This window comes from Cryptomeria japonica, chromosome 1 (genome assembly GCF_030272615.1).
Source record: "Cryptomeria japonica chromosome 1, Sugi_1.0, whole genome shotgun sequence".
Taxonomy (NCBI): domain Eukaryota; kingdom Viridiplantae; phylum Streptophyta; class Pinopsida; order Cupressales; family Cupressaceae; genus Cryptomeria; species Cryptomeria japonica.
Genome location: NC_081405.1, coordinates 61,994,261 through 62,282,618, shown reverse-complemented (window position 1 = coordinate 62,282,618; position 288,358 = coordinate 61,994,261). Strand labels below are relative to the sequence as shown.

General features: G+C 37.2%; 1 protein-coding gene across 1 annotated transcript; it reads left to right on the top strand.

Moving 5' to 3' along the window:
* Positions 1 to 165,587: 165,587 nt before the first annotated feature.
* LOC131063227 (chromatin-remodeling ATPase INO80) lies at positions 165,588 to 168,379 on the top strand. The gene is made up of 2 exons (XM_057997026.2): positions 165,588 to 165,889; positions 166,075 to 168,379. Exon 2 carries the CDS (start codon positions 166,281 to 166,283, stop codon positions 167,757 to 167,759), a length of 1,479 nt encoding a protein of 492 aa, XP_057853009.2. The 5' UTR covers positions 165,588 to 165,889; positions 166,075 to 166,280; the 3' UTR covers positions 167,760 to 168,379.
* Positions 168,380 to 288,358: the final 119,979 nt, after the last annotated feature.

Here is a 288,358-nt window from a genome sequence, read left to right as displayed (position 1 = left end):
TTTTGCAAACTTGCACTAATTTTTACTTGGTTTTCTCTAGTTTTTGGCTCCATGTGAACAACAGTCTGTACACCTGCTATACTTGGCCGTACTGTTCTTGTATTTTTTGATTCTAACATGTTTTCCTAAACTTTTCCCTTTGGTGGCATTTGATTTCATCAAGTTTTGAGTTTTGTGCAAAAATATTTGGTTTTGACAGTTTCACTGCCCAGTCTAGGAATTTGGGCAAAATGCTTGACCAACTTGGTTTATTGGAGTCCTAAAGTGTTCATGGCTTCTCAAGAACCAGTTGGTCAATTTTTAAAGTATGTAAATATGAGTTTTGGTTTCAAGAGTGCAAGTACAAGGAGTTTTTATGGCCATTAAGCCCTAGGCAAGTGTGCCATTTGGCTAGGATCTTGAAGAAATTTTAATGTTTTGCTCTTCCATAGCAATTGCATTCTTTTGATGAATGGACCTGTTTGTTGTCCAAGTGATATATGCAAGAAAAGAGACTTCCTAATCTTGGAAAAGGAAGGTTATATGTTTCAGTTTTAAGAATTGTAATCCAAAACAGTGAGTCACTGTTTGGTAGTAGTTTTTCCTTCCTTTATTTTGCTCTCCACCATTTATTGGTGTGTGAAGACCTTGTCAATACTTTGTTTGTTTGAAAACAATAACAAGGAGAGGTGAAATCCCTGCCCATGGGTATTGTAAATGCCAAGATCAAACAATGATCTCTTTAGGCAAAATGTTAAACGCCCAACAGGCTGCCACAGTCATCTAGGACTGATTCTTACACTGTTTAAGGATTGTAAATGTAATCTCCCTTTTGAAATTTGCAGGTATGAAGGACACTAAACATAAAAAGGTAGAGTTTTGTTAAGAAAACACAAAAGCAGATCGTGAAAAGGGGTTCTAACATTGCAAAGTGCAGGTCCAAAATGGAAAAACAGTGAAAAGAGGAAAAGTGCAGTCCCATTTACTTGACAGTGAACTATTTACTATTTGTAATTGCCTATTGCCTTTTGTGCAGGGCAAATTGGATTCCTTATTGTCTTTAATTTTGGTTATGTTCATATGCTTCAGTTGTAATTGGTATTTTGCAAAACAAAAGTGCTTGTAGAAGGCAAAAGTGAAAAATTGTCAAATGTTGCATTTCCTTTTTGGTGCATATCATGAAAATCTTGTTTTTCACTTTGTGAGGCTTAAACCTTTTGTTTATAGCCTTTTTAGCCAACAAAAAGGTAGGAATAGGTGTCTTTGAGTCATTTTGAGGTTCCCAAGCTTGGAATGTGGTTTTTGCCAACAAACCCTTCCAAAACCCTCCTTTTATGCCCATTTTTGGGACAGTCATGGAGAAGGACTTAGGGACCCCCAAACTTGATGAATCTTCAAGAAATCCCAAAAGGGTATCCAAAAATATGAAGCTTTTAGTTTGGAAGTCCATCTCTTGAACAGGGTGAGCACAAAACCCCAAAAGGAGGGCTAATTGCTTGTAGCCTTTTTAGGCCTTAAAATTGATTTTTGGTCAAATCGGGTACACAAATGGTGAATGAAAAGCACAAAAGACATCAATGCTAGTTGAAAAAAGTTGTCCTCACATGAATTTGACACCTTTTGTGGGACAAACCCCAAGAACATAGTTTTAGCAAGCTAGAGTGGTTATGGGGTTGAAGCCTTTCAGCATACAAGAGGTCTTGACTTAGGGAGGTGAAACAAAAGGAAGTTTGAGATGGTCTATAAACCTTTGCACTTTGATTACAACAACAATTCCTTGAAAATAGTAAGGTCCTATACTTAGTGAACATATAAGTCACTTGAGCATTCCACTTGCACTGCCTCCCTATCACTATCCTTCCCATTTGCAACTTGTTTGGCAATCCTTGTTGTAGCCTTGATTTGTTTAAGTTCACCATGAGAAGATCCCCCACTTGAAATTGTAGGTTCTTCCTCTTTTCATCAACCTTTTATTTGAGTTTGCTTGTGTTCTCCATCAATGCTTGTTTAACTGATTCATGGACCTCCTTCATTGATTGAGAAAAGTCCTTTGCATGTCCACTTCTTGCTCCTGCACTTCCTAAGTCTCTCAACTCCAAAATGCCTCTTGGGTGCACACCATAGACCACTTCAAAAGGGCTCTTGCCGGTAGTCCTATTTATGGTGTCATTATATGCATATTCACCTTGTGAGAATACTTGATCCCATGTTTGACCATATTCCTTAGTAAGGCGCCTTAACAAGTTTCCCAAGCTTCTATTCGCCACTTTTGTCTACCCATCTGTTTGAGGATGGTAGGCTGATCCAAAAGAGAGGTTGGTGCCAAGCTTTTGCCATAGTATCTTCCAAAAGTGACTCATGAACTTTTAGTCCCTATCTGAAAAAATGCTCATGGGTAAACCATGTATCCTCACCACCTCTGTGAATAACAATTGAGAAATTTGGCATGCATCATGAGTAGTCTTGCAAGGCACAAAGCGAGCCATTTTGCTAAATCTATCCACAATGACATAAACGTTGTCATATCCCTGCTTTGTCCTTGGTAAACCTACTTCAAAATCCATGCTAATGCATTCCCAATGTCTATTTGGTATGGGAAGAGGTTGGTATAAACTGGCATTTGTAGAAGTACCCATGGCCTTTTGGCAAACTATGCAAGTCTCCACATATTTCTTCACATCTTGATTCATCCTTGGCCAATAATAGTATCTTTGAACCAACTTTTGAGTCTTATTGACTCCAAAATGTCCACTAAGGCTGCCATTATGCTTCTCTTGAATAAGGTTTTCTCTCATTGAGCCTCTTGCCTACCTTTGAACAATAGTTCATTTTGCAAAGTAAAATCAGAATACTCACTATGGAAGTGATTTTGATACTCCTTACACACCTTGTAGGCATTTGAGAATTCTTCATCCTCCGGGTACAAGTCTCTAAAACTGTCCACACCTATGCTTCTCAATTGGATTTCTTGGACTGTCAAAAGTCTTCTACTTAATGCATCAGCTACCCGGTTTAACTGCCCTTTCTTGTGCTTAATGGTGAATGTATAGGCCTGCATATACTCCACCCATTTCATGTGTTTATGACTGAGTTTATCTTGTGAGTTTAGGAAACTCAATGCTTGGTTGTCCGTATAGACCATAAATTATTTAAGGAGGAGATAGTGTCTCCACTTCCTCAATGCCTGCACTAAAGCATACAACTCAAGATCATAAGAGGAGTACTTCCTCTTGACGTCACTTAGCTTCTCACTATGGAAAGCTACTGGTCCTTCTTCTTGGCTTAGGACAACATGTGCTGCAACATTGCTTGCATCACATTCTACAATGAAAAGTTTCTCAAAACTAGGCAACACTAGCACCGGTTGGGTAGCTATCTTCTCCTTCAAGGTTTCAAAACCTGTGTTTGTTGCTTCACCCCACTAAAACTTTGCCTTTACTCCACCTCTAATGGTATCTAGCATTGGTGCACATATAGCACTGAATTGCCTAATGAACTTCCTGTAGTACTGAGCTAGTCCATGAAAGCTTCTCACCTTTGTTGCTGTCTTAGGAGTAGGCCAATTTACAATAGCTTCAACCTTGCTTGGATCCATCTTGAGGTTTCCTCGAGACAACACAAACCCAAGGTAAACCAACTTCTACTTGACAAACTCACACTTATCCAAATTCATGGTTATCTTTTCATCATACTATCTTTGTAATACATCTTGCAAATGATTAATGTGATCTGCCCTATCTTTACTGAAAATGAGAATATCATCAAGGTATACCAACACAAATTTACCTATGAAGTCCTTCATCACCTCATTCATGAGTCTCGTGAAGGTGCTTGGAGCATTGGATAAGCCAAATGGCATTACAAGCCACTCATAAAGACCCTCGGTAGTCTTAAATGTAGTTTTCCATTCATCACCCTCCTTAATCCTAATTTGATGATAGCCACTCTTAAGGTCAATCTTGGTAAAGTACTTGGCTTCCCCTAAACAATCCATTAGGTTTTCTATTCTAGGAATAGGGAACCTATATCTGATGGTGATCCTATTTATGGCTTTATAATCAGTACACAATCTCCAAGTACCACCTTTCTTTGGTGCTAACACGGTAGGGACAACACAAGGGATAATACTTTTTGTAATTAGGCCTTGGTCTAAGAGCTCTTGGATTTGCTTGGTAATTTCAATGTTTTGTTGAGGAATCATTTTATAAGCCGCCTTATTAGGCAAGGATGCTCCGGGAATGAAGTATATTTGATGGCTTATGGTTCTTTTAGGAGGTAAGGTGGCTGGTTGTCCTTCACTTACTATACCTTTGAATTTCCTCAACAAATCTTGCACCTCTAATGGAAAATCTTGCTGCTCTTTCTTGTCTTCTTCTTTGGGCTTCATCACAAGTGCAAACCCTATACCTTCACCTTCCTCAAGTGTCTTTAAGAACTGTTTTTCACTCACCAAAAGAACATTAGGACCTGTTGCCCTCTTTTCACCTTCTTCAAGGATAGACTGAATCTTGAATGTGACTCCATCTTTCTTGAATGAGTATGCATTCTTGGCTCCATCATGGATAGCTTGTCTATCAAATTGCCACGGTCGTCCTAATACAAGATGGCATGCATCCATGGGTAGGACATCACATAACACCTTGTCCTTATACCTTCCAATGGTAAAATCCACCCATGCTTGCTCATTGACTAGGACATGTTGGCCTGTGTTCAACCAGGTGACTCTATGGGGATTTTTGTGAGGTATCCTTTGCAATTTGAGCTTTCTCACTGCCTCTTCTGACACAATGTTGTCTATAGAACCTGAATCAATGATCACTTTGCACACTTTGTCCATAATCTTGCATTTGATCCTAAATAAAGACCTTCTTTGGCTTGGCTCTTCCCTGACCAGTTCTTTGATCAACGTTCTCCTTGTCATCAAGTTGTCACCTACCTCTGACTCTAAGGCAACCTCTGAAGTCTTGTTTCTTGAAGACTCTTCTTGAAGATAGCTCACTCTTCTTTCACCACCATGTGTTGATGATCCCTTCTTTGGACACCTATATGCTGGATGACCAAGTTGGTTACAATGGTAACACTTCATTGTTGCAAAGTATGAGGAACCTCGACCTTGGCCACTAGATCTTCCTCTAAAACCACTATTGGATCCCCTTCCTCTATTGAATCCTCCTTTACTACTGCCACTATCTTGTTGCTCAGTGAGTTTAGAGTCTCCTTGTGTTCTTTGTTCATAATTTCTTCCTCCAAAGCCTCCTCTATGGACTCTATTGTCTTTTCCTCTACCCCTGTCCCTATTGTTGCTTGAGTCATGTCTTCTTATTAGTTTTTCCTCCACCTTAAGGGAAAGTTGATAGGTTTGATGGACTATTTTTGGGCTCATTAGATTGATTTCTTCTTGGATGTTCCACCGTAGACCATTTAGGTACCTAGCAACCTTGAGACTCTCTTCTTCCACCGCATGAGATCTAAGGTTAAGTTTGTGAAACTCCTCTGTATAGCTACTGACATCAAGAAATTTTTGTCTTAAGTTTTGCCTCTTCCTATGAATTTGCACTTCATAGTCATCAGGGAGATAGACTTTTTTGATTTTGACTAACATCCCTTTCCAAGAAGAGATGGGTGCTTTGCCAATTTTCTTCCTTTCATCTTGCACAAATTTCCACCATGTGAGAGCAGCTCCTCTCATCCTTGACTTGGCTACCTTGACTCTCCGGGCTTCAGTTATGCCTTCACATTCACAATGGTTCTCCATGCCTTCTATCCACTCTAGGACCACTTCTGCCTCCATCTTACCAGTGAACAACAACAATCCGTTCAGTGATTTGCCACTCAAGGCCTTCAATGCCTTCAAAAAAGGTTCTTTCTCTAGGATAGGATCAGGTTCAGGTATCTTGTCTATCTCTGCCACTTCTTTACACTTCCCTTCTGCTCCTTCCACTTTTACCAACACTTCATCTGCCTTGGTTTCTACCTCTCCAAGCTTCCTCTCCAATTCTAGCAAATTCTCCTTCAGGAGTCTATTCTCTTCCTCTTGATCATCCACTTTCTTTGCCAACTCTGCATTGGTCACCATGTTGTTGTCTCCTATAGATTCCACTAAGGACATCTACTCACCTAGCCCAAATCTTATAGGCTCTGATACCAATTTGACGGGGTTCACCTAGTTTGCCCAACACTTCACCTAGTTGGTGTTGCCCAATTCCACCAAATCGCCAAGCCTAATTGCTCTCTAGGCCTCCAATTCCTTCTCAGTCTCTACTAGGGCTTGACTCTTTACCTTTCCAAGGTGTTTTCTTTGAGTGTTTTGGCTAGGAACCCTACCAATTTCACGGTGCTTCCCATGTGCTCAATTATGTCTTCTTGGCTTCAAGTTGTCAAAATAACTTCCTACCATTGTGAGATGATGCAGAGGTGTGTAGGTGTCTTCATTCATGTTTTGGATGCATTTAGGGTCTATTTTAGCTTTTCCATCAATAGGTTTCTTACCGATTCCAAAATCTCGCCTAGAAAAGGGCTACAAGGAATTAGCCCAATTAGGCCTCCTAAAACCGGTTTTTTAGGGCTTGAGTGAAAACGGTCCGAAATACCCCCAAACAATTTTGGATTTCATTCAATGGTTCATATAAACTCAAGTTATTTTTGTGTTTTTAGCTTCTTTTTCCACAATTCAATGTGTTAACCCCAAAATGAGGGTTTTGGAGGGTTTCTAGGCCTTCTAGGTGGCAGTGACAGGTCAAGTTGGGGTTTGCAAAACAAATGAACTTTTCAAGGCTCCTCCTTGCATTGGAGACTCTTTCCCAACTCCTCGGGCCCCTTCAAAAACTTAGAAAGTGATTTGTCATCCACCCCTTCACTTGGCACTCCATTTTCACCTTATTTCCTCTAGCCGGGTTGCTCCTAGACTCACCTAGAATAAGATGACAGTCATATCAAATCTCTTCTCCAACACTTTCACCTGCATATGTACACTATACAGATGGTTTCCCTCCATGTCCCAATAATCCATTATGGTAGCACGTGTGGAACTCATGGGGCAACCATATTTACAAGAAAACTGCTATATACAAGCCAAAGCTGGCTGCTTGCAAACTAAAGAAAGAAAACACTAATGAACAATATCTAAAAAGCTCTAAATTGAACCAAAAACACAATAACACATAAGAGAAACTCAATACATTTCTATATCAATGGATTCAATCCATCTTTAATTATAAAATGAGTAAAATCAGGCCAAAACGCTGCTAACTAGTCTGAAAATGAGTAGTTTCAGATTGTTAAGCTTGCAAAACACATTCACCAACCTTGGTAACCATGAAAGAGAGGGTTATTATAGCTTCCCCATGTGTGGATTCATCCTAGGGCATTGAACAATCCCTAACTCCATCGCTAACCCTTTCAAGACAAAAGTTGTCATGACAACTTTTTGCAACTTTGCAATTTTTGCACTTTTAGTCTTTCCAACCTATAAGACCTATTCCAAGTCATCACAAATGACTTTTAAAACTTTCCTAATACTAATTTAACCCTCCCTAATGCCTGTACCAAGTTTTGACACTTTTGACCATCAAAAATGTCAATTACCTACTCGAACTCACTATTTACACAAAAATGCAAACCTAAGAAGTATGAACACAACCTAGGCCTACATTGAATCAAAAATCTAACTCTTGGACCCTCCTAGAGTCCTTATTCACCACTGAGTTGGCTAGGGTTAGTACAAGCCAAAATTGAAAAAACTAAACAAACTAAGTCCTAGGTGCTCCTGCACCACTATCTCACGAGCTCTCTATTCCTAGTTCTTATCCTTTCTATATTTTGAGAATTTATCAAATAATAATAAAACAACTAACACTAATTCAATATCCTAACCCCTAAGTTCGACGCTAAATCGAAGATGATCATCGTCGATCTTTTACAACTCGATTGTAAACACATCAAAATCTCCACTATTCCATTCTCTCTAATCTATTGTCACCCTTCTACGTTCTTTCTCTCCTCTATCTTGCTCCCTTCCTATCTTCTCTCTTCCAACTTTCTTTCCTCTAACTTTGTATCCTCCCTTTTCTTCCAACTCAATGGTCTATATATAGTGTTGTTGTCTACCTTCTTTCCTAGTTTTGGGCTATCTCTCCTAGTGGTGGATTGATTCTAAATGACACCACTCATGGTTTTATTGCAACGTAACAATCCTAATCGGATTCGAACACCTATGTGTTCACCATGCAAAGTTATTCATTATCTATTTCGTGACACCAAACCACTAAAGTTGTTAAGTTCATAATTATAGATTATCCATGTGGCTTTTAACTCCAGGACTGAGTCGACTTTACTAAAAATGACTTCCTTAAAACATGCAAAATTAAATTAAACTAACTTATACATGTCGATCAAGGTGGACATTGGTGGGTTTACGTGGGCTGGTAAAACAAGTTATCATTAATGCATGCCACATGTTTTGGCAGCTTGCAACGTGGATGTTCCTTTATGCAAATTAAAAGGAGTGGTCGGTGGTAATACGGACCCCTCCCTTCATATTAGGGGAGTGGTCGATATTACTATCGGCCACCCTCATTAAGTTTTAATTTAAAAAAAAAACTAACTCGCCACTAATAAATCATTTGTTATTATTATTTTTAATTTTTAATTTATTTATATTTATATAAACATTAAACTCGGTAACATATTCTTTAATAAACCATTTTCCATATATATATATAGGATTTTCATTAAATAATTTAATTCCATAAATCTATTTACATATACAATAATTACATACGTATTTATAAGTACATGATCGAATTGTAACTCATATGCATATATATAATACGTATATATATTTATTTAATCTCAAATGATTACGTATAGGTATAAACAAAATTCATGACGTAATCAAATTTCACGATAATTGAATATTTATATAATAACTATATAGATATATATGTATATGATTGAATTGATTTCTCATATATATATATATAACTCATAAGTATGATTTTTCATACATTTATACATATCTGAACAAAAACAACATATAAACCTAGGGTCAATATTCGTTTTTAAATCATTTACACATTTCATCTCTTTTAACAATAAAGCATAATATTTCACAATCACTCATACAACTTATATTTAATTCAATCACCACTCAAATCATGCAATCAATGCAAATGTATAAATATCTAAATCAATCTACTACTCATTCCAAATTCAACATTTCAATTTGAACAAACACTCAAATAAGGTCATTTAAATCATCCATCTTTTCAAGATGCAAATTATAAATCCTAATGTGGTGTGTGAGAGATTCCATCTATTCTAACGAAATATAAGAGCTAAGACAACTCTACCTTAACCATGTTCTCGCCTTCATCTGTGTTCACCAGTTCCTGCATTCACTTGCAATCAGTTGCTCATTAGAAATGACGATCCCAATTTTGCAATAAAAATTATTACTAATCATTCAATTGTATATAAATCATTTCAGTGCATTTGATCTCCTATCTTATTTCATTAACAATTCCAATTTCATTTCATTTCCATTTCATTTGCGAAAAATAAACATTATTTTCTTAATTAAATAATTATGGAAAAATAGGGTTCGTGACACCTTCTAGGAATAGATCTGAATCCTCTTGCAATCATCAGATCCAGGTTCGTGGCTCAATCTGGCGATTGTAGCTTACTATTTATACATTTTTACTTCATTCCAGCACATTTACCCTAATTTCAGCAAATTCAACAATTCAATTCAACTCAAGGGAAAGAAGGGCACATTCCAAACCCCCTGGAATTAGATCGACATTCAGACCTCTAAGGTTTAGATCTATCTAATTCCTATATTTCTCTAATGTAATGGTCTCGAAGTAAAAATTAGTGGTTTTCATCCTTCTTGTGGTGGAAACCCTAATTTTTCACCACTACATTTTTGTGAGCCCGACTCCTTACACCTGTAATTTTGATTTATGTTCTCAAATTTGAGTGTTTATGCAATTTCAAATTCAAAATTTCATTTGCAAGTTTAATTTTTTTATTGAATTTTAAAAATTTAGAGGTTGAATTCACAAAAACCCTAATTTTTTAATTATAAATTTAAGCTTGTGGGTTCTCTAATTTGGATTTATCATTTCTATTCATTTAATTTTTCAAATTCAAATTTTCCCTCCTAGATCTTTTTTTCAAATCGAATTACATAAATTTAGTGGTTGAATTTACAAAAACCCTAATTTATAATTCTAAAATTTACCATGAGGGTTGCATAAATTTTCAATTTAATTTTTAGATCTAATTTTATGAATATTATGCTATGATCTAGATGCATTTCACTTTCAAATTCACAAATCAAATTGCTTAATCAATTATTTTCACAAAATTTTGTATTGCTTAATCATATTTTTTAGTTTCAAATTCAAATTTCCCTCCTTTGAGCATGCTTTTTACTACTATTAGTCATACCTATACTATTTCCATGAGAAGAAGTTATAGAATCAAGGCTTCCCAAGGTTTATTAACTAAGGATATGGAGGCTGATTTGGATAACTTTGTTTCATGAGAATGTGGGTGGTTCTTCTATTCCAACAACTGATGTTGTTTATCCCCATTCTTATACACAATTCTCATGATTAGGGTCAATCACTAACTAGGGTTTCCGTTGACCAATTGGAGAAGATTGACAACGAATTTGAAAATCTTCAACAATGGATGAGTCAACAATACCCGAAAAGTGAGGCTATCCCATTGATTGAAGAATTAAAAAGAATGATTCAAAGTGATAAAATTGGTGTTTATTTGTTGTGTGGCCTTCCTCATAATTTTGACACTAATATCATGCCTTTGAAAAGTTGTGTCGAAGCCCTTGGTTACACTCAACCTCCTAGTGAAGTTAATATTCTATTCCTATGACTACATCTATACCTAGTTGTAAAGTGGAAAATTGGATCCTAGTGACTCCCCACCTAGGAGAGAGATAGGAAGCCACTAGGATGATTTTCACTTGGGAAGAACTTCACATTCAAAAGAGGGGTTGAATCCGCTAGATCCAAATCTGAGGGAAACAAGGATAAGAATTTTGAGTGGATTGCAAGTGGTTGAAGTGTGATTTACCCTCCTTTGTAAATGAGAAAGTTGACTTGTTGGCTATGTGGAAAAGAGAGAGCAAATGAGTGAAATGAGGTGCTACTAGTTCGGGATCGCGATGTAACTTCAGACCTGAGCTAATTAAACTGACGCAGATCTGACCTACAAATTTGGAGAAAAGTCGTCAAGACTGTGGTGGGAATGTATATGGTCCACCACAAAATTCATGAAACGAAAAGGGTTCTTCTATCTCTGCAAATGAAGCCCAACCCTGCAATTACAACTGTACACCTGCAACCTACACACAAAAAAGAGGAGAAAGGGGGGTTGTGGATAGGGGTTTGCCTCAATAAAACCTCGGTTGAGGAATCAACCTATAAAGAAAGTAATTGCAAATGCTTGAATGTAAGGAAATGGAGATGTATACCTTGTAGATCTGCAACTTGTTGATGATGATTGCTTTGCTTCTTGAATGTAATGACAAATGTTGTATGGAATGGCATGTAACATGACAAAATCCTAACAAACACACACATGCTTTCAAATGAATGTTGTAATGTTGCTCTAATTAATGAATGAAGAAGACTTGAATGCTTGAATGCTTGATTACGACCTTGAAATCTTGTATCTTCTCGTTATGCTCTCTATCTACCTTTTTCGTTGTTCATTCATCCATGAATGAGGGTATTGAATTTCCTTTTATACATGCCTCAAGGATTAATTTTCAACCACTGAAGACCGACAAAGAGGATTAACAAACCCCGAAGATAAGAAATGCATAGGAGATTGGGCAACCTGCACATAGGACCACCCTAAGGGGTGAGGACAAGGGGGCCACACCCCTTTCCTAGAGGGATAGGGGCACCACGCCACTATCCTATGGGGGAAAGGGGCATGGCCCCATCCTGCCCTATTTTGGGGCCCGAACAGGGGCTAAAGCAGACACAAGACATGAAGGGGGAAGAGAGAAGGGTTGGAAATGCAGAAATAGGTCTCGGTTAAGGAAGGAGATGTCGTCACCAAGGTGAGAACCCCGAATGTGGTTGAAATTGTAAGGGTCGCAATTTTATGACACTACACTAGTGTCCACACTTTAGCGAGAGTATGGCTTACGCCACTACTACCGGTAAAGCAAAAGAAAGAGAGATGAAGATGAGAGATGCAGAGCAAAACCACAAGGAGCATAAGACACCACTAATATTGAGGAGCAAAAAGACCCCAATCTTAGGGTCTCAACTCACGCCCACATATGCAAGAGCACACAAAACAAAAAGTCACAAGACACACAAAACAAAGACAAAGCGCAAAAAGACACACGACAAGACACAAGACACAAGACACAAGAGAACAAGCTAACTAGCCGAAGAGATCTTGAGCTCAGATGTCTCAACAACTAATCAGGACACAAAGACCAATGCCATTACATAAACATGAGCGATCACATAAAAGAGAAAAGTTAACATCATCCATGAAATATCAATAGTAAAACTATGAGTTCATGAGAGGAACAAGAGAGAGAACATGAATACACACTTTGATGATCCATGAGAAGAAAGGCGAAGAAGAAAGAAACCATGAACGTATCACCCCTAAAAATAGGTGATCCACGGAGAGGAGGGCATGGAAAATCTCGCCCCTAGAGCTTACCTAGGTGATCCATGTAAAGAGAGAGAGAGTGAGAACTCCATTAGTTCAACTCAATCTCATGCACGTGTGCGCAAGTGAGGTTTGAATCACCTCATAGGAGTCTATGCCTGAGTACACTACAACCTGTATAGAATGTATAGTACAAGTGTCAAGAAAGGTCTGGTTCTGAGAATAATCACCCCGCGTAAAAGAAAAGTGGCGTCATCTCTCTCTAAGAGACCATGCTCTAGTTCTGAGAATGACCCACTGTACAAGAGAGAAGTGACAACATCTTTCTCTAAGAGGTTTCCCTCTGGTTCCATGAATGTCTCACCATACAAGACAAGAAGAAGTGAAGACATCTCGCTTTAAGAGACCGTGCTCTAGTTCCGAGAATGACCCACTATACAAAAAGTGATGATATCTTGCTCTAAGAGGTTTCCCTCTGGTTCCAAGAATGTCCCACTCTTCAATGCATGAGAGAAGTATAGTACAAAGGAGCAGTGTGGGTGCCCCCCCCCCCCGCCTTAAGATGTCAGCATGGGCTAATGTTGATATCTTAAGGAAAGTAGAACAAGGATACCTACCTTCATCACAAAGAAGATATCCGCTATGCAACAATGTCAATGTCATACATCCAAGCAAGTGAGGGAATACTCTTCAAGAAAGGATAAGATAGTTGAAAAGAAATATCTTGATGTAAGTGTAAAGGTGATCCTTGGAGGAGAAGAGATATTTGTTCAAAAGACATCTACCCCCAAGAGGAGTTTTCGTAGACAAATATAACATCTTCTAGATTAAGAAAAGAAAAGAACAAGAATACAATCCTGCCTCCTATTCCTAGGTGAAAGGGATTCTTGATGAGGGATGACTCACTTTTAGCCCCCAAAGGGATGGTTGGATTTATCATAGATGTACATTACCAAGTGTAAAAGATGTCGTAGTCAAGGATTAACACTTCTTATATAAGAGAGAATCCTCAAGTCAATAACCAACAATTCTACTCAAGGAATGACATCAAGTACTAGAACTCATGCCATCCACTTAATAGGGCGAAGTGGATCCCTAGAGAAAGAGAGAGAGAAGGATCATTGCCCCCCAAGCTAAGGGAAAATGGGAAGAGCTTACACAATCTAATAGAGAGAGATTAAACATAAGCAAATGTGCAATGAACTTACATGAACACATGCAAGAAAAGACATTAGTAAATGTGAAATACATATCTCAAAGAAGTGGTAATCTTCGAAAAGAAGAGAGAAAAAGCATCATACATTCCCCAAGGGGGATTAGTCATAAAAGCATACCATTGTAAGAAATGATAATCACATATGAAAATTGTTGCCCCTAAAGGCAATAATGATACAAGGGAAAGGAGTGAAAATTCTTGCCCCCCAAGTGAGGAGAACAAGGAGAAATATTATACATTTTTTTATGATGATTAGTTTTAAGTGATATGTTGTCCTAGTGGAACAAATCCTCTCAAGGAAATGATACATACCTCCCAAGAGATCATTCCCCGCAAAGGGGAATATCATACTTGCGAATAATCGAAACCATAGAATAGGTAAGATTTCCAAGAGAATGAAGGAAAGAGAAGAAGTGCAGTACTCATTGAATATTCCCCTCTCCAAGCAAAGAGGAAAACCATAGAAAAATTATATGCTCACATAGGAATAGCCATATGCAAGAAAAGAGATCTAATAATGAATAATGCACCAAGATAGAGAAAAGTGTAAGAAAGAAGAAGAAAAATGGACTTCATGTTGCTGCCCCATAGTATGTTAAAGTAAAACAATACCACCACTAATGATAAAGAGCCTCAGGTAAACAGGCTAATTATGCCATAGGGTGAAGAGCAATATGAAGGGAAAAGAAGTGCTAATGCACAATGTTTTTACCAAGAAATACAACTAGATCCTCTGTGAGACAAATGTGTGCAAGATCATATTGTAATCGAACAAATTTATTAAATGCATAACATTTTCCAATAGAATGTGAATATAAATCATGAAAAATGAAATATTCAATACCTTTCACTTGCTTAAGATTTCTTTTTTTTTTTGAGGAGGAAAGGAAACGTTCTTGTCATATTTCAACCTCCAATAGATTCTTGCAGCTAATAAGTCAGGATGGTAAATATCATCTTCCCATCAAGAAGAAGGTTTGTTAGAAGAAGGAGTTTCATTATCCACAATTTTAATTTTGCCACTTTCTATGCCATCTTGAATAGATTTTTGAAAATCGGGGCAATCATCAACATCATGGTCAAGGGTTTGATGAAATGAACAAAAAGGACGCTTTGAAGAAGAAGCATTCTTGCAAGCTATCTTGATTTGTTGTTTTTGAAGGTAATCTTTAAAGTTTTGAAGCCTAATAATTTGTCCATAGAAAGAGGGGTACCGCTTCCTAGGCCTCTTGTAGTAGTTTGTGTAGGAGAATTTATAGGGACACGAATTCCATGCTCAAATTTCCCAATTCCTTGTCCTTTAAAACCTTGTTTTGTTATTATATGAAAGCCACGACTATAAGAATGTTGCAATTGACTAGATGGAGGAACAAGATCATGAATTTCTTTGAAATCTAATGTGTAAGGAGGTAGAAAAGGATTTGTAGATGAAGGAGGAGTATCATGTGAAATGACAATCTCTTTTCCTCTATCAATATTATCCTTTTTGGAAGATTGGGGAGGAACATCTTCTTCATCTAAAATCTCATTTTTAGTGATTTCTATGCGAGGAGAAAGGTCATGAATAAAATGCATGACATCATCCTCCCTACATAGACTTTGATGTTGAAGATAGGTCCTAAAAGAACAAGGAGGATCTAAAGATGTAAGAATGTCGATGTTTTCATATTTCCCCCCTTGGTCAAGGGTATATGTAAAAGAAGAAGATGGATCCATATTACTTTCCAATGCTTTCTCTCTTGTAGAAAGATCATTGGGTAAAGCATTAGATCTCATTTCATCCACACAAGATACCCTAGGAGAGGTACAAAGGTTAGAATCTACAAAAGCTTTAAGGTGATTAACATAGGAAATGCATTTTGTTAACAACATCACCATAATGCAACATAAATGATACATGAAAGCTTTGAGATCTAATTGAAAACAAAATAATTTGGAAATCCTAGCAACACAATATGACCAAGTGCTATGAAGAAAGAGAAGCAATAGGAAATGAAAGAAACTCTTATCCGACACATGATAAATATATGCAAAAATTAATGTGATCACATGCGAAAGAGCAAGTAAATCCAATTTATTAATTGCCACTTAAAAGTCTCCTGAGTGAAATTTGAATTTGCTGGAAAAGCAAATCTAAAATTAGGACCTTTTTATGAAAATTAATTTTAAGATTTGAATTTGATGAAATTTAAATTTGTGTTGACCTTAGAGAGCGTTAAAATTGATAAAGTACGCTGATTTTTTGGATTTGAGCGAAGAAATACAGCCAATTTCGTCTCCCAAAATTTCGGGAAAAAAGCCGAGGACCGTGGCGAGAATGCACACGATCCGACCAACTTTTTTTGAAATTTTTAGGGATGATAGAGATTATGATTTAATGCGGAATCCAAAAAAATAGCCGATTTGGAAATGTCTAGATCGGTCAAACTTGCTATCAAAGGTCGAAAATAGAAGAATCTTAAAAATTAGGGTTTTATGATTTAACCACTAAATTTTCAGAACAAAGAGACAGATTTGAATTGTAATTTTGAAATAGAAATCAGATCTGAAACAAGCAATTAAAATTTTACACCTCACAAGCTTAATTTTATCAAAATGAAAATTTAGGGTTTTTATGCAATTAACCCCTAAAATTTGCAAATAGATCAAACTTGAAAATGAAAATTTGAAATTCAAATTGCAATTAATCAGATCTAGGAATGAGAAATCAGAATTAATGTGTAAGATGTCGGGTTCACCAAAATGTAAAGTGGAAAATTGGATCCTAGTGACTCCCCACCTAGGATAGATAAAGGAAGCCACTAGGATGATTTTCACTTGGGAAGAACTTTACATTCAAAAGAGGGGTTGAATCCACTAGATCCAAATCCAAGGGAAACAAGGATGTGAATTTTGAGTGGATTGCAAGTGGTTGAAGTGTGATTTACCCTCTTTTGTAAATGAGAAAGTTGACTTGTTGATTATGTGGAAAAGAGAGAGGAAATGAGTGAAATGAGGTGCTACTAGCTCAGGATCGCGTTGTAATTTCGGATCTGAGCTAATTAAACTGACGCGGATCTGCCTTGCAAATTTGGAGAAAAGTCGTCGGGACCGTGGTGGGAATGTACATGGTCCGCCACAAAATCTGCGAAATGAAAAGGGTTCTTCCGTCTCTGCAAATGAAGCCCAAACTTGCAATTACGGATGTGCACCTGCAACCTACACATAAAAAAGAGAAGAAAGGGGGGTTGTGGATAGGGGTTTGCCTCAGTAAAACCTCGATTGAGGAATCAACCTTGAAAGAAAGTAATTGCAAATGCTTGAATGTAAACAATGGAGATGTATACCTTGTAGATCTGCAACTTGTTGATGATGATTGCTTTGCTTCTTGAATGTACTGACAAATGTTGTATGGAATGGCATGTAACATGACAAAACCCTAACACACACATTCTTGCAAATGAATGTTGTAATGTTTCTCCAATGGATGAATGAAAAAGACTTGAATGCTTGAATGCTTGATGATGACCTTGAAATCTTTTATATTCTCCTTATGCTCTCTATCTATATTTTCATTGTCCATCCATCCATGAATGAGGGTATTGAATTCCCTTTTATACATGCCTCAAGGATGAATTTTCAACCATCGAAGGCCGATAAAGAGGAATAACAAACCCCGAAGACAAGAAATGCATAGGAGATAGGGCAACCCGCACATAGGACCACCCTAAGGGGTGAGGACAGGGGCACGACGCCCCTGTCCTAGCGGGATAGGGGTGCCATGCCTCTGTCACACCCCTGTCCTGCCCTATTTTGGGGCCCAGACAGGGTCTAAAGAAGACACAAGATATGAAGGGGGAAGAGAGAAGGGTTGTAAATGCAAAAATAGGTCCCGGTTAAGGAAGGAGATGTCGTCGCCAAGGTGAGGACCCCAAATGTGGTTATAATTGTAGGGGTCACAATTTTATGACACTACACTAGTGTACCTACCTTTACATCCAATATCATGGCTACTTCCGCACAAAATGTTATTCCCACACATGTTAGTCAAGGGAGAAACACTGCTAATCACAACTCTTTTATGCCTCCTCCCACAAGTCTTCTATTTGTTACCCAATCTTCTCCCATACCTACCTATCATAGTGTTCCACTTTTGTATTCTCAACCTCGTCCTTCATTTAACAATGTCACTCCTCCATCCCAATCAAACATGTCCAATTTAAATTCATCCACCGAAGCAATTATTAATAGCCTAGCCCAAACCATGTCATCCTTGCAACAACAAAAAGCTTCCATGAACCAATCAAAGTATAATGTGCCCACATTTGATGTAGAAAGCCCATTATCTAATGATATTGTTCATGCTATCCCCCCTAAACATGTAGAAGTCCCTCAATTGGAGCTTTATAATGGAAAAGGTGATCCTGTGACTCATGTGAAAACATTTCAAACTTTGCGTAGTGATTTTGCTTATGATCAAAGACTACGGGCTAAATTGTTTACTATAACAATTAGAGATAAAGTTTTACAATGGTATTGATCTTTACCTCCTTATTCTATTACATGATTTCAACAATTGGTTAATGCTTTCATTCAACAATTTCACAATAATATTGGTCCTAAGATTACTTTGACCGATTTAATGCGTTGTAAGCAGGGTGTTAAAGAAAAAGTGATTGATTTTATTGGTGGATATAAGCACTCGTATTCTCAAATTTCTTATCCTGTGGCTGATCAATATGTTCAAAGAATTTTCATTTCTAATTTGCAAAAAGACATTAAGGATAAGCTTATTTTTTTATATTTTACTTCCTTTACACAATTGTGCACAATCCTTCATAACTATCAGCTTTGAGTGAGTCAATTTGAACAATCCCCTTCAATGGCTCTAGTTGATAAGAATGAAAATGCTCTTGACAACCTTTCACAAATTTTAAACCGAACAAAGGATTCATCAAGTTCAATGACAAAAACAACACCCAGGTAGGAACGACGACAATAGGTGTGCCTCCTTTATCCAAGTATTTTAGAGAAGAATTTACTCCTCTTTCTGAATTTTTGTATAGCATTATGACTCAATTGTTACAAAAGAATGTGTTGAAACTTCCTCCCATCAAACCAATTGACACAACCAAACCTTTGCCACCTCATCCCGATTCCAAAGCTTTTTGCCAATATCATCATCAACCCGGTCATGACACTAAAAAGTGTTATTCCCTAAGGAGTAAGATTCAAGACCTTATTGATAACAACACCATATCTATGGTTGGTGTGAATGACAAAGGAAACAAATTTGTAGGCCCTCCTAATCAAAAATTACAAATCTTTACTAATCCTTTGCCTTCTCATTCTACTAATGAGATTGAGTTCGAGCATCTTGCCTTTTCTCCTAATTATCTTGGCCTTGAGTCTAATAATGTGGCGAATCTTATTGATAAACCTACACCTCCTAATGATGTATGTATTACCTTTGATCCTAGTGAGACTATTGAAGCACTTGATGGCCCACTATACATCACTACTAGGATTAAAGACATGCTTTCACGAGGTGTGCTCATTGATCCCACATGTGTGGTAAATGTGCTAACTGAAGAATATATCTATACTATACAATTGCAACAAGTGACATATTATACATTTGATGTGGTGCTTAAAATATTTGATGGTTTCTCTTGTTCTTCTATGGGCTCTTTTACTCTTCCCTTTGAGGTTGGTACTAAGTGCTTAGATGTCAATTTTGCTATCATTCCTACATCGGATCAATTTCATGTGAAGTTGCGACATCCTTAGCTCTCTTCCATGAAAGTGATTGCTTCTACTATTCATAAGTGTTTGAAATTTTGTCCTAATTACAAAATCATAATTAATCATAGCATGTACCAACCCACAATGAGGCGTGGAGATGTTAATCTTGATTACTTTTGGTCTAAACAATTTGAACCTCTTAAATCTCGAAGTGACACTCTTTTTAAATCTTATCAAAGCTGGAAGAATGAGATGATCTTATCCTTGAGCAACCCTAGAGATCACAATCCTATTCCTCTTCTTCATGATAGACCTATCCCTCCTCGTGATAGACCTGGTCTTCTTCCTACACCTTCTACTCCTCCTTTATATGTTACGGTCCCACATCCTACATATTACAAAGGGAAGCACTTGGTGTCTCCTATCTTTCAACCTAAAAAACCTTCTCCCATGCATCCTTCTTTAAAATAAGAGTTGAATCCTATGCCTATTGATCCTAAACTTTTACAACCTTCAGCTGAAACTAAAAGAAACGGTTGTGCGAGAGAATGCCAATGAAGATGTGCTAAAGCTCATGAACTTTCTTCTCATAATACTTCCTCCCAAAAGACTCTAAATGTTGACATGATACCATTTTTCCAGCCTTCACCTAACCCTAGTGAGGAGGTTCAACCTAAATCTCCAAGACATAAAATGCTTAAGAAAAATGATGGTTCATGTTTTGATTAAGTAAAAACAGGTATTTGAAAGGAACCCAAAACTTTTACATATCAGGAAATAGATAAAGCATTAAAGCAGAAAAGAACTGTGCCTGATCATCCAACCAAAAAACAGTTCCCATCCAAACCAAAAAGGGAGCTCAAAACACATAGAGCCACACAAAGACAACATAACAATAGCAAAAGAACAACACAAAGACAAAGACAAAGACCGAGGCAGCTAAATATTTTTCATAATATCTTTTGCATGAACCACCATCTGCTTCATGTTACCCGCAAAGGTCTTCAAATAATACAGCTCTCATCCCTTGATATCACCCTGATTCCTGGTGATGGAGAAAAAATGATGGTTCATGTTATATTCCAATTAAAGATCCTATTTTTATTAATTTTGATGAAGAGATGGATGAAAATGACGTTCATGCTAATGATGTTGATTCAAGTGATGGATATGAATATAAATATGTTGATATTGAAATGGATTTATCTAAACAATTTTCACAAGCATTAATCCTATCTCTTAGTAATAGACAAAGTGATCCATCATTAGAGAATGGTCCTTGTTTGGAATTTATGGTAGCTCCATCTACTATGCTCAAAGTTGCTCCTCTTGCATATTGTCCATGTTCCCAAAATAATGTTCAACAAGATGGGGAGGTAGATGAATTGCTTGATTAGCTTCATTCATGTCGCAGATCCTCTCTCTCTCTTGCTTGTTCATAACCTTCCTCTATTTGTTTCTCAAATCTTGTATTTGTTGTCCCTAGTGTTGTCTACTTGAGGATGATGCAAAGCGTTGAGATCTCTTTTGGTCTCTTCCATGTTGACTCAAAAGACACATGTGCCCTTCTTCCATAGTGGTTCTACTTTATTTGGGGGATGACGACAATTCAATGCAAATATATACATTATATACATTATTTATCATAATAGCATATTGATCCCAGAGTTAAGTAGAACCCTTAGGTATTTTGTGATTATTACCCTTTGGTGTATCCTTCTCAGGGGCATACCATTGTGATAATGTGCTTCTCTTTTGGATGAATATATACTACCTTAACGCAATTGCTCCTGTTGTGGTGTACGCAATCACTTTAACGTGGGGGCATACACTCCGCTCAATGCTTCTCTATTTGTGCATATTGATACTCAAGTTACTTAGATAACTTAGCCCTTTGCTTGGTAATTTTAGTATTTTTCTTTTCATGACTCATAGTAAGTGAACCTTACTAGGGTAGTAGTCATGGTTCTCTTTTCTTTCTCTTTCTTACGATGTCTATTTTATCTTGATCTTCAAGTAGTAAGATACCTAAAGTCCACTAGGGGCTTGGTGTGTCTTGCCTCCTTAGTATCTTGATAAAAGCCTTTCAATGTGAACCTTTGTACTTTACCAAGAGTATGCTTAGTCTCATACTCCTGCTAAATTTGGGGCTAAATGTAGCATCCTAAATTGCACTCCCTTACAATTTTGTCCGTATTTGAGCCCTCACCTTCACGCTCTTGCTCTAAGGCTTGAATAGGACCTGATTATGCTCTTTCTATGCAAATCTATCACCATTTTCACTTTGCACATCATCCTGTCCCTTGATTTTGGTCTCTGATTGGGTAGGACCAGGGCGTGGCACCTTAGTCTCCTTAGGATCAGAGCACCCAACACCCTAGTCCTCCTAATTAGGACCCAATTTTGGGCCCCTTAATGGTCATGTGATTTGAGTGGGAATTCTAGCTTTGTGTCGGCTCATGTCGAAAAATTAATTTGATTTTCAACAAGCAAGTATAAAAGGAGGTCTACCCCTCTCATTTGATCATCTAGCAATAATATTGATCTATCAATTCAAGCAATCAAGCATTCAAGCTCAAACAAGCAAGCAATCAATCTTCATTCAAGGATTAGAGTAGAGATAAAGTCAAGATTGGAGCATTGGATTTGACATTCATGTTCTATCTTATTGAAGGCTTCATGAAACCCTAATTCTGTGTGGAGACAAACAAAACTTCACAAGGAGGTATATTATTTGTGTTTTAGTCATTATTCAACATCTTCGTCAAAAGGAGAACACTTCCATTACTGCAATCCAATCAAATTTCATTTCTATTTCATTGTTAATTCCAAAACCGCGGTTTGACCTAAGGCCAATCCATATTCCCAACCTATTTCCCTTCTCTAGTGTGCACAGGAATAGGTATGGAGTTGCGATCTTTAGGACAATCTTTATTTGCAGAGACAAATTGATCCCCCATTAGAGTGTGAAAAATTCAGAGCACCAGAGCGACCGTCACACCAGTCGTGACAAATTAGAAGCTCCTTCTGGGAACATATCTGAATCCTCTTACAATCCTCAGATCTAGGTTTGTGGCTCAATTCGACAATTGTAGCTTACTGTTTATAAATTTTTACACCAATTCCAACACATTTACCCTGATTTTAACAAATTCAACAAGTCAATTCAACTCAAGGGAAAGAAGGGGCACATTCCAAACCCCCTGGAATTAGATTAACATTCAGACCTCTAAGGTTTAGATCTATCTAATTCCTATATTTCTCTAATGTAATGGTCTGCAAGTAAAAAATAGTGGCTTTCATCCTTCTTGTGGTGGAAACCCTAAATTTTCACCACTACAAAGTGCAAATTATATCTAGCCAGGTGTTCAAATATTGGCTCAAGGTTAGCTAGATGTTCTTCTCTTGTCTTGGATTTACCTAGTATATCATCCATAATCCTCTAGTATCTTGTACATGAAGTTGTGCAAAATTACTGCCATGGCGCATTGATAGGTGGCGCTTGCATTTTTTAGACCAAAAGACATGACCTGATAACAAAAGGTTCCCCACATAGTGGAAAAAGTTATTTTATGTTGATATTCTTTTGTTATTCTGATTTGGTTGTATCCAAAAAATCCATCTATAAGAGATAGCATTTCATTCCCTGCTATCAAATCAACAAGAATGTTGATGTTGGGGAGCGGAAAATCATTTGTGGGACATGCTTTATTGAGATCCCTGAAGTCTATACATACTCTGGTAGCCCCACAATGCTTGGAAATAGGTACCATGTTGGAGATCCACTTTGAGTAATCAATGGGTTGAACGAAATTGACCTCTAATAGCTTTTCCAACTGAGCTTTGACTAGAAGTGCAATTTTGGGATGCATCTTACGTAGTTTCTGTTTAGCATTTGGATAACCTGCCAAGTGATGAACTACCAACAAGATCGAGGCCAGGCATGTTTGCATAATACCATGAGAAGTTGATGGGCCACCTATGAAGGATCTTAGTGAAAACCTAAAATTCATCGTTAGATAAAGAGGCTGCTACATGAGCGATGTGTGGGTTTTTTGTTGTACCCTAATTTATCTCTTTGGTACGATCTATGAGGATTTTTCAAATTTTTAGGACTTGTGTATCAATGAGGGGAAGAAGAGAGTCCTCATCCTCTGGAACCTCAGAGAGGTTTTCACCAGAAGATACACCCTTTATTTTTACTATTTGAGGTATATAGGTGCTTTAGAAAGGTTTTCACCATGAGACTTGCTTTTTTTATTCTTTTTCATTTTTGGGGTTAAGGACCCAACTTGCACATTGTGTTCTGCTTAGGACGATAATACGATGCACACTTCGTTGCCCCCATAAACTGCATGAGTGTTGTATCATTTTGGAACGTGTCTAGGTGTGCAATGTAGTTTGGCCCTAATCAACAAGTTCGGGGTGGTGAAGGGGAAGGTCAATTAGGAGAACAAATGTGTCAAATAGGGTGGATGTGTTGAAGGTTGAGGAGATATTTATATTGTCGTATACTTGTTTGACAAACTCCTCAGGTATGTCTTCGATTTCGACTAAAACATTTTTGTTGTTTCCGGAAGTGTCAGTCGAAGTTGAGGCTTCATGGAAGGGATGTCAAAAACCAAGCCCTTGATAGAAAACATTGGGAGTTGGATCAATAGGTCTTTTGATTCCCTATTTTTCTTGTCCTAGTCCCCCACCTTGGTAATTCTATTTCTAAGTGGCCCATTTGTGGGTGGCGGGATATTCCTCTTTGAACTAATTAAGGAAGGTATCATTATCTATAGAGACATCTCTGAAGAGTCATTGGTTAATGTCTTCTATAACCTTATGGTTAAGTTCATCCTGAGATTGGAATGTGTTGGAGCTACACTTTCGGACCACAACTTCTTTCTTCTTCTTGTATTTTGTATGTTTCCCATGAACATGTGGATCTAGTGGTAGGGCGCCTACTGTGAACGTTCCTTGTAGGGTGTATTTGCCACAACTAGGGTCGTTGATCTTGAGTTGGGAAAAGGAGGATGAGATGGAAGTCTTATCTTTAGCAATGGCAAGTATGGCATTAGGGTCAACATATGAGGATGATGACGAGGCTTGAGAAGCTCCCATGTTAATGCTTGGGCAATGATGGGAAAATGGAAGGGAAGCCTCGAGAGCACGACAGTACTAAAATGGTTGTGCATCGCCACGAATTGTGATTTTGCGGCCTTTGTATGGGAATTCGAGGCATTGATGGTAAGTGGAAGGGACAACCTGCATGGCATGGATCCATGGACAACCAAGGAGTAAATTGAATGGAAAGTCAAGATCCATGATTTGGCACAATGTGCTATGTGTTACTGAGCCTACCTAAATTGGGAGATTGATCATTCCTACCGAGCTTCTCTTTGCATTGTCATATGCCTTGATGGTGATGCATTGATTATGCATATCCGCAATAGTGTATAACCCTACTTGAGTAACAAATTTCAATGTAAAGAGATTCAAGGCAAAACCATTATCAATTAGTACCCGTTTTACCTTAAAACATTTGACGATGGCTTCAATGTTTAGCGAACAAATATGATTAGAGACCATGGCATCAGATTGCATAAAGTTGAGTTGGTACATGGAGGACAGGTGCGCTACCATGTCTTAGAATTGCGTAGGATCTATATTGTTGGGGACACGAGCCTCTTGCAATGTTCGAGTAAGGATATCCTAATGAGTGGGTGATGCTTTTAACAAATATAGGATGGATATTTGTGTGGAAGTTTTCCCTATATGTTCAAGGATATTATATTGTGTAGACACAAGTGTTGTTAGGGTAGTGTTAGGTGTGGGGGCCCTAAGTACATATATGCAAGCTCTCCTAGTGGTTACTGCACACTGAGTGCTAAGTCCTTTGACGTGAATCATGTTGACATGATCCTCTACTTGAGTGATACAACCTATCATAGTACCATAATTGAATGAAACATTATTTTAATTAATGTTGTTGGTCGTAGGAGCTTGATTAGCGTTAGATGTGCTAGCTTCTACTTGATGTTTGGGGAGAGCGTTTTAATGCATGTCAAGATTATCATTTGGGGATTTTCCTATGATAAGGTCAATGACAATCTTACCCTAGTTAAAGAGGTCCTAAACCAAGTGTTTGAGCTTCATGCACTTTTTTGTGTCATCACCCTTAATATGATGACTATCTTTATGTTCTTTAAAAATGTAAGGTGCTATTTTATGATTCCATTTTTTGGTCCCATGACCAAAATGAACTCTTTCAAATTGCATTGACCCATAGAAGTTAGATATGCATAGATAATTTGTACTAGTTATACCAATCAGGTTTGGGTTTGGACTTGTCAAATGGTTGTCTTTGAGGATACACATGTTGGCATTTGGCATAACCGATGCTGATCAGGTGATGCAGTTGAAGTTGGATGACTGTACTGGTAAAGGATAGAAGTCTATTTGTGATGAAGAGATTAAGATTCTATGAATATATGGCATGATCAGTTATTTGTGTTGTCATTGTTGGTAATTGATGTTCCTGAGGTTCCTAATGTTTTGTTTTGTCATCTAAGTGATTTGGTTTACCAGAAGACATGGTTTACTAGCAGTGAACTAAAGTATGTGAATTAGGGCTTTAATCGGTAAAGCATAATTGTTTTAATTGCATCAGTCAATTGGCGATGACTGGTGATTTGCGATTTGGATGGTGAACTTGTATCATGGAAAGATGTATGTGACCAAAAACGTAACTTGTGTTGATTACCGGAAGGCATGTTTCAAATTCTGATGAAGTTTTGCTAAGGTTTTAGTAGGGTTTAAGGACCGATGAAGAATTCATCAAACCGGTAATGATTTATATTACAACGATGATCAACAACGAGTCTACATAAAGTTGGTAACACGACACAACCTGCGTGAAAGATTTGATAGCTGTTTTAGCGCGATTCAAGGAAGATTTTCTTGGGAATCAACAAAACGCTTAATAGAGTGTTTTGAGGATACAGATCAGATTTCAGTGATGGGTTACGATCAACCAACGATTGATATTACATTGTAATTTGTTGTAATGATCTGGATAGCGATCTATGATGATCTTTTGTGATCTAATTGTAAATTTAGGATGTAATTAGGTTTTGTGGCTGACCTAATTGAGATGGCTATTTAGGTTGACACAGTTGATGTTTATTGTGTCGGTAGTTTTGAGAATGTGTTAAGCCATCCAAGTAAAGTGTGAAATCTTCCTGAGAGTTACAGAGTGTTGTGTATAACTAGATCTGATCAAGCAAGCAGAGATGTACAAGTAAATAGATCATTTTCTTACTGTTGTTCCCTAACAATTGCAGCAGGGTAAATCCCTTCACCGGGCAGGTTCTAACAGGCCTTAAACATTTAAGTCCCCTAACAGGGCATCTCTCAAAAGAGTGTTAAATCCTCTCATGAGGTTGATCCTAACAGATTATCAAGATCCTAATTGAGTTTCAAGGAAAATCCCCTAACCGGGTGACTCCTAACAGGGTTTGATCTTAACCGGGCATATTGTAAGCTCCAAATAGGGCTAAGCTCCTAATAGAGCGTACTTCAAAAGAGTACAAATATTTGTGGGTGCCAACTCCCACCGTGGTTTTTTCACTATTTGGGTTTCCACCTCAAAACCTTATGGTGTTCATGTGTGGAATGTTTTTCATGTGATGTTCTTGTTTATATTTCATTTCATGCATTATTTCTAAGAAACGGGTTATGATGTTTTATCAAAAGTTTATTAGAGGTTACTAGTATTGATAAGAAGTTGTTTGAGAAAGTATTCGATCTTATTGATTAGGATAATGAGTTGGTAATTGATCAATTTTGTATGATTACTTTGGAGGTGAAAGTATTAGTAAATGATTTGATTAATGTGTTAAGAAAATCTGATAAAGAGGTTATTAGATCTAATTACAAAAGTTGAGATATTTGTTGGATAGTCTCATATCTGAAATAAGTTTGATTTTGAGTTAAAGTTTGAATTGGTCTTAATATTGATTCACCCCCCCCCTCTCACTATAAATTGGATCCTCATAGGATTAACAATTGGTATCAGAGCTTTAGTCCTCTGTGTGCAGAAAGCCTAACCGCTTGAGGAAAAGATTTTGAGTAATTGAAGATGATGAAGAAAGCGGGTCCCAAGTTCAACAAGGATAATTACAAGATCTGGAAAGAGCGAATGAAGATCTACATCAAAGGTATTGGTGCACAATATTGGAAGCAAGTTGAAACAACATATGTTGCTCCTACCATGACTCCCTTGACATCATATGAACTTAGAGAACAACAAGATAACATGCAAGCCCTAGAAGCTATTGTAAGTACTTTATCTGATTCAGAATATATTGATGTTTAAGGATTGGAAACTGCAGGTGAGGTTTGGGAAAAGTTAGAGACAATCTATGGAGGAGATGAGCATGTTCAAAGAGCCAAAGAAGAAAGCTTGAGAGGAAATTTTGGTGACATGTGAATGCTTGAAGGAAAGACTATTGGACAGTATGGTCAGAGAATCAAAGAAGTTGTTGGCGGCATTAAGAGTGTTGGAGGCAAAATAGAAGATGATATAATAGTAAGTAAAATGCTCAAAACTCTTCAACCTCAGTATGCTATAAAAGTATCTACAATCCAAGAACTTAGATCTATTTCAAACGATAAGGTAACTTTTGATTCATTGATTGGTAGGCTTACAACTTTTGAGTTAAATAGTTTTGACAATAGTGTGACAAAATCTACTGAATCTGCCTTTAAAGCTTCTGTTACTGGTTCATCTACTAGAAAAGGAAAAGATATATGTCAGAATCATGAGTGCAGGACAAGTCATGGAAGTAACCGGGGAAACGAAGACAATGAAGATCAAGTGATGGAACTTGAAGCATAGTTAGCAAAGAGATTTCCAAGAGGCACTAGTAAGTATAAAGGAAATCTACCTTTGAAGTGTTTCTCTTGTAATAAAATCAGTCATATTGCTACTAACTTCCCCAACACCAATAAGAAAGAAAAGTTTAGAAGATTCAAAGGAAAGGGCAAGAAACATTGTTATGTTGCAACAGATGAAGGTGTGACCGATGAGGAGTCAGAAGAAGAAGATGACAATGAAGAAATTGTGTTTGTAGTTGTGAAGGAGGAATTGTCTGATAAAAAGGCACTAGTATCTCATATGGAGAATAGTGATGAATGGATTATAGACAGTGGCTTCTCACACCACATGATCGGAGACAAAAGTAAGTTCATAACCCTTAATGAATTTGATGGAGGTGTTGTTATATTTAAAAACAACTCTCCTTGCATGGTGAAACGTAAAGGTTCAATCTCTCTAAATGGAAAGAGTAATGTTGATGATGTATTTTGGGTTGATGGTCTTAAGCATAATCTTTTAAGTGTCGGTCAGCTCAATGATAAAGGTTATTTGCTTGAGTTTAAGAGTGGAGTCTGTAGAATTCTTGTAGGTAATGGTGAACTGATTGCTACCGGGAAGCAAACCAGAGGTAACTTATTCCATTTGAATAGTATGTTAATAATTGTCTGGTTGCAAGAATGGAAGATAGTTGGTTATGGCATAGAAGATGTTATCATGTTAACTTTGATAATTTGATTAAGATAAGCAAGTCAAGTGTTGTAAGAGGATTACCCTAACTTGTCAAATCAAATAGTGTGATATGCGAAGATTGTCAAATCAGTAAGATGACCTCTATTTCTCTCAAGAGTGAGAATGGTATTTCTAAGAATGTTTTAGATTTGGTACATACTGATTTCTATGGCCCTATGAGAACAAGGAGTTATTATGGTGATAGGTATTTCATGATCTTCACCGATGACTATTCTAAAATGACGTGGGTAACATTTTTGAGAGAGAAATAAGAAGAATTTAATAAATTTAAATCATTTAAAGCTCTTGTTGAGAAGGAAACCCGTAAGAACTTGAAATGTTTAAGATCAGACTGAGGAGGTGAATTCACATTTGATGAATTTGTTAAGTATTGTGATGAACAGGGTATAAAGAGACATATGTCTGCTCTGAGGACACCACAACAAATGGCATAGCAAAAAGAATGAACATAACAATAGTTGAAGCTGCAAGAACCATGTTATTACAGGGTAATGTATCCAAAATGTTTTGGAGAGAAGCGGTCAGTACTGGTAAAAAGAGGTAACAATAAGACACCCTATGAGCCATGGTATGGAAAAACTCCTTATGTTAGTTATTTTAAAATCTTTGGAAGTCAATGTTTTATCAAGAGAGATAACTACACAAAAGTTTGATGCAAAATTTGATGAGGGAATTTTTCTTGGTTACTCTTCTAAGAGTAAAGCATATAATGTTACAATAAGAGTGTCGTGTATCTGTGAAGTGTACCTGTTATACCTGTATCTGCAACACAAAACACTCAATAAATCATTACAAGCAATGGTTAGAAAATTAATCAACGAATGATAAAACCATAGCTAATCGATCTATTGCCTCCTAGTAAATGCGAGTATGAATTTTGCTCTTAGATTTGGTTATGCAAATTCCAGTGACTTGACTACACTTAAATAAAGGATTTAAATGATGAAGATGCATGATCTAGATGAGATATATGATTTAAGCTATATGATTCTATGATATTGCTATGAAATAAGCTAATATTTAAGCTAAAATTGAACATGATAACATTGCTAAAATGATAAACTAGAAACTAAAATGCCTATGAGATGGGATGATTATTGCTCCAAAATGAGGTCTATTTATAGGATTTCCAAGGCTAGGGGTGAGGTGGTAGGAATCAACGGTCAAGATTAAGTCTAAAGATGTTAATGGTGAAATTAGAGGAGGTTGGCAAAGAGGTTGGATTAAAGGGAACATTTGTCATCTCCATGGTGACAAGTGTCAAGAGGATTCTAGAAGAGGTTGAATGAAAGGGAACTATGTCATCTCCATGGTGACAAGTGTCACAAAGCTTTGCTCATGAGAGGGCAAAGTGTCCAAGGAAAGGGGACATGTTGGTTAGGATGTGCAAGCTAGGATGGGATTAGGCAAACCCGGGGTTAGATGAAATGGGTTAGGTTTAGAAGTGGTTAGGTTAGGTGGTTGGAAGTTAGGAGAATTTGAATTTAAAAATTCAAATAATAGGAAAAGGCTAATTAATCTCAACAACTCATTATTTTTATTTGTTTTAATTAATTAAAGGATTTTAGAAGAAATGAATTTGATGGGGAAGAATTAATTAATTTGAATTAATTAATCAGAGAGGATTATTGAAATGAACCTATTAAATAAATCCTTAGATTTATTTATAGGTAGATGAATGGGGAAAATTTAATCAAATTGCTAATGAATTCAGTTAAATTAGGGAGGGGGATTATTTAAATAATTGCTCATTCAATTAATTATCTTCAGACCATTTTTTTGGTGTATACATTTTGCCCCTCTTTGAAGTGAGGTGTAATGATGCGTTGATTCAAAGAATAATTTCCTTTTGATGCTGATATTGGTTTGATATGATGCCCCAACTCTTGATTACTTAATTCCGGTACAATGATGCCCCCTCGGGAGATCAATTGAGATAATTGATCTTTGGAGTTTTTGCAAAATTGATATCCCAATAGATTTGATTTAATCTCTACAACTGTGGTTTGATGAAAATGCGAGTTCTTCTATTAGCTTGATTGCTTAGATTTGTAAGATTGATAAATCTTGATTGATTAGATTGATAAGATCGAAATTCAGTCTGGTTTCAGGAAGGATTCATCCTGTATAGGACAATGATGATCAAAGCGTCTGGTTTTAGGAAGGATTCATCCTGTATAAGACATGATCAGAACGTCTGGTTTCAAGAAGGATACATCCTGTATAAGACATGAATTAGAATCAGATCGTCTGGTTTCAGGAAGGATTCATCCTGTATAAGACATGATAAGAATTGATTAGATTTGATTGATTGATTTGATTTGATAAGGTTGATAGATAAAGAACTGACAGTTTCTTGATATCAAGTTGCGGAAATTTTTGGATATGCTGATGTTGATTATGTCGAGAGAGATAGCATAAGATTTGGGCTAGGTCGATAATATCATGAGAGAGATGAGTCATCATTCTGATTGTGTATACACTTGTGATGATACTTTGATGATTCATGCGATAGATTTAACCTTGGATAAAAGGAGCATGTGGGATCCCATGAAAGAATGAAATGCAAGCTAAAATGCAATGAAATGCAAACTATGACCGGACCAATCACTGGATTATTTTGCATTTTTGTCATCATTGAGCTTTTGAAATGTGGGAAGTGAGTGTAAACATCGATGGTATAATTAAACCATGATGACCTGAGCACTATTTTCCTGGATTTTGATATAGCAAGTTAGCACAAGCATCAAGGTATAATTGAACCGAGATGACCTGAGTGTTGCTTGCGTAAAACATGCGGTATTAATCATTTGAACACGAAAATTGGAAATGTCTTCAATGATACTCTGATGATCATGTCTCGAGACAAATTTGCACATATTAATGATTAATTTTCAGACACAGACAAGAAAAATATCATGTTCCTTCTGTGTTCCTCTAGTCAATGACATCCTGGAGTCACTCAGAAATCATGATAGCGAAAATCAATATAGAAAAGTTAAACAATCATGTTAAAATCATTATCCAAAAATATATCATCCACTGAAAAGTGTGTGATGTGCTTAGATTGGTTTTGTGATAGCTTGATAGTTGATAGTTTGATCTTGTGTTTAATGTTGGATGTGTCTCAGTTTTCGCTTGATAAGAGTTGTCTAACTATTATTCTACTTTTTTTATTTATCTCAAAATGATCAAGAGTTTGCCCCCAGCTAGGTGTAGGGTTTTTGCCCCAAGCCTAGAAACAAATTTGTTATGATATATCTAATGATCCAAACCATGGCAAGAAGCCACCTGGGATGTCTGCGTATATACAAAGGCTTTATGATGATCAGCACTGATGTAAAATGAATGCAAGCGGAAAGATGTATGAACTAATAGATGGAAGAGCCAACCGAAAAATAGCACCTGTTTGCCAGGTTTTCACCATCTGTTTTTATTGTACTTTTTCTCATATTTGATTTTTTGGGATTTTCTTTGCTTTTTCACTATTTTGGGATTTTTCTGTTTTTCAAACATAGAATTTCTTCGGGTGCATTCTATTGATGGGTTCTTCAAGTTAATCTTCGTCCTATGTTGATAACTGATATGATCCTGACCCAAATACTGGTGTGACCACAAATGGACCTAACCAGTTTGGTTCAAACTTTCCTTTCTTTTCTTGATCTGCCTGATTGCATGGATTTTATTTTAGTACCAGTTCCGCCACTTGAAATATTTGTGGTTTAACCTTATGATTATAGCTCCGGCACATTCTTTGCCGATATACCTTTAAATGATCAAAGACATTTTGTCTTCATTCATGGATCAGTTCCAACTCTTGTAGTTTAGATACTCGTTGTTCTTCATCTGGGATGAGATCTTTTAGTGATACACGTAGAGAGGGTATCTCTACTTTGATTGGCAATATGGCTTTTGATCCATATACAAGAGAGAAAGGTGTGGCACCCGTCGGTGTGTGGATATTGGTGTAGTAGGCCCAGAGAGCAGGGTTTAGTTGAATATGCCAATCTTTCCCAGCATTGTTCATTGTCTTTTTGTGGATTTTCAAAATAGTTTTGTTAGATGCTTCTGCCTTCCCATTTCCCTGTGGATAATATGGTGTGGAGAATCTATGTTGGATTTTGAACTTCTCACATATCTCTTGTACATCTTGATTCTTGAATGGCCGCCCATTATTAGTGATAATGGTCATGGGTATTCCATAGCGACAGATGATATAGTTTAAGATAAATGCAAAAATTTGTTTTCCTGTGATATTTGTGAGAGGTACGGCCTCAATCCATTTTGTAAAATATTATGTAGCTACAAGGATGAATTTGTGACCAATAGATGAAGAAGGATTTATCTTTCCGACCAGATCAAGACCTCATTGACAAAAAGGCCAAGATGTTGCTAAAGCATGAAGTTCTTGTGCTAGTGCATGAATCAAATTTCCATGGATCTGACATTGTTTGCATGTTCTAGCTATCTGAAAAGAATCTCGTTCCATAGTCGGCCAATAATAGCCCAAGTGTATTGGTTTTTTTGAAAGGGTGAGACCACTTGAATGAGTGCCACAAATGTCGTTATGGACTTCATGTAAGGCCTTCTCAGATTCTTCTTGTTCGAGACATCTTAAAAGAGTACCGTCTAGACCTCGTTTGAACAAGGTATCTACGATGAAAGTAAAATGGGAGGATTGGCGAATAAAGTTCCTGTTTTGGTTCTTTGATAAATTGGGAGGTAAGATGTTATCTTTCAGGTATGTGTAAGTTTGGCCATAGCAGGAGGAATCATGTCCAATAAGTTGACAAATGATTTGGGAATCAGGACAATTAAAGACAGGATAAAACAACTCTTCTACCAGGAATTCATAACGTTGTTGATTTTCCTGTGTCTATAATAGAGAAGCAAGTGTAGCCATGGCGTCTGCTGCTTTGTTGTCATTTCTTGGGATCTGTTCAAAAGTTATTTCTACAAAGTACTTCTTGATATCATCAACCATCTTTTTATAAGGCATTAGCTTTTTGTCCTTTGTTTGATAGTCATCATTGATTTGATTAATGACGAGCTGAGAGTCTCTAAAGACTTGAAGTTGTGTAATATTCTATTCTATAGCCATTTTGATACTTGTAACCAAAGCTTCATACTCTGCGGTGTTATTGCTGCATGGAAAGCTTAATTTGTATGCTTTTGGGATTATATGACCTTGTGGTGTGATGAATAGAATACCTGCTCCTGATCGATGCTGTGTATATGAACCATCAAAGTATAATTACCATGTTTTTGTTGTGACTGTTTGGATATTAGCATCAGGAAATTCAATATGTAGAGGATGATCATCTTGAAGTGGTGTCTCTGCTAGTTGATCTGCAATAACTTGTCCTTTGATATATTTTCTGTCAACATACTCAATATCAAACTCACTTAGAATCATGATCCATTTTGCCTGTCATCCTATTAATGTTGCTTTGCTGAGTAAATATTTCAGAGGGTCAATTTTAGCTATTAACTCAATGGAGTGAGATAGTAGATAGTGTCGTAGTTTTTAAGAAGCAAAAACTACTACCAAGCATGCTTTTTCTATTGGTGAATAGTTGATCTCATATCCTACTAGTGTTCTGTTGATGTAGTAGATGGCTCGTTCTTTTCCTTCATTGTCCTATTGTGCGAACAAAACTCCTAATGATGCTTCGGTAGTTGATACATAGAGTAATAATGGTTTTTTTGGAATTGGTGACATTAGAACAGGTGGTTGCATGAGATATGCCTTGATCTTGTTGAATGCTTCTTCACATAGTCTTCCATGAATGTATGCATCATGTCATGAAATATAGTTGTCATAGCTCTTTGATATGTAGCACCTGCGTTCTTTAATCCAAAAGGCATGACGTTCCAGCAGAAAGTACCCCATGGGCATGTGAAAGTTGTCTTTTCTTGATCTTCGGGTGCTATTTTGATCTAATTATTTCTGAAGAAATTATCCATTAGAGAAAACATGGAGTGTCCAGCAGTTAAATCTACAGTGATGTCGATGTTAGGCAAAGGAAAGTCATCCTTTGGGTATGCATTATTAAGATCTCTGAAGTCTGTACATATTCTGATGCCTTTATCTGGTTTTGAAACAAGAACGATGTTGGATACCCATTGAGGATATGCTACAGGTCTGATGAATCCTACATCCAATAATTTCTTTAGTTTTGCTTTGACTAGAAGGGCGATATGCGAATGCATTTTCCTTAACTTCTATTTAACCGGTTTGGCTCCTGGGCTAACATTAAAGTGATGCATAATAAGCTCTAGATCTAACCCTGGCATGTCTGCATATGACTAGACAAAATTGATTTGTCGTCATTTGAAGAACTCTATATATTGTTACATTTCTTTTTCTGATAGAGAAGTCATTGGATGAAGAATCTTTGGTTGGTCTGTTGTGCCAATGTTAACTGCCTCTGTTGGTTCAATTAAAATGGATGACCTTTCTTGATAGTGCTCAGGTAAAGTGTCAAATCTCCCATCTTTCGGTACCTCAAGGAGGTTTTCACCATTAGATGCATCCTTTCTTTTTACTTTTTCTGGATCTAATGTTGCCAATAAATGGTTTTCAACATTAGACCTGATATTGTTTTCTTTATTTTCACTTTTGCGACTAGGAGATTTGACACCCACTTGACTGGAAGATGCGTTGCTGAAATTCCTGGTGAAAGTTGTTATGGGTTCAATTGCATTAAGATATATAGATATGGCATGGTCATTTGGAAAGGTATCAATAGCAGTATGTCCTTCATTTTCCCAATCAATAAGCTCAGGGTGGATTAGAGGTAGGGGATCTACAGGTTGGGATGTTTCAAGGTTTTCAAGGATCATGATGGATGTATCAAATTCTTCAATATGTGTGTTGATGTCTAGAATGGTACTCTCGTTAGAATGACCTCGCGTAAGAAATTCCTGATCGTCCTTGGTTAAGTCCAAGTCAGCCGAATGTGATTCTAATTCAAGTGAACTAGTTCCCGACGTTTGTCCTGCATATGTGTGAACTACATCGACTCCTACATCTTCTTCAAAGCAATTTTCTTCAGCTGATTCTTTAGAGTGATAGGAATCCCATTCCAATTCATTAGAATCTGTATCACTTGCCACCTGTAATCTACAGATTTGGTCATATAGCATTTCTTTTGCTTTTCTGGCTATATCTTTTCTTCTTTCATATTCAGCTTCTTCAGGACTGAGATGGAGTTTTGTCAACTTTTCTATGAGTTCTCCTGGATTTATATTAGCTTCTTTCTTGTTTTGATTGAGATTTAATGATGCTTGAGAGATGCTTTTAGTTTGTTTCTCTTGTTGATTTGAAGCTTGCTTCTTTTCCCATTTCATGTTTGCTTGTGTTTGTTGCTTAGCTGATGTTTCTTTTCTTTCAATTGTCAGTTGTTCTTGTTTGTTTTCATATTCCTCTTGTTGTTGACTAAAAGATGTGTCTTCTGGTAGAGTGACTTGTCCATACCCTAAACCTTTTTTGTCTGTATTTTGCTAAGTATGAGGCTGAATAGGTTCTGAGATACCTTCTTTTCTTTTTCCTATAGGGCCTGTTCCAGTGTATCCCGTCATTCGAAGAATATTGAATCCTTTTCCATATTTTCCTGTAGGCATTTTGACATTGTTGACCTTTTGTTGAACTTCTTCATCTTTGTATAGCCACTGTAGCACATCTTTGTCTTTTGTCTCCTCTCATAAGGTTCTAGCACTAATGAATGCTCCATCAAATATTGGAATATGTTTCATAGTTGGTTGTTGTTTAGATTTTGATGGTTTTCCCAAGGATTTAGGAGAAAGTGGTAATTGTGATATTGAGTATTCTCCATTCCCTCGATCTCTTAGTTGCATTTGTTTCTCCAAGCTTGATAAAATAGATGCAAATGATTGTTCCTTAGATTGTGTTTTTGACATTGTTGCCTCCCTATTATGTGGAACAATTACTTCTTGAGCCATTTTTAGATTGCTGCAGTATTGGAATGGATTTGCATCTGTAGAGATTGTGATTTCTTGTCCCTCATAGGGAAATTTGACACATTGATGATATGTTGATGGTACAGCTTGTAAGTCATGTATCCATGGTCTCCCTAGGTGTACATTATATGATAAGTCCAAGTCTAGAACTTGGCTATGTCTTTTTGTAGAGGTCCCACTCTGATGGGTAGTATCACAATTCCCTTGGAGGGACGTTCTTCTTCATCGTAGGCTTTTATAGTGATTCTTTTTTGGACATCAACTGCATCTTCTGAATATCCTAAGGCAAGAACAAGACTCAATGAGAAAATATTTAGGTCAGCTCCACCATCTATTAGAACACGCTTAACTAGCGTTTTGTAAATGAGGACTTCAATATGCAAAGGAGCGTTGTGAGGGTGTTGCAAGGAAATGTCATCTTCTTTAGTGAATGATAAGCAACGAGGGGTTGTGAGGTGTCCCACAATGGTTTGGAATTGATTGATATCAATATCTTTCGATACTGTGGTATCTACTAATGCTTGTTCAAGAATTTCTTTATGTGCGGGTGAAAGCTTTAAAAGTTCTAAGATTGATATTTGTGCGAGTGTTTTCAGCAGTTGTTCCACTAGATTTTATTGTTTTGTTGTAGCAGATGATGTGTTTGTTGTAGGAACCGACAAAACAACTTTGGCTTTGCTTCTTGTGATAACCTGAGCATGCTCTTGATTTTGTTTTTCTGTAACTACAATCACATTCACCACATTGTCAAATGTATGAGCGTAGTTTACCTTCGCTTTACCCTTACCATTCTTTATTGTTGATGATTCACCTTTCTCATAGTTTGGAAGCGGAGTCTTAAAACTTGTATGAGATTCATTTGTTGTATGTCCATCCACAGTTATTACTCCATTATCAATAAAATCTTGTATGACATGTTTCAACTTCTAACAATTATATGTGAGATGTCCCTTGTTTCGATGGAAATCACAATATTGATTATCATTCCACCAGGTGGGTTTTATTTGAGGTTCGTAGTTCCTTTCTTCTAGTAAAGAAATCAATTTGTTTGCGATAAGCGTTTTTAATGCTGACCCCAGGGGTTCACCAATGTCTGTAAATTGTCTTTGAAAGAAAGTTTTAATAATTGCTCTTTGGTGATTATTGTTTTGTTGTGTCGCTGCTGAGTGAGTAGATAAATTAAAAACCAGTTGCTTTGGTTTTACATTGTTGTTATCTACTATTCCATCATTAACTACATTTTGATTTCTATTCCAAAACTTTGGCTTGTCATTGTGATTGTTGTTGTTAGGAGGATAGACTCCTTCTTTGTATATTTTCAATTCACCTTTCTTTATCATGGCTTCTTCCATTATGATTCCATTATCAACCATTTTTCCGAAACTTTGATTTCCTTGCATTTTTAAGTAATAACTCATTTGTTCGTTTAAGTTGTCGATGAATATGTCCATTTTTTCGTATTTTGGCACTGTACGAGGATACTGCGAGGCTAACCATCTCCATCTTTGTAAAAATTCATGAAAGGTTCTCCAACCTTTTGTTTGGCATTACATAGGTCTAGCATTGTTACTTCATGTTGTATGTTGTAAGAGTATTGTGAAACAAACTTATCTACCAACTCTGAAAAATGATCTGATTCCAGGTGGAAGTTTGGAGAACCATTCCATAGCTAGTCCAGTTAAGCTTTTCGGAAATAATCTCATCAAGTAGGTATCCTCATGTGCAAACTCCATACTCATTGTGCAAAATTATCATATATGATCTTGAGGGTCAGTGCTTCCATCATATTTTTTGTATCTAGGAGTTTCAAAACCTATAGGAAATGGTATCATGTTTAGGTTTCCGTCGAATGGATAAGGACAAATTTCTTGCAGTGAGTATCGTCTAACATTTCCTCTTTGCATATCCTGAATTTGTGTTTGCATTGCTTGTAGTTGTTGTGTGAGAGTTGTGATAGGATTATCAACATGATTTGTTCTTGCATAACCATGATTTTGTATTTTAGGAGGATCTGGATCTCTTATTGTTTCATCTCTACCCCTTCTTGTATCCTCAGTAGATTGAATGTTATTCAGAATTTTTACTTCATCTCTTTTGGGTATGTAAGTTTCTTCATTAGTTCTGGTGTTATTAGGGATTGACATGTCATTCATTTTGAGACTAAAGATATCCTCATATTGTTCGTTATCAGGAGGAGGATCACTTTTATTTTGTGTCAATTTGTTTACATCAAAATTTTGGGGAAGTGTAGCACCAGATTTGGCTAACATTAAGAAGTATTTTTCTTTTTCTTCCTTAAATAATTTCTACATAAATTTGTTGAATTGAGGATCTTTCTTGATGTCTCTGATGTTTTGTTCTATTATTTCTTCTTCAACTTGTATTTAATCTTCATGTTCCATGATTATAGTTGTTTCCAATGTTTCGATTTCAGTCTCTGCGATTTTTCATCTCTGAGCTCTAGTTAGAATGGGCATACACGTGTGTTAGATATTGTGTTAGAATTTGATTGTCCAAAAGTTGTTTTGGGTAAGTGATCAATTGTCAAGATAGATATGCTAGAATGATATGACATGAAAAGATGATTCAAGTGTTTAAAGGTTTGCAAGTTTTTCAATCTTCGGTTTAGGAGTGCAATGATGATGATTTGATAAGAACAAAGTCCACTAGGAACGATATATCCTACGATGTGGGACAAGATTATCCTAACCAAATGTTTTAGTTTTATGATAAAGGATGATTGATCCTGATGAGAAACTATGTTTGAGTGATCAGTTTACCAAAGAGGGTAATAATGCACTTTGAGATGTTTAGATCTTGAACTTGTTGAGGGTGAGCACTTGAAAATCTTGAGGTGTTTATGTTCTAAAATTTGATTTTGATGGATGATAACTTTGACCCAGCAAACGGAGAAGACAACTAAAGCAGAGAACAACAGATCACAGGTGTTTATGAATACTGCAAATTGATCAAGCAAAAGAACATACCTGAAAAAGTCATGCAAAGTGGCAGCTCTGGACTGATAAAAACAGAGACTCGTACGACAATATTTCATGAACCATACGACAAAAGATACAATAACAGACGAAAAAACAAAAATTTCCTCTGAAAGAGCAGAGACTCGTATGACAAAACTTCATGAACCATATGACAAAACAGTTTTCTCATACGACAGAGAACCTGACTCGTACGACAAATAACAGAACAATGAAAATGTGTTTGTTTTGCCGAATTTGGATTTGTGAATTTTGACACTTAAATGAAGGATTTAAATGATGAAGATGCCTGATCTAGATGAGATATATGATTTAAGCTATATGATTCTATGATATTGCTATGAAATAAGCTAAGATTTAAGCTAAAATTGAACATGATAACATTGCTAAAATGATAAACTAGAAGCTAAAATGCCTATAGTAACAGTACCTAAATGTAAATGAGATGGGATCAATCGGGATGCAAAAAATTATTTGAATTGGGACCCTTTGTGCTCCAAAATGGGGTCTATTTATAGGATTTCCAAGGCTAGGGGTGATGTGGCATGAATCAACGGTCAAGATTAAGTCTGAAGATATCGATGGTGAAATTGGAGGAGGTTGGCAAAGAGGTTGGATTAAAGGGAACATCTGTCATCTCCATGGTGACAAGTGTAAAGAGGCTTCTAGAAGAGGTTGAATGAAAGGGAACAATGTCATCTCTATGGTGACAAGTGTCACAAAGTTTTGCTCATGAGAGGGCAAAGTGTCCAAGGAAAGGGGACATGGTGGTTAGGATGGGATTAGGCAAACCCGGGGTTAGATGGAATGGGTTAGGTTTAGGAGTGGTTAGGTTAGGTGGTTAGAAGTTAGGAGAATTTGAATTTAAAAATTCAAATAACAAGAAAAGGCTAATTAATCTCAACAACTCATTATTTTGATTTGTTTTAATTAATTAAAGGATTTTAGAAGAAATGAATTTGATGGGGAAGAATTAATTAATTTGAATTAATTAATCAGAGAGGATTATTGAAATGAACCTATTAAATAAATCCTTAGATTTATTTATAGGTAGATGAATGGGAAAAATTTAATCAAATTACTAATGAATTCGATTAAATTAGGGAGGGGGATTATTTATATAATTACTTATTCAATTAATTATCTTCAGACCATTTTTAGGTGTATACAAAGAGAACTAAGAAAATTGTTGAAAGTGCTAATGTAAAAGTTGATGATTTATCTGATAAGTTTGAAGGTACAAGCAGATCTGAACCTGAAAAGGATGATAATGAGGAAAAGTTTGTGATCATTGAAACGGAAGCAAAGAACAATGAAGAACCTAACAAATGCAAAACTAGGTGATCAATCGATGAGCAACGACAATGAGGAAGAAGATGAAGAACCTGATGAAGAAGACGCAGAACCGACACAGGCAATACCTAGATATGTTAGATTAAATCATTCACAAGAACAGATTATTGGTGATAAGAATGCAGGTGTGTAAACTAGGAGAAAGATCCGAAGAAACTCATGTTTGATATCTACAATTGAACCCAAGACAGTTAAGGAAGCACTAAAGGATGATGATTAGGTTAAGGCAATGAATGAAGAATTAGATCAAATTGAGAAGAATCAGACATGGTCACTTGTTCCTAGACCGAAGGATAAGAATGTAATTGGAACAAAATGGGGCTTTAGGAATAAATTGGATGAAGAAGGAAGGATTGTAAGAAACAAGGCAAGGTTAGTTTGCAAAGGGTATGCTTAAGAGGAAGGAGAGGATTATGGTGAAACATTTGCACCTGTTGCTGGATTAGAAGGTGTAAGGATGCTATAGGTATTTGTTGCATATAAGGGATTCAAATTCTACCAAATATATGTCAAGTCAGCCTTTCTGAATGGGATTCTAGAAGAAGAAGTATACATTGAACAGACAGATGGATTTTCCTTGACCAATGATAAAGACATGGTGTGTAAATTGCACAAAGCTTTGTATGGTCTTAAGCAGGCACCGAGAGCATGGTATGAGATATTAAATGCACATTTGATCAAGATTGGAATCCATCATACCAGTGAGGACAACAAGATTTATTTGAAGACTGATGGAGACAAGATGCTGATAGCAGAAGTATTTGTTGATGACATAATTTTTGGTGGCAATGATGATATATGTATGGAATTTACTGAGATAATGAAAATGAAATTTGAAATGTCTCTAATCGGAGAAATTAAGTTCTTTATTGGCTTACAGGTTCAACAACTAGATGGTGGTATCTTTATTTGTCAGACCAAGTATATCAAAGAGGTCTTGAAGACTTTTGGCATGGAAGACTGCAAACTGGTAGGGACACTGATGGTGACTGGTTGCGAGTTGTCAAAGGAAGATGAATCCCCTACTATTAGTGAAGAAGAGTATAGATCTATGATTAGCAAGCTACACTATATTGTCCATAGCAGACTGAACATTGCTCATCTTGTTGGATTAGTGGCTAGATTTCAAAAAGAGCCTAAAGAGAGTCACATGGTGGCTGTGAAGAGAATTTTTTGGTATCTCAAAGGCACAATAGACTATGGTTTATGGTATCCCTATAAAGGTGATTTTACTTTAGATGCCTTTACTGATGCTGATTCAGAAGGTAATGTGGATGATCGGAAAAGAACAACCGGTGGATATTTTCTACTTGGAGGAAGATTAGTGGCATGGACAAGCAAGAAACAAACTTGTGTTTCTCAATCTACAGCTGAAGCTGTGTATATAACTGCATCCATGAATTGCACGCAGACAATATGGATGAGACATGTGCTAGAAGGATTCAAGATATATATGTCATAATCGGCGACTATCTATTGTGATAATATAAATGCAATCAATATTTCGAAGAATCATGTACTTCATGCTAGAACCAAGCACATTGAATTGAAGTATCACTTCCTAAGGGAAAGAGTTCAAAGTAAGGAGGTAAAGATGGAATATGTGAAGAGTAAAGATCAGTTGGCTAATATCTTTACTAAGCCCTTACCGAAGGCTACCTCTGAGTTTCTTAGAGGTAAACTAGGGGTTAGACCCCTACACTAGAAGAACTAAAATGATGGAGATCCATCAATCCTGTGGATTTCATGTTTATTTTTTAATAAGCATTGATGAAGGTACAGGCTACTCCTTTGGGGAGCAAGTCTTATGTAAAGTTCTAATTTAATGCTCTGTTATAATTTTTCTGATTTATGTAGTAGAGATAATAAAAGACATGTGATGCATTTACATCTTTGGCATTGTTGTCAAAGGGGGAGAAGAAAAGAATAGAAATCAGATATGGCAGACATGTGAGAAGTTGAAGATCAGATATTTGAGTGAAGCATTGGCTAAGGGAGAGATGACAAAAGGAGAATCGACAGAGATTCGATATCGGCAAGCAAGTTACAGATAATGATGATATTTTGATTGTATATCTGATTAGTTTTGCCATCAATTCCAAACGGGGATATTTTTGGCATTTGGCATAACTGATGCAGATCAGGTGATGCAGTTGAAGTTGGATGACTGCACCAGTAAAGGATAGAAGTCTATTTGTGATGAAGAGATTGAGATTCTATTATTTGTGTTGTCATTTTTGGCAACTGATGTTCCTAATGTTTTGTTTTGTCATCTAAGTGATTTGGTTTACCGGAAGACAAGGTTTACCAGCAGTGAACTAAAGTTTGTGAATTAGGACTTTAACCGATAAAGCATAATTATTTTGATTGGATCATTCGATTGGCGATGACTGGTGATTTGTGGTTTGGATGGTGAGCTTGTATCATGGAAAGATGTATGTGACCGGAATTGGAACTTGTGTTGATTACTGAAAGGTATGTTTCAAATTTTGATGAAGTTTTGCTAAGGTTTTAGTAGGGTTTAAGGACTGGTGAATAATTCATCAAACTGGTAATGATTTATATTACAACAGTGATCGACAGCGAGTCTACATAAAGTTGGTAACATGACACAACCCACGTGAAAGATTTGATAGTTGTTTTAGCGCGATTCAAGGAAGATTTTCTTGGGAATCAGCGAAACACTTAGTAGAGTGTTTTGAGGATACAGATTGGATTTCCGTGATGGGTTTCGATCAACCAACGGTTGATGTTGCATTGTAATTTGTTGTAATAAACTGGATAGCAATCTATGATGATCTTTTGTGATCTAATTGTAAATTCATCATGTAATTAGGTTTTGTGGCTGACCTAATTGAGATGGCTATTTAGGTTGACACAGTTGATGTTTATTGTGTCAGTAGTTTTGAGAATGTGTTAAGCCATCCAAGTGAAGTGTGAAATATGCCTGAGAGTTGTAGAGTGTTGTGTATAACTGGATCTAATCAAGCAAGCAGAGAAGTGCAAGTAAACAGATCATTTTCTTACTGTTGTTCCCTAACAGTTGCAACAGGTTAAAATCCCTTGATCGGGTAGGTTCTAAAAGGCCTTAAACATTTAAGTCCCCTAACAAGGAAGCTCTCAAAAGAGTGTTAAATCCTCTCACGAGGTTGATCCTAACAAATCATCAAGCTCCTAATTGAGTTGCAAGGCAAATCCCCTAACCGGGTAACTCCTAACAGGGTTTGCTCTTAACAGAGCGTATTGTAAGCTCCTAACGAGGCGTACTTCGAAAGAGCACAAATATTTGTGGGTGCCAACTCCCACCATGGTTTTTTCCCTATTTGGGTTTCCATGTCAAAAACTTATGGTGTTCATGTGTGGAATCTTTTTCATGTGATGTTCTTGTTTATATTTCATTTCATGCATTATTTTTGAGAAACCGGTTATGATGTTTTATCAAAAGTTTACCAGAGGTTACCAGTACTGATAAGAAGTTGTTTGAGAAAGTATTTGATCTTATTGACAAGGATAATGAGTTGGCAATTGATCAAGTTTATATGATTACTTTGGAGGTGAAAGTATTAGTAAATAATTTGATTAATGTGTTAAGCAAATCTGATAAAGAGGTTATTATATCTGATTACAGAAGTTGAGATATTTGTTGGATATTCTCAAATCTGAAATAAGTTTGATTTTTAGTTAAAGTTTGAATTGGTCTTAATATTGATTCACCCCCCCTCTCAGTATTAACTGGATCCTCATAGGATTAACAACACAACCATTTTATGTTGCTCCATGTGCTTGGAAATTATGTCTAATGGTTCCTCCATGGGCATAAATTGACACCTTGGACCATTTTGACCGGTCTAACAAGGAGGAGCTTGAGACATCCTATTAGCCTGCACATTTTGTATTTGCGCTTACGGATGTTGGTAAGGTGGAGGTGGTGAGTTGACATGAATGGTAAGAGAAGGATTAAAATACAATTGTTGTGGGGGATTAGCGTATGTTTGCAGGGGTGGTGGCATTGTAGCCACAATCATTTGCACTGTCTTGGAATTGGTGACCCCATTGCCTGCAACATTATCGTTCTTATTCTAATACCTTTGTTTGTCATGACTAGGCTTATCGAAATACTCTTTGTAGAGTTTGATGATTCCTTCATCGATCAAAGCCTGTTCTACTAACAACCCTTTAAAAATGATGTCTTTGAAGGTGCTCGTACAATTTAGTTGTATATGATATATGATCTTTGGATGGAGATTGCTAATAAAAATCGGGACCAATTGAGTGTCCGACATGGTGCACGAGAGGCGACCAATGATGGTTCTCCATCTTTGAATGTAGTCTAAAAGGATTTCACCTCATTTCTACTTGGTTTGACATAGGTCAAGTATAGAGACATCATTCTCTATATTATAATGATAATGGGCGACAAAAATCTTTGATAAGTCTGTGAATGTGGTTATAGCGCCGAATGGCAAGTTAGAAAACCATTCTAAGGAAGGTCTACTAAGACTTTTGGGAACAACTGCAGAAGATAGTTGTCACACCATGACACCTCCTGACAAGCCATAAAGAACTCTTTGACATGATGACGTGGATCACCTTTCCCCTTGTATTTATCAAATCTGGGCGTCACAAAGTGTTTGGGGAAAGGCATTATTGTTATGGACTTGTTGAATGGGTAAGGGAAAAGGTCGTCAAATTTGAAAACTCATTCAAAGTTGTTATCTTGTAAGGCTTTAAGAGCTACCTTCATTTCTTCCCATTCAGTATTGACAGAGAAAGGATTAGGAGATGACGTAGCCAATTGATAATGTGGTACCTAATATGCCACTTGATGTGAATGAAGATAATTCGATTGTTGTGGCTGGTTTTGATAGCTTGTCCCATTTTGATAAAAAGGGACGTGTTGTTAGACAAGTGATTATTGTTGATATTGGGGTGGTTGTGAGTACGTGACAACATTTTGTTGTGGAGCGATAGGTTGTTGCTGGTACTGCACATTCGTGAATTGTTGAACCTGAGGAGTGTCACCTTGAAGATAACTGCCCCCAGTGTAGTTAGGATGCACATTGGATTAGGTATTGTACAAAGGGGAATTCGAATTAACACCACCCGGTAATTGATGAATATTTTTTACGACGTAAGATGAAGGTGGCACTTGCAAGTAATTGAATAATGGTTGTGAGATGACAGGTTGTGAAGTCACTTGCAGTTAATATTATGGGGCACTGACGACTTGTGGTATGGACTACACAGGCGGGGGTATAGAAGATGATGGCATTGTGTAACTCATGCCCCCAGTCATATTCTGCGTGACAGATGTTGGCGGATAGCCTTACATTATTGTGCTCCAAGTTGACGCTTGTGTAGAAGGCATGTTTATGGGTCAAGTGACTAGATTTATGAAAGTTGTAGCATGAACCACACTAAAGGTCATGGACATCTAAGTCGTCAAAGGGAGCAATGTGATAAGTTGTGTAGATGATATATTGATTGGCGCATTGTAAATACCTCCTCTTGAGAGTGGAGGTGGCGCAAGCATTGACAAATTAACATAAAATGGTTGGTAGTATCGTCCAAGGGTACCCAAGGGTGGTAATTTGATCAATGCAGGTTGGGCACATAATAGTGTTGGTGCTACTGGTAATTGGGTTTGTTGTTGGATCAAAAATGATGATGGGGGTTGTTGTAAAGGCATCTGTTGTTAAGGAGGTTCTTGTGGACTAGCAGTCATACGTGCATCAGGTGATGCAATAGTCATGCAGTGGCCAACCATGTTAGCAAAGATGAGACTTTTACGACTCTCAATGAATTCATCTACCATTTCGGCATTATTTGAATGCAAAAGGAATTAGTTGACTGGATTGATTTGGGAGTCTATCTCATGAGGTTGATTAACCATAGTATCGTCAGGGACAATTGGTTTAAGCGGATCATAAGTCATGGGGATGTTCCCTGGCACGATAGGACTAGCACCCGAACCGTGATTTGATTGCGGGTTTGGGAATCCTACTCCAAGTTGGGAAGGTTGTTGCTCCATAGCTTGTTTAGATCAAGATCGAGTAGTGATGGGCATGAATTGCGAAATGAAATGAGGAGATGATGAAAATGCAAGTCTAATGTCAAAGATTGGATTGATTGATTGATTAGATCTAGCTAATAAGAAGGTGGGGGCGAAAGTGATTACTGACTTGCCAATGAAATGACTAGAAGATCGACACTCAAATTGCAATTGGATGATGTCTAAATGAAGAAATACAACGCTAAAGTTACTCAAGAGGATGCACTCAAGTAACAAGATGAATCAATGTGAGTTAGACCTCTAACTCGAGGTGATAAGATCACAATGAACATAAAGATTAACTCTAGACACGATATAGCCAAAGAGTTGATAAATGACTGCCGAATAAAAAGGTGTAGACTATATTGTAATTTGAGATGACTGAGACCAAAAGGATTGGATAGATTCAGACTAGTGAATTGAAGTGAAAAATGAGAGAATTAAGCGATTAATGAAGTTAACGAAAATGGTGGACTGATGACGCAATTTAGCTGAAAAAGAAAGATTGATTTTGACTAAAAAGGTTATCCTTGACTTTAGAGAGAACATGCAATGGTAATGATATCCAAGCAACACAAGACAAAATATGACAAGGGTATCAATAATGGTGTTGCAAGATGCAAAATGACGATTAAGACAAATATCGATAAAATATGGGTGATGAGCTGACAAACCAACAAAGTCTAGCCTACAAACTGAGAGCAAACCAAAGGACTAGAATTCAAACCTCCCACAGACCAATTTTGGCAACATAATAAGACAAAAAGAGAGAATCTGTTGGAGGAAGAGGCAAACCCGCCATAGTAAGGATCAAACTCGCTAGAGTTAGGTGCAAACCCGCAGTGACAAGTGACAAAGAACAATGAACCCGCTAGAGTTGGGTACGAACCCGCTTGTCATGAACCATATTTATCTATAATTGATTAATTTGGAAATAATGCTTATTTTCCGCTTATGAAATGAAATAGAAATAGAAATAGAAATTAAATTTAAAGTGAAATTAGATGATAATGAAATGGACATTCAAATGTAATGAAATGATTTACATTATTTTCTTTAATATGTAAATGCAATTGAATGATTAGTATTATTGTTATTAGGGATTGTCATTGTTGATGAGCAATTGAGTGCAAGTGAATGCAGGATTAGGTGAACGAGGATGAAGGCGAGAACAAGGTTCAGGTAGAGTTGTTTTAGCTTATGGACTTCGCTAGAATAGATGAAATCTCACACACTGCTTTAGAATATATATATATGTGTGTATCTGTTGCATGATTTAATTTTATGATTGAATCAAATCCGAATTTGCATAAGTGATTGTGAAATGATATGTCTTATTTCAAAGCAAGACTTATTTTTAAATAATAGGTTTAATATGAATATTGATCGTAGATTTATACTTTCTTTCTGTGCAGATGTGTGTAATTGGATGAAATATTGTACTTATGTGTTCACTTTTGTATATATATTATTACGAACATATTAAAATAGCATGTTATTAATAACAAAGCATATCGTATAGTGCAAAGGGGAGTCGATGAGTAGTATCGATTAATCATTATAACAAACACATTGTGTTTGTTTTAAACAAGGACTATGCATTGTATCGAACTCATTGAGTTTGAGTGGGACACGGACTGTGTACCGTTAGTGGTCAACACTAGGTGGTAAAATCCGCTGGCCATGGGGCATGCAAACTATTCGACGTGCCAATTGTTATGCATGGGTGGCAAGGTAAAACATTGATGGCAATGGGGTGTAAGCCGAAATGAGGAGATAACATAGCATGTGACTAGCATAAATATGGACTGTTGATTTTGCAACAAAAAAACACACAACAGTGTTCGTAGAAAAGGAGATATACGAAAAGACAAGGCAAGCAGATCGGTTGCTCAATTGATCCAGAATTGACATACAGAAGGGATCAATGATCTAATCATCTTAGTTCTATCTTTAGGAGAAGAGGTTTCTAGATCTAAGCATAAGCGATTCGCTGGTCAACAACAAAGTATGCCAAATTCTTTTATTGACCTCATCTGGGTACGCACAAGTTCTTTTGTTTGTCATATCGCTGGGAATAGTATTGTTTTAGCATGTCTCTTTTTTATTTGTTTGTTGATATCTAAAGCTATGCTTACCACCTCTCGACACTCGTAGTGACTATATCAGCTTGGCTAGGATATAACAACTTTGTTTGAGTGTTGGCTAGGTAAGTCATTTCACAGTCCACCCAACCCATACTTGTTGACTCCTCTTATTTGATCAAAATTAATATCATAGTGTGACTGTCTTAAATGGAGGATGTGTTGAACTATCTTTTTCACCTAAGTTTTTTCATAATGTTGAAATCTACAAGTAATTTGCAAGTCGATTCACTGATGTTGATAGACTACATGGTCTATAACATGGGTGGTCAGAATGATGACCACGATGTTTGGTGTACAGTAGTCATGAAGCCTAATCATATTAAATCTTGCCTCAAACAACTGTATGTTTATTGTCTCTAAGGTCAAAATGGGAATAGTCGTATCTGGTAAATTGGGCTCTGAGAGGAAACTCTGAAACTGTCTCCTTGGAAATATAGAATTAAATGATTATTATCAGACAACTATTTTTACCTGTATACTTTTTACATATTATTTACTTATTTGTAGTATATGCTGAGAAGAGATAACTTGCTGAAACTTATCAAACTTGGGATATTATTCAAAATAACCTGTAGCAAACATATAAGAAACAAAGCAAATTTGGTTAGTTTTCGATGTAAAATATATACATAAATAATTCAAAATTCTGCAAACAACTTACTGTTTTTGAAATATATTTAAACCTGATTTATGTGATTATTACCATTGAAAACACAAAAACATAGATGAATGATATTAAAAGAAAGAATTAATGTATGTTGAGATGATTATTAGACAAGATAAGAAACATAGAATTTAAAGAACATGTACTCATAACTTTCATTTATTATTCTTATATATATGCAAACACGTGCATACATGTGTTGCACCTTCTTAATTTAAATTTATTTAAACTTATTAGTTTTATGCTGAAAATGAAGATTGTTCTCCTTACAAAATGAATTACGTTTGAATTGTTTTCAATCTATGTATACTTGTGAATGGAAATATTTGACAGACATGCTCATAGAAGTAAACTTGGAAGTTATTAGGCATGCTAGAAATGTTAGAATACTTTTGCATGTGTTTTTGGGGAAAGTTACCTTCCGGGATGGGTGCCGAATGTGGAATTATAGAGAAAATAGTTTGATTTTCCAAACTATATTTTAATGCTATGCATGGCATTATACTCGACCGAGTAACTTATTGACCATTGAAATAGATGGATTTATTTACGCTCTCTACCACATCCTTGATTGATCTTTCTTGTTTCGTAATGGAATTAGAAAGTAGAAAATGCATGTATCATTCTAGGCACGCACCAGATTCCATCTTGTCTATCGAATTATTTTTGCTAAGCAATTCGTGCAGGGTTGGGTATTCTTTATAGACTAAGAATTCCAAGGAAGTGTAAGGTTAAAGGTTGGGTGGAAAAAGCACCTGAATCTTGTTCTCATCCTCATTCTACAGATTGAATTGAAGATAGCTTTGGATTGAAGATCAATGGATGTATCTCATCCTTTACTTTGTATTATTCTTGTTATTTGAACTTTAGGCATTTGAAAGGCCTAAGTATTGTATGTAGATTTGAATGATGCATAGAATGAATCTAATACTATGAATGACTATTTGTAGAAATACTATTTATATTTCCTTATTGAATAAAGAATCGTTATTACGATTGTAGAAATTCAAGTATATTATGATATCGTTGGAATGATCATATAGAGGTAAGGATAGAATAGATGAAGTAAATAGACTTATTAAATGATTTATGAGTTTATTTAAGAATAAAGAGTATTTCATTCTATTATCGAAATTAGAACGTTATACTTCTTTATATTTTGGTTACCCATTGTAGGACAGGAATAACTAGGACTAAGTGAAATGATGTGTTTGACAACTTGGGACTGATTTTGGCAAAAGATTATTTTGTGACACAAACACATCAAGCATGAAAAACACAAAATCTAACACAACTAAGATAAAAGGGGGCCTAGATTAGCCCAAGATATTCCACTGTTATAAACGAGACAAAATGCAGATTCAGATTTACATCCTAGGTTGGAAATGTGATACTACCCGCTGAATCCCCATTGGGATTTCTCCAAATATTGAAACACAAGAAACAAATAGAGATCTCAGTGGCATTGGCTCCCCCACCACAACACACACTTCTCAGGCACACTAAAATCTCATACCCCAAAGATCTTATGAATCGGGGGACATCTATCTCAATTATAAACAATACGAATTGGAGAGGCTTCAGAGGTCCAACCTCTTGCACCAACAAGCAAAAAGGATTGGGGCTACTAAAACATAGTTCATAGTGGGGATAATTTAGAGGTAATATAGTGATTATACATGCGGTGGCTAGCTCATTTAAGAGATATACCAACCTGTAAAAGACAAGTTTTTACACATTTGCACACAAAGACCAGGAGATTTTGACTTTCGTCAAGACCACAAAGTTATTTGCGTGTAGATACTGAGGGAAACCATCAATATAACATAGCAACACCAATTGATTATGGCTTTTGCCAAAACCACGAATATTTATATAGTGGACCAACAAAGTGCCGCTTGGGTCATTCCCTCTCACCCGACATTATTGGCTACTTGGGAGGCAAACCCTCTTACCTAAAAAAGTAAAAGCGAGTATCGCTAACACTTTTCTCTTGCACCCAGGACCACGAGAGGCAAGTGAGAGGATAGTGTGTGTTAGCAGCAGGTCCACTCAACAAATGCACAAATGTGCCAAACACGAAAAATAAGTTGTTCTTTTCTTTTATGAAATTGAAGTGTGCCACTAGATTAAATCATAAGACACAATGCAAAGTAAAAAACATATTCAAAGATGAGATATGTTTTCAACGTGTTACCCCTCTTTGGTGGTCTTGCAACAAATTGTTACTGTTTTCAAGCATGGGGTCTTTGGCAATAAGATGGTTGCACAAATGCTAGTAAACATACAACCAACCAATCAATGTTAGCGAGTTAGTAGCAATCTGATCAAATGAAATATTTTGTAAAAAATGACAGTAAAACAAAGACCTCAAAATTGCCAAAGCATAATTCAAACATGTTGGACTACACAAACAAACATCAAAGCCACCACAATACTGTACAAACTCACTATACTAGGACTCAAACCCGCTACAATAGGTAGCAAACCCGTTGTAGTTTGGATTTAGACTCCACAGACCCAACAACAACAAAAAAATAACACAGGCTTAAAATATTAAACTTGTCATAATTAACATCAAACCTACTATAATAGACTCTAAACCCGCCATAGCAAAAGAATGCAAGATACAGTTTTAGAGACCTAATCACAAAGAAAATGCCTAGGTAGTGAACCCATTAGACTTAACTGCAAACTCGTTGTACTATGCTAAGAACCCGCTAAAGTATGAAATGAAACATGCAGCTTAAAATGTTTTACACAAACAAAAGAACCTAGCAGCGAACCCGCTAGACTTACCTGCAAACCCACTATACTGATAAAAAATATAGAATGAAAAATAAAAGACCCAAGAGTAAAAAGACCCAGAATTAATTCTATCAGTCAGTTCTAAGATATTTCCACAATCCATCATATAAACAAGAGAGCAGTTTCTGGATTTGATTGTGTGCAAGATTCTTGCATCAAATCTTGCAAAAATCTCTTGATGCAAAAAATCTTTTAATTCTATTAATCTTGCAAAGATTGATGCAAAAATCTTGCACACAATCAAATCCAAAAACTGCTCTCTTGTTTAATTATATCAGGTCAGTCCCTCCATATTTGCATTCAAACCCATAAGAGTATAGAAAATATAATAGATTTTATACCTGTCGACAGAATGGCGGGAACGCGTTTCCACTGAACTTGGTAGCGAACCCGTTGCAGTTGCCCACGAACCCGCTAGACTACAAAAGTCATCCTATTGATGAAATGACCTCTACCAAAGCGGAAGTCGACCTCCAAACCCACATTTTCGTTAGCAAGTACTATAAATCTACAATTGAAAATTACTAAAACAATAAAAAAAGAGTTAAAATAACCCATGAAGTGGGTCCCACCAGGCGTGCTAGAAATGTGTGAGTGAAGATAATGTGTAATAAAAGGGATTAAAAGCTAAACTAATTAAATAAAGCAAACACAAAATTCATTCAAACACTCAAGATAAGAACGTTAAAAATGAAACAAAATTTGAAATGACAAATGAATGCAAACCAAAATCCACTTCAATTTGATAGTTCCTTGATTTGATATGTGTTCATGACATTACAGATGCTCGATTTTGCTCCATGATTATTGATGCAAGATGAGGTTGATGGATTGTGAAAGGTGAGTAATTATTTTGGTATTACAACGATATGAGTGTGAAAAAGTGGATGAAATACATAGAAAATGGAGGGTTTAAATAGAAATTGGGTGGGAGATGAGGAGGTTTGGAAAGGAGAAAGAGGACAAGTGGCAAGACTCAAGGTGCCATGCAGAATGAGATTCCATAATTGTCCTCAAGGAGAACACATGTCTTGGAGAGGAATGACACATGTCTATTTGGGAAATAACCACCCAAATAATAAAGATCCTTTTCCAGAAAATAAGGAAATTAGGAATGTGCACACACATGTGAAGGGGGAGGTTAGAAGGGATAAGGTTGGTTAGGTGGATAGGGTTAGTTAGAACCCATGGGTTACACTAGGATGAGGGTTAGATGGGGGGTTTAGGTTAGGAGCCATGTGGGGGAATTAATTATTTTAATTAATTAACTCAATAATTAGAGGAAAAGGGTGACATGAATAAAACAAAACAAAATAAATAAATTATTTTAGTTAATGGAGGAAGGATTTAAGGGGAATTAATTAATTAAAAGGTTAATCAATTAATGGGACATGGCTTTATTACTTAAATTAAACTAGCCAAAAGGGATGCTATACTTGATTAAATAATATGGATTATTTAATTAATGCAAGCGATCGAGGGAATTCAATTTGATTAAATTAATTAATCAAATTTAAGTGTCCACACATTGCAGCATCCCACTCGGGAACACCTAAAGCTTCTCGAAAAGACTGTGGATCAAAAGCTGAAGCAATGAAGAGATGTGGAGCCTGTTGAAATTGTTACCTTTGTTCTTCTAGCATTTGATGGATCACCAAGCCAATCTCCCGCTGACTCAAATGTTTGTCGAGCTCAAAGAGGCACTGAGGTTAGAGAGTCTAGGGGAGAATCATCAACCTCTAAATGATGACTAGGAGAAGAATGTGAATCCTCATCATCGTTGCCACCATCTGAAGTGGAGGAAGAAGACTCCTCATCAAGATTAGGAGGATCAATATCCTCTGAAGAACTAACAACATGATGCAATGTCTCGAATGTGATAGTGGATGGAGAAGTGGTGCGAGAAGAACTAGAAGAAATTTCCCCAAAAGAAACACTCCTCTCAATGAACAACTCATGAGTAGATGGATGGAGAAGTCTATACCCTTTGACATCATCTGGATATCCGACAATTATGCAAGGCTTTCTCTGCAGATCCATAGCCTTACATTTCTCTGCTGGAATGTAGGGCCATGCAAGAGAATCAAACACTCTAAAGTGCTTAACTGTGGATTTTCAACCAGTCCAAGCTTGAAAAGGAGTTACCCCCTTCACAACTTTGTGAGGAACTCGGTTCTGGATGTAAAATGAATAGTTGATGGCCTCTGTCCAATATCGAGGTGCTAAAGAATTGGAGTGAATCATACTGTTGGTCATCTCCTTCAAGGACATATTCTTTCGTTCTGTGACACCATTTTGTTGAGGACTGTATGGAACTGTGTGCTGCATGTCGATACCTTCTGAGACACTAAACTATTCAAACTAATTATTAACATATTCACCCCCATTATCTGTACGCAAAATCTTGATGAACTTCCCAGATTATTTCTTTGCAAAAGCTTTGAACTCTAGAAAATTCTCAAAGACTTCAAACTTTTGCTTCAGAAAGTAAGCCCATGTATATCTAGAAAAGTCATCAATAAATGTCAAGACATATCTAGCCCTATTGAAAGACGGTTGTGGAAATGGTCATACCAAGTCACTATGTACCAACTCCAATAGTTGTGTGGCTATTCATGCTTTGTCTTTATCATATTTATCCTCCATTTTGCTTACCAAGAATGCATTCCTGACAAAATCCATCAGAAAATCAAATAGAAGACTGTAGACACTAAAAAATGGTCAACACCTGTGTCTCCCATTTTTTTTTAACATACCATGCACATAGTGCCTCTTAGGATTAATTAATTAATCAAACCCCCTTTTACTAACAATTCTTCTAAGTCCTAAATAAATAAATAAAATAATTTTTTAATTTGTCTCCTTTGTCCATTAATCAAATAAATTCATTTTATTTAATTTACTAATTCATAAACATGAGCAATAAATTAATAAACCATTTTTATTAATTTATCATATTTATCTTCCTCCAAAATATAGATAATTAGAAAATTTTATTTATTAATTTATCTTTATCTAATTTTTGTGAAGAGATAATTTAAAAATCATATTTATTAATTATCTCTATTTATCCTCTCATGTGAGGATATTTCTTGCTTTAAAAAAAAACAAAACTATTCTTCTGTTTTATCCTCTTATGTGGAGATATTTAATATTTTTTTTATTATTAAATCTTATCATAAAATCCTTCTAATTTTCGAATTTGGAAAGTAATATCTTTCCTTGATTTTCAAAAATCAATCTTTTTGGCAATATCTCATAAATTTTAATTTTAAATTCCACAATGAGGTATGAATCTTCAAAAAACTACTTTTTTCTTGTGAGGAGATAATAAATCTTATTTATTAATTTTCTTATAAGAAGATATTTTATTTATTTTGTATTCTTCTTTTTATCTATTCAAATGAAGATATTAAATAATTTTTAATTATTAAAATCTTCCTGATATTTTCAACTTGCCAATTTGGTATTTATGAGAAGAAAATTAAAGATTTTATTATTTATTTTCACATCTTCCCATTTGCTTTCTTCTTTCTTCATCCTTCCCCGAATGGCAACTATGTTGTGCACTCAATTGGGTCCGTCCATCTAACGAAAAATATTTTCAATTCTTTCTAAGAGATTTCCACAATCCATCATTTATCGTATCTGTGATGAGGATAACCTAAACCAAGAGTTGGTCCATCTCCATCGAGTTTTCAATTTGAATGGTTACTCTTCCAAGCAAATCACCAGGGCCTTCAACCAAGCCTATTATCGCTCTCACTCCTTGACCAAGCCCTCCCAACCCCTAACCCATTGCTTTGCCTCCATCCCTTACTTTGAAGGCATTTCCCACAAAATTGCCAAGATCCTTCTTAAAAAAGGCATTTGATGTTCTTTCAAACCATTCTCTATAGTGAAGAAGTGCATCCTGCCTCTCAAAGACTATAGATATTCTTTCCTAGACTCTGGCGTTTACAAAAATTGTGTGTTCTTGCGGCTTGCCTTATATTGGGGAAACTGGTCATTCGTTTAGCACTAGAATCAAAGAGCACAGCATCAAGCATGAGCGTACTCTTAAGTCAGCACTTGCGGACCACTCTCTCTCAACGAAGCACCATTTTTTTTTAGAGAGCACCCAAATCTTCTTCAAAGAAGACAATTTTTTCAAAAGAAAACTCATGGAAGCTATTCAAATCTACAATCATCCCACCAACCTCAATCCGGATGATGGCTGGAATCTTACCGGTTCTTGGCACACTTTGTTGTCCAAGCTCAGATAGTCCTCCTCCTTTGCCTTCTTCCTCTCTTAGCCCCTTAGCCTTTTGTATCCTTCCCCTCTCTCTGTTTCCTCCTCTCTTTCTCTTATCTTCCTTCTTCTAGTTTCTCCCCCCTTTTGCCTTCTTTCGCTTTGGTTTTTCTTCTTTTTATCCTTTGGGTCCCCTTCTCGTTTTCCTTGTTTTCTTCCTTCGTGTGTTGTTGTCCTTGCTTTTTTATTGGTGTTATATATATATATATATATATAATATTTATTTATTCTTATTTGGTTGTTTGTTTCATAGGTTAGATTTTCTATTTTTTTGCGTTAGTTTTATAGCTAAGGTCTTGTCTTTTCTTTGTTTGTGTGTGTGGGGGTGTACACACACACACATATATTTAGATTTTCTATAATGTGTATATGTATATGTATGTATATACATATATGTATATACAGATATATATATGTATACATACATATGTATATATGTATATATATGTATATATGTATATATATGTATATATGTATATATATACATACATGTATATATGTATGTATATGTATATGTATATATATGTATACATATACATATACATATATATATATATATATATATACATATATACATATATACATATATATATATACACATATATACATATATACATACATATATACATATACATATACATATACATATACATATATGTATACATGTATATATATACATATATAAATATATGTATACATGTATATTTATATATATATACATATACATGTATATGTATATATATATGTGTGTGTGTATAGACATATATGTATATAGATATATATATGTATACATCATCCCGATTGAGGTTGGTGGCATGATTGTAGATTGAGGTGTGCGTGTGTGTGTGTTTATTTTTAAATATGCGCACATACACGCACACACCGATATATATACATATACATAATATGCGCACATGCACACACCGATACATATATGTTTGTTTATTTTTAAATATATATGCGCACACACACGCACACACCGATATATATATACATATATACATGTATATATACATATATATACATATATACATGTATATATACATATATATACATATACACATATATATACATGTATATATGTACATGTATAAACATGTATATATGTATATGTACATGTATATACATGTATATACATACTTGGTGGTTTGTTTCAAGAGTTTTGGTTTATTATTTTTTCATTTGTTTAATAGCCGAGGTCTTGTCTTTCCTTTGTTTGTGTGTGTGGGAGTTTTCATATGTGTGTGTGTGTGTGTGTGTGTGTGTGTGTGTGTGCACATATCTATATACATATATATGTATATTGATGGTATGATGAAAGAATAAGTATGTGATAGAGTACTGAGAGGGGGGGTGAATCAGTATATTGAAAAACTGATACAAAGTTCCCAAACTCAAATTCAATCACACAAAGTAAACATATCTTAGTCAAGATCAATATTCATAAGAATACTTGACAACAACCGGTTTGACTGTTAAGACAACTTTACAGTAAACAACTTCAATCTTGTAAACATCAACAATGCTTAATCATAACTCAACATATTCATCTCTCAATGCTTCTAGTTACCATGCCTTATCAGAAGTTAATCAAATCAACAAATAAGATCATAACCACAAAAACATTCACCACTTGACACAAATGTTTATACGTGAAAAACCAAAATAGGTAAAAACCACGGTGAGACGAGACTCACAAGGATATCTATTTGAACTCTTATGAAGTTCGCCCTGTTAGAAGCCAAGCCCGTTAAAGCTTTACAGTAAGTCCTGTTAAGAACTAATTCCGATTAGGAATCACCCAGTTAAGGGATTTACAAATATGCCTTGATGAAAAGCACAATACCTTGTTAGGAGTAACCTCGCTGGAGGATTTAAGAATCCAAGCTGATGGACCACCTTGTTAGAGGATTTAATGAGTAACCAAGCTTGTTAGAGCTTACCTGGTTAAGGGATTTCACTTCTGCTGTAATTGTTAGAAAACAACAGGTTTTCTTGATCTGTTTGAGTAGCACTAGATTTGCTTGATCAAATCCTTTTAAGCTTCAATCTACCTTCACTCAAAGTGCAGATCCATTCACTGGTTAGGCAACTACACACTCAACAGGTTTCTATCAATCTTGCCAACAACCTTTACAAATAACTTCATCGACCTTAAATACAAATCAATTAGGTCGGTAACACAACAAAAACCTAATTCTCATCATTGAGATTACAAACAAGTCGGTACAATCTTGACCATTAGAAATCATGACAATATCTTCACATTCTTTAAGAAAATTCCAACCGCTCCATGATCACCGCTTCATCGGACTTTTGTAACTCAACATGCATTGTGCATTAGATGCAATCCACTTTGCTCCTTCCCTAGACAATAACCAAACGCGCCAACACAATTTGAACTTATCCTCATACAATGATAACATGTGTCTCCATCATTACCACACATCAGATAATAAACCAACAAACTTGATCTGTTAGGGTTTAACAACTGATAGGGTTTACCGGTTACATTGCATAGAAAGGTTTAACCCTTTACACTGGTTTACCGATTCAACTCACAAACTTTACATACTGGTTTACAACATCTTCCACAAAGCTCTTCTTACCGGTTACTAGCCAATATAAAAACCAACAGTATCAGCAATAACATGAATACCATTACCGATTAAATTGACATCAATGACAACATATTAATGCAATCTCTATGCAAAATGCCAACAAACTCAAAATGCCAACATATATATGTATATATGTATATATATTTATATATAACATTTATGTATACTCGTTTATAAAAAATATTTATGTATACATATATATTTAAAATATACGTATATATATATATATATATATGTACTTAATTTGGTTTTTGCTTTTCTCTTTCTTTATTCTCTCTGTTTTTTGTTTTTATTTTATTTCCTCTTCTGTCCTTTTATTGACGTTTGACCATCTTGGTTTCTCGTTCTTCGTGCACCCTTCTCCAATCCTTCCTATTTATTCCAAGTCTGCAACTTTTCATCTTATTTGACTCTCTTCATCCCGATGATGGATCACGGAGTGTGATTTGAAACATTGATGCAAAAATCTTACACACAATCAAATCCATAAATGCACTCTTGATAATCTTTTCAATCTTAACCATCCAATCAATCCCATTTTTTGTATAAATTGAGCTCTCATTGCTCATTTTCAACAACCACATTTCTAGTATCCTTATGATGTCAATTTCATCTCATCTTGCTATCATCTTGCTTGCAACATACTTGCTTTGTAGGTGAGATCTACACATATTTGAAGGAGAAAGAAGAACAATAGAAGGGAATGGAAGAAGCACTTGTGTTGGTTTGCATTATTTTTAAGTATTTTATTTCCATACTTCTATTGAATGTGTTAGGATTACATTTCATAGCATTTTTGCTTTTCTGGTTGAGCTATTTTATGTTATGATTTCCTTTGCCTAATTCCTACCTCCCAAAGACAACCTTGAAACCATGTCCTGTAAACCGAGTTGTTGCAAGTAACGATAGGTCAAGTGACCAAATTTTTGATGCCACAAACAACTCACCTCATCTGCATGAGTGAGTAACACTGTCGAAGGAGAGTCAGGAACAAAGTGAGAAAACTGAAATAATCTGGAATGATGATCTTCTTTTTCCATAGCAACAATAGACCCATTATGCATTCCACTGATTACCATTGTATCTGGTGTGAACTCAACTCGCTTGCCAAAACCAGTGCGAGTGATCTGATAAACAAATAGAAGATTAGTTGATAAAGATGGAACACAAAATACATCCTCAAATGTTCCTTCACCCACATCAACAAACCCTCTTTCATGCACTTCAATAGGAGTGTCATCACCCATTAATATGGAAGGCATAGAACATGGCTCTAAAAAGGAGAAATTATCTTTTGAAGAAGCCATGTGGTTCAAAGCACCCAAGTCAATTATCCAAGAGTTGGGTTGTGAAGCAACAACAACTAGGGCCTCACCTTTTCCTTTCCCCTTACTCTTGTCTGTGTCCTTAGAAGATCCTTCTAATGAACTCTGTTTGACTGAATCAGGTACCTTGATATTATTCTTTTCAAGAAGATATGAAAGGTGATCGATTTATTTCTTTAAAAACTTATGTTCATCATGACCAGGCCTCTTATGATAATAATGCTTGACCTTCTCCTTTTTAGGTTGTTCACCTTTTGATGAAGAGGTATGATTGTCTGCTTTTGAAGTAGCCGATTTCTGATCTTTCTTCTTCTCTCCTTGGTTCTTTTGTTTCTTATCTTGCTTACTATATGCTTTTTGATATTTTGTGCTTTGATTTACAACTAAGGCATGAGAATTAGAGGGTTTCATTGTACCTGTATACACATAAAATTGGCTATGAGCAATTAAATAAATATTTTATATTTATTTAATAATTATTCTTCTATTAACTAGTTAATTTGAAAAGATTAATTTATTTAATTCATTTCATGTCCTTCTATTAATTAATTTAATTGAAACATTTTATTAATTAATTTATTATATCATTTTCTTCTAATCAATTAATTAAATATCTAATATTTGATTATTCCTGTATCTACTATCATATAGTCTCATTTATTAAATAATTATTTAATTATTTAATCCCTTTTCCAACTCACATTTCATTCTCCACATCACTTCTTCTTTGCTAACTCATCCATCACGTGGCTAAATTAATTCAACAAAATAAAATAAAATAAAATCATTTATTAGCCACTTATCTCCAACTTCCAAAATAAATGAAATATTGTGTACGTACACATATTTCCTAACTTTATTCTATATTCTCCCCAACATCCCTATATCTTAGGAGGACTTGAGTCCACTTATCCTCTCATTCCTACATCTTCTCCAACTATCTTATATCCTCTCAAGTCTTCAACTTAGTCAAAGTGAGATGAGTGACACTTGTCTTCTCCTTCCCCCTTTCTCTCAACCTTCTACCTCTTGCTCACAGCCATCCAATTTGCAAGATTCAATCATGACCATTGATCCCTGTCACCTAAGCTCGTGCACTCAAAAATCTATAAAAAGAGGTCTCCTAAGCCATTTTGAAACTAATAGCTAATCTTATAGTCATTCTAGGAGTTTCCATCTTGCATCTGTGAGTTTAAGTTTGAAGCAATTAGCAATTTTAGAATTCTTATCATAGCTTAATATCATATTAGCTTAAATTATTTGCATATGCATATCATAGTATCAGTTACCTATCAGTCCATTATGCCATCTTGGAAGCTACCAGTGCTTGTCTGAGAGCAAAATCATCTACAACTAGGAACAGTGCAGTTAGGACACAATGAGGTGTAAATTATGAAAGGTATAATCTTATTTATTTCATTTACTTCATGTTACTTCATTGGTTGAAGTTAAGTTTCCTGTAGCTTTCCTTTTTATATTTTATGATGGACTAATAAGTTTCCTATAGCTTTCCTTTTTATATTTTATGATGGACTAACAAGTTTTAGGACATTTCTTTGGAGTTCAACTTTAACCTCAACATTTTTGGCGCCCACCATGAGGCTCGGGCCTCGTACTTACCTTTTCTAATATCCTATCTTATTCTTACAAAATCAATTTAACGCTTTTGTAAGTCAGTTTCACGCATCTGTGAAATCTGACAACGCATTTGTTGAGTAAGTTAGCGCTTTTATCACTTAGGTTAGCGCTTGTTTTCCATAGAATAGCGCTTTTAATGATGAATTCATGCATTCAAGCTGTAGGATAGCGCCTTCATCGCATAGGTTAGCACTTTTGTTCCTTAAGATAGCGCTTTTGCCTTCTAGGTTAGCGCTTTTGTTGTTAAGGATAGTGCTTTTGCTCATTAGGATAGCGCTTTTGCTTGTTGGGATAGCGCTTTTGCAGTTTTAGCGCTTATGTTTTGTCAGTGGGTGAAATTGGAATTTTTATAATCTGAAAGCTAACAACTTTGCAGGTCCAAATTTCCAAGACTTGAAAATTTGAAAACTACTGACATTTGTGGGTGTAGGGTTCATTTTGAGCAAATTTCATGCATTTTTTCACTTAGCTAAATTAAGGGTTTTTCAAGTAAAACATCATATCTTGTTCATCTAGCTTAACTAGGAGGATAATCAACATCATGCAACTTGGATTTGAGTGTTTTCCTTAAAATAGTTGCACATAGATTCTTAGAAGGCTTAAAATAAACCTTTGTCTTCCGTGTTTGTTGAAGTAGTAGGCAAGTATGCTCTCACCCTCATACGGTGATTAGAAAACCAGACCTACTTTCTTTTATGTGTAATCTTTAGAGGGCCTTCCTTCTCGAGGTGCCTTGAGGGGGCCAATGAGAGGGGAATGACCCTAGTGGAAACGGGCTAATATCGAGTCCTTCCGATCCACTCTAAATAAATTATTTCTATGACGAAAGTCGTAGATAACATGTGCTGATTAGTTCATACCAACACTATGTTTCCCATAAACCCTATGGAGCGTAACCTCTATAGGTTGGGAACCTTATGTATTTACAGAGTGTAAAGTGTCGCATGTATGGCGACATGACCGAAAGCCCTTACTAAAAATCATTTGTATCTAGCTACCAAAATCCTTCTAGTTGTTGGCGCAAGAGGTCGAACCTCTAAAGCGGCTCACACACATATGGTTCTTAGTAGAGATATGAATTTTTCCATGAAGAGTTTTCATAGAAACTAGTGCTTGGCTTCCTCGGAGAAGTAAATGCCGAGGGTGGAGCCAATAGGGTCAAGCACCTAAATATCTGCTTTGAATAGCGTAGCCTCGGGGGAAACCCCATGTGAGATTCAACAATTATTGTCTCGGCCTACCATAGGATTCATGCTTGCTTGTGCTTTTTGTTTTTCACAACATTGTGTCTTTTGTGTCTATGAAAACGTTCTAAAAAATGGTCAAAAACTTGAAAAATCATCAGTCTGAATTGAGCAAAAAACTATCACAGGTCTTCAAACTAGTCAGATAATCAGGTTACCAATCCAACAAGCTATTTCTAAAGGTTTTCATGAGCATAAAACATTCAACAAGTTAGTGATTCAACCATCTCAAGTGCAAAAATCAACATCATTATCATTTTCTCATCAGGATATATCAAATCCTTTATCATGAAACTTGATCATATCAACCTTTGTTCATTATCTTGGATATATTGTTCCTATTTGAACCTAGGTTATATCAAAATAAAGATTGCACTCACATTGGAATCAAATAAATTTTTAAACCATCATATGTTTATATGACTTTTAAATATCGCCTTAAGAAAAGAAAACCAAGTTATAAGGCCACTTTGAAGAGGATAAGATTCTTGTATATCGATCGCAAAATCTTGTTAAAACATAGGATATTCCTACACCGTTTCCGTCAGTATTTTACGTGGTTACGGGATAAAATTTTATGGAGAACTTTTGCAAGCACGTGCCTTTCAACAACAAGACGTTTTATCACAACACACCAATAACAGTGGTAAAATCAACAAACCTTATCTTCCTAAACCAATAATCACTTATTGAGTTGTATTTAGAAGGTCAAAACTTGGGAATTTTTCGAATCAATCACATGCTAGTTTGGACTAGAGCTCAATACGAGCAATTCAAAAACAACAAAAGCAAATGGAAGAAGAAAATTCAATGTTTCAAACTTGTGTATACACAAATGTTGATGAATAAGCGGTCAATAACACCATTAGAGACCTTGAACAATATTTTAAATTTGACAAACTATTGGAAAAGTTATTGGAGAAACAAAAAGGAAAAATACCTTCTAATGTTGGCAAAATCAGGAGCTAAATTGCCACAAGACTTTAACATATAAAGTTTGAAACAAGATGCAGAGATGAGTAACAATCAAAACACTGATGATCCAAATAACGAGGATGTAAATCGAGTAAATCATGATGAAACAAGAGGAGATAAAACAAGAAAAGACCATGATGATACAAGGAGAGAGCGTGGTGATAGGAGAACTTATGAGGATGCAAGGAGAACCCATATTGATAATCTTTTTTTAACTCTCGCTCAACAAATGTAAACCTTACAACAAAAAATTCAGGATGTGCAGAATGGAACAAGTTCCAAGAAATATTCTTTAGAGGATATCTGCCCATATCCTTTTGACAAAAGTTTAAACATGATACCATTCCCACAACATTGTGAAATCCCTAAATATGATAAATACAATGGGAAATTTGATCCTCAAGATCACATTAGGGAATTTTGCACTATGAGTATGAAATTTGCACACGATGAAACTTACCGGATGCGTCTATTCCCTATAAGCTTAAATGGACAATCAATGGAATGGTTCTCAAGACTACCATCTGGAATTAAATCTTTTGAAGAACTTTGTGAACAGATTTATCTCACAATACTCCTACAACGTAAGAAATGAGATAACAATGCTAGATTTATGTAATGTCAAGCAAAAGAATGGTGAATCTTTCATGGTCTTTTTACAACAATGGAAACGAATGTTCAATAGATATCCAAGAGATTTACCCGATCAAGAGAAAATGGACATATTCATTGACAACCTTATCAGTGAAATCAGTTACCATCTTAAAATGCAATGTCCTCCTTTTGCTAAGATGATTGAAAATGGTCTAAAGATAGAAGATGCAATGGTAAAGAAAGGAGAGTTAAAATTTTATAATTCCTACAACAATCACAACAGCAACAACAATAACAATGACAAACCTAAATTTTGGTCAAATAGGAATGTTACCAATGGAGGAAATGACGACAACAATGCTACCAAACAACAACCAATATTCAACTTATCAAGTCAAGTACCAAACAACAACAATCAAGAGAATAGTAAATCCAAGTCTTTTTTCTCCAATCCTCGCAAGAAATTCACAAACATTGGGGAACCCTTGGAATCAGCTTTGAAAATTCTTCTTCCAAACAAATTGATTACTTTACCAAAAACAAGAAATTATGAACCTCGAGTCAAACCTAATTGGCCGAATGATAATCATTTTTGCAATTATCATCGAAACAAAGGACACCAAACCAATGTTTGTCAAAGATTGAAGCACCTTATTCAAGATTTAATCGATAATAGAACTATTACAATGGATGGTCATAAGATGAACGAATCACATCTAGCATTCAAAACTCCACTTCCAAACTATGAAAAGGGTGAACAATCTAAATCAAAAGATGACAAAGGCAAAGCTAAAGTAAACTACACTTACACGTATGATGATGTGGTAAATGTCATCATCATTAAAGATAACGCACCTTCATAACCAATCAACATCATTACAAGAAACAAAGTGAAGGTTATATTTTCGGGTATAACAAATGAATCAAATCCAATTCAAGACAATACAACTTAGTGGAACAATTGCAAAAGATACCCGCTCAAATATCAATTTTGGAGCTCCTACAAGTTTCACCTATGCATAAGGAAATATTGGAGAAATCTCAAACGAAAACAACAGTTTCAAAAGACCTGGATGTGGATCAATTCTAAAACATGGTGGGACACCTCATAGCCCCTCATTGCTTATCCTTTTCTGAAAATTATGGCACATCCTTGCAACACCCTCACAATGCTTCCTTACATGTTGAAATCACCATTCATAAAACCCATGTCAAACGCGTACTCATAGATGGTGGAGTTGGCTTAAACATTTGTGCATTAAGTTTAATAAAGGCTTTGGGATATTCAAAAAATGCAGAAGATCCAAAGAATAAAATAAGTATCAAGGCGTATGATGAGGAACAACATTCTTCTAAAGGGACTATGGTGTTACCAATCAAAATAGGATCTATGGAAAGAGATACATTGTGCCAAGTTTTGGACATGAATCTATCTTATAATATTCTTCTGGGAAGACCATGGATACATGAGATGCAAGCAGTTCCTTCTATATACCACCAGTGTGTTAAGTTTCCTCATAATAGACAAGAAGTCACTATAGTCGCAGACTCTAGTCAATATTGCAATAATCTGAAACCAACACAAGATACAAGAGTTCCACATAACAGAGAATCACTTTATCCCACCAAATAAATTCAAGAAAAATAATAAGAAACCTTTGAGAAAAAACTCAAACTAAATGATGAAGGAATGGGAAAGTATGCTTTGCATAGCTTGCCATTTTCACCTAAATCATATGGAAAGCTTACAAATGTTCAACCATGGATCTCAGAGAAATCAGTTGAAATGTTTGATGGAGCATTTGTTAGAGCTGGAACACTTGTAGAAGAAACCGAAGACAAAGACATTCTTAGTTGGTTGTACATAGATGAAAATGAAACTATAGCAACAACTACAGAAGTTAATATTCCCACAATGAAGGAAAGGGACCAATTGGTAAGCGACAAGAAGGTATTTTAGAACCTATTTGTCCTCACACACAATCTAAAGAAGATAAATAAGGACTTGGATATCTCAAATCAAAGCAAAAACAACATAATTATCAACATCCAAGGTGGAGAAAGAAAGTAGTCCCTAGAGAAGAACCATGGCAAGAAAGGCTACACCAAGCATCATAAATAGTAGCTAACAAACAGAAACAAGAAGAATATGAGAAACAATGGGAAGAACTTGCAATCAAAATAGAAGAAGAATTTTGCAAACAAGTTCAAGGAATACAAACAAGCGTGGAACCTGATCAAGATATTCTAGAAATAGTGAAAGAACAGATGGCCAAAATCAGAGAACTCTTCTCACCACATAACATTCTTATTAGATATAGTGGTGTGATTCTAGACAATGGTTCAGAAATAGATTCAAACGAATATGAATGGGGTCTAGATCTATCATCTGATGTATTAAGTGAATAAAAGGATGAAGAACAAGTAGCTATTACAAATGAAGACTCGTCTTTCACAAAATAAAGAATAGAGTTGGAAAGAAGACAAGAAGAGATCAGAATTCAAAGGAAAAAGGCATATGAAAGACAACAAAAGAAAGAGGATGAAAAAGAACAAGAAGTAACACCATAGGAAACACAAGCAGTATTGATCAATCATCAGAAGATCAACAAAATATTAGATCTACATCAAATGTTGAGACAATAATATTAAGGTATGGAAGAACCATGGAAGAATTAATAGATAGTCAAGAAGGATTGACTACTAGTCTAGAAGAAGTTGAGTTCGAGAGAAGACAAAAGATAGAAAAAGAATCCTCTATGTCATGTGCACAAGTATGCCAACTTCAAGATACAAATGAATCTATTGAAATTGATCAAGATGGAACATGTAGTATCAAAGATGTATGTGTTGATATAATCCATTTGTTTGAGGGACAAACATCAGATGATGAGTCACTTGATTGTGAATCATAAAATACCAATCTTGATTTCGTTAGAGCTGATTGGAGAGAACTTGGAAGAGAATATCCTCAAGAGAGTTATATCTATGACATTACCTACTCTATGCTAAACTATGACTATTACGTCATGAACCTTGAAACACCCAACAATGACGATGACTATGACTTACCCTGCTTCATCCATAACTGATTGATTGGGATAACTTAGAAAACCCTGAATTGGATGTCTTTTCCAATGATCATGATTTAACCATATATCTTAATGTTGTAGAACCAATAACACCTAAGATATCTTCCACCGCAGAATCAAGTAACGCTTCTTGCATTCAGGAGAGTGCCAAACTTTCTAGTCGCAAAATTGAAATAAAACAAGGAAAAAGACCTAGTGCTGAAAACCATTTCATGGCAGCACTAGATCAAACAAGAGGAAAAATAAAGGACGTATTTGACTGAGAAAACCTCCTTGAGGTGCCATAAGATAGAAATTTTGATACCCTCCCTGCATATTTTTCAGGAGAGATCTGCTATTTTAATAGAGCTAATGGAAGAAATAAACATTGGCAGAACAAAGGATCCCAAGGTCCTTCATCTTGATGCATCATTATCAGATGAAGAGAGGAAATAATACATAGAATTGTTCAAACAAAGATAGATAAATTTTGCTTGGTCCTATGCAGACATGCCAGGACTTGATCTAGATCTTATCATGTATCATCTCAATGTGGATCCAAAAGCAAAACCAGATAAACAAAAGCTAAGGAAGATGCATCCACGCGTCGCTCTCCTTGTAAAATCAAAGCTAAAGAAACTAATGGATGTGGGTTTCATAAGACCTATTGCCTATCCAGAATGGGTTTCAAGCATTGTGCCAGTGTCAAAGTCAGATAAAAGCATAAGAGTCTGCACCGATTTCAGAGATTTGAACAAGGCATACCCTAAAGATGATTTCCCATTGCCCAACATTGATATAATTGTAGACTTATCAGCAGAACATGAGATGTTTTCATTAATGGATGGATTCTCGGGGTACAATCAAATAAAAATTGCCCTTGAAGATTTCAAAAAAAGACAACATTCACCTGTGCATGGGGTACTTACTACTAGAATGTTATGCCATTTGGGTTTAAGAATGCAGGAGCAACTTACCAAAGAGTCGTGACAACAATTTTCCATGATATGATGCATACATTTATGAAAGATTATGTAGATGACATACTTCCAAAATATCATACAAGGAAAGAATATTTGAACATCTTGGGTAAGATCTTTGACAGGCTTGAACAATATTAGTTAAGATTGAATCCAAAGAAATGTGCATTTGGAGTAACCTCTAGAAAATTTATTGGGTACATTATATCAGCTCGTGGAATTGAAGTAGATCCAGAAAAGGTCAAAGCTATCATGGAAATGGAGTCACCCAGGAACATGAGTCAATTGCGTCCTCTACAAGGGAGATTGCAATCAATAAGAAGATTTGTCTCTCAATTAGCAGATAGATGTCATCCATTAACTCATCTTTTACACAAGAATGTTCCATTCAAATGGGATCAGAAGAGTGAAGAAGCTTTTATGCAAATCAAAGAATATTTGATGAATCCTCCAGTACTTGTATCACCAATCAAAGGGAAACCATTGTTACTTTACATCTTAGCAACAAATGTATCACTAGGAGCTCTCTTAGCACAACATGATGAAGAAGGAAAATAAAGAGCAGTGTATTGCATTAGTAGAACACTTGTAGGCTATGAATTGAACTATACATCAATTGAGAAGACATGTCTAGCAATTGTATTTGCAACTCAAAAATTGCGACATTATATGCTAACTCATTATGTGAAACTGATAGCAAAAATAGATCCACTAAAGTATTTGCCGAGCAAGTCAACTTTGATAGGCAGACTGGCAAAATGGGTTATGGTACTAAGTGAGTTTGATATAGAATATGTTGATCAAAAAGCTATCAAAGGACAGGTCATTGCTGATCAATTGGTTGAAGCACCCTTACAAGATGACACATTATTGCACATCGAATTTCTCGATGCAAACATTCTAAAAATAAGCACAAAATTTTGGGAGCTGTACTTTGATGGCTCCTATACACAATATGGATCAGGTGTTGGAATATTATTCATCAAACCTCAAGGACACACAATTCCAAAATCATATAGACTATGGTTTCCATGCACAAACAATACTACATAATATGAAGCATTCGTTATTGGGCTCAAAATGGCTATTGAATGGAACATCAAGGAATTGCATGTTTATGGTGATTCATAGCTTATAATCAACCAAATAAATGATGATTATCAAACTAAGGATGACAAGATCATGCCTTACAAATAGCTGGTTGAAAATTTTAAAGAGCATTTTGAATAAATAACATTTACTCAAATCCCAAGAAATGACAACAAAGTAACTAATGCAATGGCTACAATATCATCTCTTTTGCAGAATCAATAAAATCAACAACGTTACGAATTCCTGGTGGAAGATATCTTGAATCCTACCATTGAATCCCAAAATACCCACATTATTTGTCATATACCTGGAATTGATCAATTCTTATACAACCAAACTTATCGATACCTAAAGGAGAATATCCTTCCTCTTGACTTATCCCGCAATCAGAGAAGAAATTTTATTTGTCAGTCATCCTGCTATACTATCATTATTGATATCTTATATAGATGAGGTCTAGATAGCACTCTACTAAGATGTCTTGAACAATAAGAATCTGAGAAATTTCTTAATGAAGTTCACACAGGTATTTGTGGCACGCACTCAAGTGGTTTAACGTTGGCTATGAAACTTATTTGCTTGGGTTACTATTGGCCTACCATGGAGAGAGATTCATTTACATATGCTAAGATATGCAAACAATGTCAGATCCATAGGAATCTCATCCACAGACCATCACAAGAACTGCATCCTATGGCAAGTTTATGGCCATCTTCCCAATGGGGTTTTGATTTGGTAGGTAAGATAAACCCTTCATCTTCTAATGGACATAAGTTCATTCTGACTGCTACTAAGTATTTTGCTAAATGGGTTGAAGCAGTGCCTTTGACAAAAGTGATAGGAAAGTAAATATCATCATTCATCCTAAATTATATAATCAATCGTTATGGAGTCCCTATGACCATCATCACTGATAATGGGAGACCATTTAAGAATCAAGATGTGAAGGAACTATGTGAGTGATTTCATATTCAGCATAGGTTTTCTACCCCATATTATCCATAGGGAAATGGTCAAGCTGAGGCATCAAATAAAACAATATTAAAGATCCTAAAGAAAACAGTCAATAAAGCTGGTAAAGACTAGAATATTCAGCTAAATCCTGCTCTTTGGGCATATCGAACCAGCATTCGCACACCAATGGGGGAAACCCCATATTGCTTAGTATATGGATCAGAATTCATATTACAAGTAGAAGTAGAGATACCTTCTCTATGATTATCCCTGAAAGGCCTTATACTAGAACAAGAACAATGAGTCTCTAGACTTCAAGAACTTGAGTTGATTCAAGAATATCGCCAAAATGCTATAGATGATTTGAAGGCATATCAACAAAGAATGGCAAGAAGTTATAATCACATAGTTAAGACACGCATTTTTTAGATTGGATATCTAGTTCTAAGGGAGAATCCAAGGAATCAGCAAGACCGAGAAAAGAAGGGAAAATTTGAACCGAACTGGTTAGGTCCTCTTGTTATAGTAGCAACATATGGCTTAGGAGCATACAAGTTATTTACACCTGAAGGTGATTGTTTTGATGAGCCCATCAATTCTATTCATCTTTAGAAGTTCTATGCTTGATATATTAAAGTACTTAAGAAATCAGTAAAAATCAGAAAATAAGAAAATCCCTAAAAAAGCATAAAATAGCGAAAACGAAACAAAAAAAATCAAATATGAAAAAAATGCTATAAATTTAGATAGTGAAAACCTGGTAAACAGGCGCTATCTAAAAGTGAGTTATTCCATCTATGAGATCGCTTCGCGCACCTATCCACTCCATCCTATTTGCATCTATTGCTTCCATCTATCCTAGCTCATCCATTTCATCTTTCACATTCATTTCTCTGAACCATTTAGCAGGAAATATGCAGCTTACCAACAATTATCAATCTTTGACATACTTAGTGTAGTCACTGTCTTGAATTTTTTAAATCATATCTACATTATATCCCGCCATGGTTTGGATTTTGATCATTTTTCGTACATTCGTAATAAAGTTTGTTTCCGTTGGGGGCAAAATCCAAATTCCTTTTGCTAAGGTGATCTTTTAAATATTTTAAAATCCAAAAATATTCAGAAAACTTAGGAAAAACCCAAAACACCTAGGGTTTTGAAATAGATAACGAGCAACAAAGCAACAAAGGTCTAAGCATTTCGTAACAACTGAATCATGAAACTCAGAAAACAAAGATTCAACCAACAAGTAATAAAGGATTATCAATTATTATTGATCAAGATGATTATATCAGTTAATGACCATGAGAACATATGAATGACATACAAGATTCAGTGTTTATATCTTGATTTATTGCTAATCATGTACTCTATGCGACTCAAGGATGTCCATGACTAGAGAAGCTATGATGGGGCATGATTATTTTCCTTGTTTGTTGTCTATGGTTTATCTCTTATTAAGGTATGTACTTGTCTAAGGACATGATCGGTAAAAGATCAAGGAGGACGTTCCGAGTCATGCATGAAAGGGGATAATCCTTATCTGTTTTGCAAGAAATACTCAGGTCATCTTTATTCATTATATTAAGTTGCTTGTATTAACTTTCTATATCAAAATCCATGTAAGAAATACTCAGGTCAACTTGAATCATTATGTGAAGATTCTTGTATTCTCTTACAACATTTTAAAAGCTCAATGATGAAATCAAGCACTGTTATAAGACAACATATGAAGAATGGAAGTATCATTTTAGATCAGCTCATTATTCATTTGCATTATAAGCATTCATTGTCAGTTGAATTATAAGCATTTCATTCCATTTAGAGATCAACGGTTATAAATAAATATTGAGTATAATTGGACAAACCAAAACAATTTGCATTTTGATCATAATCATTTGCATTGCATTAGTTTGCATTTCATTAAGTGCATTTCATAATCATGTAGTATGTCATCATTATTATTTGCATTAGGATCATTATCATTGTAGTTATTTTTATCCATTAAGGTCATTTAGTTGTATCTTTGCACTTAGATTCATTTATCATTATAAGCATTTCATTATAATCATAAGCATTACATATAAGCATCCATCACATAAGTTTGATCAAGCATAGCATTCATAATCATCATTTGCATTTAAAAACATCAAACTTGAAATCAAATACATTTCATGTAGATCATTTGCATTTCAAATCATTATATGCATACACATTAAAAATTAAAAAATCAACATTTATTTGCATAAGTAATTATTAGAAGCATTCTCATATAGATCATTGCATTTGCATCATTTAAGTAAAGCATTATAGAATTAATTTCATTTGCATCCATGATCATCAAAATCAAAAATTAAATGCATTTTCATTTCATCATCATGAAAATTTAGGAAAGAAAAGATCATCATAACATCATCCATCACTGCATATATATAATCTATGTAATCAATGCATATAGATCATCATCATATTGAGTAACATGCATAATAAATCATGAATCATCAACATCATATAGAGTCCATGTCTGCATATATAGATCATCATAAAACAATAAAAAGTCCAAGTATACAATGATATCAAATCAAATAATAAAATGCACTGCCACATCAATATAAATCAAGTCTACAAATAAAGGTTGTCCTATGTCGCTACTACCTGACTTTGTCTGTTTGATCCCCCAGATGACCATGCACCTCGATCTCTACTCCTTTGAGGAGGTCCCATAACTCCACTGTGGCTGGTATCCATTCTGCCCGAAATAGGAGTAGTTTGATAACTCCCTACTCTTTGGCTCTCTGAGAATAAATCCTCATATCATCGACGCCAGTATGATGTCTCCTTCCCATTCGATATAGTGCTCTAACAGTATCATCTGAGAGAGTACCAGATCCAACCTACTGAATATGATCAAGAAAAGCATGAGTATCATGTTGTCTCCTCACAACTCTGAGTTGCTCTATCTGTGCTCTGAGATCATCTAAACTCTCTTGTTGTGGCACATCCTACTGAGGAACATCCTGTATACCCTCAACCCCACCTACCTCTCCACCTGCTAGAATCTCCACCCGAGTATCTCTCAAGATCCATCGTCTAATAAGGGGAACATGATCCTCTGAGTCCTCGTCTCCCTCATCCCAACCACCCTGAGCTGCAATAACCCCTGGATCTGGATGAATCTGACCAAAATCAATGCCTCTACCTCAGACCTTGTCCAATCCTATGCTCCTGCCTAATCCTGGAGAGGGTAATCCTCTCGCTACCCTCATCCCTCCTCTATCGGTATCCTGACCAATCTTCCCTACATCCCTGCCTGTTGCAGGAAGTACCCTCCCAACCCTCCCTGCATCTCTCCCTGCCATGAAAGTGGTCTCCCAATCCTGACAACCAGTCCAAAAGGTCCTCCTCAGACTCTCAATCGACCTCTCCTCTGCCCAGGTCTCCTACCACCTTCATCTCCTCCCTCATCCCCCTCATCCCCTTCAACCTCTCAAGCAGCTCTAAGCTCTCGCCTCCATCTTCGTCGCCTAACAACAGGATCATCTGAATCATCCTCATCTCCTAAGCTGGGAGGAGGGTCTGTTGGATTAGTGATGCTCGGAAAAGGGTGTGCAAGCATATACTGATTGTAATCCGTTGTGATCCCAACATCCAAAGTATATAATCTCAAATCATAAGGTACCATCGGAGCAGCCAAAAACTTTGCACATTGGGCCCTAATCTTGCATATACTTGTGTCGTCGTGCAAACATGGCGACACCAGAAGGCATGTGCTGAATAATCTCAAACTGTCTCTAAATGTGACCAAATAACTATCGCTCAACAATATAGGGAGTGGGACCAATCAAGTACCTACTCTGCAAAATCAATGGTAAAGTTTGTCCGTCCTCCATCCAAGGCTCATAATCAATATAAGGTCTCCAAATGACAGTATCCATCAAATCCAAAACTCAACACCAATACTCCATCTTACCCAGCTTCGGCTGAGTAAGGATACCTTCATATAAATAGACATAAGGTTGTCCATCACCGTGAACTCTATGATGAATAGGTCGAGTAACATCAATGTGCTGCCAACACCAGACCTGTAAAAGTGTGCATCAAGTAGATAGACTAGCGCTATCACCATAGACAATATGATGAAGATCATGATATAAACGTGCGAGCATATAAACACCCCAAACATAGCGAGTCTGATGTTGCATCATGCTCTGTAAAATCCCACTCCAACCAACAACAAAACCTCGAGATCTCTTATCTGGACACATAAATCCACCAACCAAACCTGCAAGAATCACTGGGAGAGTCTCTTAATACGTAATCATACCCTCCCATAGAATCTCTCCTCTATCAATGCTCTCATCATCGAACACGGCTCTGCAAGCATTTGTCCCTTCAAGATCCTGATAGTCATACTAGACTAGCTCACCAGTTTCGGGGATGTGCAAGATCCTGTAGACATCCTTGAGCATCACACTAATCTCACCAGTGGGAAGGTGAAAAGTGTTGTTCTCACTATGCCATCTCTCAGCTAATGTAGTCAATAGACCCCTGTTATGTGTGATAATAGGCATATACAACAGATGGTGCAATCCACATGCATCTATGTGTCTAATCTCAGCCTGTGTCATCTCTGGAACTAGATGGCGCATGGCCGGGAATTTCTCTCGACACTGGAGAACATCGAGTTTCTCCTGTTTAACAAGAGAATTTGATCCCTATCAAACATCTATCTATCAAATCTAAGAGATCACTAATCTATCAATCAAACAATCAGTCACATCAACTATCGATCAAATCTTTTCTACCAAGCAAATCAGGCTATCAAAACAAACCTAAAATCATTATTCATGGTTTTCTATCAATCAATGGGTTCAAACAAACTCTATCACGCTCTTCATCAGAGACCGAATTGGCCTCTTAGAGCTATCTATCAATCAAATCAATCAATCTTTTATCCTATCAATCAAATATCAATCAACATACCTATCTATCACATTCACACATTAGAATATCAAATCAAATCATCTAAATGAATTTTAACATAGTCAAAATCTAACAAATTCATTTTTTACCAAATGTGCTATTCCTTAAGGCAAATGTGCTATTCTATTGAGTACAGGTGCTAAATCACACTTATGCACTAACCTTTTTGACATAAGTGCTAACAAACAAAGCAAAAGCAAGAAAACTCTCAAATGTGCTAACCTTTTTGACAAATGCGTGAACACATGAAGCAAAAACGAGAAACTATCAAATGTGTGAACATTCTTATCGAAAGCGAGAATTTACACAATAGGAGAGCTAATCTATCAAAAGCGAGAACATACAATGCAAAGGCGCTAACATACGATGCAAATGCACTAAATCACAATGCCAAAAAATGAATTTTTTCAAACTAGCCTAAAACGTGCTGAAAATCATGTAAATTCATACGAAAAGTTACATACAATCTCGGGATAAGTTACTCACCGATGGGCCATACTCAGGAGGTCTCTGGAAACGTCGAACGTGCTCAAATCGATGATTCTCAAATAGGATAACCATTTTTCTAGCTCAGCACACCAATTTCTTTTCACTCCAAAAGCTAACAAGAATGCAAATGAGAATTGTAGTCACATAAATCTGTCCATTTTAATTAAATGAATATTTCGTATTTATTTGATTAAAAATCCACTAGCCACCAATTAATTAAATTAATATTTAATTAATTTATCCCCAAACATTCTTCTATTAATTAAATAAATTATTCAATTTATTTTAATTAATTCATTAAAACCAAATACAAATCAATTAAATAAATAAAATCAATTTATTTAATTAAATCCCCCTATTCCTCTTTTAAATAAATTAAATAAAACATTTATTTAAATCATTATCCCCACCCCACTTGCATTTTCCTACAAATGCAACTTGCACACATTTATTGAAATAAATGAATTTTTATTTTAATAAAATCCTATTTTCCCTCACCCACCAAATCCACTTGCAAAATCTAATCCCCTTCTAGATTCTTCTAAACCCTTCCTAATTAACCTAAACCATTTCCTAAATATTGTCACATTCCTAAGCAAAATGGAGTCACTTCTCAAATGGCCCAAAGTCTTGGATAACCATTGAAGGTTTTCAACCTTCAACCACCAAAAACCCCAAAGTCTTTGAAAACCATTAAAGGCTTCCAACTTTCAACCACTTAATTCCCCAAAGTCTCCAATAACCATTAATGGTTAATTCAACCCTCCCACATGGTTAAAACATTTGTTTGACTCAACCTCTACCCAACCACAAAGGTCTCATCAAGCATTTAATACTTTGACCATGATTATCTCTTAATCATTTGCACAAAGGTTTATCCTGGGATTAACTCCTAATTCAGTGGGTAATCCTAATTTAGGCTCGACTCTTAGCCTTTAGATAACCATGAGGTCTTCTCAGGCCTTTAATGCCTCCAACCTCTTCTCTCAACCCAATCCTGTGTTGACACTTGTCACTATTTTATTGGTGCAAATTGTGCACATGGATCCCCAACTTTCAAGCTTGACCCTTGATTAAATCTTTCAATCCTGGCCATCCATTGCTCCATTTTTCCTATAAATAGAGCCCATTCCTTCATAATCCAGATCCTGAAAACTTGTAAGCATTTAGATTATAGCCATTTTAGAGAGCATTTAGCATAGCATAACTAAATCTTGTCTTTTTGGTGAAATACTTCATTTTAGCATTAAAATAGCTTTTCATTTCATGTTTGGAGCTATTCTACAATCTCAATCCTCCATAAGCATCCATAGTGCAAAAAGCTGCTGAGAGCTACACTATTTTGGAACTTGGAGAGGAGAGGAACAAGGGAGAAGAAGCTAAGGCCATGCTAAGAGGCAGTTGGAGATGTCTCATGATCATTTGTTCTATTTATTAGATATATTTAGCATGTCTCTTTTAGTATCTCTTTTGGAATGCCTTCATGTGTTTGGTTTTTGATTGATTAACTCTAACGTCTTGTATGTTTTTGTGTTCTTTGATCATAGACTAACATTGTGCCATTTAGGAGGGCATCAAGAATAAAATTAACTTAGGTTAATTTTATATTTACCTTTTAAAGGGGTAATTAATGTTTTTCGTATTTGGCACGCTTGTGCAAAACAGTTAGTCGAGTGGACCTACTTCTAACACACACTATCCTCTCCCTTGGCTCTCGTGGTCCTAGGTGCAAGAGAAAAGTGTTAGTAACACTCAAATTTTATCTTTTTAAGAGAGGCCTGCCAAGGGATCGATACTCTTGGGAACGACCTCGAGCGGTAAATCCTTCGAGCCGCTATAGAAATCAGGTGAGAGCGAAAGCTGTAGCCTTGGGTATAGCTGTTCCTACAGTGTAACTGGCCGAAAGGACAAATGGGCCCCACCACCAGTTACAAGGCTCTTAAGTGAGTCACTGCAGAATGAACTTATGTCCAAAAACATCGAACGTGACTAAACACTTTTAAGTAGTAGCCCACCTGTTCTATTGATTGAGGATATTTGAGGTATAATTTAGTGCAAGAGCATAGAAGGTTTTGCTCCCAAGATACTCACCATACATATTTCCTTGAGTAGAAACATAGCTTTTTGAAAAGTCACTTGTGGCTTGATAAAAGTGGTGACTCCCCCATCATAGGGATCATCTATTTGTTATGCTCGTGCAAGACTTAGTATATCACATCCTTACCTGCCACGGCGGGATTCATAAGGTATGTAGTACCAAAGTCGAAGAAATATCAAGATGTGGGCTAAATTTATCACAACTGGCCATTTGACCATAGGGATAAAGAGTGTTTGAAGTGTGTTCGTTTTACAGACCTAGAGCAAATTGAGCCGACTTCAGGCTTTGGAATTATACCTTAAAATAAATCAAAAGGAAGGGTCAAAAACAAGTCCAAGGATTGGGTTGATCTAGACCCATACTCATTTGTGCCTTTGAGGCTACAATTTTGTGTTTGTGTGCTTGCTTTGTTTTCTTGTCAAAGAAAAATCAGAAAATCAATCCCAAAAACAAAGTATTCATCCAACATCTGTCAACACAACCAAAAATACCAAAAACAAAGTGCAAACAACACAGAGTCACAACTTTTATGACCATTCTTCACATCTTGCGAAAGAAGAAGTGTCATCAGAATATTACCTTGAAAAGAAGACCATTAAGCTCAAAAGCTTTAATCAAAAGGAGGAAATTCTTCTATATCAATCGACAAATCTTTGTCTCCCATAGAGTCTTTCTACATCGCATGCGTCTCTATCTTCAAGGTAAAACAAACGAGTTTGATTCCAAATCATTGAACCGCAGAGCTTTTATGCAATATAGAGCTCTGAGTTATCACAAAAATCAAGGAGGAAAGATTGATCCCAACTTCTTCCCAAACATCTGTATCACCTACAACACAGCCCGAGAAGTGCCACCAACGCCTGAAAGGGAAGAAACAGAGTTTGTCCCATTTGTGACACAGAGTTTTTATTGAAGTTGAAAACATTTTCATCCATCATCTCACTCATACATCATCACTTCATCATCAATCCATCCCAAAACTCTCAAAACATTCAGAGGTTCTTGTCCCAAGATCCCTTTTTAGATATTGCTTGAAATCAAACACATCACATCACTTTTAGATTGTTTCTACATCTAGGATAAGCTCATCCTAAGAGACACATCTACGCAGGTTAAAACTAGTTCATGAGTGAATCCTCTCATTTCTAGGTAGTCAAAATCTGTAACACATCTCAGATTTCTCTACACCTTATCACATCCAAACTTATCAAACAAACAAGCAATTCAAAGAAAGGAATTTCGGTTACATCTACCTTAAAAGTGCTAGAGATCCCCATACAACACAAATCACCAACCAATCAATCTTGCATTTCATCACCACTCATCATCATCTTCAATCAACTTCAAACAAAACTTGTAAACAAAATGGCTCAAACCCGATCACGATCAAGGCAACGAGAAATGGAAATTGAGGAAGAAGAGGACAACCTCAATGAATTTCAAGAAGCACTTGGAGGAACTGGGAATGATGAAAACCCAAGTACACCCACTCCTTCAACAATCGAAAGGGTTCAGCATAACCCTCATTTTAACAGATTATTCGATGAAATACTAAGGAGCAATGCGGATGCTCACTTCTTAAGACTGGCTCAAGAAGGAGCCAAACTCCCCTCAGACTTTGATCTTGCCCAATTAAGACAAGCATCAAAAAGACAAAGTCGCCATGAGGAGGAAAGGCATAGAGATCCCATCAGATATAACATCCCTCGAGGTAACCCACCACCTCCTCCTCCTAATGAAATAGAGATGTTGCGGCAACAAGTTGAGAATCTCGCCCAACAACTTCATAGTGGTGTTAAAACCAATCAATTCTCACTTAACGACATCTGTCCCTATCCGTTTGACAGGAATCTTTATATGCCACCCTTTCCACGCGGGTTCGAAACACCAAAATTCAAAAAATATAGAGGAAAGGGAGATCCCCGCGATCATGTCCGAGAATTTCATTCTACTTGTCTTGAAGTAGCTTATGAGGACACATACTTAATGCGCCTTTTTCCCCAAAGCTTGGGAGGAACAACCACATCATGGTTTTCCCGACTACCAGGTGGCATAAGAACATTTGAGGAACTCATCCAGAAGTTCCTATCTCATTACTCTTATAATATTGAACGCGACATCACCATGGCTGATCTATGCAACACCAAACAAAAACCAGGTGAATTATTCTCAGTATTCCTGCAACGATGGCGTCAAATGTCTAGCAGACGTTCTCTTTAGTTACCTGAACGAGAACTAGTGGAAATTTTCATTTCCAACTTAAACGAAGAAATGGAATTTCACCTGGATGTCAAAGACACCGATTCTTTTAACGATATGATCACCAAGGGTATAAAATGTGAGCGGGCACTCATCAAAAAAGGACTTATCAAAATCTTTAATGAACCCAAAGATGGTCCTCGCCCGCGCTTCAATAGCGATAAACCGAACTTCTGGAACAAGAATAAGAATATCGTCAATGATGGGGTTGTGGATGCTCGGACTGTCCAAAATGCACAACCTGTGGTTCGGTTTGCAGGACAAAATCCTCCACCTCAAAATAACATAAATGTTCTTCCTAATCAAGGTCGCATCACATCTCAGGATGAACCAAGACCTCGTCCACAAAAACAAAAACGCACATACACTCCCCTAGGGGAACCCATTGAAACAGTGATGCGACAACTCATTTCTCAGAATTTGATCACTCTACCTAAGCTATCCAACTATGAACCTCAGGTCAAACCAGCGTGGTGGCGAGATACTGAACACTGTGAGTTCCATCAAGGAAGAGGACATAAGACAAGTAATTGTCATCGATTGAAAGATCTCATTCAGGATCTTATTGACCGCGGAGAAATTGAAATTGAAGGACATGACCCAAAAACAACCAATAATGATCATCAGATGTTCAAAAATCCACTTCCATCGCAAGATCAAAGGGGTCCTTCCACTTCCAGACGAGGTCCTGATACCACTGATTATACGCAGGCTGCGTATAATTACACTGTCAATCACCTGTATGATGCCAGTGAACAAATTGCAACTATCACCTTCAAAAATCCCACCTCAAATTGCAATGTTGTTACGCGTCGCGGCAAGGTCACCATAAAGGCAGCTCCACAAGGCACTACCTCCATCCCAAAGCAGTACAATCTTGTGGAACAATTAGATAAAACGCCTGCGCTTATATCCATCTTGGAGCTTTTGCGTCTGTCACCCTCTCATAAAACAATCTTGGATCAAGCACTCCAAGAGGCGTCAGTCCCTGCAAACCTGAACACGGACCAATTTCAAGCCATGGTTGGAAGTCTAAAGTCATCACCTTGTCTCACTTTTTCTGAAAGTGATAACTCTTCTTTCCAACAACCTCATAACGCCTCACTCCACATTGAAGGCTTTGTCAACCAACACAGGATCAAGCGAGTCTTGATTGATAATGGAGCAGGCCTAAACATTTGCACACTACAGTTGGTCACAGCATTGGGCTATGCATTAGAATCAGTGGATCCTCGCAAGAAGATCACCATCAAGGCCTATGATGATGCAGAGCGTTCATCTAAAGGAGCTGTGGTACTACCAATCCGAGTAGGCCCCGTGGTAAAGCACATCACTTGTCAGGTTCTGGACCTTCCTCTGCCATATAATCTATTATTAGGGAGACCTTGGATACATGCCATGCAAGCTGTTCCATCTACCTATCATCAATGTATCAAGTTCCCACATAATGGTGCAGAGATCACAATCCTGGGCGATGCAAATCCCTTTGCATTTTGCCATAATATCAGCCATCAACCAGAGATTACTGTTCCTAATAATAGGGAAGCCATTTCCTCCACATCATATGTAAATCCCGCCTCTTGCCAGTTCAAACACTCCTATACCCAAGCAAGAAAAGCTTAAGATGAAAGTCGCAGAGGAAGGTCCTGGAGAATACAACTTGAGTCAGCTCTTTTGTGTGGGACAAATGCCCACTTCTCCTAGAACACATGGTAAACCACAGCAGTTGCTCCAGCAACCACTAATCACGCCAGCATGTGCCTTAACGCCTTTCATCCTGGGAAAGAGTCAAGAAGCAGAAACACAAGATGAGGACCTAGCGGACTGGATCTATAAGGATCCCATCACCACCGACATACCGCGAGTTACACTTCCTACGGAACAATATGGCAAAGGCCTCCTCATTATGCAAAGAATGGGGTATGATGGTCAGAGTGCTTTGGGATACTGCAAACAAGGACGACATGAACCGCTGCTGCCAGAGTTCAAGCCCAAAGGTAATACAGGCCTAGGCTTTGAAAAAGAGATCCTTCCTAAACTCAGATTTAAAGGAAAACCTAGCAAACCATTTTGCCCACCTACTGTAAAGAGGACACCTTTCATAATCAAAGCACCATCAAGCAATATCCCCACTGCCCCATCGAGGCTCACAAACCCACCACAACCATCTACAATGCCAATCATCCCACCAAATGAACCAGTAATCCCATCAATAACACCAATAGCAGCAGCAACTGTATCAGAACCCGCTGCAACATCTATGGCGCCAGTAATTCCAGCAGAAGCCACTGAGTCACCATTACCAATACTTCCAGTAACAAATCCTTTAAACCCCATCACGGTTCCTGCAGCACCGATCACCACAAAGATACATAAACCAATCACACCTGCCGTGTTCAACTCTAAAGACATCCCAGTATGGTATAGCAATCGGATGCTGGAAAGTGATTCAGAGACCGACTCACATGAGTGGGAATTTGATTCTGTACAGCTTAACACTTCAGATGAGGAAGACACATCACCACCTCCACCATGCAAAGACATCCCTGTTTACGGAGAAGCACAGATAAAGACCACTTGGGTACCTGAGCTGGAAACATCTTCCACAGACCCTACGTCTCATCCTACGCCTGATTCTAACAGGGAGAGTACCATCAACGACCTTCACCACACCGTCTTAACCCTCACTGATACATCTCCCGCACTTAACTTAATCGATGAAGTAATGCCCATTATCCACCCTGAACTCATTGAATGGAACCAACCAAATCCCCCATGTCTTGACCTCTTCCAGAACGATGAGGCTATCATTGACTTTTTGGAATTAAGGGATAATCTACCAAGCGGGGATCACAAAGCTGGATTCGCCATTGAACTTAATAGCGCAGCATACTTCGGGGCGGATGCCAAATCCTTCAGCTGCAAAAATATAACAATAAAACATGGATCTTCCAGTGAAAACCACACTGTGGCACTATTTGATCCGACAAAAGTAAAAAGAAAGAGCGTATCCAATGGTGAAAACCTCTCTGAGGTGCCTGAGGATGAAGGGTTTGACATCCTCCCTGCTAGTACACAACAGGAACGATCAACGATTCTTATCGAGGAAACCAAAGAATACAATGTGGGGACTCCTGAAAATCCTCATATCATACATCTGGCATCTCTTCTCACTCCAGAGGAACAGCCTCAATTTATAGAGTTCTTCCAACAGCGTCAGATCAACTTTGCATGGTCATATGCAGACATGCCTGGGCTTGATCCTGATTTAGTCATGCATCATCTCACAGTAGCAAAAGGAGCCAAACCTGTCAAGCAGAAGCTTCGTAAGATGCATCCTCAGATTGCCGTGCTAGTCAAAACAGAACTCAAGAAACTCCTGGATGTTGGTTTCATTAGACCAATTGATTATGCAGAATGGATCTCCAACATTGTACCAGTTGGCAAACCAAAAGGGGGCATCCGCATTTGTACAGACTTCAGAGATCTGAATAAGGCATGTCCTAAGGATGACTTCCCTCTACCAAATATCGACATCATAGTAGATTTGACAGCAGGACATGCCATGCTTTCACTCATGGATGGCTTTTCGGGATACAATCAAATAAAGATCGCACCAGAGGACCAACATAAGACAGCCTTCACATGTCCATGGGGCACATACTGCTGGAATGTAATGCCTTTTGGTCTAAAGAATGCAGGAGCGACCTATCAAAGAGCAATGACCACCATCTTCCATGACATGATGCATACTATAATGGAAGATTATGTGGATGATTTACTAGCAAAATCACTTACTAGAGAAGGACATCTTCACATCTTAGATAAAATCTTTGATAGACTGGAACAGTACCATGTTCGACTCAACCCAAAGAAATGTGTCTTCGGCGTGACCTCCGGGAAGCTTCTAGGATACATTGTCTCAAGCAAAGGTATTGAGGTCGATCCAGCAAAGGTTAAGGCAATAATGGACATGCCACCTCCAAAGAATATCAGTCAGCTAAGGACACTACAAGGACGGCTTCAATCCATCCGTAGATTCATTGCACAATTGGCTGATAAGTGTCACCCATTCACACACCTGCTACACAAGAACATCCGCTTTCAGTGGGATGCCCGATGCCAGCAAGCATTTCAGGCGCTTAAAGACTATCTCATGAATCCACCATTGTTGATGCCACCAGATCCAAGTAGACCGTTGTTACTTTATATCTCAGCGACAAGTACAGCATTGGGTGTACTACTGGCACAACATAATGCAGAAGGAAAAGAGTGTGCTATTTACTACATCTCTCGCACACTGGTGGGCTATGAACTCAATTACACACCTATTGAGCGAGCTTGCTTAGCAGTAATCTTGGCAGCCACTAAACTGAGGCACTATCTGTTAACACACAAGGTGCAACTCATTGCAAAGATTGATCCACTCAAGTACTTACTCAGCAAAGCAGCATTGACAGGTCGCTTGGCCAAATGGGTGATGATTCTAAGTGAATTTGACATTGAGTATGTGGACCGTAAAGCTATCAAAGGTCAAGTTATTGCAGATCAGTTGGCCGATGCACCACTCATAGGCAATCATCCCCTCATTTCCAATTTTCCAGATGAAGAGATATTCATGATCACAGAAGTACAACCATGGAAACTATATTTTGATGGTTCATACACTAGGCACGGCTCGGGGGCAGGCATTCTGTTTATCACACCTCAAGGTGATAGCATCCCGAAGTCTTACAGGCTCACATTTCCATGCACAAACAACATAGCAGAGTATGAGGCCTTGATCACGGGACTCAGGTTAGCCGTACAATGGAAATTACAAGAACTACAAGTATATGGCGATTCCCAACTAGTCATTCGACAAGCAACAGATGAATATCAGACCAAAGATGATAAACTCATGCCATATAAGCAAATGGTGGACAATCTAAAGGCATCATTTACTACTATCACTTTTGAGCAGATACCAAGAGATCAGAATCGAGCTGCTGATGCCATGGCTACCATCGCATCTCTACTAGATCTTCCACAGAATTCAACACGCTATGAGTTCTTGGTAGAACAGCTTTGGATCCCCGCTTATGATATCCCTGAATCTGAGATGATATGTTGCCTTGTCGGTTCAGAATCCCCATGGTATGGTGAGTTCTACACCTATCTCCGCGATCACACCCTTCCTCCCAACCAATCAAATAACCAACGTAAAACCTTCATTCGCCAAACTGCTCGATATACCATTATTGTCGAAACCCTATACCGACGCGGTCTTGATGGTACTCTCCTTCGATGTCTGGAACAAGGTGAGATAACAAAGGCTTTGGAAGAGGTACATGAAGGAATTTGCGGGACTCATTCAAGTGGTCCATCACTCGCCAAGAAACTCTTGCGAGCTGGATATTATTGGCCATCTATGGAAAAGGATTCCTACTACTTTGTCAAAAAATGCAAGAAATGTCAAGTTCATGGCGACCTGATACATGCACCGGCCCAGGAACTGCAACCAATCACAACACCATGGCCTTTTTGTCAATGGGGTCTTGATCTTGTGGGTAAAATCCATCCATCTTCATCCAATGGCCATAAATTCATTATTACCGCTACCGAATATTTCACCAAGTGGATCGAAGCTGTTCCACTTACCCAAGTCACCGGCAAGCAGATCGCCTCATTCATCCTCAATTACATCATCTGCCGGTATGGTGTGCCCATGTCCATTATCACAGATAACGGTCTTCCTTTCAAAAATCAGGATGTTCGTGAGCTTTGTGAGAAATTTCATATCCAACACCGCTTTTCCACTCCCTATTACCCACAAGGCAATGGTCAGGCCGAAGCATCCAATAAAAACATATTGAGGATCCTAAAGAAGACAGTCAATGATGCCGGTCGTGATTGGCATGTTCAATTGAATCCAGCGCTATGGGCATATCGAACTAGCATTCGGACCCCTACAGGTGCAACTCCTTATTCATTGGTCTATGGTGCTGAAGCTATCTTACCTATTGAGGTCGAGATACCATCCTTACGAGTTTCATTGCACAATCTCATCGATGATGAAGCATACAGAGTCTCACGCCTTCAGGACTTAGAGTTACTTGATGAGAAGCGACAAGCTGCATACAATCATCTCAAAGCCTATCAGCAGCGCATGAGTAGAAGCTACAATCACCGAGTTAGACCTCGTACATTTGAGGTAGGTGATCTTGTTCTTCGAGAGAATCCTCGCAACCAACCAAACAGAGAACATCAAGGCAAGTTTGAATCAAACTGGTTGGGCCCATATGTTGTCACTGCTGTATTCGGGTCCGGGGCATATCAGTTGGCTACATCAGACGGAGAACCGCTCGCAGATCCAATCAATAGCATGCACCTCAAACGGTTTTATACCTAAGGTATACATATCAGAAAATATCAAAAACATTCAGAAAATGTCCTAAAGAAAATACAAAACCATTCAAAACAAAAAAAAAAGTAAAGAAAAATCATGCATCCAAACGGTGAACAACCACTCCGGTGGCACCTTGGGTAAGTGCGATGGTGAAAACCTGGCAAACAGGCGCCACTCGTAAAGGCAATGGCTCCAGTATCTTTCATGCTCGTTGCGATCACATTCATACATACACACATCCATCCATCTAACCATGGCTTGTTATTTGATCTGTCATCCAAGAAAGTACTTCATGCGTCTAGCATCCCGCTTTTTCATAAATCATGTCCAACTTGGGGGCAATGCCTTTAACCTATTGATGGAAGTGGATTCTACATTGTCTTATGATTCATTAAGTTCTTCATTCAAACAATCATCAAAAATCCAAAAACATTCAAAAATATCTCGCAAAAATACCAAAAACATTCAAAACAATTCAAAATCCAAAAACATCGACAAAACCATTGAAAAATCACACAAAAACATGGCAACACCTTGTACATACTCATCCATGCAGATACCAAAACAAACATTGCGACAAACTACTCACACAATGACCATTTACCAAACAACCACACAATCCACATCAACAATCCAAAACTGTCTTTAAAACAAGGATGCATCCTTCCTTACCAAAACAAAGACAAGATGATGTTTTCTTTGACAAGAAAATTCTGTTAGGCTGTCAAATACTTGGTTGATTTGTGAGTAATTCATTTGTTTATCTGTATCGGGATCTTTTCAACATTGTTTTGTATCGTTTGTGCATTATTTCCGATGAAGTTCTGGGGCATGTACTAATGGTGTCTACGTGGGAAGTTCACTAAGCTATGTGATCATAGGCAAAAATACAGTCATAGATCACTACGGCTTGCTGACTACAGCGTATACCTCGACCATATGGGCATGAACCATTACCAAGGATCCATATTCTTTATTCTTTATGTATATATGCTGTTTGTTTGCAGGTACAATACTCATTCTTTGGTTCCTCTTCCTCCAAATTGGATAAAGGTTTTTATTTTCTTAGTACGGTATGCACTTGTCTCAGGATCTGATCAACCTAAGATCAAGGAGGACGATCCAAGTCATGCACGAAAGGAGATAATCCTTGTCTGTTCCGCAAGCAATACTCAGGTCAACTTGATCCATTATATCAAGTTGCTTGTATTAACTTGCTATATCAAATCCATGTAAGAAATACTCTGGTCATCTTGAATCATTGTGTCAAGATGCTTGTATTCTCTTCCAACATTTTAAAGCTCAATGATGAAAATAGAGCACTATGGATCGTCATCTCATCTCATATGTATATATTGCATTTCGTTGCATTTCACCCATCAATACATTCATAATAGTTGCATATCATGCATACATAGTCATAATAATGCATACTCTATTTTCCTCTTCTTCCATAGGAATGAGTCATAGGTTCTCCATTTCTTCTATCTAACATTGAACCCCCCCTCACCCTCCCCATCTCGATAATCAACATCACATACCTTACATCGTTTCTCAATCAAGCCACGTTCATCACCATCCATCTCTAAATAGGAGGGATTGTGTTTCCTATCCTAAGTCATCCAATAAGCCAAGCAAGTTACTCTGTCTGCACAGATGCATCGACTCACGCACACCTAGACTATCAACAGATACTCTGATCAAGTATCTTCGGGTCTCAACAGGTAATCGATCATGGTAATCCTAGACTACATCAGGCATTTATCATAATGGCCTAGTCTCAACGGGGCTGCCATGATTCCCCACAACCATCCATCACATGCACACACTATCAATTGATCAACCAATCAAACACAATCCATCGGACAATTACATCAATTGTCTAAGTCTCAACGAGTATTTTGCTTCATATACCTTGACTTCATTGGGCAATTACATCAATTGTCTAAGTCACATCAGGTCACTTTGATTCACTTACTCAGACTTTATCTTGTCCAAGCAACCAACTGACATCAACTGTCACGCTTTGACTTGACCGGGGCAATTAAACCGATTGCACCAGATTGTCCAACCAATTTTGATCAATTGTATAGCATCAATCCAAACCCCACACTACATCTGCTATGTATCTCTTGCATGACCTCAGGGTACTCGCTGGCTTGTTGTTTCTCCGTATTCACTCTATTTTTCTTCCATTCTTTCACTGTTGTTGCTAATTTCTTCTATTCCACCACCCTGCCAATTTTCATTCTTTTTCGAGAGATCGCCCGATTTTTCGAAATTTTTCGGCCCATCTCTCGAGGGGGCATACCACCCATTAAATTTACATTTTATGGGGCATTTTTTCACACCAGTTTTTCTTTCTTTGAAACGATGCGATAAACTGCACCGTCTCAAAGAGGGGCAAATGTAGTCACATAAATCTGTCCATTTTAATTAAATGAATATTTCGTATTTATTTGATTAAAAATCCACTAGCCACCAATTAATTAAATTAATATTTAATTAATTTATCCCCAAACATTCTTCTATTAATTAAATAAATTATTCAATTTATTTTAATTAATTCATTAAAACCAAATACAAATCAATTAAATAAATAAAATCAATTTATTTAATTAAATCCCCCTATTCCTCTTTTAAATAAATTAAATAAAACATTTATTTAAATCATTATCCCCACCCCACTTGCATTTTCCTACAAATGCAACTTGCACACATTTATTGAAATAAATGAATTTTTATTTTAATAAAATCCTATTTTCCCTCACCCACCAAATCCACTTGCAAAATCTAATCCCCTTCTAGATTCTTCTAAACCCTTCCTAATTAACCTAAACCATTTCCTAAATATTGTCACATTCCTAAGCAAAATGGAGTCACTTCTCAAATGGCCCAAAGTCTTGGATAACCATTGAAGGTTTTCAACCTTCAACCACCAAAAACCCCAAAGTCTTTGAAAACCATTAAAGGCTTCCAACTTTCAACCACTTAATTCCCCAAAGTCTCCAATAACCATTAATGGTTAATTCAACCCTCCCACATGGTTAAAACATTTGTTTGACTCAACCTCTACCCAACCACAAAGGTCTCATCAAGCATTTAATACTTTGACCATGATTATCTCTTAATCATTTGCACAAAGGTTTATCCTGGGATTAACTCCTAATTCAGTGGGTAATCCTAATTTAGGCTTGACTCTTAGCCTTTAGATAACCATGAGGTCTTCTCAGGCCTTTAATGCCTCCAACCTCTTCTCTCAATCCAATCCTGTGTTGACACTTGTCACTATTTTATTGGTGCAAATTGTGCACATGGATCCCCAACTTTCAAGCTTGACCCTTGATTAAATCTTTCAATCCTGGCCATCCATTGCTCCATTTTTCCTATAAATAGAGCCCATTCCTTCATAATCCAAATCCTGAAAACTTGTAAGCATTTAGATTATAGCCATTTTAGAGAGCATTTAGCATAGCATAACTAAATCTTGTCTTTTTGGTGAAATACTTCATTTTAGCATTAAAATAGCTTTTCATTTCATGTTTGGAGCTATTCTACAATCTCAATCCTCCATAAGCATCCATAGTGCAAAAAGCTGCTGAGAGCTACACTATTTTGGAACTTGGAGAGGAGAGGAACAAGGGAGAAGAAGCTAAGGCCATGCTAAGAGGCAGTTGGAGATGTCTCATGATCATTTGTTCTATTTATTAGATATATTTAGCATGTCTCTTTTAGTATCTCTTTTGGAATGCCTTCATGTGTTTGGTTTTTGATTGATTAACTCTAACGTCTTGTATGTTTTTGTGTTCTTTGATCATAGACTAACATTGTGCCATTTAGGAGGGCATCAAGAATAAAATTAACTTAGGTTAATTTTATATTTACCTTTTAAAGGGGTAATTAATGTTTTTTTTTAGTGGGGCAAGTTTATTTATTTATTCTAAAAAATGAATTTAATTGAGGGATATTTTCAATCAATTATCGTGAGATTAATCGCTCAATCAAAAAATTTCAATAATTTCACGACCAATCTCCCGAGGGGCACACAATCAGGATTTTTATCTCCATCAGGCGCATTATCGAGACTTGATTTAATCTTTGAAACAATGTTGTCTCAACATCATTTCAAAGAGGGGCAAAATGTATCCACATAAAATAGGCTATGAGCAATTAAATAAATATTTTATATTTATTTAATAATTATTCTTCTATTAAATAGTTAATTTGAAAAGATTAATTTATTTAATTCATTTCATGTCCTTCTATTAGTTAATTTAATTGAAACATTTTATTAATTAATTCGTTATATCATTTTCTTCTAATCAATTAATTAAATATCTAATATTTAATTATCCCTTTATCTACTATCCTATAGTCTCATTTATTAAATAATTTCTTAATTATTTAATCTCTTTTCCAACTCACCTTTCATTCTCCATATCACTTCTTCTTTGCCAACTCATCCATCATGTGGCTAAATTAATTCAACAAAATAAAATATAATAAAATCATTTATTAGCCACTTATCTCCAACTTCCAAAATAAATGAAATATTGTGTATGTATACATATTTCCTAACTTTCTTCTATATTCTCTCCAAAATCCCTATATCTTAGGAGGACTTGAGTCCACTTGTCCTTTCATTCCTACATCTTCCCCAACTATCCTATATCCTCTCAAGTCTTCAAATCAGTCAAGGTGAGATGAGTGACACTTGTCTTCTCCTTCCCCCTTTCTCTCAACCTTCAACCTCTTGCTCATAGCCATCCAATTTGCAAGATTCAATCAAGACTGTTGATCTCTGCCACCTAAGCTCATGCACTCAAAAATCTATAAAAAGAGGTCTCCTAATCCATTTTGAAACTATTAGCTAATCTTATAATCATTCTAGGAGTTTTCATCTTGCATCCGTGAGTTTAAGTTTGAAGCAATTAGCAATTTTAGAATTATTATCATAGCTTAATATCATGTTAGCTTAAATCATTTGCATATGCATATCATAGTATCAGTTAACTATCAATCCATTCTTCATATATCATCTTGGAAGCTACCAATGCTTGTCTGAGAGAAAAATCATCTGCAACCAGGAACAATGGAGTTAGGACACAATGAGGTGTAAATCATGAAAGGTATATTCTTGTTTATTTCATTTACTTCATGTTACTTCATTGGTTGAAGTTAAGTTTCCTATAGTTTTCCTTTTTATAGTTTATGATGGACTAACAAGTTTCAGGATATTTCTTTGGAGTTCAACTTTAACCTCAACAGTACCCATTTGAACAAATTTGACCTGATCCGTAGTGAGTTCTGCAACAAATTCATCTAGAGAAGGTATTTTGAATGTAGTACCTGTTAATATTCTTTCGGAGTGGTTGGTGTGCAACATTTTGGTAAAGTTTTGGCCCCTTCCTTTAATTTTTGGCCCGCTCTCCTGATCACTCGCGTGTGTGCCAAGTGTTGTCTCGACGTTTCTCTAAGGGGTTCTCTTTTCTCGCTCGATGTTGAGAGGACGTAGAGCTATCGTGTGGCGCAAGTCTTTTCTTTGACGTATGTTTCCTGGCCCCACCATCTTTTGTGTGCTGATAGTGACACTTGGTGCCTCTGTGTTACATGTTCCGGTTCCCTTTTTGCATTCAACTTCAAGTCTCTCCCGAGTTGCCGTGTGTCTTCTTTGATGGTTCGTGAACCAGAATGTTGTTTGCATCACGATTTTCTTGTTTGGTAGGTGCAGGGGTTGCCATGATGCAGTTGGGGTAAGAACATTAAAGGTCATTTTCGTTGGTTTGCATCTCTGTGAGCGCCATGCAGGGATATTCCTGATCAGAAGCGATAGGATTTTTTCTGATGCTTTCGTGTCGTTTGTTAAAGGTCGAGGGCTATTTATAGGCATTCTTTCTTCTTTTTTAAGGGTTTAGACTTTCATGAAATAGATTAGACTTTGGCTCAATGAAAATATTTTATGTTAATTAAATTGGGTGAATGATAAACATATTAGTTTGTGCCTATGTCTTATGTGGTTGTTTTATTTGAAGCTTAATAAACTAACTTTTGTGTTGTATTCATATTCAGTAACTTCTATGATATATGTTGTGAGACTCTACATATTAAACTATGTTTTAGGACTTGTTATCTATTGGATGAATGGTGAATGTCATATTATGTTGAATGAGTTTAGTTTAATTATCTTCTCTAACAGTGTTGAGCATGTAGATTGTTGAATGGGCCTTAAAACTGCATGTATATGGGTCTTATGTGCTGCTAGTATCCTAAAAACTTTATAGCGCATTGCCTAAGCAGTGTAGTTTTGTAAGTTTTCCTCTTCCCCTTTTCTCCCCCAATTGTATGAAGGGCCGCCTTCTCAAACCCGAAGGTTATTCAATGAATCTCGCACAAAAGGTCCCCCATCACTGAATTTACCATAAGGCTATTAGCGTTTAATGTAAAATTAGTAGTCAACAGTTTCTTTTTCCGGCACGCCTGATGGGACCTAATTTTGAACAAGTCTAAGTAAGTTTATGAGCTATAGACCTATTACCAGGAGTCAAACAACTTCAAATCCCAGTTTGCTTCTACCACCCCTAGTAAGCGTCCATTTGTTTGCAACTACTTCTCTCAAAATCCAACTGCTATCCCTACGGTACCTGTTCCCGTAGTAATGGATCAAGTTTCTCCTAGAAATTTCGTGACTTGGAATAGCGGTACTCCTCTAATTCCTCCCGTTCCACCTGTAGTATGGGGGCCAATTTCTACCTCCCCGCAAAAAGTTGTCCCTAAAATCATCGGAGAATGTTCCAAGACGTCGGGGGAACACCTACAAGATGTGGTTGATATTTGCACCGTCCATAACATTATAGAGCAAAATGTAGCTCTCAAATTGCTGGCAGCTTCATTCAAAGGAAGAGCTTTATATTGGTATAGATCTCTTGCTCCAAACTCTATAACTGATTAGGACCAGCTGGGTGAACGCTTCTTTGCGAGATTTTTTGACAAGGCTGACAGATCATCTCTAATGCAGCAACTGATTACCATCAAAAGGGCTCCTCAGGAAGCGGTGATAGAATCTGAAAGCCTTCAATTCAAATATATATGTGATGATTCAATCTCTCGGAGGAAATCCTCTCCCGGATGCATATGACTTGGCGGTCCAAGAAAAAAACAATTTAATTGATGTTGGAAAGCTTGCACCACGACCGCTCATACCGGTCTTCCCTGAGTTATCAAATCAAGTTCCTGAGCCAGTTGTGCCTAGCACATCTGCACCCCAATCTATGTATGTGTATCCATGATCCCAACAAGCAAGTGCGTCTTCCCCTTCATCTCTAACTGCGGAAGTCAACGATATGAAAAATTTGTTGAGATCTTCCTCAAATGAAATCGTTAATTTGAAAAGATCCCAAATCCCCCCTGCTAAAGCTCCCTTCCAGCAAAATTTCCAAGGGAATAGACCCACGTATCAGCAAAACCAATATGCGAATAATTGAGCTTCCTCAAGTCAATCGAATGGCCAGATAGTTCCAGTGCCCAATCATTTGCAAACTGTTTATCCTAGCACCAATAAAGAGTTGACCATAGGACAAAATAATATAGCATATGACACCAATTCTTGGTGTTTCTCATGTAACAATGCTCACGCCCCAAGAAATTGCCCGAAAGGCAATTTACAACAAAAAATTACAAATCAGCGAAGTCAAGGTGTTACCTCGGATGATTCAATTTATGCTTCCCCTGACATAGACAATGCGGCTCTCATCGCTCAGATGCAAGGTATGTCAATAAAGCAGGAAACAGAGATAGCTCTGGACCATGCTTTATTATCTTGGATGGAGGACGAGGATGTCGTACTCACAAACAATGAAATTGTATCAAGCTTGGGAGCTCCCCAAGTGTAGTCAGACTACAACCTCCGATCAAAAAGACGTTTCATGAGAGAGCATGTAGGCACGCAAGGGAGGTTCTCTTGATGACTGTTTTGACACACTCACCAATAGTCAGGTAGTCAATGTGAACACTCACTACCTTTCCTAAAAATCAATAAGTTATGGAGACTAATCACTCCAAGGTCTCTATAGTCGGGTCTCGACGGTTATGGACAACCCAATGGTTGATGTGGTTGTACCTATTAAGGGGCCTGCTGGTTGAAACTAAATCCGACTAATCGTTAATAACTTAACTTCCTTTTTTGTGTTTTATGATTTTAAGATTCTTCAGGAAATAAATTGCAAAAGTTAGGGAAACAAGAAAATAACAGTGAAACCAATTCAATGACAACTTAACGAACTACTTAACTAGTACCCTGCAATCCAAAAATCATCAAATATTATCCAAATTAGCATCCAATAACGAACCTCCAGTAAACCTGCAAAGTTAGCAACTTTACAGACTCATGGAAATAATATCACCACAATATTATCTATCCTAGTAATTCTCATACACCACTTACGTATGTAGCACGAGTCATAAAGCAATAAACGGAAGATCAGTACACGTTGTTGATTTCAAACAATAGACATTACCGGATCACAAGGAACAAACTCATATAACATATGCATAGATCAGGCGATCTATAAGTTGCTTCTTGTATTAATTTCAAAGAATGTGTAACAAAAATAACTCGAGTTCATAACATTCTGCAAAAATAATCTAAATTTTCTAAGTGGGCCTCAAATAATCAATTTGTGGACCCTTACAAATGAATCAAACTCCTCAGTTTATAGAGTTTTATGCCCTACTTTCTAGGAAATAAACCTAATCTAAATTAAGAACTCAAAAGCTAGGAGTCGCAGTTAACTTGCAAGTTTTTGCCTTTATACTCCAGTTAACTACTACGAAACAGAGGTTAGGTGAGCATTGTGAAGACCATGTTGTATGAACCAGGCTTTCGTAGTCATGCATAATTTTTCTCAAAATTAGAACGTGAGTTGGAGATGTAGTTGGAGTACTAGTGGGGAAGTCATGCAAAAACTCCTCTCAAAAGTCATGCTATCTTTAGTAACTATATGTTTATCTTCTACTTCTTTTTATAGGACTTATAACTATTGATGATACATGCAACTACCTCGAAAAGAGGATCAACAACATCCTTGATTATGAATTTATACTTTTTCAAAACTTCCTCTGCATTCTTTCTTTCCTTCTCTAACTCTCCTATTGTCTCTGCAGCCTATTGATATTATGTTATCAAATATATATATATATATATATATATATATATATATATATATATATATATATATATATATATATTTGTCCATCAATGTAATAGTAAACTGAGTCGGAGGTCCAAAATGTTGGGCCTCATATGCACCCCACTGGCTGAGTATCTACTCTTTTTCCATAACTCCTGCATTTATTATCCCCAGCCCAAAAACTCTGAGTAACTGTCTTACAAAATCTTCATACTTTTCTACCATCTTGAGGAGGGGAACTCGAATGTCTGTTACATCCTTCACATACTGTTGAAGCATTTCCATCTTCAACTCTAAAATGTATGTGTAAGACTGCAAATTCTTACAGCTGTCTCCACCCAAGAGGTCCTCCTCCATGATTACTTCTTCATCTAGACGCAAAACCTTACTTAATACCTGGAACTTCTTGCTAAACATGTTGAGCTTTCGCTCCCATTGCTAAGAGCAAGAACTAATGCTCCTCCTACCTGCACCACCTCCTTGTATTCCCTCCTGGTATTTTGAAAAAATAGTCTAATTTTGGATGCATTAATTTATGCCCATGATGTTGTTGTGGCGGCCACCTGTCTTACCTCAAGAAATGCTTGTACATCTCCCTCTGGGACTGATGAGGTTGAAGGTAAATTATAATTTTTACAAGTATCTAAAGGCATGTCCATTTATACCCATAGCTGCTTGTACTGCTCCAGCTATGCTTTGACCTCTACATGGGAAGTGTAATCCTTCTCCATTCGCCCCTTGACAATGCTAGTAGCCAGTTCCAAGGTATCTAATTCCCCCCACTTCATTTGCTTACCTAGTTTTACCTGAGACACTTGGTACTTTGGGGAGCTTTGACCTTCTGCCTGTAAAGGAATTGATACAACCACCTCACCAAAACCTGTTCTTGATAAATGATGCAGTCTTGGCTTTCTTAACTTTCCTTGGTTCCTCAGTGATTGCCTATTGTAGTGTAACCTTTGGCAACACCACTTTCCTTTTCTTTTTCTCAAAGGTGAATTCTAACCATTGTGGCACATCCTTATCTTTGTCACCTTCGTGAGGCATGATGTCGGTGGTCACAATGTGCACGTCCGATTGTTCCTCTGCTTCATCTTTCTCTTCTTCCTCTGTCTACCTAGGGCCTTGAGGTGAAGCAATTTGGTGGGCCAGACTAGTTTGGAGAGCACTATCAACATTCAATTATTGTTGTTTGTGTAACTCTCCTAACCTATCACTGCCCTCTTCCCCAAATATCCTGCCATCCTTATCCATTTCTCCCATACCTTTCTCGACAACTATCTCCTTTAGGATATCTTCTTGGTCCTGAGGAGTTAAGATTAATCTATCATTCAACAAATCTTCAGCCTCATTTCGTTATTTCTCTCCTCCAAGTGGTATTTGTCCCACAGGCTGTTCCTCCTCTTGGTCAGAGTCTATTTCAATATTATGGACACTTACGGTTTCCGTGGTAGGTCTAAATGCTTGTGTCCTAGGAGGCATTGTTGTTGTATCATTTGGTGGTGGCATAGGGGTATTAGTAACTGGAGCTTGTGTTGCGGTGGTAGATGGAGACTGAGTGAGTGCACTTGTCATATCAGGAGGAGGAGGTAGTGCACTTTCATCTTTTTCTCCTTGTTCTTCTTCCTCTTGAGTGCCTTCTCCTAGAGTTTGTCCAATTGTTGTCCTCATAGGAAGTACCTCTTCTAGTGGCACAACACCCAGCCCTTCTCTCACTCCAAAGTTTGGAGCCTTTTTCAAAAGTTCAAATTTTCTCATTTGTTCCTTAACCTTCTTCACTAATTCCTCGGTACTCTCTTCGGGCTCAGCAACTTCATCTAGGTCAATGGACGTATTATTCTGGGAACTAGACCTCATTTTACGGGCATACTCCTTATAACCCCTTGATTGGGGCACACCTTAGGTAGATTCCTTCTGCATCCCCTTTGAAGCGCTTGGCCTAACCCTCAAACCAAGCTAGTCTAGTTCTATTTACAACAATTTGAGTTATACTGTCTATATCTGTATCTTCATGTGTCAACCACCTTATGGGAGAGAGAGGCTTCTTGTCAATTTTGTGTTCTTTATATATAGAATCTAGTAGTTCTCCATCATCCCTTAGCTCTTTGGGAAGATCGGTTTCTGTGTGAGCTTGAATTTCATCCTCAGAATGTTACCTGTAATAAAGTTAGTTTCACAAAATATAATGGAAATGCATACAGGAAATCTAAAATCCACCAATGAAACTACATGAAATACATACTAAAATAAAACATTATTTTACCTTCATGGCTTATGTCTCATTGTGTCCTAACTCCACTGTTCTTGGTTGCATATGGTGTGCTCTTAGACAATGCACTGTTGGCTTCCAAGATGGCATATGAAGAATGTACTGATAACTTGTAGTTAACTGACACTATGATATGCAAATAGTACATGATTATGCTAAAATGATTATACTATGATGCTATATGATAATTGCTATATTGTTATTTGCTTCAAAAACTCACAGATGCATAAGATTTCCTTGCAAAAATGCACTTGCAGTCTCTTGGAGTCTAACTTGAAGATTCTTGAAATTAACTCTCTCAACTGAAGCTCTTGATTTTATAGACTTTGAGGATAAGATGATGTGGCTCAAATCAACGGTCCTAATCAGATCTGCAGATTTGAATGGCTATGAGCAAAGGTGAAGGTTGAGAGAAAGGGGGAAGGAGAAGACAAGTGTCACTCATCTCACCTTGACTGGGTTGCTGACTGAGGGAATCTAGGGATGGTTGGAGGAAATTTAGGTATGAGAGGACAAGTGGACTCAAGTCCTTCCTAAGATGTAGGGGGTGTTGGAGAGAATATAGGAAATGGTTATGAAATATGTGTACGTACACAATTTTCATTAAGTTTGGAAGTTGGAGATAAATGATGAATTAATATTTAAGAAATAATTTCCTTAGCCACATGTTTGATGAGTTGGCAAAGGGAAGATGAAGTGGAGATGGAGGGTGAGTTGGAAAAGGGATTAAATAATTTTGAGAATTATTTAATATTTGAGGCTATAGGATAGGAGAATAACTATTAGATTTTTAATTGTTTGGAGAAGATAATTAAATATTAGATATTTAATTAACTTGGTTAGAGGAATAATTAAATATTAGATATTTAATTAATTAAAGGAATAAGATAATTAAATATTAGATATTTAATTAATTAGAGGAATAAAATAGATGAATTAATTAATAAAATATTAATTAATAGAAAGACATGAAAATGAATTAAATAAATTAATCTTTTCAAATTAACTATATAATAGAAGAATAAATATTAGATAAATATTAAATATTTATTTAATTGCTCATAGCCAATTTTAGGTGTATACAGTTTCTATTTCAAAACTCCTAATCTGAGGTACTGACAGCCTACAATAATTCTTTTCTCTAACCTCAAAACTGTCTTGGAGGTTTGCCCAAAAGTCATCCAATCTAGGCTTGTGCCTCTCATATGCTTTAGGCATGGTTTGTTTGAGCTTGCCATAGGGATCATAATACTCCCTTGCATAATTAAATTCTTTAAGATTTAGATCCTGGAGCTCCTTCTTTGTCGTCTTTGCTACCTAAATTTTTGAACAAGAGAAATAGCCAATGGAAATTGAGAAATCTATTCCTGCCTTGTATTTTGAGGACAAAAGGGATTGGAGGCCGAGCATTTTCCTGACATATTCTAACAAAATGATGCGATCATTGCAATATTGTGGCAATAGCATAGGGTTCCCTGTGAACCCACTAACCCTGATATATGTAGAGCGTTGGTTCTGAATGAACCAGCATGCCCATTCTCCATGATCGTCATTGCTTCAGAGCTTATCCTGTAACCTATATCACTTGTGAGTTTGATGATAACAGGGAAGAGGAAGGCATCGTTGATTATTTTAAGTGTGCCTTTGCATTGTTTAGAGGGGGTTTTGAGTAATACTCTCACACCTTCTTCTGCCCTTCCTCATCTCCCAGCTGGCCCTCTATCTATAGTCCCAGGAATTTACCAGCTCGATCCGCCACCCAGATAATGTAGGAAGTGAAAAAGAATTTCTTCGTTTGAGGTACCTCCTTCATCTGCTTGTGGATGTTATTAGAGAGAATTTGATCTCAGTCAAAGTATTGCTTCCCTATAAGGATAGTTGTCATGAAAAGGAACATCCAGGGATGGAAGTGCCGACAATCTAACTTACCAAAGGCCTTGATAAGCATGATGATAAAATCTCATTGTGACTCCTTAAATTCTACCCTCAAGACATCTGTGGCTTTTAGCCCTGTCTTTCTCTCCTCCTCTAACCAGTTCTCATTTATGTGCCTCTTGTTTGGGGCAATATTGCTATTCCATACTCAGAGGGCTTCTTCTTCGGTAGTTAGGAGTACTTCATCCCTCACACGGATGCCAAACACAAATCCTAGCATATCTCCTGACAAGTCAATTACCGTTCTACCTTGACCATCTGTGCACTTTCTTGTATCTGCATTGTAGAATTGTGCAACAGTGATGATGAATTCGGGAGCTTGGACTGATTGCGATAAAATGGTTGCCTCCACCAGGCCTGATCTCTTAATCCTTCTCAGTGGGGCCTCTGGCCTCAGTCAGTCCAATTGTGTCTTAATATCCTCCAACTCGATGTGCCCCACCTCTATATCTATCACCCATTTAATCTAGTCATCCAACTTTGAAACATAAACCTGTCCTTGATATTGATATTTCATGGTTACGAGAAGTTTGTCTAACTCCTTGCCTCTCTTGTTGGAAGTTGGGTCCATCTAAATGCTCTAATCTGCAAGAAAGAATCAATAATTAATCCATTGCATACATAAAAATATCAGTAACATCATCCACCTCGGGGCTTTGAGAATCCGAGTGGGATAACCTCCTTATAAGACAACTGACCTCGGAAATCCGAGGTTTCGGGGTTAGCATGGGTTTGAAAAACAAACTCCAGAACTCTAGGGTTTCGGGGTTCCGGGATGGATGAAACAAATGGAGTCAGGAACTCCGAGGTAAATAGGAAAGGTTGACTTCGGGACCTCAAGGTTCCAGGGTTAAAGCAGTGGCCCAATAAGAAAGGACCCGGGACTCTGGGGTTCTGAGGTCTGGGGTAGTTCACTTCGCAAACTTCAAGATGATCCGGAACTCTGGGGTTCTGGGGTAAAGGCATGACCAAAGGAACCAACCTCGGGACTCCGGGGTTCCGGGGTTCTGAGGTGAAGGAAACTACCCATCCCAAAACTTTGAGGTTTCGTGGTGAGGAAAACTAGGGCACGCGAGAAAAATACACAAAACGAGGAAAACCTGAATGGAAAATCTAAACTAAAAACTAAAAGAAACAAAAAGATCTAAACACGGAAACACAAGGAGGGAGAAAAATCTTCCAACATGGTGATAAAAACACGGAAAACGCTCGGCAACACGGGGGCGCAAAGTTGGGAGGTCGCAACTAGAAGCTCTGAAAAACTTGAGTGCACAAATGAACTTAAAAAAGTTCATTCCTCTTATTTATACCCCCCTCCCCAACTTCATCTGTACGATTACCTTAAACAAGACCTCGGGAGTCCAGGGTTCCGGACTTTCGAGGTGATAAACAAAAAGATAACAAAATTCACCTCGGGACTTCGGGGTTCCGGGGTGAATTGCAAAACAAGCAAAACAAGCAAAAGACCTCAGGACTCCGGGGATCTGAGGTAAAAGGGACAAAACAACCTCGGGACTCTGGGGTTCCGGGGTTCTAAAGACACAACAACTTCGGTACTCCGGGGTTCCGAGGTTGTTAACAACAAAACATGAAGAACTTGGGATTTTGGGACTCCAAAGTTTCGAGGCTTCAACGAGAAGGACAAGGCATGACTTCGGGACTCTAGTGATTCAGGGTAGTGTACAAGCAAACAAACACCTACTTCAAGACTCCAAGGTTCCGAGGTAGTACTAAAAAAAAAAAAGGACTCCTCAGGACTCCGGGGTTTTGAGGTGTCCAGGCAAAACTAAAAAAAAAAAAAAGCCACAAAAAGAAAAAGAGGGACCCATATTTTCAAAACAAGGAAACTAATTGGGTTAGGTATGCAGGGCATAACAGGTTCATCTCAGATAAATTTCTTGAACAACCCGTGGTTGCTACCGCATATTCGAGAAAGGAGTTTATTCCCTATAAGCCGAGAGAAGCAAAAACATTGGTGCCATCAGTATTGGATGTGGTGGAGCAGCTAAAGAAAGCCCCGACTAATGTCTCCTTATGGGATCTCCTTAGCATCCCAGAGTAGAAGAATTGGTTAAAATAATCTTTGGTAGAGGTGGAGAGACCTGCTGACAGGAATGCTGCCAGTTCTTCACAGCTAATGAGGAAATATTTGCGACCCCCGCAACACAATCGCGCTCACCGACAGTGTTGACAAATGAGGTCGCACCACCTAGATCCTAAGTGGAAGGTAAGCCTAAACCAAACCCTTTTTATTTGACCCTCATAGTAGGAGACAAGCTATTACATAATTCTATGATAGATTCTGGTGCTAGCACTACCGTCATGCCTAAGTAAATTGTTGAGGTTTTGAACATCAAATACGAGACTCTAAGTAGGGGTGTTATGCAACTAGATGGAAATAAAATTCAGGCCGTGGGTCTTATTAAAAGTCTTCCACTGACATTGTTTGCATGTACTACTGTCACCATGTCCCAAGAGGTAGTAGTTATTGACATCCCACCTATTTTCGGCCTCTGCCTCTCCCAAGACTTTACCGCCAAGATAGGAGATTACTTATCTTTAGATTGGTCCCACCTCATCCTGCAGATCCAACATGGTGCTAAGCTCATAATTATTTCAGAGCCCCTACAGACTGAGCATGTAGCTGATCAGGATATGCTCAACTTTGAGCCTACTCATACCTCCATCTCTAATGAGGAGAGAAGAACTGTAGAACTTCTAGAGGATGAAGAGGTGATCGGGGATATTACACCAGAGCAAGAAGTTTTCCTCAACGAATTCATAAATTCTAATCCATATTCCAATTACCATGCCATGGGTCTTGGTACCTACTGTATTTCTGATGAGGATCAGATTATCCCAAAATTAACCAAGGAGCCACTAACCAAGAAGGAGTTGTCTTCTGCACTCTAGACCTTGCACTTCGACGGTGCAAGATTCAAGGTAGGTTCAGGCGCTGGAATTTGCCTTGCTTCCCCTTCCGTTGGACAAGTCCTAAGGTATTTCTGCCTACAGTTTGCTTGCTCTAACAATGAAACAGAATATGAGGGGCTAACCCAAGGACTAATTTTAGCAAAACGGATGGGAATAAAACAACTGAAAGTTTTGGGTGATTCTGAGTTGATAGTGCACCAGGTCCGAGGAATCTCAAGTGCCAAGCATGTCCACATGAGGTCCTATCACCATAGGACATGGGATTTGATCGAAAGCTTTGATGCTTTCAACATCTAGAGGATTTCTCGAAAGACAAATGCAGCTGCTAATTGGATGACCACTATTGGGTCGCAATTCAACCTTGTTGAGGATTTTCTCGCCAACCCTCAGGTGGTCCCTGTGGTTGTTCGACCAGCTATTCCAGACAATGACACCCATTGGAAAGTTTTTGAGAGTGATGAAAAAATTTCTCTGTTCATTCAAAAATCCAGAGAGTTTGTTGGTCAAATGCAGTCTAGAGTAAAGGAGGCTTATGAGGATCAAATCATTCAATTGAAATCCAATAAGCTCCCAAATGGATTGATCACCCTGGAGAATTTATTTGACCATGATGATGCTAAAAATGACAAACGAAAATTCACAGCTGATAAGGGTGACTACATCGAAATGTTAGTAGGGAATGGGAGAACACTTAAGGTCGGAAAGGGAGTTCCCCCAAAAGACCAAGAAAGGTTGGCTCGATATTGTGATGAATACATGGGCGTGATAACATGGTCATATGAGGATTTGAAAGGTTACAATTCTAGCGTCATTCAACACACCATTGAGCTTGTTGATGGGGCCAAGTTGGTTTGACAGAAGCAGAGACCTGTCAACCTGAAGATTGAGATTCTTATGTCGCAAGAGTTGAAGAAATTAATAGATTCCAAGACTGTCTACCCCATCAAGCATAGTACATGGGTATCAAATTTGGTACCAGTCAAGAAAAAGAATGGGAATATTCGGCTCTATGTGAACTTCCGCGACCTGAACCAAGCTTCTCTAAAAGACCATTACCCTTTGCCACCAATGGAACAATTGTTAAGCATCGTGGCTGGGTCTGAGATCTTTTCAATGTTGGATGGCTTCTCAGGTTATAACCAAGTGTTGGTAAAGCCAGAAGACCAACATAAGACCACCTTCACAACCAAATGGGGAACATTTGCTTACCAGAAAATATCGTTCGGATTGTCAAACACAGGTGCCACTTTTTAGAGGGCTATGGATCTGGATTTTAAGGGGCTGATTAATAAAATTATCCTCATCTACTTAGATGACTTGACAGTGTTTTCAAAATATAAAGGAGATCATTTTGATCATCTCGAGCTAGTTTTCCAAAAGTGTTTAGAATTTGGCATTTCATTGAACCCAAAGAAATGCATATTTGGGGTCCCACAAGGGAAAATATTGGGACATGTAGTGTCAAAAGAAGGAGTCTTAATCGATGCAGATCGAGTGAAGGCAATAAAAGAGCTTCCTCTTATTGTCAACAAGAAGGGCGGTCAGTCTTTCCTAGGCAAGGTTAACTTTGTTAGTCGTTTCATCTCAGACTTTGTTGGAATGGCGAGGCCTATCACGCTAATGATTAAAAGGGACATACATTTTAAATGGACTCCTGAAGTAAAAGAGGCGTTTGAGAAAATCAAAGATGCCATCTCTTCCACTCCAGTACTCTCAAACCCTGATATGTCTAGAGATTTCATAATGTATGTTTTTTCGAGCAATTATAACATTGTCATGGTGTTAACCTAGAAGGATGCATACCGAAAGGGCGAATATCCAATAGCCTTTCATTCCAAAACTCTAAAGGAGTATGAGGCTAAATACAAATTTGTTGAAAAACAAGCATTGGCCATTGTCAAATGCCTTAAAAAGTTCTAACATTTCATTGCCAACAATAAGACTACTGTGTATGTCGCTCATCCTTCAGTCATGGAATATATAATGGAGGGTGGTATTACAGAGAAAAGGGAAAACTGGATTACCAATATCTTAGAATATGACATTGATGTCATGCCCACTAAGGTAATCCGCAGAAAAGGCCTTTGCGAACATATAGCCCAAGAATCTGGCCCTTGAGAAGCCAAGACTACTGCGAAGGAAGTTGTGATGTTTGCCTCTGAGCGAACAAAAGCAGGTTGGATTGAGAGCCGAAAACACTTCATGGAAACTGGAATCTTCTTAGCTAACATCTCTCCTGAAAAGAGGAGATTCTACAGGATGCAGAATAGCAACTTCTGCCTTGTTGAAGGAGTGCTTTTTAAAAGGAATTTTGACAGGATTCTACTCCGTTGTGTAGACCAAGGCCAAGCCTAGAAGATCTTACACGAATTCCATCATGGCCTCTCAGGGGGCCATTATTTAGCGCAAACCACCATCATCAAGATTACCCATGCTGGGTATTTCTAGCCCTCAATATTTAAAGACACATGCTCTGGTAAGAGAATGCAGGGAGTGTCAATACTACAGTGGTAGGCGCAGGATGGCAACAATGCCACTTAAGCCAATAATGGTGGAAGAGCCCTTTGCTCAATGGGGTCTGGATTTCATAGGGATGATTAATCCGCCTAGCTCAGCCAGACAGAAGTGGATCCTTACTGCCACTGACTACTTCACCAAATGGTCTGAGGTTGTAACCCTAAGGAATTCATCAGAAACATAAATACTAGCATTTTTGGAGGAGCTTGTATGTTGGTATGGTCCGCCAAAGACCATAATATTAGATAATGCGCAAGCATTCACGGGCTCCCGTGTAACCCAATTTTCTCTCAGCCAAGGTATATATCTGAAGACTTCCTTGAATTACTATCCTCAAGGAAATGGCCTAGCTGAGTCTACCAATAAGAACCTCATAAGACTCATCAAAAGAATGGGGTCTGAACACAAAAGGGAGTGGCATCACCACTTGAGAAACACATTATGGGTTGGATCACGCCTAAGCAGATTTTAAAGAACTCTCCATACAAGTTGGTCTACGACAAAGACACCTTATTCCCTGTATCTTTGGAGATCCCTGCTTTGCAACTCCTCAAGTACATTGAGGTGGCCGAAAATGAGCCCATGGAGGTAAGGTTGGCAAAACTTATGGAGCTAGAAGAAGCAAGGGAAGCGACATTTGAATCTCTTCAGAACCGCCAACAAACCGTCAAGAGGTGGTTTGATAGCAAAAAGAGTTCTGACCTGGACCTCTAACCAAGTGATCTTGTTTTAAAATATAATGAGAGGGCGGCCAAGCCAGGTCAGCATGCAAATTTTGATGGTTTATGGGAGGGACCCTTCTGCATCTTCTGCATCACAAATTGTAAGGGGTTTAATGCATTCAACCTCGAGAATATGCAAGGGGAATCTCTCAAAATCCGAGTTAACGGGTTTCATTTTAAACCTTTCTATTAAAGCTTAGTGTCCCAAATGTAAATATTGTATTTTAGTGTGCCTTATTTATTTAATTATGATTCTTCATGCATTCTAAGGAAAAGAAGTAAATCATAAGATACGCCATAAGCAAGCAAAAATTATATTATATATAGAAGTATCTTTATACAATGCATAAAAAGGCTTGTAGCCTATAGATTTTAAGTAGTAGGGTGGTAGTCTTTCAGTTGTCTTCCTCATCCTCATCCACGTCCATGAGAAATTCCGAGTCATCGTATTCATCATCATCTTCTCCCATTCACTCATGGTCGGAGTCACTGTCAAATTCCTGAGATATCGACACAAGCACCAGGTTTGGAAGAATATGTTGGATTCATGGGAAGATGTAGTCCTTGAATTCGGTATAACATGTTGTGGCGGCCAGGGTGGCCACTATTAAATGGACTCTAAGGAGGAACTCTGCAGCGTGCTCTACATGTAGGTGATGAGAAGACAATGACATACTCTTTAAGCTACCTATAAGCGGATACCAAGACACCTCCTCTCCAAGGGTGATGAAATGCTACAAGTTCGAGGCCAAGGGTAGACCTCTGAAAGGGATGAAGTATTCCATGACATCCTTAAGGCCGCCCAGATACTCTGATGGGAAGAGTGTCTTAGTCAACTTTCGTCATCGAGCAGTCGCTCATCCCAGCATTCAGCAATGAAGCCATGAAGCGGGAGAAGATATCATTGTTGACAACATATCTGTCAACGTCGTTGATGAAATCTTCCCCGAGCACCCATTTAATTGCAACAATGATCAACGAATTTTTTCGCCACGTTATTTCTTGCAACCTATGGTCTGAAATCTTGCCAAGAAAAGCGACTTGTGCCTTGCTGCTGGTAAGCCTAACAAGAGTATCAATAACTCAAGAAACTTCATTGTTGAGCTAATTTATGTGCAAAGGAATGTCTGAAAAGACATATTTATAGTTGATTTCTAGCTCTGAGTAATAAAATCAAATTAAGAGCCAATGCCCTCGATCTTCAATGCCACTATCTTTTCTCATTACTCGCACAAGTGAATGGAGTCGAGCCTGAAGGTTGCGTATGTCCTGTCCAAAGCCTCGAAAAGAAAAATAGTGTACTCAAATGCCACACATATTTTTGAGTATGTCGTGCCTTAACCTAGTAGTCCGCAGGTCTATTTTGGCTCATGCGAGCTTCACTGGATGTGTATTTTCTCTTAAATAAGGAGATCCATCTGGATAGGTAGCTGATCTCTGGTGGATTGGAATGAGGACGTAGTGGGCTAACATCTTTTCAAATATGCAAATTGGTGGCGCTTCTTCCCATTGTAGCATTAATGTTGCCTCGAAAATAAAGTGGCATAAGTGCTGACAAATGCCTATCATAAATGCCTCCTTTTTCGCGCACAAATCTAGGCATGTGATACATTTAAGGAAGAGAGCTTCAAAAGTACATGTCATATTTTTAGTTTGCATTCCTAGCGCCAAAGCCTTTCAAAAGTGTTAGAAAAAGCTCGCCTGCAAAAAATGGAGATGGATGCATCAACCTCAAATCCTTTCCAGGGTGAAATGTGGGTGGACATATACGAGGAAATTTCATACGCATCCCACGCCATGCCCCCCGAGCCAGAATATCCAGAAACAAACCCAAATCAAAGACAGTCACCCGTGATTCCATGGCGGTGATTGATTCCTTAGAAGAGGTCATTGAGCCCGAAGTGCACAAACAACCAAGAGCTCTCAGGGAGGTTGTGTGCGGAAGAATGCTAAATCATAGAAACAAGCCGCAGTCCACAACGTTCAAATTCTAGAATTCCAGCACTCCTCAGTTTGTGGTCCCTATGGTTCCACATTGTCCAGAATTTGTGGTTGCATGCGCAAGAAAGTTCATGCCAAACTCACTTTCGATACAGGGCTCCTCTCTAAGGGTCGTCATAACCCCATAAGCTATTCGGGACATGTTGTGTTGTCCCAGAATTGACAGCACATAGGTGTTTGATAAAGATGCTATAGAAGACTATTGGCACTCTAGGAATGATATTATCCCATTTTGTCAAGCTAATCTGAATCGGAGTTCGGTGGGCGAGCCTCCAAAGCTCCCTATCCACTATAGTGATTTAAGGCAAGATGATCTCAAAGATATCTCCTCTACCATTTCATTCCTGTGAGGTCATGAAAATGACGGAGAGATCACCGCTCCTATGATGGGTTTCTTTTTCAAATATTGGAAGCAGAACAAGCCACTCCATTTTTACTTCTCTGTGTTGATAGCCAGAGAAATGGTTAGGCAGTTGGTCTAATTTGAGCAATCACGATGGTTCAGGTTTGCCTCATTCCTAGTTCATTTGTTCGTACACCAAAATGTCACTTCTTTAGTCAATTCATACCATTGGCTACTCATGATGAGTTAGGAAACAGAATGCCTGTGTCCGCCTGGACCCCCATACTATTAACCACTTATGATGTATACCAATTTTTAGACTGTTTCCTGGCTCCCGTCTTTCACAATCTTGGTGTCATCCCTAAGGAGCCTCTTGCTCATTTTTCTCAAATCCAAATAAATTGGATGAGTAATGAATGCCCCCACTGCGACTGGTTCTTGGGTAAGGATTTCTCTTTTGTCCGAGTGCATGGCTTCTCTGAGGAGCCCTTCCGCCTTCCTACCTACGTTACTGAGAGAACCCTGGCTCTCAAGATATCACAATAGCTGGTGGAAGTTGAAAAAGCTATAGGGTCATAAAAACATGATACATCCATTACTGAGGACCACAAAGTTATTGGCCCTAACATTATTGAGTGAAGAAGCATCGTGGAGAGGGTCCTGACCTCCAAGCTAGTGCAACTAGGCTTGGTAGTGTTTGATGATGTATGGAGCTATGACCCAGACATGTGTCTATCTAGTAAACACAAGAAAAATGCTATTAAACATGTGTTGCAGAGCTCATGGGAGGGACGCATCTGCCCGCTAGTGAATGACCCAATACTTTATGTGGGTCCTAGTGACTTTCTTGTCATTGAGCACCCCCCATGGCTGGCTATTTACCCTATCTTTCAAAGGCATAATCTGGCTAAGTCTATTCCTCGGAACATGTTGCAAGCCATGAAAAATGATTTTTGGCTGAGGAAGAAGAGAAATGATTTTTGGATCTACCGCCAAGAGACTAATCAGCCTAGGGCTATTTTAGGGAACACCCCCTTTGATGAGCGTTTTGAAGAAAAATGGCATAATCATAACAAGTCAGAAGAAGAGACAAGTGATGAGTCCTCGCGTGATGACTCATCCCCTGAGGAGGCCCGATCTCAAGAGGTTGAGGTTATAAATATAGAAGAGGAAGGTTCCAAAGCTGACAATTCAATTTCTCTCATTAGCTCAGTTCGGGGGCCCCGTTCCCAATCCGCCAAGAGATCAGCTGAAAAGCAGACACCCGATTCCCCTTCCAGGAAGAAATAATATTTGGGTTCAACAAAGAAGGGTTCATCCTGTGGTTCCTCTAACCCCTCAGCAACTAGTGACTTCCACGATTCAGTTATTCTCTACTCTTCCCTTCTTCTCTGCTCAATCTGTGGTTTCCTTAGCCCCCCAAGTTGCATCAATGTTTGCTCAGGTCTCTACTTCTCTTACATTAGCTCCCATCGGAACAAACATCGATTGAGCTCCAAGTTGCATCATCGCAGGCCGTTTCTTCACTCCCTTCCCCTGATGTCGTATTTCCTACAATGTTTTTCCCGCATATTTCTACTATAGCCGCTATTTCGCAGGCTTGGTTTTGTAGAGTCCACTCCTCCCCCAAATGTCAATACAACATACGTTGATCCTGCTCTTTCAGGAGCCTCTCCCTTTGTACCATTGTTCTCCCCAACCACACTAGCATAGCCCATTCAAACCACTTTCGATGACCTTGTTTCCCATTTTCCCTATGCCAGCCCTCCTGGTGCAATGTTTGCAGGTCGAGCCATTTTGGCCCCCGAATACTTTTTATCAGCAAATTACTTATTTAAAATCTGCATGAGTTAGTTGGGTACACAAGAGAAAGGAGAAGGATGATGCTAAGCCAGCCTGACTGCAAGTGTAGACACATTTCAGTGAGGAAAATAATAGCATCCTCTTTGAAACCGTCTTCCCAAAGGTCAACAAGTTGAAGGCCCAATGATTACACCCTATATGTTGTCAGGGTTAATCTCTCAAACGCCACGACTATGGATAAAGTAGAAATGATGGAAGAAACTTCCAAGGCTATGTCTTCGGATTTTATCAATAAAAGCCATCGCCTGGACAAGATGCAAGCATAGCTCATCCACCTCAGAGAATCTTTGGATACTTAGAGGAGGGAGGACAAAGCTAGAAGTGCTAAAATAAACCACTTGCAGGGATTTTTAACTCAAGCCAATTCTAAAAAAGAAAAGTTGCAATCCGCACTGAACAATGTGAGTTGGAAATTGAAAGGGCAAGAGTCGATGAGGAATGTGGTACTGAAAGAATTGTAGGAGAGGGGGCAAGAGATACAACATCTAAAAGAAACTTCCAAAGATGCTACCCATATTCAATCTCAACTGCGAGAGGAAGTCTGCTTGAAGGAAGAATACTCTCGGTAGTTGAGTGAAGCGTAGGTCACACTTTTTGAGGAGAGAGCAAAGTTTGAAACAGAAACGCACGAGATGCAGAGTAACTTGGAACAGACTGAGAAGAAATTCCAGGATTTTAAGGGATTATTACAGCAAGAGTAGGATCACACAACGCATCTTCAGGAGGCTTTTCAAGATGGAGGTACTAAGATCCTCACTTTGGAACATCACGTGTCCCATGAGCAGGACAGATGCAAAAATCTCCAAAATGAGATAAGAGTGAAGGATGATGAAATTGCACGCTTATCTTTGTAGTGTCATAAAATTGCGACCCATGCAATTTTAACCATATTTTGGGTCCTCACCTTGGCGACGATGTCTTCTTCCCTAACCGGGACCTATTTCTACATTTCCAACCCTTCACTCTTTCACCTTCATGTCCAGTCTGCTCTAGACCCTGTCCAGGCCCCAAAATAGGGCAAGACAGGGGCATGGCACCCTTTTACTCACCTGTTAGGGTGGCCCTATGTTCGGTCTACCTGGTCTCCTATGCATTGTCTTCGAGGTTTTCAAATCCTCTTTGTCGGCCTTTGGTGGTTGAAAATTAATCCATGAGGCATGTATAAAAATGAATTCAATACCCTCATTCATGAATGGATGGAAAATGCATAGACAGAAAGATAGATAAGGAGTATAAGAAGAAGATACAAGATTTCAAGGTCATCATCAAGCATTCAAGTCTTCTACATTCATCCATTGGAGCAACATTACAACATTCATTTGCAAGCATGTGTGTTAGGTTTTGTCATGTTACATGCCATTTCATACAACATTTGTGGTTACATTCGAGAAGCAAATAAATCATCATCAACAAGTTTGAGATCTACAAGGTGCGCAGCTATAATTGTAGGTTCGAGCTTCATTTGTAGAGATAGAAGAACCCTTTTTATTTCATGGATTTTGTGGTGGACCGTGTGCATTCCCGCCACAGTCCTGATGAATTTTCTCCAAATTTGCAAGGCAGGTCCGCATCAGTATAATTAGCTCAGATCCAAAGTTACAACGTGATCCCAAACTGGTAGCTCCTCATTTCACTCATTTCCTTTGTCTTTTCCACATAGGCAACAATTCAACTTTCTCATTTACAAAAGAGGGTAAATCACACTCCAATCACTTCCAATCCACTCAGAATTCACATCCTTGTTCCCCTCGGATTTGGATCTAGTGGATTCAACCCCTCTTTTGAATGTAAAGTTCCTCCCAAGTGAAAATCATTCTAGTGGCTTCCTTTCTCTCTCCTAGGTCGGGAGTCACTAGGATCCAATTTTCCACTTTACATTTTGGTGAACTCGACGTCTTACACATTAATTCTGTTTTCTCATTCTTAGATCTGATTAATTGCAATTTGAATTTCCAATTTTCATTTTCAATTTTGATTTATTCGCAAATTTTAGAGGTTAATTGCATAAAAACCCTTATTGTTCATTTTGAGAAAATTAAGCTTGTGAGGTGTAAAATTTTAATTGCTTATTTAAGATCTTATTTCTATTTCAAAATTACAATTTAAATCTGTCTCTTTATTCTGAAAATTTTGTGGTTAAATCATAAAACCCTAATTTTTAAGATTCTTCTATTTTCGACCTTTGACTACAATTTTGACCAATCTAGACATCTCCAAATCGGCCATTTTTTTGGATTCCACATTAAAATCATAATCTCTATCATCCCTAAAAATTTTGAAAAAAGTTGGTCGAACCGTGTGCGTTCCCGCCACAGTCCTCGGCATTTTTCCCGAAATTTCAGGAGACGGGATTGACTGTATTTTGCTGCTCAGATCCAGAAAATCAGCATACTTTATCAGTTTTAATACTCTAAGGTCAAACATAAATTCAAAATTCATCAAATTCAAATCTTAAAATTAATTTTCATAAAAAGGTCCTAATTTTAGATCTGTTTTTCCAACAAATTCAGATTTCACTTAAGAAACTTTTAATGACAATTAATAAATTGGATTTACTTGCTCTTTCACATGTGAATACATTATTTTTTGCATATATTTATCATGTGTCAGATAAGAGTTTCTTCCATTTCCTGTTGCTTCTCTTTCTTCATAGCGCTTGGTCATATTGTGTTGTTAGGATTTCCAAATTATTAGATCTTAGAGCTTTCATGTATCATTTATGTTGTATTGTGTTGATCTTGTTAACAACATGCATTTCCTATGTTAATCACCTTAAAGATTTTTTGGATCCTAAACCTAAAGATCCTAACCCTTGTACCTCTCCCAGGGTATCTTGTGTGAAAGAAATGAGATCTAATGCTTTACCCAATGATCTTTCTACAAGAGAGCAAGCATTGGAAAGTAATATGGATCCATCTTCTTCTTCTACACACACCCTTGAGCAAGGGGGGCAATATGACAACATCAACATTCTTACATCTTTCGATCCTCCTTATTCTCCTAGGACCTATCTTCAACATCAAAGTCTATGTAGAGAGGATGATGTCATGCATTTTATTCATGACCTTTCTCCTCGCATAGAAATCACTAAAAATGAGCTTTTAGATGATGAAGATGTTCTTCTCCAATCTTCCAAAAAGGATAAGCTTGATAAAGGCAAAGATATTCTCATTCCACATGATACTCCTCCTTCATCTATAAATCCTTTTCTGGCTCCTTACACATCAGATTTCAAATAAATTCATGATCATGTTCGTCCATCTAGTCAATTGCAACATTCTTATAGTCGTGGCTTTCATATAATTACAAAACAAGGTTTTAAAGGAAAAGGAATTGGGAAATTTGAGCATGGAATTTGTGTCCCTATAAATCCTCCTACACAAACCACTACAAGAGGCCTAGGAAGTGGTACCCCTCTTTCTATGGACAAATTCCTTAGACTTTAAAACTTTAAAGATTACCTCCAAAAACAACAAATCAAGAGAACCCGCAAGAATGCTTCTTCTTCAAAACATCCTTTTTGTTCATTTCATCAAACCCATGACCACAATGCTGATGATTGCCTTGATTTTTAAAAATATATTCAAGGTGGCATATATAGTGGCAAAATTAGAATTGTGGATAATGAAACTTCTTCTCCTAACAGACCCTCTTCTTCATGGCAAGACGATATTTACCATCCTGACAGATTAGCTGCAAGAATCTATTGGAGGTTGAAATATGACAAGAACATTTCCTTTACTCCTCAAAATAAAAACAAAAATCTTAAACAAGTGAAAGGTATTGAATATTGCATTTTTCATGATTTATATTCCCATTCTCTTGGAAAATGTTATGCATTTAAAAAATTTGTTCAACTATAATATGATCTTGCACACATTTGTCTCACAACAGATCTAGTTGTATTTCTTGGTAAAAACATAGTGCCTTAGCATTTCTTTTCCCTTCATGTTGCTCTTCACCCTATGGCATAATTAGCCCATTTCATGGGGGCTCTTTATCATTAGTGGTGGTAGTGTTTTACTTTAACATACTTTGGGGCAGCAACATGAAGTCTATTTTTCTTCTTCTTTCTATACATTTATCTCTATCTTGGTGCATTATTCATAATTAGATCTGTTTTCTTGCATAGGGCTATTCCTATGTGAGCATATAATTGTTCATTGGTTTTCCTCTTTGCTTGGAGAGGGGCATCTTCAATGAGTATTGTACTTCTTCACTTTCCTTCATTCTCTTGGAAATCTTACCTCTTCTATGGTTTTGATTATTCACAAGTATGATATGCCCCTTGGTAGGGAATGATCTCTTGAGAAGTATTTATCCTTTCCTTGAGAGGATTTTGTTCCACTTGGATGACATGTCACTTGAAATTAATCACCACCAGAAAATGTGTAATATTTCTCCTTGTTCTCCTCACTTGGGGGGGCAAGGATTTTCACTCCTTTCCCTTTGTTTATTTCTCATTTATCATTATTTCTTTTAGGGGCTGCATTTTTCACATGTGATTTGTTGAAATGTGGCGACTAATCAACAAAGTACTGTACACTCAGCACGTATCCTCGCCGAAGTCCGGGGCTGAGCCAGGCCCCGGGTAGGGGTTTGGGGGTGGCAACCCCCAAGAAAAGAGGGGGTTCGGGGGCGGGAGGCCCCGAGAATTTTTATTTTTTTTTGTTTTTCGTTGATGAAAACTGACATTGTAATAAAACCCTAAAAAGGCCGACTTTGTTTGTTGCCCTAAAAACGCATGTTATAAGCGGCTGGGATGCTTAAGGCATTGTAAGGTTGATGTACTATTTTTGCTAGATAATAAGAAAGATTGGACGACTGTGTATGGTGGACGTAACCCATTTTGGGTGAACCACGTTAAATCTCTATGTTATCTATGTCCTATTTTATTTCTTTATCTTTTGTATTTAAATCTGCATATAATTGTTAGTTCATATTTGCTTCGGATCTGCTTGAAACCCTAACAATTGGTATCAGAGCGAGGTTTTCTGTAAATTGGCAGGACTTTCAGATTTGAGTGGGAGCAATGGAGGATTCCAAATTCAAGGTCGAAAAGTTTAATGGCCAAAATTATCAGTTATGGAAAATGTAGATGGAGGATTACCTGTATCAAAAGGATTTGTGGCGGCCATTGGAAGGAAAGGCAAAGAAAGCGATCACAATGTCAGATGAAGAGTGGGACATTTTAGATAGAAAGGCACTGGGATCCATTTGATTGTGCCTTGCGCCGTCTGTAGCATTCAATATAACAAAAGCAAAAACGGCTGTAGATTTGATGGCAACATTGGCTAAGTTGTATGAGAAACCCTCAGCTTCGAATAAGGTATTTCTTATGAAGCGTTTGTTTAATTTGAAAATGAGTGAGGGAGGATCTGTAGCAGAGCACTTAAATAAATTTAATACAATTAATAGTCAATTATCTTCGATAAAAATTACCATTGCAGAAGAGGTTAGGGCTCTCTTGATTTTATGTTCTTTGCCAGAAAGCTAGAATAGCTTGGTTATGGCTGTAACTCTATTTCTGGTAAAAATACTTTGGTATTTGATGATATTATTAGTGTTATCCTAAGTGAGGAAATGTGAAGGAAAAACACAGGTGAGACTCTAACATCATCAAGTAGTGTTTTGAATGTGGAGAACAGAGGAAGATCAAAGGAAAGAGGAAAAGGCCCTTGGAATGAGAAGTCACGAGGGAAGTCAAAGAAAGTACGCTCTCAATCTAGAGGAAAGAAAGATTGTTGGTACTGCGGAAAGCCTGGTCATCTAAAGAAAGACTATTGGTCTCAGAAAAACAAAAAAGGAGACAAAAATAAAAATGACAGTAAGGAAGCTAATATTGCAAGTAATACTTTACAAGATGCTTTAATCTTATGTTTGGATAATGTTAACGATTCCTAGGTAATAGATTCTGGGGCTTCATTTCATGCTACACCCCATAGAAAATATTTTCTAGATTATGTTCAAGGTGATTTTGGACAGGTATATTTGGGTGATGATGAGCCCTGTCAAATTGTTGGAAAAGGAAAGATAAAGATCAAGTTGCAGAATGGAAATGACTAGTTTCTGCAGGAGGCAAGACATGTTCCTAACTTAAGAAGAAATTTAATTTCTGCAGGGCAACTAGGTAGTGAAGGTTGCATAGTTACCTTCTTAGATAGTATCTGGAAGGTCAGTAAAAGATCATTAGTAGTAGCTAAAGGTGTGAAGGTAGGCACATTATATCTGTGTACTGGTAACACTTACTCTACCTTAGCTGCTACAGATAAAATTATTGCAGGGACAACAACAATAGATGTTGCAAGAATAGATTCGATAATGTGGCACCATAGGCTTGGGCACATGAGTGAGAAAGGGATGAAAATCCTTCACTCCAAAAATTTATTGCCAGGACTAAAGAAGATTGATTAAGAGTTCTGTGAAAACTGTGTTTATGGCAAACAAAAAAGAGTCAGATTTCTCAAGGATGGGAAAGAGAAGAAGAGTGAGAAGTTAGAGCTTGGGCATTCAGATGTATGGGGACCGACTCAGGTATCATCTCTTGGTGGCTCTTTTTATTATGTTATTTTTATTGATGACTCAACTAGAAAAACATAGGTATATTTCCTAAAACAAAAATCAGATGTTTTTGAAACTTTTAAGAAATGGAAAGCTTTGGTTGAGAACGAGACAGGAAAAAAGTTGAAGTGTCTCAGATCGGATAATGGAGGTGAGTATTGCAGTAAAGCATTTGAAGATTACTGCTCCTTAAATAGGATTCGAAAGCAGAAGACAATTCTAGGAACTCCACATGAAAATGGTGTGTTAGAGAGAATGAATAGGACTATCATGGAACGCGCGAGGAGCATGAGATTGCATGTTGGATTGCCCTTACATTTTTGGGCAGATGTTGTACATACTATTGTCTATTTGATAAATAGAGGACCTTCAACCCCTTTGGATGGTGGTATTCCAGAGGAGGCATGGACTGGTAAAAAGGTAAATTATTCTTTTCTAAAAACTTTTGGTTGCGAAGCTTTTGTCCATGTTGATAAAGAAAACAGAACCAAGCTTGATGCTAAATCTCATAAATGTACCTTCATTGGATATGGGATAGATGAATATGGCTATCGGTTATGAGATTTTAAAAATAAGAAAATAATTAGAAGTAGAGACGTTATATTCAATGATAAGGTTATGTTTAAAGAACAGATGCAGGAAAAGAAGCATGAATAGGACAAACAAGAATATGCGGTGTTGGATGAGATTCCTGAAAATGAAATGCTACAGGTACCTGATGCTCAGCAACAACAGATTGTCCCACAAAATTCTGCAAGTGTTAGACATTCTATGAGGACAAGTAGACCCCCTGAAAGATTTTCTCCTTTTTTGTATTCTATTTTATCAACGGATTCTGGTGAACCAGAAGAATATGAAGAAGCAATGCAGGTAGATACCAAACAACAATGGGAGCTAGGCATGAAAGAGGAGATGGACTCCTTGATGAAAAATAAGACTTGGGACTTAGTCCCTTTACCTACAGAAAAAAGAGCCTTGCCTAACAAATGGGTTTATCGGCTGAAGGAGGAGGAAGGAGGTTAGAAAAGATATAAGGCCAGAGTTGTGGTAAAAAGTTTTGCACAGAAAAAGGGTATAGATTATGATGAAATATTTTCTCTAGTTGTAAAAATGACTTCAATTAGAATTGTACTTAGTCTTGTGGCTACAGATGATTTACATCTTGAACAATTAGATGTCAAAATAGCTTTTCTCCATGGAGATTTGGAGGAGGAAATTTACATGTTGCAACCACAGGGATATGAGGTCAAAGGTAAGGAGAACTTGGTGTGCAGGTTGAAGAAAAGTTTGTATGGCCTAAAGCAAGCACCCCGACAATGGTATTTAAAATTTGATAGTTTCATGGTTGAACACAGTTATCATAGATGTCATTCTGATCATTGTGTATATTTTAAGAGATTTGATAATGGTAGTTGTATTATCCTGTTGCTTTATGTTGATGACATGCTTGTTGTTGGGTCTAACATGCAACATATAAATGATCTTAAACAAAAATTAGCCAGGTCATTTGCTATGAAGGATTTGGGTGCAGCTAAGCAAATTCTCAGTATGAGGATTACACGAGACAGGAAAAATAGAACCTTGAATTTGTCCCAAAGTGAGTATATAAAGAAGGTGTTGAAAAGATTTAACATGCAGGATGTAAAAGCAGTTAGTACACCTTTGGCTAGTCATTTCAAATTGACTAAGGAGAAATGCCCAAAGGCACAAGAAGAGGTTAATAAAATGTCTAACATCTTGTATTCATCAATTGTTGGCAGTTTGATGTATGCAATGGTATGCACAAGGCCAGATATTGCACATGCAGTGGGAGTTGTGAGTAGGTTTATGAGTAATCAGAGTATGGAACATTGGAATGTTGTGAAATGGATTCTTTGGTATTTGAAAGGAACTACTACGAAGGCATTATGTTTCAAAGGATCTAATGATGCTCTAAGTGGATTTGTTGACTTTGATCTGGCGGGTGATATTGATTCACAGAGGAGTACTACAGGGTATGTTTTTACTATAGGGGGAACTGCAGTCAGTTGGATTTCTAGGCTGCAAAAGGTTGTTGCACTTTCAACCACTGAAGTTGAGTATGTTGCTGCTACAGAAGCCAGCAAGGAGATGATTTGGTTGCAATGTTTTTTGGAGTAATTGGGTCAGACACAAGAGGATAGCCCATTGTATATTGATAGCCAGAGTGCCATTCATCTTACGAAGAACTCTGCTTTTCATTCAAGGACAAAGCACATTCAGCTCAGGTACCACTTCATTCAGATTGTTTTGGAGGAGGGTCAGTTAGGGCTTGAGAAGATTCACACAAGTGAGAATCCTGCCGATATATTCATGAAGGCAGTCCCACAGGAGAAGCTGATTTCTTCATCAATTTCTATTGGTCTTCTTGATTGATAATTGTGGAATTTATACCAGTCGAGTCCTAGTGTTTTATCCAGTGGATGCTGCATGTACAGTGGTGTCGTGTAATATCAGTCTCCAAGTGGGAGATTGTTGAAATGTGGTGATTGATCAGCAAAGTACTATACACTCATCATGTATCCTCGCTGGGGTCCGGGGTCGGGCTGGGCCCTGGGCAGGGGTTCGGGGGTGGCAACCCTCGAGAAAAGTGGGGGTTCAGGGGCGGGAGCCCCCAAGAAAATTTTGTTTTGCCATTTTTTGTTGATGAAAATCAACATTGTAATAAAACCCTAAAAAGGCTGACTTTGTTTGTTGCCCTAAAAATGCATGTTATAAGCGGCTAGGATGCTTAAGGCATTGTAAGGTTGATGTATTGTTTTTGCTGGATAATAAGAAAGATTGGACGACTGTGTATGGTGGACGTAACCCATTCTGGGTGAACCACGTTAAATCTCAGTGTTATCTATGTCCTATTTTATTTCTTTATCTTTTGTATTTAAATCTGCATATAATTGTTAGTTCATATTTGCTTCAGATCTGCTTGAAACCCTAACATGATTATCATTTCTTACAATGGTATGCTTTCATGATTAATCCCCCTTGGAGAATATATGATGCTTTTTTTCTCTTCCTTTCGAAGATAACCACTTCTTGAGACATGTATTTTACATTTCCTAATGTCTTTTCTTACATGTGTTCATGTAAGTTCATTTCACATTTGCTTATGTTTAATCTCTCTCTAGTAGATTGTGTAAGCTCTTCTCATTGTCCCATTAGCTTGGGGGGCAATGATCCTTCTCCCTCTCTTTCTCTAGGGATCCACTTTGCCCTATTAAGTGGATTGTGTGAGTTTTGTTACTTGATGTCATTTCTTGTGTATAATTTATGTTGTTCACTCAAGGATTCTCTCTTATACAAGAGGTGTTAGTCCTTGACTGTGACCTCTTTTACACTTGGTAATGCACATCTATGATAAATTCGCCCATCCCTTTGGGGGCTAAATGTGAGTCATCCCTCATCAAGAATCCCTTTCACCGAGAAATAGGAGGAAGGATTGCATTCTTGTTCTTTCCTTTTCTTGTTCTAGAAGATGTTATATTTGTCTAAAGCAACTCCTCTTGGGGGTGGATGTATTTTGAACAAAGATCTCTTCTCCTCCAAATATCACCTTTACACTTACAAAAAGATATCTCTTGTCAACTATCTTATCCTTGCTTGAAGAGTATTCCCTCTCTTGCTTGGATTTATGACATTGTTGCATAGCAGATATCTTCTTTGTGATGAAGGTAGGTATCCTTGTTCTTCTTTCCTTAAGATATCAACATCAACATATGTTGACATCTTAAGGGGGAGCACCCACACTGCTCCTTTGTACTATACTTCTCTCATGCATTGAACAGTGGGACATTATTGGAACCAGAGGGAAGCCTCTTAGAGCAAGATGTCATCACTTTTTTATACAGTGTGTCATTCTCAAAACCAGAGCGTAGTATCTTAGAGCGAGATGTCTTCACTTATTCTTTTCTTGTACAGTGGGCCATTCTTGGAACCAGAGGGAAACCTCCTAGAGAAAGATGTCATCGCTTTTCTCTTGTAAGTGGGTCATTCTCAGAACCAGAGCATGGTCTCTTAGAGCGAGATGATACCACTTTTATTTTATGAGGGGTAATTATTCTCAGAAACCAGAGCATAGACTCTTAGAGTGAGATATCACACCTTTCTTGACACTTGTACTATACATTCTATATAGGTTGTAGCGTACTCGAGCACAGACTCCTATGAGGCCCTTCGAACCTCACTTGCACACACACGCATGAGGTTAAGTGGAACTAACAGTGTTCTCACTCTCTCTCTTTACATGGATCACCTAGACAGGCTCTAGGGGCGAGATTTTCCCTGTCCTTCTCTCCATGTAGTATCATAAAATTGTGATCCATGCAATTTTAGCCACATTTTGGGTCCTCACCTTGGCAACGACATCTTATTCCCTAACCAGGACCTTTTTCTGCATTTCCAACCCTTCACTTTTTCTCCTTCATGTCCTGTGTCTGGGCCCCAAAATAGGGCAGGACAAGGGCGTGGCGCCCTTGTCCTCACCTCTTAGGGTGGCCCTATGTTAGGTCTGCCCGGTCTCCTATGCATTATTTGTCTTCGAGGTTTTCAACTCCTCTTTGTCGGCCTTTGGTGGTTGAAAACTAATCCTTAAGGCATGTATAAAAAGGAATTCAATACCCTCATTCATGAACGGATGGACAATGCATAGACAGAAAGACAAATAAGGAGCATAAGGAGAAGATACAAGATTTCAAGGTCATCATCAAGCATTCAAGCATTCAAGTCTTCTTCATTCATCCATTGGAGAAACATTATAACATTCATTTGCAAGCATGTGTGTGTGTTAGGGTTTTATCGTGTTACATGCCATTTCATACAACATTTGTGGTTACATTTAAGAAGCAAAGAAATAATCATCAACAAGTTGCAGATCTACAAGGTGCGCAACTATAATTCCAGGTCCGAGCTTCATTTGATGAGACGAAAGAACCCTTTTCATTTCGCATATTTTGTGGCAGACCATGTGCATTCCCGCCACGGTCCCGACGACTTTTCTCCAAATTTGCAAGGCAGGTCCGCATCAGTATAATTAGCTCAGATCCAAAGTTACAACGCGATCCTGAACCGGTAGCTCCTCATTTCACTCATTTCCTCTCTCTTTTACACATAGGCAACAAGTCAACTTTCTCATTTACAAAAGAGGGTAAATCACACTCCAATCACTTCTAATCCGCTCAGAATTCACATCCTTGTTCCTCTCGGATTTGGATCTAGTGGATTCAACCCCTCTTTTGAATGTAAAGTTCCTCCCAAGTGAAAATCATTGTAGTGGCTTCCTTTCTCTCTCCTAAGTGGGGAGTCACTAGGATCCTATTTTCTACTTTTCAATCTCATCTTCCTCCCCCTCTGGAAGTTCATCAGGATCTAACCTCGGTCATGGAAGAATTATATGTTTCTCATTGGGTGAAGATTATGCAGTATTGCCCTTCGTTGCAGCCCATGCTGAGGTTCCTAGGTGAGGCGCAATTTCTCTGTGCTTGAGTGGGCACTCGTATCGACAACATTACACTTTTCATTAGTCCTAAGCTCCCCATAGCCTAGAGTTTGGTTCAGCTGTTGTATGCTGCTTTAGATGAGGAATTAAAAGCAAAAGGGGTTGCAAATTGCAAACAATTGATCAAGAAAGCCAACATTTTCATTAATCAACACAGGGCAACCATGCAAGCATCAACAACACTTGAGTTCTTGAGGATTTCAGTTCCAGACATCAAGCGATGCATAGATAAGTTTGTGTTCCTGGGTCTGCCTTCACCTTTTCCCACAGATGACTCTGTGCTAGGGATTGAGCAAGTTATGAATCAAATCGAGCAATTGCAGCAAGATCAGACTTTCATACAATGCCTTAGCAATCCTATTTCGGTTGAGGAAGTCGAGTGACTCTTGCACCCCCTAGCTCAACTCTACGCGCTCCTGAAGATGGTCCATGATGAACCAATGATCTTGCCATTTGATGAAGTGATTTATTTTGACTAGAATTGTCAAAACCTGGAAGCTCAGGTGTTACCCTCTGAGGATGATTGGTTTCTATTGCAGTAGGTCTTTGATCTGCTTTTCCCTGTTCAAGCATGAAGTCTGGTCTTTGAACCAACAATTTTGGGTTCTAGCATTTCGTAGGAAGAATTCCCCATTAAGTCAGCAAGAAATGTTAATATTCTTTTGGAGTGGTTCGTGTGTGACATTTTGGTAAAGTTTCAACCGCTTCCTTTAATTTTTGGCCCGCTCTCCCGATCACTCGCGCGTGTGCCAAGTGGTGTCTCAGTGTTGCTCTAAGTGGCTCACTTTTCTTGCCTGGTGTTGAGAGGACGTAGAGTTGCTGCGTGGCGCAAGTCTTTTCTTTGGCGTATGTTTCCCGACCCCACCATCTTTTGTGTGCTGGCAGCGACACTTGGTGCCTCCACATTGCATGTTTCGGTCCCCTTTTCACGTTCGACTTTGGGTAGCGCCCGAGTTGCCGCGTGTCTTCTTTGATGGTTCATGAACCAGAATGTTGTTTTCACCGCGATTTTCTTGTTTGACAGGTGTAGGGGTCGCCATGATGCAATTGGAGTAACAAAATTAAAGGTCATTTTCGCTGGTTTGCGTCTCTGTGAGTGCCACACAGGGAGATTCTTGATCATAAGCGGTTGCTAGGATTTTTTCTATTGCTTTTGTGTTGTTTGTTTAAGGCCGAGGGCTATTTATAGACCTTCTTTTTGCTTTTTTAAGGGTTCAGACTTTCGTGAGAATAGATTAGATTTTGGCTCATTGAAAATCCTTTATGTTAATTAAATTAGGTGAATGATAGACATATCAGATTGTGTCTATGGCCTCTGTGGTTGTTTTATTTGAATCTTAATAAACTAACTTCTATGTTGTATTCAAATTCAGTAACTTCTATGATATATGTTGTGAGACTCTATGGATTAAACTATGTTTTAGGACTTGTTATCTGTTGGATGAATGGTGAAGGTCATATTATGTTGAATGAGTTTAGTTTAATTATCTTCTCTAATGGTGTTGAGCATGTAGATTGTTGAATGGGCCTTAAAACTGCATGTATCTGGGTTTTATATGTTGCTAGTATCCTAAAAATATTATAGCGCATCGCCTAAGTGGTGTAGCTTTTTAAGTTTACCTCTTCCCCCTTTCTCCCCCAATTGTATTTAGAGTTCGCTTCTCAAACCCAAAGGTTATTCAGTGAATCTCGCACAAAAGGTCCCCCATCACTGAATTTCCCATGAGGCTGTTAGCGTTTAATGTAAAATTAGTAGTCAACAGTACCTAGGGCACATTTTGTAGAATGGAATGTAGAAACAAAAACTGAATAATTAGGACCAAGCTTAGAAAGAATACTCAAGATCAATTGCTTATCATCTTTCTTAGTTCCACACTGTTCCAACTGCAATCTAACAGACTTGAGTTTTTTGAAGAAGTCTTGTATAATTTCAAAATTGGTTGGATTCAACCCTATGAGTTCATTCTCCAACTGATGACATGTTATCTCATCCTGGTTACCAAAGAGGTTTTCCAAAGTGGTCTACACTCCATTTGTTTTAGTTACAAATTCAATGTGATAAGAAGGTCAAGGGAGATTGACATACACAAAGTACCAAAGGCTTCATCACATTTGTTAAACCATTTAATCTTTTCTGCAGCATCCTGAGGTTCAATTTCAAGTCCCATAGTAATGCGATGATATCCATGTCTTTTTAGATATATTATCATCTTAGATTTCCATTCAAAAAATATATATGGTGTTAAAAGAGGAACTATAGATGCATCCATGATAATAGAAAAGAAGATTGCAAAGAACCAAGAAAAGAGCAAGAAAGAAGACACACAAGATACCCCCCCTTTTCCATTAGTCTCAAAAATCACCCCCCCCCCCCCCCACACACACACACATATTACAAGGTTGGCACTTTATAATTGGTGCATTTACAAGGCCTTTATTAGAGTACAATGCTTTTGAGGCTCCAATGATCAAAAATAGAATAATTTTGATACTAGATCTGAAAAAATTATCCTTATAGTTATGTAATATTCTTTAACACCTTTCCAACAACTATTTGTTTTTGAAAAACAAAGTTGTGAGGTGAAAGATATGACCTGTGGAAGGAAAAAATGCAGCTAATTCAACTTGCAATATTTGATGAAAAAAGAAAAAAAATTCCAGTGAGACCCATGTGAATGGAAAGTGCTCATTTCTAGATTTTTGTCAAGTACTTGTTTGCGAAAATTCGACACCCAAGTCAAAAGTTACGCAATTTTTAAGAAGTGTTGTTGAATCTGCCAGCTAGAAAAATGTCTCATGCCCCTATTCAAACTCTTTTTTATAAAATAATACTAAAATTATGGAAATAAGAGAAGAAACATATAAGTTTTTCAATGTTAGGAAGCAAATCCAAAAATCATTTTTCCTGCAAATGAGAGGAAGTTGGAATTTTGAAGCCAAAATGAAACAACTCCAGTAAAAAATCATTCTCTGGTTTTTTTGTTGTGTCCTCAAAACTCTTATTTTGGTGGAATAAAAGTCACTTATGACTTTTTCAAGCCTTTTGGACACTCTGAAAATGTTGAATAAGCTTCCAATATTACCAAAAAACTGCAATCACCCAGATTTTACAAGAACACATATATATAAAACCAGATTTAACTAGAAGCTTGTTTTTCTTTAAACTGTTCTGATTCTCCAAGTCATATGAGAATGCAAGAAAAGAGCATACTTGGTTAAAAATATTATCTATCTAATAGTCTCAAATCTCTTAATAAAATAGAAAAACAATGAACTATACCAAACAACACGATAAGACCACAAAAGGTGGAATTTCTCCTACAAGCATCGTCCCTATGTGCACACTTCCCTAAGTGTCTCATATCCAAACTACTATGAAATACATTACCTTAAGTCAACTTAGGTAAAGTGTAATTATGAAACATAATTTACACCAACACCCCCCTTTAAATGCAAATTAGGAGAATGTAGACTCAAGCTAACAATGCAAGATGGGTCCCAACGTCTAGGCCATGTTAGGTACCCATGTACAAATACAAATGCAATCTCTTACAAACAGAGAAAGATAGAAAAACCCAATGGGAAAAAACTCCCCCCAAAAGAGAGACGAAAGAACAAAATGCTCTCAATGATGAATGGGAAGAACAAAACCTCATGTGAGGAAAAATTCCCCCCATAAGAGAGAAGAAGAGAGACCATGAAGCCCCCCTTCAATGTAGAATCTCCTGCAAAGATGGTCCAATGATGTTGACCAAAATTCCTCCACATTAGGAAGAAATAGAGCCAATGTTGCACCAAGAATGTCAAAGTGTGACAAAACCAGGAACCAATGTCGATGAAGAATGACCGATGAATCACTCACTACAATAAAATGAAGATCATACATGCAAACACCTGCTTTGAGCATCAGGTGGATACTCATTAATGGCAGATTGGTACAATAAAAATCTCATTGGAGTCATGCACAAGTGTGTACAATCTAAGTCTCAACTGGAGCCATGCACCAAGTCTCACAATTTCCTAATATAGGAAATACAAGTTACTACATAAAATATGTCATCAATGACAAAGTACAAAGAGGTGTGGCACATTATTTTAGAGCGTTACAACATAGCTCATGTAAGAGAAAACAACATGACAATGCAAATATAGAAACATGAAGATGATGATGCCAAAAAAAGTATCTTGTAGAATACTACAGATGAAGATGCCTCTGATTGGGATAGTGCCAAGAGATACGAAGGAGCAAATTCACACCCCCCCCCCCTTTGGCTGTTAGTTGGAGAACGCCGCAAACAGGTATGGTAGACAAGAAAAAAATTATTCCCAATTTTGCTTGTTACATGACATTTTGTTTTTAAAAAGATTAAAAAAATCTTAATAAAAACATTTATTAAATAGCCCATTAGAAAACTATATTAAATAAATAATAAATATTTTTTTTAACGTTAAGTAAAAAATCATATTATTAATTTTTTTTTAATAAAAACTATTTATTAAAAATAAAAATAAAAACTATTTTTTTTTTTAAATTGCAACCCCTACACATATTGTTTGGTTAGCTTTGATACCACATTAGATTTTGCGAGAAGTGAGAACCAAGAGATAAAAGAGAATTTGGAGAAAACTCTCACTGAGCTATCATGAACTAGTGAAGGTGAGAGTATAGTGCTTATTAGATAGAAAAATAATAGCATGTACATCCAAGGGGTGCATTAAATCCTATTCCCCATAAAAATTGGGGGGTATTACCTTCTTGGTAAACGCCAAAACATGTGGCATAACCTCCTCACATGAAGACATGAAAGGAATTGAGAAAGTTGGCACATAAGGCCAAAAGAGGTTGAGAAACCCAACTACCCCATAACACACTTAGGAAATGACAAAATAGTGGTTATGAGAGGTGGCACAACAAGGCAAAAGAGGGTGTGTAACTCAACTACCCATGTGAGGTGGAGAGTTACACATGTAGCTGAAGTATTTCACCACGTGTCCTCGTATCAACCACTCCTAATAACCTAAGCAAGCTTAAATAATATGTGTAGGAAAAATAAATACCCCCTAACATAAGGAAGATAAAAAACTTACGCTAACACTAATTAATTCCTACAATTGATCAAATATTAAGTGAAACATATAAATTAAACATCTCACTCATTCATTTATTCTTAGATCATTATCTACAAGTGAGATCACCATCAATCATCCTATCTTCTACAAAGTGTCAAGTATCAAGCATCTATTATCAAACATCAACAACTATCAAGTATTTCTCCATAATTATGCTATCATGGTTATGCTAAAAATCATAGAGCAACCCGCATATCAATTATTATAGTAAATATTAAAGAAATAATGGAAAAATTCAAGGTATTTGATATGATATTATTGTTTATCATTTTATGTTATGCATAAATCTTGGGCTTTATTGAGTGAGTGTGAGTGCAAATTTGGATCTTGCATTGCATTGTTTCATTTTATTTAGATTCACATTTTCATCCTTCACAACTTTAATCTTTCATAACTTCACATCTAAAATTGACCTTGGCTCAAAACTCGCCCACAATGTTCATTTAGAAATTTTAGAACTTTGGATAAAATTTTAGATTTATACGTGTACAAATATAAACTTTCCATGCAAGGTACACAACCCTTAATTATATCATGAAAACAAACAAACAACTCAATTTCACATTAATTAGGAAATAAATGAAACAACATCAATACATGAGTACGAATTACATCTTCACATGAAGTAATGTATAATCAAGAACATAGAGTACAATAATATAATATAAATGAAGGCGATCTAGGCTCACATTCCCATCTTATCACAACGATACAATAATAATACAAATCACTGAACTCTCCAACCACCACTAACTTAATGGTCAACAACAAACCAAGAGACAAGAACATGGTTGAGGTGGTTTTCCGCCCAACCACAAAGCTTATGACTCCCCAAAATTCTTCCAACTAGAAGAATACTTGACCCTATACGAGAAGCCTAGCAACCTGGAAATGGTAGACTTGATGGAATTTGGTGCAACCTAATATATCTACATGCATTTCACATATAAACATGCCATGTCCTACTATTTGGCTATGATAGAAAAATTAAATAATAATAAACAATCATCTATTTCAGTGATAAACATGGCTTTAGCCAAAGCACTTCAAATCATAGATTGGTAGACAGATCTTGAAAAGAAGATCTACTCTTCTTTGTTAGCCTATATTCAACACCGATCTCAAAAATGTAAAGCCACAATCACACATAGAAAAGAAAACCAATTTCCTTTATCTAAAATAATTTAAAACATAACATGTGTGGATTAACTCATCAAAATAGCTCTTTATTCCTTTCATGCAAAAGTGATTAGCTAAACATCTATATGATATTTTATGCAAATCAATTCCTACTATGTTATTTAATAATTTCATGCAAAATTTATGTAAATGCATATACTAACAATATTTCACTTTGTCATGGAATTTTAAGATTGTTGATAGTTCTGACCCCAACCAAAATAAAAGACTTGAAGCTAGATGGCAAACCCCCCCTTATGGTTGGTTCAAAGTTAATTTTGATGGTGTTGTAAAAGGTAACCCGGGCCCTGCAGGTTGTGGAGCTATTCTTAGAGATGATAAAGGAATTTGCAAGGAAATGGTTGTTGTCCCAATTGGAAGCCAAACAAACCATAAAGTTGAAGCAATGGAAGCTCTCCAAGGTATTCTCCTTGCTAAAAAATGGAATTGCCCCTACCTATGGATTGAAGGGGATTCAAACAATATCATTAAATGTCTTAAGGGGACCTCAAAGCCCTCATGGTCGATCAACAATATCATTAAAGTCGCTAAAGACCTTATCAACACTTTTAAAAAAAGTTACATATCCCACATCTACCGTGAGGCCAATGGCTCTGCTGACTGGGCTGCCAACGCGACGGTTAACAAAGATGAAATGATTACATGGACGGGAGAACAAGGACTCCCTGAAAATGTCAGACTAATCATTTTTAAGGACCGATATGGAAAGCACTCCAAAGATTTTTGATGGACAGAATAATAATGAAAAGGACTAATTGGAGTACTTGAGTTATTATAATAATGAGAGCCTCATTTATTATAATACTTATTTCATCACTTCCCACGCTTTCTGGGTAAATTTGATAGTTCTAATAAGCTTTCTGGCTAAATCATTCTGCAAGTTTCAAAACTCAGCTCTGAACAACGAAAATATGGGTGGCAACAGGTGGCGATACGAACCAAGCAGCTGCAAAGAATGGAGACAGAAGGAGGAGGTCTGGAGCATCCTGTAGAAGGGTGGTTTTTTGAAATTCATGGAGAGACTCCACGGACGGGATGGCACGGTTACCAGTTTTTTCTACAAAAACTAGAGAAAGGGTATGCTGAAAATGGGAGACCAGACTGTTGAAATTGATGAAGACCTTATTGCCCAAGCCACGGGCCTCAGAAGAGAAGGATGCAACTTCTATAGAGACAGGAAAGTCAGTAAGGAGGCCATTGACAGATATCCAAAAACTGAGAAGGAGAAAAAATGCCTGGTGAAGTTAAGTAGAACTTACTACCCACCCAGGGCTTTTGCTAAACCCTAGCAAGAGGTCCTCTTTGTTTTAATGCGCTACATTACATTAGATGGTAGGTTTACAAAAGTTTATGGTTACCATTTCGTCTTGCTGAATCATTTTAGGCATGATGAGAAGGTTAATTTTCCTTATTTTCTGCTTTGCTCAATGAATGCCACTATTAAGCCCTACAAAGAGAACCCTATGGGGGACACTGTCATGCATCAAGGCTTAATGGTTCTTATTTACGACCATCTCAAGGCCAATCAAATTTCCCGCATGCAGCCCTCTGTAGAGTCTGAGGAGGATGGGTCTGACTTTGCCTTTTCAGTGGATGAGGAGTCTGACAGTGACCCATCAAGTGATTATGAGGAGAGCATGGACGTTTCAAATTATGAAACTGGAAAGAAGAGGAAAAACATTAAAACTAGACCTTCTTCCTCTAAGGGCAAAAAAATTAAAGGCAGAATCCTCCAGATTAGCCTTTCCTCAGAGGAGGAGGTCTCTGAAGACTCAGAGAAGGAGAACCCTCAAGGGTCGCTGAAAAAGAAAACTAAAGTTCACACCCAGACCAGAAATAAGCACAAGAGGAAGGAGGAGAATGTAATGGAGCTGGAGGTTTATAAGCAGGAAAGGACCTCAGAAACCAAACAAAACCCGAAGAAGGTGACCACGGGCGAGGCTCTTAGGGTTGAAGACACAACTACTATTTGGGACACCCCAAAAAAGGAGCAGGATATCCCTGGTAAGGTTGATCCTCCCCCTAACCCTCCTCCAGAGGGTATGCAAGGTTTCATGGATACTATGGAGTGGCTTATAACTGGTTACAAGAAAGCTGTGGACAACAACAAAAAACTTAGTAACAGAATTCAGATTTTGGAAACCATCAACACTGGGGAAGGGAAGACCATGGCTGATTACATAAAGGACCTGAAAAATACCATTGCAAAAGCTGAAAACATAAGAGATTCCTTCAACCCCAGATTTGAGAAAATAGAGAAAGATCTGCTGGAAAGGAAAAATCTTGCTGACGCTAATGATCAAACTATCTAGGATACTGCCAGTAAAGTCAACAAAATAGAGGAGTGCCTGAAGAGTATTGCGGAACAGATTTTAAGCATCCTGAAGATTTCTGCTAGCAACACTAATACTCTCATCAGCAAACTGGATGAAGAGAAGGAGATCCTGGATATTGACCTGGACATTGAAGGTACAGGGGACGCTCAAGGACCCAGAACCCGAACCAGAGGCAAAAAGAAAGAAAAGAAACCTAATAAGGACCTAGAAGATCTCAAATTTGTTGGGGCCACCTATGACCAACTGGTGAAGAAGGCGGAGGACCTGTTGAAGACTATAGCTGTGTAGCGCTTTCCTTATTTCTTTGTTGTTTTTATCTTGGTCGTCTTTTTGGTTAGCTAACTTTTTTGCCAGTCATTTTGTAAGCGGTTCTTAAGCTCTGGACTTTTTATTGTCTTACCTTAATCTCCTTTGTTAAAGGTTTTGGGTCATGAAAACCTATTTTTCTAAACTAATCAGAACAATATTTCACTTTGTGTAATTGTTGCTAATCATACATGAGAAGAATGTTAAATATTATTGTAGTGTAAATTATACCTTGTATAATTATATGTTACCTAAGAGCCTCCACTATGGAGTGTGATGCTGCTAAGTCTCCCTAGGCTTCTGTTCCTGGACCCCATTTATGTCGTAATTAGCGAGCGCATGAGCGCAAGTGTCATCGTCGCATGATGGCTCATGAGCGTGAGCCTGCTTCAAGGGCTCCAAGTGAATCGATGGTGTTTGTCCCTGCCACTTTTGTGCCTACTCTTGAGCCTATTGATCCAACTCTTTCTTCATCCTTTGTCTTGTTTCCATCTGCTCTAGGGATTGTTGACAAGCCTCACCCTAAACGGGTGTAGGTTTTTATCGCCCCTTCCTTGGAGCTTCCCTTTATCACCTCCTTGCTAAATGTTCCTCCGTTTTCCCAGCCTGTGGATATGCTTCATACACAGGTAGTGCCTAGTGTAGCCCTATCTGCTCTGTCTACTTTGCAACCATCTTTGCATCAGAGTTTTCCTAGGGTACTCAAACCTGCTACGGTTGATCTAAGGCCTTCACCTACATAGAAACCAAAGTAGAAGTTTGAGCAAGGCCCTATGCCTGAGTTTCTTTGTCATAAGTCAACTCCGGTGCCTTCGATTTCTGTGTTTTTCCTATTTTTTGTTTTGGTTTCATTGTATGATTTTGTGTATTTTGTTGAGGAGGTTCCACCTTCTTTGGAGTTTGTTTTTGCCCCTCTTTTGGAGGTTGGCAATGCGGTTCCTGCCACAACCTTAAGCGGAGTCACTTGCCTATTCTAATGAGAGGTGTTTGTTTCGATTCTTTAAAAGATATCCCAACACTATCGATGATCTTTATGAAATCATTAACTCTCTCCTCTTAGGGGCTCTTGGACAAAAATGTGGAAGCTACCTCGTCCTTAACTCTTACTGTTGGTGTTGCGCCCGACGTTGCCCTCGCAGTTGTCCCCCTTCGGTCTCAACCTCCCTCTCCATATGATCAATATTGGGAGGACCATGACTTGTTGGTGGATGACTTGTATGATGGTGCCTCGTTTCTTTATCTTGTAGATTAGAGTGTGCATGTTTGTGTTCCTTTGTGCTTGCTTTGTATGTTTGTTCCCTCCCAAAGGACCTGTCACTCAATTAGTACTTGGAAACGAGAGGTTATCTGTCTTTATATGTTATGTTCTCTCTTAAAGGACCCAAGTCACTTCGTAGGTGCTCAGAAATAGGGGATTTTATGTCATAATATTTGTCTATCTGTTAACCGCCCTTCTTCCATTTTTCATAAATTGATTTTTGATATCGAGGATGATGCAAAGTATTGGGAGCATTTAGGCTCTCTTCCATGTTGACTTGATTTTTCTTTTCTCTTTGTTTTCACGTGCCTTCTTCATACGATCTACAAAGTTCAGTACCATGATGAACCACCCATACATAGCTATTTATGTTGGAAATTTGGAGGAATTGATTATGTGTTGCATTGATGTTTTGTCATTGATGTCAACAATGGCTGCTTTGGTTGTTTACTGTTATCTGGTTGGTCCTGGTAGGATGTTTGGTTTCTAGTTGGTAAGATCACATTGATCCAGTATGATTTGGCTTATGGAATTGGCTTAGATCTTCTATTCATGTTACTTAGATATATGTTCACTCAATTGGTATTGATTTGGTGATCAGATGCTATCTTGTATGCTGGTAAGCTTGGTTTATTGATCCAGTGAGGGTTTCATCGACAGAGCTTTGTTGAAGACCTTTTGATACTATGCATAAGTGGTGTTGGTGCAGCTTCTAGTAAGGATTCAAGATGCCAATGGTTATCATGTTCGTGTTCTAGTTGATCGATGGTGTTGCATTTAGCACTAGATCTATTATGTGTTATCTAGGTTATGGACTAACTTAATGTAACATGTTGTTGGGACTCCTTGATGTGCTTTCAGGATGACTTATGGGTTGGATGATATTTGTTTGGTCTCAGGCCGACATTTTTTATAATTATGTAATAGGTTTTATTGTCTGGTGGCTAACCTAATTATCTAAGATCGAGGGTTTGTATATATGTGTATGGTCTCATTGTAGATAAATGGTATGCAATCAAATAATGTAATAATATTTCATGCAGAGGATTTGGTCGATCATAGGTGATTGAGTTGGATTTATGCAAGAGGTTTAAGTCCTTCGGTATTGAGCTTAACTAGAACTATACTCAGGCATAGGAGATGCTATTATTGCAGTTCACTCTTCCTTTCGAATTGTAGTCTGGATTTCTATGTATTCAGTGAGACTCCTTTTGTAATGAGCAGTGTACTCTAGGTTGTTGGTATTCCTGCAAGTGTAGGCCCCTCAATTTGTAATCACATACTTACTGCAAAAGTATTGTTTGACTGTGGGTAGGCTTCCCACCGTGGTTTTTCCACGTACAAATCTTGGTGTCATGTGGTTGGTATCTATTCTCTAATTGTTGGTTGTGCTTAATTGGTATATCTACTATTTTGGTAATTGGTTTATGTATTCCAATATTCATCTTATGTGTTTCAGTAATAAAGTTTTAATTGCTTAAGGTTTCGGTTTTCTGGTGACAACTGATTCACCCCCCCCCTCTCAATTGTCCTCTGGTTATTTGAATTGTCTAACAATTGGTATCAGAGCCCTGGTCCTCTCTATAGAATCTTAACCGCTTGAGGAAGATCCTATGACGTCTAACAATTCAACTTCATCTAGTTCATCTGCGGTTGTCTTCCGGAGAGATATTCCTAGGCTTGATGGAACAAATTACAAAGTATGAAAGATTCAGATGGAGACTCATCTAAGATGTCTTGATAAGTAAACCTAGGAGATCACCGAGAATGGTGTAACCCCTTTTGATCCAGTATCTAGAAATCCTCCTCCGAAAAACTTGGATAAGGAGCTTGAGAATGATTGTAGAGCTAGAGAAGCCCTCTTGTGTGCACTTTCTAATCAACAAATAATGGGATTGATTGACAAATCAACAACAAAAGCTATATGGGACAAGTTGGAGACTCCAAATGAAGGTGATCCTACTATTAAGATTGCTAAACTTGATGGTTATCGAGTAAGATATGAAAATTTGAAGATGGAAGAAGATGAAGGATTACTGCATTTATGGAAAGGGTAAATGAAATTGTCATGGGAATTCAATGTTGTGGTCGATCTCTGAGTGAAGATGAAATAGTTTCTAAAGTTCTGAGAGCTTTACCACCAGCTTATAAGATGAAGGCTACTGAAATTAATGAATTGAGAACAATGGCTAATACTTATGTCAATAGGGACACCTTGGTTGGGAAGTATCTGCTTTTGAGCTTGAAAAATTTGGACTTTTTGGAGCTGTGAAGTCTGAACCTTCTTTTCATGCATTTACATCATCAACCGGCAAGCAAGATCAGAAAGCTTTGTATGTGAAGGAATTGGATGATATGAAGAGAGAAGATGAAGAATTTGAGCAACTTGAAGCCCTATTTGCTAGAAGAGTACCTAAAAGACTAGTAGGAAGTAAGTATGAAGGAAAATGACCTTTTAAATGTTTTGCATGTAATAAGATAGGTCATTTTGCATCTAGATGTCTTGAAAGGAATTCAAGATTTGAATAAAGAGCTAGAAGATCTTTTAAGCCTAACCCTGGATATCAGAACAAGCATAAGTACAGGAGAAACAAAGACAAATCATGTTACTTTATGGATGAGGAAGGTGTGACTGATTCTGACGACGAACCGACACAAGACTCTGCTAGTGGTTCCGGCAATGGAAAGGAATGGGTGTTCCTGGCTATCGAGGAAGATGATCCGGTACTGAAAGAGAATCTACCTGAAGAAAAGGCCCTTGTTGCTAAAATTGAAGATAAGGATGAATGGGTAATAGATGGTGGATGTTCACATCATATGACTGGAGATAAAATGAAGTTTCTATCTTTGCAAGAATTTGATGGCAGTCTGGTTAGATTTGAAGATGACAAAGCATGCATGATCAAAGGAAGAGGAACCATATCATTAGATGGTAAGAACACTACTGATAATGTTTATTATGTGGAAGGTTTAAGGAATAATCTTTTGAGTGTAGGACAGTTGGTGGATAAGGGATTTCAATTACAATTCAAGGATGGAAAATACAAGATCATTGATAGATCTGGATTGAAGATTGCTACCGGTACTCAGATAAAAGGTAATATATTTCATTTGAATTCTGGTGAGAAGACATGTTTGATTGCACAAATTGATGAGAGTTGGCTTTGGCATAAAAGTCTATGTCATGTGAATTTTGATTGCATGGTAAAGATCAGCTCAACTAAGGCAGTTAGAGATATACCTAAGATTGTGAAGTCCTATAATCTAGTATGTAAAGAATGTCAAATGGGAAAATAGGTCATAACCTCTTTTAAGAGTATACAAGACAAATCTAATGATGTTCTTGATCTTATTCATACTGATTTGTATGGTATAGCTAGAATCAAAAGTTTTCAAGGTAATAGATATTTTATGCTAATCATTGATGATTATTCTAAAATGATGTGGGTTACTTTTCTACGGGAAAAATATGAGGCTTTTGAAAAGTTTAAAATATTTAAAGCTAAGGTTGAAACTGAGATAGGATTGAAGGTTAAGTGCTTAAGGTTAGATCATGGTGGAGAATTCACATCAGGTGAGTTTAATAACTTTTATGAGAAGCATGGCATAAGGAGATAATTTTCTACTCCCCGAACACCTCAGCAGAATGGAGTTGTGGAAAGAAAGAACAAAATTATCTTGGATGCTGCTAGAACCATGATGATGGAAGCTAATCTACCTCATATCTACTGGAGAGAAGCAATGAGCACAATAGTTTATACATTCAACAAAGTTCATATCAAAGGAGAAATCGGTAAGACACCTTATGATTTATGATTTGGCAATACACCTACAGTTAAGTACTTCAAAATCTTTGGTAGTAAATGCTATATCAAGGGAGATAATTTCATTGGCAAGTTTGATCCTAAATGTGATGAAGGAATATTTCTTGGTTATTATATTGAAAGCAAAGCATATAGATGTTACAAAAAAAGATTGCAGAGATTTGTGGAGAGCGCTAATGTCAAGGTGGATGAGCAGAATATAAGTCAAATCAGAATTTATGAGCAAGAACTGGCAGTGGAAATGATCATAATTGAACCGGTAACACCTTTATTGGAATAAAATATCGAACCAGTTACTCCGACAATATCAGAAAATTCAACAGTAGCTGAAGATCAAGGAAGAGGAACAGAGAGTCAGAAGACTCCTAGGTTTGTAAGGTTGAATCATTTAGAAGATCAGATCATTGGGGATAAGAACAAAGGAGTGATGACACGAAGAAGATTGACAACTGATGAGGTATGTTTAATTTCTCAAGTTGAATCGGTATCAGTAACTGAAGCATGTAAAGATGAATGTTGGATGAAAGTTATGGAAGAAGAATTTGATCAGATATAAAAGAATAACACATGGATTTTAGTTCCTCGACCTAAAAATAAGAAAGTTATTAGAACTAAATGGGTTTTTAGGAATAAATTAAATGAAGTTGGACAAGTTGTGAGGAATAAAGCTAGATTGGTTTGTAAAGGATATTGTCAGAAGGAAGGAATTGATCATGGTGAAACCTTTGCACCTGTAGCTAGGATTGAAGCTGTAAGATTATTTCTTGCCTACGTTGCATATAAAAACTATAAGGTTTATCAGATGGATGTTAAGTGTGCTTTTCTGAATGGGGATCTTGATGAGGAAGTTTATATTGAGAAACCTGATGGCTTTTCACTTTCAAATGATAAAAACATGGTTTGTAGGTTAAAGAAAGTCTTATATGGATTGAAACAGGCACCTAGAGCTTGGTATGCAAGGTTGGACAAATATCTGTTAAAACTTGGTTTCACTAAAGGTAATGTTGACAGTAATCTATATTACAAAGTCACTAATGATGATATACTGATTATTGAGGTCTTTGTTGATGACATCATTTTTGGAGGTGAGGATAAGTTGTGCATGGAATTTTTTAACAATATGGAGAATGAATTTGAGATGCCTATGATTGGGGAAATGAAATTTTTCTTAGGTTTGCAGATTACTCAAACTAATAAAGGTATTTTCATTTGTCAAACTAAGTATTCAAGAGAGTTGTTGAAGAAATTTGGTATGGAAAATTCTAAACCAGTTAGTACTCCTATACAAGTGAGAAATTGACAAAGAAAGATGAATCTTCATTAGTAAATCCTACAAGATACAAGTCTATGATTGGAGGTCTATTATATTTGACTCGGACTAGACTGGATATAATGAATGCAATCTGCATTGCATCAAGATATCAAAGTGATCCTAGAGAAAATCATGAGAGTGTGGTGAAAAGGATTTTTACATACTTACAAGGAACATCTTAACATGGTTTGTGGTATCCTAAAGATGATGACTTTACTTTATATGCATATACAGATGTAGATTGGGTAGGTGATGTTGATGATCGGAAAAGTACTTCCAGCGGAGCTTTCTTTCTTGGAAAGAAACTTATTTCATGGATCAACAAGAAATAGTCATGTACTTCTTTATCTACTGTTGAAGTTGAGTATGTTGTTGCTGCTACTAACTGTACACAAGTTCTATGGATGAAGCAAATGTTAAAGAACATAAGGGTGCATTGCAATGAACCCGTAGTTATTCACTGTGATAACTCTACTGCTATAGACATATCAAAGAATCCGGTATTCCACTCTAAGACAAAGCACATATCTATCAAGTATAACTTTTTGAAGGAAAAAGGTGGAAGAAAATGAAGTTAGATTAGTTTATGTGAACACTAAAGAGGAGATTGCATACATGTTCACTAAAAATTTGCCTAAAGAATCATTTGAGTACCTCAAAGATAGATTAGGGGTTTCTGCCCCTCCAACAGAAAATTGATTGATACTATTTGGCATCAATCCGATATGGATTATCAGAGCTATTATTTATTCTGGATTGATGTGGTGATGCTACTACTCAGGGGGAGTAGTTAGCCTTGTGATTTAGTGGTTTATGGTTTTGCTTTGATATTTATGTCAGATCTTTGGCATTGATGTCAAATGGGGAGAGATATTCATGTGAAAAACTTAAGGAGTTATATACATTAGGGGGAGAAATTTGCAGAACTTAACTGTGATAAAATTTGTAGAACTTAATTGTGATATCTTCTATGGGGAGAGTATGGATCAGAAATTCATTGCTATATTCTTGTGTGGGAGATTTGTTTGGCATTTCTTGGCACTTGGATGTTTTCCACATCTAGTGTTGCCATCAATGCCAAAGGGGGATATTGTTGGCAATTTGGAGGAATTGATTATGTGTTGCATTGATATCAACAATAGTTGCTTTAGTTGTTTATCGTTATTTGGTTGGTCCCGGTAGGATGTTTGGATTTTGGTTGGTAAGATCATGTTGATCCGGTATACTTTGATATGCTTTGGCTTATGGAATTGGCTTAGATCTGCTATTCATGCTACTCAGATATATGTTCAGTTAGTTGGTATTGATTTGGTGATTGGATGCTATCTTATATGCTGGTAAGTCTGGTTTATTGATCTGGTGAGGGTTTCATCGGTAAAGCTTTGTTGAAGATCTTTTGATACTATGCATAAGTGGTGTTGGTGCAACTTCTTGTAAGGATTCAGGATGTTGATGGTTATCATGTTCGTGTTCCAGTTGATCGATGGTGTTGCATTTAGCACCGGACCTATTATGTGCTATCTAGGTTATGGACCGACTTAATGTAACGTGCTATTGGGACTCCTTGATGTGCTTCCGAGATGACTTATGGGTTGGATGATATTTGTTTGGTCTCAGGCCGACATGTTTTATAATTATGTAATAGGTTTTATTGTCTAGTGGCCAACCTAATTGTTTAAGGTCGAGGGTTTGTATATATACATGTGTATGGTCTCATTGTAGATAAATGGTATGCAAGTGAATAATGTTATAATAATTCATGTAGAGGATTTGGTCGATCATAGGTGATCGAGTTGGGTTTATGAAAGAGGTTTAAGTCCTTCGATATTGAGCTTAACCAGAACTGTACTCAGGCATAAGAGATGTTATTATTGCAGTTCACTCTTCCTTCCGGATTGTAGTATGGATTTCTATGTAGTCAGCGAGACTCCTTTTGTAATGAGCAGTGTGCTCTAGGCTGTTGGCCTTCCTGCAAGTGCATGCCCCTCAATTTGTAATCACATTCTTACTGCAGAAGTATTATCTGACTTTGGGTAGGCTTCCCATCGTGGTTTTTCCACGTACAAATCTTGGTGTCATTTGGTTGGTATCTATTCTCTAATTGTTGGTTGTGCTTAATTGGTATATCTTCTATTTTGGTAATTGGTTTATGTATTCTGGTATTGATCTTATGTGTTCCGGTAATAAAGTTTTGATTGCTTAAGGTTTCGGTAATCTGGTGACAACTGATTCACCCCCCCTCTCAGTTGTCCTCCGATTATTTGAATTGTCTAACAATTTATCCTCTTATTTCATTGTTATGGGTTCTGACATCAAATCAACAGATCTTCCTGTGCCTTTGTGTTTTTGTTTTGATTAAGTAAAAGTAGGTATTTGAAAGGTACCCGAACCTTGTACAAACCAGGAGAAAGAACTGCTAGAAAAAGTGCCTGGTCACTTCAAAAAACAAAATGAACCCACCGAAAGGGATCAACTTAACACAACATTACATAAAAAAGTATCTCAGAACAGACATCAAAAGGAAAGCAAAAAGATAGCAAAGAGACCTAACCAGGGACAACAACAGAAACTAAATACTATTCATAATTTCCTCGGCGTGAACAACCATTTGTTTCATGTTGTTCGCTGAGGTCTTCAGATCCTCCAGCTCACGACCTTCGATGTTGCCTTTTTTCTTTGTGTTAGCTCTGGTCCTCCTTTCATGCCCTTTCTTGTTCGACTGCTCTTTATCACCATCCTTTTCTGCATCATTCTTGAACCTGTTAATAAGGATGTTCATGTTGATATTATGAGTGATATGTGTTATCTATTGCAAGGTGGCATTCCATAGAAACATCTCATTATGTTGATGTGACACAACATCCCTTCTCCTTAGAATGACATGTCTTTCACACATACCATTCTAAGGGGCATTCCATAGAAACATCTCGTTATGTTGATGTGACACAACATCCCTTCTCCTTAGAACATACCATTCTAAGGGGGGCCTCCCATGCTTTCATATCTTTGCATTTATGCATTTCTATATTATTATATCTGCATTTTGCAATATCCTGTTTGCCTTTAGTGGGGGCCAAACCACTTGTTCTATTATCTAGTTCACCTTCATGGAGGCCAACCACTAGATCTTATCGCCTTTTATGGGGCCAATCCACTCTATCTACGGCTGCCCTACTGTATGGCTATCTGACATAACTTTCTACCCATACCAACAAATTCTATTATATTATTTTCCTATTAGTGGGGGCCAAACCACTTGATCTAAGGTCACCCTATCATATGGCTATCTAGCATAACTCACTACCCATACCGGCAAAATCTATAAGCCAATATACTCATTTGCCTTGGTGGGGGCCAAACCACCGAATCTTATCGCCTTTTGTGGGGGCCAATCCAATTTATCTAAGATCACCCTATCGTATGGCTATCTGGCATAACTTGCTACCCATGCCTGAAAAATCTATTTATCTTTTTATCGTTATCTATTATCTCAATGTCTACCATATCGTATTATTCACTTTTTTGTCTTACATGTTTGTTTGCAGCTAACATGCTCTTGATGGAATATCCCAATAACAACTTTTCAAAGATTTAGGACTCTTCCCTGGGGACATCTCCACACAGGTAGAGGATTCTGCTTTGCCTTTGTATCTTGGTAATTTCTACTTCAGCTCACATCTTGATAATAATATGCTCATTAAAGTGGGGAAAAAATGTAGTGTGGTATACCCCGTATAATTCTATGCTACATAAGAGCCTCCACTTTATGTTGTTTGGAGATCTTCTTCATCGCCTTGTCCTTTTGTCCATCTCGCTTGCCTCATCAACCTTCGCCTTGTCCTTTTTCTGATCTTGTTGACTATTTGACTCATAGACACTAGCATATCGTGGAAACATCTATGTGCCGCACTAGCATCCCACGAATCTAACAATCTGAAGGTGGCCATTTGAGTGTTATAGTTGCTCCTAGAAGATGCTTGTAACGCTTCTCCAAGATCATCGATGCCCATTTTCGTCCCAACATGTTTATCTTTCATTTTGGAGCTCATTTGATCTCTCTAGTTGCTTCTCTAACTTTCTTCCTAGAATTCTATTAGATTTATGCTTGTTCATTGTCTAATTTTTGAAGCTCTCACCGTGTCATTTCCTCTTGCATATTTCTACCATTGTCATGCTTTGAGGAAGATCGACTTATTCTTCTTCTTCATTTGGCAGGCTTCTTGCTTTGTGTGTGGAAGGGGAGTCTTCTTTTTCCTCTTTCTTTTGTTATCTCCATAGCATATTCATTAAGATACTTGTTGTTGTATCTTTTATCTATTATTTCAACTTCTTTTCATCTATCTATCTTGGTTATCCATGGAGGTGGAAACACCAATGGGGGGGTTTTATTGTGGTAGGTCTTTAAAAACACAACCACAACCTTTTTGTCCTTGTTTGTCTTGTGTGCGGGTTGCTGAGTAAATTTGGGGAGCTAGTTGGAGACTTCAAGCGTGGACCGATTGTGAGATTACATATCTTCCCTTTTTCCTCTTCATTATTTAATAGATAGTCATATTTTCTTTTCGCATTATTATTTGCTTAGTTTTTGTTATTTGGGCACATTTATGTCATAGCCCGTTCTCTGTACAGACTCCATGACTCTGTCTGTACAGGACACCAAAACATTATGTTGTCGTCCTAGATTCGCACATGCGTCCTCAAACAAAGTGTCATTGAGTTGCGTCAAAGGGTGTCCGTGACATGTTTAGTGTCATCTAAGGGGTACCTAACAATTTTACACTTTGTACCACATCCCGAGTGGAGAGGTTGATTAGTGAGTCCCTGATGAGTGTTCACCCACTTGTCAGAGTGGTTAAGTTTTTCCCCTCTACAATTTTCTACTATTGATTGAAGTGGGAACAATAGAAAAACTCCCAAACATTTCATCTAATGATACTATAAGTAAAAACATTCCCCGTTATTTATCTTAAAATAAAGAAAATCTTTAACTACTCAAAATTTACTGTATGCTCAGATTGTTGGATACCTATAAAAGAGACACAAACAACACAAACACACCAATGGGACATTGCATTAGAGTTCAAAATCAACAAAGAATGTTAGTTAATCTAAACCTCTCAAAATCATTCCATTGTCCTTTATCTCCAAGGATCTTCAAGATTCAAGGTGGCCCTCACTTGGAAGAGCACTTGATCTTTAAGATGACAACCTAAAGAACGATATTTGAATGATGAACTAGAATCTAAATGGATACAACTAATATCCCAGTTGATTAGATTATCTAAACTATTGATATGAAGATGATATGCAAAATGGAGGTGTATTTCCAAATTGAAAGATTAAGTGATGTAATAAAGCTAAGATGAAGATGAGAATGCTATGGAATTGATATGAAATTAAGCTAAATGATTGATCTAAAACATGATATAATCTAACTATGATGCAATTAGGATGACCTAAATGCTTGAGAGAGGCACAATGAGAGCTCCTTGATAACCTGCAAAAACAACTATAATTTGGATGCACAAGATTGGGATCCTTGAATTGAAGAAATGAGCTCCATTTATAGGCAAAATAGAGAAATGGATGGTTGAGATTGAGTAATCTCAACAAGAGATAGGATTGAAACTCACTCAATCCATGGGAGAGATTCAATTCAATCCCAAGTTGACAAATGTCACCTTGAGAGGGCTTGAGAGGAGCATTAGATGCTAAGCAAGAAATTAGGGATAACCTCAAGGAGTGACATCACTGGATAATGTCATTAACCAGGGAGACATGCTATTACCCAAGAGGTAAACTCTTGTGCAACATGGGAAAATGGTTAAAGGGACAACCATCATGGCTAAGAGGTGTAGGCTTGTAAGAGGCATTAAATGTCTTTTGAAGACTTTGGAGGCTAACTTGCCTAAAGAGGAAAACCACTAGTGATTTATGTAAGAGCCTTACATGTTTGGAAGACTCAACGAGTTAACTTGTTGAAATAGATAAAGTCTTAAATGCATTTTGAAGACTTTCTTCCAAATTTGGAAAAGTGACTCCCCCAAATTTAGGGAAAGGGCATGATTAGGAGATTATACATGATTATGATGGGATTAGTTGGTTTCTAGAAGGATGATTAGGAGAATAATGAAAAATTTAGGATTTTGTAAGTGGGTGAGGAAAATAGGCATTTTAGATAAAAATAAAAGACTTATTTTAGCCAAAAGGGGTGCAACTTGCATTTGTAGGATTTTGCAAGTGGGGGGACTATTCACAAATAAATAATGAAATGCAAAGGGATTTTTAATCAAATGTAAATTCAATTAAAAGGAAAAAAGGGGTTTTAACCAAATAAATAAGATTTATTCAATTAAATGGCTAGAAGGGACTTAATCAAACCTTAGTTTAATTAATAGTTGTAGACACCTAAAATTGTCCAGTCTAATTAAATAAATATTTATTTATTTAATTATCTAAGCTTAATTCTTCTATTAATTAAATAAATCTTTATTTATTTAATTAATTCATTTATCCTCTTCTAGCCTTATTTCTCATTTAAATAAATACATTTATTTATTTAAATTATCCTTTTCCTAAATTAAATAAATATCTTATTTATTTAATTGATCCCACTTCTTTTATTAATTAAATAAATCTTTATTTATTTAATTAATTCATTAGCCTTTTCTACCCACGACACATGTCATTCATCTCTTAATTCCTACACTACCTACCCCTTTCATTATTTTATTATTTCTTTTACCTACCCTCTAATCATAGCTGACCTCCTTTTACACCTCTCAATCTTATCCCTCCATTTCTTATAGTGTCTTCTATAGAAGGAGATGCTTCCTTCATTATCAAACCCTAACTACTTGATCAATTGACTACTTGGCATAGGCGATCCTACTTGCAACCACATTCCGTTCTTTGTTGAGCTCTTGTGCACATAAAATTTGAGAGCAAATATATCAAGCAAGATCAATAGAGATAGGAAGAATGGAGATCCAAACCCTGTTGGACATGTGATGGTATAATCTTTGTGATTTCATTTGATTTGCATTGTCTTAGGTAATCTTCATATGTTATGGTGGATCTTTGTTGTTGTTAGGCTAGGGTTTTGTGGTTGAATTCATTTAGCCTTTCAATATCGTTATTATTGTTATCCATTTTCACCATATACATTTTGGCACGCCCGGTGGGACTCTTGTCCCTTTTTGCATTTAACATCCTTGTTGCAGATTTTGTGTTTTGAAGTTGCATATCTGACATTTTCGACAACATTTTGATATTCTCGCGTCTGCGTACTTTCGGATCACGTTTTTGATTTTCTGGCGCGTCTGCGACATCTGGAACCGCGTCTATGTTATCGACAGTATTTTATTTTGCAGATTCCAGAAACCGCGTTTGTGTTCCTCAGTCGTGTCTGCGGTGTTTTTAGCCGCATCTGTGTCCAGAAGTCGCGTCTAGGTTCTGGAGCCACGTCTGTGTCTCACAGAATCGCGTCTGCGTCATGAAGTCGCGTCTGTGTCGAAGGTAACCATGTCTGTGCGCATCGGTTTCAATTTTTTTTTGGGGGGGGGGGGGGGTTTATTGATTTGGTTTTGGGTTTTGCATTTAAGGTTTCAGATCTGGTTTATTTTGAGCTAACATTTTTAGATCTAGTTAACGAAATTGGTGTAGCTTGTCTTGAAAGCAAAATCATTTTGTTGAAGGCCCCTATTTTCACAAAGTCTTTTGGATTTAAAATTTACCTAACTTATGTGCTTGCATGAAGGGGTGATTATTTGAAACAATCCAAACTACTAACAACTCTTTGTTGCAGGTCCTTGGCAAGGGTTTTTGGATTTTTATTGTGTGCCTTGTTTTTATAGACTAGCAAACACTTCAATTGGTGCACTAAAATTGAATCATTGTCTTTTGTGTCTTGAGCAATAGGCTCTTTTTGTTTAATCTTTAGAGGGTCTGTCTTCCCGTGTGGTCATTAGGACTACTAGTGAGAAGAGAACGACCCAAGTGGTAGCGAGGAAAACCCACCTCTTCCGAACCACTGTAAACAACTGTATTCATGGTGAAAACTATGGATAACGTGTGCTGATTAGTTCATACCGACACTATGTCTCCCCATAAACCCGTTTGATCAAATTTATTTGATCAGTTGCAGGGCGTAACCCCTACCAGCTGGGAGCCTTCTGTATTTACAGAGCTGAAAGTGCTGCATGTATGGCCACACGAGCGGATGCCCTTACTAGCACCTTTTTGTTTTAGAAGCCCAAATCCTTCTAGTTGTTGAGGCAGGAGGTCGGAGCTCTGGTAGCGGCCCACACACATACGGTTCTTGGTAGAGATACAAAGTTCGCCACGGGGAGTTTTCGTGGGGACTGATGCTTGGCTGACCTGAGAAGTGAGTGCCGAGGGTGGAGCCAGTGAGGTCAAACATCTAAGTATCCACTCTGAATAGCATAGCCTCAGGGGTAAAACCCCATGTGGGATCAACAACTATTGTCTTGGCCAGCCATAAGAATTGTGCTCGACTTATTTTGAACAATCAAACATTCAAGACCAAACAGCAAAACATTGTGTCTTTTGTGTCTTCAAGTGTATGCAAAACATTTTTACACCAAACAACACACTTTTTTTTTGAGTCATTTTGGAGTCTAGACACTTACAAACATTGGGTCTTCATCAACACTGTGTCCTCTTGTCACGAAAAACAGTCAAACAGTCAAATTTGGTCACAACAAAACGACTTTACAGATTGGAAAAAATTGCACAAATTTTGTAGAAATGCGTCTGTGTCTGACATAATAGCGTCTGTGTTGTATAACCGCATATGTGAAGGGCAAAAACGCATCTGTGTTGAATAGAACCACGTCTGTGTCGGGAAATAGTGTCTGTGATCAGAATTGAAAAAAAAAAAAACTGTTACAGTCCAGCAAACAAACACAGTCAGTTTCGGAATTCTTGAGCTTCCTAGGTTATTTCTCCAGGTTTCATTTAGCATTCAACCTGTCTTTGGGTCTCACACAGTCCATCATTGCTTCACATCTCACATTACATTCACATTTGTCTAAACTTGAGTCAAAAGGTCACTTGCTTGTCCTCATCATACTTTGTCAACACACTACATACAACAACACTTTGCTAAGTGGTCCCTCATCAAGGTCTATCACCTTTGGGTCTCACTTGGTCTTACTTAGAGTCAAGGTCAACTTACCTCATCAAGAGAAACTATCCTCTCTTTGGAAGTCACACCTACTCTACTACATACATACTTGGTCTTACACTTTGGACATTGCAAGTACACTTCAGATTCATTTACATCCCATCCAACTCTTGGTCTTCCATACTTTTTCCATTTTCATCTAGTCTCACACATCTCGGTCAATACCTAGTTCATGGTTGAAACCCGTCTTAAAAAATCTAGGAGATAAACTAAAGAGGCTCAAGAGTCCGCAAACATGAGTGTCTATGAGTATGACAATGATGTCTTTTTCAATACTGATCATAACACATTACCTGACATGGATGCCTATAGAAACATTCCAAATGTTGAGAACATGGACACTAAAAACAACAATGATACACACAATGACAATATGGACAACTTTTCCGTACATTCAGCAGATGTGGAAGAATCCATTATGGACCCCCGCTTCAATCGACTGATTGAGGAAATAATGAGGAGGGATAGACAATACTTCTTACAAATGATGGCACAAAGTGGAGCCAAGATACCTCATGATTTTGACATGTCTCAAATAATGGAAAATCGACCTTTGCAACAAACTCACTCCAACATGGATCAAAGGAGGCCTAATAGTGGAGGAAATAGAGGACCACATATGGTACCTGAATCACCATCATCTTTGTTTCAAAAACCAGAGGTCCCATACACACATGGTCAAGCATATGATACTCACCTTCGCAGACCATTATGGAAGTCTTACGCAGAAAGATATGCTCAATCACATACCAATGCTAAGGATCAACCACCAAAGCAATTGGATATTCAAAGGCATGCTCAAAATTTGGACACAAGGAAACCCCGTGTCAAATTTGGGGGCAACACATTAGAACATGACATGCCTGTAGAGTATGGTATACATGGACAAAATAGATATTTCGTTCCTCAACATGAATCTATACCAAGTGGTCCATATACACAGCATCACTATAAACCTCCTCCATATGAACATGTGTATGATCAATATCATCCATATATGCAACATGCTTCTCCTCCAATTGGTGCCTCAAGCATGGGGTATGGTCCAAGAAGTCGATCTCCACCTAAGAGCAATTTGGAGCAACAAATCAGGGACTTACAAAAGAAAATGGAGGACATAAATACACCAAAGCCAACATACACAATGAGAGACATATGTCCTTATCCATTTGACAAGAGAATTCCAAAGCCTCCATTTCCTACACACTTTGTGACACCTAAGTTTCATAAGTACAGAGGAAAAGGGGATCCTAAGGCACACATAAGACAGTTTTTCACAGCTTGCATTGAGATAGCAGCAGAAGAGACATATTTGATGAGATTATTCCCACAAAGCTTAGGTGATCAAGCTATGGAATGGTTCTCCCAACTTCCACCTGGCATTAAGTCATGGGGTGACCTAGCAGAGGCATTTATCCAACATTTCTCCTACAACATAGAGACAAACATATCACTCACTACTTTGTGCAACACCAAGCAAAAAGAAGGAGAGTCTTTTGCATCATTTTTACAAAGATGGAGAAATCTAGCCAGCAGATGCTCTTGTGAAATTCCACAAAAACAAATGGTAGAGATGTTCACACAAAACGTTAACAAAGACATTGGCTATGATCTAAGAAAAGTTTGTTTGTCTACCTTCAAGGACGTCATTGAAAAAGGCTTAGCAACAGAGAAGGTCCTAATTGAACAAGGAGTCATTAAGATATTCAAGGAAAACAAAGATGACTTTAAGGGAAAAGACAAGCCAAGATTTTGGAATACAAGAACACAGTCAATGATGGTGTTGTTGACGCCAACACAGTGCGACCTAAATTCATTTTTTCCGGATCAAACTCTACAAACAATCAAGTGAATACTCAAAAAACTTCTAAATCACGAAGGAAGTACACTCCATTGGGAGAACCACTTGAATCAGTCTTCAAGAAGCTAGTGGCAAACGAGGTAATCACAGTTCCAGATTTTCCTCCATATGAACCAAAGGTTAAACCAAATTGGTGGAATGATGATGAGTATTGTGATTTTCATAAGAGCAAGGGTCATAACATAGGAAATTGTCATTGACTGAAGAACATCATACAAGATCTCATTGATAGAGGTGACATTGAGATTGAGGGACACTCATCCAATCAAGAACATGAGATGTTTAAGGAACCATTCCCAAAGCATGACAAGGGAAAAGCTAAAGCCACCGAGGATGAAACCAACTATACCAGAGCAACCTATAACTATGATTCAACTATCAATCACATTTCGATGGACAATTACGTCTCTACCTTTATCATCAAGGACAAAAACCCTTAGAATTCTACCCGGAGACCCAAGATTGTCCTAAAAGGTGTTGGATCTTCTTCCGAACCTACCTCTGAATGTCATGTTACAACCCGTCGAGGTAAATTCACTTTGCAAGGTGCTCCAACCAAAAACACCGCACCCTCATCAACCAAACCTGAGTATGACCTTGTAGAACAGTTAGGGAAGACACCCGCGCTCATCTCCATCCTTGAGCTCTTACGCATATCCCTCGCACATAAAGCTATTCTTGACAAAATCTTGAGAGACACTGTCGTTCCTACTGATCTGAACGTAGACCAGTTTCAAGCCATGGTGGGATACCTTTCCGTTCCACATTCCCTTACATTCACAGAAGTTGATGATGCCTTCGTAAGTCAGCCACATAATGCACCACTACACATTGAAGCCTTCATACACAAACATCGAATAAAACGAGTCCTGATAGATGGAGGAGCTGGTCTAAACATTTGTACATTGAGCACAATTAAACAATTGGGATATTCTGATAAAGTTGTGAATTCTACAAATCAAATCACCATCAAGGCATATGATGATGAAGAGCATTCGTCCAAGGGCACAGTCACCTTACCTCTCAGAGTTGGGCCAGTTATGAAGGATGTGGTTTGTCAAGTCCTAGATCTAGATCTCACTTATAACATATTGCTAGGACGTCCTTAGATTCATGAAATGAGGGCAGTCCCATCTACATATCACTAATGCATTAAGTTTCCTCACAATGGAGTGGAGGTAGCAGTTAACGGTGATCCTAATCCATTCATATACTGCAATAACCTGAGATCAAAAACTGAGACCATCATTCCCAGTAATCGCGAAGCTGTTCCTTCTTCGGTATACATTGATCCTGAGTCATTAAAACCTTCGACATCAAAACAAGGTGAGCTTAAAGGCAAATTCCAGGACAAGGGCATGGGGGAATACACTTTAAATCAGACCATGTACACACAACAAGTCATGAGTTCCCCAAAAGAATATGGAAGACCACATCCTAACAAGCAAGTATCCATCATGGTACTCAAATGGGACCCTACTACCTTTCAAAGATGGGGCGAACTGGAAGAGGAAGACTTATACAAAATGCTTTACAAAGACATTGAAGATGACACACAAGATCACATCAGTCTACCATGTGAGAAATATGGCAAAGGCTTCAAGATTCTACAAAAATTCGGGTATGATGGAAAAAGCCCTCTTGGGTTACGAAAGGAAGGCATCATTGAACCTTTACAACCTGAATTGACATTCAAAAAGGAACGCTCGAAGGGACTTGGTTTCCTGACTTCCAAGGTCCACACTCAAAGGACAAAAGAAGCCTTACAAATCAAAGCTGCCAAAATTCAACAAGAGGGTCGCTATTCCACAGACTCCAACGAATGGGAATGGGGTTCAAACAAATTCTCCAGTGACTACGAGCTCACCGAGACATTCAGAGAGCCAGATGAACCCACTGAAGAAGAGGAATTTTATAAAAGATTCAAAGTTGGTCAAGAAACAACCCATGAGGATTCCACACAGTCCTTGTCTCAAGGTTCTAGATTGAAATCACATAGGATGAGAACACCTGTCCCAGAATGCGCTACTAGTGATGATAATTTGGATTCGCTCACGATCAAGACTGATGAGGAGAGTGCCATCGATGACCTCGATAATTACCTTGACATACCCGAATATAACTGCATCTTCACTCTTAGCCCCGCTAACTTCGAAGACATTAAAGGCCTTCCCCTTGTTCACCACCAACTCATTGACTGGGATCATGAAGGACCTACACAGTTTGACACATTCCAAAATGACGAAGTTTTTATTGACTATCTTGGCATATGAGATGATCTTCCCCCTGGGGACCATAAAGCGGGATACACTATAGAACTCAATAGCGTGGCATATTTTGGTGAGGGTGTCGGACCTTCCAGTCGCATAAATGTGAAAATAAGAACAAACCAAGGGTCTTATGGCAAAAACCACACTATGGCGTTGTCTGACCCCAAAAAAGTAAAAAGAAAGGATGTATCTGAGGGCGAAAACCTCTCTGAGGCACCCGAAGATGGAAGGCTCGACATTCTCCCAGCATCATATGAGGAAAAGTCATCCATGTTGGTAGAAGAGACTATCAAAACAAACATTGGTACATAAGAGGTTCCACACAACATATTCCTGGCTCAATCATTGACGGAGTCAGAAAGGTCAAAATTCATAAGTTTCTTCAAAGAACGACAAATCAACTTTGCATGGTCATATGCTAATATGCCTGGATTAGATCCGGATTTGGTAATGCATCATTTGATAGTTAAACCGGGGGCAAAACCAGTGAAACAGAAATTAAGAAAGATGCATCCACAAGTGGCATTACTAGTCAAAGAAGAACTTGAGAAATTATTGGATGTCGGATTCATACGTGCAATTGATTATCCTGAATGGATCTCCAACTTAGTGCCTGTCAGTAAACCAGATCGCAGCATCAAAATATGTACAGATTTCAGAGACATTAACAAAGCTTGTCCAAAGGATGATTTCCCATTACCAAATATTGACTTGATTGTTGATCTCACAGAAGGTCATGAAATGTTATCATTGATGGATGGATTCTCTAGTTATAATCAAATAAGGATTGCGCCTGAGGATCAACACAAAACATCATTCACTTGTCCTTGGGGAACTTTCTGCTGGAATGTCATGCCCTTCAGGCTAAAAAATGCAGGTGCTACATATCAAAGAGCCATGACTACTATCTTTCATGATCTCATGCACGTAACCGTGGAAGATTATGTCAACGACCTCTTGGGCAAATCAATAGACAGAAATACACATTTGGACATACTTTCAGTCATCTTTGATCGGTTGGAAAAATACAAAGTAAGATTAAACCCTAAGAAATGTGTTTTTGGAGTAACCTCTGGGAAGCTCCTAGGATTCATTGTATCCAAAAGAGGAATTGAAGCTAATCCAACAAAAGTCAAGGCCATCTTGGAGATGCAACCACCAAGAAATATCAGTCAACTTCGGTCTTTACAAGGCAGATTCCAGTCCATACGAAGATTCATAGCGCAACTTGCAGATAAGTGTAATCCTTTTCAGCACTTGCTACATAAAAATATCAAATTCAAATGGGATGATAACTGTTAACAGGCTTTCTAGACACTCAAAGATTATCTTTTGAATCCACCAGTTTTGATGCCACCAGATCTAGATCAGCCTTTGTTACTATACATATCCGCTACTCCAACAGCACTCGGGGCACTCTTAGCACAACAAATTGCTGAGGGCAAAGAAAAAACAGTTTACTATATCAGTCGCACATTGGTGGGATATGAGCTAAACTACACACCAATTGAGCGTGCATGTCTCGCTATGGTCTTTGCTTCGCAGAAATTACGACATTACATGCTCACTCATAAGACTAAGTTGGTTGCAAGAATCGATCCATTGAAATACCTTCTCAATAAAGCAACACTTACTGGGCGACTAGCCAAATGGGTAATGATCCTGAGTGAATTCGACATCGAGTATGTGTACAGAAAAGCAATAAAAGGACAAGCCATCACAAATCAATTAGCAGATGCTCCCATGATTGATGATGTTCCTCTAAGTTCAGAATTTCCAGATGAATCCATTTTAACAATGTCACATGCGAAGCCATGGCAACTGTACTTCGACGACTCATACACACAACATGGGGCAGGAGCTGACATCCTCTTTATAACTCCTCAAGGGGATTCTATACCAAAATCATACCGCTTATCATTTCCTTGCACTAACAATATAGCGGAATATGAGGCATTAACAACTGGATTACGAATCGCAGTTTAGTGGAAGATCCAGGAACTTCGTGTTTTTGGGGATTCTCAACTTGTAATCCGTCAAGAAACTGATGATTACCAAATAAAAGATGAAAAATTAATGTCTTGCAAACAAATGGTGGATGACCTGAAACAACACTTCACAAAGATAGATTTTGAGCAGATACCAAGAGAGCAGAATCGTGCCGCAGATGCCATGGCTACAATTGCTTCACTGATCGATCTACCTCCAAATGAGACCCGCTATGAGTTCTTGGTGGATAACCTTTTGGTTCCTTCATATGAGATCATTCCTACTGAGGTGATATGGGTTGTCGGTCCCGAGTCCTAGTTATATGGTTCCATTTTCACATACCTTTGTGACAATACCCTACCTCCTGATCTATCAAATAACCAACGTCGCACTTTCATTCGCCAATCCTCTCGATATGTCATTTTAGCTGATATCCTATACCGGCGAGGTCTAGATGGCACTCTGCTTAGATTTTTAGAAAGTGACGAAGCTCAGATTGCGTTACGTGAAGTACACGAAGGGACATGTGGTCCACATGCTAGTGGCCCTACCTTGGCCAAGAAACTCATCAGGACTGGATATTACTGGCCCAATATGAAAAAAGACTCATGTCAGTTTGTCAAAAAATGTAAGCAATGTCAAATTTATGGAGACCTCATACATGTGCTAGCACAAGAACTTCAACCAATTGCGTCTCCTTGGCCTTTTTGTCAGTGGGGACTCGATCTCATAGGCAAGATTCACCCTCCTTCTTCCAATGGTCATAAATTCATTATCACTGCCACAGAGTATTTCACAAAATGGATTGAAGCCATGCCTCTCACACAAATCACTGGAAAACAGATTGCTACGTTCATCCTCAATTATATCATTTGTCGATACAGTGTTCTTGTTTCTATTATCACTGATAACGGGCGTCCCTTCAAAAATCAGGATGTTCGTGAACTTTGTGACCGCTTCCATATTTCCCATCGTTTCTCCATGCCATATTATCCCCAAGGTAATGGTCAAGCTGAGGCGTCTAATAAAACAATCCTTAAAATCCTAAAAAAGACAGTCGACGATGTTGGCCGTAATTGGCATATCCAACTTAATCTTGCACTTTAGGCCTACCGCACAAGTGTTCGCACACCTACAGGAGTTACACCCTATTCACTTGTTTTTGGCATGGAAGCCATCTTGCCTATTGAGGTTGAGCTACCCTCTTTACGGGTCTCTTTGCAAAACATCATTAGTGATGAAGATTATAGGGTCTCTCGCTTACAAGAGCTTGAACTACTGGATGAACGAAGACAAACTGCTTTTAATCATCTCAAGGCTTACCAACAAAGAATAAGTCGCAGCTACAATCACAAGGTCAAGCCTCGCACATTTGAGGTAGGTGATTTGGTTCTCAGAGAAAACCCCAAAAATCAGCAAGGCAGAGAGAAGAAGGGCAAGTTCGAACCAAACTAGCTTGGTCCTTACATCATTATAACAACATATGGATCTGGGGCATATCAACTCTCAACTATAGAAGGTGAACCTTTGGAGGATCCTATCAACAACATGCACCTTTGCAGGTTCTACACATAGCTCTTTGAAATATCCTAATTCAAAAAATACAAAAAAATTCAAAAAATTCAAAAATACAAAAAAAAAATTATAAAACAAAAAAATCGTTACTTGGTGAAAACCTGACAAACAGGCGCCTTGTGACAACAAAAAAATCAAAAAATCAAAAAAGTAAAGAAAAATATTTCGTCCAACGATGAAAACCACTTTGGTGGTGCCTTGGGCAAGTACCATGGTGAAAACTGGGTCACAAGCGCCATGCGTAGAGACATTGCTCCTCCCTCCTTCAGGATTCTCTTTCATCACTTCACTTTGCACACACTCACAACCTATTAATCCATAATAAACTTACCCATTCCCATCATGGCTTGTTATTGATCTACCTAAAATTGGTTAGCCATTCATAATAAACCTCCCTTTTCACTCCCTTTCCATTTCTAATAAATTAGATCCTATCTGTGGCTAAGGCAAATCCTACGTCTAGTGATGGGTGTGGAACTGAGAGCATCGCTTGTTCCGAGGAGTACAGTTTCTTCCAGCTTCTTTAAGTCTATCCATGCACAATCCGCAATAAAGCAGCATCTTGCATCGCCAATCCGCAATAAAGTTTCATCTTCTCCGCAATAAAGTATCAGTTTCATGGATTCAGTCAGTTTCAGATGAGACACAGCAGCAACAATGGGCTTCAACAAATCAAATCTTTCAACAGACTCAGACAACATATGATTCAGTGCTATCTATCCTTTGCGTGAAAGTAAACATTGTGACCACAATCAAATAAGACTTATACAAGTGACAAGAGACACTAAACTTGAGGACTACAGTGGATGTTGGTGTCAAGTCTTGGTTTTCTTTTGATTTTATCTTTTGGTGACATGTCTTTTAGCTTTTCCGGGATATCTTTGACTAGAGATTCTATCTCCAAGATGTCTCTGACTAGAAAGGCGAGGATGGGGTATCGTCACCTATTTTTATTTGCTGTCTGTGGATTGTCTCTTAGTAATGCTATGACTTGTCCAGAGATATGAGGACACTGTGAGTTTAGTATGAATTGGGGCATTTCTTGTTTGTGACTGTCTTATCTCCATGCAAACAGGTACAATGACTTTCTGGGTCAAACATATGCCTCGATTGTCATAGCCTACTTGCCATAATAAAGCTCAATGATGATAACACACAAAAAGCTCTTTCACTTTCATATCTTCTATCTTCCATCCCTTTTCTTGATTGTCTTCCATCGTCCTTCTCGAGTCCGCGTAGCCTGCTATCACATGACTGAGTATAATAACACACCAAAAACATTTGCATTTCATGTAGCTGCACCTGCATTACCACATATAAGCATTTCATACATATATATAGATATCACAATTGCATCACATCCTGTACACAACACCTGTTAGCACAATTTACATTTGCATTATCATATTCATCTACATTACATACATTCACATTTGCATCATGCATACACATATAAAACATAAAAGAACAAAAATATTGCATTGCATCATGTACATATTTGCATCCATGTCATAAACATCACATAAAACATACATCATGAAACATCTCATCACATAGGTACACATGCATATAGCTGCCGCAAAGAAGAATCATCTCATATATATATAAAGTGTCATGATACAATGATGTCAAAATACATATGGCTACAATCACCCGAAGGTGTTTACATCATCATACAAAAATGATACAATACTGATACATAGGGAGCCCTCTACGGCTATGATGAACTCCCTCCCTCAGAGCCGCTTGGCCTTGACGGAATCTGAGCCCCCGAAGGACCCGCCCCAGGATCATCCCTCCTGTCCCCTCTATTTGGTGGTGGTGGAGGACCCATAACCCCACCACTAGACGCCTGTCTCCTCCGGTTCCCTCCCGTAGCTGTCGCTGTCCGCTATGGTTTATGGAAGCTCCTCACCCACTGATCAGCTGTCACCGCACCATAATAGAGATCCTGCCAGTAACCGATCTCCTCTCCTCCCCGCAGAACGTAGGCATATCCAACCCCTGTGTCCTCTGCCGCTTGCCTCCCAGCCCTCATTATTGTCTCAGCCTCTGTGTAGCGCTGAATGGCCTGATCCCGCTCCTGCTTAGTATCTTTGAGCCACCTCCTGAGCCTATCCCTCTCCCTCTCCAGATCCTGGATCTCATCTGCTTGTCCCTGGCAAATCTCCCTTAGCTCCGTCAGCTCATCCTCCTCTTCCTTAGCCCCCTATGGCTCTGCCTGTGGCTCCCCCTGTACGGGTGCCTTCCCCTTTGCCTGTGCCTATACTGGTGCCTGTCCCTGTACCTGCACCTGTCTGGGACCCTGTGCTGCTGGCACCTGTAGCGGTAATCCACCGCGACCCCTCACCACCCGAGCCTGCCTGTCCTCTCCACCCTCCCTCCGCGGCGCCACCCTCCTCTCTCCAACTGCCCCCCTCCTCCTCCGTCGACCTCTACCCCCATCATCTCCATCATCATCACAATCCCCACCACCATCTCCATCTAGTAGCTCTCCTGGATTCGTCAAGCGTGGGAATGGATGCTCGGCCCAGTATGTTGTGTACTCGACATCCATGCCGCAATCTTTGGCCACATATCCCAAGGTAAGGGCATCATCTCCACTAGCTGTGTAACAGCCTGATCATATGATAATAAGGGCCCAAACAGCGCCTAATCCCTGACAGTCCGTGCATACATGCCTGAACCCCGTGGCATCCGCTGGATCCTCCCGAACTGCCTGCCCACCCTGTCCACTAATTGCCTCTCCAGTACATAGGGCATCCGCCCAATCAGATACCTACTCCGGAAGGTGTAGGGTAGCTCTACTGCATCATCCTTCCACTGCTCACATCCCAGGTATGGCCTCCATATAACCATATCAATGTCATCAATCACCCGCCGCTAGTGCTCTAACCTGCCAATCTGTGGCTGCGAAGTGATCATGTCGTACAAGTGTACGAAACTGCGTCCGTGACCTCTGCCCCTAAAATGTATCGGTCTCGTCACTGGCAGATGCTCATAAGCCCACACCTGTAACAATGTGACCCCGCAGCCCAATCCCACTGACCCGTGGTACACAAACTGATGCAGCTCGTAATACAGGTGTGCTAGCACACACGGTCCCTAGGCATATCTGGTGTGTTGTGTCATCAGTGTCTCCAGTGTACCTCCCCAGCCCACAACCAACCCTTGTGTCGCTCTATCAGGACACAAGAACCCACTGATCGCTCCTCCTATCACTGGTGGCAGCGCTAATCCTGTAGCTGTCATGGTGTCCCAAGCCACATGTCCTGCCCTCATCTCCAGTCCTGGGTCCCGGAACACTCGTCTCAGGGCCTCCCTGTCTCCATCTCGATCATAGGGCATTAGCTCCCCATCGATCGGTATCCTCAGGATCCTGTATACATCCTCGAGGGTGACTGTCATCTCACCCATCGACAAATGAAAGGTGCAAGTCTCAGAGTGCCACCTCTCTGCTAGTGCAGTCAGCAGTCCCATGTTCGCCCGAAACTCAGGCACATATAGAATATGTCTCAGACCCATAGCCTCAATAGCCGCTCGGTCCTCGAAGGTCAGTTTAGGTCGCAATCTTTGCATCGACGGGAATCTCTCCCGTGACTCCAACATAGGCAAATACTCCTGTAGTCAAGCAAATCAATCATGTCAGTCATCGTGGCATTCAATGTTCATCATAAAATGCTACTTTTTATCTAAGTGCATATGGCATTCTATCCTAGTGACACTCCCTGTTCATCACAAAGTGTTGCTATCTATCCCAGTGACACTCACTGTTCATCACAAAGTGTTGCTATTTATCCTAGTGGTACTCCCTATTCATCACAAAGTACTACGTGTTATGCACTCCCTGTTCATCACAAAGTGCTACTCACATTCGCACTCACTGTTCATCATAAAGTGCTGCTCATATTTTAGTACTCCCTGTTCATCACAAAGTACTATATCTTGGTACTCATTGTTCATCACAAAGTGCCTTGATCTATCCTATCCTAGGGCCTCTACTTGAGTGAATCCTCTTGAGAAGTTTCCCAATTGGCAACGTATGTTCTATCACATAATTGTCAATCCTAGCCCTATTTGCAATTCTAGTCTTCCCTAGAGGACCTTCTTGAATGTATCCTCTTAGCAGCTTATCCAATCGACAACATATATTCATCACAGAACTGCCGATTTGACCTAGAAGACGCAAATTCACTTTTTTTGACACAAACGCGCTTTCCTGACATAAACACGCTTGAAGACTGCATAAATGCGCCTGTTTTACACAGACGCGCCTGAAACACACAGACATGCCTATGCTCTGCATAGACGCGCCTGGGCGACACAGATGTGCCTTTTTGGCATAGACGCGCCTACACAGCACAGACGCGGTCGCATTCGACACAGACGCGTTTTCCATCACAGACGCGCCTAGCGAGCATAGACGCGCCTGACACCAACGCATACGCGCCTGGACATTTTTGATATTTTTTGGGACCATATTCTAAGCGCATTTATTACATTACCTAGCATGCATTAATGACAACAATAAATGCAACAAAGTACGAGGAGGTTTTGTGGTACTTACCGGGTCTCTTGCCTCTGCTGGCCTCTGGAATAGGCAAACGTGGTCGAATCTATGAACAAAGGCCATTGCTGCTCACTGCTGCTGCTCTATTTTCGCTTTGCACTCTAATCTCTTGGATGTGTAGATGACAATGAGGATGTATTTCCCTCGTGGTCTATCTTATAGACTACCCTAGCCCTAGTCTCCTGTGTCAATCTTCGTTATCGCGTGACTTTGTCACTTTATCTGGTCAGTCCATTCTAGCCTTTTCTTTCTTATCGAGAGATTGTCTGCGATCTTTTCAGACATTTTTTTCATCCAATCTCTTGAGGGGGCATATCATTCCCATCTTGGGGCAACTCTGTATCAGTTCATCTTATCTTCTTTGAAACAACGCGACAAGCCGCATTGTCTCAAAGAGGGGTAAAATGTAGACACCTAAAATTGTCTAGTCTAATTAAATATTTTATTTAATTAATTATCTAAGCTTAATTCTTCTATTAATTAAATAAATCTTTATTTATTTAATTAATTCATTTATCCTCTTCTAGCCTTATTTCTCATTTAAATAAATACATTTATTTATTTAAATTATCCTTTTCCTAAATTAAATAAATATCTTATTTATTTAATTGATCCCACTTATTCTATTAATTAAATAAATCTTTATTTATTTAATTAATTCATTAACCTTTTCTACCCATGACACATGTCATTCATCTCTTAATTCCTACACTACCTACCCCTTTCATTATTTTATTATTTCTTTTACCTACCCTCTAATCATAGCCGACCTCCTTTTACACCTCTCAATCTTATCCCTCCATTTCTTATAGTGTCTTCTATATAAGAAGATGCTTCCTTCATTATCAAACCCTAACTACTTGATCAATTGACTACTTGGCATAGGCGATCCTACTTGCAACCACATTCCGTTCTTTGTTGAGCTCTTGTGCACATAAAATCTGAGAGCAAATATATCAAGCAAGATCAATGGAGATAGGAAGAATGGAGATCCAAACCCTATTAGACATGTGATGGTATAATCTTTGTGATTTCGTTTGATTTGCATTGTTTTAGGTAATCTTCATATGTTATGGTGGATGTTTGTTGTTGTTAGGCTAGTGTTTTATGGTTGAATTCATTTAGCCTTTCAATATCGTTATTATTGTTATCCATTTTCACCATATACAATAGTGTTAGAGTTATCATGTATTAGCTAATAATTATTTATTTAATTATTAGTCTATTATCCTCTACACTTAAGCTAAACTTAGGCATTTAATAATATTGTAGGTATTTAATAATTATTCTGATTATTAAATACAAATTATCCCTTTAGGGTTGCACACCTTTAGGGTTGCATAATCTCCTTTTATAAGGATTGTATTGTACTTTTTTTTATCAATTCCCTCTCTGAATGATAATCTTTTTCTTCAGAGCCATTATTGCTTTTTTGCCTTCATTCTTCTATTGTGACTAGTATTTTGCTTGCAGGTGTTTTTGGGATCTCTGAAGTTGTATTTCTCTACTTCTTCATGGTATTAGAGCGCAGATCTACTGCTGCCTATTCTTGATTTTTTAGAAGATTTTTGGAGGCTAGGGTTTCAAGTTTTTTCAGAGCTTTTTATTTGCATCTAGGGTGATTCTTTGTTTTTGGGCATTTTGGGCTCAAACAGACCTCATCGTTGAGCTCAGAACACCCCGAAACCCCCATTTTCATATAAAATTTGTTAAATTTGGAAACTTTAGCCTCTGGATTTTTTTTTTTGGTTTTTGCCCAATTTTGGGCACAAAATAAAAACAATAACTTTAATGGTAGTTTTACGACATACCCAAGCCGAAATGAAAAAATTGTCAAAAATATCTTTTAATTTTTTTTTTTTTTTTTTGGGGGGGTGGGGGGCGTCGACCTCTATCGGTCAGTACGTCTTGCAACAAGTCATGGACCACCCTCCGGTTGCTGCAGGCCCAATAATTTTTCCCAGGCCTTTGTCACCCTCCTTCATGCCACCGACTGCTGCCCTCCGGCCTCTATGTCGCCTGCCGCCCTCTGCACCTGCTGGCTGCTACCGCCCAAGCCCTTAGCCCACCGATTTTTTTTTCCAGCCAGGGCCCTTTCAGGGTTTTTTTTGGCGACCTGTTTTTTTTTGGCAAAAGAGAATATTCTGCTGACGTCAGTAGTACAAACAACTGTGCATGGCCCCTTGTGACCCTCTTTGTGCCCTAAAAGAGGGTTTTTTTCTTTTTCTTTTGGCCATAACTTGGGCATACGATATCGTTTTTTGGCAAATGAGATATCGTTGGAAAGTTGGTTTTGTCTACTTTCCAGATTTGTGGGTTTCATCACTTGGTTTTTTTGCTAGTAAATTCTATATCCATTTGAAGTCAGAGGTGTTGTTTTCAGTCTCGAGCTCATATCTTTGGTTTTTTGCTGGTACATTCTATAACTATTTGAAGTCTGAGGTGCTGTTTTCAGTCTCGAGCTCATATCTTTTCGCTAGTTTCTCCATTTTTCGCGATTCTAGCAGTGCTGAGATGATGTTTCAGAGCTCTTCACAGCCATCCATGCACTTTTTCTAGATTTTACTCTAGGTACATTTTATTTAGTTTTTTGTGTTTTCACACTCTAGTGAATTACTTGGACATATGAGATCGTGGAAGCTTCTCGTTTGCGTGGGATGACTTTGTTTTGGCTGTTCTTCATGCATTTCTACCCTTTTGTCTTCTTTGAGCATTGTATACATCATTTTGTAAGCATTTTCCTTTTTGCAAACACAATCAGATAAAGTGCCACTATGCCTTGCATGCTTGGGATCTTGCACATCTTGTACCTTATTGTACTCACACTCCATTATAAAGTGCCATGGGGGTTTGATGTTTGCCTTTGTTTTCCATCTACCTTTGTCACGTGAGTGTTCCTTCCACGACATTAAGCTCATGATGTGTGTCAAGTGAGTGTTTCTTCCACGACAATAGCCTTTATATGTGTTTGTACTTTCTGCTGCACTCTCGATGTTCCTGGTTCTTCGTCATGCAGTTTTTTTTGGCATTCAGTTTTAGTGTACCTGTCACCTCTCCCTTGTCAGCATTATGGGGAGGTTTCTCCTGTTGGTTGTTGGTTCTAATGCTTCCTTGGTTCGTTGGAGTGAGCTATGTATTCAGTATTTGTTCCTATGTACTAGGCGGATGTAGTGGCTAGTTACCTATGCATTTCGGTGAGATGGATCATTTACCATATGGACACTCTTTCATTCTTTTTTTTGGAGGCAACCTTCCATCTTCGATTGATCAACTCTTCAGACTTTGTTGTTTTTGTCATCTATATCTTCGAGTTTAGTTGTTTGCCTTTGTTTGCCATCTGATTCGAGTAGTGTTATTTGAGGGCACTCATGCAGATTACAGTTTTCTCTACCTGATCATCTTCTATTTTAGTGGAGGTTCTTCAGATCGACAATTATTCTTGACAGTGTTTGCAACTTCATGCTTCAGTGGTGTTCTTCATGTTCATCCTTTGTTCCTGTTTTCTAGAACATTCTCTAGTTTGGAGGCTTCTTCAATCCTTCACTAGCCTTCATCTCTTTTTGGAGTAGAGTTTTTTCCCATAAAGTTTTCTCTATTTCTCCGCTTTATAGAGATCTTTTGCACTTGGGTACCTCATCAGGCCTAGTTGTCGGGACCCATTGTTACTTTCATGCATTTTGTTTACATGCATTTCTTAGTCCTTAGTTTTTTTAGCTACTCCTTAAGTTCATCTTAAGGGGGGGTGTTAGAGTTATCATGTATTTGCTAATAATTATTTATTTAATTATTAGTCTATTATCCTCTATACTTAAGCTAAACTTAGGCATTTAATAATATTGTAGGTATTTAATAATTATTCACATTATCCCTTTAGGGTTTCTTTAGGGTTGCACAATCTTCTTTTATAAGGATCGTATTGTACTTTTTAATCAATTCCCTCTCTGAATGATAATCTTTTCCTTCAGAGCGATTATTGGTTTTTTGCCTCCATTCTTCTCTTGTGAGATGTATTTTGCTTGCAGGTGTTCTTGGGATCTCTAAAGTTGTATTTCTCAACTTCTTCAAATAGGTTAGACTATAAGAGAAAGATTTTAACCAATTCTTTAATTTGATTAATAGGCTGATTGGAAGAATAGGGATATTAATTAAACTTTAATTTAATTAATAGGCGAATAAATGATGACCGAATTAATTGTGCAAGTTTTAGATGTCTACATTTACAATATAAACTGTATACAAGAATCAAAATCTATTAATTCACTACTTATCAATCTATTAATTACAAACTATACAATTATTCACTAATAAAAACTTATCTAATATAATATACTAATTCTAATTCTCAATAAAAAAACTCAAAATATATACATTTCTCCTTTACACTAACATAATATTGAAAGTATTTATAAATATTTGTACAAATATTTCCATATTCTATGCATTTTGAACCACTTGCCCTACATCATGCAATGGCCCCTTCAATGCTCGCAAAAATGGACTGTAATTCTTTTATAATATCAAGGAGTGTGGAAAGCATAGGTTTTTAATAATATAAACATTCTACCTTCTCTTGACAAGAGTACAAGAAGATCATGGGGTCCACTGCACCCAATATACATTGAATGAAGAAAGAACGGGTCTATTATTCAATTAAAAATAAATAATTTTAAAATGCAGAAGCTTGGATTAAAGCCCTATTAGGGGCAAAATTGCTCGCAAGTCACAAGGTAGGTAGTCCAATCTGGAGAAAGACACGAAAGCAATGTAAGAATTCTCTAATTTTAGTAGAGTCGAGGAATATTTAAAAAAGAGGAAAATTCGGACATGGAACCAAATTTCATCGGAGCGAAGGGACATTTGAAGTTACAGACGAAGAAGACAAGAGGCTTATTTTGTTTGTCTAGATGCGAGAATCAATGGGAGTGTGGAAGGCAAAAGATTCTTTAAACATTTTCAGGAGCGGCTGCGTCGAATGAATCGCATTATGTAACATTAGGTAGGCCTTCTGGTTTTGCCCATTTATCTTTTGTATTATCTGAGTTTTTAGTACAGAAATCCGGGTGTTTTGTTGGGTTCCTTGTTTGAGCAATTCCTGTGCGTTCAAAGACCTGGGTTTTGAAGTTTATTGAATTTGGTGTTCAATGGTGAATAGGGGATCTGAAATAACTCTTTTTAATTTAGGAATGAAATGGGTCACATGTATTACGTGAGTTTCCGAAGGCAATGTTAGGATGGAAGGGAGTACATTCGCTGAGGTGGGTTTGGAAGGTTATGCGATTTGGTGGTATGAGATTAAATTTTAGGATCTGCGGCAAAGAAACAATTCTGTTTGGGGATGTACTTGGGTAATATGTGTTGTGTGAGTAGCTGAAGATAATAAAAGCGGAATGGAAGGAAGTGTAATGGATGGAGCAATGTTGTCTGGAAGTCCTTCAATGGCTGATCCCTTGCAACTGCAGCATTTTTCTCGTCAGGCCCGGCCTTTTGGTGGTAGTCCTATGCAGCTTCTGCCCCATATGGCCACTGCAGGTGGACAGGATACTACACATATGCATCCGCAACAACAGCAGCAGCAGCAGCAACAACAGCATCATCATTGTTTTGGCCATGATGTCAAGAGTCTGGGCAGAAACTCTAATAGGTGTAAACCCTCTCAGAGCGAGGAGGATGAGCCGAGTTTTACAGAGGATGGGACGGATGGTTCCAAGGGCGGTAAGAAGGAGAAAGATACCTCTCCCTGGCATCGCATGAAGTGGACTGATGAGATGGTCAGGATTCTCATCACTGCTGTCTTGTGGGTGGGAGAGGAGGGCGACTGTACACACGAGGGTAATGTTAATAGTAAGAGGAAATCTGGGATTTTGCAGAAGAAGGGCAAGTGGAAGTCAGTGTCTAAGTTGATGAATAGCAAGGGGCATCCTGTTTCTCCCCAGCAATGTGAGGATAAGTTCAATGATCTCAATAAGAGGTACAAGAGGCTGAATGATGTCCTTGGCAGGGGAACTGCTTGTGAGGTAGTTGAGAACCCTTCCCTTCTTGATAAGATGGGTCATCTCTCTGACAAGGCCAAGGACGATGTGAGGAAAATCTTGAGTTCTAAGCATCTCTTTTATAGGGAGATGTGTGCATACCATAATGGGAATAGAATTCATTTGGAATCTGATCATGGGATGCAGCATCCCGGTATGATGATGATGCATCATAGTGCAAGAACGAGAGACGGACACGAGTTGTTTAGGCCTACGATTGAGGACACAAGTGGTGGATGTGGTGGTGGCGGGGAGGAGAATGAGGAGGAGGATATAAAGGAGGAGGAGGAAGATGATGAAGATGACGACGACGATGATAATGAGAATGAAGGAGATCCAGAGATGGAGGTTGGAATGGAAGAAAGCTTGAAAAGGCCGAGGATGAATGCAAATTGGGATGATATGAATTTGTGGTCATCACCTGGATCTCAGGAATTTGGAAGGCCCAATGTCCAAGACAATTTCAACCAGGAACTTATGGGTGTGTTGCAGGATCCCACTAAAGCAGAATGGCAGAAGAGACAATGGATGAAGACTCGAACTATGCAATTGGAAGAACAGAAAGTGATGATTCAAGCTGATGCATTTGAACTGGAGAAACAACGGATGAAGTGGAAGAAATTTAGAAGTAGGAAGGATAGAGAATTGGACAAGCTTAAGTTGGAGAATGAAAGGATGAAACTAGAAAATGAGCGAATGGCATTGCAATTGAAGGAGAAGGAATTGGAATTAGAGTTCAAAAGATCTGAAGCATCTATGCCATCTGTCACCCTTAAGATGGACAGGTTTCGTGGAATGGAGCAGCATGATATGGTTAGAGGAGAGTCGATGCAGTGAATCATAGAAGATACAAAATACCGATTTTATGAAGTTCTCAATCTTTGGATAAGGCAGAGGTTTGTTACATGTTGTCAGCACCCCTGTATTGCTGAGCACATGCAGGTATGCCTAAAGCATTAAGCACCTCTATTGAATAGGTTTTTCTATGAATTTGTTGATAAAAACTACTGTAAATGAGACCATTGTGAGCCCACAAATGGTTGAGATAAATCAAGGATGCAGCTGAATAACTAGGAGGCAAAATATATTAGGACAGATGTGCATGAAACTTAGAGATGAAGAAAATTGATTTTGTGTAGGCTTCAGTAATTTAGCCAGGGTGGACAGTAATCATAGGAGTTTTGCCATGTTTGGAAAAAAGAACCTATTATAGTTTATTTGAATGCACTTTGTAAATTATATACAGCACAGCTTTTGGTTTTGTTGATGAGTAGCAAGTTCAAGTTGCTATGTTTAAGGATATGAATTGATAAGATTGTGAACAACAACATGGATTGCTGGTTGGCCTCTTAACACTTAAAATTCCTGTTATGGTTTCATCTGTGAAGTATTTAAATCATCCCAAATAAGTGCCGTTCTGTTCGTAATATCTGAATAAAAAGGAACGAATTTATCAATGTTTTGGTACTCTTATTTTGCTTTTCAATCATGAAAATTCAAGCCTTGTTATGGTCATTGAATTTTACATTTTTTTATTGATTAGGCTGCATTTCATTGCTTTCTCTCTGTTTCTAGTATTAATTTTGTTTTCTGGAACCAGTCACAGTCTCGCATCTCATTTGGATATGTATACACATTTTTTGAAGGATGCAAACTTATTCACTGACCTGATTTTGTAAGAGGACACTGTATAGCTAGGATATATTATAAAAGATATAGAGCACAGAAGCTTTCTTGCACTAAAGACAATCAATTGGTTCTGTAGGAAATGTTATATGCACACAGGATAGAGAAACATATTACTGGAATAGGTTCGTCCCTTCTACTATGCACTAAAGACAATCAATTGGTTCTGTAGGAAATGTTATATGCACACAGGATAGAGAAAAATATTACTGGAATAGGTTCGTCCCTTCTACTATTTGACTTTTATATGCATTTTCCAATCAGGAAATATGTAGTCGTTCTCCCTATATGGTATATTCTGTTTAAGTTTATGCATTCAGATCAGTAATTATGGTGCACAATGTGTTTTGTTTTTTTATCAACTAATGGAATTTGACTGCTTTTATTCTGTTTGATGTTTCAGGCATGTTGTTTTCTCATTCATAAGAATAAAATATTTGCAAATTTCTTTTACATATAAATCAAGAATAGAGCAATCTTGGCCAAAAACATGGAAGTGAAACAAGCTTTGATTAAGATTATCAGAGCCTAAACAAATTATTTCATCTGTTTATTTATTTATTTTTGTAACTGTACTTGGGATAAGGTGCCATCAGGCCAAGTTAAGACATGACTTGAACCTATGCCAGCTATGTTAAATAACTTAGGGTTTACTGGTGGATCACAGTCCTTAAGCAAGTTTACTGGTATAATTCACTAACTGCATGAGTATAATTGTTTATCATTCTCTTAGATCAATTTGTCTGTCAGATCTGGCTTAGGTGGTTTATGGTTCGTTTGAAAGGCTTTCCCATGCCAGATAATTTCTACAATGAGACTTTCTAACATATATTTGTCCTTTAAGTTTCAAAAGTTTCTTTGTGTTGTGGTAGTGGTAATATTTTTTACTCGTGCCCATCAGCTTGGATTTCTCTTTAATCAGATGATTGGAACATTTAAAATTTGAATGAAATAGATGATGTAATGAATCTTAATTTGGCCTAGGAATACACTTATTCTAGGGGAATGGGCCGAGTATTGAAAATAAAGTTATTTGAGTGGAAGTAGAAATAGAATAAATTATGAAGCTGCATTGGTACATTAAAATTTTGAATGAAATAGTTGATGTAATGAGGCTCAAATTTGGTCTAGGAATAAGATGAGAATAGAGGATACGCTTATTCTAAGAGAATTGGCAGAGAATTAAAAATAGAGTTAATTATACGGGAAATAGAAATAGAGTAAAGCACGAAGTTGCTTTCCACATGCCAAGTTAAGCAGTAACTTGTTTTACATGACGTTTCCCCTTTAGATGTATATAGAAACAACACATTTGTTCTTGTTATATTTAGTTGCATTTTATAGACGTTACCTGCTATTCATGCATTCTTTTATCCAAAATGAGGTTTAGTCTAGGGAAGTCGAACAAATGTGGCCATGTGAAGGCCATTTAGTAGTTTTGTAATAAGATTTTCTTGAATTATAAGAATTTAAATTGTGTGATCTGGTTGAATGAGCATCCTCACATGCGATTTTCAGTGTCTTTTATTCTGTAATAAAGACATGTTTTGGTTTGGAATGTTCCAAATGAGCACTTGCTATTCTAGCTGCCAAATTCTGCACCTAGAATATGAAAAGTTGAACTCTATGCTGAAAATCTATTTGAAAACCTTAAGAGTTTTATTTTTGCATTTCTGGTACCACTGTAATGAGCCTAACTATATTCTGAAGTTCTAGTCTTGCAATTTTGGAAACTAAATTTTCTGTAAAAATCTGAGATATTATCGTTGAATTTTCCAAATAATCACTTGGCTAAGGAAATTCTGCACTTTAAATATAAAAGTTCCAAATATGTACTGAAAAACTTTATGGAAACCTAAATCCTGGTATTTTCAGCTCTGATACCACTGAAGTGAGCCCAAACTATAAACTCGTTCTGAAACTCACAATTTTAGTAAAAAAACTTCCCCAAGAATATGACATCATGTTTAGAGCTTTGAAGGCTGTGTTTATGTGGCAGAAAAGACATTGAATTTCTGATCTGATCTGATATTTAGAGTTCTAATACTCTAAATTATACAGACCTGTTGATGTGTTTTTAATGCACATGCGAACACAGAATAAAATACCAAGGTATTTTATCCTCTCTTGAACAAAGTCTCTCATATGCTATGCTTCGCGATCAAATGAGACAACTCCAAGGTTACGAAATATCAGGTCTTGACGTGTGGATAAGTTTAGTGGTTTGATGTGATAATGCTGGAATCACAAGGGGACTTACTTTGTACATGAATCTCAATATTATCATGGATTAGGATGGGAATGCCGATGACTTAGGATTCAACAATGAAGCTCTCGACTCAATTCTAACAGGACTTTACTTAGATAAGCCTAGGAATGTAGGAAATGATGAACAAATTTAGTGGAATCAAACTAGGCAAGGTCTCACAAACAGGTATTGACACGAGCTTAGTGCAATCATCTAAGGTATACTTATTGATTTTCAAATTATTACCATCAAACATTGACACCATCCAAGTTGATGCATATCAAGGGATGCATAATAATTGAAGTTAATCTTGCATAAATTTCCAATTGACCACACAAGGCGCACTTACCAACGACAAGAGGCTAGTGGTATGGATTAAGGATTCCGCACAAATATACTCAACATATCTTCCACTCAATCTAACATGCATGAAAATAAATTCTAATCTAAAATTCTAATTTAACTTGGAAGAATTGAGAACCATGAATGCAAAGACAACATTTGAAGAGCAAAATCACCAACAAATTGAACAATGATTTAGATTCAAATAGCTGCAGCATATACCAACAATTCTACAAAAACTCTCGCTTACAAATGGGAGACAATTAGGTTTATATAGAGCCTTGAAAGAAATGAATGGCTCAGATTGATTCAAGATCAACGATCAAGATTACAAGATAAAACCTTAATTAGGGTTTGTACAACCACCATTACATTGGCCAATAAGAAACGAGGGTAGGTAAGATAAATAATATTCCATGTAGTGCCATGTGTCACCTATTCCTTCCTTGAATGAATGTTGACTTGGTACCCTTTGATTGAATGAATGGTGACTAGGATGCCACCTCAACTTTCAATTTGCCTTGTACAATCTTCACCTTCACAATGTTTGGAATCTCTTATGATACTTTACATTCCATCCTTATGTTAAGGAATTCCATGAGCTATTCCCTCCTTATGTTTGGAAAATTTCCCAATCTTGGAATCCTGAAATATTTCCTTCCTTGACGCACTTTGATATGGGAATTCCTTGATGTAGTTCCAGATTTCATAATGTGGAATCCCTTTGTGCTCATGTCCTGAACTTTCTTTCCTTCATTTGTTCACCATCAAGGTGAAGTCTTCTTCATGATTGATCTAGTCTTCATCTTCACCTTCTGGAATCTCTGTCCAGAAATCCTCATCCAATTTTTGAAGTATTGATCTTCCTCATCCGTATTTGTGTGCATCCTCCTTCACCTCAAGCCTTGATCATCATGCTTTCTTTCCTCGTAACAATCCTGCAAAACAAACAAGCATTTAATCAAACACCCATGTGATAAACTTAACTTCAACCTTGGTGGGAAATTCATCCGCATATGGATTGATCATTCCTCAAAACCATCCGCATTATCCTTGTCCATTCTTCGCTTGGTGGAAATTTGATGCCTATCTGGACAACTTCCTTTGGAATTCCGTACTCAAGTGGAAATCTGACCCTCATCTAGACTCACTGTCCTTGATCATCACGTGTTGAGTGGAAATTAGAACCTCATAGGGACTTTGTTCTTGACATTTGTCCCAACATGTGATAGGTAATCTTAAAAAATTGTAACACCAATTATGGAAAATATGAAGGTCCGGATTGAAATCTGGAAGATTTTCCTGAAGAAAAATTGATTTTCAGACTTAGGATAAGTCTGATCACAATTGCTAAGTTTGAAGATACCCATGTAAACTCAGAAAATGTATGATTTGGTGCTCGAAAATGAATGTCCAGGTCTGAAAACATCACTTGGAGGTCTGAAAACCCTCAAAAAGTGATCGATTTTTGATATCAAAGTTGTTATAAAAGTCTGATTTTCTGAGGACTGAGTCTGAATACACCATCCAATGTCTGAAAATACTTAAAAAAATGGTGTATTGAAGTCTGATTTTCTGATTCATAAGTCTGAATACACCCTCTGAAAGTCTGAAAATGGCTCGAAGACACTCTGAAAATGATGAAAATCAATGGCTGGAAGTGGTCACAGCCATGTCACATGCTTGCATTTGAATTATTTTGACCTTCAAAATCAGAAATGGTCACATCTGGGCACAACTATGTGGCTGGAATTAAAGTGTCAGTTTGAAGACAACCCGATATACTCAGAAAAATATCAAAATTAGTGCCAATAAGTATACCACAATTCTGAAAATGCTTGGAAAAGGGTGTGGAAAAGTCTGATTTTTTAGTTCTTAAAATTTGAAGACACCCTTCCAAGGTCCAACAATGGCTGCCCAATGTCTGAAGACAACCTGCAACTTCAATAAATCAGTCATTTAAACTTGTCGCAGTCATAGGAAACACCTGTATTTGATGAGTTTCACCTTCCCAAAGTGAAGTTTGTCAAATCTGGACACAAACAAAAGACTGGTAAAAAATATCTAAGTTTGAAGACAAATTTGAAAGTGAAGTTTCAGACTTAGATCAGCAATGGAGCTCCACCATATGCCCAAAAAACTCATAAGAAATGACGCCCAAGTAAAATTTTCCAAGTTGGCAAGTGGCTAGAAATGAAAATCAGTCTGAAGACAACCTACAACTATGGAGTTTCAGACTGTAACAACAATGGCAGCCCTTGAAAATGCATTGAAAACTCCTCCAAACAGCCTTTAACCAAAATCGCTTCAGTGTGGATGAGCTAGGCAATGAAGAATAATTCTGAAAATGTGTTCCCAACCAACAATGGGGGTCAAATCACTCCCAGCAATGGCGCCCAGCAAGGTCTGAAAATAATGGCAGCCCTTTAATACTCAAAATTATCACCAAAATTCATCAAGATATGGAGGAATCAGCTTCCCCAATAAAATCGCCCAACTTCAGCCATGGCATGACATCCCAAATCTGAAAATTACTCTCAAAAACATGCTCCAATGGCTGCCAAGAAATATCGCCCAGCTGGGAATAGGCAGAAAATGAACATCAAAACTAACTTTCAACTCCAAATGTGTCAAGTAGACACTTCACCAAAATTGCCCAGCTGGAGAAAATCACCCAAATCAGCAACTTAGCAATCACACTCAGCAAATATAATGATATTTTAATGCTAGGCAGGCATACTTAAACACATTTTTACCTTGAAACTTCACCACACAAGCAATGTGGGATAAAACTTTGATACTTATACTTGCCTGGGGAGAATCGATTTGCTTCTAGAAGTATCTGATCATTAAATGTTTATTGCAAATCATTTATTAATTGTTTTTTGATTTTTTAAATAATCATTAACACTTGCAAAAAACAATTAAATTGGGTCACTTTATTAAAATATTTTAAAATTTAAATCAAAACTGACCCTTGGGGGGAAAATCGCCCCATGTTGGGATAAAAATCCCAATGAAAACTTATTAAAAATCATTAAAATGGTCTTTGGGGGAAAATCGACCCTAGTCTGGAAAGCAATCCGGACTCAAAAATCTTCAATTTGTACTTTCCGCACTAAAATCCACAAAAGACCGTCATGAAAAGCTCTTGTGGAAAATCGATAGTCATCAGGAATCTTCACTTAAGTCATCCACAACTTCATCCACACTTCTTGGTGGAAAAACGAGGGTGGTCAGGATAAATCCTAACACTTAGCCAAAATTTAATGCATCCAGGGGAAAATCGACCCTAGTATGGATTCACAGTGGTGGAAAAATGGGTCAAGTATGGATTTAAGGAGAAATCCATGTCCAGTCTGGATTTTGAGTGGGGGAAAATCATGGGTAGTCAGGAATATGAGGGGAAAAGCACCTCCAGTGTGGAATTTTGACCTTTTAACCCTTAGAACATGGATTTTCATCTGAAAAATGATGATTTTTCCACTCAAAACCACTAAGAAACTTCAAAATTCAATAAAATTCATCTGGACTTAGGCAAATTCATTAAAAAATTGAGTGAAACAAAGGAAACCTATTGGGATAAAGTGCAAAATCAACTCGAATAACTTCCTCGGAGCGAGAAAACAACTCCTAAAGGTCTTAAAACACCTTAGCACTTTAAAATCATTGACGTGGATGTTCAAAACAGGTTAACGCTCAAATGTCAATGCAACACTTAGCAAGAACAAATCAAAACCCTAAGGCAACCCCTAGACTTAGGCAAAACTCAGGATCACTCCAACATTTTGACATTTTAAACACATGATCCTATTCAAAATTCAAAAACCCTCATCGGCAAAGGCAAACACTAGGAAACTAGGCAAAACTTTTACTCTAAAAAGCAAAAAGTGGGGGTCCCCATTTGCAATGGAGCGATGTGTGAAGACGTCACAACAAGACCTCATTCCTTAACTTGGGTGAGACGAGATTGTGACTAACATGTACATAATGCTACTATACTAAACACAAGTATAACAAACATGCTATCGCTATATCTAGAGAGGATAAGTTCACTTTGAATTTATCATGCGAAAACAAGAAAACCTCTAATGAGATGCATGAAAAATAATTGCATTTTTTGTTGTATTTCTATTTTTAATTTTTTTCCTATAACAATTTATTTAACTTCTTCCTGTTTCCATTGAATGAATATATCTATGTTCTATTTTCATCCCAATTTTTAAGAGCAATTTTGGGGTCATTACAGCTCACCTCTCCTCAACTAGCTGGTCTCCAATGTTTTGTAAGAATCTGCTTCCTTGGCGTTCTATCTCTTTTAGAGAATATATTCTAGTCTTTAGGATCAGCTTTACTTTTACTTCCTCACCAGGAATGCAACCTGCTCGAGGCTTATCAGCTTCAGAATCTACAGCTTCTGTCTCTGCAAGCAAATTTCCTGCTTTTTGAAGATCTTCAACCGTGTGCTGTGGGTCATTTCTTTTTAGTTGAAGCAGCCAGAAGTTTCACACTTCTTTCCATTGTTAACTGTCTTTCCTTCAACATAATAATATCTCCAGCCTCTTAGAATGCTGTAACTTCTTTATTTATTTACTCCTCTATATTCAGCAGATGTGAAAAAAAGTCTTCTCCATGTTACCGGAAGCAGTATCTTTCTCCATGCTTAAAATCTGTAATTGTAGTCCCCAACTTTTTGAAGTTTCTTGCTGTTGGCACTACTTTATTTCCTGCGTCTAATATTGTGCTCCTTTTTTCCACAAGCAAAATAGTTTCCTTCTTGGAAGTGCTCACTTGAACTAGGTTTTCTTTAGCAGAGGAAAGCATCCTTATAGATGCTTTTTTTCTGCAACTGACTGTTTTAAGTCTGCAATTATTCAGAGACTGGCTGCTCTTTCTTAGCCAGCTCCACTTTTGTTTTCCCTGTACTTCATGAATGATGATGCAATAAGCTTGCTCAGGGCCAACTCCTAGAGTACTCGTGCTTTCTCACCTGCATCACCATCTAATGTAATTAAAGTATCTCTCTTTTTTTCTGCTGAGGCAAGCAACTTGTCAAGTTTCATTTTCCACATGGAAATAATTTTGAAGTCAAACTTTAAGTGGCTTTGTGTCGACATTAGTTCTTCAGAATTTGTTTTCATTTCAATATGCTGTCTTGAAACTTTGACATCATAACAGAAACTCTATTCTTAAATTGATGATTTTTTGTCATTTTCCAATAATCCTTCCTTCATTGCCTTCATGTATAGGATTAGTGCTTGCAGCTCTTTCATCAGTGTGCCTCTTTGGGTATTTTTTTCTCATTTCAATATCATCCCTAAGAGGATCAACAATTGATTCTCTGAGTTTTTAATCTGGATCCTAGATAAACTTCATTTCAAGATCAATTTTCACTGTCTGAAGCTCAAATGTGCCTTTTCCCTATTTGCTTCACTGCATGCCTCCTTATGCCAGCATCTGCAAAACCTTTTTGCATGCTTATTCATAGCAGTCTCTAAAGTTGCTGGTACATTTGTGAGACTAAAAAGTACGATAAAATTTTAATGATGTCCATGGTGCATCCTAAATACTCCTCACTGTGTATCCTTAGATGTTACTCCGATCTGATGGTAGCCAGATGTCCGGTTGATTATATTGAAAATAATTGCCCCATGTGATTCATCAGTCAACTCATCCACTCTAAGAATACAAAATTAAGTCTTTATAACCTTCTTGCTCAATGCATCATAAACAATGCAGCTTGTGTGACAAAAGGGCTCTAGCTTGGAATAATGTGCCCAATGTCAAGTAATACTGTGATTCCCGTACGATCTTTTCAATTTCATCATTTAACAACTTGGGTTTCAATAAGGAGTTATAATTATGGGTTTTGGATCTCTGCAACATACTTTTGACTCTTTTCTGGTTGAAGATTCTCAGGATTGTCACCAAATACCATTTGGTACTACTGTAAGTCTGACTATACTGGCTGGATATATGCGCTTCTTTCTGAACTAGTTGAAGTATGCAAGCCCTTCAAGGTGGGACAACTGATTATCTAATCTGTGTTGTCCTGTTTGATCTGGTTTTGCAGATTATAAACTTACATGATGGAGCATTTAGGTGGCTGGTAACCTATGATTTTATGTGCTCTGCCTTTCTATATGAATTTTAGATACAACTATTCAAATTCCATCTGGATTTTGCCAAGTACACAAAGCCATTACATGTTCGATATCGCATTAGCTCCACCCGAAGGTAATATATGCAAGCTGTAGTTATTGATTAAGACCCATTCTGAGATCCACACCCTTTGCCAAGTCCTTTCAGGACATGTTAGTTCCATTTGCAATATTAATCTTGAAAGTAGGATAGATGCACACACATGCAACCCAAGTGCTGGAGCAAGTTTAGACTCAGAAATGATTCGTGCTACCTGAATCAACTAACATCCGGATTCTCCTTTTAACCTGTTATTCCTCTCTTAAGCTATGGTGTGAAGATAACCAGCAAATGGCAGCCCAAGGCATAGTCAAGGCACAGTAAGCTCATCAGTTTGTTTTCTTTGTGATGTTTTCTCTAGTGCTGACTTGTCTATGCCAATCTAATCTTTCTCATCACATCTGCTGCTGTACCAATTGAGAATTTTTGACCAAATAAAGTTGTCTCTTAACTATACACCTGTTCCTTGGATTACACTTTCCTTGCATAACAACAATGGACCTGCTTCTATAAATCTTCCCAAGCTGTTTTATTAGTGCTCATTCCAGCTTTAGTTGGCCACTTTTCTTATTATTGTGTTTGTTCTTTTTGAACTAAGTGGGTTATTGAAGAATGTACAAGTTGGTTTGTTTGAGGTCTTGCCATTTAGCTGTTTCTTCTGCATTATCAAATCTATCCCCAAAATGTCTGAAATCAGAATACAAATGTACTTAAATGCAGTTGCTATGGAACCTTGTGAATTCTTCTAGGGTTCTGCAATTTTAGTCCAGAATTGTTTGGGTACAATCGCGGTTTTTACTAGGTGAAAAATTTACAACCTTGGATGAATTTAAGTGATTTTTGTGAGGGTTTTGACTTTTTTTTTGCTATTTTTACCTTAATTTGACCAGTCAACCTGAAAACTTAATCCTAAATCCTAAATTGAACCTCACTTAAAACTCAAGAACAAACCTATTTACCTCATTTTGAAAACAGAACAGACAAACCCTTAAACATTGTACTCACTTTCATTCTTGTTTGTCATTGCATGAGTATAGCTTTAGATTGACCATTGAAGGTTCCAAAAAGAGGTTGCACTGCTATTCATCTATCGTGCACGGGCCTATTCACTGCCAAGGAGATTGTGGATGAAGATTCTTGTATTGGAGGCAGGCTTCTTATTTATTTTTCTTCTATGAGCAAACTCTATTTTTTTCCATTCTTATATGTCAAAGTGAGTGCAATCATTTTATTAACTTTATTGAAATGTGCTGTCTTCCAAACTTTTTATCATAGGGACGACAATGATGTCCAGTTTTAGCTTTGCATGCCAACATGGCTTCAAAATAGACCCAAATTCATCTTTGCGTTAGTAAGTTTGACATGATACAACATGTTCTAGTTGGTAAGTCATTTTTGGATTTGTAGTGAGTGTGGTGTGAAATATACAAGCTCATATAGCTGATTGAAAGTTGATGTGTGTGATATAACTTGGCATGGGCATCAAATTTTGTAGAGGCAAGAAGGATGCACTTGTGCCAACATCTAGAGTGTTGCAATATATTCATGGGATGAAGCAATTGCCTTAGATTAGGTTATTCTTTGCTGGAGAGGGGATCTTGAATCAAGGAAGCCCCCCTTTCTCCCATTTCTTTGTGTTCTTGAAGTTGTGGTACAAAGCGACTCATTTTATGGTTAGCAAGAAGAAGAGCTCACTGCACATGAGAACAAATGAGCCATTGGAGAAAGCATTTTAAAATGAATCCCAAGAGAATGTAACATTGCAAGATGTGTCTTTGCTAATGGGCTGTCTTTCAATGTTGTTCTGCTAACATAATGATAAGGGTTTGATTTTTGCGAAGGTTCACAACACTTTATAGGTAAGGAATGTGAAACTTGTAGATGAGTCACTGTTGGTCATTGGGGATTCATAGATTGAGATGGGGTTGTCCTTCATTTTTGATGGATGGAAGAGTGCCAAAAGTGATCCTTTTATCAATTTGATTGTAGTATCCTATAAGAAGGCAATGTTTTACGAAGTGGTGGAATGTGAAGAGTAAGTGAGCAATATACAATTTATTATTAATATTGTCATATGGGCCATTGAGTAAGTGGAGCTTAAAAATGTAATCCAAGTCATAACAAACAACGCAAGAAATTGCAACTGCTAACATAATGATAAGGGTTTGATTTTTGCGAAGGTTCACAACACTTTATAGGTAAGGAATGTGAAACTTGTAGATGAGTCACTGTTGGTCATTGGGGATTCATGGATTGAGATGGGGTTGTCCTTCATTTTTGATGGATGGAAGAGTGCCAAAAGTGATCCTTTTATCAATTTGATTGTAGTATCCCATAAGAAGGCAATGTTTTACGAAGTGGTGGAATGTGAAGAGTAAGTGAGCAATGTACAATTTATTATTGATATTGTCATATGGGCCATTGAGTAAGTGGAGCTTAAAAATGTAATCCAAGTCATAACAAACAACACAAGAAATTGCAAAGTGGCTTGTTTGTTGGTTGAGGCACACTAGCCACACATCTTTTGGATGCCTTGTGTTCTCCATTTAACTTAATGGTAGAAAAATTGGACAGAAAATTGATTGGATAAAACATGTGTATGCCTAAGCATAATAGATCCAAATGTTTATCACTAAGCCATATTCAAAATCATTCTCAAAATTGGAGTTGGTGAACTTAATTGAAACAATAAAAGTTTTGACTTTAGTAATTTATTTATTGAAGTTTTTTTTAATCTTTATCTTATTTTTTTGATTTTTTTTTTTCTGGATAGGTTGTTGAATACCAATTTACTCGTAACACAGTGCCTTGAGATGATTTGTGGAGATGCAATAGGCATTTTCTAGCATGATCACTAGCTAACTTTAGTCTTATGGAAGCAATCCAATATTATGAGGACAATGAATTTTAAGTAAATGATTTGGGATGACACTTGGGGTTGTGTTGAATATTTGCTTAGTTTCACTAAATGTAGTTTGAGTATGGTTTGTTTCACTGACATGTATAAACCATGCTTGGGAGAGGTATAATGGCATTGACTCTATGATCGAGAAGATGAAGATCATCATAAATGAGAAAGAGCAAGATATTGAAGAAAGATTCTTCAAGTACAAACAATTCTTGTAGAGTGGTGGAACAAGATGATCATCACATTGCATCTTCTTACCTTTGTGCCAATTCCAAAACATTATTTCTTCAAGAGATTTTCTTTGTTGAGGAGGGTTACTCTATATAGAAATGTGGAAGACAACAAAAGGGTTCAAGCTAGGTTTAATTAAGACTCTAACCTAGTCTTGATGTGGAGGATGTACTTATGAGTGAGTTTGTTGATGTTCTACTCTCTAACAATCAAAGTTTTACTTTGAGCTAGGTTTAATTAAGACTCTTCCCTAGTCTTGATGTGGAAGATGTACTTATTAGTGAGTTTGTTGATGTTCTACTCTCCAGTAGTCAAAGTTTTACTTTTACTATAAGGATGTACTTATGAGTTTGTCGATGTTCTACTCTCCAATAGTCAAAGTTTTACTTTGTGTGGCAATTATAAGGATGCTCACTCTTGGTGGTGCCTTTTGAAAGCTATGCTCCCCTATGTTTTGGGGACATGGACATTAGGGGATGATAGGACGTGTCTTCGATACATGGGTACTTTTGGGCCATTTTTTAGGGGATGTTAAGGGAGGGCTATTAAAAAATAGGGAAAAGTTTTAAAATATAGATAAATTTTAAATATTCATATCCTAGTATTGATAAAATATTCATCATAGACATTGTAGAAGCTTCGTACATAGCATTAGAATTGAGTTGAGATTTCACATGAGAATTGACAAACAAATGAACAAAATTCAAATGCTTTCACTGCCAACGTGTATACACATTATATAATAATTAAAACAAAGTACCCAAAGCATCCAAGTTTCAACTATAAAATGACAAAAAATAGAGAAAATATATGGCTGTCCCTAATCAGCAGATGAAATTGGTAGGTTTGCATCAAAATTGGAGCTTGAGTTTGAGTCATTGCCAATATAAGGGGCCGCCTCAAGCAATGGAACCCGAACCAATCCCTCGTGTGTCCTCATCGTAATAACATTTTTGGATCAATATTCTAATTTAAGGTTAGAGACTGACAATATTGTTGGTGTTGGACATAAGCCACATCCGAACCAACGATGGACTGGTCCAAGAGGGGCCAGTAGCTCAGTGGTAGAGCACTCCAGCAGCGTATGGAAGGTCCTAGGTTCGATTCCTAGCTGGTCCATGTCTCAACATGGTATCAGAGCCAGGTCCAAGCTAGGAGCCCCAAGCACACGAGAGGTGTGGCTTAAAGGGGGGGTGTTGGTGTTGGAAATAAGCCACACCAGGACCAACGATGAACTGGTCCAAGAGGGGCCAGTAGCTCAGTGGTAGAGCACTCCAGCAGCGTATGGAAGGTCCTAGGTTCGAGTCCTAGCTGGTCCATGTCTCAACAAATATTTATGAGTTTGGCGATCTTGTAGCCGCAAAGCACTATGTACAACCACTAACTTCTCTAATTGTCTAGAGGTAAGGTTGTTCCTTTGATTAATTGGATGAAGCTATATGTGGACCAGTTCCTCTTTACAACAAAGAATTTGGCAACCCGAGAAAGAAGATGAACAAGAAGTAATATTAATTTTGATGCATCCTTGCCATGCCACATCCACCATCCAATAAGGTGAGTTTGAGCTAATGTCGCTCTATTCGATCTTGCCTCTAGTTTGCCAAAGTTTGGACCATAGAGATTTACAAATGCAAACCATTGTGTGCAAAGTAAAGTAGATTCTTCTTTAGTATACATTTTCTAAAGGGCCTACATGAAGCCTTCTTTCACCTCTTTATCATGAGATGGAGGCACTCTTCGTGGTTTTCTTACATCCCATTTGGGATTGAGAGCATAGGCTGCCATATGAAGAGAGGCGTTCATAGTGTTCCACTGTCACGTCACAATGGACCTAAGATATTCCTCAAAAAACCTCAAAGCAGGATGCCTGCTATGAATTGCTTGCTTGATTTGCCCAAGCATGCCATCAAAGTCTCATAAATCTCTCCAAGGCTAGGAGAGTTCGTATTAACTTATCTAATTGCTCGCATAATAGTCTTAATGAAGGAGCAAACATATCTGCAAATGCAAACAAGTTACAATAATCAAAATCTTCAAAAAGAATGGAAATATTTTACACGTTAGAAACAGAAATAAATTATTAAATTAACATTTAAAATTTTAAAAATATACTCAGCAATTTCTTATCTCATTGTGTACCACCAGTCATCATCAAGGATTTTTTTGTTTAACACTCTTGCCATCTTCTACCTTGGCTTTTATTCCAGCTAGTTATTTCATCAAAGAACAAAACTTATTGATGTGTTGAACAACATTGTCAACTTACATCATTTTTAGCCCAAATAATTTTCACTTTAGTTTCATCTTTACACTAGATGCATTTGATCCAAACAAAGCATTGAGATCATCCCATACTTGCTTTGAGGTCTTTGAGAAATTGATTTGGTGAGGTACGATCTGAAAGTCCAAGATCAATCAAAGCTCTTGTCCTTTAATCTTTTGTTGTCCACTTTGAGATTCCATTAGCATCAAACGGCTTTGACATAGTATCATTCACAACATCCTATAATTTTTTTTCAATAAGAATAAATTGAAGCTCGACTTGCCAAGTGTGGAAGTCTCTATTTTCAAACTTCTCATTGTGTTATTTTTCTCAATATGTAAAGTGTCCAAGCAAATTCTGTGCCACTTTTCAACCTACTTTAGTTTTGGATGCCTATGCAAGCAACACCATTGTGCATTTCATTTGTTCTAAACAAATGAGCAATCTTCCTATGATTTCTTTTCTTAAGCTTTTGCAACATGTAAACACTCTCCATCGATCTCTTCGGGATCCTCTTCCAATCTAGCTCCAATACCATGAAAGGAATCAGAGGAATTTTACATTGAAAATAATATTTATTATCCTTAGTATTAATTTTAAATTCGATTGCAAATTTATAGGAATTTCATCTCCTATATTATAGGAGAGTTTGTATAACAACGCCCCAACATAGATCATTACAGTATAACAAATAAACAAACTTAAACAGGTTAACAAAAATTGTTGTATGTATCCTGAAGACTAGCTACAAGAATAGGAATGATGTAATATTACTAACACCTCTGTGGCCAAACATTATCTTTCCTACAACCTCTTTAGATCAAAGTATTTTGACAAGTAAATTCTTTAATTGAAGCTCTGCAAGTGTGAATTTCTTTTCATTTTTGAAATATCTGATAATTTTTTAATTTTATCTTGCCAAGTTTGAATTTCTTTTGATATTTGAAATAGTCTCTTTCAAGTTTGAAGTTTGCATTATAATTTTATTACTCTACTTCTAACTTTGCCTCAATAGGTTGCTAGTTTGTCTTCATTTGAGTGGAATTGTAAGTATATACTCCTTTGCACACTGAGTAAAGTGCAATCAGTCGACACTAAAAAAGGTAGAGTGGTTAGTTTATCTGGGTTGTGACTTGTGTCTTCTTTCACAGAAACTGACTGACTGCAAGGGATAACAGTTTTGTGGGATGTAGAGTCAGAGCAACTTGACTTAGATGTTGACACTGCCCAACAATCTTTTCTATTTGAGGAGCTAGGTAGCCAATATGATATTATGGCCAATGCTTGTGCAAGTGGTACTCTTTGCGGTTCTTCAACTCTACCTCCATCAACTAATGTCTAATGGCGTTTCTTCAAATTTACCCCCATACTCCAAGGTCAATGATGATGGTGATGCTCTTTATGAAGATCAATATGATGAATTTTGGTTTCACTATTTTAATATTGAACCATGAATATCTATAATGTCATTTGAGGTTGAAAAATTGACATGGAAGTAGTATTTTTCTGGTTGTTTTGTTTATTTCATGCATGTGATGTGGTTATTGGAACTTAATTCTTACTTTTCAGCTTATGTATATATGTTTTTCCTATGGACGTATTCAAAATCTATGCAACCACTTAGACCATCTACAAACATGTAGGGTTGTGAAGGCTTTTGGAATACCATAGGCATGGACTAACATGAAAAGTCTTATAAATTTTCACTATTATTGTTAATAGCTAATTATATCTTTAGATATTAATTCTTTGACTCTATATAGGGTTTATTTGAACACATCTTGATGATGGATCACAGAGTGTGGTCCGAAATGTTGATGCCAAAAAATAACACACAATCTAATCCAGAAGCAGCTGATTCTAATAACATGGATTGTGGGAAATTTAATCTTACTACTAGTATTGAAGGATCTCATTCAACAGACCATCTGAACATACATGTCCTGGATACGCTGTGATTCATATGCAATCCCATCCAAATGTGATAATGCAAACTGATTTTTTCCCCTAGATCAGCCATTTGATGTTTTTAGGTTTTAACTAGATATTAAGTTTATGAATCCATGCTTGTTTCCCAATTTTCCTTGATCCATCAAACTTGGGAATGTAAAGCATTAGCATTTGAGGTTGAGGTTGAGTTTGCACTCAAGGATTGGTTATGAGTTTCTGCTTGCAGAACACTCAAAATTTGTAATTGAATCCAAAGCCATCATGATTTTATGAGCTATGTAGTCTCTCCAAAATGATCTAACAGGATTTTCATTACAATCTCTATGCTCTCTTCTTCTATTTTTTCATTTAGAAGGATGAGGAACTTAGTCTGCTAATGCGAAACATTTTAGTCTGATGTGAACAGTGATGAGATAGTTCAACATGAAGAGTGATGAGATAGTTTGACATGAAGATTGATGATATGTTGATTGCATGCTGACCATAGTTTGCTATAATTGTTTCATAGTCTTTCATTTCACTTGCTTTTCTATTCATACTATCAATATGATGAACCAGATTTTATAATCATGGCTCTAATGCCTTCGTATTTAGGCAAACTAAATTCTGAACTCTAGAAATTAAAATTTAGGAAATGAGATCTTCTCCAAAATTTTGAAATATTATTTTTCTAGAGGTTACCTTTAAAGTGTGAAACTAATTCTAAAATTCTAAAATTCGAAAAACCACAATTCAGGAAATGAAAATTTCTCGAATTTTTTAAAATATTATTTTAGATTTCAGAATAATGTTGCTTTTATGTAAGAATAAACACATTGAAACTTTTAATTTGATATCAATCAATAATATGAACAGCTTAAACTCAGAGGTGAGCTACCCCAGACTTGAAAACCACTGACCTTTCACAGTACCGGTATAATTGGATCACATAATTTGAATTTTCATAAATTGGTAATTTCATATTATAATAACTCTAGACATAGTAGGCACGAGGTTTCCACAGCCCATGAGAATTAGTGTTGTTCTTCTGGAATCTAATTGTCGAATTAACATTGATGCAAATGAACTTACACAGTTAGTTTTAGAAGCATATTCACCGTAGACATTTTTATACATCAAGAAACCTTCTCGGAAATTAGCTATTTTTACTTCATTTTAGTGCAATTTAAAACTATCTTTAGACTTTTTTACATGGCTTCATTTGTTCTACTTCCTGGAAAATAACAAACCTTGTTTCATAACTTGGGTGAGATATGAGCGTGTGAAATGCATAATAAATAAAATTAAGGGCATGTGTGAAAATTTCTAGTTAAATTTAATGGTGCATAGTGAAAACAACTTTATGGTGTATTTGTTTCCATTTTCCATATAATAATAATTAGTATATTCTATTCTGATCTTATTTCTAGAATTATGGGTTCATTAAAGAGGAGCTATATCTTCTACATATTTTTGTTTCACAATGAGTCCCCTTGAATCATGTGAATGGATTTCTTGATCTTCTCACGGCATCTTTTGAAAATTAACTAATCTCGGTTCACAGGTTATTGAAGTTTGTCCATTTATAGTTGTGGCTCCTATTTTGCAAGCTTTATATTGGTTACATAGATAATACGGTGGTTTGAAGCTGCAGTCAACAATGTGTTTGTAATATGTTATCTTGGTCCTATTCTTTATATGGTATTTGTCAGAAAAGTATAATATGTAACTAGTGATATAAATTTATATACTAACAACCAGTTTTAATTTGGTGATTAGAAGTTAACGACGACAGTAAAAAGTGTCTATTAGAAGGGCAGATAAAAATTGTCTCCAAGGTAGCATTGATTTACTATATTAGAAAACAGACATTTTTCCCATGAGTGAAAAAGGTAACCACAAAATAAGAGTTTTAATGAAGAGTTTGGGCTTTCATAAGCACCCAATAGACAAACTACAGCTGCACTATTAATTAGAAGACCATGATAAGATTTGGCAATGCAGGATAAGAGTCATAAGCCATGGCAGAAAAGAGTAGCATCTAAATGATCCTTCCACGATTGTTGCAGCAAGATAATCCTGCCTAGGGTCTTTGATGAAGCAGTGATCTGATATCTGATAGTTCTCAGGGAAGTCAGTGAACGGGAACTTGCAGAACTTCTCACTACTTAAATTACATTTTATTTAGCCACTTTTTTTTTTTTTCTACTATCCTTGATAGTGTTAGGGTTTCTTAAGTTATGGGCGTGTTTTCCTAGTAGCATATATTTCAGTTTTATTCTTTTCTTTAAGCAGCTTGTTTCTACTCCATTTATCTCTCCTGTTGATAGCGTCCTTCAGAAGTTCTTTTCAAGGTGTTGATAGTTTTGCTTAGTCTCTGCTTTCACAGATTGAGATTTCCCTTTCCTAATTTTGAGATCAGCGTGTGTTATTTAAATACCTGGTAAGACATACAATGAAGAAAAGATTTAGGAACATTGTCAGAAGATGCTCCGATATCAACATTGCCAGTTGAAAGATGGGGAAAAATCTGTGGTCAATGGAAAAGGCACTATATAAACAATACAAAAAGGGGAAAAAAAATATCCAATAAATTGTATTTTGGCAGGATGACTTCATTTTCTTCAGGTTTATTTGCTGTCAATTAATAATTGTAATCACGTTCTGTGTACTCATTATTGTTTTTGAATAGATGCGGCCTTGATGATTCAGAAGCCACGTGATTTCAACTTAGCTTTTTAATTCTCTGTAAATTGTTTTTAAAAAAGTTGACATTCTGTGATTCAGGGAACTATATTTTGCTTTCTTGAACTGTGATCACCGCCCTAGTATTTTAATTTCAGAAATTGAAATCTTGCAAAGATTATTTCTTTTGGACAGCCTTATTTTACAGACCTGGACCATGAGAAGAATTGTGCGAGGGGGTTTTCACTGACAGCTCAAACAAGCAGTTTTGTTTAACTAAACAGCCAAACAGCAATGATTATGCCAGTAGTGAATAGTTCTATTGAATTTTATATACATTTTGTAATTTGCTTTGTGTATGCACAATTTTAACAAGGGTTTAGGAATGGTTTATTGTTTGTTGGCCCACATGTGGCAAGATACATAAATTCCCTTTTAAGGGTTTGAGGGAGGGATGGAGGGAATGCAATAAGATTAAAAAGGGTGGATAAGGACAGTATGTGTCTAGGATTGCAAACATTACAAGAAGGCTTTTTGTGATCAGGAAAGTTGTGGGAGTTGGAAAGATATAAATAGCTAGTATATGTGTTGAACGAAATAAGCTTATCCTTGGTTATTTTCAATTATTGTTAGTGCTTTTTGTAGTTTGACCACGCCCTGTTTTTCAAGTATGTTTTGGCTAAAATCTTGGCTAATATGGACAGACTTGGCCATTCACGTTTTCAAAGATTGAAAACCTTTGCATTCCCATCCATCCCCACTCCCTATTCTGTAGATTTGCCTGTTATTGAAACTACTATGTTGAAATACACGTTTCTATTGGTTCTTTCCCCTCAAAGCATGTTTGGAGGTTTATGCCCTAAGATTGTTAGATATAGTAATCACTTCTTCGTGTAACATAAGAGGCAAAATTACAAGATCGACACCTCATAGAATGGTTAGAAAATATTTATAAATAAGTGGCAAACGTCAAGCATATGAGGCAATAGGAACAATAATTTGATCTACAGTCACTAGAAAGTTTCAACGAAGTTGGAACTTCAAGATTCAGTCAAATTTATCCCTTATGTAATAATCAAAGAATTACACATAGGCAGTTAATTACTATCATGCAATTTTTTGGAATCATGAACTTTCTGTATGCTGTTATCTACCTATATATCTACTCTGACATTGTCTCCGAGTCAGACCGATGAGAGATCACATTTCTACTGTGATTATAAACATCCCATCATCTGTACCTATAACTCTTTACCCAATGGTATTGGGGGATACAAACACATCATTCATGCATATCATCCAAGTTTAGGGCTTCCTCTACCTAGAATTTTATGGGAAATATTATCTTTTATATTCCAACCATACCATCCTGTACTCAAAGTCCTCTAAAAGGTTCATATCTTCAAGGTTTAAAAAACTTCTAGCTGTACACTCTATTCTATTTAAAGGAAGATGTTCATCTGCTGGATATTCACTTTTTGTATGCATTATTATAAATAAACAATCTGTTGGACTTCCTTCCCTAATCTATTGGTCAAAATTATGTCTCATGTATTTTATGTTTAAAGTCATATAAGGCTGACTAGGGTAACTCTGTCACCCCCTTGCCTGCAGACTAGTATATTACATATGTTCTGTCATTTCGTCATTCAAATGATTCATGACATTTTGGATTCTTTGATCTAACGGGGACAAGAAGAGGTGCCTGTAGACCACTAGCAAATTCCAGTTGGTTTGGTATTTCATTATTTAAATGGTTCATAGCTTTTGGATCCTTCCATCTAAGAGGGAGAAGACAGAAGTTGTTATTAATTGGAATAGAGAAGCATGGATACTCTGGATAGGCTGTGTTCTCCCTCTCCCACCACCCCCACGTAATTATGGATGTTATGATGTTGATCACCTGCTTCTCTACTTTATTTTGCTTGTAACTATTTATTTTATTTTATTTTCAGTTTTTGATTATCATTATGTTGAGAGGCGTAACCACAGTGGTGGCAAGGGGAGAAGTGTAATGCATGAGTGAGTTAACAAAACAAAAACTATTAAAGAATATTGGCATAACTATAGTGGTAGTAAGGGAATCAGTGTAACACGTATAAACAAGAATTATTGAAGGGTTTACATATATTTAAAAAAAATAGAGCTATTTATTATAAATAAAATAATTCTTTAAGTAAATAAAAATAAAATAATTATAAAATAAAAAATCAAATTTTGAAATAAGTAAAATAACTATTAACTAAACAAAAAACAATTCTTTTAACCAAGTCTTTCAAATAAAAATTAAATAACTTTGAAATAAATAAAATAATTATAAAATAACTTTTAACTAAATTAAACATTTTAAAAACCAAGTAAACACTCTTTCAAATAAAAATATAGAAACCATTATAATATGGTTCGAAAGCAAAATAAAGTAATTCATAAATAAATAAAATTTATTAACACAAGAAACAAAATGTGATAAAAAAAATCTCTTAAAGTAAAATAAAATAACTTTTAATTAAGTTAAATAAATAATTATTAAATAAATAAAGCAACTTCTTACTTTTAAAAAGAATAGTCTCAAATAAAATAACTTGAAATAAATTTCTAATAAGTAAATCTACCAAACTTCATAAAATCTATATAAAGATGCTAAGAGAAAATTTTTGAGACACCTATTTTACTTTAATCACAAATTTGATACGGAATAGGTTTTCATAAATGATATTTTCATGTCTATTACATAGGTTTTAAAAAAGACAGGTTTGTTAGTTGAATTATTGCATAATAATTAATTATGGTAATAAGTTAAATGTTTTTTATTAGAAAAGCGCAAAACAAGGGTGCTGGTCCTTTTCCAAATTGTGTAAGGCAAAAAAAGAAACTAAATGGGTTAGATAGGCTTTAAGCAGTAGGACAAAACCATTGTTAAGGGTAAGCTGAACTTGTAACAACCCAAAAGGACTCAAGTGAGGAGGATCACCCAAAACTCAGAATAGAGGAGTTTTGTGGGTGGGTGGGAGGGGTGGTGAGGTTAGACTTTCCTTCTCACTTGCGACGAACAACAGTCCATGTGATACTTTTATTGGGATCAAGCTAAGAGATCCCCTAAGCAAAATTGTCCGTAACATGAACAAACTGTTGCTGTGGAACAACATCTGGAGTAGACTTAGTAGGAGTAGACCTTTGCTGTAGAACATGAGCAATCGGAGATGAAGCATCAAGGCTAGAATAGGCCACACCAGAAGCAACGAGGGGGCCAACAAAGACCACATCAACTGTCAGTGGCACCACCTAATCTCGGGAGGGGTCCTCAACCACATGTGAGGAGACAACAACATTAGAATCAGAAGCCATAATAGTTAAATGGTCAATAGCAGCGTCTTTCCACCAAGTAGCAACACTTTTATGGCGAGAGAACAATCCGAAGTTGAATGATTCGTTGAGAAGCATTTCCGACTGCAATAGGGGAAGCCCTCATAATCCAATGATTGAGTCCAAGGCTTATCCCCAACTACGAGGATCACATCCTTAGGGAGTGGCAAAGAGATGTCAATGTTAATTAAAATGCAAGCAAAGGTGGAATGACCCATGGTGGATGTGGCATCATCAATAATAAGTAAAATGTAAATGAACATTTTAAGTTTAAAAAAAAAAAAATGGAATAGAGTTTTTTTTTTCTTTTGGGCAAAAGTCTGAAGCCTATAATATTACCATGGTGGATGTGGCATCATCAATAATAAGTAAAATGTTATTAAAATGTAAATGAACATTTTAAGTTTTATTTTAAAAAATTGGAATAGATTTTTTTTTTTTTTTTTTTCAAAAGTCTCAAGCCTATAATATCATATATATATTCATAAAATAAGGATAATTACAAAACACAGTATACAAAACTTGAGGGGATAGATTGCCCCGAGAGACCTAAGAACCTATATCAACATAGAAAAGGGAAATCACAACATATACCGCCAATATTCCAAATTTTGAGCATACAAAATGCTACCCGTAGATGACTCAGAGGACCAACTTGACAAAAATCAAAAGATATATACAACACTGGATATTACATTCCATTAAAGCTCTCTTTTGAAGAAACTAGATCAAATGGCATAGGGAAAGAAGAAACATGACCATGTGAGTCTTATCTTTGCATGATTCAATAGCTTACGAATTGCATCAAATTTGAGTAGAGCTCTTGAAAACATAGGTTCTTCAATTTCTGCTCTGTGTGAAGAAAGCCTAGAATGGAGCAATGTGTAAAGAAAGCCAAGAATGGAAGGGAGTAGGGGACCCATACATGAAGTCATTAATCATGAAGATGAGAATTGAGCGAGAAGTAGATTCTTGAAGCACCTTATTCGTACTCGAAAACCACCAAGCCATTGCACACCTGCAAAAATGTTGTATCTATCCAGCTCCGCTGACAATTCTTCCCAGGTGAAAAGTGCTAGATGAACAAAGGTCCTGACAAGCAACTTTGTTATATCTACAGACCATGTGAAGTCCATTACCACCGTTCCAAACCATGAGGCCGCTTTAGAAGGAAGTAAAAATGGATTGACTTGTAACCAATCTTCTCCCATAATCGCTATGATATACTTTTGAACACTTGAGCATGACACATAGAATGTCGATGACAAGGTAAAAGGTTGGATATTCCTCCCTGGACGCATGTCCAAATATCTCCCTCAGAGCAATTTGAAACACCTTGACTAACACCGATTTTTTCCAAATCTATAATTACTTCATAAAGAAGCATATTTATCAATCGATGGCACATGCGACAAGAGTAAAATGATGCAGAATCCAGTAACATTTATGTTGTGTTGATGTAACACGAGCTAGAATGACAATTTGCTTGCAATTTGCAGAGGGGCACGAATGAGTGATGAACAGAACGCAACATGTATCTCATTTTACGGACTTTTGTGCAGATGGAGGACAAAGGATACATTTTTGGAGCTTGCTGTCATTGTTTGCGTACTGTGGAAGTACATAGCTTAATCTCAACACAGTCTTATCAATGAATTATTACATGTGATGCCCCTAAAAATGGATAAGAGGTGGGTACCATGACCAATCTTCAACTCTGCAAAAATACACAAAAGTTAGGACAAAACATTAGAACGAATATGGACATTAGCTAAGGAGTCCTCTATGACTCTCTTAAACAGATTTTTAGCTTCACAAATCTTCTTTTTAGATAATTTTTTTTTCCCCTTACTGCATGGCACATCCCCCGTTTGCTAATCAGTCAGCTAATTGGTTTGCTTCCTTGTAGCAGTGCATAATGCTGAAGTTACCTACTTGATAGACTACTTTTTTGACCTCCTGAATAATTTAGTTAATACTCCAGCTCGGGGCTTGAAAGCTTTTAAGGGCCAAAATGATATTCATGGAATCCCCCCCAATGATTAAATTACTTATCCTATGAAAAATTGCCAATTAATACCAAATAAGAGAGCTTGGGCTTTTGCAGTGTTGATCGTTCCATCTGGATTTCTTGCCTTGCCCGCTTTAATTACCCGACCCTCATGATCTCTAAGCACACAACCAATACTAGAAACTCCTGGGTTTTCCCTCGAAGCATCATCAAAATTAAGTTTGCAGAAGTTTAGTTGAGGAGCTTTCCATCTAATCTCTTTTCTTCCTTTAAAAGGAAGTTTCAAGTACTTCCATTCTTTTAAAATGTCATTATTCCATGAGGGAAATAAAGAGTCAAACTTCTTATGCTTAGAGGTGTAAGAGTTAACTGCTTTCAAAATTGCATCATCAATTTTGTTAACGACTAACTCTATGCTATTGGACTCCTTCCTGAAGACGCGTTTATTCCTTTCTCACTAAATATTCCATACTAGGATGGCCATAGCTATATCCCAAATGATTGCAAAAAAGGAGTCACCAAATAGTCTCGACCATGACTCAAAAATTGGATTCAAACTTGATTGGAGAGGGGATGTCCAACAAGTTTACTTCATAGCCACCTGCAACATTCCTGTGAAGTTAACGAGCAAATGATTTGTTGATTCATGTTCCTCTTTGCAAAGAACACAATCAAAGGGTTGAGTTATTCCCAAGAAGGATAATCTTTCACTTGTTAAAATTCTTCCCTTCGTGGCCAACCATGCAAAAGGACTCGCTATCTGTAGGCCTACCCCTTTCCAACAAAATGAGATGCTCCTAGAGGGTTGAACAACATCTTTACTAGTAAGGACCTTGTACCCTTCCTTGACAATGTAAGAACCAGATTTTGAGGGCAGCCAGACAAGTTTATCCTTAGACTCTTTATAGAAGATCAGTTTATTCTTGAGTTCTTGGTAGAGAATTTGCTTTTGTTGTGGAGGAACAGATATATTAGATAAATCTTTCCATTTAATTGACCACATACCATTAGAATAAGAGGCATGAAAGTAATCATTCAAATTTACATCTCCATGAAGATTTTAAATTCTCCTTGATGTAATCTACATCAAAACCTTGCATATGATCCAAAGGAGGAAAGCCATTCCATAAATCCTCCTAGAATCTGATTGTTTTCCCATCATGAACAAGCCAAGTTAAATTAGGGAAAAAGATCTCTCTACATTTTAGTAAAAAAAATCCACATTTGAGACCCTTTTGGGGGATCAAGTATCGTAAAGATTCTTTCTAGCTCCTGTGAATCTAGGTAATTAGCTCTAATAATTGAAGCCCACATTGACTTACTATTAGAATATATCTTCCAAAAAAGCTTGGCACCTAGAACTGAATTTGAAGTTTTGTAATTTGAAGCATAAGTCTTACTATATGCATTGCAATTTGCAAACAGACATCGAGCTCATTGTCAAGGAACTTTGTTGATGTTTTGGATGTGATCTTGATATGTGGTGTTTTTGGATCACATTTTTGATTTACTTTATTCAATTCTTGTCCAACCTCTTGATGAAGTGATCCTTAAACATTTTCTATTAGTGACTATAAAAATATAAAATATTTTAAAATACGTTATGAAGAATTCCATTGGTATCATGGCTGGAAACAATTTTCTTTTTCTTATGCTTATGCGTTTGGAATTGAAAGAACTTTGGGTGTATCTAGCCCCTTGATTGATCATGTCTAGATTGAATGCAATTTCCCCTCTTTAAACTTATAATTCTATTAATGTATGTTTTGAAATAACCATTGTTTGTATGGTTGAACATAAGAAGGCCATTGGTACGAGAATAATATAATTTAGAAGTTAGTTTGTTTTCTTTTTTGTATGTAGGAAGGAAATGAGTACATTTAGCAAGCTTTTGATCCTATAAATTGATCTAGCTCTCTATTTGCATGTGCTTATTACTAGGCAATGGAAGTATTTGGAAAATTCAAAGGCAATCCCAAATCTTATGATGAGAAGTAATGAGTTTAAAGGGGAACTCACATTGGTGTCCACTTTTTTAGGAGTGCTTTGAAGAGGTAGTGGAGGGATCATGAGTCACCACCAAGTCTTGAGTAGTTTCAATGGGAAGTAGATGAGACTAAGGTAGAACATATCAAGTTCGTTGCATTTTTTGTTCATTTTAGTTTTGTAATTAGACATGTTTACCATGAGAGGGCATGGTTGTTTAATTGATGCAGCTAACGTTGAAGGTCCTAATTGAGGGGTGTCCAAGTGCATAGTCTTAACATGTCAAACCAATTGTATAACAAAAAACATAAACAAAGAACAACATTCAACAAAATTGAGATTGAATAATGCTTAGAAATAATATCTTCTATTGACCTTGAAAATCAAATGTAAATCAAATGTAGTTGATCAATTATACATTAGGCCTTTAATAAAACTCTCATGACTTACAAACCAATTACTAACTTTGATCTAGTGGACAATATAAGATCCAATGAAGGGCATTCTCCTTGTAGCTAGACCACACAAGGCATGGGATGAACTACCCTCACAAATTCCATTAGAAACCAGGTTCACATAATGGAAACCAAACTCAACCCAAGCTACTAGTGTCACTCTCAAATGGACGACAACACACAACTTGATAACCCAAAATTAAAGAACAATCATTACCCATTTGTTGGTTTATAAACACACTCAAAGATTCATCAAATATAACAATTTGTTGATTCAAATGTAATATAAAAGCTAGGACACATCCTTGAATTTAAGTACAACATATACAAATAATTGTATTTCAGTACTTGAAGGTTGGAAGAAATACATCATGGTTTTCACACACGTAGGACACCCAAACAACACTCACCAAATCACGTTCTACAAGAGTATTATTTTTATTTTTATTGCCTTGTTGGGCGTCTTTTGCGTTTTGTTTTAAGCATAATAGAACGCTTTTGTTTGGTTTAAGTGTGGAACCCACCCATTAAGTGCCCAAAATTTAGTGGGCCAACATGACATGTCACATGATGATGCAAATCATGAATAAGCTAGTATTGCACCCAAAAAATTGAATACGTGGTAGTTGACACATGTTTTCAAGGTCAACCTTCTAGGACCTCCTAGGTATCTTACTTGAATTTTCTATTCTTGTCATAAACTTGCAATTTGATGATTTGCGATGGTATTGTGATAACTTTTTCTATATATTTGAGTTAGTTGTGGTATATTAAAATTTGGCGTAGTATTTGGAGTGTTTGTTGCAACAGTCACATTTTTGCCATGACAATTTTGAAGTTTTAGAAGTGGCGAGTTTGTGTGAAGGCAACAAATTTGTCATCACAAGTGGTGAGTTTGTGTGAAGGCCCAGAACTCCGGTATAGCCCAGAACTTTTGAAAGTTCGAAATATTAATAATTTACAAATCCCACTTCAAACCAATGCGGGCCAATGGTAATAATCACTTGTGCTATGCGTTATAGCCATAATTAACAATTTATGGCTCTACCTTGCAGATTATTATTGATCCTCTGATGGGAGGGATCATTACATATAGATAAAGGTATTGTCAATTTAGGTGCCATCTCTGTTGCTCTATCTTTCTTGATACAACAGTAACGATTTCTTTCCTTTCCATTCCTTACTGATCTTCTCCTGCTAGTCTTGGTGAACCTGTTACAATTGAGAAACCACACAAAACACCATACAACTTGTTTTCGTGCAGCATTAATATTCTGCCAGACTGAAAGACAAATGTGGCATTGCAAAATTCCGCCTACCCTGAAAGAGTCTAACTCTGCCAGTTAGACTCTCCGGCTAGTTAGAGAACTTTTACTCATGATAGAAACTGAAATACACAATGTATACCCTACCCTGCTAAGATATAACCATATCCTTGTTAGTCATGAAAGACAATAATATTAAAATGCTGATTGCAGCTACAAAGAAGCTATATAGCAAGGAGCTCACATTGGAAACTCTGTTTCAAGGACAGGAAAACAAACCAGATCATCCCTAGGCGTACAAAGATCTACCCTTTATAAGATTATGCTAGTGCTAGGAGATCCCTCATAGATTATAGGTCATATCAGAAATTTCAAGGAAGCAATAATTACTGGATCCATAAATGAAGGGAAAAAGCATATATATAGGGATGGGTATGTTTGAAACTATGCATGATTGCTTAATCCTTAGTGTCGAAAAATAAGGCCATATATACGTTTGGATAGAATGACTGTCCATGGCAAAGAGAGTCAGCCAAATCATATTCAAGAGAGAATCCTTTAGATCTTTCTTATAGGCTACCTTCTAAATTCTGCCTGCCTACCCTGTCCAGCCACTTAATCTACCAGATTGCCCAGCTAACCCATCTTAAGAACATGATTCTCTTAAATGCCTAAAAAATATGCATCCATCAGATTGAGAGGAGGATACAAATCTATTTGAAGCCATAATAATAACACCTAATCATCACATCAAGAAAATGACAAGAATCTAATCGTCTGTGAAAGCTGCAATGACTGAAATAAAGACAGATTAGAGATTATGCCTCCAAATTGAAATAAAGATATAAACAGATAATCAAAAAAGTTCATGGAATAAAACCAACAGTATCCATATGCTGTATTTACCCAAAAATAAACAAACAAAGTTTAACAGTAGAGTACTGCATAGCTAAAAATATTCAGAAGTTATGTCAAGACTGTACAGGGTAATACCTTACTCAATATTGTAAGCAAAACAAGACTAGCAAACCCAGCTAGAGAACTTGAAGCCAAAATGCTCTCCTAAAACTCTAACGCAAGCTACTACTAACAACAGCAACTAAGGAAGCTGCAAAAATGGTAAGACACATACACATACACATACACATACACATACACATACACATACACATACACATACACATACACACACATATATATATATATACACGAGATTAAGAGAATTATTGATTCTTTCAACGGAATCCTCTGGGCTCAGTAAAACTGAGAAGATCATGAGCATGATCCAAAAGATATCATAGGATGTTGAAACTATGAAGGTCGTCCATGAGCGCAAAATTAAGAAGATGGAAGAGTATGTGAGTGATATCAAGGAAAATTTGAACAATCTGCTGGAAATCAGTAGGGAGGCGTTGAACAATAGTGTTGATGGTTTGGAGAAAATTAATTCCATGATGGTCGACTATAGAACCAGAACCATCATCAGTGACCCTCCCTTGGGGGAAAAGCAGAAAAAGAATGTCTCGGAGGGTGGACATAATGCTGATGGTGGGAAGACTAGCTCGGGTCCTTGCATTAGAACCAGAAGCCGGAGCCAGGACCAGGGAACCTCCAGATTCATCATGGAGGATTTGGAGAAAAGTAACAAGAGGATAATTCAGAAAAATACTGAATTGGTGCACTCTCTTAGTTGAGTGCTTTGCCCTATTTTTTGGCTCTGTTGATTTTTTTTTTTTTGGCTTTCGGTCTGTGTGGGGTTTGTCCCCTTTTTTGCTTAGGTTTATTTTCTAGTTGGCAGCTGGCCTTGGTTTGTAATACTTTGGGTTTCAGGTACCTGTAAAACCTATTTATTTTTATCAAAAACAATAGCAACAAAGTAAACTATCTGAGCTGAGGCAAAAATGGTAAGAAAGGAAGAATGACTATATATATATATATATATATTTCAGAATATGAATATAAATCTACAAAAATTAAACAAGTTAATATTGATGTAGAAGACAATCTACAAAAATTAAATATGTTTATACTAATGTAGTAGACTAAGGGTAGAGATCTCATACGACCTCTTCCCACCTCATTGAATTACCAAAGATATATATATATATATATATATATATATATATCCAAGCAAGCACCTTCCAATACATGCCTATGAGTCCTTCTATATATATATATCTTCCAACACATGCCTATGAGTCCTTGTTATATATATATATCAGTATACCTTTATACTTGGGATGATTTTGAAGTTGTCAACAATCAGATCTCATTGTTTAAAAATCAATATGTTCAATTTGATATATATAAAAGTATATATCAGTATACCTTTATACTTGTGGGGATAAATTTTCTCAGTTGGCTGTATATATGAGCTAATGTTCCTACCAAGATTTGCTAAGTTGGTGCCCTTGTAGATGTAAGAGAGAAAGTGTATGAGTCAGTCTGTAGTGATGCATGTTGCCAACCTTAGCACCCTCATATGAATGTTCTTAATCTTATCTAAACCTTCAATCTAGTTTTCTAATGACAATTAAGTATTTTGTTTGTCCTGATCTTGCCAAAGATTTGAGACTTTTACTCTTCATACACATTACCTAATAGTGTTTCCATCTACCCCTATATTAGCCAATTTATTTGCTCGGGAGTTGCCTTCTCTATAAATGTGATTAAAGGCCATTTTCTTAAAGGATTGAGCTAAGTGTAGAGCTCTGGATAGTAATGCATTCAACCTCCAATTAGGCATGGATCTTTTTCTTAATTCATTGATAACAATAGCCGAATCACTTTCAATGGCCAACTTATATACCTTCATTTCTTTACATATCAAAAGCCCCTCCACCAGGGCTATCAACTCTGCAAAGTTATTGGTCTCTATACCAATTGGTTTTTGTAAACCTATCCACCTCAACCCCATCTGAGTTATGTAGACAACCACCTATGCTAGCCTGACCTGGATTTCCCCGTGAAGCTCCATCAAAGTTGAGCTTGAGCCATCCATTCTTGGGAGGTAGCCATACACATTTCGCCCTATTTTGCTTATTCTTTTCAGGTCCAGGCCCTACATAGGGAGGGATCTTTAGCCCAATCCAACTGCCCCTAATCTTCTCATCGTAGTAAGTCATTTCCCCTTCCTTCTTTTGCCTATTCAAAATCCCGCTGTTCACAATCTCAATGATGATAGCTTCAATTTTATTTGTTAGTTGTTCCCATCCCATCCTCTTATCTTTGAATAGGCATCTATTTTGCTCCTTCCATAATTTCCAAATTACTATGGAGGGGGCAACTTTCCATAGACTACTGTATAAGCAATTGGAACATGCCCAAGATAGATCTAGGCAAGGTTAAGCCCCACCCTAGGTTTTTACATAACCACATCTAGCACTGGTTAGAAAACCTACAAGCTAGTAATATGTGGTCTGCATCCTACTCTTCTTCTTCACAGAGCGAGCATATGCTTGGCCCTTGATATCCCATCTTCCTGAACCTTTAAGCTGTCAGAATCCTGTATTGTAAAGCCAACCATGTAAACATGCCATCTTTAGGTAAACAATACTTATTCCAACATAGTTCTAGAGGGATATTTGTCTCGGGTCTAAGCTGTTTGCTCACAAATCCATCCTTAGTATTATAATCCCTCGACTTCGAGCCAACCCACACCAATCTGTCCTCTCCTAAATGGAAGGTTATGTTTCTGTTTTTAAGGATCCAAGCTATTTCCTCTTTCTCCTTTCTGGGATATTAGTGTCAACCAGAGATTTCCATCTCCACCCTTTGGAAATATCCCCATCAACTCCTACAATATAATCCTTGACATGTCTGCCCCATCGAGTTTCCAAAAGGGCGTTAGAGGCGTCAAAATTGGATAGCTTTTCTACGGCTATATACCTGCCTCGTGAGTCTGAACAAAACAGAGCATGTTCTCCCTTGCCTAAATTCCAAGTTAATTTCTCAATTATGGTGCTTTTACAGTCTAGCCCGAAGTTCCAAATGCGCGAGCCTCTTGGTGGGGAAACCGTCCTAGAAATACTAGTTGAATAATTGTTGTTTAGGTATTTGTGATCAAGGATTTTTACCCATTTTAGATGAGGGTTTTTGTACATCCTCCATATGAGTTTAGCACCTAAAGCCTTACTTTGTTCCTTAATGCTTTTTATTCCTGCCCCCCCTCCTCCTTGGGCCTACATGCCTTGTCCCATGCAAGTAATGAGATTTTTTTTTTTTTTTTTTTTCCCTCGTTCCTTGCCAAAAGAAGGTTCTCAAATGTTTGTTAAGTTCTTCCTTCTTTACCGTTGGGAGATTTATGCAAGATAGTTGGAAGATTGGCATTGCCTATAGTACTGATTTTAACATGGTTGCCCTCCCTGCAGAGGAAAGCCATTTACCTTTCCAGGATTCTCTTCTGTTCTTTATTCAGGATACCATCTGATCCCACCCTTATCTATGGGCAACCCAAGGTATTTTCATGGTAGTTCTCCCTTTTTAAAGTCTAAGATGTTGCAGATTTCATTTTCCGTGTTCATATCAGTGTTGAAGAAGAAGTTTATGATTTATCCTTGCTAATTTCCTGCCCAGAGGCCTTAGTATAGATGTCTAGTGTGTTTTTGAATACTAGTGCTTCCTGTCTCTCTCCATGACCATACAACATGGTATCATCAACAAATTGTTGGTGAGTGATAGGGTCCATCTCACTTGTTATTTTGATACCTTTAACTATATTTTCTTCTCTAGCCTTGGAAATTGTTCTGCCTAGAGATTTTGCCATAATGATGAGTAAAAAAGGAGATATAGGATCTCCCTGCCTCAGTCGCCTAGAAATTCTAAAGAAACCTTCCGAGGTGCCATTTACAAAGACTGACAGTTTTGGGGTGGAGATTCCCTCAAAGATGAGGTTGATCCACGATTTAACGAAGCCAAAGGCTTCTAGGCATTTGCAAAGGAAGTGCCATTCAACCTTGTCATAGGCTTTCTTGATGTCAAGCTTGATTAGCATGCTCGGTTCACTATTACACTGAATGGAATGAATGGCTTCCCGAGCAATAATGACCCCATCATATATAGACCTCCTAGGGATAAAGTCTGTTTGCTCTTCACTAATAAGGGAAGGGAGAAATTTTTGAATTCTATTTGCTATGGTTTTAGTGAGTAATTTGTAAATGGTGTTACATAGTGCTCATCAAAGCATTCTGCTTTATCTTTCTTGGGTATAAGATCTAAGAAGGTGTTATTAATTTCCTTGAGCATACACCCTGAGTTTCTTACTCCTTCCAAGGCCTCAATCACCTCATCACCTATAAAATGCCAACAAGTTTGGAAGGAGGCTGGGAACCCGTCTGGTCCTGGTGCTTTATCCAGGTTCATTTGCATAAGAGCAGCTTCAATCTCAGCTTTAGAAAATTTAGCCATCAGACCTTTGTTCTGTTCTTCCGATATAACCTTCGGGATATTAGCTAGAATGTTATTATGTCTGCCCAGATTAGAGCCTTCCCAGTTATTTAGAATGATCTCATAATACCTTACCGCCTCAAGTGCAATCTGATTGGGGTCCTCAGTGCAAGTTCCATTACTAGTTTTAATCTTGGTTATTCAGTTGAAAGTTCTCCTTTGTTTGGTGATATTATGGAAGAACTTTGTATTCTTGTCCCTCACATTTAACCATGTTTCTCTAGATTTGTGGCGCCAATAAATTTCCTCCTTTGCTAAGATATCTTCATAGTCTGCCAATAACCGTTTATTACTGCCCCTTTCAATTACTGCTTTATTAACCTTTTCTACTTCTTCTAATTTGACTTTAGACTCAAAAATATTGTCAAAGTTATGTTTATTCCATAACAATAGTTTGTTTTTCACTATCTTTAATTTGTTAACTATCTTGAATTTGTTAATTATCTTGAATAAATTAGAACTTGAAATATCTAACTCCTTCCACCACTGTTCAATCATGTCTATTACTTTATCATCTTTTAGCCACATTTGTTCGAACTTAAAAGGGCATCTCTTGGGCCTAGTATCTTCTATGATAGTTAGCTAAACTGGATAATGGTCTGAACTGGAAGTGTGGAGAATTTTTGCATTTAAGGTGTGAGGGAAGTCAATCATGCTTCCCTTAAGAAAGAACCTATCTAATTTCTTAGCTATGTATCAAAATCCTTGTCTTCTGTTATTCCACGTGAATGAATCCCCAACCGTTTTTATTTCCATGAGATTATTTCTTTTGACCCAATTTTTAAAATCTGTGGCCAATCAAGATACCTTCCGGCTCCCACCCCATTTCTCCATGTGATTAGTAATAGGATTGAAGTCACCTCCTATAATGCTGATCTTATTTGGAGCTGATAGTAGATACTGTTCTATTTCACTCCATACTTGTCTTTTATCCCTATTTTGTATTAGGCCATAAACATTTATAAGGAGGAACTTCAGATTGTTCTTAATGCTCTTAACCCATCCACTCATTCAATTCCCCTGACATCTGAACTTAGTGAAAGAGACACATCTTGGGTCCCATACTAAGGCAATTCCTCGAGAGGCTCTGTTACCTAGGGATCCAACAAATTTTCTAATGCCTAATCTTTTCCTAAATGTATCCATGTCCTCTGTGTTGAGTTTAGTTTCTTGTATCATTATAATATCAGATTTACTTGTTGTAATGCAATACTTTATGATACGCTGCTTGTTAGGGGCATTCATGCCCCTAACATTCCAAGTAGTGAGCTTCATGGCTCCTCGGGAAGGACCTTCCCCTTCCCTGCATAAAACATAGAAGTCAATTTAGTTTGACACTCTGCTGACCAATCCTTGACTCTTAGTTCAGATAGGGATTTTCTCCCTCTTTTCTTGTTCTTCTTGGCATAGTCAGGTGTACCCTTTCCTGATTCTATTTGTGCTATTCCAAGGATTTTAGCACCCCCTACATTCTTTTTGTTGTTTAGCTCAATCACCATTTCCTCTTCCTCTATCAAGTTTTGTTTACCATCCGATTCCAAAATATTTGCAATAAACAGTTGTTTTTGTAGAACCATTTCATCACCATCTATAATCTCATCCACAAACCTTTGCATAAGATCATTAATCACCTCATTGCAAACTTGGTTCATTGTCCTATTGATGTCTTCTATATCCCTCTCCCCTTCTTTGGGCACAAACACCACTTCTATCTTGTCCTGTAAATCTCTCTTTAACCACTTCGAATCCTTCTCCCAACAATTGTAAATTAACAGTTGTGTTCAACTCCCCTTTCCCTCCATTCTGAAAGTTTTCAGGAGTCTACTATATACATATGTCATCTTGTTCTACAACTCTTGCCTCAACTTCTATTGGCTGTGAGGTATAGAATTTCTATATTTTCTTTAGTAGATGCCCAGTTTTGCAAGACCTCCAAATTGACAATGAAACCTCCTTCGTCATTATTAAAGTATATCTCGATACCATTATTCTTAATGTGTGAAACATGGGATGGATTCTCATTGACAGGGGGGTCCCTTAGCCTATAGGCAATATTATCAGATATCGGTCCAATATAGAATTCAGGTTTGATGTAGTATATAACATTAGCTGTGATAAAATCTATACTTCCCAGCTGAGTTAAATTAGTATCTAAGTTAACTAACATTTTAAGATCAGCAGAGCGAGACCATGTCTCTTCCAAGCCTATAAAACCTCCTAATTTATCTCCTAGTTTGAATAGTACTTGAGAATGCTTAAGTTCGACATGAAGGTTTCTTAGTATAATCCATTTTGGCATCTTGTTAAATTTATATGTGTTGGGTTTGAAATTTGGTTGCCAATCGATAAATATGAAGTTATAAATTTGATAGAAAACATGATCCCTAGATAATAATTCATGTTTTAGTGCTACTTGTTTGCAACCAATGTAAAGAAAATCGTCAGAGAGAGTAATAATACTTACCTTGCCCACATATTCTCTCTCCCACCAGCTAGCAATTTTTCCAATAGGTTGTCGGTTCCCTTAATCTTTTGGCGAATTTTTCTTCTCTTACTTCTAGATTGGAGTCTCCAATGTTCATTGGCCTAGGGTTTTCTTCATTTATGCTATTCTGCCAAACGTGTGCTTTAGGTACAAATTTCCTTCTGAGCTGCCTTGCTCGGTGGTGAAAAATATATCTGGGCTTATGATTCCTTAATATCTAAGGAGATTTGGGAATTGCATTACCCAAAATAGAATCCGCTCGGTGTTGGTGGGGCGCAAGTTTGTGGTAAAAGTTGGATTTAGGACCAAACCCTAATTTTGTTTCACTCCTAGATTAGGCAATCGTGGGTGGTAGGTTTGAGGCATGCTCAGGGTACCGCTTCTCGCCAAGGGATATCAAATTGGCCCTCGAGGCACATCCAGGAATTTAGGTGGTGATGGGAGCAATCCACACTCAATCAACAAGATTTTTCCTTATGATATTTCCTTCCTCGCCAAATTTCTCAACCCTAGTTTTAGAATTCATTGCCCTTCGAGTTCTCTTGCCTCTGACCTGTTGCCATCCTTGTTTATTTTGCCCGTCCATCCTGAAATCAGGGTGCGAGTCCTGAGGTCACCTTTCCCTCCCATGAAAATTCACCGCAGAAAGGAAGCGCTTGTTATTTTTGCTTCGAAGTATTTGCCTTAGAGATTGTGGGAGGATGATGACCCAGGACTGCAAATCTATTTGCTGTATTCCCCTTCCTAGCCCGAGTAGGATCACTTGACTGAACCGGGTGAAAGCCCTAAAACAGTTTGTTGTTTTTTTCTCAAGTTGCGAGCCATTTTTATTCATTCGCATTCCAAAAACTTAACAACAAAACATACAAGGTTTTATTGGAAGCAATATGCATCTAGATTTAGTATTAATTAGTCCTTATTGTATAGTCTTTTTTATGTTTACTCCTTTACATTTGGACAATCTTGCATAGTCGTTTTGAGCATGGCAAGGAGAAACTGGTAATGAAAGATTGATCACATTTATGAGCTATCCCTTAAGAATTCCAAAGTTTGGTTTCTTACATGAAAAAATAGGCATTTGCAAGAGGAAGATTCAGAAGTCAAACCTACATAGGTCTAACATTGAGAGGTTGATATAAAGGGTTGAACGAGATAGACTAGGGCTTGAATCAAAGAGTGTTCATCCCATATCCGTAGCCCGTCATCAAACACCATTCCTTGCCTTTTGGATAGTCTAAAGATGCAATGAAGAAGTCCCTAACATAGAGGAAGTGCTTGATCTTTTCCTCAATGAGAGACATCTATATATCTAAGATGCTTTTATGTAAATTAGGGGGGGAGGGCTAAATTTTTTGAATATGCAATCCAAGCTTCTTATTAGATAAAAATGTTCATTTTCAAGAACATTGTGTCCACAAATAATCACTAGGCAATATTTTACACATGATAGGGGTTAAATTATAGCTTGGTAAAGGCATGTAACACCCCCAACACTTCCTAGTAACTCAAAAGATATAACAAGGGATGAAAGGAAAACTAGTCCTTCCAAGGATTTTCCTCAGAAGGAAATCAGAAAGGTTGAAGAGAATGTATTTGAAGTTAAAACAAGCAATGGATTTGAAGCTTTACAGATTCAAGAGGAAGAAAACGTAATTATAGAAGAAATTCTTGAAGACGGTGAGATTGGAGACATAAATGAATCACAATATGAGTTTCCAAAAGATACAGAACATGAATGTGATAAAGTGTTTTCAAAGGACTCTGAAGTTCTAGATGTTATCATTGAAGAAAAGACTCAGTTCAGATCGCCCCAGGTTAACCTTAACTCTCTATTCCAGAACTTTGGGACTGATTCACCCACCTCACCTCAGTGAAAAAGAGAACCTTGGAATAGTAAGAAGTCTGCATATAAAGATGAAGAAGATGAAGAGTTAATATGAGTGGGAAAAAAGAAAAACAAGAAAATAGGTTGTACTAATGGGGTTAAAACTAGAACCAGGTTTAAGGCGGATATTGGTCTTTCCAAATCTCCATAGGGGCGTAAAACTATGAAGTGGTACATGGACCAGGAGAGCAAACAAAATATAGTTGATGGAAGGCAACGAACCATTCAGGAATCCTGCTCCCAGGTTTCCAAATGAAGGTAATCTCTTGGAACATAAGAGGCCTAAATGGTCTCCATAAGCAGGATGTGCTTAGGAATTTTATTAGAGATCATAAGCTGGACATTATCTTGGTTCAGGAAACTAAAATGAGTAAGGAAAAAGTTGAAAAATTAAAATTCTTTAAACAGGGGGGTGTTTGTGGCAGTAGTTCTAATGGAGCGTCTAGTGGGGTTGCCATATTTTGGAATAAGAAAACTATTGATGGAGATTTGATTGATGAAGATGATAACATCATTTCTATGAGAGTGAAATGCATTGCTGAAGGACAGGAATGGGTGGTCACCAACATTTATGCTCCCAACTCTAAAGCTGCTAGGAACAAGTTTTGGGACAAAATCCAACAAAAAAGAGGGACTTTCTCTTAGGATAGTTGGCTTTTGATGGGAGATTTCAACACCCCTCTGCAGGAGATTGATAAATTTGGTGGAACCTAAGCTCAACTAGATAACAAGACTGATCTTATGGACTTTATCAATGCCAATGCCCTCATTGATGTTGACCTTTCTAGAGCTTCCTACACTTGGTCTAATCGAAGGGATGGAGGAGAATTTATTCAGGTAAGGCATGATAGATCTCTTATTACTATTGACTGGGTCCTTAAGTATAGATGTTCTCTATCTGTTATTAACAGAATTGGATCAGACCATTATCCCATTTCTTTTGTTGCTGATTCTATTAAGGGCAAACACTGCTTTCCCTTCCGGTTAATTGTTGATGATAAAACTCTTGTCAAAGATGATGATATAGGTGATGAAGCTGTTAGGTTCTTCTCTAACCTCCTGACAAGTAGCAAGGAAATTGACCTTGTTAAGTAGCAAGATCTGGTTGAAAACATTCCTAAGATTATTGGACCTAATTAGAATAGGATATTATCTGCCATCCCCTCAGTTGATGAAATTAAAAGAGCCGTTTTCTCCTTTCAAGGGGATAAGGCACAGGGCCCGAATGGATTCCCCATGTTTTTCTTTCAAGAATATTGGCACATTGTTGGGGCTGATATGGTCAATGCTGTCAAAGTCTTAAAGAAATCAACTCTACCTTTATTGCTCTAATTCCTAATGTTGCTGGAGCTGATTCTATGGGTAAGTTTAGGCCAATAAGTCTTTGTAATTCTTTTTACAAGATAATTTCAAAAGTCCCGACTTCTAGATTGTTGGTTGTTCTTCCCCTTGTTATCTCTGAGGAGCAAAAAGGATTTGTCCCATGTAGGCAGATTTTGGACTGTATAATTCTTGTGCAGGAGAATATCCATTCTCTTAATGATGCAAACAAAGAGGGATTTCTCATAAAGATGGATTTGGCAAAAGCCTATGATAGGGTTGAATGGTAGGATCTTTTTAGGATCATGGAGGCCTTTGGATTTGACGAGAAGGTTATCAAAATCACTAGAGAGCTGATATCTACACCAATTTTTTCTATTCTTATTAATGGATCTCCTTCCAGATTTTTTAAATCTTCAATGGGTCTCAGGCAAGGAGATCCTATCTCGCCTATTCTTTTCACTATTTTGGCAGAATGTTTGAGTAGATTGATTCAAAAGTTGAAAGAGAATAGGACCATCAAAGGTTTGCAACCCTCTTCTACTAATTTCTTTTGCACTCATCAACAATTTGTTGATGATACTATATTGTTGGGTTACTCTTCTGTGAGTGAAGCTTCTGCCTTCAAAAGTGCTCTCAACTCTTATTCCCTTGCTACTAGCTAGCAGGTTAATTGGGAGAAATCTGCTATTTACTTCATCAACACCCCCTTGTTGAGGCAACAAAAGATTGCTAACATAATTGGCTGTAAGGTTGAGTTGCTCCCCTCTACTTATTTGGGACTCCCTCTTGGTTTGACTCCTCCAAACTCTTTCTGAAATTATTTAATTGATAAGTTCAACAAAAAATTGGCTGGTTGGAAAGTCTCTATGTTATCGCAGGCTGGTAAGCTACAACTTCTTCAAGCTACCCTTCAGAATCTGCCTGTTTATGCAAGTTTTAATTTGTCCCAAAAAATTAATAAAAAAAGATATGTGCCTATAAGATTGTAGTTTGAAGGAGAAAGACATATCATGGCTTGCATGAGAAACTTTGAGCTTCTAAGAGAGAAGAGCACCATGCATTGTATGTATTGAGGGGCCTACACGTTGGTAATGAGAGTTCACACCAAATATAGGTTAGAAGTACTAGTTCGTTGAAACTGAAGACCATATGCCCCAAATAAATATAGTTAGGTGCAAGTCCACTTGAAGGATGACTTAAATCGCTCAAAACCACTCCTACATGTTTCCCAATAAGTAAATGTCTAAATAATAAAGAATATTCTTTTCAAATAATCAAAGAATATGCCTTTGAATTCAAAATTTCAAACTTTCTGCTACTTTTGCTTCCTCTTACTATGTATGTATTGTTTATGGCTAGCCAAATAATGACTTAATGCTCGCTCGTTTGGTCTATCTACCCTTTCCACTTTGAACTTTGTAGTTTGGAGAATTTGTTTAAAAGGATCAATTATATTTTTAAGTTCTCTAATTGTATTTGTAGCCTTTTCTTTATTTATACTCAAATATGCATATCCATCCAATATTTGATGGCTGACTCCTTTGGAAATATCAAAATTTATTCTTGCCTTGTTGTCCTAGGTTAAATACTTTATCAACACTATCTAACATGTGTAAGTTCTCAATATAGAGGCTTGGATTATTTTATTTACGACAAATTCTTTAAAAGAAATATAGCCTTCAAACAAGGCATGTTGTTCTTGTAATACATCTATCTTGTATTGGTCAATAATGTCCATCCCTAAATGCATAATCTCTTTACTCTTGTCAAGAAAACTAAAGTCCTCTTCTCTTAGAATATTGACATTTTCCAACTTTTTGGGATCTAACTTATCATTTTTTGAAGAAATTTTATTTTCTTATTGTATAGGTGAAAAATAGGGATTCACTAGTGTTGTTGTATGAACTAGGAATGAAACCTATGCACAACCAAATTATATTAAGGGGAATAGGAATAAGTGGGCTCAACCTCAAACCTATGGAAAATGGTTGAGCACAAATTGGATCTCCACTCTCCTAATTTTAGTTTAAATTGGTTTAGGAATGGTATGAATTAGGGCTAATGATGTAAATTGACAATGATCAACATAAACAAACGATTTTAGAATAGATATACAGACATCAAGTACATGTTTGGAAATGGAAGGTAGAAAGGAACTTGTGTTTGAAATTTGGGCTTGGAAATGTAGGTCAATGTTGCTAGGCGACCTTGACCCAAAAGTGTCAGATGTAGATATAGGAAACTGTTTCAGAATCAAGATGTTCTTTGAGTATCTCCCTAAAATTTTGTCATAAAAGTGTTGGTCACTGCTATTTGGTGACCTTGCTTCAGGCTTTTCACTTCAAAATCTGGTTCTATGTATCTCAGTCTTTTCATATCCATATTCATTCTCTTCAAAATCTGTCACCTGCACACATAAGAGCAAAAAATGTTATTGGATTGATAGGGGTTTGCCTAGGTCAAAGCTTGGGTTTGGGATTAACCCTATGAGGAATGAAATAGAAAAGAAAGTTTTCCTTGATGGGGCAAATGATAAAGATGGAATTGAAATGCTAAATTGAACCGTTATACATTCTTTATGATCTCCTTTGTCTTGAAGTCTTCATAAAAAAGATTTATGTGGTCATGTTGGAATTCATGGACGTCTTCGTAATAACTTGATCATGGATGCCATCTTGAATGCTTGAGATATGAATCCTTGGCTTCTCCTTCACTTCTTTATTGATGCTTGATTGCTTGCTCACTTGAATTTGAATTGCTGAAGGGAATGCAATTGGGAGATGTTGCGAATGAGGAGATAAGACTTGATTTTATACGTATCCTCATGAAACATAGTGAAAATTACAAAGAAGGCCAACATCGAAAATCATTTCTTGCTCAATTTTTAGAGGGTTCAAAATTGGGCTCTTTTGGTCTAGGCAAGGGCGCTAGGCATCCCTAATCAAGAGGTCAAGGAGCAATCTAGGCTGAACAAACGTCTAGGAATCAGAGTAGAAGATGAGGATCACATATTTGGCATTGGTATGAGCATAATCGAGAAAAATGAAGGCATAGAAGGCCAAAATGTTGAAGTGAGGCTCAAGTGAGTATGAAAACACTGCAACTATGATATTCTTGGGCATCTTTCTCCCATTGGTTCATATACTTCTAACATTCCATCCAAAATATCATCATCTGCTCCAGTTTTCAAACAACCCAAGTATCCATTACTGTTGCTTTCTCTTTTACAGCATAAATCATGTATCTTTTGTATTTCAACAAGTGTAGGATCTTTTAAATGTCAATTTGGGAAGCAAGAGGAGTAATTGGGTCTTTAACGGATTGTCTGATTTGCTTCAATTGAGCCTTAAACTCTTCCTTTGTTTGTTGATCCTTCTACATTCTTGACATGATTGTTCTAGTGACTGATTTAAAGAAGCCATTTCCTCTCTATCTGTTTACCCAAGTTAATATGTGTAAGCTGGTAATCTATAAGGAAGAGATATTAGCTGTCCTTATCCACCACTGGAGTAGTTATTTGAACTACTGTCTCTCCTTGTTCATTTGTCTTAGTGGCATATAAGGTTCTAGTCTTCTTCTTTTGCTTTGGCTTATCCACATCTACAAGCATGTCTTGCAACTTAATAATTTTAACTATCACGTGCCTCTTCTTTTATAAGTTTAACTTGGGCTATGCAGGTGTGTCTAAAGGAGGATTTTTGTTCAAAGGCACTTCCTTTTTCAACTCAGTTAATTTACCTTTGTTGGACATCCCTTGTTGCTGTTCCTATTGTGAGACCTCTTTCTCTAGGGTCCATTCCTTCTAAGGAGGCGTTCTCTATAAAGAACTTCCTATTATTGGCCTTTCCTTTCTCCTTCCTAGTCTAGTATTCAATGAAACTAATTAAATATTGTTGCTCTTCAACTATTAAACAAGGTGGGAGGAATCTGACAATTCACTAGTGTTACCTTGTTCTCCATACTCTTCTTGTTTCTTATCCTCTTGTTTCTTCTCTTCTTCATCTCTTTGTTCTTCCTCTTCTTTTTTTGTTATCCTAAATTCATCCTTTTCAATTTGGATTTCCTCTTCATCTTGACTTTCTTTTTCCTCTACCCTCTTCTCATCTTCTTCTCTTTCTATGTCCTGAAATTGAATATATTTCTTAGTAGGTACAAAGTTTTCTATTTGATTAGTTTGAATATCTACTCTATCACTCTATTTTTAGTATGTTCTAGTGGAGGTAATAGTAGTTGTTGGGTAGGATTTAGGGCAACTATTTTTTATGGAGTAGGGAAACAACTTTCTTGCCCCTATGATGCACCAAGACATCAATTTTTCAAACTTATTCTTAGACCACTGGAAGCAAATTCAAGAAAGTAAAATGCAGGAACACAAGATAATCAACCACAAAATCATAACACCAGGATTTTTACGTGGAAACCCCAGAAAGGGAAAAACCATGGTGGGATTGGAACCCACAATATTCATATACTATGATCAGGAGTACATAAATATTACAAAAGGGGAATGCACATGCATTCAGGCTCACTGCCTAGAGCTCACTACTTGAATTACAATATGGAAGTCTCATTGACTTATAAATCATTTATAATGAGAACTACAATGATTGAAATCCAAATAGCATCAAACAATGCCTGGATGAGTTTCGGTTAAGTGCACAAAGTCTGACTGTAACACCTCTGCAACTCTACCCTGTTCATCTTCTTAGTCAGCTACTGGATCAAGAATGTGCAAATGAAACTACAACAGATAGGTTTCTCAATCACTACTCGCTCATATCATACCTTAAAAAGATCTCCTACATTTGTCATATATATCCACAATCACAAAATAAAGCATTCATCAAGTCGACCATCTATAATATGCAATGTGACGTGTAACCAAGTGTCGGCTTAGACCGGATCTCTAAAATATATGCGGATCAACCAAATGATGTTAAAATGATTTCCACATGTCGGCCCTATCATCCCATGCATGAACCTGACCACCGCAATCACTACAAAGATTTCAGACCAAAAGTACTCTGCTTATCCTGAAATACTGGTGACACATTACCGGGTAACTCCCTCTACTGGTTACCAAAATCCATAACTAATGGATATAATTTCCAAGGAGAGTTTCACTCAACGACAACCCTAATCCATTTTTTATGCAATTTTATCCACCAGATGAGTGTCAATTGCCAACAATCTCCCCCTTTGGCATTGATGGCAACACTCATGAAAAATGACTAAGGGTCAACCTGTATATCGGATCAAAATTTCTAAGGCTCCCCCTTAGACCAAAAAATCAAAAACTTGTATCAACCAAAAACTTGTATCATTCTCTGTACATTTTTCACTCTACTCTCCCACTTTGACAACAATGCCAAAGATGGGGTGCTGCTATATACAAGGGTATATATCGGATATTATACATACTTGAAGATATATGCAAAAATGGTCTTCAAAAATACTAAGTGGGTATCCCACCCATTCTTCAAGTTGTCCAAAATTGTAATGAAAGCACTGAAAACATAAGCATATATCTCCACATCTTTCAATTTTGTCAGAACTTGTTGTGCCATTGTCTTCATGCAATCAATTTTGTTGCTCAACATGGTGTCCATCCGGGGAGCAATAAGGTTTCAGAGCTCACCAACCCACCTTATTATTCCATCCTTTTCTAATTTTAGGTTTGAGATTTGATTAATTAGAGCCATAACTTGAGCTTCTATGCTACTGGTAAGGGCTAGATTGGAATCAAACAACTGAGATATACTATCAAGCTTTCCCTTGCAAACAATGATCTACTTGTCTATATCTGATGTGAATTTGGGTAGTATGAGGCATGCCTTGTATATATTTCCTCCTTCACTCAATGCTTCAGAGATTGTCTGTAGTCCTTTATTCAATTTGACTCTGTCATCTTCAATAATCTTCTGGAATGTCTGCATACACACCTCCTTGAATCTGTCCAATACTTTCTTGGTGGTTGCCTTTTCCAATGACTCAAAATTGGTACTGATATTGTTGATCAGCTGTAACAGTCTGCCGGAGGAGTTAGAATTTGGATCTAATTGTAGTTCCAGTACCAGCTTTTGTAAAACATCTACAGACATCTCAATCAACTTTTTGTCCTTAGTCTCAAATTTAACTAGGTACTGACTAGCTTGAGCCTGGACCGTTGCTGCAGCCATCAGCCTTTCAGCTGGAGACATTTGTCCAATGTCAAGAGGTCTATCAAAGTTAATGGAGATTTGTGGAAGGATCCTTTTTCCTTTGTGCTTTGCCGTGTCAGTTTCCATGATTACTGAGACATCATTAGTTTTCTGCTTTCCCTTATTGACCTCTTCACCCTTATCCTGTACCTTATCCTTATCTGATTCCTCTTTACTTGCATCCTTTTCTAGTTCCTGCTCAATATGAACTTCTTCTTTATCCTTTTCTTTTTCCTCAACCTATGCACCAGTGTCACCACTTGGTGTAGTATCATATTTTGGTGTCTCCTTGGCCTCTCCAACTTTCCCTTTCACCATCTTCGGGTGGTCAACCGAAGGATTTTGACTGTCCTCTGCATCAAGGGTTATATTGGACCGATCTTCTAGATGAGAAGTATCTTCCTTCTGAGATTCATCACCATACTTAGGGTTGATTTGCAACTGATTGTTCTTTAAGAACTTTTTCTATATTTCTTCAATTTCTTTTCTGACTTCCTAAACCCTTCCAACCATAAACTTGTTTACTCTGTTTTTGCTTCGAAATTCCTTTTTGTTGGCTAGCTCCATGAGTCTATCAACTTCTTCATGTGAGATACAAGAATTGATATTGATCAATTCACGCTCTTTCATTTCCTTATCTAATTGACTCACAGTTAGCCTTCTATCATCAATAATGTTATATAAATCTTTTGGAATACTGTGTTCTAACTCAATTAATGATTTGTTGAAGTTATGCAAATGCAACACAACTTCATCAATTTCCCTTTGATCATTCTCATCAAGATTATCATAGGATGCACTAATGTTCTTGAGATTACCATCAATAACTATTTCATCAGCCAATTATTTTGTAGTCAATGGGGGGAATGATGGTATATTTACCTTCTACCTTGTCGGATTCAAGATCTTTATCAAGCTCTGTCCTTAGCCTTCTTCCTCTTTTAGGCCTGCCAGTTAGAGAGGTTTCTGATTTTGTTTTCTTGCTTTGTTGGGCACCACCAGACTGTGGTTTCCTAATCATTCAGACAAATTCTCCTTTCTCCTTTTCTTTCTCTACTTCCTCATTTGACTTTGTCTCAAATGCAACAAGAGATACAACTACATAAGTTCTTTTTGGCTTCTGCTTCTGCTTCAATACTCCTTTGCTCGATGAACTTTGAATTGTTTATGACTTCACCGGAGTAGGGGAAGACTTAGTCTCCTGAGGATTTGACTTGGAGGGAACCGATTCAGTCTTAGGCTTCTTTGATTCCATCTGTGCTTCCATCTGAGCCTTCTTATACTTAGATTTCTTGATAGATTCTTTGGTAAAGCCCTTCTGTTTAGCCACTGCCTATGCCATTTTTGTTACTTTTCTTTTCCTTTCGAGCTAAGTGAAATTCTTATGCAGTTCCGTATCTTTTTCTTTGAATATGCCAAAATTTTCTTCTTGAGGGTCAACCAATTTTCTAAAGAGATGTTGAGCATAGCTTTCAAGAGTTTGAGCATTGACCTCATAACCCATTGGCATTATCCATACTATTCTTGTTTCTACAACCTCCATATGGTGCTGATATTTGACCACCATGAAACAAATAATATTTGTATATTTGTCTACCCATTCTTTAGGGATCCTTTCCCTATTCTTCATTCTGCCTTAGAAGGTTTTGAAGAAACTCCACATGGTAGTTGTTTGATTCTCTTTATTTCCCAATCTTTGCAGACCTTGTTTGATCTGAGTGGCTATCAATAAGTCATATGCCCATTGGACCCTGCTAGTCCCGGGGATTTTATTCTTGAAGTATAGTGCTAGACAAAGAATCAATGAAGTATAGTGCTAGAGAAACAAATAGTATCTGCATATTTGTCTACCACTTCTTTAGGGATCCTTTCCCTATTATTCATTCTGCCTTGGAAGGTTTTGAAGAAACTCCACATGACAGTTGTCTAATTCTCTATATTTCCCAATCTTTGTAGACCTTGATTGATTTGAGTGGCTACTGGTAAGTCATATGCCCATTGGACCCTGCCAGTCTCGGGGATTTCATTCATGAAGTATAGTGCTAGACAAACAATCAATGAACTAAATTTGAAAACATTTTTCTTATCTATTTTGATTTTCTTTAGATTTCTCAGAAGCTCTTCAAGAAGAACTGTGTAGAAGACATACTGTGTATCCTCTTTCACCTTCTGATAAGAGGCGTATATTGCAGTACCAGAGACTGAATCTGCTAGACTGAAAAAATTTGTATCCAATAATCATTGATGCAAATTTAACATCATTCTCTAAGATATCATCAATTGTCATTGATCTGTTGTCAAATTGAGCACCAGTTAGTTTTGTGATGGTTGGGATTGTTACCTTCCTCAAATTAGGCTTTCCACCGGTTTGGTGCAAACATGAGATTGAATGAATGGCTTGCTTTCTTATCTTGTAGGGTCTATCCAGCCATATGAATTCATCATGGACACAACTCAAAGTGTACCTTACCCATTCATCTTCTTTGAATGTTGGAAAATGAACAAACTGCGTGAAACCCTTCTTCTGTAACTGTGCATATTCCGGTTTGGGGTTTCCAACTTCATCCATTATGTGATCAGTATACAAGGTTAAGATATCCTTACTTCTGGTCTCCTCAATTTTGCAGTGAATGTATGCCCTAACATGATCAACGTGCAAAACTCCGTATGACACGGACGAAAAAGCACCATTGGGATTGTCCTCAACAGACTTAAATGGATATCTTTTGAATTGTGGCCTTACTCATTCAAAAATTTCTACTACCAAAGGATTATCAACCGAAGAAGACACCATTTCAAGGAATTTAGGGTTTAAAGGATTAACACGCTTCAGTAAATACCTTTTTCTTTTGTTGGATGCACAAGAACTTCTTGTCAGATCACCTCAAGCCTTTTGATCGCCTTGAAATCGAGTTCGCCTCACTCTGCAACATCAACTCTTCCTTCACAATGTGAGAAATGATTCATATTTTTCCCTTTTTAACTTGAGAAACCCTAACTTTAAGTTGAAATAAATGCAGTTGTAAAGATCAACCAGATGTCCTCTTTAGCATACTCCAATCCACCAGATTCCAAGATCGGTATGATGAATTCCAGATAATCATCTCCAAGCATCTGCAATAAACCTTGATCGATCACAGATCTCTTTAGGGGGTTCTGCAAGATTTTGCATGAAGATGCCACACCTTAAGGCCAAATGCCTTAGTTACCAGGTGAAGATCCTACACCAGATTTAGGTGCATATCCACTAGCTGCCTTGGATTCATATTTTCTTACCCACATATTCTCATTCTTGTTCCTGATCTCTTCTACCTTTTCCTTGCCTTTTTCACTAGCTTTGTTCTTGTCTATTGGAGCACTCTTGTCCATATTCTTGCTTCTGTAATACTTTGCAATGTGACCAATTTTGTTGCATGCATGGAAAACAACATTGTTCTTCTGAATAGCCCTATTATTGCTTTGATTTCCTCTAGATCTTCATTGATTAGCCATATGTCCAAATCTACGACAAACACGACATCTGACATTCTTGATACTTCTACATTCAATTGACTTATGACCATACTTATTGCAATTGTAACATTGATTGGTGAATGATGTGTTATTCTAATTGATTCTATTTCTATATTGACTTTCCATATGACCAAATTTATTGCAAACAAAACATTTACCATTGAACTTGTGAGCATTAGGCTATCTTACTGGAGGATTCTTTCTCTTCTTATGATTAGGATTTACATTGCTTTGTCCAGAACCGAAGGATTCTCCTTGCTTAAATCCGTTTACTCGCATGTATTTTCCATGTCTCTGACTTTCCAGCATCTCATCAAGCCTTGCTGAGCTAGCATTGAATTTTATCTTTGTATTCATTTGCAGTAGCAAGTTCATCTCTTAGGGCGACAATCTGTCTTTCAAGTTCTTGTTCATCATTCCTTGATTGAGTCAACTCAAGCTTCAACTGATCATTCTCATAAGTGAGTCTGAAGCATTCATCTGATCTGTCTTTCAATGATTGAGTCAAAATTTCTTCATTCTTTTTTCAGTCTTCAATCTCCTTAGTCAGTTTCATCACAATGGATTGCATTTCATACTTCAATACAACATTCTCTCTAGCAATCTTATCACATTCATCAGCTTTGTCCTGATTTTCCATGCTTTGTTCATCTTTCTCCTTTAGCTTGTCCATCAACTCTTTCCTCTGGTCTCTTGAAGTGTTGAATTGTTCTTTCAAATCATTAATGGCCTTCACTTGTATTCAAGTTTCTCTTTAAGGAACTTATTTCATTTCTTGCTGCATCAAGATCCTCAAGTGCTACACAAAGCTATCTCTGCAAACCAAAATCCATTGATTCAATTTCCTAGACCTTCCTCAAGCGGTTAGGCTTCCTCAGAGGAACTAGGCTCTGATACCAATTGTTAGAATCAAGAAACACTGAGAGGGGGTGGGGGTGAATTAGTGTTCTACCAGTAAATAAATTTTTAAAATTATTCTTTGACCACCATAAGCAAATACACGAAAGTAAAATGCAGGAACACAAGATAATCAACCACAAAGTCATAACACCAATATTTATATGTGGAAACCCGGAAAGGAAAAAACTAAGGTGGGATTGGAACCCAGAAGATTCATATACTGTGATCAGGAGTACATAAATATTACAAAAGGAGAATGCACATGCATTCAGGCTCACTGCCTAGAGCTCACTGCTTGAATTACAATATGGAAGTCTGACCGACTTATAGATCATTTATAATAAGAACTACAATGATTAAACTCCAAAATAGCATCAAACAATGCATGGATGAGTTCTGGTTAAGTGCAAAAAGTCTGATTGTAACACCTCTGTAACTCTGCCTTGTTCAACTTCTCAGTCAGCTACCAGATCAAGAATGTGCAGGTGAAACTAAACCAAATAGGTTTCTTGATCACTACTCACTCATAACATACCTCAAAAAGATCTCCTACATCGGTCATATATATCCACAATTACGAAATAAAACATTCATAAAGTCGACCATCTATAATATGCAATGTGACATGTAACCAAGTGTAAGCTTAGATCGAATCTCTAAAATATATGCGGATCAACCAAATGATGTCAAAACAATTTCTACATGTTGGCCCTATCATCCCATGCATGAATCTGACCACCGCAATCACTGCAAGTATTCCATACCAGAAGTGCTCTGCTTATCTTGAAATACCGGTGACAGATTACCAGATCACTCCCTCTACCGGTTACAAAAATCCGTAACTACCGAATAGAATTTATGAGGAGAGTTGCCATCAATGACAACCCTAATCCATTATTCATGCAATGGTATCCACCAGATGAGTGTCAATTGCCAACATGGCCCATTTGGCCATTTCCTTGTTTGTTGTGGAGAACTAGGCTCTTGTGTATCTTATGCAACAAACGCTTCTTCTCCATCCCTAGGAAACATTTCGATTGCTGTCCTAGCGGGGATAACTTGATCCATGGATTCTACCTATAGCGTAGTGGTCACTCTTGTTGGCATTGAGTTGTCATTGATGTCAACCAGTGAGTAGGAGTTTGTTGACATGGTCAATTGATGTCAACTAAGTGTCTACCGGTATGCAGAAGGATGTACCCAACATAAAGAAGATTAACATGAAGGCATGTCAACTGGTATGGTAGAAGACAAGCATGTATTGAGACTGTTAGTGACATCACTGGTAAGAGGTGATATGAATTTGTGTGTTGGCATGACAAGTTGTAACCGATATGTAGGTTGGCTATTTTGTTTGTGATAATGTTTGTGATAAAGAGGTAGAGTGTCAAAGAGATCACAAACAACCAGAGGTGAAGTTGAGCTACCAATGTAGTGTATGCTGCCGGATAGCAGCAGGAGAAGGTTATATCGGTAAGGGCTTGAACCAGTATGGAGTTTTGTCGAATGAATAAGCATGAACCGATTCAATGTCGGTGGGTCGATTGTCAATGTGTTTGATAGGTGGACGCCAATTGGCAAAAAGGGAGAGGTCAGTGTGTGCATCGTTAATGTGTGGTAGGTGTGACAGGATGACATTTAATGTGATTGAAAAAATCACAGATTGATTGCAGGTATTTGCGACTCAATGAAGGATGGAGAAAATAGGAAGATTAGACAGTTGCTGGCGTCGTGATCAAAGAATGAAATCAGATTGTAGGATGACCTCGAACAAGAAACAACTGGATCATAAATGTGTTGACTAGTTTCAAAGCTGAAAATTAGGGTTAGGTTTGCTATTTTTTGGCAAACATGCATTGGATAGATGAAAAACACGTGATAATTTATCCTTCCAAAGCAGGTGAGCGATCCAAGGCAGATTGGATCAGATTTGATGAATATTTGATCGGTGGAGGGAAACCCTAGCCGCCCTTTCTTTGATTTGGTTTTTGGCGGGAAAGCTTCTGTTTAAATATGGCAACCTAAGATAGATAGTTGTTGCTGCTGAAGTGTGAAGGATAGAGTGAAATTTCTATCTGAGAGCCAAAGAGATAAACATTTGAAGTGTTTGTGAGTGAAGATTGTACCGGTAAGGAGAAGCAGGGTAAACCGGTGCAAGGAACAAACTGGTAGAGAGTGCAGAAAGAAGAAGTGACAAACCGACTGAGATAAAACTTTATAAAGTGTGATCAAGTGTAAGTTGAACTCAGTAGAAAGAGGGAGAGAAGACTTGAAAGAGTTAGAATCAACAGATATGTTCAGTTGCAGTGCGTGTGGAGTGATCACAAACCAGTAAGATTGAAACTGGTAGAGTAGAGCGTTAAAGGGTTGCAAAACTTCATTTGCAACATGGATCTCTTTTGTGTATCTAAATTTTTCATGTTGTTTTCACTGAGTAGGTTCTTAGTGTAGGGGTTGTAGCTCCTTTAGGTTGTAACCTATAAATTGTGTAGGGGTTCACGCTCCTTTGAGTTGGTGCTCATAAATCAGGGGTTTGTGCCCTAAAATTTGTAATAAGATCTTTTCATTGTGAGGCTGGATTGGAGTAGAAGATCTCCAACAACTATTCTCACCGAGGTTTTTCCCACATTGGGTTTTCCTCGTACATCTTGTGTTATGCATTTCATTTTCATGTGTGTGTTGTATTAATCTTATAGATATTTCTCCCACACACCTTGTTTGTATTGTTTTGGTAACCGGTCTGCATTTTGTTTATTTCATATTGTATCGGTATTGTTTTGATTAAGAAAAAAATGTTTAAATCACTGATTCACTCCTCTCTCAGTGATCATTTGTGTCCAAAAATTGGTATCAGACCCTAGGTACCCTATTGTGTCAAAGCATTCTCTAGCTTGGGTAGATCCTGTCAAGTGTTTACAATAGAAAGAAATGAATCGACTTCCTCAAAAGCACCTATGTTTGATGGTGTCAACTATGCCTTTTGGAGTAGAAGAATGGAAACCTATTTGTCTTCTTTAGGTTGTGATGTATGGATGTCAGTTGTGAATGGGTACACAGTCCCTAATAATCCTCCTACTGATCTAGATGCTAAGAAGGAAAATGAGAACAATGCTAAAGCTAAAAATGCCATTCTTAGTGGGTTATCTGATAATGAGTTTGTTAAGGTCATGCATTGCTCATTTGCAAAAGAAACTTGGTATAAGTTGTATAAGGTATTTGAAGGAGATGCTAAAGTCAAGGAGGACAGGTTACAGACATTAAGAGCACAACTTGAGGGTTTGAAGATGAGAGATGAAGAAAAGATTGCTGACTATCTCCAAAGAATTGATGAAACAACATACACCATTAGAGGGCTTCGAGAAGAAATAAAAGATGAGATAGTTGTGAAGAAAGTACTTAGATCCCTCACACCTAAGTATGATACAAAGGTTTCAACAATAGAAGAAGCAAAATATTTGAAAGTCTTTACAATGGATGAGCTATATGGCTCCCTAATTGCTTATGAAATGAGGACTGCCGACACAGAGGCTGTGAAGAAAGAAGCCGCATTTAAAACATCAAGAAAAGGAAAAGAAGAGTTTTCTCATGATGGAACCGGTGAAGCCTCTGATGACATCATGGCAAACTTTGTCAGAAGACTCAAGACGGGTTCAAGCAAATACAAAGGCAAGCTGTCTTTGAAATGTTTCAATTGTGGAAAGATTGGACATTTTGCTGCTAAATGTCCCTATGGTGATAAGAATGAAGATGATCAATCAAGTGGTAGCAGATCATACAGTAAGGACAGGAAGAAGATTGTCTATCGGAAGCAAAGCAATCTTTACACACAAGTAAATGATACCACAGATGAGGAAAGTGCCTCAGATGACTATTACAATGAAGATGAAGTCAGTGCAACCCCTTTCATGGCCCAAGAGGCTTTGGTACCTAAAGAAGGAGAAGAGGAAGAACAAGAAGGAGGAGTAGATATTGAATCATAGCTCATCAATGACTTGGAAGAGCTGAATAAAACAAGAAGAGATCTGGAGAAGGTGAAAAAGGCTGCAACTGAGAACAAGAGATGTTGGAAGAATCTCTTGAAGAATCCAAGAAAATAATTGCAGATCTAAAACTTCAATTGGAAGAGGCCAAGAGGATCTGTGAAGTTACTAGCACCGACTTGAGAAAAAAGGAGAAGGAGCATCAGAATGTGGAATGAGAAATTGTCAAGATATGGAAGGAATTAGAGAAAAGCAAGGAAGAAATGAAAGTGAGAAGCAAATGTGAAGGCAACACCGAAGTTTTAGACAAGACGTTGAGAAAATAGAAGCAATCTAAAGATACTAGTGGTTTAGGATTTGAAGAGGGTCAAAGTTCAAATAGCAAAGACACATCCAGTAAAGAGATACAGTTTACTTCTTCAAATGAAGGTGAAGAGAAGAAGACATTCACGGTAAGAAAAGATACCAGTAAGAAGACATATGCAAATGCTGTTAAGAACCGTCACACAAATTGATATACACAATCAATGAACTGGAGACCATACTCAATGCACCAACATGCAGATCCAAGGAGAAATGCAAGAGCTGATTATGAAGGATTCACCAGAGTTAGCAGCATAAAAGGAAGACCCCCGGTGAGGTAGTCATTTGCAGGACCAAGACAATCTAACCGATATGTTTTAAAATTTTATGGTTATTGTCACCGGTATAATAAGTTCGGTCATAGAATGACAGACTGTAGGAAAATGAATTTAAACCCCGGTTTCGAGAGTAGAAACTCATTTGCTGCATTACAAGGTACAAATGTCACATGTTATAATTGCAATGAGTTTGGTCATAAAAGTTATGAGTGTAGGATAAATGTGCAGATGTCCTACAAGAATGCTTTGGATACATCTTTCAATGCTAATGTTAAATGTTACAAGTGTCAAAATTTTGGTCACATAGCAAGGCATTGTAAGTTGAGAACTGGCGAGCAAAAGAAAATAGTACTAGATTAGAAGATAGAGTCTAAACCGGAACACAAGATGACAAAAGAGGAGAAGAAAGAAGATAAGCAGGTTTGGATAGAGAAGGAGAAGAACAAGATTGAGTCAAGCTTTATTATGCAAACTTCTCTACATGCTAAAAGGAAGAATTTATGGGTAGTTGATAGTGGCTGCTCAAATCACATGACCGAAGACAAGAAAAAGTTTATCAAGCTTGATGATTGGAATGGTGGTTTTGTCCAATTTGGTGACAACTCCTCCATCAAGATTAAAGGTCATGGTACATTGAATATTAATGGCAAGCTTAAGGCTCATGATGTGTACTACGTGGAAGGACTAAAGCATAATCTGTTAAGTGTAAGTCAGATGTGTGATAAAGGGTATAAGTTCACATTTGACACTACTGGTTGTCAGATAAGAACACATAGTACCAGTTAGGTTGTAGCAGAGGGAAAGAAAAAAGATGGTAATGTCTACAATCTAAAGGAATGCTATGAGTCCCAATGAATGATGGGACATGTTGATGAAAGCTGGTTGTGGCATCAGAGATTAGGTCATGTGAAATTTGATAATCTGGTGAAGGTAAGTGAAAATTGGTATGTGAGAAATATTTGACAAATAACTAAACCAACAAGCACCTTTTGTGATGAATGCATGAGAGGCAAGCAAATCAAAGTGAGTTCCAAAACAAAAGAGTATAATACCTCAAGACCTCTGGAGTTAGTACATATAAATTTGTGTGGACCAACAAGGACAAGGGCTCTAACCGGTGAGAGATACTTCATGCTATTCATTGATGACTACTCAAGGATGACTTGGGTGACATTTTTACATGAAAAATCACAACCATTTGAAAGATTCAAATTTTTTAGAAGGATGGTTGAAAAAGATAGTGGACACAGGTTAAATTATTTAAGATCAGACCGAGGTGGAGAATATTCTTCAAATGAGTTTATTGACTACTATAAGAAACATGGACTCTAGAGACCGTATTCAACAACAAGAACACCACAACAAAATGGTGTGGTAGAAAGGAAGAATAGGACAGTAAAGGAAATGGCTAGAACAATGTTGAATGAGGCCAGCATACCAGATACATACTGGAAGGAAGCAGTTCATACTGCTGTCTATACATTAAACTGGGTACAACTAAGAGTGAACAATAGAATGACTCCTTATGAGTTATGGTACGACTGAAAACCATCACTCAAGCATTTTAGAGTGTTTGGAAGTAAGTGCTTCATCAAGAGACATGCTGATGGAATAGGAAGTTTTGATTCCAGGAGTGATGGAGGAATCTTCTTGGGTTACTCAACCAATAGCAAAGCCTCGAAATGCTACAACAAGAAATTGAGAAAAATGGTTGATAGTATAAATGTGAGAATAGATGAAGACCTACATAAGAAAGGATCTACACCAACACCCTATATTGATGTTTCAGATCATGATCATGAAGATCAATCTGACAATGGACCAGTAGAAGAAGCACCAAGAATAACTCCAACCGGTATGTGCAGAAGAACCATCCGGAAGAACAAATCACATGAAATAAAAATGAAGGTGTACAAACCAGAAGGAGACTAGCTTGAAATGATGAGCAGGTAAATTTCTACCTCATGATAGAACTTGAGCCCAAAACTTTTGATGAAGCTAGCAAAAGTGAAAAGTGGATAGATGCCATGGATGAAGAGCTAAAAAAAATTGAGAAAAATTAAACTTGAGAACTCGTTCCTAGACCGACAGACAAGAATGCCATTGGTACCAAGTGGGTCTACCGGAACAAGATGAATGAAGAAGGCAAAATAATATGACATAAAACACGGTTAGTTTGCAAAGGGTATGCTCAAGTGGAAGGTATTGACTTTGAAGAAACATGTGCACCGGTTGCTAGGTTAGAGGCAATAAGAATGTTTTTAGCTTTCTCTACCTATAAAGGCTACAAAGTCTACCAAATGGATGCCAAATCTGCATTTTTGAATGGTAACCTTGAAGAAGAGGTGTATATGGAACAACCGGAGGGTTATCTTTTACATGGCGATGAGAGTTTTGTATGTCTGTTGAAGAAAGACCTGTATGGCTTGAAGTAGGCTCCCAAAGCATGGTATTCCTGGTTGGATAAATACTTGAAGGAGCAAGGATTCTAGAAAGGGAATGCAAACAATAACTTGTATGTCAAGGTAAATGGAGATCGCATGATTATAGTTGTTGTATTTGTAGATCAAATGAAGACAAAATTTGAGATGTCCATGCTGGGTGAGTTGTCCTATTTTATTGGTTTGTAGATCTCACAATAGGAGAAAGGAATTTTTATCTCACAAACTAAGTATGTTAAAGACATATTGAAGAAATTTCAAATGGAGGACAACAAACCGGTAAGTACTCCCATGGTTACCGGTTGTAAGTTGAGCAAATTAGACGAGTCACCGGAAGTTAAGCAAACATTGTATAGGTCTATGATTGGTAGTCTGTTATATTTAACAACATCTAGACTAGATATTGTACAAGCTGTTCTCATGGTAGAAAGATTCCAAGCTGCTCCTAAACAGTCTCACTTAAATACAGTCGAAAGAATCTTCAGGTATCTGCAAGGAACTATCAATTATGGCCTGTGTTATCCAAAGAAAGGAGACTTCTCTTTGCAGGCTTATACTGATGCAGATTGGGCAGGAAGTATTGATGATCGAAAGAGTACAAGTGGAGGTTCTTTCTACTTAGGAGACTAGTTAGTATCATGGCACAACAAGAAGCAAGATTAAGTGTCAGTATCTACTGCTGAGACAAAGTATATAGCAACTACTACATGTTGTTCACCTGTATTGTTGATGAAGTAGACATTGAATGACATATAGGTAGAGATACTGGAACCTATTCCAATCCAATGTGATAATTCAAGTGCAATCAACATCTCCGAGAATCTAGTAATGCACTCAAGAACAAAATACATTGAAATCAATTATCACTTCTTGAGGGAGAAGGTAGCAGACAAGGAGGTTATAGTAGAATATGTTCCAACGAGTGAGCATATTGTTGACATATTTACCAAGCCACTTCCTTTGGGCCCATTTGAGTAATTGAGACAAAAGATGGGAGTTGTCCCACCATCCGACAACACTTAAATGTGTAGGAGGATGTATGGTTCAGGGGGAGTCAACAATTGTTACTATCTTATGACTCTTGAATCATGAAGCATGGACACAGGGGGAGAATGTATCCTACCGATTAAAAACAAGGGAGAGTTTATGGTTAGGTTCTGGTAGTATGTTTTCTATTAGACTAAGGTTCCCTTTTCTATTGTTGTCAAAGGGGGAGAGAAACCAGTACAGAAAGTGTTGACATTAATGCCAAAGGGGGAGATTGTTGGCATTGAGTTGTCATTGATGTCAACCGGTGAGTAGGAGTTTGTTGACATGGTCAATTGATGTAAACTAAGTGTCTACCGGTATGCAGAAGGATGTAACTGACATAAAGAAGATTAACATGAAGGCATGCCAACTGGTATGGTGGAAGACAAGCATGTATTGCGACTATAAGTGACATCATCGACAAGAGGTGATATGAAGTTATGTGTTGGCATGACAAGTTGTAATTGGTATGTAGGCTGGCCGTATTGTTTGTGATAAAGAGGCAGAGTGTCGAAGAGATCACAAACCACTAGAGGTGAAGTTGAGCTACCGATGTAGTGTATGCTGTTGGATAGCAACAGGAGAAGGTTATACCGGTAAGGGCTTGAATCGGTATGGAGTTTTGTCAAATGAATAAGCATGAACCAATTCAATGTCGGTGGGTCGATTGTCGATGTGTTTGACAGGTGGATGCCAGTTGGCAAAAAGGCAGAGGTCGGTGTGTGCATCGTTAAGGTGTGGTAGGTGTGATAGGTCGACATTTAATTTGATTGGAAAAATTACGGATTGATTGCAATTATTTGCGGCTCGATGAAGGATGGACGACAGAGGAAGATTAGATGGTTGTTGGCATCATGATCAAAGCATGAAATCAGATTGCAAGATAACCTTGAATAAGAAACAACTGGATCATAAATGCGTCGACTAGTTTCAAAGCCAAAAATCAGGGTTAGGTTTTCTATTTTTTGGCAAACATGCATTGGAAAGATGAAAAATGCATGATGATTTATCCTTCCAAAGCAGGTGAGTGATCCAAGGCAGATCAGATCAGATTTGATGAATATTTGATCGGTGGAGGGAAACCCTAGCCGCCCTTTCTTTGATTTGGTTTTTGGCAAGAACGCTTCAGTTTAAATATGGATAGAGTGAAATTGCTGTCTGAGAGATGAAGAGATAAACATCTGAAGTGTTTGTGAGTGAAGATTGTACCGGTAAGGAGAAGTAGGATAAATCGGTGTAAGGAACAAACCGGTAGAGAGTGCAGAAAGTAGAGGTGACAAACCCACTAAGATAGAACTTAATAAAGTGTGATCAAGTGTAAGTTGAACTCAACAGAAAGAGGGAGAGAAGACTCAACAGAGTTAGAATCAACAGATACGTTCAGTTGCAATGTATGTGGAGTGATCACAAATCAGTAAGATTGAAACCGGTAGAGCAGAGCATTAAAGGGTTGCAAAACTTCATTTGCAATAGGGATCTCTTTTGTGTATATGAATTTTTCATATTGTTTTCACTGAGTAGGTGCTTAGTGTAGGGGTTGTAGCTCCTTTAGGTTGTAGCCTATAAATTGTGTAGGGGTTGGTGCTCCTTTGAGTTGGTGTTCATAAATCAGGGGTTTGTGCCCTAAAATTTGTAATAAGATCTTTTCCTTGTAAGTCTGGATTGAAGCAGAAGATCTCCAACAACTATTCTCACCGAAGTTTTTCCCACATTGGGTTTTCCTCGTACATTTGGTGTTATGCGTTGCATCTTCACGTGTGTGTTGTATTACTCTTTTTGATATTTCTCCTACACACCTTGTTTGCATTGTTTTGGCAATCGGTCTACATTTTGTTTATTTCACATTGTACCGATATTGTTCTGATTAAGCAAAAATTGGTTAAATCACCGATTCACCCCCCTCTCAGTGATCCTTTGTGTCCAACAACTCTCGACTCAACAAATTTCAACAAAAAATCAAAATACTTTAACTTATCCTTTTGTTGGGAAATAAATTAAGGGAGGGGCTTTGAAATCTTCTTCCAACTTCTTTTATTTCTTGCTTTTATCTTTGGTAGTCTACCTTTTATATTATTTAGTTGTTGAATATGAGGGAGGACCTTTTCCACTTCCATTGAACTATTTTGGTCAGATTGACAATCTTTAGCCTTAATTCTATTCAAGTCATACTTCTATGTATGACTTGCTAAGATATTATGTCTATTAACACACCTTCCTTTGGAGACCACCAGATTGGGCTGAGTGTCATAGAATCCTAGTTTTAAAGGGTACTTGATACATGCCTTATGCTTTGTATTAAGGATCATGTAGTCTGCAAAATTCCATAATAATTCTCCTATCACTGCACCATCTCTGAAGGAAAAATGATGCTTTTGTAAAGCCACAAATTCTGATATTTTTATATTTGGGCAACTAGATGAATTGATATCCCCATACCTTGATGAGCTCCATGGCTTCCTATGCCATTCTATATCTTACATCTCTTGTCAATTGGTTATGGACAACATAGAGGAATGCATCATTAACCCTCTTGAATTTTTTTTTGACGCTTTATGCTCAAGATGAAGGTATTAATGTATACCTTTTTCATGCTAGTGCCTTATCCTCTGACACCCTCTATAGTCAACCCATAAAAAAATCAAATCCTTGTTGCAAGATATACCACATAAGAAGTCTTATACAAGCTATTTGACACAATTCATTCCCAATCCAAATGGTTCTCCTCCTTCAAAATAGTACTGATGAAGTGAAACATCCAAGTATCATATGTCGTTGACTCTTCCTTACCCATTGCTCTATTTAGCAAAGTGATTATGTTTTCTACCAGTTGGAAACTTGTGTTGTGTTGTCATTGATGTTGTATAGTTGTGCGGATGTTGTAGATGGTCTAAAAATGAACCTTCAGATGTTGTTATGTTGTCCAGTGGTGACATTGAGTAAGTACATATGAGGTGTTTTTAGAAGGCTACAATAGTGGAAGTTTCAATATGTAGGAAATAGTATTTAATATCTTAATGGAAGAATACTTTGAATTTCTTCAGTCCTTGATGATGTTGGCTTGCGGTTTTGGACATAATGTCTCTATTTTGTGGATGTTGAATTATCATGTTTTCAGGTTCTCAGTTGCTCAGTTGATGAAGTTGGTTGTGGTAGTTTGTTGACAGTGAGGTTTTTTGTTAAGACTTGTCTAGATAATGCTCTACATTTCTCCCTTGTATTGATTCAAGTGTTGTAGCTTGGTGGACATGTTCATATTGTTCGTGAAGTGTTCCAGTTTAGATCTCTATTGTTGGTTTGTTCCACAAGCGAAATTATGTTGTTTTGTGTTTGGCTCTATTAGTTGTGTTGGTGTTTGGCTGATTCAGTTGATTTATCTTATTTGGATCATGGTCCTTTTGTCTAGATATCTATTGGATTTTGAGTTAGAATGTTGATATGGGTCTTATTGTGGTGTGTGTAGATCCATATTGTGTATTTTGCATGGGCTGATGTTTTTGGGCGGATTGGTTAATGTGCTTTATTGTTTATCTACACGTTTCGTTTGATGTAGATTTTGGACGATGTTCTAGCATGTGTGGTTCATTTGAACCAGCTCAAGAAGATGTGTTGTGATGTATTTGGGTCATCTTTTATCTCCTAGACTAGACTACTTTGTGTGTTTTTGGTCCAGGTGGCTGACTTTATTTAATTCATGTATACTTTATCAATGACTGACACAGTTGAGGGTTTCAATGTATAATCTCGTATAAATAGAAGTGATGATGTGTGATTTGGTGTGTGGATTATTGTGAATTGGATGTAAATGATATGCAAGCAACAAAAGTGCAAATTTCAGTTTGTGATGAGCTTTGATGATCGTATCTTTAGTATGATAGTCTGTTGAGATATAGAATGAAGTCAGAGATGCTTTCCATTATATTATTCATTTGACATAGTGGTTCAAGGATAGTTTCATGATTAGGAGTTTTTTTTCATTATAGTTCATTATTCCCTATACTTGCTAGAGGATAGTGAGTCCTTTGATAGCCTATGCAGTTCTTTATATCTTGCCTTGAGATTGTGCATCTTAGCATTATAAGTCCCTTGCATCTTGTCCTAAGGTTGTGCACATTAGTTTTGCAAGCCCAATCAGGTATAGTGAGCTCCTTGGCCTTGAGCCTAAAAATTTGTAATTAGTTATTCATATTGTTAGTGTGCTTGTCATCGTGGTTTTTCCCTCCTTGGGTTTTCCATGTAAATATAGCATTCTTGTGTGTGTTGTGCTTTGTGTTTTCATGTTTCATAATTATAGAGATAAGTTAATTGTGGTTTGAATCTTAAAGGATTATAAGTTGTTTGAAGATCAAGACTAATACATGCCCCCACCCCTTCACCCCCAAAGCCCTGCTCCCAACCCCCCTCGCAACCCCCCTTAATGTCCTATGGTATGTTCAACAATTGGTATTAGAGAAAATTTCCTCCTTGATAAACTTAACCACTTGAGGAAGGTCTGGTATGGTGCAAGACATGTATTTGAAGGCACTAATGTTTATTGGTAGAAATTATTCTGGTTAGAAGTTGTAGATGGAATATCATTTGAACTATTTGTTGCTTGGAATATGAGACATTAGCAAGACTATTTATACTACTCCAAATGGTGGTCCTACTAATTTGTATGAGATCAAGAATCATGAAAATAATGCTAAGGAAAGAGATATACTTGTTAGTAGTTTGAGTGACCCATTTAAAAAAAATAAATGGATGCACAAGTACAAAGAAAATTTGGGAAAAACTGAGCAACATTTATGAAGGAGATGAGAAGACAAAGCAAGTCAAATTGAAAAATTTAAAGTGTATATTTTAGACTCTAACGATGTTTGAAGATGAGAACATTGAAACTTACATGCAATGATGAGTGAGGTAGGCAATGCAATCAAAATTATTGGTGGAACAATTGAAGAAAGTGAAGTTGTAGGAAAAATAACTAGAACACTATTTAAAAGCTATAAACCTAAGAAGTTTGCCATTGAATAAAGTCATGATATGGATAAAAATACCTTGGATTTGCTCTATTGAACACTCTTTGCCTTTGAGATTGTAGAACTTGGTGTGCAACACAATGAGAATAAGGAATCAACATTTAGAGTTACCAAGAACATTGAAGATGAACCTAAATGAAGCAATGCCAGTGACATGTATGAAGTTGAAGCAAACTTTGTAAGAAGACCGAAGAAATGATTTGGGAAATACAAAGGTAAGTTGCCCTTTAATTTTTTTTAACTGTGGAAGAATTGGTCATTATGGCTCTAAATGTAATTTCAAAGAGGATAACCATAAGAGATCAAATGATGGTAACAGTAGAAAAGATAATTATAGGAGAGATGATAGAAACAAAAGAGGAGATGATAGAGATAACTCTAAAAGGGGTTATTGTTCAATGGATACTTACTCCTCTGAAGATGAAGATGGTGATAAATCAAATGAAAAAAAAATGCTTTTAGGTATAGAAGAAAATGATAGTAAAAAAGGTTTGGTACTCTACATGATGAGAATAACAGTGAAATTTCCATGACGGTGAAGACTGCATTGCATGAAAAGTGGAACCTAAAGCCTAGACAATTGATTCCAAATACTTAAACAATATGATAGGTGATAGAAAAAAGTTTATAGACCTTGGAAAGTATGATAGTGGATTAGGAAAATTTACCGATGAGGAGGCTGCACCAATTTGTGGTAAAGGAACCATAACTATTTATAGTAAGCATAAGTGTAGAGGGGAAAAAGTGAACCACTTCGATAGTCGGGTGACCACCTATTAGAGACTCACTAATTAACCTCTCCACTTGGGATGCAATACAAAGTTTAGGATTGTTATTTACCCCTTAGATGATACTAAACATGTCACATAGGCTCTTTGACGTAACCCAATAACACTCTGTTTGAGGATGCACACGTGGGTCTAAAACGACAACATGACACGTTGGTGTCTTGTACAAATAGAGTCACATAGTCTGTACAAAGAACAAACTATGACAAAAATGTGGCCACATAATGATATTGAATGGAATAATAGCACATAAAGTAAATACAACTAAATATCAAATAACAAAGGAAAATGGAAGAGGAAGTATTTTGCCAAAGTTGGTCCATGCTTGAAGTCTCCAACTAGCTCCCCAAATCTACTTAGCAACTTGCACACAAGGCGAATGAGGAGTAAAATGTTGTGGCCATGTTTTAGTGGCTTTCCATAGTCAGAGTCTATTGGCAATTTGGAGGAATTGATTATGTGTTGCATTGATGTCAACACTAGCTTGTTTGGTTGTCTACCAGGTTTTGGTAGAGTGGTTGGATTGTGATGATGACCAGGAGATTATTCTCCGGTACGTTCAGTTTGGTGGAATCGGTTTGGTTTGGTCATTTATGTGCGTGTCATATTCAATTGGTTTATGATTTGGTGATTCAAAAGCTATCATATGTTCTAGTAAGTCTTCTGGTTGCTGGTATGGGTTTTACCGACAAAGCTTTGTTGAAGATCTTTTGATGGATTCGATAAGTGGTGTTGGTGCAGCTTCTAGAAGGTTCTCAGGATGATGATGATTATCATGTTCATGTTCCAGTTGATTAGTGGTGTTGCATTTGGCTTATGGCAACCTATTTTAGGTCCGCTGCTATTCTGTTAGGTTATGGACCAGTTTATGTAACGTGTTGGTGGATGCTCCCGATGCGTTACCGGTTGGATTTATTGTTTGGTTAATTTTGTTTCGGTCTTAGGCCGACTTGTTTTATCATTGATTTTTGAGTGAAATATTTTTCACTGTGTGTAATTTTCATGCTCTATCTAGTGGTAAAATTTATTGTCTAGAATAATGTATTTATTTTTTCCAATTTTTAGTTTCCTGGAGGATAGATTGCACAATCCCAGTTTCTTGAAAATTTGAGAGGCTCAACTCATATAGACATATTTTTCTTAGTAGCAACCAAGAAGGGAAACTAAGAGGAGGGGTGAATCAGTTTTCACCGGATTAAAAAATTTAAGCACAATCTCAAATCTAAACAACTACATCAAGAATAAAGATAAACATAACATAACCAACACACATAACACCAAGATTTTGATGTGGAAAATCCAGTTAAGGAAAAAACCATGGTGGGAACCTACCCACAATAAGATGATACTCTGCAGTAGTATGTGTAAATATTACAATGGGGAATGCACATGCATTTAGGCACACTGCCTAGAGCTCACTACTCAAAATAAGATGACCGAGAAGGCTCCAACTCTCAGGGAAGGTTCACTACCTTACAATAAGATATGGACTACAATATGAATTACATGAATTGTAGATATAGCATCTGCTAATGCCTGATGACAGTTCTGGTTAAGCACATTTGTCTGCCCTGCACATCTACACCCAAATTACATGACTATACCACCTATTTATATAATTCAACCTTGACTACAAGGTCGACCAAACCCTCAAACCTCAATTACAAAATTACATCATACGATACATAAATCAATTACCAGACCAATACAATGACATATATGATATAGCATGGACCTAAATCAAATCTTGAAACATGCATCACCACCGCAAATCCTGCCAAGATCAACCACAACATGCTACACCACCAAGAATACCGTATAACACAAAGAATATAACCGGATCAACAAAATCAACAAGAATGCACACAAGGATCAATGCGGAACACTAAAACAAATAGGAAACGATCAAGAAACACCAACAAGAACACTAGAACCATCAGCAATAGCTGCACCAATACCACTTATTTAAATCTTCATCGATCAACATGGTAACTCACAGGAACACTCAACAACAACAATTCAGACTAGAAAGATAGCTTGCAGAGCACCAAATCATGAACCATCTAAATTGAAGATACACATGAACATCCAAAAAATCGCCCCAAATCCGCAACCAAAGATATGATCATATTGGAGCTCACTGGATCAAATTCCAAACTCTGCCAACCACATAATAGAAAGATTGAACTACAAACCAGATCAAATAATATGATCAAGTAAACTTCTGGATCATTGAAATCAATAAGGAATGAAGTATTATAGCATCCCAAACAAATAAACCATCCATATCAACTCAATGCAATCACCGAAACACCAAACAACTCTCTGCAACACCGAATCACATGATTATGTTGACATCAATGACAACAACATATCCTAGCAGCAACAATATCCAACACTTTTTGGGTTCCATTTTTTAACCTACATGATTTTTTGAGCTCTGTGCAATGGTGATGTTTTTTTCATGAAAATATTCCAAAATATCAGATTATAAATATGCCTCTTTTGAGGACTTGTATATGTTTTCAATTTTATAAATGCACTAAAATAAAGTTTTGTATCATTGTATATTTTTAGGGGTTTCAATTTTTGAACAACGAGGGTTTCATTTTTTGTTTTTGTTATCTAGTTAAGGTTTGAAAGGCATACTTAATATATGTCTTCATTTTCCACCTCATGACATAAAACATGTAAGAACTAAGCTCATAACAAATAATTATGTAAATGTAAACATATAAAGTGCCATAAAACTAAAGGTGTGTTCCTTAAGGAGTAATATTGACCTAATTTTTTTTATTATAAAAGCAACGTTAACAAGGGTGCTAACCCTTTACATAGCCAACAAACAATCAATTAGCATACAACAACCCATAGGTGGAAAAAGACAAACTAAGCAGGGGTGCAAACCCCTAACAAACAGGGTCAGATAGGCCAAACAAACCTATCAAACCTGCAACAATTGGGAAGACTTCCCCTTCCACCTATGACAAACAAATGTCCAGGCAACACTGTCATTAGGAACATTCAAAGAAAAATTGGGTGGGCAGGACCTTGCATAATTACTGTCAGGTTGCTATTGTAGAACAAAAGCAAATTGTTGCTGCAAAATAGCAACAAGAGCAAAATAGCTAGGAGTAGAGTAGAGTTATGGAGCAAGAGAAACAAATGTAGGAGCCTTGGGGGTGAAAGATGCCACAATAGAAGTGAGAGAGTTGACAAAGGCTTCATCAACAATAAGGGGCATCTCATCCTAGGAGGAGACATCCTCCTCCTGAGAGGAGTCAACAAAATCATACTCAGAAGCATTGACTATCAAGTGATCTTAAGTAGCATCCTTCCAACTGATATAATTGTAAAGCACTGAGAGGGGGGGATGAATTAGTGACAACAAAAACAATACCACTTTAAACACTGACCGATAGACATACTTAACAAGTTTACTAAACACTATGCATGCAATCCAAAATGGTATTAAAGTATCCACAATAAGTAAAACATCCACTATAACACAAGTGTTTGTACGTGGAAAACCCAAATGGGAAAAACCACGGTGAGATGGGACTCACAAGTTAACTATCTGCAGTAATAGATAACTGACTAATTAAGGCCTACAAAAGTTCTCTGCTAGGAGCGAATCCTGTTAAAGATCCCAAAGCTCTGTAAGGAGCTATACCCTGTTAAAGGTAGTACCCTGTTAGGAGTAACCTTGGTAGAGGATTTTAGAATCCAAACTGATGGATCACCTTGTTAAATGAATCTTGTTAGAGCTTACTCGGTTAGGGGATTTGACTGTTGTAGTGATTAGAAAATAATAGGTGGTGTGATCTAGAAGTAGCACAACTTGCTTGAATAGATCCTCTTCTGCTCAATCAAAACTGCATCACTAACATATTTTGCAATGCCCTCAACAACTTAACACTTCTATCTCGCATCATATCATATATCAAAATAATTCATCATAATGTCATTATATAGACATTAGATTTCATGTTGGCTTAGGAATCATATCACAATTTCCTAGGTGCAGTGTATATGGACCATCTAACATAACTCATCACAAATTGCCGCAAAATCTGCCGGTTAGGGGTAACTCATCACGACCGGTGATAACTCATCACACAATCAATGAATATCGGTTGGAACATTGATACCAGTTAAGAGTTAACCACATTCAACACATAAACTGATTGTCCTTCATTTGCTTCTTTGATGGTCTCTGCTGACTTTCCAAGCTGGTGTGAAGCCATTCCTGCATATACTGGTTGTCTACATATACCGGTTTGACACCCTCTAAACCATCTTAAACTAAACGTCTGATACCAGTTGCAATACAAGTAACTTTAGAAGTAATAACGGTTTGTCTTAACTAAGATGACAATGACAATGTGAACATATGTGTGTGCATACATGTTCCATCAATGACAACACATGAAGTCATCCATTACAATCATCATCAAACCAACAATCTCCCCCTTTGGCATTGATGACAACACTTAGAAAATTTTACAACTTTTCAACTAAGTGTGCTTACAAAAATTGTACAAACATATTTCTACTCCCCCTTTGACAACAATGCCAAATTGAAAACTAAAATACACACACACACACACACACACACACACAGATATATATATATATATATATATATATATATATAGTAGAATTTGCATCAAAAGTTTACATATACAAAAATGTAAGAGTCTTTATCAAGGCGTGTTCGCTGCAATTTTCAAGAAAAAATTATTGAATGTGATCTTCATTTGATAAAAATAATTTTCCCATGTTTCAAGTAAGGTTTCAGTGATCTCAATGGTGGTCATAACCCGTGCAAAAAAATCCTCCATTGCATCAACTGTACTCATCTCTGGAGTAGCCAAAACCGCTTCTACATCCTTATATGCCCATTGCAAGATGTCCACTTTAGGTCTCAATAAGTTCTTTAGCTCCTTCAGGGTTCAGAGTCTCTTAGCCTGTTCAAAATCATACATATCTAACCGATTTTGCAAATCATCAACCGATTTTCCAAAAACTAAGACCGAATCCTGTAAAGGTATGTATGCAGTACATATCTTTTCCAGTTCTTGTTCTATCTCTATTCGCTTATGAATTAAATCAATATAGAAAAATGAAACATTAGATGTATAGGCTAGAATTCTGCCTCCTGTTTCAATAGCTTTTCTTAAAAGATCTATATTCAGGGAAAAATCAATCTTCCCTGTATCAATATCTTTCATGATGTGTTGTCCTCTTTTCTTCCTGTAGTTTTTCTCAGCTAAAATTTGAGAAGCTTCTTTAAGGGACTTTAGTTGGTTAGAGGCATCAACAACCAAGTGTCCAAGCTTGCCAATAGGCATTGACAAGTTCCCAATATCAGTCTCCAGTAGAAGATTGGACAAAATTTCCACAACAGTTTGGATTGTTTCTGCTTCCTTCCTCTGTTCTTTTAGTCTCTTCTTCTGAGCCCTAGATTGCATCACAGTTGCAATTTACATTAACTCTGATGCACTCATATATTATACATCTATAGGCCCTTTGATTCCTATTGAGTCATCTTCATCATGATTTTGTTGCTTGACTATTGCCTTTTCTTTTTCAGCAGGTCTTTTCTCTTCAATTTTCTCTTTCTCTTGTTCCTTTTCCTGTTCAAATTCCTTCACTTCAACCTTTTTCTCAGGTTTCTTTTCCTTTTGTTCCCATTTCTTTGGTTGTTCATCTTGAGTAACCATTGTAACCCGTGACAATTAAGTTTCCACTTGATGATCTTTTTCCGGTGGAGGTGGAATATCCACACTAGGTTGAATTACCGATACTTCAACTGCTTTTTCCTGTGTAACAGAAATAACCAATGGTTGTTGAGGTTGCTTATCTAGTTTAGTAATATTGCCAGATAGATCAATGGTGTCCTAAATATCATCAACAAAGATAACTGATAGAGATTCATTCTTATTCTTAACAGTATCTGGTGAAACAATTTCTTCTCCATCTAACTCCGGTTGTCCTCCAGTCTCCGTTTGATCATCATTATGAGACTTTGTATGCTTATGCATCCTTTGAACATTTCTGGCTATTTGATGAGTTCCCACTTTAACAAATTGCACCTTTCCATTCATTAACATCAATCTTCTTTTCTTAAAATAAAATTTTCCTTTGAATTTATGAAGCAATGCTGCTAATTCATCTTTAGACAATTCAGGAAAATACTGAATGAAAGTACTATCAATTATTTCTTGATCCTGTTCAACCACCACTTTTCACTTATTTACAAGAATAAAATACAAAGAATCAAAAATATCATTTTTAAGATCCCGAGGTAATCGATTGTATTGACATAAGTACGTAGTTGATTACCTGTTGAACAATTTGTTCCTTCTAATCTTCATTAAATGAATCAAAACATTCTTTCACATTATGAAACCTATTCGTCCCTAATGTTTTTACAGTTCTCTCAAAATCAATCATAGGTTTGTAATATAAAGCATTAATAGGAATAGCTCACTGAGAGATGTCTTCAACTGGTTTGGCTTTCTTACCAATTGCCTTTATTTTCTTTGGCTCCTCCTCAGTGTCGGTATCATCAGATTCTGCTTGAAGATTCAATTGCCTGCCTCTCTTCTTTGTTGCAGTCTACTTCTTTACATACAATTTTGGTGTCGGTTCCTTCTTGACTTGGACACTTTGTGTCACTCTTGTACTCGTTGGCACTAAAGGTGCTTTCTCAGCCTTCTTCTTTCGTTTACCACTACTGGGTTGAGCACTATTGGTTTGAGCATATGCAACTTGCTCCTCAAATGTTCCTAGTCTTTTCTTTTTCTTGTCCACTGGAGACGCCAACAAATTATTAGCATAACTGATCAATAAGTCATAATTGACTTCATAACTCATGTCCTCTATTTCATCCTCCTTGGTTTGATGGCTTCCATGAGACAAAAATTAGTGGTGACTGTGAAAATGATGTCTTTTACAAAGTTTTTCACCACATCTTTAGGTAGGCTCACCCTCATACTCATCTTCTTTTGGAATTCATTAAAGTACCTGTTCATTGCAGCAGAGAAAGTGTTCTTAACAACCTTAATTTTGTTCTTGATTTGAGTAGTTACCGACAGGTCTTTTGACCATTGAATGCCACCAATTCCTAGTAGGAAATTCTGAAATTAAAAGAATAAACCAATCAATAACTGACCAAATTTGAGCTTCTGATTGTTGTCCTTCTTTATTGATTGCAGATTTAACATCAATTGATTCCTTATAGCCTCGCATAGGTCATAATCTATGTTCTCATTAATCATTCTGTAAGTTGTATGCATTGTTGCAGATGGCACACTGTTCATTGTACCAGGAATAAAATATCTTGTAGCCAATAACCATGGTAGCCAGTCTAACCGCCGAGTCCTTAATGTTATTAACTAAAAAATGCACGTCCATCAGAGGTAGTCTGAGTTAATGGGATTACATTTTCTTTTGAAATTCTCCCCAGCTTGGGAACTTCACCGGTTTGCCAAAAACCAGTCACAACATGGATAGCTTCCTTAGTGATCATGTCTGACCTTTCAAGATACATATTTTCACCATGAGCTTGACTAAGAATGATTCTAACATGTTCCTCTTCAAAGTCTTCAAGAAAATACGCTGCATTGTGAAAACCCTTTTTATAAACCCTAATATACTCGGGTTTGATCTTGCCGCTTTTGTCACATAGGGATTTCAGTTGAGAGTAAATTGACAATGATCATAAATCTTTGATTTTGGATTCAATGTAACTAGATAAATCACCTTTTATGATAACACCATCAGGAACTTGAGACAAAGCATTATATGACACAATTTGTTCAGATTCCATAGGTCTCCATAGGTTCTGATGTGATCACAAGTCTCTCTACTTGCCTAGATGACGATGCCATTCTGATAAACTTGATTTGAAAGGGATTTACAAAGGAATACCTTAATTCTTCCGCACTGACATGGTTTCCGGTTGATTTATCTGTTAGGATTAATGATAGTCCCAAAGATACTGAGAGGGGGGGTGAATCAGTATCTAATCGGTTAGCAGAATATTTAACCTTGTTAAGAACTTTGCATTCCAAAACAGTGTACCAATAAATAAGAATTAATGCAGTAAATAGGAACAATAAAGACAACATAGAAAACACACCATAACACAAGATGTTTAACGAGGAAATCCGGTGTGGGAAAAACCTCGGTGGGATTTGTGACCCAAAATAGTCACTCACTGGCCAATGAATAAATATTACTTACAATGAGGGGCCTGCACATGTAGGAAGGCCAACTGCCTAGAGCTCATTTCTCAATAAGAGTCACACTGACTACAAAAGTGGATTATGAAATCGAATACAATGTACTGTTTCAAATCAGCATCAACTATGCCAGGTTCAATACCGATTTAAGCTTATTCTATAACCAAAACCTTCGCTATCACTTATATCACCTTATACATAATTCACACCTCTTCTCTTACTCACAAAATGACCTATAAGATCTGATACATATATATGAGTCTTTTATAATATGCCTTGTCGGCATTACAAAAGATAATTACAATTAAATACAATAAACAAAAGTTTATTCCCTGTCGGCTGGGGTGCCGGTATGCATTGTTGCCGCTGCTGGTGAAGTGTCTATTTAGATATCTATGCTGGTGCTGGTGCCTGTCGGTGGCTTTACCAGATCAATGCCAGAAGGTTGCCATCAATGACAACACCATTATTCTCATAAGAGTTTAGAATGCCAACATTCTCAAATGCACACTAGTTCCACCTTCACTAATTTTTGAATCAACTTCAATCTTTCAATTCACAACACAAATCCATCTTTAACTAGCTAGCAATTCTCTTTTCGCTCTGTAAGTACTCAAGAATTCTCTTTCGAATGCATTTAGGGTAAAAATAACATAGTAAAACTTGCTTTTATCATCTTTACCTACTGCATTAATTGCTCGACTGCTAGGGTTACAAACCCTAATACACCGCTTAACAATATATTCAATATTAACAGGTGTAAGACTCGTTGATAGTCTTTTGAAAAAATGATAAACAAGGATATCAAGATTTCACACATTACAACTCAAAAATGCAAACTTTTGTACTACACATTTTTCAAGGGGTCCAAAAGTGAATTTACCGTTATGCTCCCCTTAGCCCTGTTGAAAGGCTTAATTCACCAGTGTAGGATTCTCCACACTGGGTGAAGGATTAGGTTCTTCTACATGTTTATCCTCACTCTTCTTTTTCCGGATTCGGTTCATCTCCTCTCTGGTTTCCTCAACATTTACCATCTGCTTACCTTTCTGATCTTCAGAGTAGTTAATCGGTTTGTTCTTTTTGGTTCTACAAAACTTCACCATGTGACCCGGTTTATGACAATGATAGCAGGCCATTCCAGATGATCTCCAAGGTCCTGCATTGCCTCTTCCAGTTCTCCTTCTACAGTTCATAGCCACATGACCATAATTGTTACAAATGGTGCATATAACATTAGTTACCTTTTCCATTTCAAATGGACTAAACCACTTGACATAGGGTTTTTGCCAGTTAATATTACCCCGATTGTCATAGGTTCTCCTCCAGTTACCATTAGGTCTTGGATTCATGTGAGGTACTGGATTATTTGCTCCATATCTACATTGAATTGATCTATGTCCATACATTTTGCATGTAAAACAATGATCTTCAAATCTTCTAGATACATACCTAGGATTTGCATTATAGCCTCTATTCTCATTGGGTCTGTTTCTACACACATTTGTAGTATGTTTAGATTTATGATAGACAAAGAAAACAAGTTTAAAAACTTTCTTACCGGTAGGCTTGTTAGCCTTAGGAGCAATTTTGTCCTTGTTAATGTTTCTCTTTGTACCAGAAGACTCTCCTTTCTCAAATGTATTAAAGCCTAGTCTAGACGTGTCACCTTTCATCCTTTGAGATTGGATCTACTCGTCCAACATAGTAGAACTCTTATTGAACGTTTCCAACTTTCCATTAGCCTCAGTGAGTTCTCTAGTAAGATCTTCATTGTGTTTTGTAAGAGTCTCTCTTAGAGATGTTGCCATTTCAAGATCTAGCTACAAAGCTTCCTTTTCTTCTTTTTCTTCATGCCAATGCTAATGCAAGGTTGCATTCTCTTGTTTGATCTTAGCAATCTCATGATCTCTTTCTTTGATTAGGTCTTCAACTTCCCTCCTAGCTTCCAACTCTTGGATCATGTGGATAGTTAGGGCTTCTAACTCTCTTCTCAGATTTAGCGTTTCACCATTCAGTTTATCAACTTGTTCAACCAATGCATCAATGTTAGTTTCATCTGAAGAACTATTATCAGATATTTCCAATAGTTGTTCAGTCAACTCTCTCCTTTTGACTTGTGAAGCTTTAAAAATGACCCTTAGGGTTTCAAACTCTTCCTTGGTAGCTTCAAGCACTCTATCCTTGTAAAAGTAGCTCATATCCCTGATGGTGGCTTTAGGGTTTCCTTCCAAGCGATTAAGCCTTAAGGATGTTAGGCTCTGATACCAATTGATAGACTTATAAAGCACTAAGAGGGTGGGTGAATCAATGATAGCAAAAACAATACCACTTTAAACACTGACTGGTAGAGATACTTAACAAGTTTAATAAACACTATGCATGCAATCCAAAATGATATTAAAGCATCCACAATAAGTAAAACATCCACCATAACACAAGTTTTTATACGTGGAAAAACCAAATGGAAAAAACCACAGTGAGACGGGACTCACAAGTTAACTATCTACAGTAATAGATAATTGACCAGTTAAGATCTACAAAAGTGCTCTGCTAGGAGCGAATCCTGTTAAAGATCCCAAACCTCTGTAAGGAGCTATACCTTGTTAAAGGTAGTACCCTGTTAGGAGTAATCTCAGTAGAGGATTTTAGAATCCAAACTAATGGATCACCTTGTTAAAGGATTTGTACAATGAAGCTTGTTAGAGCTTACCCGGTTAGAGGATTTATCTTTTGTAGTGATTAGAAAACAATAGGTGGTGTGATCTAGAAGTAGTACAACTTGCTTGAATAGATCCTCTTCTGCTCAATCAAAACTGCATCACCAACATATTCTGCAATTCCCTCAACAACTTAACACTTCTATCTCACATCATATCATATATCAAAATATTTCATCATAATGTCATTATATAGACATTAGATTTCATGTCGGCTTAGGAATCATATCACAATTTCCTAGGTGCAGTTTATCTGGACAATCTAACATAACTCATCATAGATTGTCGCCAAATCTGTCGGTTAGGGGTAACTCATCATGACCAGTGATAACTCATCAGAAATCAATGAATACTGGTTGGAACACCGATACCGATTAAGAGTTAACCACATTCAACACATAAACCGATTGTCCTTCATTTGCTTCTTTGATGGTCTCCACTAACTTTCCAAGCTGGTGTCAAGCCATTCCTGCATATATCAGTTGTCTACATATACTAGTTTGACACCCTCTAAACCATCTTAAACTAAACACCCAATACTGGTTGCAATACAAGTAACTTTGGAAGTAATACCGCTTTGTCTTAACTAAGATGACAATGAAAATGTGAACATATGCGTGTGTATACATGTTCCATCAATGACAACACATGAAGTCATCCATTACAATCATCATCAAGCCAACACCACCAAGTAGCAACACCTCTGTGGCGATCTAATGTTGGGTCTCATTGTTATGCACATTTTTGTGCCCAATTTCAACTAGTTTTCCATATCACTTCCTTATCAACATTAAGGGGAGAATCTTGACATGGTTATGTCACTACTTCCTTGTTTTAGTGGAGAGGTGGAGGAATCTTAGTGGAGCCTTATGGACTTCACAATTTTTTAGTAGTCACATCGACCTACTCTTTTTATCTGTCATATGGGAGATTATTTCAGTGGATCATTTGTGAGATTCTAGTACTTATGTATAACATCAAGCACTTTTAGTAGTGTACTACAAGTCACTCTTCTTTGTTGATAATTTTACTTGATCATAGCTTTTTGTATACGGGATGTGTTTATAGTTGAGTCATGTTCTATAAGTTTACTCATGTATAGTTTTGTATCTCTTGATTGATCAACATATTTAGAGCTTCATTCATTCTAGTAGACACTAGTTCATAATTTGAAAAAATCAATAAATTTTGATAGGCTTTAAGAGTTATTCATCATTATGTTCATCTTCATATTGACATCTTTGTAGGAGGTCTAATCCTTCTCTTTCTCTCTTTTAGAAGGAAGTTTTGTATCCATAGGGTTTTCTCCCTTTCTCTATTTATGAGAGATCTTCATTTGTACATGACTACCTTATTAGGCCATGTTGTCGGGACTCTTCTTTGTTGGTGATAAAATTACTCCCTAAGTATCGCTTAATGGGAGGTGTTAGCGTGAAAATAGGTTTTGTCTAACTAGTAAGCTTTTAGCCTACATTCTTGAGTCCTATGCACACTACACTTAAGCTCACTTGGAGGTTAGCTAAAATTTTGTCTCACCTCAATTAGAATCATCAAGTATCCTTACACTTGTCCATAGTGTCTTATACTTGTTTCACTCTTGGTAAGGTAGTCATAGTTTTACTCCTACTTTTCACCTCTTCTTGCTTGCCTTTATAATAAAAGCTCCTTTGTACATTTTCAAGAAGATGCTTATGATATTTATCAGTTTTCTTATTTGTTGTTATGGAAAGTTTTGTATTTGCAAGTTAATCTTGGTTGTTTCAGCACATGTACATGATCTATGATTCCCACTTTGGCATAAGCATGGAGGGTAACTGGTATTTGTGAAAAAAAAATAGTGAATGACCTAAAATCATTGCTGACCTCAAGACCACATATCTTTAGACATTATATAAAATAGATCGCATGACTTGTCTATGTTTTCTACTTTTACAATATTCATTGATTTCTAATGCCACACTCGAAAGAAAACACGGGGATATCAACTCCACAAAATGTTTAATTATTTAGTTGAGCACTAGATCCAATCGACTGCTTTATCATACCCGATGCAAAAGTACATGTACAGTGCATTGGGGATTTAAGGATAAGTTAAAAGATCCACACCCTTTACTGCAACAATGAAATCTGTGTAGCCTTGTAGTTGTAGCTCATTTCACCACATCATGTGATTATCTTTCTTAAAAGGTAGTAAAATATATAAAAAACAAGAAAATGATGGAATAGTAAACTATGAAGTGGCATTGAACTAAAGTAGAACTTATTTTTCCTTGTTAATTTGTAGTAGGGTTGCTCAACATGCTCAAACCCTGTGAAACAAAGCAAGAATATTTCACTGAATATATCAAAGTAGGAAGTGACTATTCATAGTTGATGATAAACTTACCAACAATAAGATCGATGATATCAATGAAGTCATTTTGAGGTAAATTGATTGTGTCATGGCATCCAATGAGGTAATAATCAATGCAAGTTAAAATGATAATAGTTGAGTAAGAAGGGTCAATGAATTTGAGTTATGGATGAATACATCATGAAAGTTGGATAGTCGCATCCTACTTTATGTGAGTGTATGATAAATATTATTTTCTTGTTATACAATGTTTTTTATTAAGGCAAAAATAGGTTTTGAAGGGACTCAAAACCCTTTAACACTATCAAAGCTCAATGAAGTCTTCACAAGAAGTTAAGCCACCAAAGAACACAAATACCGAACAACCCCATAATAGAAATTAATCACATTACATCAAAGGCGCAAAGACCAGACAGAGGAAAAAGACAAAAAGAGGAGAAATAAAATAGCACAAGACACAAAAAAACTAGTAGAGAACCCACACCAAAAAAACAAAAAACCAACTCTATTCTAGCAATTTCATGGACTATTCCATCTTTTTTTCAATCACGATCATAGTGTCGATGATCTTCTTGAGCTTCTGAAAGTCAAGAGGAGGTCCAACTACATTTCACTTCAATGTACCTCTGGTCCTTTTGCTGGGTCCCAAGGAAATATCTTGTTCAGTATTAGCGTCCACATCCACCACATCCTTCAACTGGAACTGCTCTTCAAAGCTGCTAATCATATTCTTAAAGATTTCCATAGTGGAACTAATCACCCCACAACTAGTTTTAACAACCATTTTTATGGATTCCTTGATTTTAGAATTTTCATTTTCTAGAGTTTCCATCCTGGCTTCATAGCCTTTCTTGAAGTTGTCAAAAGCCTCCATGGTAGTTTTAAGACATTCTATGATAGAGGCCTTTTCCTTCTCAGACTTGGGGGTCATCTCATCCGACACCTGCACTTTCTCCATCTACTTGACTTTATCTTTGACAATTTCCAAATTGTTACTGTTAGCTCCGATGAGACAAAATAATGGCTCCATTTTGTCAAATCTTGTCATAAAACTCTTGCTTTGATAATATGTTTGGGTAATGTATGGGTCATAGGACTTTCCTTGTTGATGTCTTTTTCTAGTATTTTTGGACCTGATTTATCCTATACCTAAGGTTGTTGACTAATGATCTTTATCTAATTAATCTATGCAAATTATCTAAATTAATATGGTTTGATTTATGCTATGTTAACATCAATGGATACACATGTTTTTGTACACATTAACACCATCATGTAGGGTCAGCTAAGATAAAAAGATGACTTTAGAAGCTTGCGGTTTAAAGACACGTCAAGATGTCGCTAGATGCAAACCTAGTCAAAATGGAGCAACATTGAAGAAGTTTATAACTAATTGACCACTTCCTCAGTAGAGCGATATGTGGAGAATTCATGATTGTTCTTGATGGAGCATAAATCCAAGAAGGAGGTTACGCTATATTTTCTCAGCAGCAAAACAATTGTTGTTGTTATGCATTTATGTGCTGACTTCTTCTTCTCGTGTAATTAATCATGCTCACCTATTCCCTTGGGACGTGGGTTGATCAGTTATGAGTTTTTTTTATAACTTTTCATATAAATAAAAGGTCTCTATCTTCTCACGGGAGTAAGGAGAGAGAACAACCATAGAGTTAGTAGTATTCAGTTTTCAGACTTATGTATGTGCAATCAATTTGAAGTAAATAAAAATAATGTTATTCTAAGTTTATGAGTTGTTATTTGAGTTCTGGATATACTCATTCAAGGGGGCCCACTTGGTGATTAGTTCCTATGTTTTCTTCAGTTAATTTCCATTTTGATATAGTTGTTGTTTTGGTATTCAACTATTCTCGCAGCCACTAGAAACAGTTCCTGTGTCTGTTCCTGCAACCAAAGCAGGCAGAGTAGTTCTTGTCCGTCATCTAGAACATTGTCATTAATAGTATTTGCTTAAGTTATTTTCAGTTGTGAGTTTTAATAAGTATTAAGTCATCATGTTTTTGCATATTTGTTTAAGAGAATTTCCTTTTCCAACAGGAGAGTAAAATGGCTGCAATTTGAGCTTAAGTGCATATACAGTGCCAACCCATTTCAAGTTTACGTCCTTGGTCGATAAAGTAAATGAAATTTTGCTAAAGGAAAGGTATCTTCTTAGTAAGGATGTTTAATCTCTGAGTTGAGTCTTTAGAACCTATTTTCTATTCCAATTGCAAGGACCAACATTTTTGGCTCCGTTGTCGAGGATGGTGCCAAACTAAGAACCTATTGTAGCCGTTAGTTTTAAAATCTTTCAATTTGTTTCAGATTTAGTTCTTAGCATTCATTTATAAAATTAGCATGCATAGAAGAAGAAGAGATGCATTAAGAATATTTCTTCCCTCACATCCTTCTCTTGAAATAAACTCAAATTAAGAGCCATATATAAATCATTTTGCTGAAGCCTTTGTGCGAGCTAAAAATCAAGGTGTTTTTGATTTATCAAAAGGAGACCTTGATTTCTTGAACGAACCCCCTGAACAAAATAGTTTAACTTTGGTTCTTTATCAAGGACCAATGACATGAAATCCTCCAGGAGGCGGAGGAGGGCCTCCACCTCCGCCTATGAACCCATAATTTGAATTCCATATTCTAGACATGCATGATAATGCAATTTTGAAGAATATACCAGCCTCCTCCCTTTCAAAGTTCTATGGCTTGGTCACAGAAGACCCAGATACCTTTTTGTTTGAATTTGATATTCTCTATAGAAGTTATCATTATACCATGGATGCCCATAAACTCAGTCTATTTCCTGCTACTCTAAAAGAAGCTACTCTAAGGTGGTTTATGAGTTTAGGTAGAGATGTAATAACTACCTAGGATGACATGAAGGAAAAGTTCTTGGAAAATTATAAAGATTACTACAGAGGAATTGATTGACATGGTGATGATATCTTCTAGATGACACAAAAAGAAGATGAAAGTCTGGAAGATTATCTTGAGAGGTTTCTGTTCAGTGTCAAGAAATCTAAGCACAATAACTTGAGTGAAGAATCCTTGAAAATGATTTTTCTAAGGAGAATAAATGAGGGCTGTGTTGAATCAGTCGACTTCATTGGAGGAGGAGATATTACTCAAACTCAATGCGATGAAATTAGGAAGATCTATCAAAAATATTCCAGGGCTTCTGCCAAGAAAGGTAGATATTATAGGCCTGGATCTTGAGTAGAAAAAGCATCTACAATTGTATCAAGGATGGAGATAACTCATCTGCTAAAGGATTTTAAGGAGGATACTATTAATAGCATGGCTACTCAGTTGGATACACTTCAAGCAAAGAAGAAGCATGAAGAAGCAGAAGCAATGCTTTCTGAATTTTATCCTCATTGTAGGCAAAAGAAGAAGGATTGCAAATGTAATCTCCTTACTAAATTGATAGTTGACCGACTCCTCTAGATTTCAAGCTAGTTTATGTAGATGACAAAAAACTCTTCTATATTGCACAACGAAGGTTGTGACCTCCAAGACAAGGTATGCCACAAGATCCATTGTCTTTTTCTGGTTCTTATGGGAATGCATAGAATAATCAGTGGAAACCTCCATATTCCCAAAATTTTGGTAATTATAATCCTCACTCTTGGAATAACTCCCAAAATCATTGGCCCAATTATCAAAACCCTTCCTTTCAGTGGCAACAACCACAAGGGAATTGGTCACAACCTCAACTCAATGGAAGGGAGGTCAGCAATGGTCAAACCAATCCTTTGGTTTCCTCCAGCCACCACAACAGTTCCAATGACCAACTTTAATGCCATCGGCTGCTAATACTAATCCACCCAAATCAACTCAACTGTCAACACATCCCGTGCCAAATCCTAATAATAAACTTCAACAACAGTAGCAAGTTTTTTCAGCTGATCCTAATCAATATCCTGCATACTCTCTTAGTATAAGTGATATTCACTTATAGTCAGGAACAACCTTACCTACCACACCTCCTCCATTTATAACCGAATTACCATATGAGGAGATTGCACTAGATGCTACACCTGACCAACCTCCAAATCCTAAACAGATACCTCAATCTGAAACTTCAAACACTGTCATAACACCACCCTTTGCACAAAGATTGCAGGTAGAAGTGACTAGGCAACATGATGACATAGCTTTTGATCTTATTGATCAATTAAAACATATATGTGTAAAGATTCCATTGTTCCAAGCTATTAAGGATATTCCCATATATGGTAAAGTTATTAAAGTGACATGTTTAAAGAAACCTAGATGGAATAAAAAGGACCCACAAACAGTCTATGTAATGGGACAACTGAGAGATATTATGTTAGGAAAAGTTACAGTCCCTAAGTATTCTAACCCAGGCAGTTCGGTTGTGAAAGTAGTCATCAACGGAACTCAAATTAGGCATACCCTGCTAGATTTAGGAGCAACTATAAATGTTATGACCAAGGATGTCATGCAACAACTCAGTATTACTAGTCTTCGGTCTACTCCAACACTCCTGTAGCTTGAAGATAGCTCCATTGTTCGGCCTGATGGGATAGTTGAGGATGTTGTTGTTACATTAGATTCTTGGGAATATCCAGCTGATTTTATGGTACTCTCTCCTAAGGCAACATTGGGGGGATATCCAATCATTTTGGGAAGGTCTTGGCTTGCTACAACTGATGCATATATAGGGTGTAGATCAGGAGATATGACCATTCCAGATGGCACCACAACTAAAACACTTGCACTTTATTCTCCTGCACAACCGTAACTTGATCAAGAGCAAGTAGTATGACCAAATGTAGGAGAAGAAGTAGATGAATTTAATTCTATTCAACAACTTATGATGTTGGCTAGGGAACCATTCATAGAACTCCAGGAAGATGATAAGGTACTCTCTAATATCATATAAAATCATTATGGTACTATAATGGTGGGAAAATTGTGAATGATAGATCAAGAAGGAAACTACCCTTTCCCTCAAAGAGAGATGAGAGTTTCGCTATTGAATACCATTCAAACACTTTTCACCATGTTACATTAGGAAGAGGAGGGAATAATTCACTAGATTCAATATCTCCACATGAAGATGGTAAATTGAATTTTGAATGAATTGGGAATGTTAAGTTGATCCCCTCTTCCTTGTTTGAAATGGAAAGGAATTGATTGAATTATGTAGTGAAAAAGTGACAAATAATTAATTATAACTTGAGATCAGAATATGGGATGAAGTTGTACACCTGGATCTGGTGGTAAAATGTCGAGATGAAGTCGCCCTGCGAATTTGAGGAAAAGTTGCTCGGAACATGGCAAGAATGTACATGGTCCTATGAGAAATCCATGAAACAAAAATGGTTTTTTCGCCTCTGTAAATGAAGCCCGAATCCAAAAGTACAACTGCTCACCTGCAACCTACACACAGAAAAGAGAGGAAAATAGGTTGGGATTGGGGGTTTGCCGTTAGGTCAAACCCCAGTTTTGGAATTAACCAAGTAATGAATGAAAGTACTTGCAAGTAGATGTATATGAAAGACTGAATTGTAAATCACCTCAAGGGAGGTTTTAGTAGAACTATTGATAGAAATGCTTGTGTGGAATTGAACGTTGAAATCAATCTCCTCTTCAATGATTGAATCCTTGACTTGAATGCAACACCTAGCCTTGAAGGAAGACTTGAGAATGCTCAATGCTAGAAAATAATGCTTGAATGCTTGATTACTCCAATCTTATCCAACCTTAACCTATGAAAATGAGAGGATGACTGCCCTTTAAATACATCTTAGTAGATCTGATTTTCGTCATGAGCCGACATCAGGGGAGTTTCCTGCTCGATACACAACCAACAATGTAACCTTAGGAAGGGTCCTGCCTCCAAATAGGGCAGGGACATGGGTGCCACACCCTTTTCCTGAGAGGACAAGGGCACCACGCCCCTGTCCAAGGGGGGATAGTGGCACAACACCCCTATCCTACCCTTTTCTCTATGGTAGAGTGTTGACGAGGTGATGCAGAGGCAAAGGAAGAAGTTGTTTCTGCAAGCTGAGCAATCTCTGATCTTCGATCAGGCTAGAGGATTCAATATCGCGTGCGTGAGGACCCTAATGCAGTCAAAAATTGCTAGGGTCACAATTTTATGACACTATAGCCCCCACTTTAGCAAGAGTGTAAGCGTACGCCAATACTGTCGGTAAAGTTCAAGGAAACAAGATTGAAAGAATTTTACCACATCAAGGAGGCAAGATGCGCCAAGCCCCTAGTGGACTTAGGATCTTACTACTTCAATTGACAAAGTAAAAGGGAAGATCAAAAAGGGGAGAACCATGACTACAAGTAGCAAAGTTCCCTTGACTATGAGTCATAAAAGCAAGGATACACAAGATTACAAAGAAAAACAAGGTTCACTAAATAATTCTAAGTATCACAAGAAGGAAAGTATGAGTGGAGTGTATCCCCCCACGTTAAAGAGATCACATGTGCCTTTATCGGGAGCTATTTCTTCAAGGTAGGATACACCCAAGAGAGAGAATAAAGGGAGCACATTATCACAAGGATTTAGCCCCCAATCAAGGTATAAACCCAAGGATAATGAACACAAAACATGAGGTACTGTCGCTTTCCTCGGGATCAATATGTTCGATGATAACTCATGTATATCATGTATGTATATGCATATAATAATCTTCATTCCCCAAATAAGGACACTACCTTAGAAGAAAGGGAAGAGAGGATGTCTTTTGAGTCAACATGAAAGAGACCAAGAAAAGATCTCAATGCTTTGTATCGTCCCCAAGTAGACATTAAGGGAACAATAAAAGAACAAGGATACATATAGAAGAATGGTCACAAAAGAGAAAGAAAAGAGAGGGAGAAAGATCCATAGTGTTAATATTGCTAATCCAGCACGACATCTGCCTCCCGATCTTTCTGATCACCATTTCGGGAAGGCAAGAAACATGCCAGAGGAGCGACATTGAGCATAGGAGATGGAGCTATCACAAAATCCAAACAAGGACTATGATCATGTTGTAAGTCACTTTGTTCGATTCTAGGAGCTAGGATTAAGGTTTGTGAAAACTCATTTGATAAATGCTTGTCCACATCAACATACTCATACTCACTATAATAAGCATTAGGAGTTGTATTACCATTATGAATAGAATTTTCACCCATTTCTTCATCAAAGTTTAAACAAAGAGGAGCAAGAACATGAATAGGAGTAAAACCATCACATGTTTTATGCAACTTATGATTTGGAGATTTTGGTTGAACATCTTGCTTTGGAGAAAAGGGAATCATGTCAACTGTCAAAGTCTGAGGAGATTGAGTATTGTGATGGAGAGCTTCACAAGATCGAACATAGTGTCTTCATCAACGTTCTCTCGCACAACGATTCTGTCGAGTCTTAGTGGAAGGCTGAGAAGGAGGAGGAACACTTGAAAGAGTAGGAATGTTTATCTCCTTGATAGTTGAAGGTTTAGGTTGAGGCCTTTTTGGTTGAACAATAGGAGAAGTGGGCCTCTTCTCTCGATGGTGCAAGAGCACCTAGGACTTAGGCTCATAGTCCTTCCACAATTTTGGCTTGTACTGACCTTAGCCAAGTCAGGTTTCTAATAAGGACTCTAGGAGGGTCCAAGGTGTGTGTGTATGTTTTATTTGAGTCAAGTGTAGGCCTATTTAAGTTAGTTTTCTTCCTAGGCTTGCATCTTTGTGAGTAGGTGGTAGCTTGAGTAGGTAAATGACCTTCTTGTTGGTCAAATGAGGCATAACTTGGTGTGAGCATTAGAGAGGTTTATAATAGACTTAGGAATGTTCAAAAATTCATGAGTAATGACTTGTAATGGGTTGCTTAAGTTGAAAAGACAAAATGTGAAAAGTTGTAAAAGTTGCCATGACAACTTTTTGAAAGTTGTCATGACAACTTTGGTCCTAAAAGAGCTTAGCGGTGGAGTTAGGGTTATCACTTTGACCTAGGATTCCTCCACATGTGGGGAAGACTATTTAAACCTCCTCTTTCATGGTTACCAAGGTTGGAAGTTTGATTTTGTATGATTGACAATCTGAAATTACTCATTTTCGGACTGTTATCACTGTTTTGGTCTTCTTTTGCATAAAATGTGAACACTAATGGATTGAATCCATTGATCCAGTTTTGGATAGTAGTTATTTGGTGTTTTATAGTACTATTTGGCTCATTTCATGCTTTGTAGATAGGGTGTATTAATACTTTCATTGTTTTGTTTCCAAACAACCAGTTTTGGCTTATAAATAGTAAATTCTTGTAAAATGGTTGCCCCATAAAATACCTCCATGCTACCATCACGACCTATTGGGACATGGAAGGAAACCATATTTAAAGTGTAAATATGTAGGGAGGTGTTCTTGAAGTGGAGTTCATCATGGTTACCACCTTGTTCTAGGCGAGTCCAGGAGCAACCCGGGTAGAGGAAACATGGTGTAAATTGAGTGCATGTTGCAGGGGTGAATACAAAACCTTAGCCAAATAATTTAGAGAGGTTCATGAGGTCCATAAAAATTTGAAACTACAAGGAGAAGCCTTGAAAATACCTTTAGATGCCCATTCCACAAAATTGAATAGTCATTGTCGGTTAAAGGCCTAGAAACCCTAGCAAACCCTCATTTTGGGTTAGGGTATTGTACGGAAAGTTGGGAAGCCAAAACCACCAAAATATCTTTGGGATAGGTGAGTGATTGAAGAAAAGTAAAAATATTTGCAAGGTCTTTTGGATCATAAAACCAAAAACCCTCAAAACCGGATTTAGGAGGCCTAATTGGGGCTTATCCTTGTAGCCCTTTTTTCTAGGCAATTTCATGAAATCGGTAAGGGAGATGAAGATTGCACAACCTCAAATGGACCTAGTTGGATTGATTCCATGGTAAACACCAAATCCACACCTCTATAATGAATCACAATAGTATGGGGGTGAAAAGTGAGAAATTGACAAGTTGTTGTCAAGATAGCAAGATTTAGCATATGGGAAACATATTGAAATGGTAGGGTTCTTAGTCAAACAATTGTTGAAAACACATTGAGATTGGTAAGGAGAAAGTCCTAGCAGATATTGGGAAGGACTTGGAGGTCTTGGAGCATATCTAGACCTAGTGAGGTTGGTGGAATTGAACAACACCAACTAGGTGAAGTGTGAGCAAGCTAAAGAAACCCCATCATTCGATAAGAGGAAGGAGGTGGAATTGTGCCATAGAAAGGAGGAATATTAGGTGTAGGAAGGAGACAAGGTCCATCATGAGGAGGAGGTATAGGTCCAACCTTAGGAATAATATTGTTGTTCTCCTTAAGAGAAGGTAAAGTCACCTCCATAGGTATAGGTTGACGATCTTCCTTAGGAGGGAGATTAGTTCTATCCGAGAGAGGAAGAACCTCATCTTGAATAATAATAAGAATGTCAAGTGTTGGAGATCTAGGTTCATTAAGGATAATATCATACCGTTCCTCCATTTTTGATAAGATTGAAAAAGAGCATCTCTCCTTAATGGAAGAGATTGAAATTGTTTAGGCTAAAAGAGATCAATAGGAACACCAGGGCTTCTTTCGGATGGACAAAATAAGCTATGGTTCACAGTTATGATTTCTCCATTGTGATGAAATTTAAGAAACTTATGGATTGGAGAAGCAATAGCCTTCATGGAAGATAGCCAAGGATAGCCCAACTTCACACGGAATTGCTCAGAAGATGGTATGATAACAAAGTCAACATCCATGGATTTAGTATAAATATCAATAGGAAGGGTGATAGAACCAATGGCAGGACAAGACAAGCCATCAAATAACTTCACAACCACATTATAAGAATCATATATTGGTTTATACAATCGTAAATTAAAAAGATACTCTTCAGTTATGATATTAACCATGCACAATGGATCAATCAGGGCACCACGACAAGGGATATCCCTAACCTTCCTAACTATGTATAAAGGGCCATCGAGTGCTCTAATGGTCTCACTAGGGTCAAGTGTAATACAAGGATCCTTAGGCATATCCTATGTCTCTATGATATTAACCAAGTTTGGAGCCATAGAGGTGAATTATTCATAAGAGAGAGAATTAGGCACAATCTCAATAACGTTAGAGGTATGAGATGGCAAGGGATCAATGAAAATCTTAATATTTTGATTAGGAGGAGCTACTAATTTATTCCCTTTATCATTGAAACCTACCATAGATATAGTATTATTATCAATCAAGTCTTGAATCTTATTCTTCAATGCAAAACATTTTTCAGTATCATGACTAGGTTGACGATGAAATTGGCAAAATGAATTGCTATCAAAATAAGGAGATGCAAGTTTGGAAGGATCAATTTTTTTATAAGGAGGAAGTTTGATAACATTTATGTGCAACAACTGAGATATAATACTATATAAAGATTCATTCAAGGAAGTAAACTATCTTACTCTTTGGAAAAAATTAGAAATAGAAGGCACACCTGTTGTAGCATTCACATGGTTGTTGTTGATTGGATCATTGAACTTGATGAAGTTTTTTTCTAGTTTGAACTTCACAAAAGGTTTTTGAACACTCTCCCCCTTATCACTCAGAACCATAGGAGTGGATTGCTCCATTTGACTCACAACCAGTAGATAATTGTGGAGTGTTTCACACAACTGCGGAAAGGAAGTAAACTAAGACAAAAGAAGTTTTTCCTTGATATATTTTTGTAAATTAGAAATGAAAATTATTTGAATATTATTGTCAGGCACATGAAAAGAAATTCTAGCACACAAATGCTTGTATCTACCAATGAAATCAGTCACTTTTTCTTTAACACCTTGTTTACAATGCATTAAATCTGTCAAAGTGATTTGAAGACCAATGTTGTTTTGAAATTGTTGAATGAAAGCATTTGCTAGTTGTTGAAAGGAAGTGATAGAATAAGAAGGCAGAGAGCAATACCATTGTAAGACCTTATCTCTTAGTGTTCTTGTAAACAATTTTGTAAGCAATCGTTGATCATAAGAAAAATCAGTACACAAGGTTTGAAATATTTTGACATGCGTAAGAGGATCACCTTTTCCATTATAGAGTTCCAATTGAGGGATCTCAACATGTTTAGGTGGCATGACTTTAACAATATCAAGAGAAAGTGGGCTCACAACATTGAAGGTGGGCACACTAAACTTGGATTGACTCATGGAAGTAATTTGTTGTTGCAAGGAAGACACAGTTTGAGAAAGATTGTTAATTATTGCTTCAATAGAAGAATTGATGTTAGACATAGGTGATTGAGAAGGTGGTGTGATGTTATTGAAAGAAGGCATGGACTAAGAATAAGATGGTGGGACATTATGATAAGTAGGCACTGGTGATGATTGAGTAGGAAAAGGGACTCTTAAAGGAGAAATAAAGTTGTTGAAAGAATTGCCCCCTTGTGTCACACTGATTGGTTGAGGAATAATAGGAACACTCATGGCAAACATAGGTAATGATGGAGGTTTAAATGAAGATGTGGGATTATCCCATGACCTATGGCTGTAGGAATGATATTTTGAGTTGAAGTGGCCACAATTTTGGATGTGAAAGTATGAATACTAGTCATAGGATTAGTCAAAGGAATAGATGAATTGACTTGTGTTGAAGGCTGTGAGTAACCTAGGGTTTCTGCACAACTCTTGATAGGCATGTCATTAGAATCAACAATATGTGTGATGCCATGCAATATATCAATTCTATTCTTATCACTTTGGATCATGCATTTAAGGCCTTCAATTAATGGAAGAGCTTCACTATTAGAGTATTCTTGGGACATCCATTGTTGAAATCTATCAAATTGATTGTCCAATGTAGAAAGTTGATCTAAAGAAACCCTAGTTAAAGCTTCTTCTTCATCATGGGATTCACTAATGGGGTGAATGGGCACATGATTAGGATGAGAAGAATTAGCATGATCCTAATTAAATAAATCACCCAAATTAGGCTCCATCTCTTCTGTAATTAAACCTTGGGAAGCCTTAATTCTAATGCTTCCTCTAATGGGGATAGGATAGGTAGGACTAATAGTGGTAAAACTCATGCACTAGAGGAAAAATTTGAAATTTGAATTGTGGTTGACTTTAAAAAATTAAGAAAAATGGAAGGAAATAATGATTACACAATTTATACTTTGTTGGAGGAAGAGGATGACACAATTTCCAAAAATGAAAGGAAATTGGAATTTTAAAATTAGGGCCGAGGGAATACCACTTAATTTTAAAATCAAAATTTTTAAAATTAGGGCAAACTATAATTAACCTCTTAATTTTAGAAAATTTCTTGAAAGTTGAAATTTTGAACTTTGAAGATATTTCCAATTCTAGAGGGATAAAAAATAGATAAAATCAGCCAATCTTCTAGATTTAGGCTAGTAAATACAGTCATAACAATCTCCAAAAATTTCGGGAAAAAAGCTGAGGACTGTGGTGGGAACGCACATGGTTCGACCACCTTTTTTCAAGATTTTTAGGGATGGATATTACGATGATTTTAAAGCTAACCCCAAAAAATTGGCAAATTTTACGATCTCTAGATGGGCGAAATGAAGGCGTAAATGTGAAAATAGGACCCTATTAGGGTTTTGAAAAAAAGAGAGGAATTGAATTGCAATTTTGAAAACGGTCAAACCTAATGGATAGGGACACCTTGGAAAATGTTTAGAATTTTGAATGTAAATGAAATTGATTTGAAATTCACACAAAATCCAATTAATTTAAGAAAAATAGGGTTTGATGACTTAACCACTTAATTTTGAAATTTGAATTTTAGGAAAAAGTGGGGAAATTGAAAATTTGAATTGTAGGATTGAAGACAAATCTGAGAACAATTAGAAATATGAAAAATTAATTTAAAATCCAATTTTTGCACAAGTTCAAGATGATTTTTGAAAATTAGGGTTTTAACAAGTAACCTCTAAATTTTGGATATTTTAATTGCAAATTGAACAAGACAATGAGGAAATTGAATTTGACAAACAAAACAATTTTCAGATCTTGGATAACCACAAGCAATTTTCATATCTCAGATAACCACAAGCAATTTTTACAAATCACAAGTTCAATTTTTAAATTGAAAAACTAGGGTTTTGAATGATTTAACCACTAAGTTTGCAGAAAGTTGAAACATGTAAATGAAAAATATGCAATTTTGTTCAAAGGAAAGCATGCAAGACGTCGGGTTCACCAAAATGTAATGGTCGGAAAATGGTGAATGATAGATCAAGAAGGAAACTACCCTTTCCCTCAAAGAGAGATGAGAGTTTTGCTATTGATTACCATTCAAGCACTTTTCACCATGTTACGTTAGGAAGGGGAGGGAATAATTCATTAGATTCAATCTCTCCACATGAAGATGGTAGATTGAATTCTGAATGAATTGGGAATGTTAAGTTGATCCCCTCTTCCTTGTTTGAAATGGAAAGGAATTGATTGAATTATGTAGCGCAAGAGTGACAAAGAATTGATTATAACTTGAGATCAGAATATGAGATGAATTTGTGCACCTGGATCTCGCATTAAAATGTCGAGACAAAGTCACCCTGTGAATTTGCGGAAAAGTTGCCTGGACCGTGGCCAGAATGTACACGGTCCTCTGAAAAATCTGCGAAATGAAAAGGGTTTTTCTGCCTCTGCAAATGAAGCCCAAATCTAAAAGTACAACTACACACCTGCAACCTACACACAAAAAAGAGAGGAAAATGGGTTGGGATTGGGGGTTTTCCTTTAGGTCAAACCCCAGTTTTAGAATTAACCAAGTAATGAAAGAAAGTACTTGCAAGTAGATGTAAATGAAAGACTGAATTGTAAATCACCTCAAGGGAGGTTGTAGTAGAAATGTTGATAGAAATGCTTGTGTGGAATTGAATGTTGAAATCAATCTCCTCTTCAATGGTTGAATCCTTGACTTGAATGCAACACCTAGCCTTGAAGGAAGACTTGAGAATGCTCAATGCTGGAAAAAAATGCTTGAATGTTTGGTCACTCCAATCTTATCCAACCTTCACCTATGCAAATGAGAGGACAAATTCCCCTTAAAGACAAGTTAGTGGATCTGATTTTCGTCACAGGCGGACATCGGGGGAGTTTCCCGCCCGATGCTTAAACCAACAATGTAACCCTAGGAAAACAATACTTTTCATTTTTGGATGGGTTTAGTGGTTACAATCAAATTAGAAGTACTCTAGAAGACCAAGAAAAGACAACCTTCACCTACCCTTGGGGAACGTATGCCTATTCAGTTCTTCCATTTGGTTTGTGCAATGCTCCTCCAACCTTTTAGAGAGCTATACTCAGTATGTTCTCATATATTTCTCATGATTGCATGGAAATCTATATGGACGATTTCACTGCTTATGGGGTTACTTTTGAGGAAGCAAGAAGGGATGGTATTGGGACATCATATTTCTTAGGAGTGTATTCAAGTTGACCTTGCCAAAATTGAGGTAATAATTAACCTCCCTGCCCTTGCAAGACAAAAGGATGTGAGAAGTTTCTTAGGCCATGCATGGTACTATCTAGAAGATTTATAAAGGACTTTAGTAAGATGGTAGGACCTCTATATTCTCTCTTGACAAAAGAGGTTGAGTTTGAATGGACACCAACATGTGAAGAGGCATTTTCCAAACTCAAGGGAGCTCTAACACATGCTCCTGTACTCAAAGGACCTGATTGGTCTTTCCCTTTTCACATTCAAACAGATGCATCAAATCTTGCAATTGGAGCGGTCTTGGAACAAAAACAAGGAATTTTAGAAAATGAAATTTATTATATCAACAAAAATCTATAGGGACTTGAATTAAATTATACTGTCACAAAAAGGAAATGTTAGATGTTACCTATGCCGTCAACAAGTTCAGACACTACATCACTCACTATCATATATTTGTGTATACTAATCATGCAACCATCCAATACCTTATCAATTAAATTTCTATTATTGGAAGATTAACATGGTGGTTATTATTGATGCAGGAATTTGACATCACTATCATTGACAAGCCAGGTAAGGAAAATGTTGTAGCAAACTTTCTGTCCAGAATTCAAACAAAAGATGATCTTGCAGCCATTGATGATTCCTTTCTAGATAAGAATTTATTTTCAATTAATGTGCACACTCCATGGTATGCGGACATAGCTAATTACCTAGCAGCTAACAAAATTCCTCCTCATTTCTCACCCAAAGAAAGAAGGTTACTGTCGTGTGTGTGAAGTAGGGTACCTGCAGCTGCAACACAAACAATCAATAGATCATTACAAGAATGGTTAGCAAATTGAAATAAAATGAAAGACAAACCATGACAAAATGACCTATCGCCTCCTAAGAGATGTGAGCGTGGGTTTCCTCTCCAATCTGGATAAACAATCCCAGTGACTTGACTACACCTAGATGAAAGATTTAAAATGATATGATATGCAAGATAGATGAGATTGATTATGCTAGATTGATCCAAGAGGCTAATTAAACTAATGATATGCATGAGTAAGCTATGATGATGATGTAATTAAGCTAGAAAAGAGATTGGTTATGCTACATGATTCAACTATTATGCTAGAAAATGATCAAATTAAGATAGATCTAAGATGCAATTGCCTATAATAACAATGCTTAAATAATATTCTAAAATGGATATGCCTATAGTAACAATGCCTAAAATGATATGAGATGGGATCCTTTGTGCTCCAAAATGGGGGATATTTATAGGATTTCCAAGGCCAGGGGTGAGGTGGCAGGAATCAACGGTCAAGATTGAGTCTGAAGATATCAAAGGAGAAATTGGAGGAGGTTGGAGAAGAGGTTGGAGGGAGGGACACTTGTCATCTCTGTGGTGACAAGTGTCAAAGAGCCTTGCTCATAAGAGGGAAAGTGTCCAAGAGAGGAAACATGTGGCCAAAGTGCCATGTGTCTCTAGGGGAGAATATCCACACCATAGGAGGTTAGGATGTGCAAGATAGGATAGGGTTAGTTAAACCAAGGGTTAGGTAGAATGGGTTAGGTTAATGGATGGTTAGGTTAGGTGGTTAGAAGTTAGGACGCATGTGGGTAATTTGAATTTAAAAATTCAAATAATAGGAAAAGGCTAATTAACTTTCACCAACTCAATTTTTTTTTTGTTTTAATTAATTAGGGGATTAGAAGGAATGAATAAAATGGGGGGAGGAGTAATTAATTTAGATTAATTAATCACAGGGGACTATTGAAATGAACCTATTAAATAAATCCTTAGATTTATTAATAAGTAGATGAATGAGATAATTTAATCAAATTGTTAATGAATTCAATTAAATTGGGAAGGGGGATTAATTAAATAATTTCTTATTTAATTAATTATCTTTAGACCATTTTTAGGTGTATAAATTTTGCCCCTCTTTGAAGCGAGGTGTGATTACGCACTGATTCAAATAATAATCTCATTTTGATGATGTTTATGCAATATTGGTTCAATAGGATGCCCCAGACATTGATTGATAAATTGTGGAACGATGATGCCCCCTCGGGAGATCAATTGAGATAATTGACCTTTGGACTGGTTGGATCATTGCAAAATTTATTTCCCAATTAGAAATGATTTGATAGCTGCAACGCAGATTGATGAGTTGTTTTTTTTAATCACGATGATGCGATTGTCAATGTGATGATTCATAGAGTTTGATTGAATTTGACAAGATTGATGAGATCGAGAGCTAGTCTAGTTTCAGGAAGGATACCTCATGTATAAGAGAAAGATGATCAAAGCGTCTGGTTCCAGGAATGATATATCCTATATAAGACTTGATCAGAACATCTGGTTCCAAGAAAGATACATCCTGTATAAGACATGATAGAATAAATCAGATCCAATCAATTGATATAATTGATAAGGTTGATTGGATAAACAATTCACATTTTGTTGATATCAGGTTGCAAGAAGATTCAAATATGTTGATGTTGGCATATTTGAGGGAGTAGCATAAGATTCAAGTGGAGTCAACACTATCTGGAGAGAGAGATGAGTCATTGTTCTGATTGTGTATACACTTATGATGATGCATTGATGATTCTTGCGATAGATTTGGCCTTGGATAAGATGAGCTTTTGTGATCCCATGCAAGAATGAAATTCAAGATAAATGCAAATGAAATGCAAAGATATGATCGAACCAACCACTGAGTTATTGTGTTTTATCATCATTGAGCTTTTTAAAATATGGGAAGTGAGTGAAAACATCGATGGTATAATTAAACCATGATAACTTGAGCACTACTTTCCTAGATTTTGATATTGCAAGTTAGCACAAGCATTGAGGTATAATTAAACCAAGATGACCTGAGTGTTTCTTGCATAAAACAAGCATATTAACCATTTCTATATGCAAATCAAAAATGTCTTCGATGATACTTCGATGATCATGTCCTGAGACAAATTTGCACATATTAATGATTGATTTACAGACAACAGACAAGAAAAATATCACGTTCCTTCCTTGTTCCTCTAGTTAAAGACATCCTAGAGTCACTCAGAAATCATGAGAGCGAAAATCAAAGTTGAACCAAAGTGTTAAAAGCATTATCCAAAAGATATCATCCATTGAAAAGTGTGTAATGTGCTTAGACTGACATGTGACAGTTTGATGGATGACAATTTGATCTTGTGTTCAACGTTGGATGTGTATCAGTTTCTCTTGACAAGAGTTGCCTAACTATTGTTCTACTTGTTTTATTTAGCTCAAAACGATCGAAAATTTCACCCCCAGCTAGGTGGAGAATTTTGCCCAAAGCCTAGAAACAAACTTATGATGATATACTTAATGATCCAAACCATGGTGAGAAACCAGCTACGAGGCCTGTGTATGTACAAAGGCTTATTATGGATATGAACATCTTTAATAGAAAATGAATGCAAGCAGAATGATGCATGAACTAATAGATGGAAGAGCTAGGTGATAGATAGCGCCTGTTGCCAGGTTTTCACCATCTGTTTTTATTGCACTTTTTCTCATATTTGATTTTTTTTTCACTGTTTTCGCTGTTTTTGTATTTTCTGGTTTTTAACTTTTTTGGATTTTTCTGGTTTTTCACCATTTTTGGATTTTCTTCTTTTCCACTGTTTTTGGATTTTCTACTTTTTCGTTGTTTTTTATTTTTCTGCTTTTTCCCTATTTTTTATTTTTCTTCTTTTTAAGAGAAAAAACTTCTTCAGATGCATGCTATTGATGGATTCTTCGAGTTGATCCCTGTCTTGTGTTGATAGTTGATATGCTCCTGACCCAAATACTACTGTGACCACAAATAGACCTAACTAGTTTTGTTCAAACTTCCCTTTCTTTTCTCGATCTGCCTGGTTGCGTGGATTTTCCTTTAGTACTAGTTCTCCAACTTAAAATGCTCTCGGTTTGACCTTGTGATTATAACTGCGACACATTCTTTGCTTATATACCTTCAGATGATCAAAGCCATTTTGTCTTCATTCATGGATCAATTCTAACTTTTGCAATCTAGATACTCGTTGTTCTTCATCTAAGATAAGACCTTTTAATGATATTGTAGAGAAGGTATCTCTACTTCTATTGGCAGTATTGGTTTTGATCCATAGACAAGAGAGAAAGGTGTGGCACCTGTTGGTGTGGGGATACTAGTACGGTAGGCCCATAAAGCAGGGTTCAATTGAATATGTTAATTTTTGTCAGCATCATTCACTATCTTTTTGAGGATATTCAGAATAGTTTTGTTTGATGCTTCTGCTTGTCCATTTCCTTGTGGATAGTAGGGTATGGAAAATCTGTGTTGGATCTTTAATTTTTCACATAGCTCTTGTACATATTGGTTCTTGAATGATCACCCATTATTTGTTTCCTGTGATATTGATGAGAGGTGCTGCCTCAATCCATTTTGTGAAGTATTATGTAGGTACAAGGATGAATTTGTGACCATCGGATGAAGAAGGATTTATCTTGCCTACTAAATCAAGACCCCATTGGCAGAAAGGCCAAGATGTTGCCAAAGCATGAAGTTCTTGTGCTGGTGCATGAATCAAATTTCCATGACTCTGACATTGTTTGCATGTTTTAGCTATCTGAAAAGAATCTCGTTCTATAGTTGGCCAATAATAGCCCAAGCGTATGAGTTTTTTTGAAAGGGTAAGACCAATTGAATGAGTGCCACAAATGTCGTTATGGACTTCATTTAAGGCCTTCTCAAATTCTTCTTGCTCGAGACATATTAAAAGAGTACCGTCCAGACCTCATTGAAAAAGGGTATCCACGATGAGAGTATAATGGGAGGATTGGCGAATAAAGTTTCTCTTTTGGTTCTTTGACAAGTCAGGAGGGAGGATATTATATTTTAGGTATGTGTAAGTTTGGCCATAGTGGAAGGAATCATGCCCAACAAGGTGACAAATAGTTTGGGAATCTGGACAATTATGTGTAGGGTAAAACAACTCTTCCACTAGGAATTCGTAACGCTCTTGATTTTCCTGTGTCTGCAATAGAGAAGAAAGTGTTGCCATGGCGTCTGTTGCTTTGTTGTCATTCCTCAGAATCTGTTGAAAAGTTATTTCATCAAAGTATGTCTTGACATCATCAACCATCTTCTTATAAGGCATTACCTTTTCATCCTTTGTTTGATAATCCTCATTGATTTGATTGATGACAAGCTGAGAGTCTCCAAAGACCTGTAGCTATGTAATGTTCCATTCTATAGCCATTTTGATACTTGTAACCAAAGATTCATATTCTGTTATGTTATTGGTGCATGGAAATCTTAATTTGTACATTTTGGAATTTTATGACCTTGTGGTGTGATGAATAGAATTCCTTCTCTTGACCCATGTTGCGTATATGAACCATCATCTTGAAGTGGTGCCTATGCTACGTATATGAATGATCATCTTGAAGTGGTGCCTATGCTAGTTGGTTAGCAATGACTTACCCCTTGATAGCTTTTCTGTCAACATGCTCAATAACAAACTCACTTAGGATCATGATCCATTTTGCTAGTCTTCTTGTCAATATCGCCTTGCTGAGAAAATACTTCAAGGGATTGATTTTAGCAATCAACTTGATGGAGTGAGATAGTAGATAGTGTCTTAATTTTTGAGAGGCAAAAACTACCGCCAAACATGCTTTTTCTGTTGGTGAATAGTTGATCTCGTATCCCACTAATGTTTAGCTGATGCAGTATATGGCACGTTCTTTTCGTTCATTATCCCATTGTGCGAGCATAACTCCTAATGATACTTTGGTGGTTGATACATAAAGTAACAATGACTTTCCTAGAATTGGTGACATTAGGACGGGTGGTTGCATGATATAAGCCTTGATATTATTGAATGCATCCTCACATTTATGGTCCCACCTGAAATTAACATTTTTGTGCAAAAGATGAGTAAATGGTTGGCATTTATCTGCTAACTGAGCAACAAATCTTCTGATTGACTGTAATCTTCCTTGGAGTGATCTTAGTTGACTGATATTCCGGGGAGATGCCATTTCCATGATTGCTTTGACCTTGGTGGGATCTACTTTGATACCCCAAGCTGAAACAATGTATCCTAATAGCTTGCCTGAAGTGACACCAAATGCACATTTCTTTGGATTGAGTCGTAGCTTATACTGTTCTAACCAGTCACAGATATTTTCCTGTATTCCTATATGGTCTTCTCTATTGTATGATTTGGCTAATATGTCATCAACATAATCTTCCATGAATGTATGCATCATGTCATGGAATATCATTGTCATAGCTCTCTGATATGTAACACCTGCGTTCTTTAATCCAAAAGGCATGGCGTTCCAGCAAAAAGTACCCCATGGACATGTGAAAGTTTTGTTTTGTTGATCTTTAGGTGCTATTTTAATCTGATTGTATTAAGAGAAACCATCCATTAGAGAAAACATGGAGCGTCCAACAGTTAAATCCACAATGATGTCAATGTTAGGCAGTGGAAAGTCATCCTTTGGACATGAATTATTAAGATCTCTAAAGTCTGTGCATATTCTGATACTTTTATCTGGTTTGGAAACAAGAACGATGTTTGATACCCATTGCGGATGCTATAGGTCTAATGAACCCTACATCCAGTAATTTTTTTAGCTCTACTTTGATAAGAAGAGCGATATGAGGATGCATCTTCCTTAATTTTTGTTTAATTGGTTTAGCCCCTGGACTCGCATTTAAGTGATGCATAATAAGCTTTGTATCTAACCTTGGCATGTTTGCATATGACCATGTAAAATTGATTTGGTGTCATTTGAAGAATTCCATATATTGTTGCATTTCTTGCTCTAATAGAGAAGTTGTTGGATATAGAATCTTTGGTTGCTCTGTTGTGCCAATGTTAACTGCCTTTGTTGGTTCGATCAAAATGGATGACCTTTCTTGATAGTGCTCAGGTAAAGTGTCAAATCTCCCATCTTTATGTGTGAAGTAGGGTACCTGCAGCTGGAACACAAACACTCAATAGAATATTATAAGTATGATTAGTAAATTGAAATAAAATGAAAGATAAACCATGGCAAAGCAACCTATCGCCTCCTAAGAGATGCGAGTGTGGGTTTATTCTCAGATCTGGATAAGCAATCCTAGTGACTTGACTACACCTAGACGGAGGATTTAAAATGATATGATATGCAAGATAGATGAGATTGATTATGCTAGATTGATCCAAGAGGCTAATTAAAGTAATGATATGCATGATTAAGCTATGATGATGATGCAATTGAGCTAGAAAAGAGATTGATTAAGCTACATGATTCAACAATTATGCTAGAAAATGATCAAATTAAGCTAGATCTAAGATGCAGTTGCCTATAATAATAATGCGTAAATGATATGCTAAAAGGGATATTCCTATAGTACAATGCCTAAAATGATATGAGATGGGATCCTTTGTGCTCCAAAATGGGGGATATTTATAGGATTTCCAAGGCCAGGGGTGAGGTGGTAGGAATCAATGGTCAAGATTGAGTCTGAATATATCAAAGGTAAAATTGGAGGAGGTCTGAGAAGAGGTTGGAGGGAGGGACACTTATCATCTCTATGGTGACAAGTGTCAAGGAGCCTTGCTCATAAGGGGGCAAGTGTCCAAGAGAGGAAACATGTGGCCAAAGTGGCATGTGTCTCAAGGGGAGAATATCCACACCATAGGAGGTTAGGATAAGGAGGTTAGGATATGCAAGATAGGATAGGGTTAGTTAAACCCAGGGTTAGGTGGAATGGGTTAGGTTAAGGGATGGTTAGGTTAGGTGGTTAGAAGTTAGGAGGCATGTGGGTAATTTGAATTTAAAAATTCAAATAATAGGAAAAGGCTAATTAACTTTAAACAACTCATAAATTGATTTGTTTTAATTAACTAGGGGATTAGAAGGAATGAATTAAATGGGTGAGGATTAAATAATTTAGATTAATTAATCAAAGGGGACTATTGAAATGAACCTATTAAATAAATCCTTAGATTTATTAATAAGTAGTTGAATGGGAGAATTTAATCAAATTGTTAATGAATTTAATTATATTAGGAAGGGAGATTAATTAAATTGGGAAGGGGGATTAATTAAATAATTACTTATTTAATTAATTATCTTCAGATCATTTTTTAGGTGTATACATTTACTTGTAGAAAAGAGTTTTAATTTTTCATGGATAGCAGATTGCTTATTCTATACAAGACCAGATCAAGTTATGAGGCGGGGTGTTCGAGAAGATGAAACTTATGATATCCTTCATGCTTGTCATGATGAGCCTTGCGGAGGACACTTTGCTACCAAGAGAACAACTATAAAGATCCTGAATGCATGTTATTTTTGGCTGACTTTGCATAGAGATGCAGTCAAGTATACTAGAAAGTGTGATAGATATCATAGGATGGGAAAACCTACTCGGTCTGATGAAATGTCTTTGCACCCATAGGTAGTTGTTACATCATATGACAAATGGGGGTTATATTTTGTTAGGCCAATTGATTCACCCCCAAATGGTAGATCATACATTCTAGTGTATACTGACTATGTTACAAAATGTGTTGAGGTAAAAGCATTCAAGCATGTCAGAGATAACAAGGTAGCATAATTTTTATATGAGGAAATATTTACAAGATATGGAGTTCCACAAGAGATAGTGACTGATCAAGGAGCACAATTTACTTCCACTTTGATTATAGCCTTGGTCAGTGAATATAATATAAGGCATATAAATTCAACCCCCTACCATCCTCAAGCCAATGGACAAGCTGAAATCACCAATAGGGAGATTGAATCATACTGACCAAAACAGTAACCCTTCATTGGAAGTATTGGTCTAGTAGGTTACTTGAAGCAGTTTGGGCATACAGGACCACATAGAAAATGACAACAGGTTTTACACCCTTTGAGATTGTGTGTGGAAAATTAGCTATGATGCCTATGGAATTTGAGCATAAAACACTTAGAACAACCATAGCCTTGGATATGACTCTCTTTGTAGCCCAACATGATAGGAGCCTGCAGCTTAATGTCTTAGATGAAATCAGAAAATCTGCCCTGTAGCACACAAAAACAATTTAGAATTAGTGCATGAAATGACATAATAAATATATCAAAAACAAAGCATTCAACCCAAGAGATTGGGCCCTTATGTATGACTCCTGATATGAGGATAATTTGGGTAAACTGCATATACCCTGGTTAGGGCCTTATGAGGTGATTGAAACATTTCCAAATGGTGTAGTATGATTCACCACTATTGATCCTGTAAAATTCAAATTGTTGGTAAATGGTCATTGTTTGTGCCTCTATCATAAGACACTTTCCAAAGAGGAGTTCCTGCAACAATTCACTATTCTAGAAGGTTCCAGGATTCCTGCACTAAAAGAAGGCGGCCTTGTCGTCCCACCTTCTTCCTAATTTTCTTGCCTTGCAAGATCATAATAAATACTTTTTTATCTTATGGAAGTACCCTTCTTCGCAATAAATATTACATCTCCATACTCACCAATCACTCTTCCATATCATTCCATGTCATTCATTTCTCCAATTCTCTTGCCGTATATAGCGGATCTACTTCATGCGTGATGGATTTTCCTCAACTATTGTCATTATGGAACAATAACAGGTATGCTCGTGTGTATTTATTTTTTGTTGCATATATTTATTAAACCATATTTTGTATCATAATGAAATTTGCATAGTATTCTTTTTAAGTCATTTTCCGCATTTGCAGACACCTGTTACACCTTAGGTTGGGGGGGAAGTACGATAATTCTTATGTCATTTCAAATAAATTTTAAATTTTAAATTATTTCCCTTTGATGTGACATTATGTACTTTGATTTTATTGTTATACCTTTTGCCCCCATCGTTTCTCTTCGCTTGCGTTTCATTATTTTGAATTTGTGGCTGAGTTATTTGCAAGCAGAGCATAACATATTCTCTTGTGACAATTTGTAGAGTTTAGCCTTGGGTATATTTCTGCAAGTGGTGAGTTTTGAGTATCATTGTTGCAATGGGTGGTCTACTAGTTCACCATGAGCCTACAATACATGATCTCCTCCTACCAGATCAGGTTTGTGAACTTGAAATCCGAAATAGCAGCTAGCCAAATTATTTTTTGAAGCTAACTGAGTTCAATGAAGATATTGCAAGAGAATTCACCCGCACATTTTCTGATGGGGAAGCTCGGGTGAAAGGGTTGAGAGTTTTTGCTACAGAAGAGAGGATTGCAAAAGTAGCAGGGTTGCCAATAGACGAGGAAAAATACCCTGAAACAAAGGAAGCGCAAAGTGCGAGGGCAGAGTTTACGCGACCAGTTGACCCACCTTTGGTAATTGAAAAGCAGGGGACCAGATGAGAATCCCTTCAACCCAAATGGAGAGCATGATGAATAATGATGAACTAATAAGGTCCTAACCGGTACTGAGAGGGGGGGGTGAATCAGTACACATAAAAAATTGCTCCTATACTTTGACAAATCAAAACACAAATAACCGGTTGTCTTCACCACTGTACTTAACCATAGCAATACCAGTTAAATAGAAATACTTCATACAACATTCAACATATCTCAAATCTTGATAACTAATTCACCAGTTTAATCATCCATGAGTTGTACCAATAAAAACCACAACCATTAGATAATGCATGCATATATAACTTAATCAAAAACCACTCAATCATCACATGAAAAACTCACAACCCATAACACATAGATTTTTCACATGGAAACCCAAATGAGAAAAACCACGGTGGGGATGAATACCCACAAGCTTGTTTATGAACTCTTTTGAAGTCCGCTCTGTTAGGAGCCTAGTTCGGTTAAAGACTTTACAATAAGGTCCTGTTAGGAACTGATCCGGTAAAGGATCACCTGGTTAAGGGATGGCTATATACCCTGTTAAAGGTTGAAACCTTGTTAAAGGCTACCTCACTAGAGGATTTAAAGAACTCAATAAACTTGAGTCACTTGGTTAGAGGATTTACAACAAAGCCTGTTAAAGCTACCTGGTCAAGGGATTTACCTTCTGTTGAAATGGTTAGAAGACAACAGGTAAACCACTCTGATCTAATAACAACACTTCTTGCTAAGGAAGATCCTTTTCATTTCCTCTCTTCTGCAATCACACTCTGCAGTTTCCTCACTCTGGTTTGGCAAGTATCAAATCTCCAACATGCGAATACAAACACAAATTTTTCCAACCACTACAATAACAAGCGGTCCAATCCTGACCGTGAAATAAATTACATAGAATGAAACAATCTAAAATAGATCTCAAGTCATTTTGCATCAACCAATCTTAACTGTATCTGGAAAATAGTAACCCATCACACGCTTTTCACATACCGCTAAGAAAAACGCACATTCCCGAGGGAGACATTCAATGCATTTGATCTTCATGCACAAGATCCTCAAACAAATGTTTCACATGCACACAACATACATGGCATCTTGATCCTTATCCTTTATTTTAACTAACTCATCACAAAACATCATTGGTTGCACCGCACAAGCCAAACCGGAAACCCTAGAGCTGAACTAAGACTACCAACCGGTAGTCACACTTAGTGAACCTCAACACCGGTCCACTCATCTGGTTAACCATAATCGCTTCCGATCTTCATTCCAGTGCATACTGATTCACCTGCTTGAGCACTTATTGACATCAATTACAACATACATTATCACCGCTTCATCATATGCCAACAATCTCCCCCTTTGGCATTGATGGCAATACTCAGTATATTATTGCTCAGTATCTGCACCATGCTCAATAACATATACTGGTTTACATATACCTGTTCAACTTGAAAGATCACCACCACCACCTGGACTGGTCAGTGTGCACTCAGCCATATATCCTTTCCCCCATATATCTTCATCATTAGATATCTTCTCCCCCTTTGACATCAATACCAAAGTGGAGGCACAAGCTTTCGGGATCCACTATGTTGCTCCCCCTATGGAGTAGCATCCTTCAACACATCAATCCTGTAAGATCTGACATGGTAGTACCTGACTAATGTGGAGCACACATCTTTAATTTACTTCATGAAGGGGTAGAATCCCTAATTCACCTCTCAAATAGGTAAATGTAGTCTTCGGTAAGGGCTTAGTGAATATTTTTGCTAGCTGCTCCTTACTGGAAACATGTTCTAATACAACCTCCTTATTCTGAACCTTTTCTTACAAGAAATGATACTTGAGCTCAATATGCTTGGTCCTAGCATGCAATATTGGATTTTTGGAAATATTATTGCACTAGTATTATCATGGAAAATACTCATCGGTTCAGATATAGTCACTTTGAAGCCATCTAGTACATGCTTCATCCAGATTGCCTGAGTGCAGTTCATAAATGCTGCCACATACTCTGCTTCTTGCTCGTCCATGAGACTAGTCTTTCACCAAGGAAGAACGCTCCACCAGTGTGCTCTTCCGGTCGTCCACATTACCTGCCCAATCTACATCGGTAAACACTTTGAGATCAAAGTCACCATTGTATAGATACCACAATCCATAATCAACTGTCCCTTTCAGATATCTAAGAATCCTCTTTACCGCTACCAAGTGGGATTCTCTTGGACTCTTCTGAAAACGGGCCACTATGCCCACTACATGAGCAATATCTAGTCTGTTGTGCACCACATAGTGCAACTTATCGATCATTGACCGATACTCTTTCTCATCCACCAACATTGTATCATCCTCCTTTGTTAATTTGTAGCCGGTCACCATCGACGCTCCAACCGGTTTGCTCTCCTCAATTGCAAAGGTCTTCAATACCTCTTTGATATACTTGGACTGGGTAATGAAGATACCCTCTTTCATCTGCTGAATTTGTAGACCAATGAAAAATTTATCTCTCTAATCAGAGATATCTTAAACTCCTTTTTCATCACATCTACAAATGCATGACTCATATCATCATCTCCACCAAAGATTATATCATCTACAAATACTTCACATCACCTTCAGATTTCAGGTAGATGTTGTTGCCCTCACTTGTTATCTGAAATCCTATCTTCATAAGATGAGAGTATAATCGTTTGTACCATGTCCTTGGTGCCTATTTCAATCCATATAGGGTCTTATGTAATCTGCACACCATGTCACTATCTTCTGACAAAGAAAACCCATCAGATTGCTCAATATACACTTCTTCCTCCAGTATTCCATTCAAGAAGGCAGACTTCACATCCATCTGGTATACCTTAAATCCCTTGAATGCTACAAATGCAAGTAGCATTCATACACCTTCCAGTCTAGCCACTCAGGTAAAGGTTTCTCCATAGTCTTCTCCTTCTTCTTGAGTATATCCCTTGCATACAAGTCTTGCCTTGTTCCTTACCAATGTGCCTTCTTCTTCCAGCTTATTCCTGAAGACCCATTTGGTACCTATGACATTCTTGTGTTCTGGTCTAGGTGCCAAGGACCATGTTGCATTCTTCTCTACCTCTTCCAACTCCTCTTCCATTGCCTTTATCCAGTCTTCATCGGTGAGTGCCTCTCTAGCGGTCTTAGGCTCAAATTTTGAAATCATGCAAGAATTTTCTTTCACCTTTCTCCTTGTAAGTATTCCTGCATCTTTGTCTCCTATGATTTGCTTTGGATCATGATACAGTCTTAAATACCTAGGAATGACCATAGCTGGTTCAACTTGCTTTTCCTCTTCTTTTCCCCCTTCATCTTCTTCTTCACCTACTGAAGCTTCTACCAGTACAGAAACACTAAGGTCTTTGTAGTGTTGTCACTTGTTTTTTTCTTAACCGGTTCCCAAAAGGCTAAATCTGGTTCATCTTCCATTTGCTTACTATCGGTTTGCTCAGGATTTTCAAGGGATTCATCAACCCTGACATTGATACTCTCAACAATCTTCTGAGTCCTCCTGTTGTAGCACTTGAGAGCTTTTCTTTTAGTGGAATATCCCAGAAATATTCCTTCATCACACTAAGCATCAAACTTACTCAGGTGCTTACCTCTCCTGATATAGCATTTACTCCCAAACACTTTGAAACAACTCACATTGGGAGTTCTCTTGTTCCACTACTCATAAGGGGTTTTATCTTTACCTTTCTTAATGAGTACCCGATTCATGGTATAGACTGTAGTGCTCACTGCTTCTTTCCAAAATGTGTGAGAAACATTTCCTTGGATCAACATAGCTCTGGCCACTTCAACCACAGTCATGTTGTTTCTTTCTACTATGTCATTTTGTTGTGGTGTCCTTGGGGCATACAATTGCCTCTTAATCCCATTCTCCTTGCAGTACTTATTGAATTCATCAGAAGTGAATTCACCTCCCTGATCGGTTCTCAGGCATTTTATCCTTTTGCCGCTCTCCTTCTCCACCAATTCTCTAAAGGCTTTGAAATTTTCAAATGCCTTAGATTTGTCTTTCAAGAATGTGACCCATAGTATTATTGAGAAATCATCGGTAAGAATCATGAAGTATCGATCTTCATGAATGCTTCTAGTTTTCATCAAACCAAACAGATCTGTGTGCACTAGATCAAGTAAGTTCTCTGTTGAAAAGGACTTACCTTTGAATGCTGAGGAAGAAATCTTCCCAAGTTGACATTCTCTGCACAAAGCATTCTCTGATTTGTTTAGCAAAGGAAATCCTCTTACTGCCTTGATCTTACTAGCCTTTACAATATTGTCAAAATTTATACGACAAAGTTTCCTATGCCATATCCAACTATCATCAAATTTTGCCATCAGGCACTGACTAATCTTAGCATTCAGCTGAAACATGTTTCCTATGGTCTACTTACCGATGGCAATAAGTTCTCTACTCTTTCCAATTATTCTACAGACTCCACCTTTGAATTCTAGAATGAGTCCTTCGTCGTTTAGCTGAGCAACACTCAAAAGGTTGTTCTTAAGGCCTTCCACCCAGTAGACATCATCCGCACTGCTCTTTCCATTCAGTGAGATGGATCCTTTTCCTTTCACCATGCAATGTGCATCATTACCAAACCAGGAAACACCACCATCATATTCTTCAAGAGTCAGAAACTTTCTCCGGTCACCGATCATGTGGTGAGAACACCCGCTATCAATGATCCACTAGTTTGAGTTATCAATATGTGAGACGAGGGCTTTCTAGTCAGACAACTCTTCCTTGACAACCACAAACACTATGTCCTCATTGTCTTCATCCTCAGATTCATCATTGGTAACACCTTCATCCACTGCAACAAGACAATTTCTCCTACCTACTCCTTTATACTTCCTAAACCTCTCCAGTTTATCCTTATTGTCATTGTTAGGACAGTTAGTAACTATATGTCCTATCTTATTGTAGGAAAAACACTTCAGAGGAAGCTTACCTCTATATTTTCTGGTGCCTTTTGGAAGTCTCTTGGCAAGAAGATCTTCAAACTCCATCAGAATCTCCTCATTGTCCATATCTCTACTTGGCCTGGATTCATAACTGGTACTGACCTCTTTTCCTTTCCTAGTCGATGCAGAGGAAGCAGACGCTCTAAAGGCTAAATCGGTCTTTTGAACACTACCATCATAACCATTCAATTCATATGCAGTCAACTTTGCAATAATAGAATCTAAAGATACCTTGGTTTTGTCGATAAACCTTAGCTCCTGAATAGCCACAACCCTGATTGCATAGACTGGTAAAAGTGATCTCAGAACTTTATTGACAACAGTGGCATCATCAATTATTCCACCAGTGCTCTTGATTTCTCCAACCATTGTCTTGATTCTTATGCCACATTGTTGAATGGTCTCTCCTTCAACCATCCTCATATCTTCAAACTTTCCTCTAAGGCTTTCTTCCTTATCCTGCTTGACATGTTCATCACCACCATAAATGGATTCCAATTTGTCCCACACATCTTTTATATTTTCCTTATCTTGTACATCAATGAACTCTACATCACACAGGCTACTAATAAGGGCTTCCATGACTTGTCCATTTTATTGTATCTCTCTTTTCTTGTCATCGGTTAGAATGCCAGAGGGGATTACATAGGCATTCTCCACATAGTTCCAGTGTTGTGCACCCAAACTCTTGATGTATATCTTCATTCTATCCTTCCATATTTTAAAGTTATCCCTATTGAAATTAGGACCTTCCCTCTTCATCATTAAAGCAGGATCTTTTGCCTCAAGCGGTTAAGCTTATATCACCAAGGACCTGGATGTGCTCTGATACCAATTGATGAATAATGATGAACTACTAAGGTTCTAACCAAAACTGAAAGGGGGGGGGGGTGAATCAGTACGCACAAAAACTTGCTCCTATACTTTGACAAATAAAACACAGATAACCAGTTGTCTTCACCACTGCACTTAACCATAGCAATACCGGTTAAACATAAATACTTCACACAACATTCAACAGATCTCAAATCTTGATAGATACTTCACTATTTTAATCATGCATGAGTTGTACCAATAAAAACTACAACCATTAAACAATGCATGAATATCTAAGTTAATCAAAAACCACTCAATCATCACATGCAAAACTCACAACCCATAACACACAAATTTTTCACGTGGAAACCCAAATGGGAAAAACCACGCTAGGGATGAATACCCAAAAACTTGTTTGTGAACTCTTTTGAAGTTTGCTCTGTTAGGAGCCTAATGCAGTTAAATAATTTACAATAAGGTCCTATTAGGAACCGATCCGGTTAAGGATCACTCGGTTAAGGGTTGGCTATATACCCTATTAAAGGTTGAAACCCTGTTAAAGGTTACCTCGCTAGAGGATTTAAAGAACTCAATAAACTTGAGTCACCTGGTTAGAGGATTTACAACAAAGCCTGTTAAAGCTACCCGGTCAAGGGATTTACCTTCTATTGAAATGGTTAGAAGACAACAGGTAAAACACTCTAATCTGATAATAACACTTCTTGCTAAGATAGATCCTTTTCAGTTCCTCTCTTCTGCAATCACACTCTGGAGATTCCTCACTCTAGTTTGGTAAGTATCAAATCTCCAACATGCAAATAAAAACACAAATTTTGCCAACCACTACAATAACAAAACTCATCGACCTTATATATAACATTTAGGTCGGTAGCATAAACCCTAAACCCTAAACATTTTAGGTTTACAATTAGGAGTGGTCCAATCCTGACCGTCAAATATATTATATAGAATGAAACAATCTAAAATAGATCTCAAGTCATTCTACATCATCCAATCTTCACTGCATCTGGAAAATAGTAACCCATCACACGCTTTTCACATACCGCTAAGAAAAACGCACATTCCCGAGGTAGGCATTCAATGCATTTGATCTTCACGTGCAAGATCCTCAAAGAAATTCTTCACATGCACACAATAGATGTGGCATCTTGATCCTTATCCTTGTTTTTAACTAACTCATCACAAAACATCATTGGTTACACGCACAAGCCAAACCGGAAACCTTAGAGTTGAACTGAGACTACCAATTGGTAGTCACACTTAGTGAACCCTGACACTGGTCCACTCATCTGGTTGACCATAACCACTTCCGATCTTCATTTCAATGCATACTTATTCACCTACTTGAGCACTTATTGACATCAATGACAACATACATTATCACCGCTTCATCATATGCCAACAGAGTAATAAAACTATATATTATGAAATATTTGACTTGTGAAGGGAGATTCTCATGCTTGCATTCTCACCATTTTAAGCTTCTGATTCATCTATGACATGGGAGCAGAATGAATGTTCCTAATGTATTGTACAATCTTCTGTCCATCAATGTTGTGGAGACACAAAAAGGTAGGCCTCACTCTATCACTCATCATTATTTAATTAAGTTATTAGTTGAAAGGTCTCTTAGAGATGTTTCCCAGATAACCTAGGATGAATTTGTACAAGTTAGAAGGTTTAGGGTAAATATATGGGTCCAACAAAACAACCCTCGACTCAAGAAGGGGAAAATTTAGAAGAACCTGGTCCTTCCCTTGAACCCTCATCCTTCAGGATGTCACCAGTTGAGGATGTTCCTGTAGCAGAGGAACCCTTGTCAGAAGTCGCATAAATCTTGACAGGGGTTCCATCACAAACCCCAATAAAAACTAGGGTTATTGCACGAAATGAAAAAGTTAAAGAGAAACAAGTTAACACAAAGAAGAATAAGGAGAAAGAAAAAAGTGTATATTTCATCCCTCCTATCACCAAGAAACGTAGAATTGCAAAAGAAGATTCTCCTACAACTACTGAGGAAGCTGCGAAAATATCCGAAGGGTTGGATACATAAAACCATCCTGCAATCACTGAAGAAATGCCTTTGAGAAGAAGTGGCAGGCTCTAAAGGAAACCTAAAAATAAAAAATAGTCAGAGTAGTCGAGTGCCAACATTCTTGTTGATTCCCCATCAGAACAAGAATTGAATAGTCCTTACCAGGACATTATTTCTTCGACCTCACCTATGGAGCCACATGAGGCTCAAGAACCTGAGGAACTAAGTAAAGAAAGAGATAAAGAGGAAGAAATCCCTCATGAACAGCCACAGGAAGGTATGGGCTTGGATGGGCTTGATAACTTGGCCTTCGTTGCATTGCAGATTGTTGAAGGAGAAGGTAGAGCCGAGAAGTCAAAATCTAGAGCACCAGTTCATAGATCACCCTCTTTTCTTACCACTCATGCTTCTGCTCTTGCCTTCTATAGAAAATGGGAGTTAGAAAAAGCAAAGATGCATAAACAAATTGATTAACAAAAGAAAATAATTGAACAAAAAGATCAAGAAATTGATGAGCTCAAAAATAAGGTGGATATAATAGTCACTATAATACCATGGCTAATGCAGTGTAGGGTGCCACCTCGAGTCTTGTCCCTATATTTGAAAGAGCAACATATCTATTTTCAATTAATGAGAATTATCATATCTAAGTCCTTTGGGAACAACGCAGGAGTTTTATCATGTTTATGAAACGTCTCCTACAACCATTAAAAATTTGATTTGTGAGTTTTACTTACATAATTATTCTGTCCCTAATGATGCTGACCGGAACCCTCTACTTTACATTGGAAATATTCAACTAAGAGCTCTCATGTCATGGATCCAAAATGAAATTACTAGGGGAGAACAATTTAGGATGTACATGAAGGATGAACTTGATCTCCCACATCCATTAAGAGCTGAATCAACGGATCCAAGATGACTTTATTAGGATTGGAATAAAATTATGTATAGACCAGACTATGCGAATAATATTCTACCCATAAGAAAAGAAGTATTCAAAGAATATGAGCAGATGGCTATAGTTGAGGGTCAGGTAGCAATTGGACATTTAGTGCAATGCTGGAATAGTCTACCTGATGAATTGAAATAGTCTGAGCCGCATTCATTGCCAAACTATCATCTAGCACTTAGACGGACACCCAAATATATACATTTGGGCAAAACAAAAGAAAAAGATTGGTTGTCCCTTAGTTTCCAGCCACCCATTCTTCTATGGTCACTGATGGGATGCAGGGATAATGACCCACCTTATAATGAAGTAGCAAAGCACACTAGGTGGACACGGTTGGAAAAGATGAAAGGATTTTATTGGAGCTTGGCTACAGGAGGGTCTGGACATGTTACCCCCAACAACTTCGTAATTAATGCTAGGATTAGAAATTTTCCTGTTGCTGGAGGACCAGCAAGAAGCTAGGTTGGGGGTTAATGATGAGCCAAAATAATGGATCCATTTTTGTCAAATCTTGTCATATAACTCTTGCTTTGATAATATATTTGGGTAATGTATGGGTCATAGGACTTTCCTTGTTGATGTCTTTTTCTAGTATTTCTAGACCTGATTTATCCTATACCTAAGGTTGTTGACTAATGATCTTTATATAGTTAATCTATGTAAATTATCTAAACTTATATGGTTTAATTTATGCTATGTTAACATCAATGGATACACATGTTTTGTACACATTAATGCCATGATGCAGGGTCTACTATGATGAAAAGATGACTAAGCTTGCGGTTTAAAGACACACCAATATGTCGTTGGATGCGTACACAGTCAAAGTGGACCAGCATTGAAGAAGGTCATAACTAATTGACCGCTTTCTTAGTGGAGCGATTTGTGGAGCATTCATGATTGTTCTTGATGGAACATAAATCCAGGAAGGGGGTTGCGCTATATTTTCTTAGCAGTAGAACAATTATTGTTGTTCTGCATTTATGTGCTGACTTCTTCTAGTGTAATTAATCTTGTTCACCTATTCCTCTAGGACATGGGTTGATCAGTTAGGAGTTTTTTATAAGTTTTCATACAAATAAAAGGTCTCTATCTTCTCACGGGAGTAAGGAGAGAGAATGACCATAGAGTTAGTAGTATTCAGTTTTCAGACTTATGTATGTGCAGTCTGTTAGCAAATGCACACTCCAATGAGAAATTGTAGGTGATTGAAGGTATTGTCATTGATGGCAACCTTGCAATCATGTGATACCGGCAGGCAAACACAGGCACCGGTACCGGCAGACTCTACACCGACACAGAGAACATCGACAGCGGAAAGGAAGAATACCGACATCCTAGTTGACAACAATTTTGTATTAATATATTTTGTAATTAATTGTAAAATCTTTTGTAAACCGACATGGTGGATTGTAATATGACTCATATATGTATGAGCTAATTGTAGATCATTTTGTAAGAGGTATGATGCAAAATATGATGTAAAGGTAGCAAACTTGATATGCAAATTATAGGTTAAGGGTTTATGTATGAAGCAGAGCTTAAATCGGTACTGAATTTGGCATAGAAGATGCTAATCTAAAGCAGTACAAGACATTGGATTAGTTTAATCAATTTTGTAAGTCAGTGTGACTTCTTTTGTAATTGAGCAGTGAGCTCTAGGCACTTGGCCTTCCTGCATGTGCAGGCCCCTATAGTAAGAGTAATATTCCCTTATTGGCCAGTAAGCGAATATTGTGGGTCACAAATCCCACCGAGGTTTTTCCCACATCGGTTTTCCTCGTTAAAATATTGTGTTATGGTGTGGTTCTCATGTTGTTGTTATTGTTCTTATTTACTGCATTATTTCTGGTTTACAGATACTCAGTTTTAATATGCTTTTCATGTTTTAAATCAAGTAATTTGATATAATGGTTAGATACTGATTCACCCCCCCCCCCCTCCCCCTCCCTCTCAGTATCTTTGGGAATCCTAACAATTGGTGTTAGAGCTTGGTCATCTATTTTCAAAAGCCTAACAACTTGAGGAAGATCTTGTCACCGGTGGAGATAGAAAACTTGAGAAAGCAATTGGAAACAACTCTTTCAGACTATGATGCAGAAAAAGTGAAGAATATCAAACTTGAAGATGATCTGAAGGCTACTTAGGATATTATTCAAGCACTTCAAGAGAATTTTACTATTGCAAGGAACAAGAGGAGAGAACTTTGTGAAAAGATGCAGAATGAGGAAAATGGAAAGGAAACTCTTAATGATTTGGTAAACAAGCTAAGACAAGAAATCTGTACAATAAAGAATGAGATGCAGGATATGACTATGAGATTTTGTAAAGAAATTGAAGATAGAAAGAAGAATGAAGAAGACTTGGTTAGAAGACTAAATGATGTTGGAAACGAAAACACAAGACTCAGTCATGAAAATGATATGTTGAAGACAGATCTGATGCATACACAAAATGATAGAACTGAACTCATGAGACAGAAAGGAATCCCGGAGAATGAACTGACTGCTGCAAATAAACATAAGGAGAAATTCAAGAAAAGTTCAAAAGAACTTGGTGACATGCTAAAGAATCAGAAATCTAATGGTGATAAAAATGGCCTTGGCTTTGAAATTGGTGAAAGCTCTGGTAGTGCAAACAATTATGATCATAGCGAACTGGTAAGACAACCTAATGCTTACAAATTTAATGGAAAATGCTTTAACTGTAACAAGAATGGTCATAGGGAAAATCAGTGTAGATCTAGAAATTATCAAAACAATAATACACCCACCGGTCAATGTTCTAAATGCAACAAAGTTGGTCATAATTCAGAAAATTGCAGAATGAATGTAAGATGTTATGTTTGTGGAAGATTTGGACACTTATCTAATCAATGCAAAACACATATCGGCATAGGATATGGGAAAGCTATTCAGAAAAAACAATGTGATTTGTTATTCTTGTAACAAGATTGGACATATTGCAAAATTCTATAGAAGCAAGTTCCCACCGGCAAATAACAAAGGTCCTAGTTTGAAAGGTAAAGAAAAGGTTGAAGAGGTAAAGCAAGAATTCTCAAAACAATGGATCAGAATGTTGATGGAAATACTCCTCCTCCAGTAGAATAGAGTAGCACTCCACCGACAGGAGACTCTTCATCTAACTAAAGTAAAATCTTTTGGGGGTTTAGCAACAAAATGAAAAATATGCTATTATTCCCTCGGTTGATGGTGAGAAGTTGAAATTACTTCTATACCGGCAGATGAGTTAAGTTGTGACTTAACCGATGAGCATTAAATGTGGTAGTTGGATAAAATAACATTATAAAGAAAATATTTTGGCTCCTTTTTCACTCACCGAGCATTCAAATCTCTGAGAGCGTGAAAATTCCCCAGCGAAGGCATTCTTAGTGAAGAAGTGAAGCAATTCATCAAAGAATTCATCTTTAAGGCAAATTGAGGTATTTATAGCTATGGCATCTTCATCCACTCCTGAATTTATTGAAAATCCTACTATTGTTGAGGTTGTTAAGCGCCCTAGACCTGTATTCCAACTGGTTCTCGAAATTGCGAAGAAAGATGATAGCATAGGTGCATTTTCTCAAATCCCTAAGGGAGTAGTATATGATGAAGACCCTAGGATGTATATACATTGTCACATAGAGGAATTAGGTGATGATGAGATTAATAATATGTATAGGACTGTGGTTTGTGGTGAGTTTGGAAATGTCAAGCCGGAACATAAAATAGTGGAAACCATAGGTTTTATTGAAATCCTTAGTGTCTCGGATTTTCCCAAGGATATCATAAGGATTGTGTTAAGCAGAGTACATGGTGAATTTTTCTGGTTAGATTTAATTCATAAAATCACAAAAGAAGCGGTAAAAGTTGTAACAGGGTTACCTTCCACTGGTAACATATCTGACAAAACAAAGAAGGTATCAAATGACACAGTGATAAACCTAACCGGTGCAACATTTGATAAAAGGTCTCTAAGGGAAAATGATGTAAAGGACATAAATGTCAGATTTATTAGTATGATCTTAGGTTATAAATCTACACATGCAATTAGGTTGAACTCAGTTTCTAGCCTATGTATCAAAAGTGCCTATGATATGGTTAATGATAATGCAAGGATAGATGTATGTGAATGGCTAAAAGATGAGTTGATAGACAATCTGGGAAAGATTAAAAGAGATAAGAAAGGAACATCCAGATTTGGAAATTTGCTTGTTTGTTTGATGTTGTACATAACAAAACAAGTACCCGGTATTGGTCCAAAAGATTTTGGTTTTGACATTCCAGTAGGAAAACAACTGTTGGATCTATTGAGCAACATGGGATAAAACTAGGAGAAAAACTTAAACAAATACTTTCAAGCATTAAAGGCTCAAATGAAAACCAGGGTAAGACTATCTCAAGATATTGTGGACAAATATCATAAAGAAAGTTGTTTTGTAATCAAGAAAGATGCAATCTAGATGGAGGTAGTTGTCCTAGAACTATCTGGGTAACTGAAATGGGCTATGAGACCGATGACAACATTATTGAAACTTATGCAAAATCCCTCCTTGAAGCACCCAAAGAACCTACTGAGGAAGTTTTTGGAAATGCTAAAACAATAGAAAGTGGAATTCAGTCTAGGAAAAGGGTTAAGAAGGTCGAAGAAACAATAAGAAAAGGAACCTGGCAGGCTAAAGCAATCAATGAAGATGTTTTGAGACAAACTGGTATAAGTGAAAGTGAGTTGGAAGCACCTCAACCAGAAACTCATCTTTCACCGGTTGGAACTTTGTCTGAGAGTGACATACCAGCAATATTTAAAAGGGTAGAAAGGAAAAGAAAACCCTCACCGGTACCCTCACCTACACCAAAGAGAACCAGACAAAAACAACAGGTAGTAAGGCCTCTAGCAAAGAAAATGACTCCTAAGAAAAAGAATGTAAAACATGATATTGCTCCATTGGATAAACTCTTGAATGAAATCACAGAAAATGGTAAGCTGAAGAACATCAACAAAATATACAACACACTATCAGCTGATGATAAGGAAAGCATAGAAAACAAATTTTACACTTAGATATTTATAAGATTTTTGATGGAAGTTGTTGATGAAATATCAAATGATCTATATAGGATAATAGAAGCTAGAAGGCTAGCAATCGTTGAGCTGGACAAGAAAATTAAGATTGAAAAACTACTTGCAGTACATCCAGTCAACTCAACTGATGAAATAGATAAACTAATCAGTGAAGCAAACCAGACAATATTCTCTACTACTCATCGACATGTAGCACTAATGGCAGGTAGAGTAAAGGAAGTCTTTGAGGAAACAACAGATGCATGGGATATATTCTTTGTAGAAAAAGAAAAATAGGAAGAATTACTCATACCAAAGACTATTAAAGTATATCAAAAGGACAAAGATAAGGGGAAAGGTAAAGTAGGTGGACCTCCAGGCCTTAAAATAACTAATAATGTGCCCCCACCTCTTTCAGATACTCCACCGGTAGATACTACTGACAGTCAACTGGCCATAGAGAGTATGGAGACTCCACTAGAGGATACAAATCCTGAGTCTAAAATTTTGTATATTGTGAATGTAGACACCCAGGAAGTAAATGTTGTGGTTGACAGAGAAACCACTGAAGCTAAGAGGAAAGATGTGACTAGTGAGTCACCGGCTGCAGAGGTTGAGATAAGCATAGAAAAACCTACACAGGCAGAGAAATCGACTGAGGATACCACTGAGAAACTGGTAGAAACAACTGAAAAACCATCTAATGAACTGACAAAAGAGAGTTCAGAGGTACAAACTAAGACTACACCTGAGAAAATGGCAGTTGAAATCTCAAAATAACCTTCTGAGACTCAAATAGAGAAACCAAAATCGGTACAGGCTGAAGCATAGGTTCAGATAGAGACAGTGCCACTAGCCCAAACTGAAAAGCCTAAACCTTTGTTTGTAGAAATGCAAACACAGACTGACCTACCAGAGGTCGAATCAAGCAAGGTGATTACCACCACCGGTAGCATGGCTATTGTGAAGGAAGTTGGACAGACATCTGGTACATCTATGGTAGAATTCAGACCTACAAATGTAACAGAGGTCTTATTGGATTCAATAAAGAAGATCACAGAATGTGATGCACAAGCATATAAGGCTATTGATGATACAATTCCAATTCTTAAATTGATAGCAAAGGACTCAAAATGCAAACTTCGTCCAAAACTAGATTACCTCATTTCCTTGAGAAAAGAAATATCTGAGGCTCTAGTTCCTGGACTGAAGACACCGGAAGAGAAAATGCACATACTCACCAGTACAGTGCAGAGAACACAAGAGACAATAAAAGACAGCAAAACATTCAATAATGGTTTAAATTCGGTTTTGACAGACATTTTTCAAATTGTAACCCACCGGTTACAAGAATCCAGGCAGGACTCCACTGACAACGAATGACAACCTTTGTCATTGATGTCAAAGGGGGAGTAGTGTGATGAGAAAAATGGTCAGAAGGAAGTAGAGATTATCTGCTCAGAGGGAGCACACATTTTTGGAGACATAGTTTTTGGCAAAAGATTTTTGGACTTCATTTTTCGGATGCATTCTTGAATTTTTCTCATAAGTGTTGTCATCAATGCCAAAGGGGGAGATTGTTGGAAAATGCACACTCCAATGAGAAATTGTAGGTGATTGAAGGTATTGTCATTGATGGCAACCTTGAAATCATCTGATACCGGTAGGAAGACACAAGCACCAACACCGACAAACTCTACACCGACAATGAAAAGGAAGAATAGCGACATCTTGGCCGACAACAATTTTGTATTAATATATTTTGTAATTAATTGTAAAATCTTTTGTAAGCCGATATGGTAGATTGTAATATGACTCATATATGTATGAGATCATTGTAGATCATTTTGTAAGAGGTATGATGTGAAATATGATGTAAAGGTAGCAGACCTAATATGTGAATTATAGGTTAAGGGTTTATGTATGAAGCAAAGCTTAAACCGGTACTGAATCTGGCATAGCAGATGCTAATCTAAAGCAGTACAAGATATTGGATTAGTTTAATCCATTTTGTAAGTCAGTGTGACTTCTTTTGTAATTGAGCAGTGAGCTCTAGGCGCTTGGCCTTCCTGCATGTGCAGGCCCCTATTGTAAGAGTAATATTCCCTTATTGGCCAATAAGTGAATATTGTGGGCCACAAATCCCACCGCATTTTTTCTCACACCGGGTTTCCTTGTTAAAATACTATGTTATGGTGTGCTTCTCATGTTGTTGTTATTGTTCTTATTTACTGCATTATTTCTGGTTTACCGGTACTCAGTTTTAATATGCTTTTCATATTTTAAATCAAGTAATTTGATATATCGGTTAGATACTAATTCACCCCCCCCCCCCTCTCAGTATCTTTGGGAATCCTAACACAATCAATTTGAAGTAAATAAAAATAATGACATTCTGAGTTTATCAGTTGTTATCTAAGTTCTAGATATACTGATTCAAGGGGGCCCACTTGATGAGTAGTTATTGTGTGTTCTTTAGTTAATTTCCATTTTATTATAGTTGTTGTTTTGGTATTTGATTGTTCCTACAACCACTGGAAACAATTCCTATGTCTGTTCCTACAGCCAAAGAAGGCAAAGTAGTTCATGTTCGTCATCTAGAATGTTGTCATTAATAGTATTTTCTTAAGTTATTTTCAGTTGTGAGTTTTAATAAGTATTAAGTCATCATGTTTTTGCATATTTGTTTAAGAGAATTTCCTTTTCTGGCAATAGAGTAAAATGGCTGCAATTTGAGCTTAAGTGCACATACAATGTCATCCCATTTCAAGTTTACATCCCTGGTTGATAAAGTAAATGAATCTTTGCTACGGGAAAGGTAGTTGCTCAGTAAGGATGTTTAATCTCTAAGCTTAGTCTTTAGAACCTAGTTGCTATTCCAATTGCAAGGACCAACAAGCTCTTTGTTTAAGCTAGATCTCTTTAATCTCATGAAAAAACCATTTAAAAATCTTAAAAGTATCCACAACCCCATTTCTGGATAAATCAAGAACATCATTAACAGACTCCTTTTCAGAATAGATAAAATGCGAAGAGGGTTCAAGAGAGCTCAAAAAGGGTTGGTGTTTCTCAAGGTTCTGATCAGGAAGGGACTCACAAGAAGAAGAGGGAGAATAACTCTTACCCTGACTGTAAAGATTGTCAACCGAAGCACCAACAAGCTTAGGATCAATCTGATGAACAAGGGGGAGAAAGAGCTATGATGGTTTTTAGATTTAGGACTCTTAACAGTACTAGATTTCCCCTTATTCTTAGGAGTGGTAAAAAAGGGAATGAATTTATCAGTCTCAGTATGGTACTCATCCTCCAAAGACTAAGAGTCCTTCGTATCATAATTAACTCATTTGGAGGGGAAGTCATAGGTGGCAGAGATTTCATATGATCAAAGATAAGAAGGATGAGACCTTCATGCAAAACAGGGTTTTTGACAGGATCCTTCTTATGATTAGTAATATTGGCATTTAAAGAGCTCGCAAGAAAAAAGGGAAATGAAATTCTCACCATATGCCTAAAATGGTTTAGGAGAGCAAAATGGTAGGCAAAGGCTCTGGTGTATTTACGATAGCTATTACATTATTTTAACTATTAAATGATGTTCTATATGAATACATGTTTATGATTTAATTATTTTACTATTTCATCATGCATACTTTTTAAAAACTCCTTGTATCTATTAGATAAAATCAATTGAAGGGGGATATATATTTTCTCTAATGTTTTCATGGTTGTGACTTAGTTAATGAATTATGCTACATAAAGACTCGCCGCCATACTTAGATGGATATTGATGATTTTACATGTATGTAATCAAGTGGATTTTATCACATTACTACAATCAAATAGATTGCATTTTCCAGATTGGTTCATATTGTATCAACATATTGAGCAAAATATTAATGTATCACTTTTTGTGTAGGTGGAATCCTCTCTTTCTCTACTTTTTATTTTGTGTTGATTAATTGAAACTGTAGACACCTAAAAATGTCTTATTGATCATGTACTAATTATTCCTCTAATTGATTAAATAATCTTTATTATTTAATTAATTTAATTAATCTTATTCTTCTAATTTCATATTTCCTCATCATCTTACTAATCATTCTATTTCTTATTCTTTCATCATTTAATCATTTTCTAAATATTAATTAAATATTTATTATTTAATTAATTATGGCTAATTCCCCAATTTAAATAATCTTT

Coding starts and splice junctions, on each gene's coding strand:
- LOC131063227 (XM_057997026.2), top strand. CDS start 166,281: ATGGAAGGAAGTGTAATGGATGGAGCAATGTTGTCTGGAAGTCCTTCA.